Source organism: Mus caroli, unplaced genomic scaffold, assembly GCF_978045245.1.
Source record: "Mus caroli unplaced genomic scaffold, Mus_caroli_1 scaffold_11, whole genome shotgun sequence".
In the NCBI taxonomy this organism is placed as follows: Eukaryota; Metazoa; Chordata; class Mammalia; order Rodentia; family Muridae; genus Mus; species Mus caroli.
In genome coordinates, this window is record NW_028227266.1 from 49,929,464 (window position 1) to 50,217,821 (window position 288,358).

Below are 288,358 nucleotides of genomic sequence, written 5' to 3' on the forward strand. Positions count from 1 at the left end.
ACTGGGTGGAGAGATTTTGGAGTTATGAGTCAGAGTCTCCATGAGACTCCACTGCCCGCCCATGCTTGGTTGGCCAGACTGCTGGAGCAGAGGTATAAGCGCTGGAGCAAGTCAGTTTTGTTTTGTTTTGTTTTAAATATTTCCCACAACATTTCATAGATTATCTAGACATTGATGTTTTTCTCTCTCCTTTCTCAGTGGTAGGAATCATAATCAGGGTGTTGTAAATGCTATGGAAGTGCTCCACTACTGAACTCTACCCCAAGTCCTAGATAGTGCCTCTTGCTGAGTTCTCATGTGACTGCGTGACAAAAGTGGGAAAGCAGGCTTGCTTCAGTTTCCTTTAGAGAGGCTCTAATCCCATTCAGGAAGGCAGAACCCTCAGGAATTTGCTGCCCATCCCCCCTCCCAGAAGCCCTGTTTCGTTGTTTGTTTTTTAATTTTTATTAGATATTTTCTTTATTTACATTTCAAATGTTATCCCTTTTCCTAGTTTCCCCTCTGAAAATCCCCTATCCTAGCCTCCCACCCCCTGCTCTCCAACCCATCCACTCCCCCTTCCTGGCTCAGGCATTCCTCTATACTGGGGCATAGAATCTTCACAGGAACAAGGGCCTCTCGCCCCATTGATGACCAACTAGGCCATCCTCTGCAACATATGCAGCTAGAGCCATGAGTCTCTCTGTGTGTTTTCTTTGATTGGTGGTTTAGTCCCAGGGAGCTCAGGGGTTACTGGTTAGTTCATATTATTGTTCCTCCTATGGGGCTACAAACCCCTTCAGCTCCTTGGGTAGTTTCTCTAGCTCTTTCATTGGGGACCCTGTGTTCTGTCTAATGGATGACTGTGAGCATCCACTTCTGTATTAGTCAGGAACTGGCAGAGTCTCTCAGGAGACAGCTATATCAATCTCCCGTCAGCAAGCTCTTGTTGGCATCTACAATAGTGTCTGGGTTTGGTGGTTGTTTATGGGATGGATCCCCAGGTGGGGCAGTTCCTGGATGGTCATGCCTTCAGTCTCTGCTCCGAACTTTGTCTCTGTAACTCCTTCCATGGGTATTTTGTAACCCCTTCTAAGAAGGATCGAAGTGTCCACACTTTGGTTTTCCTTCTTCTTGAGTTTCATGTGTTTTGCAAATTGTATCTTGGGTATTCTGAGTTTCTGAGCTAATATCCACTCATCAGTGAGTGCATATCATGTGTGTTCTTTTCTGGTTGGGTTACCTTGCTCAGGATGATATCCTTCAGATTCATCCATTTGCCTAAGAATTTTATGAATTCATTGTTTTTAATAGCTGAGTAGTACTCCATTGTGTAAATGTACCACATTTTCTGTATCCATTCCTCTGTTGAGGGACATCTGGGTTCTTTCCAGCTACTGGCTATTATAAATAATAAGCCTCATTTTTTAATACTATCACATCGAGGATTGAGTTTCAACATAGGAAGAGATGACATACCAATGTATTAGCACTGGTCAAAAAATTGCAAGTCATCTTTCTATGAATGATGATATGAAATAGCTCGGAGAGTTATAGTTATGCAAGGTCCTGGCTTAGCTGAATGACTAGAAAGGACCGTGAAATGTATAGAGCAGCAGAGGATCACTCAAGGGGAACAGAATGACTTACAAATGAACTTATAGAGCTAGAGAGAATGGAAAGTCACAGGTACCATCTAGAATCTTCTCAGCGGCTAAGGCTATAGAAGGACACAGGTTATAAGTAGATAGGGTGGAACCTTGCACTGCTGGCCTCCGACAGCAAGTAGAACTCAATCTCTTTCTATGCCAGTGACCCAGTTTCCTCTGCTTTAAACAGCTCTTGGCATCTGCAGCTGGTGCTCATTCTTCTGGCTGTGGGGAAGCCTCCCCTGACCTCACAGCTCACTTGGCTCCTCCCTGCAGACGATTGGGTTGTTTTACATGTCAGCCACTATTCTAAGACCTCTCTATACATTTTCTCAATAACTACTAATGAGGTAAACACTGTCTATGGCAAAGCTAAAACTCCAAGAGTTTTATATTTTGTCCAAGGTCACCAAGCTAAGTCTGGATTTATCTCTGTAATTCTAAATGCCCCCCTTCACTTTTACAACTTTCAGAAACAAACTTTTTGTAAAGCAGGCATTAGTGTGTATACTAAGGTATTTACAAGAGATCTAAGGGGCAGGGGAGAGAGATCCAAGAAAGGCACCTAGAGTCTCATCTTTCATTACTGCTATGTTGTTTATCCTATCCACACAGAAAGTACTGACTAGAATTCTGAGTTGAATGTGCTCTTGTCTGTATTAGGATCCAGATTTAAAGAAGAAAATGACAAAAGGTCTCCACAAGTCTCTGCTTGTCCTCGCACCTCCCTCTCCTTACTTCCACCATTTTGCTTTGACTTGACTCATCCTTGTTTCTCTTTGGCACACTCCAAATCAAAAAGGGCAGATCAGAAACAACAAATAAGGGAAAAGAATAGGTGCCACACAAGCATGGTAGAGTTCTATTTCAAGAGGGTACTAGAAATAGGAAATGTTAAAAGTAACAGAATAGAATTTGCAAAAATCTAGATCGCCCATGAAAGAAAGATTCATGACAGGATGGCTGTATGTGCACATGTGTCACTGATCAGAGGTGGGGACTTCAGGACTACAGAAAAAAACCAACCAATAGTGGCTGATGTATAAAAATAAGTGGTGTGTGGTGCCTATTGTGCCAGCACTTGGGATGCTGAGGGAGAAGGCTGCTACCACATCAGGCCAGCCTGGGCTACATAGTGAGTTCAGGACAGCCAGGTCTATATAGAAGAACCCTGTTAGATAAAAATGAACAATATAGAGATGGGAGGGAGAGAGAGAGAGAGAGAGAGAGAGAGAGAGAGAGAGAGAGAGAGAGAGAGAGAGAGAGAGAGAGAGATTGAGAGAGGTGTAAAATGGAGAGACACTTGTTATATCAGTACTTGGAAAACAGAGTCATAGTAGTGTCTGTCTGTATTTCCAGGTACTGGAGAAACTGAAGCAGGAAGATCCCTTGAGTCATTGAGTTTGAAGCCAACCTGTACAAGTACAGACTGACCTGAAACTCAGAGATCCACCTGCCTCTGCCTCCTGAGTGTTAGGACTAAAGGTGTGCACCATCATCACCCAACAGACTTTGACTTAAGTGGGAAAAAAATGAAATGGAAGGAAAAAGAAAGAGAAGAGGAAGGGCAAGGAGAGAGGAGAGAGACAATTAAAACTAGCAAAAGATCAAGGGTCCTATACAAAGAGCTCAAGGAGCTGGACTCCAGAAATTCAAATAATCCCATTAAAAAACGAGGTACAGAGCAAAACAAAGAATTCTCAACTGAGGAATACCAAATGGCTGAGAAGCACCTGAAAAAATGTTCAGCATCCTTAATCATCAGGGAAATGCAAATCAAAACAACCTTGAGAGTCTACCTCACACCAGTCAGAATGGCTAAGATCAAAAATTCAGGTGACAGCAGATGCTGGCGAGGATGTGCAGAAAGAGGAACACTCCTCCATTGCTGGTGGGATTGCAAGATTGTACAACCACTCTGGAAATCAGTCTGGCGGTTCCTTAGAAAATTGGACATAATACAACCGGAAGACCCAGCAATACCTCTCCTGGGCATATACCCAGAAGAAGTTCCAACTGGTAATAAGAACATATGCTCCACTATGTTTATAGCAGCCTTATTTATAATAGCCAGAAGCTGGAAAGAACCCAGATGTCCCTCAACAGAAGAATGGATACAGAAAATGTGGTACATTTACACAATGGAGTACACTACTCAGCTATTAAAAACAATGAATTTATGAAATTCTTGGACAAATGGATGGTTGTATCTGGAGAATATCATCCTTAGTGAGGTAACCCAATCACAAAAGAAGTCATTAGATATGCACTCACTGCTAAGTGGATATTAGCCCATAGAACATAGAACACCTAAGATACAATTTGCAAAACACAAGAAAATCAAGAGGGAAGACCAATGGGTAGATACTTCGTTCTTCCTTAGAATAGGGAACAAATACTCATGAAAGGAGTTACAGAGACAAAGTTTGGAGCTAAGATGAAAGGATGGACTATCCAGAGACTACTCCACCCGGGGATCCATCCCATAATCAGCCACCAAACCCAGACACTATTGCATATGCCAGCAAAATTTTGATGAAGGGACTCTGGTATAACTGCCTTATATGAGGCTATGCCAGTGCCTGGCAAATACAGAAGTGGTTGCTCACAGACATCTATAAGATGGAACACAGGGCCCCCAATGGAGAAGTTAGAGAAGGCACCCAAGGAGCTGAAGGGGTCTGCAACCCTATAGGTGGAACAACAATATGAACTAACCAGTACTCCCAGAGCTCATGTCTCTAGCTGCATATGTAGCAGAAGATGGCCTAGTCAGCCATCATTGGGAAGAGAGGCCCTTTGGTATTGCAAACTTTATATGCCCCAATACATTTTTAAAAGAATTGTCCCGCTTGACACCCCAAGTTTTCAGAAATCTTCTGTTTTTCTCAGCACCACTACAGAAATGGCTCACGGACAGAAGGTCCCAAACAGAAATGTTACAGTGCTCTGAAACAAAACAGTCACCCTGGCATACTCTAAATTACCCTGCACAGAGTGAGAGGACAGCTGAAACGGAACAATCCCTATTCACAGCCTTGCAGAAACGCCCATGAAGGCAACTGGCTATTTGTTCTGGGTGCCAGAAGTAGGGGAAAGGGCGATCAGTTTGAAGAGCAGCCAGGCCTTTGAGCCCTGGGAGTGCGATTAGAGCCTGGGCTGGCTTGGTCTTAAGAACCTGCACATGAATGGCAGTGCCAGGCCCTGGAAAGTCTGCTGCTTGGAAGGCTGGGAGGAATGACTGAGTGGAAGAGTCGGTTTCCTAACCCACACCGCCTTCTCTGTAGTGCGTCGGTAGGAGTTATGCTAAGTGCCTATAATATGCCAGCCTGCTGTCGGGGAGCTATCATCGGATGAGTGTGACATGCACAAGGGACTTCCTATTCCTCAAACAGAAACAGTCACTCGTCAGGACCCAAAGTGAGCAAAGGCAACTTCTTAAAGTGGTATTGATTTAAAACAAAAACAAACACACAAAACAACATCAGCAAAACCCCTTACTTTAATTTTTTTGTCTCCTCCTCCCCCTCCTCCCCATCTCTCTCCCCCTCCCCCTCCTCCTTCCCCTCCTCCTCCTCCCTTCTGAGGGCAGCTCCTCACTAGGCTCACTTTTTTTTTTAATTGGGTATTTACTTCATTTACATTTCCAATGCTATCCCAAAAATCCCCCACACGCTCCCCCACACGCTCCCCCACCTGCTCCCCCACCCACCCACTCCCACTTCTTGGCCCTGGCGTTCCCCTGTACTGAGGCAGATAAAGTTTGCACGACCAATGGGCCTCTCTTTCCACTGATGGCCGACTAGGCCATCTTCTGATTCATATGCAGTTAGAGACACGAACTCCGGGGGCGGGTGTGTGTGTGGGGGGGGGGGGGGTACTGGTTAGTTCATATTGTTGTTGCACCTATAGGATTGCAGATCCCTTTAGCTCCTTTGGGTACTTTCTCTAGCTCCTCCATTGGGGGCCCTGTGATCCATCCAATAGCTGACTGTGAGCATCCACTTCTGTGTTTGCTAGACCCCTGCATAGTCTCATAGGAGACAGATCTATCTGTGTCCTTTCAGAAAAATCTTGCTAGTGTATGCAATGGTGTCAGCGTTTGGAAGCTGATTATGGGATGGATCCCCGGATATGGCAGTCTCTAGATGGTCCATCCTTTTGTCTCAGCTCCAAACTTGGTCTGTGTAACTCCTTCCATGGGTGTTTTGTTCCCAATTCTAAGAAGGGGCAAAGTATCCACACTTTGGTCTTTGTTCTTCTTGAGTTCCATGCGTTTAGCAAATTGTATCTTATATCTTGGGTATCCTAAGTTTTGGGCTAATATCCACTTATCAGTGAGTACATATTGTGTGAGTTCTTTTGTGATTGGGTTACGTCACTCAGGATGATGCCCTCCAGGTCCATCCATTTGCCTAGGAATTTCATAAATTCATTCTTTTTAATAGCTGAGTAGTACTCCATTGTGTAAATGTACCACATTTTCTGTATCCATTCCTCTGTTGAGGGGCATCTGGGTTCTTTCCAGCTTCTGGCTTTTTTTTTTAAAGATTTGTTTATTTTATTTATAAGTACACTGTAGCTTCAGACACACCCACCAGAAGAGGGCATCAGATCTCACTACAGATTACTGTGAGCCACCATATGGTTGCTGGGATTTGAATTCATGACCTTTGGAAGAGCAGTCAGTGCTCTTACCCGCTAAGCCATCTCTCCAGCCCTGTTTTTATCTTATTGTAGTAAGCTGAGAATCAGTGCCCAAAGATCTGTGAACAGCTCAGTCTACAGAACCTGTGAATGCTGTCTATCCTGCTAGCCTTTATAGATGAAGCTGAAGGCTTTGAGATTCCGAAATTATAGTTTATTTGTGTACATTTGAAGTACAAAACCAAAAGTATTCTTTTAGAACTCATCTAGAAGAGGAAGCAATGTGGCTTTGGGGTGAAAATTGTTGTGATGTAGCCACAAACCAAGGAATGCCAGCAGCTACCAGAAACTGGCAGTGCTGTCCCCTGAAGCCTCAAGTGATGCTATGGATTGGCTGTAAAATGTATCCCACTACCTAGCAGTGTTTGGTCCCAAACAGTGGCATTGGTTCTAAAACCTTTAAGAAAAGGAGACTAATACAAGGTAAGGCTAACAGCCACACTGCAGCGCTCCTTCTGGCTTCTGGTCAAGGGAGCACACAGCTCCTAACTCCTACTGCCACCATCTTGAGTTGTTCCTGCCACTGTGCCTTCTGTGTCATGATGGACTGTAAAACCATGAGTTAAAATACATGCACCCAAATCACTTCTTGTCAGGCAAGTGGTTGTTGCTGATTCAGAGGGCATGAGGCACTGTCAAGACCTTGATTTGGACAAATAAAACTGATTTCACACTTCTACTTTCAGAATTGCAAGAACAAGTTTCTGCTGGGGGAAAAAAAAAGATTTATTTTATTTTTAAATTGGTGTATACTTCTTTGTGTGTGGGAATGGTATGCCTAAGAGCAGGTGCTCCTGGAATCCAGAGGAGGGCATTAGATCCCCTTTAGCTAGAGTAACGATGTCTGTGAGCCTCTAGACATGAGTGCATGGGCCCTTGGTCAGGGCAGTCTATGCTCTAACTTAGTTATTTTTCTATTGTCTTGATACAATACCACGAGCAAATGAGAATAATGTTGCTGTGCAATGGTCTATAAAAGATCTCCTTTTAAGGGCAAGCCTGAATTCAAGGAGAACCTGTGACTCAGTTAAACCTCCCCTTGGCCTTCATTTCTCTAAAGAATATTTCAGGGAAATCTGATAGCCAAAGAAAAAATGCCTATAGCTGTGCTTTTCCGGGAAGAGTGTCCATGAGGTATCTTTGAGCCCTATGACCTCCAATGCTCTAAATGAGGCCAGACACTCCCAGTGACTCAGTAACTCTGTTCTATCCTTTAAATAGACCAAAATGTAAAATAAAGTTTCTCTCTTTTATCAGGAAAAGAACCCAAGAGTATGTGTGTCTTTCTCTACTCATTTATTGCTCTTCTCTTCCTGGTGCTCCAAATTTTAGCATTTGCTACACTGGCAGAAGCAAACATTCAATGGCTGCTTACAGTTTTGGAGGGGGAGTCCATGGTCATCATGGCAGGGAGGGTGACAGCAGGCAAGTAGGCTCGGTGAGGGGACAGTAGCTGAGAGCTTACATCTGGTCTACAAGCAGCAACCAGAGCAAGAACTCAATGGGAATGGAAACCTCAAGTGGTAACACATTTCCTGCAACAAGACGACAGTTCTCTCTGCTCTCCAAACAGTTCCATCAGCTGGGGACCAAGAGTCCACGTATGTGAGCCTCCAGGGGCCATTTGCATCCAACCCATCTCAGTGTTCTTAACCACCGACTCATCTTTCCAGGCCTAACTTGCTGTTGCTTTAAGCCACTACTTCTACATTTATTTGTCACAACAGCTCAGGCCAATTAACATGCTCCCCTAGTCACCCAAGCTCCTCCAAGCAACAGTTAAAGGATGGAAGATTCATAAATACAGAGAGGATAATAGAAAAAGATTTTGATAACTATTTAGAAGATGGCAAATTAATGGGTGAAAAGCAATTTAGCAGAGATAATAGCAAGCAGAGGGTGTGAAGACATGGTCAGTTGTCAACAGAGGCCAAATATAGTCACCAAGTAGATGAGTAATGAGGCACCGGGCTGAAACAGAAGACAGGGTGAATGTACAGACACAATCGAGTCAATGTTGTGCCAAGAGCTAGGGGCATCCCTGGTGCTTACCTCCAGTCCAAGTCCTACCACTTGAACTTGTATTGTATACATCAGTTCTGCCCATATACTTTCTATTGGAAAGAACTAGTCACAAGCTTCTTCCTGGAGCAAGAGCTAAAAAGCACCACACAGAACAGACAGGCTTTTGTACAGTATCTCTGTACTTCAGAGGGAAGATGTACTTCATGAAGCTCTGATACCATTGTCTGCTGCATGCTCTACAGCATGCCACCCTAAGATTTCAGATCTCAGAGGATCCTCAAAAGTTCCAGAAAAACAAACAAACAAATAAACAAACAAACAACACAATAAAAACAGATCACATGCTACTTGAGGATAATCAATCTCACTGGCACCAAACTCTTCAATACCAGTACAGAATTACACATTCTCAAAATTCTGAGAGAAATGTATCTTGCCGCAGAAATATCTATCATATCTAGCAAGCAACACCCCCAGAAGACAGTAGAAATGTATAATGAAGATGTTTAGGGAGAAAAGTAGAAATGATATTTACTTCATGTGTTGCCAAATTTGAGGGAAAACTATGATGAGTAATTTACCAAATGTTGAATTTCTTGGGGGAAGAGGTGATTGTAAAATAATATAATAAAACTAATAAGCCAGGCGTGGTGGCGCATGCCTTTAATCCCAGCACTTGGGAGGCAGAGGCAGGCAGATTTCTGAGTTCAAGGCCAGCCTGGTCTACAGAGTGAGTTCCAGAGCAGCCAGGGCTATACAGAGAAACCCTGTCTCAAAAAACAAAAACAAAAACAAAACAAAAAAAGCCCTAATAAACTATTAAGTGGGGGAGGGAGTAGACATCACTCGTTTTAATTTTTCTATTTTTATCATTGTAAATTGATAAGTTATAGTTGCATGTATTTATAGGGTACACAATGATGTTATATGGTGCTGGAGACATGCCTTGGCTCCTAAAAGCACTTGCTGCTCTTCAGAGGATCCATATTTAGTTACCAGCACACAAATCATAAGGCTTAAGACCTGGTTTGTCCAGTTCTAGAGAATCCAATACCCTCTTCCAACCTCAGTGGGCTCCTGAACTCACATGGCATACATGCAAGACACATAGGTAATAAAAACCAAATCAACAAATTTAAGTAACATTATGATTTAAAAACACAATGAGGAACCATTAAACCCCCTAAAATTAGCATCTCAAATGCCTTATTTCTTGCGGTAAGAGCATTTGATGTTTGCTCATTATTCACCAGGCTTTGTAATATCTCAACGTTTTAAAAGTAAAACTTTATTCCTCCTGTCTAACTGTGGTTATGTACCTACTGGCCATCATCTCCATATCTCTTTATCCTAGATTAGAAGATTAACAATTACCGATGTCAGGCTAAGCAGACTCTGTATAAAGAAGATATGACTGCATGCATCAGTGGTGAATAACAGCAGATAGATGCCATTAGATTTTCTTAGGATTTATTTGTATTCTTTTCAATTATATGTAAGTGTGTGTGTGTGTGTGTGTGTGTGTGTGTGTGTGTGTGTGTGTACGTGTGGCTGTCCCCGTGAGGGTGTGTGCCTGAACTGCAGGAGTCCCTAGAGGCTAAAGGGGTGAGATACCTGAGGCTAGAATTATAGACAGCTGTGAGACACCCAATGTAGGTGCTGGGAACTAAACACTGGTCCTCTGGAAGAGCAGCGAGTGCTCTTATCGACTGAGCCATCTCTCCAGCTTTTAAACTGAATGAATATTTCATAACTGTTCTGGAAAATAGGGGGAAGAGAAGTGAGGGAGAGCTGGAGTGGGAAAAGAAAATTTAAAAATCTCAATAATTTTCATTCTAGAATCATAGCCTATACACATATGCAAAGATCATGTACAAAGGACTTCATTATATTTATCACTGGAGAAGAAATTGCAAAATGGAGGTAACATAAATATTTGAGTGAGGCATAGTGCTATTCATTTATATTTCCAGCACTCAAAGAGACTGAGATGGGAGAATCACAAGTTTGAAGTCAACCTGGGCTACACAGTGAGGCTATACCTCGAAACACACAGACAGCAATAACCAAAAAGACTGGCTCGTCACATCTTAGTTAAACAGGATATGATGTAAACACTCTTTAAATAAGCCATCCCAATATACTGGCATGGTATACGCCCAGATAATGTAAACAAAGCACAGACAAACACAAGAGACTCGGTGCACCAGCTGCTTTCCTCTGGCTGTGGCAGACTTCTGACAGCAGTAACTCAAGGGAAGAAAGTCACATTTTTGCTCCTGGCTTCCCGAGACTATAGTTCACCATGGTGGAGAAAGCTTGGCAGCAGGAGCACGTCAGGCTATGGCTGTGGAAGTTGGTAGCTGGTCACACTGGCCATTACAGTAGAAGCTGGTAGCTGGTCACAATGGCCACTACAGTAGAAGCTGGTAGCTGGTCACACTGGCCATTACAGTAGAAGCTGGTAGCTGGTCACACTGGCCACTACAGTAGACAGAAAGTCAAGAGAGCTACAGCTGAAACTCAAAGCTGGTATCACTTCAAGGGCCTGCTACCAATGACCTCTATCAACTTGCCTGACCCCATGGTCAAAGGGACCACAAAGTCACAAAACACTACCACCAGCAGGGGGCCACATAGTCAAACACCCAAGAAACTGCTCATAGAGATTGGCCTTGAGAAGGAGGCTGTGGAGGGGAAGGCAGGATAGGCATGGACTCGTATTTCACTGCATGCTATTTCGTCATTTAAAAGTCTATGTTACTGGTGAGTGGAACACAGCTTCTGCTCCAATCCAATTGCGCGAGGGACCTGAGACTGCATTAGTTAGGGAAGCAGAATCCGGCCAGAGTAGGGCCACAGGCCTCATCCGGCCGGATCAGCACCGGGGTAGCTAGAGTGCAGGGTCGGCTGACACCCGCCAGCTACCCACGACCCCCCCACAGGATTTTGAGACTGCTGGTGAGTGGAACACAGCTTCTGCTCCAGTCCAATCACACGGGACCTGAGACTGCTCTGGTTGGGGAGAGAGAAATCCGGCCTACATAGGGCCACAAGCCTCTTCCGGTCAGAAAAGCACCGGGGTAGCGAGGGCGCAGGGTCGGCTGACACTCGCCAGCTACCCACAACACCCACCACAGGATGTTAAGACTTCTGGTGAGTGGAACACAGCTTCTGCTCCAATCCAATTGCACGCAGGACCTGAGACTGCATTAGTTAGGGAAGCAGAAACCGGCCTGAGTAGGGCCACAGGCCTCATCCAGCCGGATCAGCACCGGGGTAGCTAGAGCGCAGGGTCGGCTAACACCCGCCAGCTACCCACGACCCCTGCCACAGGATTTTGAGACTGCTGGTGAGTGGAACACAGCTTCTGCTCCAATCTTTAAACAGTGACAACGACAACAACTAACCCCAGAGATTACCAGATGGCGAAAGGTAAACGTAATAATCTTACTAACAGAAACCAAGACCACTCACCATCATCAGAACCCAGCACTCCCACTTTGCCCAGTCCAGGGCACCCCAACACACCGGAAAAGCTAGACACGGATCTAAAAGCATATCTCCTGATGATGGTAGAGGACTTCAAGAAGGACTTTAATAACACACTTAAAGAAATACAAAGGAACACTGGTAAATAGGTAGAAGACAGTAAAGAGGAAGCACAAAAATCCCTTAAAGAATTGCAGGAGAACACTGCTAAAGAGTTACAAATCCTTAAAGAAAAACAGGATAACCTAACCAAACAGGTAGAAGTCCTTAATGAAAAACAGGAAAACACATCCAAACAGATGATGGAAATGAACAAAACCATACTAGACCTAAAAAGGGAAGTAGACACAATAAAGAAAACCCAAAATGAGGCAACACTGGAGATAGAAACCCTAGGAAAGAAATCTGGAACCATAGATACCAGCATCAGCAACAGAATACAAGAGATGGAAGAGAGAATCTCAGGTGCAGAAGATTCCATAGAGAACATCGGCACAACAATCAAGGAAAATGTAAAATGCAAAAAGATCCTAACTCAAAACATCCAAGAAATACAGGACACAATGAGAAGACCAAACCTACGGATAATAGGAGTGGATGAGAATGAAGATTTTCAACTCAAAGGACCAGCAAACATCTTCAACAAAATTATAGAAGAAAACTTCCCAAATCTAAAGAAAGAGATGCCCATGAACATACAGGAAGCCTACAGAACTCCAAATAGACTGGACCAGAAAAGAAATACCTCCCGACACATAATAATCAGAACAACAAATGCTCTAAATAAAGATAGAATACTAAAAGCAGTAAGAGAAAAAGGCCAAGTAACATATAAAGGCAAGCCTATCAGAATTACACCAGATTTTTCACCAGAGACTATGAAAGCCAGAAGATCCTGGACGGATGTTATACAGACACTAAAAGAACACAAATTCCACCCCAGGCTATTATACCCAGCCAAACTCTCAATTAACATAGATGGAGAAACCAAAGTATTCCACGACAAAATCAAATTCACACATTATCTCTCCACGAATCCAGCCCTTCAAAGGATAATAACAGAAAAAAACCAATACAAGGACAGGAACCACGCCCTAGAAACAACAAGAAGGTAATCCCTCAACAAACCTAAAAGAAGACAGCCACAAGAACAGAATGCCAACTTTAACAACAAAAATAACAGGAAACAACAATTACTTTTCCTTAATATCTCTTAATATCAATGGACTCAACTCCCCGATAAAAAGACATAGACTAACAAACTGGCTACACAAACAAGACCCAACATTTTGCTGCTTACAGGAAACTCATCTCAGAGAAAAAGATAGACACTACCTCAGAATGAAAGGCTGGAAAACAATTTTCCAAGCAAATGGTATGAAGAAACAAGCTGGAGTAGCCTTTCTAATATCTGATAAGATTGACTTCCAACCCAAAGTCATTAAAAAAGACAGGGAGGGACACTTCATACTCATCAAAGGTAAAATCCTCCAAGAGGAACTATCAATCCTAAATATCTATGCTCCAAATACAAAGGCAGCCACATTCATTAAAGAAACTTTAGTAAATCTCAAAGCACACATTGCACCTCATACAATAATAGTGGGAGACTTCAACACACCACTTTCACCAATAGACAGATCATGGAAACAGAAACTAAACAGGGACACAGAGAAACTAAGAGAAATTATGAATCAAATGGATCTGGCAGATATCTACAGAACATTCTATCCTAAAACAAAAGGATATACCTTCTTCTCAGCACCTCATGGTACCTTCTCCAAAATTGACCACATAATTGGTCACAAAACAGGCCTCAACAGATACAAAAATATTGAAATTGTCCCATGCATCCTATCAGATCACCATGGACTAAGGCTGATCTTCAATAACAAAATAAATAATAGAAAGCCAACCTTCACGTGGAAACTGAACAACACTCTTCTCAATGATAACTTGGTCAAGGAAGGAATAAAGAAAGAAATTAAGGACTTTTTAGAGTTCAATGAAAATGAAGCCACAACATACCCAAACTTATCGGACACAATGAAAGCATTTCTAAGAGGAAAACTCATAGCTCTGAGTGCCTCCAAAAGGAAACTAGAGAGAGCACACATTAGCAGCTTGACAATATACCTAAAAGCACTAGAACAAAAGGAAGCAAATTCACCCAAGAGGACTAGACGGCAGGAAATAATCAAACTCAGGGGCGAAATCAACCAAGTGGAAACAAGAAAAACTATTCAAAGAATCAACCAATCAAGGAGCTGGTTCTTTGAGAAAATCAACAAGATAGATAAACCCTTAGCCAGACTCACTAGAGGGCACAGGGAAAGCATCCTAATTAACAAAATCAGAAATGAAAAAGGAGACATAACAAGAGATCCTGAAGACATCCAAAACACCATCAGATCCTTCTACCAAAGGCTATACTCAACAAAACTGGAGAACCTGGATGAAATGGAGAAGTTCCTAGACAGATACCAGGTACCAAAGGTGAATCAAGGTCAGGTTAATGATCTAAACAGCCCTATATCCCCCAAAGAAATAGAAGCAGTCATTAATAGTCTCCCAACTAAAAAAGCCCAGGACCAGATGGGTTTAGTGCAGAGTTCTATCAGACCTTCAAAGAAGATCTAATCCCAGTTCTTCACAAACTATTCCACAAAATAGAAACAGAAGGTACTCTACCCAACTCATTCTATGAAGCCACAATTACTCTGATACCTAAACCACAAAAAGACCCAACAAAGATAGAAAACTTCAGACCAATATCCCTTATGAATATTGATGCAAAAATCCTCAATAAAGTTCTTGCTAACCGAATCCAAGAACACATCAAAACAATCATCCATCCTGACCAAGTAGGTTTCATCCCAGGGATGCAGGGATGGTTCAATATACGGAAATCCATCAATGTAATCCAGTATATAAACAAACTCAAAGACAAAAACCACATGGTCATCTCGTTAGATGGGGAAAAAGCATTTGACAAGATCCAACACCCATTCATGATAAAAGTCTTGGAAAGATCAGGAATTCAAGGCCCATACCTAAACATGATAAAAGCAATCTACAGCAAACCAGTAGCCAACATCAAAGTAAATGGTGAGAAGCTTGAAGCAATCCCTCTAAAATCAGGGACTAGACAAGGCTGTCCACTTTCTCCATACCTATTCAACATTGTACTTGAAGTCCTAGCCAGAGCAATTCGACAACAAAAGGAGATCAAAGGGATACAAATTGGAAAAGATGAAGTCAAAATATCACTTTTTGCAGATGATATGATAGTATATATAAGTGACCCTAAAAATTCCACCAGAGAACTCCTAAGCCTGATAAACAGCTTCGGTGAAGTAGCTGGATATAAAATTAACTCAAACAAATCAATGGCCTTTCTCTACACAAAGAATAAACAGGCTGAGAAAGAAATTAGGGAAACAACACCCTTCTCAATAGTCACAAAGAATATAAAATATCTTGGCGTGACTCTAACTAAGGAAGTGAAAGATCTGTATAATAAAAACTTCAAGTCTCTGAAGAAAGAAATTATAGAAGATCTCAGAAGATGGAAAGATCTCCCATGCTCATGGATTGGCAGGATCAACATTGTAAAAATGGCTATCTTGCCAAAAGCAATCTACAGATTCAATGCAATCCCCATCAAAATTCCAACTCAATTCTTCAACGAATTAGAAAGTGCAATCTGCAAATTCATCTGGAATAACAAAAAACCTAGGATAGCAAAAACTCTTCTCAAGGATAAAAGAACCTCTGGTGGAATCACCATGCTGGACCTAAAGCTCTACTACAGAGCAATTGTGATAAAAACTGCATGGTACTGGTATAGTGACAGACAAATAGACCAATGGAATAGAATTGAAGACCCAGAAATGAACCCACACACCTATGGTCACTTGATCTTCGACAAGGGAGCTAAAAACATCCAGTGGAAGAAAGACAGCATTTTCAACAAATGGTGCTGGCACAACTGGTTGTTAACATGTAGAAGAATGCGAATCGATCCATTCCTATCTCCTTGTACTAAGGTCAAGTCTAAGTGGATCAAGGAACTTCACATAAAACCAGAGACACTGAAACTTATAGAGGAGAAAGTGGGGAAAAGCCTTGAAGATATGGGCACAGGGGAAAAATTCCTGAATAGAACAGTAATGGCTTGTGCTGTAAGATCGAGAATCGACAAGTGGGACCTCATGAAACTACAAAGCTTCTGCAAGGCTAAAGACACCATCAATAAGACAAAAAAACCACCAACAGATTGGGAAAGGATCTTCACCTATCCTAAATCAGATAAGGGACTAATATCCAATATATATAAAGAACTCAAGAAGGTGGACTCCAGAAAGTCAAATAACCCCATTAAAAAATGGGGCTCAGAACTGAACAAAGAATTCTCACCTGAGGAATACCGAATGGCAGAGAAGCACCTGAAAAAATGTTCAACATCCTTAATCATCAGGGAAATGCAAATCAAAACAACCCTGAGATTCCACCTCACACCAGTCAGAATGGCTAAGATCAAAAATTCAGGTGACAGCAGATGCTGGCGAGGATGTGGAGAAAGAGGAACACTCCTCCATTGTTGGTGGGATTGCAAGCTTGTACAACCACTCTGGAAATCAGTCTGGCGGTTCCTCAGAAAATTGGACATAGTACTACCGGAAGATCCAGCAATACCTCTCCTGGGCATATATCCAGAAGATGTCCCAACCGGTAAAAAGGACACATGCTCCACTATGTTCATAGCAGCCCTATTTATAATAGCCAGAAGCTGGAAAGAACCCAGATGTCCCTCAACAGAGGAATGGATACAGAAATTATGGTACATTTACACAATGGAGTACTACTCAGCTATTAAAAAGAATGAATTTATGAAATTCCTAGCCAAATGGATGGACCTGGAGGGCATCATCTTGAGTGAAGTAACACAATCACAAAAGAACTCACACAATATGTATTCACTGATAAGTGGATATTAGCCCAAAACTTAGGATACCCAAGATATGAGATACAATTTGCTAAATGCATGAAACTCAAGAAGAATGAAGACCAAAGTGTGGACACTGTGCACCTTCTTAGAATTGGGAACAAAACACCCAGGGAAGGAGTTACAGAGACAAAGTTCGTAGCTGTGATGAAAGGATGGACCATTTAGAGACTGCTGTATCCAGGGATCCGTCCCATAATCAGCTTCTAAACGCTGACACCATTGCATACACTAGCAAGATTTTGCTGAAAGGACCCAAATATAGCTGTCTCTTGTGAGACGATGCCGGGGCCTAGCAAACACAGGAGTGGATGTTCACAGTCAGCTATTGGATGTATCACAGGGCTCCCAATGGAGAAGCTAGAGAAAGTACCCAAGGAGCTAAAGGGATCTGCAACCCTATTGTTGGAACAACATGATGTACTAACCAGAACCCTGGAGCTCTTGTCTCTAGCTGCATATGTATCGAAAGATGGCCTAGTCGGCCATCAATGGAAAGAGAGGCCCATTGGACTTGCAAACTTTATATGCCCCAATATAGGGGAATGCCAGGGCCAAAAGAATGGGAATGGGTGGGTAGGGAAGTGGGGGGCGCTATGGGGGACTTTTGGGATAGTATTGGAAATGTAATTGAGGAAAATATGTAATAAAAATATAAAAAATAAAAAAAAAAAAAAAAAAGATGACCTAGTTGGCCATCAATGGAAAGAGAGGCCCATTGGACTTGCAAACTTTATATGCCCCAATATAGGGGAATGCCAGGGCCAAAAGAATGGGAATGGGTGGGTAGGGAAGTGGGGGGCGCTATGGGGGACTTTTGGGATAGCATTGGAAATGTAATTGAGGAAAATATGTAATAAAAATTTTAAAAACTAAAAAAAAAATAAAAGTCTATGTTAGTGAGTATACTATTAAAATAAAAATTTTAAAGGAACTTTTTAAAAAAGAAGCTTGGTAAAAGAAAAAAAATCAGAACAAAACAAGTGTCTTCTAAATACGACTTTGGCACTATGACCTCAGGGTGGCTGTGGCTGCCTTCTTATCATCAGCCAACCTTCAGCAGATGGGGTGGGGCAGGCACACAGACCCCCCAACCCTGGCTGAGGAGCCCCTGATAGCTGATGGTTGCCTTGAAGTGACATAGGGTCAGATTCCTTTAGGGGTGTGGCCTCTGGCAGTTGCCCATGACCTGTGGTTGGTCCTACATTCATGCCTAGCCTGGGAACATTAATGGGACTCAGCAGATTATTTAAAAAAAAAAAAATCTGACAGGAGTTAGGGGAAGAGGGAGGAATGTGTGTGGTCAAAATATATGAGATGATCAAAGAATACATTTTAAAATTATTTTTAAAAACCAACTCTCTTACTTTCAGCATGCTTCCTTTAGGTGGCAGCAACTGTATTTTCTGTGTGTGCAATCCAGCTGGCTTGCCCTTAGGACTAGATCAACAGAGTGTTTTCATATCTTGTTTTGTTTTTCCCTCTCACAAGGGAAAGAAAAAAAAATCCTTGGAATGCTAAGTATTCATTAATGAAACACATGGTCCAGAAATGTATTTCTGTTGTACTATCCCAAGTCCTACTGTCATAAAAAGAAAGTCAAGACAGACCAAGAGGCTAGCAATCCCGGTGGTTATAAAGCCAATGGGAGGGTATTTACCAAACTGACAATGCTTATGCTTGCATGGTAGACCAAAGAAGGGGTCAGCTTGTTTTGCTCTGGGTTCTTCCAAATTTCCTACAGCGTGAAAGGTATTTCCTGCAGACTTGTTTATTGTAGTCCTAATCTGTGTCACTTTAGCCTGCTTAGGCCCAGGGGACCAAGACTTGTGTGCAATTGTACTCCGGTTGCCTTGCCCACGTTTGGCACACCTCAACCTGTTCAAAAACCACTTGCACACCTGCGTAATGGAAGTGCATGGTACGGAGAACTCAGAGCCTCTCATTCTCTCACTGACAGAGTCAGTGAGGGACTTACAGAACGACTCCTGGTAGCTCACAGAAAGGCTATCTCTAAAGCCAAGGCCACAGGAGAGTGTCCTTGTCACTGGAAGGGTCTTGGGAGAAATTGAATGGATCCTGTTGTGTCATTACAGTGCTCAGGTCAGGTTGGCTGTGTGCTAGGCTTAAGAAAAGAGATCTGGCTGGGCAGTGGTGGCGCACGCCTTTAATCCCAGCACTTGGGAGGCAGAGGCAGGCAGATTTCTGAGTTCAAAGCCAGCATGGTCTACAGAGTGAGTTCCAGGACAGCCAGGGCTACACAGAGAAACCCTGTCTCAAAAAAACAAAAAAGAAAAAGAAAAAAGAAAAACCTGAAAAAAAGAAAGAATGAAAGAGAGAAAGAAAGGAAGAAAGAAAGAAAGAAAGAAAGAGAGAGAGAGAGAGAAAGAAAGAAGAAAGAGAGAGAGAGAGAAAGAAAGGAAGGAAGAAAGAAAGAAAGAAAGAAAGAAAGAAAGAAAGGAAGGAAGGAAGGAAGGAAGGAAGGAAGGAAGGAAGGAAGGAAGGAAGGAAGGAAGGAAGGAAAGAGATCTGTTTCTACTTTTTGAAGGGATGTATCAGCATGTTTACCTGTGAAACTAAGGACAAATGATACCTGGTGTGTAAATCTCCCAAACAGCAGAATCATAGAACACTAAGAAAAAAAGAGTAAGAATTTAAAAAATCTCATGCTGTATAATGCAGTTCTACCTCAGGGTATATACACCAAGACATGAAAGTATATCTGGATGGATAATGGATATTTACACACTAATATTAATAGAATTATCCATAGTAGCCTAAAGTTGGAAGCAACCAAGTGTGAACAGATAGAGAAATAGATGAACAAAGTGTGGTAGGTGTACAAAGTGGAAAAGTATTTAGTCTTCAAAAGGGAAGAGATTCTCACAGTTGCTATAAGAGTCTTCAGACATTAAGCCAGTCACTAAGGAAAAAAATATCATAAAATTCTGCACAAATCAAGTCTATAAAGCAGACAGACTTCCAGAAATAGACAATAGAATATAAGTTGTCTGGGGCTGAGAGGAGAGAGAAAATGGGGAAATTCAGTTTTAAAGGTATAGAGTTTCAGTTTTGCAAGGTAGAAATAACTGTAGAGCTGAGCACTGGTGGTGGTAAATAGCAACATGAATTCTTCACAGAACTCCACCCTGAGAAGTGCATGAAGTGAGAGCTGCTGTCCTGTGTGTTATCCTGCAATGAGACCAACCAGATTGACCCAGAAAGTAATGAATATTCCTCAGACCTTCACTGATGTCTTAAGATGAGGGGATTACATGTCAGTTACAGAATTGTTGTCATTAAAACTTTTTTTCTGGTCTGGAGAGATGGCTCAGTGGTTAAGGGCACTGGCTGCTCTTCCAGATGTCCTGAGTTTGATTCCCAGCAACCACATGGTGGCTCACAACCATCTATAATGACATCTGGTGCACTCTTATGGCCTGCAGGCATACATGCAGGCAGAACGCTGTATACATAATAAAAAAAAATCTTAAAAAAAAAAAAGAAAACAAAAAACCTTTTTCCTTTTTTTTTTTTCATGTGTACATGTGATTTGCCTCCATGTGCATGCAATGACTGTAGAGGCCAGTGAAAGAAAATAAAACTTGAAACCTGTGATTCATATAATTTATGTCAAATAGCCCAAAGAGTTGTTTGTGATCTTTGAAACCTGGATCTGAGAACCTAGCAGAACAGGCCAGGACATGCCCAGGCAGGCCCTTCCTTAAGACATTCCTGAGGCTGCTTAGCCAAAAAGATAAAGAGAATGACATGCCAGAATGGCCCGGCGCCTCCCTATCTCCCGCCCTTCTGACAGTCTGTTGATGTTTAAATGGACCAATCATGTGAAACAGCGCCAATTCCTCCCCCAGCCCCAGCCCCTTTTCTATAAAAACCCCTAGCTTCCAAGCCTCGCGGTCGAAACCACTGTCTCCTGCATGAGATACATTTCGACCGGGAGCTCCGCCATTAAACTACCTCATGTTTTTACATCAAGGCATTCTGTTCTGTTCATGATTCTTGGGTGCACACCGAATCGGGAATTGAGTGGGGGTTTCCCCACTAGGTTCTTTCACCAGCAGAGGGCATCAGATCCCTTGGTACTGGAGTTATATAGACTTGTGAGCTGCCACTTGGGTGCTGGGACTCAAACGCAGGTCCTCTGGGAGAGCGGCCAGTGTTTTTAACTGCTGAGCTGTCTCTAGAGGCCCTGTTCTCTAATTATGTACAGATGTCAATAATGAATGTTGACCTCTAACAAGGCCCTTTCTACGTGATTGGGTCAGTGTTAAAGAATAATTTTAAATAATCAAAATTTGTCCTGTATGATGGGTACCATTATTATGGTTATTTTAAGGTTCAGAAAACTGAGGTTTAGAAACTGTGAATATTTGTTCAAGGTTCATGAGTGACAGAGCCCTGATTGCTTTTTAACTAGGAATTGAACCTGAGCTCTCCCACATGCAGGCTACCACTGAGCTAGCTCCTCAGCCAGATCTGATCCTGCTTTACTCATCTGAGTGCATGCTTCATTTCGGGGTTAGGGTTCTGTTTTGTGCAATCAGATATTTTGTAGTTCTTTTTGTCTTAAGTACTTCTTTAAATACTCTTTTAAAGATGGGGATCTCAAATAGAGGACTCTAAATTATAAGGGCATGGGGTGTGGCTCAGAGACAAAGTTTAGTAATAGAAAAATACTGGATTCAACCCCCCAGAACCAAGGAGAAAAGGAGAAAAGATGCCATTTATGTGTTTGGGATTGAGAGTTCATTGGTACGTCTTAGAGAACTGTACAGAAGACAGAGCCTCAGCAAGTGTCTACTCATACCTAGCTGTAGAATTGGGGTGTCATGCCTAATTCTGGGAAAGGGGCAGAGAACACACTAGTAACCACAAACAGATCATTCTATAAGGTAATCTTAATGTCACTTTAAATTCTTTATTTTAAACTTTTCTGTCTATCTATCAATCTACCTATCATTTGCTTGTTTGGTTGGTTTATTTTTCAGTTTTTCAAGATAGGGTTTCTCTGTACAGCCCTGGCTGTCCTAGAACTCCCTCTGTAGACATACTGGCCTTGAACTCAGACATCCATCTGCCTCTCTCTGCCTCTCTGCCTCTGCCTCCTGAGTGCTCTGATTAAAGCCTTGTGCCACTACCACCCATCAACATTATTTTTTAATAATTATTAACAGAGTAAAGCATAATCAAGCATGAAATCCAGAAATTTGCTGATAACTTATGGAAGACTAACTTCTTCAAAAGGATTGTCTGGATGAGTAATTTTCTTTATGTTGTAAATGTATGTGGAAGTGTAGATTCATATATATGCCTACACACAGTGTCACCACCTACATGTGGAGATCACAGGACAACTCAAACTCAGCTGCTCAGGCTTGGCGGCAAGCACCTTTACCCACTGAGCCATCTCACTGGCCCAACAGATACTTTTAAACAAAACGAAATGATAATACCAATCATGGAGGGAGTGTGGTATCAGCAAAGAAGGAGCTTTGAGAACTTCCTGAAAAATTCAAAGTGGGTGGAGAGGAGAGATGGGTGGGTGAGCAAGCACAGAAGGAGCTGCAGGCCAGGGCACATGAATGAGCTCTGGGCCTTCCCTGGGGACCCCGGACAGGCTCTGCATTCTGTCAACAATGCTGTGATGGGCTGTGGGGCAATTATCAGTGGCCTCATTACTGAGCTGGATTCTGTGCCTTGGGACATCTGGGCCCCTTTCCCAAGACCTGTGTAAACATAGTGTGGCAGATGAGACTTTGCCCTCAGGATAAGAGCCAGGGTACTGCCTTTTAGAAAGCAAGCAGTCAGCTCAGAGGTTATTTCAAGGGTCTTGTGATCTACTAGAAGACAGGAAGAAACTCCCAAATCTCTAGGATAAGCTCAGACAACAGTCAAACAAGCTGAACCTGCTTCTCCACCTCCTCCACAGCTGCCGCAGGCGCTTGCCTGCTCTGCTGCTCTTTCTTAATTGACAGTTGACAATTGTACACATTTATTGGGAGCAGTGTGGTGATTCTGCACATGTACAAAGTGCAATAATTTCTATATCTTTATCATTTCATTTGGAGTCTTCAAATCTTTCCTGTAGCTCTTGCTAAGATGCATAACTGGACTGGGGAGGTGCCCCAGGCAGTAAAGTTTTTGCTGTAAAGCATGAGGATGTGACTTCCAATCTCCAGCACCCATGTACACAGCTAAGGGTGGCACACACACCTGTAGTCTCAGCACTCAGGTGGAAACAGAAAGATTCCTGGGGCTGGCTGGCTAGCCACTGAGAGGTCTCTTCCCAAAGAAAAAGGATAATGGGGGGGGGGTGTATTTTGGTATATGTGGTAGAAATAGGTATGGTATATATGGCAGGCTGTTAGAAATTAAGACTACAGTCTGTGCAACTATGTGACTACTTTGACACATGCTGTCCTTACCCTGCCCTTCCTGGTTGCTATATACTCTGCCCTTCATTGAAATGACTTTTGTGTCCACTGGAAGCCCTTTAGCGACATCATACAGTATATAAGTCCCACCAACTTGGATAGGATTTCTGTTGGTAATTCTATTTAAGGAGAAAAACAAAGCTAAATAATTGGAGAAGAATCCATAAAACTATTTCTATCAAATTGTCTGCTTAATTTCAATTCATTCACAGGAACAAACAAGGAACACCAGACTTGTGAGAAAAAAAACCAACAGCACAGAAGTAAAAGCTTCAAATACAGCAACCTGATCTGTAGGAATGAGATAATTCAAGCAAGAAAGAAAATTATGTTTTTCAAAACCAATCAACTCACAAATGATAATCACATTCCCAGTAGATATATTATTAGCTCATTAAAGAAATTAATGTTGAAGTCAATACTAGAAAAATGCTAATTAGGACCAGAGGGGGACTGTTGCAGGAAATATTAAAAAGAACCAACAAGTTCCTGTGCTCCATCCAGCTACTCTCTGCCCACCAACTCTCTGGCAGGGCCAGAGCTCCCGAGTTGTTCTGAGTTTCATTTGCTGCCACGTCAGCCCCATGCAACGACTGTCCATCCCACAGTCAGCCATCACAACGCCCAGAAACCTGGTCGAAACAAACCTCTAGAAGCTTATAATTAACAAGTCAGATTTATGTACCAATAAATTCTTAATTCACAAGGTGCCCACCTAGATCAGACAAGTTATCCCAACTATTCTAACCCTGTCTGATATTCATAACTACCTGTGTCTATTTAAAACCATGCGGGATCAGGATTTTCTTTCTTTTTTTTTTTTTAAAGATTTATTTATTTATTATATGTAAGTACACTGTAGCTGTCTTCAGACACTCCAGAAGAGGGCGCCAGATCTCGTTACGGATGGTTGTGAGCCACCATGTGGTTGCTGGGATTTGAACTCTGAACCTTCGGAAGAGCAGTCGGGTGCTCTTACCCACTGAGCCATCTCACCAGCCCTGTCATCCACCTCCATCTTGGCTTCTCCTCCTCCCTCCTCTGAGTTGCTCTCTGTCCCTTCAACTCTACACTCTGACTTCCTTTTCCCAGTCCAATCACAGCCTTCCTGTTGAACTAATATTTTAATGTAATTGGACAGGGAAAATGCTGCCACATATAATCCTTTTTGTTTAATTAAATAAAAAAATCTTTCTCTCAAAATATAAATTGAGCACAACTATTACCATTTTGTAATTTATAAGCTAGATCTAACACTCAGTCCATCATTTTTGTCATTAGAATAGAACACTGTCATCTGTGCTAACTAAAAGACTTATCATTCTACACCTGGCTTATGTCCTGGCTTTTGATTGTATGCCATCTAAAAACTATCTTCTCAAATCTGTTCTCTCAATGTAAAAGGCCTGGGTTGGCAATGAGACTATAAATAGTCTTTAACCCCGTCAGAAATCTGAGAATGACTAACATTAACTGAAAGGAAGCCTAACACAGCTTCCAGAACTGAGACAAATTATAGAGACAGCTGTCTACTTATGCAGCGCCAGTAAGTCAGGAAGTTGGAGCATCCATCTGTCTTCAGCCTTCTAGCCCAGGATCATCTGACAGACCTTAGAGAAACAGGAATATCAAGGACTTGCCTATTCTGTCTCGGCAGAACTAAGCTGCCCTAACCTGTAAATTGTGTCCTTTCAAGAACAGTACAGGCCTGCAGGAGACAGCAGCAATTTTCTGCCCAGTGGCGACCTAGTCACAAATGTACACCCTCACCTGGAGGTAAGATGCACAGCTCCTTCTTTGAATCCACAAACGGGAAGCTGTTAGGAGCAGATCTGTCTCAACAAGTGAATATATAACATTAAATGTCACATTCTGATGTTTTTGAAAACCAACTACCTATGTAATCTGGACTGTTCTCTATTAACTATTCTCAGCCATTTCTAATTAAAATATCTGAAAACACCCTAAGAATAAACTCAGAGCCATGAATTTGATATTTGACTCAACTCACAGGCTTAAACATCTCAGATCAGTTTATAATAAGTTATAGAAGGACTGGATCTAAGCCCTATACTTTTAAATTTTTTGTATCAATAGAAGAAATTCATACCAATGAAAACCTTGATTTTGCATCAAAATAAATTTTGTGCCAAAATAAGAAATTATGATTTCAACTTAGTAACAACTAAAAAGATTTCTACCAAATAATATTGTGGCTATGCAATCAATTCTAGCTATTTCCTCCCTGTTCCAATTATGACCATTTCTACATTCCCTAGAAAGACAACTTATAATAACCCTCTCCAGCCCCAAAGCACAGGGAACTGGGGCAACGACTCTTCATAAATTCTTCAAACTGAATATGGGTGCTGAGATTTACTGAAGCAGGGGGAAGGGTAGGGGAAATAGGGGAGTTGGTTGTCCTTAAGAAGGTCACACCAATAATTGATTTAGTCTCTGATGTCTGTGTCTTGACTGGATCCAGCTGAAAGTCCAGGACATCAGGAGTTCAAGCATGTCAGTTCAGCATGTCTGACGATGAGACTCACCAAGGCTGTATACAAATCTCAAAACAAAATTTTAGTATCATCAAGATATATTTTTTTGTTTGATTCCCTGGAATCTAGTCCTGTGGGGGTCTCCCTTCATCATATCTGATCCATATAACTCTGGAAGATTTATAGACTTTAATCACCTTTTGTTTTGTTTTGTTTTTTTGTTTTGTTTTTCGAGGCAGGGTTTCTTTGTGTAGCCCTGGCTGTCCTGGAACTCACTTTGTAGACCAGGCTGGCCTCAAACTCAGAAATCCGCCTGCCTCAGCCTCCCAAGTGCTGGGATTAAAGGTGTGTGCCACCACCACCTGTCCTAATCACTTTTTCTAAACACGCAAAGAGAAAACCTTTCTCCCCAAATTGCATATCCTTCAGTTGGCAACCAGGAAAGCTTGTATCCTGCCCTCTCTTCCAGAGGAATAATAAAACCACAAAACTCAAAATCACACCCATTTTGAAAGTTAAAACAATCCAAAACAAGTGAAGTTAATAAAAATACTGTATGTGCCTATTCTTTGGCCATGTCTATTTTGCCAAGCAGGATAAAAACCCAAGATTCCCGTGGAGCCCATGTTAGATAGAATTTGAGTATCCTGTGAAGCATAGAAATCAATCTTCACACCATCTTGCTATTCGGTTCTCTGCCTAGAGCATCCATCTTGTTATACCATTTATCTGTTCGGCTCTCTGACTGGAGCCACAGACATATTTTATTAATGCCTGTATAGTATCTATCTGTTGATCTCTCTACCTGGAGCCACAGATAATATCAATTAATACCTGTACATAGCAGTCAATTATTATTACTGCCTCTCTACTTAGAGTCAGTGACTAATTTTCCCTATTCTAGTTCTGAACCATGGGCAAAAATTCCCATGTGATTCGAACAAAATCTGTAATAACTCTTGCCTAAAACCAAGTAATCCCAATTTTATAAATTCACAGTTCAATCCATCTCTGCCCTAAGAAGCAGGAAACTTCATTCTTCTCTTGCCTTAAAAAAGAAAATGAAAAAGTTGTAATTAGAAAACACAAGAACATTCTTGGAAACTAAAAATATAAAGATCCAAGGAACTACTAAGTAGGAGTAGTCACACCAAGACCAATATGGTTACCTTGAAGAGAAAGCAAAAAAGTAAAGTGAAAGAAAACAGGAAAGAAAATTCTTGCAGGGAAATAAATTTTGGGAAATCAACTAACGTTATAAAAATGTGGTTTTAGATCAATTAAAAGACTAAAGAGAAAAATCTAGAGATAATGAAATAAAGTCTTCTATAATACTTTAGATTTAAAATGATGCCTCCAGTTAGTAAGTAGAAGAAAGTGAAATACACACAAGATATATATATATATATATATATATATATATATATATATATATATATACAGAATAATAATTAATAATAATAAATTAATGCAAAAATGAGTGCATATAACACATATACTGTGTGTTGTATATTGTCTGAGGTATCAGTGTGTCAGATATGATGTGTATCAGTGAATCAGAGAGCAAAGATCTTGCCTTAGAGATCTTTTATTGTGTTAAAAGAATGTCATGAGAGTTCTGAAAGAAAATAAATTGATAAATATTGGAATTTGTGGCTGGTCAGACTGGCAGTCGAATCAAGATTAAATAACTTTCAAAAGCACCCCATGAAGCAAACAAGACACAATGCCACGTAAGCATGGCCTAGAAAGAGAAGTCCAGCAAAGGAGAGAGGAAAGGCATGAAGGAGTGATAGCAGGGAAGGAAAACAGGTATCAGAGGGAGGGAAGAGAGGCAGGCAGGCAGTAGTCACAGGGAATTGGGGGTGGGGGAAGAGTCAGCAGGAGGGAAAGAAGGATACTAGGCCTTAAAGCTTAGGAGAATGTCCTTTGAGCCACAGCCTTCTTATTCTTCCAGAGGGGTTTCCACATCATTCATTGATAACTATAGACCACAGTTACAGACATCTTTTGTTCACTGTGCTGTGTGCTTTGTGTGGATTACCATTGCTAACCCTCATAGACCCAATTACAGTAGAATATAAATACGCAGGCATGAATATACATAAAAACAGACATAGTGAAGAGGTGGGTCCTCTTACACAAATGGGAACCAAAGGTTCCACCCAAGGGAGCATGATGGCTCATGCTTATATTGCTTATAATCCTAAGACAAATTTGAGGGTTACAAATTTGAGGTCACCCAGAGCTACAGAGTAAGAACTTATTTTGAAAAGATAAACTGGTTGAGAATAAGAGAGAATAATTTTCAATATGAAGGTGTCATTTTTGGTTGTAGTTTAGTGTGGGGGTTTGTTTTTTCTTTCTTTCTTTCTTTCTTTCTTTCTTTCTTTCTTTCTTTCTTTCTTTTTTTTTTTTGTAGACAAGAGTTTTACTCTGTAGTTCATGCTGACCTCAAACTTTAAACAACCCTCTTGCCTCAGTTTCCCCAATACTGGGATTACAGGTGAGCCCCTATGCACAGGTAAGTGCATCTTTCATAGACAGATGCCAGTAGATACTTCCTAGAGTGGATGAGTAGGGAAACAGCTATATGCACATTTAAAATGACAATGGAAACTGCTCTGTGATCAACAACAGCAGCTGACAACTTGCTTCTGTTTCTGGAGTGTAGCCTGAACCCTTCTGCACTAGAATATTCTTATGCCTATGTGAAACTTCTATAAGGTTATAAGGAATTTCAATACTAAACATTTACATACAGTTATGCATTTTGGGGTGTGTGTGCAGCAACTTTATTGATGGTATTCAAGAGAGTAGAGAGAGCTCCCTAAGCCCCTTCTGTTATTATGGCATTCTGAGATGGAAATTGTGAGGGAGATGCTCAGTGTTGGGGGCCGAGTTGGGATAGGAACTCCTCAGCAACTGAGGGCCCCTCTCTTGCTCTCAGTGTCCTTGCTGGAGTGGGTGGTCCAGGGTTTCTTACTCCTTGGAGGCCATGTAGGCCATGAAGTCCACCACCCTGCTGCTGTAGCTGTATTCATTGTCATACCAGGATATGAGCTTTACAAAGTTGTCATTGAGAGCAATGCCAGCCCCAGCATCAAAGGTGGAAGAGTAGGAGTTGCTGTTGAAGTCGTAGGAGACAACCTGGTCCTCAGTGTAGCCCAGGATGCCCTTCAGTGGGCCCTCAGATGCCTGCTTTACCACCTTCTTGATGTCATCATACTTGGCAGGTTTCTCCAGGCGGCATGTCAGATCCACAACGGATACATTGAGGGTAGGAACACGGAAGGCCATGCCAGTGAGCTTCCCATTCAGCTCTGGGATAACCTTGCCCACAGCCTTGGCAGCACCAGTGGATGCAGGGATGATGTTCTGGGCAGCCCCACGGCCATCACGCCATGTTTTTCTAGAGGGGCCATCAACAGTCATCTGAGTGGCAGTGATGGCATGGACTGTGGTCATGAGCCCTTCCACGATGCCGAAATTGTCATGGATGACCTTGGCCAGGGGGGCTAAGCAGTTGGTGGTGCAGGATGCATTGCTGACAATCTTTAGTGAGTTATCATATTTCTCGTGGTTCACACCCATCACAAACATGGGGGCATCAGCAGAAGGGGCAGAGATGATGACCCTTTTGGCTCCACCCTTCAAGTGGGCCCTAGCCTTCCCCATGGTGGTAAAGAGGCCAGTAGACTCCACAACATACTCAGCACCAGCATCACCCCATTTAATGTTAGCAGGATCTAGCTCCTGGAAGACAGTGATGGGCTTCCCGTTGATGAAAAGCTTCCCATTCTCAGCCTTGACTGTGCCATTGAATTTGCCATGGGTGGAGTCAGACTGGAACATGTAGACCATGTAGTTGAGGTCAATGAAGGGGTCGTTGATGGCAACAATCTCCACTTTGCCAAGTGGAGAGCAGACGGCAGCCCTGGTAACCAGGCGCCCAATACGGCCAAATCCGTTCACGCCAACCTTCACCATTTTGTCTATGGGATGAGGATGGCACTGCAGAAGATGCAGCTGTCTCTGGAACAGGGAGGATCAGAGAGCCCAAGTAAATAGCCCAGAAATCTTTTCCATAAGCATATGATTAACACTTCACATGTGTATATATATATTTACATAAGCAGCTATAAACCACCATCAATATATCCAAAAGTTCAAGAGTTTTAGGAGATATATTTTAGGTCAAAGGGAATTTACTATATTAGTTTTTATTCCTTTGTACATTTAAAGAAAAAGCAAAAATATTCTCTGTAGCATTTCTGACTGGATTTGAGAGAACTTGTAAACACCACGTCCTCTAACCTATTTTGACTTTACAAATGACCCCAAACTGCTCAACCAAACACTTTGGACTTTGCAGAAAAGGAATTTATCAGTGAGGATTATTCATCTGCCAGACTGTGATAAAATGCAGCTCTGGGTCAGGCTGCCTTCTTTAGCATTTAATAGTTATTGAACTTGGGAACCCTGCAATACTGAGGAGAGGCAACGAGGGTCAGAAAGCCCTTCTGTCCCAGTTAGCAGGGTGACCTCCATTTGTGGAGCCTGAAATAAATAAATAAATAAGAAACTCTCCCCTTTTTTGTGCTATTCCTGTGAGAACCAAAAATGATTAAAATCAAACAAACAAACAAAAAACAAACAAAAAACAAATGAGCCCTTTTGAAACATTGCAAAGAGCTGTGAGATTACAATTCCCAGTTGGTAACTAGTAACTTAGTAACTAGCTAGCTCTGGTACATGAATTCAGTGTCTCTCTCCCCATCTCTCAATCAGTCCATCATTTTGCATACCAGCAGTGCTAGTCTCACAGTAGACACTGATTTAAAATTATATTCTCAGAACTATTTCCTCTTCTAAAAGTACAAGGAGACACAGGCTACTGGTGCCCCAGAGGACTTTGCCAGTCATCCCATCTATTCCCCTTTTTAAACATGAAGCAACAGCAACCCAAAGCAGACTGAGTGGACTAAGGTAAAAACATAGGACAATGAACTCAGCTCCTGGATTAGAAGCTGGATGCCCAGTCCCTCGGAGCACAACCCTCTCTCCTGTCACTGCTGAGATAAGCAAGGAAAAAACATTGGTGAATAAGCAAACTTCATAAAAAGATGTGCTGTCCTGATGAGAAGAAGCTAACTACTCTAAGCATTTTTGTAATCCGAAGTTTTTGTTTCTTTACTCATGGAGCAATTGCACTGGATAAAACAAACAGTAAAAACTTGAAAATAAAGGGAAATGTTGAAAGTAAATAAATCCTTGAAGAAAAAAAAACCACACTCCAATCTATCATGTAAATCTGACTGTATCATAATTGGGCGCTTAGTCAAATTAACTAGCCAACATCTTAGTAAAACATGGTATCATTGAATAATTAAGAAAACCCTTAGAAAAGAGGATTCTAAGTGGTTAAGAATATCTGTTTCTAGCCTAGTGTGGTGGGATACTCTTAATCTCGGCATTTAGGAGGAAGAGCAGGCAGGCAAGTCTATATCGTGGGATCCTTTCTCAAAAACAAACAAACTCAAAGGGGAAAAAAGAAAATATATTGAGTTTTCATAACCGCAGATTTGAAAACTCAACATTATGAAAATGGCTGTTTTCCTACAGACAATCTACAGATCAGTGCACTGCCCATAAAAATTCTTATGCCATTCCTCAAAAACATAGAAAATAAATCTTAAAATTCATTTAGAACTATAAAAGATCTCAGATAATAAGTCAATTCTGAACAAAAAGAATAATGCTGGAGTTATCACCACACACAATTTCAAGTTATGCTACAGAGCCATAATATAATAAATAGCACAAAAGAAACATGCAAGTCAATAAAACAGAAAAAAAAAAGATGCACAGTATGTCGATGCATAGAGCTATAGCCACCTGACTTTTTACAAAGAAACTAAAACTAATTTAGTACTTTTTAGATACTAAATAATGTTAGCAGTTCCTTTAGGCTCCGCCCAACAACTACCTAGCAACAGCTTACATAGCCTCCTGCCAGGTGCTAGCCACTGGCCTTCTGGCTTCTCTCTCTCTCTCTCTCTCTCTCTCTCTCTCTCTCTCCTCTCAGTCCTTTCCCTCTTTCTCAATTCTCTTTCCTTTCTCTCTCCCTCCCTCCCTCCCTCCTTTCTCCCCTCCCTTCCTCTCTCCCCCTCTAACTCCCCATCTCCTAATCTCTCTCTGTCTTCCCCACATGTTCTCTGCTGGACTCTTCCTCTCTTCCTCTCTCTTCTCTCTTTCTGTCCTTTTCTGTCCTCTGCCTCTATCCCTTTTCCCGGTCCCCTTCCTTTCCCCCAATAAACTTCCTTCTCTCCTAGGTCTGTCACATGGTGGTGATTCCTCAGGTGAACACACCTTGGCTGTCCACTGAGGTGCTTCCTCCTGCCACATTACACCACATTTTCTAAGACATAACAAATAATTCCCAAATATAATTGGATCAAAGTCAGCCTCTTAAACAAATTATGTTGAGAAAATAGAATATCCACCTATAAAAGAATGGAACTAGATTCTCACCTCTCACCTTGCACAAAAATCAACTTCAAACACATCAAAGAATGCAGACTCAAAGCTCTGAAACAGCTAAAGGAAAAAGTAGAAGAAACACCTCAAGATACAGGCGTGGGGGATGGATTTCTGAGTAGGTCTCCAGTAGTTCATGCAATGAAGTTAACAATCACCAAATAGGACCTTGTAAAAATTAAAAGGCTTCTGTACAGCAAAGGAAACAAGCAAACGAGTGCAACGACAGTGTACCGGATGAGAGTGGGGACGGGGTGGGGTAGGTCCTTTGCCAGCTACAGGTCAGACAGAGGATTGATAGGATATACAATGACCTCAAAGAGCTGAACAAAAAAGCCAAACAACTGAAATAAAAAAATAAGTTGCTGAGCTGATCAATTGTTGAAAGAGTAAACACAAATGGCCAATCGTTTTTAAAAGCGTCCAATACCCTTAGACATCAGGGAAATCCAAATTAAAACTTCTCTAAGATTCTACCTCATTCCAACCAGAATGCTATGATCGAGATTTATTAAAAAAAAAAAAAAGACAATAAACAATAGCAAGGATATGGGGAAAGAGGAATCCTTATAGGCTGCCAGTGGGAGTGAGCACTGGTGTAGCCATTACAAAATTAGTATGGAGGGGTTTATTATTATTGTTGTTGTTATTATTATTATTATTAAATTATTTATTTATTTATATTCCAAATGTTGGCACCCTTCCCAGTCCCTCTCCCAGAGTTTTCCACCCCATCCTTCCTCCCCTTTGCCTCTGAGAAGGTGCTCCCCACCCACCCATCCACACAACATTCTCATGCACTCATACCTCACCCCCCCCCCCACATTCCCCTTCCCTGGGGCATCAAGTCTCTACAGGCTTAGATGCATCCTCTGTGTGGAGGGCTTTTTAAAAGCTTACAATAGAACCATTGTGTGAGGGGATGGAAAGCTGACTCCCTGGTTAAGTATACTTGCTGCTCTTGCAGAGGATCCAGGTTTGGTCCTCAGCACCCACATGGCAGCTCACAACCATTGGTAACTCCACTTTCAGGGGGATCTAATGCCCTCTTGTGGCCTCCACTGGTTCCAGGCAGCAATCAGTGCATAGATGTGCATGCATGCAAACATTCATACATTTAACAGTAAGAGGAACTGCTGTATAGCCTAGTTACTCTATCTGCGTGTGTACCAAACAATTCTAAGACAACATCCGTGTATATCACTGCTTTATTCACAGCAGCCAGGAGATGGGACCAGACTCACTGTCTATCAACAGATGAATGAATGAAGGCTATGTGGTACATACACAAAATGGAATTTTATTCGGTCTTAAATAAAAATAAAATTATGAACTTTGAAGGAAAATGAATGGGATTGAAAAAGACTATAATTTGAGGGAGGGAGCAGAAGGGAGAGACGCCAAAAACAATTAAAATATTAGAGGAAAATACATCTTCCTCTCCCATTACACAGCTTTATCCAAGGCTCCAGATCTTTTTATCACCACAGGAGAGATCTCTTCTTTTCTTTCTAAGTAGGATAGCTTTTCCAGCCAATTTCAGATAATATGCCCTCTACAGCAGTGTTTCTTTCAGCCTGCCAAAGGTTGTTACTTGACTCTTAAGCTCACAGACCCCATGTGCTAGATCCATGTGGAGGGGTAGTGGCCTATGTTGGTCACACAGTCCACTATTGTGCTGTTATCCTCCTTGCTGCTCTGACCTCATCTCATGAGGAGGCACATGCCCTTACTCCCCCTTCCCCACCCCCAGCCATTCTTCTGTCTAGACTGGGAAAGTCATTATCCCTTTTCTTTTTCTTTTTTTTTTTTTTTGAGTTAGCAACCAATATTTATTTTTTCATAAATCCATGGAATTCCATAGAGAACTTTTTTTTTCTTTTTTTTTATTACATATTTTCCTCAATTACATATCCAATGCTATCCCAAAAGTCCCCCATAGCGCCCCCCACTTCCCTACCCACCCATTCCCATTCTTTTGGCCCTGGCATTCCCCTATATTGGGGCATATAAAGTTTGCAAGTCCAATGGGCCTCTCTTTCCAGTGATGGCCGACTAGACATTCTTTCGATACATATGCAGCTAGAGACAAGAGCTCCGGGGTTCTGGTTAGTACATCATGTTGTTCCAACAATAGGGTTGCAGATCCCTTTAGCTCCTTGGGTACTTTCTCTAGCTTCTCCATTGGGAGCCCTGTGATACATGCAATAGCTGACTGTGAACATCCATTCCTGTGTTTGCTAGGCCCCGGCATCGTCTCACAAGAGACAGCTATATTTGGGTCCTTTCAGCAAAATCTTGCTAGTGTATGCAATGGTGTCAGCGTTTAGAAGCTGCTTATGGGATGGATCCCTGGATACGGCAGTCTCTAAATGGTCCATCCTTTCATCACAGCAACGAACTTTGTCTCTGTAACTCCTTCCCTGGGTGTTTTGTTCCCAATTCTAAGAAGGGGCACAGTGTCCACACTTTGGTCTTCATTCTTCTTGAGTTTCATGCGTTTAGCAAATTGTATCTCATATCTTGGGTATCCTAAGTTTTGGGCTAATATCCACTTATCAGTGAATACATATTGTGTGAGTTCTTTTGTGATTGTGTTACTTCACTCAAGATGATGCCCTCCAGGTCCATCCATTTGGCTAGGAATTTCATAAATTCATTCTTTTTAATAGCTGAGTAGTACTCCATTGTGTAAATGTACCATAATTTCTGTATCCATTCCTCTGTTGAGGGACATCTGGGTTCTTTCCAGCTTCTGGCTATTATAAATAGGGCTGCTATGAACATAGTGGAGCATGTGTCCTTTTTACTGGTTGGGACATCTTCTGGATATATGCCCAGGAGAGGTATTGCTGGATCCTCCGGTAGTACTATGTCCAATTTTCTGAGGAACCGCCAGACTGATTTCCAGAGTGGTTGTACAAGCTTGCAATCCCACCAACAATGGAGGAGTGTTCCTCTTTCTCCACATCCTCGCCAGCATCTGCTGTCACCTGAATTTTTGATCTTAGCCATTCTGACTGGTGTGAGGTGGAATCTCAGGGTTGTTTTGATTTGCATTTCCCTGATGATTAAGGATGTTGAACATTTTTTCAGGTGCTTCTCTGCCATTCGGTATTCCTCAGGTGAGAATTCTTTGTTCAGTTCTGAGCCCCATTTTTTAATGGGGTTATTTGACTTTCTGGAGTCCACCTTCTTGAGTTCTTTATATATATTGGATATTAGTCCCTTATCTGATTTAGGATAGGTGAAGATCCTTTCCCAATCTGTTGGTGGTTTTTTTGTCTTATTGATGGTGTCTTTAGCCTTGCAGAAGCTTTGCAGTTTCATGAGGTCCCACTTGTCAATTCTCGATCTTACAGCACAAGCCATTACTGTTCTATTCAGGAATTTTTCCCCTGTGCCCATATCTTCAAGGCTTTTCCCCACTTTCTCCTCTATAAGTTTCAGTGTCTCTGGTTTTATGTGAAGTTCCTTGATCCACTTAGACTTGACCTTAGTACAAGGAGATAGGAATGGATCGATTCGCATTCTTGTACATGTTAACAACCAGTTGTGCCAGCACCATTTGTTGAAAATGCTGTCTTTCTTCCACTGGATGTTTTTAGCTCCCTTGTCGAAGATCAAGTGACCGTAGGTGTGTGGGTTCATTTCTGGGTCTTCAATTCTATTCCATTGGTCTATTTGTCTGTCACTATACCAGTACCATGCAGATTTTATCACAATTGCTCTGTAGTAGAGCTTTAGGTCAGGCATGGTGATTCCACCAGAGGTTCTTTTATCCTTGAGAAGAGTTTTTGCTATCCTAGGTTTTTTGTTATTCCAGATGAATTTGCAGATTGCACTTTCTAATTCGTTGAAGAATTGATTTGGAATTTTGATGGGGATTGCATTGAATCTGTAGATTGCTTTTGGCAAGATAGCCATTTTTACAATGTTGATCCTGCCAATCCATGAGCATGGGAGATCTTTCCATCTTCTGAGATCTTCTATAATTTCTTTCTTCAGAGACTTGAAGTTTTTATTATACAGATCTTTCACTTCCTTAGTTAGAGTCACGCCAAGATATTTTATATTCTTTGTGACTATTGAGAAGGGTGTTGTTTCCCTAATTTCTTTCTCAGCCTGTTTATTCTTTGTGTAGAGAAAGGCCATTGATTTGTTTGAGTTAATTTTATATCCAGTTACTTCACCGAAGCTGTTTATCAGGCTTAGGAGTTCTTTGGTGGAATTTTTAGGGTCACTTATATATACTATCATATCATCTGCAAAAAGTGATATTTTGACTTCATCTTTTCCAATTTGTATCCCTTTGATCTCCTTTTGTTGTCGAATTGCTCTGGCTAGGACTTCAAGTACAATGTTGAATAGGTATGGAGAAAGTGGACAGCCTTGTCTAGTCCCTGATTTTAGAGGGATTGCTTCAAGCTTCTCGCCATTTACTTTGATGTTGGCTACTGGTTTGCTGTAGATTGCTTTTATCATGTTTAGGTATGGGCCTTGAATTCCTGATCTTTCCAAGACTTTTATCATGAATGGGTGTTGGATCTTGTCAAATGCTTTTTCCGCATCTAAAGAGATGACCATGTGGTTTTTGTCTTTGAGTTTGTTTATATACTGGATTACGTTGATGGATTTCCGTATATTGAACCATCCCTGCATCCCTGGGATGAAACCTACTTGGTCAGGATGGATGATTGTTTTGATGTGTTCTTGGATTCGGTTAGCAAGAACTTTATTGAGGATTTTTGCATCAATATTCATAAGGGATATTGGTCTGAAGTTTTCTATCTTTGTTGGGTCTTTTTGTGGTTTAGGTATCAGAGTAATTGTGGCTTCATAGAATGAGTTGGGTAGAGTACCTTCTGTTTCTATTTTGTGGAATAGTTTGTGAAGAACTGGGATTAGATCTTCTTTGAAGGTCTGATAGAACTCTGCACTAAACCCATCTGGTCCTGGGCTTTTTTTAGTTGGGAGACTATTAATGACTGCTTCTATTTCTTTGGGGGATATAGGGCTGTTTAGATCATTAACCTGATCTTGATTCAACTTTGGTACCTGGTATCTGTCTAGGAACTTCTCCATTTCATCCAGGTTCTCCAGTTTTGTTGAGTATAGCCTTTGGTAGAAGGATCTGATGGTGTTTTGGATGTCTTCAGGATCTGTTGTTATGTCTCCTTTTTCATTTCTGATTTTGTTAATTAGGATGCTTTCCCTGTGCCCTCTAGTGAGTCTGGCTAAGGGTTTATCTATCTTGTTGATTTTCTCAAAGAACCAGCTCCTTGATTGGTTGATTCTTTGAATAGTTTTTCTTGTTTCCACTTGGTTGATTTCGCCCCTGAGTTTGATTATTTCCTGCCGTCTAGTCCTCTTGGGTGAATTTGCTTCCTTTTGTTCTAGTGCTTTTAGGTGTGTTGTCAAGCTGCTAATGTGTGCTCTCTCTAGTTTCCTTTTGGAGGCACTCAGAGCTATGAGTTTTCCTCTTAGAAATGCTTTCATTGCGTCCCATAAGTTTGGGTATGTTGTGGCTTCATTTTCATTGAACTCTAAAAAGTCCTTAATTTCTTTCTTTATTCCTTCCTTGACCAAGGTATCATTGAGAAGAGTGTTGTTCAGTTTCCACGTGAAGGTTGGCTTTCTATTATTTATTTTGTTATGGAAGATCAGCCTTAGTCCATGGTGATCTGATAGGATGCATGGGACAATTTCAATATTTTTGTATCTGTTGAGGCCTGTTTTGTGACCAATTATGTGGTCAATTTTGGAGAAGGTACCATGAGGTGCTGAGAAGAAGGTATATCCTTTTGTTTTAGGATAGAATGTTCTGTAGATATCTGCCAGATCCATTTGATTCATAATTTCTCTTAGTTTCTCTGTGTCCCTGTTTAGTTTCTGTTTCCATGATCTGTCCATTGGTGAAAGTGGTGTGTTGAAGTCTCCCACTATTATTGTATGAGGTGCAATGTGTGCTTTGAGATTTACTAAAGTTTCTTTAATGAATGTGGCTGCCTTTGTATTTGGAGCATAGATATTCAGGATTGATACTTCCTCTTGGAGGATTTTACCTTTGATGAGTATGAAGTGTCCCTCCCTGTCTTTTTTAATGACTTTGGGTTGGAAGTCAATCTTATCAGATATTAGAATGGCTACTCCAGCTTGTTTCTTCATGCCATTTGCTTGGAAAATTGTTTTCCAGCCTTTCATTCTGAGGTAGTGTCTATCCTTTTCTCTGAGATGAGTTTCCTGTAAGCAGCAAAATGTTGGGTCTTGTTTGTGTAGCCAGTTTGTTAGTCTATGTCTTTTTTTTTTTTTTTTTTTTTTTTATATATTTTTATTACATAATTTCCTCAATTACATTTCCAATACTATCCCAAAAGTCCCCCATAGCGCCCCCCACTTCCCTACCCACCCATTCCCATTCTTTTGGCCCTGGCATTCCCCTATATTGGGGCATATAAAGTTTGCAAGTCCAATGGGCCTCTCTTTCCATTGATGGCCGACTAGGCCATCTTTCGATACATATGCAGCTAGAGACAAGAGCTCCAGGGTTCCGGTTAGTACATCATGTTGTTCCAACAATAGGGTTGCAGATCCCTTTAGCTCCTTGGGTACTTTCTCTAGCTTCTCCATTGGGAGCCCTGTGATACATCCAATAGCTGACTGTGAACATCCACTCCTGTGTTTGCTAGGCCCCGGCATCGTCTCACAAGAGACAGCTATATTTGGGTCCTTTCAGCAAGATCTTGCTAGTGTATGCAATGGTGTCAGCGTTTAGAAGCTGATTATGGGACGGATCCCTGGATACAGCAGTCTCTAAATGGTCCATCCTTTCATCACAGCTACGAACTTTGTCTCTGTAGCTCCTTCCCTGGGTGTTTTGTTCCCAATTCTAAGAAGGTGCACAGTGTCCACACTTTGGTCTTCATTCTTCTTGAGTTTCATGCGTTTAGCAAATTGTATCTTATATCTTGGGTATCCTAAGTTTTGGGCTAATATCCACTTATCAATGAATACATATTGTGTGAGTTCTTTTGTGATTGTGTTACTTCACTCAAGATGATGCCCTCCAGGTCCATCCATTTGGCTAGGAATTTCATAAATTCATTCTTTTTAATAGCTGAGTAGTACTCCATTGTGTAAATGTACCATAATTTCTGTATCCATTCCTCTGTTGAGGGACATCTGGGTTCTTTCCAGCTTCTGGCTATTATAAATAGGGCTGCTATGAACATAGTGGAGCATGTGTCCTTTTTACCGGTTGGGACATCTTCTGGATATATGCCCAGGAGAGGTATTGCTGGATCCTCCGGTAGTACTATGTCCAATTTTCTGAGGAACCGCCAGACTGATTTCCAGAGTGGTTGTACAAGCTTGCAATCCCACCAACAATGGAGGAGTGTTCCTCTTTCTCCACATCCTCGCCAGCATCTGCTGTCACCTGAATTTTTGATCTTAGCCATTCTGACTGGTGTGAGGTGGAATCTCAGGGTTGTTTTGATTTGCATTTCCCTGATGATTAAGGATGTTGAACATTTTTTCAGGTGCTTCTCTGCCATTCGGTATTCCTCAGGTGAGAATTCTTTGTTCAGTTCTGAGCCCCATTTTTTAATGGGGTTATTTGACTTTCTGGAGTCCACCTTCTTGAGTTCTTTATATATATTGGATATTAGTCCCTTATCTGATTTAGGATAGGTGAAGATCCTTTCCCAATCTGTTGGTGGTTTTTTTGTCTTATTGATGGTGTCTTTAGCCTTGCAGAAGCTTTGTAGTTTCATGAGGTCCCACTTGTCAATTCTCGATCTTACAGCACAAGCCATTACTGTTCTATTCAGGAATTTTTCCCCTGTGCCCATATCTTCAAGGCTTTTCCCCACTTTCTCCTCTATAAGTTTCAGTGTCTCTGGTTTTATGTGAAGTTCCTTGATCCACTTAGACTTGACCTTAGTACAAGGAGATAGGAATGGATCGATTCGCATTCTTCTACATGTTAACAACCAGTTGTGCCAGCACCATTTGTTGAAAATGCTGTCTTTCTTCCACTGGATGTTTTTAGCTCCCTTGTCGAAGATCAAGTGACCATAGGTGTGTGGGTTCATTTCTGGGTCTTCAATTCTATTCCATTGGTCTATTTGTCTGTCACTATACCAGTACCATGCAGTTTTTATCACAATTGCTCTGTAGTAGAGCTTTAGGTCCGGCAAGGTGATTCCACCAGAGGTTCTTTTATCCTTGAGAAGAGTTTTTGCTATCCTAGGTTTTTTGTTATTCCAGATGAATTTGCAGATTGCACTTTCTAATTCGTTGAAGAATTGATTTGGAATTTTGATGGGGATTGCATTGAATCTGTAGATTGCTTTTGGCAAGATAGCCATTTTTACAATGTTGATCCTGCCAATCCATGAGCATGGGAGATCTTTCCATCTTCTGAGATCTTCTATAATTTCTTTCTTCAGAGACTTGAAGTTTTTATTATACAGATCTTTCACTTCCTTAGTTAGAGTCACGCCAAGATATTTTATATTATTTGTGACTATTGAGAAGGGTGTTGTTTCCCTAATTTCTTTCTCAGCCTGTTTATTCTTTGTGTAGAGAAAGGCCATTGATTTGTTTGAGTTAATTTTATATCCAGCTACTTCACCGAAGCTGTTTATCAGGCTTAGGAGTTCTCTGGTGGAATTTTTAGGGTCACTTATATATACTATCATATCATCTGCAAAGAGTGATATTTTGACTTCATCTTTTCCAATTTGTATCCCTTTGATCTCCTTTTGTTGTCGAATTGCTCTGGCTAGGACTTCAAGTACAATGTTGAATAGGTATGGAGAAAGTGGACAGCCTTGTCTAGTCCCTGATTTTAGAGGGATTGCTTCAAGCTTCTGACCATTTACTTTGATGTTGGCTACTGGTTTGCTGTAGATTGCTTTTATCATGTTTAGGTATGGGCCTTGAATTCCTGATCTTTCCAAGACTTTTATCATGAATGGGTGTTGGATCTTGTCAAATGCTTTTTCCGCATCTAAGGAGATGACCATGTGGTTTTTGTCTTTGAGTTTGTTTATATACTGGATTACGTTGATGGATTTCCGTATATTGAACCATCCCTGCATCCCTGGGATGAAACCTACTTGGTCAGGATGGATGATTGTTTTGATGTGTTCTTGGATTCGGTTAGCAAGAACTTTATTGAGGATTTTTGCATCAATATTCATAAGGGATATTGGTCTGAAGTTTTCTATCTTTGTTGGGTCTTTTTGTGGTTTAGGTATCAGAGTAATTGTGGCTTCATAGAATGAGTTGGGTAGAGTACCTTCTGTTTCTATTTTGTGGAATAGTTTGTGAAGAACTGGGATTAGATCTTCTTTGAAGGTCTGATAGAACTCTGCACTAAACCCATCTGGTCCTGGGCTTTTTTTAGTTGGGAGACTATTAATGACTGCTTCTATTTCTTTGGGGGATATAGGGCTGTTTAGATCATTAACCTGATCTTGATTCAACTTTGGTACCTGGTATCTGTCTAGGAACTTCTCCATTTCATCCAGGTTCTCCAGTTTTGTTGAGTATAGCCTTTGGTAGAAGGATCTGATGGTGTTTTGGATGTCTTCAGGATCTGTTGTTATGTCTCCTTTTTCATTTCTGATTTTGTTAATTAGGATGCTTTCCCTGTGCCCTCTAGTGAGTCTGGCTAAGGGTTTATCTATCTTGTTGATTTTCTCAAAGAACCAGCTCCTTGATTGGTTGATTCTTTGAATAGTTTTTCTTGTTTCCACTTGGTTGATTTCACCCCTGAGTTTGATTATTTCCTGCCGTCTACTCCTCTTGGGTGAATTTGCTTCCTTTTGTTCTAGTGCTTTTAGGTGTGTTGTCAAGCTGCTAATGTGTGCTCTCTCTAGTTTCCTTTTGGAGGCACTCAGAGCTATGAGTTTTCCTCTTAAAAATGCTTTCATTGCGTCCCATAAGTTTGGGTATGTTGTGGCTTCATTTTCATTGAACTCTATAAAGTCCTTAATTTCTTTCTTTATTCCTTCCTTGACCAAGGTATCATTGAGAAGAGTGTTGTTCAGTTTCCATGTGAAGGTTGGCTTTCTATTATTTATTTTGTTATTGAAGATCAGCCTTAGTCCATGGTGATCTGATAGGATGCATGGGACAATTTCAATATTTTTATATCTGTTGAGGCCTGTTTTGTGACCAATTATGTGGTCAATTTTGGAGAAGGTACCATGAGGTGCTGAGAAGAAGGTATATCCTTTTGTTTTAGGATAGAATGTTCTGTAGATATCTGCCAGATCCATTTGATTCATAATTTCTCTTAGTTTCACTGTGTCCCTGTTTAGTTTCTGTTTCCATGATCTGTCCATTGGTGAAAGTGGTGTGTTGAAGTCTCCCACTATTATTGTATGAGGTGCAATGTGTGCTTTGAGATTTACTAAAGTTTCTTTAATGAATGTGGCTGCCTTTGTATTTGGAGCATAGATATTCAGGATTGATACTTCCTCTTGGAGGATTTTACCTTTGATGAGTATGAAGTGTCCCTCCCTGTCTTTTTTAATGACTTTGGGTTGGAAGTCAATCTTATCAGATATTAGAATGGCTACTCCAGCTTGTTTCTTCATGCCATTTGCTTGGAGAATTGTTTTCCAGCCTTTCATTCTGAGGTAGTGTCTATCCTTTTCTCTGAGATGAGTTTCCTGTAAGCAGCAAAATGTTGGGTCTTGTTTGTGTAGCCAGTTTGTTAGTCTATGTCTTTTTATCGGGGAGTTGAGTCCATTGATATTAAGAGATATTAAGGAAAAGAAATTGGTGTTTCCTGTTATTTTTGATGTTAAAGTTGGCATTTTGTTCTTGTGGCTGTCTTCTTTTAGGTTTGTTGAGGGATTACCTTCTTGTTGTTTCTAGGGCGTGGTTCCTGTCCTTGTATTGGTTTTTTTCTGTTATTATCCTTTGAAGGGCTGGATTCGTGGAGAGATAATGTGTGAATTTGGTTTTGTCGTGGAATACTTTGGTTTCTCCATCTATGTTAATTGAGAGTTTGGCTGGGTATAGTAGCCTGGGCTGGAATTTGTGTTCTTTTAGTGTCTGTATAACATCTGTCCAGGATCTTCTGGCTTTCATAGTCTCTGGTGAAAAGTCTGGTGTAATTCTGATAGGCTTGCCTTTATATGTTACTTGGCCTTTTTCTCTTACTGCTTTTAGTATTCTATCTTTATTTAGAGCATTTGTTGCTCTGATTATTATGTGTCGGGAGGTATTTCTTTTCTGATCCAGTCTATTTGGAGTTCTGTAGGCTTCTTGTATGTTCATGGGCATCTCTTTCTTTAGATTTGGGAAGTTTTCTTCTATAATTTTGTTGAAGATGTTTGCTGGTCCTTTGAGTTGAAAATCTTCATTCTCATCCACTCCTATTATCCGTAGGTTTGGTCTTCTCATTATGTCCTGTATTTCTTGGATGTTTTGAGTTAGGATCTTTTTGCATTTTCCATTTTCCTTGATTGTTGTGCCGATGTTCTCTATGGAATCTTCTGCACCTGAGATTCTCTCTTCCATCTCTTGTATTCTGTTGCTGATGCTCATATCTATGGTTCCAGATTTCTTTCCTAGGGTTTCTATCTCCAGTGTTGCCTCATTTTGGGTTTTCTTTATTGTGTCTACTTCCCTTTTTAGGTCTAGTATGGTTTTGTTCATTTCCATCATCTGTTTGGATGTGTTTTCCTGTTTTTCTGTAAGGACTTCTACCTGTTTGATTATGTTATCATGTTTTTCTTTAAGGATTTGTAACTCTTTAGCAGTGTTCTCCTGCAATTCTTTAAGGGATTTTTGTGCTTCCTCTTTATTGTCTTCTTCCTTTTTAGCAGTGTTCTCCTGCATTTCTTTAAGTGTGTTATTAACGTCCTTCTTGAAGTCCTCTATCATCATCAGGAGATATGCTTTTAAATCCGTGTCTAGCTTTTCCGGTGTGTTGGGGTGCCCTGGACTGGGTGAAGTGGGGGTGCTGGGTTCTGATGATGGTGAGTGGTCTTGGTTTCTGTTAGTAAGATTATTACGTTTACCTTTCGCCATCTGGTAATCTCTGGGGTTAGTTGTTATCGTCACTATTTAAAGATTGGAGCAGAAGCTGTGTTCCACTCACCAGCAGTCTCTAAATCCTGCGGCGGGGGTCGTGGGTAGCTGACGGTACCCCGGTGCTGGTCCAGCCGGAAGAGGCCTGTGGTCCTACTGAGGCCGTTTTTCTGCTTCCCTAACTAATGCAGTCTCTGGTCCCGCGTGCAATTGGATTGGAGCAGAAGCTGTGTTCCACTCTCCAGAAGTCTTAAGATCCTGTGGTGGGTGTTGTGGGTAGCTGGTGAGTGTCAGCCGACCCTGCGCCCCAGCTGCCCCGGTGCTTTTCTGACCGGAAGAGGGTTGTGGCCCTATGTAGGCCGGATTTCTCTCTCCCCAACCAGAGCAATCTCAGGTCCCGCGTGATTGGACTGGAGCAGAAGCTGTGTTCCACTCACCAGCAGTCCCAAAATCCTGCGGCTGGGGTCGTGGGTAGCTGGCAGGTGTCAGGCAACCCTGCGCTCCCGCTACCCTGGTGCTGATCCGGCCGGGTGAGGCCTGTGGCCCTACTCAGGCCAGTTTCTGCTTCCCTAACTAATGCAGTCTCAGGTCCCGCGCAATTGGATTGGAGCAGAAGCTGTGCTCCACTCACCAGAAGTCTTAAGATCCTGTGGCGGGTGTTGTGGGCAGTTGGCGAGTGTCAGCAGACCCTGCGCCCCAGCTGCTCAGGTGCTTTTCTGACCGGAAGAGGGTTGTGGCCCTATGTAGGCCGGATTTCTCTCTCCCCAACCAGAGCAGTCTCAGGTCCCGCGTGATTGGACTGGAGCAGAAGCTGTGTTCCACTCACCAGCAGTCCCAAAATCCTGCGGCGGGGGTCGTGGGTAGCTGGCGGGTGTCAGGCAACCCTGCGCTCCCGCTACCCTGGCGCTGATCCGGCCGGGTGAGGCCTGTGGCCCTACTCAGGCCAGTTTCTGCTTCCCTAACTAATGCAGTCTCAGGTCCCGCGCAATTGGATTGGAGCAGAAGCTGTGTTCCACTCACCAGCAGTCCCAAAATCCTGCGGCGGGGGTCGTGGGTAGCTGGCGGGTGTCAGGCAACCCTGCGCTCCCGCTACCCCGGCTCTGATCCAGCCGGATGAGGCCTGTGGTCCTACTCAGGCCGGTTTCTGCTTCCCTAACTAATGCAGTCTCAGGTCCCGCGCAATTGGATTGGAGCAGAAGCTGTGCTCCACTCACCAGAAGTCTTAAGATCCTGTGGCGGGTGTTGTGGGCAGTTGGCGAGTGTCAGCAGACCCTGCGCCCCAGCTGCTCAGGTGCTTTTCTCAGTCTATGTCTTTTTATCGGGGAGTTGAGTCCATTGATATTAAGAGATATTAAGGAAAAGTAATTGTTGTTTCCTGTTATTTTTGTTGTTAAAATTGGCATTTTGTTCTTGTGGCTGTCTTCTTTTAGGTTTGTTGAGGGATTACCTTCTTGTTGTTTCTAGGGCGTGGTTCCTGTCCTTGTATTGGTTTTTTTTCTGTTATTATCCTTTGAAGGGCTGGATTCGTGGAGAGATAATGTGTGAATTTGGTTTTGTCGTGGAATACTTTGGTTTCTCCATCTATGTTAATTGAGAGTTTGGCTGGGTATAGTAGCCTGGGCTGGAATTTGTGTTCTTTTAGTGTCTGTATAATATCCGTCCAGGATCTTCTGGCTTTCATAGTCTCTGGTGAAAAATCTGGTGTAATTCTGATAGGCTTGCCTTTATATGTTACTTGGCCTTTTTCTCTTACTGCTTTTAGTATTCTATCTTTATTTAGAGCATTTGTTGTTCTGATTATTATGTGTCTGGAGGTATTTCTTTTCTGGTCCAGTCTATTTGGAGTTCTGTAGGCTTCTTGTATGTTCATGGGCATCTCTTTCTTTAGATTTGGGAAGTTTTCTTCTATAATTTTGTTGAAGATGTTTGCTGGTCCTTTGAGTTGAAAATCTTCATTCTCATCCACTCCTATTATCCGTAGGTTTGGTCTTCTCATTGTGTCCTGTATTTCTTGGATGTTTTGAGTTAGGATCTTTTTGCATTTTACATTTTCCTTGATTGTTGTGCCGATGTTCTCTATGGAATCTTCTGTGCCTGAGATTCTCTCTTCCATCTCTTGTATTCTGTTGCTGATGCTGGTATCTATGGTTCCAGATTTCTTTCCTAGGGTTTCTATCTCCAGTGTTGCCTCATTTTGGGTTTTCTTTATTGTGTCTACTTCCCTTTATAGGTCTAGTATGGTTTTGTTCATTTCCATCATCTGATTGGATGTGTTTTCCTGTTTCTCTTTAAGGACTTCTACCAGTTTGGTTGTGTTTTCCTGTTTTTCTTTAAGGACTTGTAACTCTTTAGCCATGTTCTCCTGTAGTTCTTTAAAGTCCTTCTTGATGTCCTCTGCCATCATCATGAGATATGCTTTTAAATCCAGGTCTAGTTTTTCAGGTGTGTTGGGGTGCCCTGGACTGGGCGAAGTGGGAGTGCTGGGTCCTGATGATGGTGAGTGGTCTTGGTTTCTGTTAGTAAGATTCTTACCTTTACCTCTCGCCATCTGGTAATCTCTGGAGTTGTTATAGTTGTCTCTGTTCAGAGGTTGTTCTTCTGGTGATTCTGAGTATCCTCTGTCAGCAGAGCTGGGAGACAGGCTCTCTCCTCTGAGTTTCAGTGGTTAGAGCACTCCCTGCTGACAAGCTTTCCTCTTAAAGGGAAGGTGTACAGGTATCTGGTGTTTGGACCTCCTCCTGGCCGAAGAAGAAGGCAGAAAACAGGACCTTTCCCAGATGCTGTGTTGCTTTGGCAGGTCACAGAAGCTGTAGGCTTCTGTGGTGCACACTCTCAGCTGTGCAGACTAAGTTCCTAAGTTCAGTGGAGTCCTGGATCCAAGATGTGCTCCCTGCTCCTGAGGCAGAGGGCTCCTGTGCAGGGCAGACCACTGTCTTCCAGCTAGGAGGGTGCCGGATGTCTCTGGCCCCAAAAGGGTGCTGACTCAGCAGCTCTGTGGCTCCCGCCTGTCCCAGAAGCTGTCTGCCTCTGTGGTCCTCAGTCTTACCTGTACAGACTAAGTTCGGCGGAGTCCCGGAGCCAAGATGGCGCTCCCTGCAGGGCAGGTCACTGTCCTCCGGCTGGAAGGGTGCCGGACGTCTGCGGCCCCAAAAGGGTGCTGCCTCAGCGGCTCTGTGGCTCCCGACTGTCCCAGAAGCTGTCTGCCTCTGTGGTCCTCACTCTGACCTGTATAGACTAAGTTCGGTGGAGTCCCGGAGCCAAGATGGCGCTCCCTGCAGGGCAGGTCACTGTCCTCCGGCTGGGAGGGTGCCGGATGTCTGCGGCCCCAAAAGGGTGCTGCCTCAGCGGCTCTGTGGCTCCCGCCTGTCCCAGAAGCTGTCTGCCTCTGTGGTCCTCACTCTGACCTGTACAGACTAAGTTCGGCGGAGTCCCGGAGCAAAGATGGCGCTCCCTGCAGGGCAGGTCACTGTCCTCCGGCTGGGAGGGTGCCGGATGTCTGCGGCCCCAAAAGGGTGCTGCCTCAGCGGCTCTGTGGCTCCCGCCTGTCCCAGAAGCTGTCTGCCTCTGTGGTCCTCAGTCTTACCTGTACAGACTAAGTTCAGCGGAGTCCCGGAGCCAAGATTGTCATTATCCCTTTTCATCCTGGTGTCTCGGTCCTGGCCCTTCAGGACTCACATGCCTTTCAACATTTGCTTTTCTCTACAAGGCTCCAACCACCTTGGATCCCCCTATTCTTACTGCTAGGAAACCTTGGGTTTTTCTAACCCCAGGGAGCCAAGAGTGATCTGATACATTGTTAGCTCTCCATAAATGTTTGCTTGGGGGAGGGGAGGGGGGGTGAAAAGGAAGATGGAAAGAAGGAAGGGAGGGTGGAGGGACAGAGGAAGGGAATGATGAAAGATGTGCTAGCTTCCTTTCTGTGCCTGTGATAGACAGAACGACCACAGACAGAGCTACATAGTGAGACTAGGGAGACCTTGTCTCAAAAACAAAACAAAAATTAAAACACACACAAAAAAAGGGAGGAAGGGAGAGAAAGGGAGAGAAAGGGAGAGAGAGAGAGAGAGAGAGAGAGAGAGAGAGAGAGAGAGAGAGGAAGAGAGAGGAAGGAGAGAGGAAGAGACAGGGAGAAACAGATGGGAGAGAGAGAGAGAGAGAGAGAGAGAGAGAGAGAGAGAGAGAGAGAGAGAGAGGTAGGGCAAGACTAAAGAACCCTACCCCAGAGATTGCTTCCTCCTGCAAGGGTCCACATCATGAACGTTCCATAATCCAAATGCCAAACTGGACTACCTACAGTGGATCCAACTATTCAAACACAAAAGCCTAGTGACACATTTCTCACTCAAGCTATCGTAGAGAGGCAGATGGGAAGGGAAAGGAAGGAAAGGGAAAGAAAGAAGCATGAGGCTATGACAAGGTCAGTCCACTGAGCATTTGAACAGAATTCCCTTAGCTATTTCCCCCTCCTGTGTTTGAAAGGATTTATCGTTGAAAATTCTTTTGTCTTAGTATCACAAATACTTACATTTTGGGAGGGGTGCTTGAGCCATAAAAGTAGAGTTGAAGACCTGAGTTTTACAGCAGGATAGAGAGGAGTGATAGCTGAATCATGTATGGACTTGGCGAGGCTAAGGAGACCTCGGCTGCTGATAAAGCACTTGCTCCTGAGGATGTATTTGGGTGTTTCTGGATGAGATCAGGTTTTGAATCAGAGATGAGAAGAGAAGGTCGTGTTCAGCCATGTGGGCAGGAATTATCCCATCCCCTGGGAGCCAGTATAGAATACCAAGAGTTTAGAAAGAGCTTGGATGTGCTTTCTGGGCTTAAGCTAAGATATTCATCTTGTTAGCCTAGGAAACAGTTCTGTGCCTTCAAACTCTGACTGAGATTGCTTGACTGGCTCTCTGGGTTCTCCAACTAAGCAGGTGGTATATCATGAGGCTTCCCAGCTTCAGAAAACCACAAGAGCAAATCCCTGTAATAAATTTTACATTTTTGTATATAGTCATCCTTTGGTGAAGGATCAATGAAGGATTAGCTCCAGGACCCTTCGTGAATCCAAAATCCCTTCTATAAAATGACACAGTACTTGCATATAACTTACATACATCCTCTTTAAATAAGTATTATCATTTTATTTCTTTGAATATGTTGTGTGTCCTAGCACAAATGTAAAAGTCAGAGGATAACTTGGGGTAGCTGGGGTAGCTCTCTTTCTAGCATTTAGGTCCTGGGATTGAAATCAGATCATGAGGTTTGGTGCCTTACTCACTGAGCTATTGCTCCAGACTTTTATATACATCTTCTTGTATACTTTAAATCATCTCAGATACTTAAACTATCTAACAAAATATAAATGGTTATATCATACTTTTTATAACATAACAAAAGAAAATCTGAAATATATATATATATATATATATATATATAATTCATTTTCAAATATTTTCCATGGTCAGCTGGTTGAATCTATGGGTACAGAGGGGTAAATACAAATCCTGTTGGTTTTGTTTCTCTGGATATTTGATTCATCCAGAGCTTAAAAGTCCCTAAATTCTAAGTATCAGCTCAGCTATGCCCCAAGCTGCTGTGTGGTCCTGGGGTAATCATTTTTCCGTGTTGTTTAACATTAGGGCAATCCTCAAAATTGACATTCTTACCAAGTGGCCATGGCTAATAATTATCATGCATCTTAATTTGTCAGCTTCTCAGAGGATCCACAGAAGTGACCACTCTACTATCTGAATTTTCATGATCTTTGAATACCAGATTCTCTAGTGTTTGAATATCTTTTGTTTATACCTCCTTTATTTTAACTAATACTTCTAGAATTCATGGCTCAGGGCTATATAGCCATTTGTTCTCATTACTTCTATTTCTGAAATGGCTTTTGACTCTGTTCCTGGCTTCTCTGTTCCTTGTGACTCCTACTTGCTTAATATTTCTCAGTTAGGAGCAATAGCTCCCTGGAGCTGATGTCTGCCTTTTTAGTTCATCATTCTCCATTATGCCAACTGCATCCTGGGACACTGAAACGAGCCCAGACTGCCCAGGCCATTTATCTGTGAGGTTACTTAAAAGCTCAGCCCCTGGCTGCAGCTATAATGGCTGTATTTGATATTTTCTGGTCTCTCTGAGCTTTCTACTCCAGCTCTCAATACCTGCCATAAACTCTCCTTCTTTGATTACCTATATAGGGATCTCTATTCTCTATATTCTCTGACATAACATCACTCTTATTCATAAACTCCCCATATCCACAACTGTGGCAATATTGCTTTTTAAATTGGAAGGGATTTAGGGGGTATGGCTCAGAGGTACAAATTTTGCCTAACTTTCATAAAAATGTGAGTTTAATTTCTAGATGAAAGAAAGCAAAAAGTATTTTCAGGACTGGAGGATTGCTCAGTGGGAAAAGGAGTTGATGCACCAGCCTGAGAACCTAAGCTCCGATCCCCATTATCACCTAAAAGGCCAGGCCTGGAGGCAAACATCTATGATCCCAGTGCTGGTTATTCTAGCGGCTTGCTGGCAAGCCAGCCTGGACTACTTGGTAACACACACTGACACACACGGACACAGACACACACAGCCTATAAATTCTTCTTGACAACTCCACTTATTCCTTCAATAACTGCGTACTCATCAGCTATATCAAGCTATAGTGTTAGGTGAACAATGGAAAAGGAAAGCATAGCGGCCTCCTCATTGGGTTTGACAAACAACTTGACATGTATCATTCTTCTTTGTTGTCTTGTCAACATTACAATTGGCTTAGGCCCTGCAGACGTGAAAACAGTCAGTATTTTCATGCATGCAGTTTGTTTTTCAGATACGCTGGGAACATGGAACCAAGGGAACATCGCAGCTATCATTCCTCCCTTTCTACTTAAGAACAAAGACACTTTTTTAAAACAGATGACATCACTGTTTTAAAATAGATGAAGTAATTGTTTTTAAACACGTGACGTCCTAATAAACAGACTTCACTCACTGATAACTGCTGAGTATTTAAGGTGGTCTAAGCAACTTACCCCACAATGTATCACTTCCAAATTGGCAGTTCAAAATAATCCCTGACATAGGATTTTTTTTGTTGTTTTTTTGTTTTTTGTTTTTTGGTTTTTTTTTTTTTCTTTTTTCGAAACAGGATTTCTCTGTGTAGCCCCGGATGTCCTGGAACTCACTTTGTAGACCAGGCTGGCCTTGAACTCAGAAATCTGCCTGTCTCTGCCTCCCAAGTGCTGGGATTAAAGGCGTGTGCCACCACCGCCCAGTTCTGACATAGGATTTTAAGCATTAATGATCATAGCACGGTACTCTGAAATATACCCAAAGATGTATGCTAGCTGTCAAGAGGCCTAAGTGAGCTAACATGAAGTTATTACACTTTTCTGAACTTGTTTGTCAAAGCAGGACTAATACCAAAAATGGGTCTTGAGAAGAGAAACTCCTCCTTATCACTAGTAGTCAGTGCCTGTCAATCAATAAATAAATCAATAAATAATGAGAGACGTAGGAGCTGGAGAGATGCTGAGCTTTGGTTAAGAGCACTGGCAACTCTCCCAGAGGGATAGGGTTGATCCCTATAACCCACATGGCCTCTCTCAATTGTCTATAGCTCTCGTCTAAGGGATTCAACGCCCTCTTCTGGCTCCCTTGTGTACTAGGCAAGCAAGTGGTACACAGACAAAAACCCATACATGTAAAATAGGAATGAAAAATTAAAGATTAACAAAAGCATGGTATGTTCTTGTCTTACAATATACCCATTGTTAATATGTCAATTCTCTCTGAAACTAACTAACCAAAAAGTGTTTATCCCAGTCTAACACAGCAACAAAAACATGAACAGAATTCTTTTGGTACTTGTCAAAACAAAAACAAAAACAAACAAGAACAACAAAAACCATTTGTATGGATGAATAAACACAATCTGCAAAACAACCAGGAAGCTTCTATTCTCAAAGAGCATCAGGGAAGACACTGTGGGTCAGTTGAGGTCCAGTGTCTATTGCTCATGGTCTGTAGTTGGGACAGAAATGGATCCAAATAAGATTATGACTGGATTACATAATAAGGCAATGGAAATAAATGTGTCATTGAAGACAACTTGCTAGTCCTTGAAAACAGAATAAAGCTGGTTGACTATCTTGAACTTCCAGATGGAATAAAGATCGAAACATCCAAAAAAAATATCAAAAAGGATTACAATCTTGTAGCTGAATATTCCTCTGTGAAGGAGAACATGAAGCTTGACTCTCTTGGCTTCACAATTTACTGGGAAGGATTCCCACTAAGGGTGGGGTGGGGGGAGCTGGTGAGATCCAGCACTCACTTCTAGATGGGGAGCTGTAGGAGTTGAGCTCTTAGCACACATAGATGGCCTTATGGGAAATTCCCTGTGTGATTCCCTGATTCAAGAAGAAAATGTCCAAGTATGATGGTTCATACCTGTATTCCTTTTTTTTTCTTTTTTATTGTTAGATATTTTCTTTATTTACATTTAATGTTATCCCATTTCCTAGTTTCCCCTCTGAAAATCCCCTATCTCCTCTCCACTCCTCCTGCTTCCCAACCTACCCACTCCCAATCGTGGTCCTGGCTTTGTACTTGCATTCTTGACCCCAGGGGCCAAGGCAGGAGGATTGTAGTGAGTTCAAGGCTATTTGGATTACTTAGTAAGCTATAGGGTGAGATGCAATCTACAAAACAAAGACAACAACCACAACAAAAGGAAGAGTAGGAAAAAGACTGGTTTTCAGGAGGCTCTTCTTTGATGTAAGGATGATGCCATCACTAGCCCTACTATTGTAGGCTCTGCGCCCCCCCCCCCCCTTTAAAGGAGGCCTTGGAGGATGGGTGAGGATGAGCAGACTTCTATGTAGATCATTATCTTCCTAGTAGGAAAACAACCCTAAAACTTAGGATCCCATGGAAAGGGGTACACCAAATAACCACTGGATTGCAAAATCAAACTCAGACGCTGACATTTCTTGGCAAAGAGAAGACAAAGTTCACGTGTGAACTGGATGATGAATTCGGACTAGAAACAGGGAGACATTAGAAACAGCTACTGCAGTGTGACAGGAGAGGTGGGAATCTCTAGGTCGCCAATAAGCTTTCTAACCTAACCCATGCTGTGGTATGCAGTAACTGACCTAGTGATAGGAGATAGGCAAGGGCAGGACTCAGATCCGTTAGGGATGAAAGTGTAGGACACTCAAACAAGTAAAGAATGATGACCTGTCAAAGCAAAGTGAGAGGAAGACATCGTTTTTGGTAGTTTCAGAGACTGCATCCAAGTGTTTGGCTTCTGAGTTCCAGCCTGGAAGTAGTAAGCAGGCTGACTAGTGTTAACTTGGTGTTTTATCTCCCTTTAAAGCACAAATTCTGTTCACATTTTAGAAAAGAAGACAGATCCTCTTGCCTACTAAGAGTTCTGCAGAGGTTTATATCAGCAATATCCATCTTATCTCCAGCTCCCCTAGCCCGTGCCTCTTGATGCAGCTTTTCCATTTTCTCTAACCCATGGTCTCTCAGTGCACTAGATGTTTCCACCTCCAGCCACCTGCCCCTGAGCCCTTCTCCCCACACTGTCACCCATGGTTCCTCACTTGTTGCCATGTGCCACTAGTCTCAAGATTGTCTCTGAGACTGACTGCTCTAAAACATTGAACTTCTGTTACAAACCTTCTGAGAGAGCCAATGCTGTGGTCTAGAACACGTACAATATTAGCTTTTTTTTTTTTTTCAGTAGTACTATTTATGGAGAAGCCGCAAGGTCAAGCTAGCATCCAGGCCTGTGAGTTTAAAATCAACCGAATAACAAGCAATTAGCCCATTTTTACCTTTGGCTCTGGTCCATGTGACTCTCCCTTTCCTGCCCAAAGGGCAGAGGAAGGCCTCTGAGCGCAGAGCAGGAGTCTGGGGCATTGTTCAGGATCCACAGGTCCAGTGATAATTATGGCTTGGGGGGACTTGGTTTTTCAAGTGTTCTTCAGGTTTCCGTTTTTGTTTCAAATGTTAGTGACTCCTTTTCCCTAGGATAACCATTTGTCTAATGACCACACCATATAGCAAAAATGTGAGTTCTGGAAATTTCCCATTTCTTTTTTCTCAAAGATATCCTCTCCAGGAGGCCAGTGTTTAGTCACCATTGTCATCATGAATATATTTAACATGACAGGGTCACTGAGGGCTCAGATCCTTTGGAAATGAAACTTGGGTCACTCCAGTGAGAAACTCAAACAGCTATAGGGCAAGCCTCTATTTCAGACTGTCGCTATCTCCTCTTGAACCCTCCTTCTACCTGGCCTGCCTGTCTAATAGGAATTATGATTCCATTGGGTATAGGGCTGTGCACATCCAGTGTTTTTTCTATCTAGTTGCTGATTGAGCCAGATTTTTAATACACATACCCAAAGCAACATAGGTACCACTAGGAAGCTACATTAAAGCTTGTGGGGTTAGGAGCTATTCTACATACTAATAAGCAATTTACCAAAGATCCCTTGTGGCAGGGGTAGGGGTGGGAGTGGGGAGGCTACTTTTTCCTTATCTTCAATTCAATTCTAGGAGGTTAGGCTGAGAAGGTCTGAGTGAGTAGGAATAACTAGGCAATCACAGACATTGCCTTTCCAAAAATCAATTTTATTGCCTGATTGAGCAGATGCGGGAATGGGCTCAATAGTACAAGCACAGTTTTCTAGACACTAAAGTGTTTAATCTTCCTCTCAAGGACACAACTCATATGGCCAGACATAGTAGCTCATGCATGTAGTCCTGGCACTCTGAAAGTAGAGGCTGGAAGGTTACTAGTTCAAGACCAGAATGGGCTAAATAGGAAGACCATCTCAAAATACAAACAAAATAATACATACAGAACATACAGGAATATTCTCTTTCCCCCTATGATTTCTCTCAAAGTTCATTCTTTTATGTGAAATAATTATTACAACATGCATGCTCCTAAACCTTGGGTTATCGTACACTTCCTGTTCATGGTTACCTCATAGTTTTCAAACACATACTACCTCAACCTCGTATCATAATGAGGGCCAGGTGTGGTGGTGCACATCTTTAATCCCAGAACTTGGGAGGCAGAGGCAAGAGGATTTTTTGTGAGCTAAATCTATATATTAAGTTCCAGGATAGTCAGGACTAATAGAGATACTACCTCAAAAGAAATCACAATAACATAGTGGCCTTTGATGAATTTACAGATTCCTTTCTTGTCACATTAAAAATCACCACTAAGTCCCAAGGACTCTACAGTCTTGAGGGAAACTTCATTATCACCAGTCATTTAAACATACTGTAATAGTCTACAAATGCAATTTGAACACTTATTGTGCTCTGTATAATGAGAGAAGGGTGACTAAAAATAGCATTAACTTTACATTCATCGGATATACAGCACAGCTGAAGAGGTGGCTACAGCAGGTCTGCCCACATAAGAGGAGTTGGAAGGCAGAACTGTACTGAATCCAGTCTCGCCAAGGTCCCACTGAGCTCTGGGTGACCATTTTTCAGCTCACTGTACACTGGTTTCCCCAAACATTGGCTGGATGTCGCACAGATACATCAGATATTGCTGGTCACATTTCTCTGGGAAAGAGAAGCACCAAGCTAAACTTGATTTTAACTGAACCCTTCACTTTCAAACATTCTTCACTTGACTTCTAATTCTGTCCTTTAAATGCTTATGATTCCTACATTAGCATTTTCAGTTTCTGTATTCTGTCCCTCCTCAGCATCCCCTCTGGGGTAGTTAGTGGGTACCTAAAATGAACATGTCTCAGAGTGAGTTCTGAGTCTTCATTCTTCACAAGTCCAATTTCCTGCTAGCGCGCTAGACAGGATGCCTGCTGAAGTATTTGATCAGACTCTCCAAGATCTTGGAATATTCTTTTTTACTCAGTTTGCCAGGAAATCTTGTGGGTTTATTTTAATCCCGCATCACTGATCCACAACATCCACGGCTCATCACCAGTATCTCCCCTTAAGACAGGATTTTCTCCACTTGGATCTTCCTGGCATTTTCAGCCGATCTCTCTGACTCCAGCCTTTGCTCTTCTCTGGAGTAGAGAGGGCCTCCTAAGCTGGATACTGTTATTTTCTCGTGTACCTTTTCAGTGACTTCTTTCAACCTGAAACCTTCCCAAGATTATTTGCTTGTGATTCCTCCATTCCTGTTTACAGTCAGCCTGCTTCTTGGTTTACGTTCTCTGCTCACCTCACTCATCATTTGAGTTTTCTTTACTCACTCTGAAACTCTGTCATCTGCATTCCTTTACCCAGAATTCCATTCACCTTGATGTCACTGCGGCTCTTTTCTTTAGTTCTTACCTGTGTCTGTACAAATGTCAACTATTTAGAGAGACAACTTCAAAATAGCATTCCTCCTTCCTGGCTTTTTGTTCTTACTGCCTCATCTCTCTGTCTCTGTGTCTGTCTCTCTCTGTCTCTGTCTCTCTCGGTTACTCTCTCCCCAACCCCGTGTGTAATACCTAGAATAATGAGTACCCAGGATATAGTAGGTCACTCTCAAATATAAGATAAGGAATGTTGTAGCAAAAGGGAAATTATAATAAGGTAGTATACGTTAAATTGGTCTCATGTTAGGTAGTGAAGAAAGCAAATCTCCCTTAGAAAATGTCCATGCGTTAAGAGGGCAGGCATGCAAAGGCAGAGGGCGCGACTCTGTAACACTGTCTGGACAGTGGCACACTGCTTCTTGTGACCTGACCTACTGCAAGCAGTGGGAAAGCTCTACTGAAAAAAATCAAGTTTAGCTTGGTGCTTCTCTTTCCCAGAGAAATGTGACCAGCAATATCTGATTTATCTGTGTAACAGACCTGTTTAGGAGTTCGACATCAGAGATGAAAGAAAGGAGTATCAACTCTTTCTTAATTTAAAAAGCAACGAAACAGAGAAGTACTGTGACAACCCAGCTGGATGTGTAACTGATACCTAGCCTATGATCTTGCCTCCAGGACCTGAGATGGGAGAAGAAAGAAGGGAGGAGGGGGAGATAGGGAGGGAGAGGGAATATTAATGAGACTGAATAGTCTGCATATCAGAGTGAACATGCTTTTTACAGTCTCTTCAACCCTAAATATCCCCATCTCTAATTCTAATCTTAACTCCCTTATGATATAAGGAGAAGGAAAGGTATAGAAAGGAAGTGTGTGTGTGTGTGTGTGTGTGTGTGTGTGTGTGTGTATGCATGTGCATGTACTCACAGACACATGGAGCACAACTATAGTGATTCAAGTCTATGCTTATAAAAATGAATTTAATTTAACAGCATAAAAATAATTGAGATTTACACAATGGAATAAGGAATTTAGTGGAGAATTTATTACCTTTTTTGGCCTCTGCATCTTCTGTTTACTTTTATTTTGGTAAGTATATGGCATACATGTGTACATGCATGTTCACACATGTGTGTTCTATGCATGTCGTGGCCAGAAATGAATGCTGGGTATCTTCCTCTACCATACAGACTGAGGCAGGGTCTCTCATGGACCAAGCTCACTGACTTGGCTAGTCTAGCTATCCAGTTTGTTCCAGGTAACCCCTGGTTTCACCTGGGGATATATATGAGTCATGACCTCTGAGCCATTTCCCCAGCCACTTCTTTAATTTTTGAAGTAACACTCCAGTTAGCATAGAAAATAATGGGTTTCATATGACACTTCCATACATATATGATTGCTCAAATGTGCCCACTTCCTCATCCCACTGTCCTGACCTCTGCTTCAGTCTCAGCCCCATTATGTGAACGGTGTCTTTCTTCACAGTTACAGAAACTGGTATTTATCAAGGACAGTGTTATGGGTGTAATCAACTCACTGCAACATGTTCCCTGCTCCAGTGTTATGGGCTTAATCAACTCACTGTAACATGTTCCCTGCTCCAGTTGAGGTACACGTTAAGAGCAAAATAACTGAAAGGAAGCAATGAGAGCTTGAACTGGTCCTCAGTTCCTGTAGATATCTGTAGAGGACTTTTTGACTGCTCTCAGATGTCCCTGGCTACCACACAGCCCTGTAAGAATGCTCCCTTTTGCTATCCGTGTGTCATCTGCAGGCCCCAGGCCATCAGCCCATTGTTGATTTGTTTTCTCTTCAGCGTCCCCATATCTCAGAGACTCCTCATGATTTGTTTCCTACTCTAACATTTTCTTTAATTCTCGCACACGGCGTGCTCCTCTCTTTCTTTTCTGGGACCCGTGAAAGGTCTGTGGTTCTTATCCCTGGTGCTACACTTCATATGACAAGTTGCTGTGATGTAAGTTGTATCTGTGGAATTATATCTTCTTTGTTTTCTACTCATCAGGGGAGACTGGAGGACTAGGGAAGGTAACTGAATGGTCACTGAAAAGACATCACTAGCAAACTCTATCCACTTATGCTTCCCAGTATCCAGCCTGAAGTGTCTGGGGTTGTGTCAGGGCCCAGTTCTGGCCCACCAGCCATAGCTGAGGGATTGCCCAGAAGCTCCTGCTTTCCTGAAAACAGGAAAGCAGACGGACTGTTGTTGCCTCTCACCCTTTATCTTCTTCCTCCCCTACTGAACACAGACTTGATGGTCGATCTGCAGTGTCAACTTACGTCATGAGAAAGGTCAGAAGAAGCACGGGCATATGAACTCAACTGTAAAACCAAGGTGTGACTAGGCAGACTTCTCACTGAGGAAAACAAAGCTCAGTTTTTTTCAAGGGGCCATGTGTGGCTTTCCTTTCACTTACAGGTGAACGGAGGTCTGAGTTATGCTCGCCACTTCTTTACCACAGTATCATAGCTCCCTTCAAAGAAATAAGCCAGAACTTGACAAGCAAATGGTTGAGGCTCCTTATTTTAAATTAGGACTAAGGAGAGAATTAAAGTTGAATTTAATTTGGGAAGAATGGGAAACTATTAAGATCTACAACTAACTGGATCTTGAGTGGTAGGACCTCAAGATAGTTGTTGCCTCTGTCATCAAACACTATAGTCTTAGAAGTAGGAGAATTCCCATAGGTGACTCTATGGTCAGAGAAGTTCATTGTCAATAACATCTCTTTTCTTATCCAGGGTTGCAATGCTCAGAGATAACTGAGAAGTCATTTTAGAAATGGCATTATGAAGCAGTGGGAGGAACAAGTGAATCTCTGGCAAATACATACACTGAGGACAAGGCCTCTACATCCCCAAAGGCCTTTATTCTCTTACGTGACTTCACTGCTCACAGAGAAGGGGAACAACAGAGCCTGGACTCTTTGTCTATGGTAATAAAAAGGCAAGTAAGTCAAACTTAACTTTTAAACCCTGTCTATGGCTTTCTATTTAAAGAATTTCTGGGAGATAGCATGTTCTTGTTCTCTTTGTAATCCAATAAGCTATAGAATCTGCAGCTGTACAGAATTGAGACTGTTTCAAGGGTGGCCTAGAAACTGTGATACTAAGACCTTGACTTTCCTGAAAGTTCAAGCGGCCCATCCTGTGTTCCTTCCTGGAAGGCCTCCAGCTGGGAAGTCCATCACACTCAAATGCAGCAGCTGTACAGGCTACATAACACTTGCTTAATTGGCATTTAATTACAGCTATGCACAGGTAATAACAGTAATGTTGCTGCATGTAGAACTTACTAGCATCTAACTCACACTGACGAGAAGCTCTGTGGTTTACTAGAGCATCAAACCCATCTCTGAGGGTCTCTGTCCTGGGACAGTTTCAGATACCAACACTATAGTATTCAGGGTCCACTTAGAAACTGGGGAAACCTAAGAGAAAAAAATGGTGGTTAATAAAAGGTATTCAATTATTGAGAAGGTAAAGTTTTTACAGGATCTCATATAGCCCAGGCTAGCCTGGAACTCTGTTTGCCAAACATAGCCTGGAATTTCTGATTCTGCTGTTTCTACCTTCTAAATTCTGGGATTGTAGGAGTGTGCACCAAACCTGGTTTATTTAGTCCTGGGGCTTGAGCCCATAGTGCTCTGGGGGGTTTTGTACACTTGTCAAAGTTTGGTCACAGTTACCCAAAAGCTTGACTGTAGCCAGAGTTTCTGCTCCCAGGATGGCTCACTTACCTGATTGGCCAGTGGGTGTTGGTTGTTGGCTGGAAGCTCTAGTTCCTTCTTACATATACCTCTCCACAGGCTTCCTGAGTGACCAAGATGGCTGGTTGGCTTCCCTCAGAGTGAGTGGCCTGCAGGACATGAGATGGAAGTGTTTGGGTGTTTGGTGGTGGGGGAGGTGTCATTGTGACTACTTGTGGGAAGACACCTACCTTAATAAGGCTCTGATTTTAGGGAAGATGAAGATAATGCTATACTGGAGGGAAGGGGACAGAGAACCTACCATTGGAAAAGAGTAATTTTGGATCAGGTAAGGATATTTGTTGTTTATTTCATCATGTATTCCAGCCTAGTCTCCAACTCAAGAACCCCCTGTGTGGACCGTCTGAGTGCTGAGACTACTGAGTGATTCTCCACCAGGCTTGACTTGAGGAACTGTTTCAAAGCCACCGCTTAGGGACTAGAAAACACCATCTCCATGCATTTACCTGTACTGTGGGTTTTGTTTTGTTTTGTTTTTCTTTTATGGAAAAATCTTTTAAAAATCCTTTTTTTTTTTTTTTTTTTTTTTTTTGGCCCGGCAGTGATAGTGCACACCTTTAATCCCAGCATTTGGGAGGTAGAAGCAGGCAGATCTCTGAGTTCGAGGCCACCCTAGTCTACAGAGTGAGTTCCAGGATACCCAGAGCCATACAGAGAAGGCCTATTTCAAAACAAGCAAGCAAAAAACAAACAAACAAACAAAAAAAAACCCAAAAAACCAAACAGACATTCTATTTTTTGAGACTCATTTTTTTTTGACAGTCATTTTAAGAGAGTCTTAATTAGTGGGGTCATCCCCTGGGGCATGAGGACCCTACCAGTGCACACACTTCTAAAGGAAATGACTGCTAGAGACACATGGAATTTTGTTGTTTTGTTTTGTTGGGTTTTTTTTTTTTCTTTTGAGACAGGGTTTCTCTGTGTAGTCCTGGCTGTCCTAGAACTCATTTTGTAGACCAGGCTGGCCTCAAACTCAGAGATCCATCTGCCTCTGCCTCCCAAGACCTAGGATTAAAGGTGTGCACCATCATCAGCAACAGGAATTTTAAAAAATTATTTCTTTTTGAAATTATAGTTACATCATTTCTCCCTTCCCTTTCCTCTCTCCAAGTCCTCTTTATACTCTACTTTACTCTCATTTAAATTCATGGCTTCTGTTTTAATTGTTACATATATGTATATACATTATATTCCTAAAATGCATATAAATACATCCTGCTTAGTCTGTACAATATTACTTATATGTGTGTTTTCAAGGACAACCGTTTGGTATGTGAGTGCTATTCTCTGGGGGAAAACTATTTCTCCTGCTCTCAACATTCTTTAGTTGCCCATAGTCCTTTGTGTGGGGCTGAGGCCCTTTGGGCTTTCCCTCACACACTTTGGCATGTCTATTTTGTTGTTCTTGTTCGGCTGATGTTTAGACAGTCATGTTGGTCAGACTTTATGGGTATAGCTTTTGGCATTACTAGGAGACCGAATCTCACAATTTCCCTGATGCCCTGATGCTTATAGTATTTCTTTTTTCCACTTCTGCAATAATCCCTGAGTCTTAGATGCAGGAGGTGTGTGTGTGTGTGTGTGTGTGTGTGTGTGTGTGTGTATTCTGGACTCTATAAACTCTGCATGTTGATTGGTGGTTATTGCAAAGAGAGGGTTCCTTGATGAAGAGTGAGGACTACATTTATCTGTAGGTATAAGGGCAAATGTTTAGAATGTAATTAGGGGACTATGCTTGTTTAATAAAGTGATGGCTATAGGTTCTCCTCCAAGATCCATATGACTTTACTACCCTTGTATAGTTGGCTAGGTTCTAGTAACAAGTGTGATTTCCCTTTTACTGAGTAGGAACTATGCTTATTTAAGTCCAATTAGAAAGCTGTTGGTTACTGCCAAAGTACATGGGCCACTACTACATCCTTGGGGTTATGGTGCTGTGTTGACTGTTGTTATGGCTCATAGGTGTCACAGCTGGGTATGACTGTTGGTTGCATCTTTCCTTTGAAAGCTTGCACAATGCCTTCTGGTACTACAAAAGCTAGTCCCTGGGAGGGAGGAGACTTTCAAGTCAGTTCCAACATAGGGGCTTCTGAGCTCTGTGTCTGAAGTACATAGGACACATTAAATATTTACTCAAAGGCCTTATAAATGGGATTCAATAATGAGTTTTTTTCAAATGCTTTAATAGTAATAACACTGTTCCTACATAAATCATTTAAGAAGCTAAAGGATAGAATACTTGCTTCAATAGTTTTATAATAGTATTGATTTATCAATATTCTCTTCATTTAAAACCTTCCTCACAAGAACAAACTATGGACCAATATTTCTTATGAACTTAGACATTAAAAGCTTAACAGAACAGTAGCAAACAGAATCTAGAAACAAGTAGAAAAGATATCTCAATAAGATATATTCCAAGAATGTAAAAATAGCTTTAACATTAAAAAGTTAATGAAGTGATATTTCATATTTATAGACAAGGCTCTAAAACCATGCCGTTACTTTGCTAAATAGACACAGAAAACACCACCATCTAAATTCAGAACACCTTCAGTATACAAACAAGACACACATTTCCTTAACTGGATGAGATGTACTTATAAAGTGTTTATAGTTAACATGGTAATGATAAAAGCCTGAATGAGTTTGCCTTAAAACCCACAGGTTTATTAAAGTAAAGGAAGGAAGACAAAGCTAGAAAGGAGAAAGAGAGAGAAGACAATCTTCACAGAAAGATGTATTTTTAGGTTGACTTTCTCTTCAAACAATGGTAAATTGATTTTGAGGAGAAACAACTGAACATTGTAAGGCCAAGTTCCATCCTGAAACTGTAGGAGACTCGTAAGGATGGGTATGGGTGTAGGAAGTCACAAGAGAAAGAGCCAGAGGTCCTTTCATTCACACGTTGTTTCTCCCCCTGTGGAAGGCTGACTCTATCTCTTGTCTACACACTCACAGGGGCCGTTGTGAGGAGCAACCACTCCACTTCTGTGCTGTCCTCTAACCATTTCTTGCTTGGGATGTTCGTGCTGCAACATGCGCTGTCAGGCCACAAAAGCAATGAAATTTCTCATTTACATTTTCTGTAGTGACTCGTGGTGCCTTCTGACTAAATAGTCACTTTCTTTTAGTCTTGACAAGGGTTTTGCTTTGTTACTCGGAGTGACTTCAAACACACAATCTTCCTGCTTTAGCTTTCAAGAGCACTGAGATTACAGGCTGTGCCACCATGCTCTACAGGCATAGTCTTACTAAATGAAGAATATAGTTGAATTTGTTTTGGAGGCAAGAAGCACTGTCACCTGATCTATCCCATATTAAGGGGCATTCGGTCTTTTATAGTAAATGTTCTTTTGGAAGATTATTTACGTACTGTGTGTATGTGAGGGTGTGTGAGTATGGGCACATACATGTCACACACACAACTTTCTCTTACTTTGCTGAGGCAGGATCTCTCTCTTACCGTTTTTGCTGTTCTGTGTACTTCAGGCAAGCTGACCCAGAAGTTTCTGGGTCATTCTCTTGTTTGTGTTTCCCATCTTTCTGTAGGAGTACAGATGTGAACCATCACGTCCATCTTGTTATGGGTTCCAGGGCTCCAAGTCAAGTCAGTGGGCTTGTATGGAGAACACTTTTACCCTGGGAACCATCCTGCAATCACTGAAAAAGGCATTCCTTATGCAATTCTGATCATGATCATAGGGATTATAAAGCAATTTGCCTGCCAGCTGACATCAAGTAGCAGACAAGTTCTGTGGCATATTATATAAAATGTGGATTCATAGTGAGCTTGGATAATTGAAAAGTCAGTCATTAATAAAACTAAAACTTTGACGTGTTCTTTCCTATGGGGGTCATCTCAAGAACAAATATGAAATATAGCAAAAGTAGTAGATGGTTCTTATATCCTGCAATAGAAACACATTTAGCATTTCAAATAATCTCCCTCTGTTGTGAGAATTGTCACCATGGGAGCACTATAAAATATCTACCCACTTTCTTCTAAGGTCCAAATGATAAACCAAAATTTGATTTCATCAAAGTTCAAGCTATGAAACCAATGAATTTATTAGGGTCCCTTACAGAACATTATATGAGAGACTATGGGTAGGAGTTCAAGGTGTCTCTGCGGCAGTCATCCTCAAAGGTCTGTACCCAGCAAGGGATGATGTGGTTCCCGCTGCTCCACTGTTCTTTTTCAGTCTATATAAGGTGGCCCTTCCCTGATACCCTGAGGCCACATGCAATTAGGGAAGAATTGCATACAGCTTGTTGGGAGGAGTGGCTGCATACTCAAATGAGGGTCCCTTGAGCTTCACTACCAGATCTCTTCTATAAGGGACTGTTAACAGCCAGCAAACACAGCTGTGATGATCGTTTGCAAACAGACACAGCTGAAGTCACAAAAATGGTAGCTGTTGGATTTAAAGGACAACATCTACTCTCACAGGCAGTCCTTTTTGTTCCTTGGCCTTGTGCAACAATCACTGCAGTGAGTACTGGAGTTGCCTTTAATCTTCAAGTTTTAGTTGCCAGCATCCATTACTTTTTAAAATATCTTTATTGACAAGATTTGTAGAATAGTAAAATCCAGGGCTCACAGTGAGTCCACACATGTGCTGAACCATTATCGCCGTCACAGAAGCACTCACTGTATTTTCCTTTCATATCTCATGTGGAGAGAGCAAGGCACAGAATGTCCAAGTAAGCACAAAGAGTTGGCTGGTCAGGGGAATTTCACTCTACAGCTACTTCCCCAGCCTGCATGTTTGATCTCTCATCCAGTCCCTACAGTTACGTAGTGCAAATTGTAACCAGAGTCTCAAAAGCGTCTTCGCTCTGCAGATGTAGCTCAGGTAGAGCCTTTGCTTAGGTTGTTAATGGCTTTCTTAGGTTGCTAATGGATTTGGCTATTACCTAGTAAAGGAATAGTTTTCTAAAGTTAGGTACACTAGGAACTGTTTTAAACACAACTGTATTGTATGTGTGCTTAATTTTTGTTTCTAAAACTGCCACTGCCTTGTTACAATGGTCACATCTATGTAGCCCACCCTCAGCAGTGAGGTGGGAACCTGAATGATGAGTTACTCATAGAACCTGTTATACCATGGCGGAAATAGTGATGAATTGGGAACTTGTCCTTGTTTGGTACTCACCCTAAGGTAGAAAAGTAGACTGTCCAATGCAGGATATATACGTCTAGACAAAAATAGAAGATCTGTCTGATGCTCATCATTCAAGGGAGATAAGGCTCCAGGGGCTAACTGCTCCCAAGTTCCACAGTACAAGCCCAGACGCAGTTCTTAAGAGTAAAATGAAGAAACTGCTTTTGTACATAAATGGTCAACCCAACCCTAAAGAAGCACTCCAAAAATCTATCAGATAAAGCTAGTAGGAAAGCAAACGGGGTGGGGGAGGGAGAGAGAGAGAGAGGGAGAGAGAGAGAGAGAGAGAGAGAGAGAGAGAGAGAGAGAGAGAGAGAGAGAAGAGGATATGTATGTATACAAGTGCATGTATGCATGTATGTACACGTGAAGGTCGGATGTTAACCTCAAGTGTCATTGTTCAGGTGCTGTCTACCTCATTTTTTGAGACAGGTTTCGCACGGCTTTGAGCTAGCCAACTGCATTAGGCTGCCTGGCTGGTGATGCCTAGGAAGCCTCAGTTCCACTTCCCTAATGGGATTACAAGTGTGCATTACCATGCCTGTCTTTTTAAAAACAACACCCATATGGGTTCTAGGTTCTTAAGCGCTGGTAAGCATGCTTAGATTGTAAGAACTTTACCAACTGAGCCATCTCTCCAGACCCCCCAAGCCATCATTCCAGGGAGCAGAGCCACAGACCCACTGGAGTGCCAGTACTGAATATGAATGCCAAGGGGAAGGCTTTCTTGTTAGCAAGGCAGAAAAATAAGCTTGAACCAAAAGAATCAGGGATCCGTGGGAAGGAAAATCAGTTGAGCCCAGTAGGAACTGACAACTTGAGTGCTAATTCCAGAGAAGAAACACAGAGCGAATTCTAGAAAGTAACCAAATATTCTTCCTAAGATTCCACCAGAGATGAATTGTTCCACAGTAACATGGTGCCAGGAATCCGAGGCGCTGAGTCTAGCCTCTACCTCATCAGCCCAGACAGTGTGGAGGCCAAGAGCTGGTGCCCTCACACTATGCCAATCCAACCATCCAACCAGGCCTAAGATAGACATTAGTGAGATTAAAAATTTAAAAAAAATCTGGGGTTTGTAAACTTATCCATCTGTATCTCTCATATTTGCTTTCTTTCCCTCCAGTTTTCTGTTTTAAATTCTAATAAAGTCCCAGCTGAACCAAGAGGAAAGCAGATTTTACACACCTAAATCTGGATAAATAGTGGAAATTCTCCAGAGGCAGATAAGGTGGGGAGGATCCGGAGGATCCAGAGGATCTGAGGCCAAGAGCAGAGTGGGTAGGACAAGGCAGGGCTCCGAACAGCAGGCTAGGCTGACATCTTCCTTCCTAGGGATTTGGGCCTTATCTTTATGCTTTTCCTTGAAGTCCTGCTTGCACTGTGGCCCTGGGCCAGAGGTGAAAGAGGCCCTGTGACTTCCCATTGTCAGAGCAGGGGGAACAAATAAAGGATTGCCTCCGTGGGATTGTGGAATGTTTATTATCCTAAAGAAAAGCATTTGTCTTGTCTCACAGGAAATCCTGTCATCTTATCTTAGAACTGGCCCTGAAATAAGTAGTCACCATTGCTTTCAACAGAGCACAGGACCACTAGAGGACATGCCTCTGGGGACAGGGACAGGAGGTAGCTCAAAACCAACTCTCACAATGTTCATACAATTAAAATGACCTTGAAAGCAACCTCTCTTAGCTCATGTGTATCCCAGTTCCTTCTTCTCCAGCCTCTCCAGGGAACAGGGTGTCTGACAGGCTGCCGGAGCTGAGAAAAGGGGCCCATTTCTGTGAATCCTTGTATGTGAGAGCTAGGAAAGGTCACTGCAGCCAGGGCTGCCTGGAGTTCATCACGTCTCTGTGGCACAAATGCCTGGAAGCCCATACAGGACACAGCTGCTTTCATGTTCTGAAATTTCCCAGAATCGGAGGGATTTTTGAAATGCCCATTCCTAATACTTTTTTCCTTTAAGATTTCAACATTGTCTTTCTTACTTTCTTTGTAGAATCTCTGCGAATCAAGTGTGGCATTCACAAAGTGTGGTTGATACTGTCTGTGTCTGAGGAGATAGTTTGCCATTCTAAGGATTTCAGAGCCGAGCACCAGTTTATGCCTTTATCCCCTGCTTCAAGTGGTTCTTTCTGAGCATCACCCATAACACATCCATGCAAAAGAAACACTCTTAGATTTCCACAAGATAATGTCTGAGCTGATGTCATGTTTATTTCATGAACTCATATTTGGAGGGTTGTAGAAAAACTGTGCTTCAACAGATGTAAAGCTTTATTGATAAAATATTTCCCAGTTGGCAAAGAACAGACAAGAAGATTTTGTAACTAAAATGAAAAAAAAAACAACAAATTGCTATAAAAATAATTTTCTTGTGCTCTAATATAGAAATTATGTAGTGAAAAGTTCAAAGGTCTCTATAAGATATTCATCTCTAGAGGATGAAACTAACACAGAAATTCTATGAGAATTTATTCTCAAAATCAGATCAACTTTTTTGCTTTAAGGTTTTGTAATGCTATGACTATTCCTGTCTGTTGAAGATCATTAACATAGAAAATAGGAAATTCTTATTTCAGAGAATGTTGTTAATCAAAGGCTTAGAAAATGACTACATCAAAGGTCAATGCAGCTGACTGTCTAGTTTTCCTAAGATAAGATGGTTTCACACATTTCCCCCACTTTTACAAATAGTGGAAGTTTACCACGAATCTTAGAAATTTCACCAACTGTGTACTTAACAAACAAATGAGTTCTTGCTTTAGACAAATAGAAGGAAATTTTTAAGCAGCAGACTTGATAAATGGCGGCAGTCCACATGACTGCTGAGGACCAGTCTGACAGGAATTGGCAACCATAACAAACAGTACAATGACCGTCCATTATCTTAGTGTTCACAGAAGGACTTGGCACCTCGCCAGATGTATAATCAGCCTATTTTTGTTTTTATCACACAAACCAATGGGTTTTTCCAAATAATAGTAAATTAGGTGTGGCTCTTTTTTCTTTTTTAACTGAGAGGATTTCCTGAAATCTAAGTTTTGATAATATCTTTGTATATTTTCAACAAACGGTACGTTATGCACCTATATTAAAAAAACACAATGGATCTGTTGTGTGGGCTTTTTCACTTGGAGAATCATATTTTCATTGGCTCCCTTTTGATTTTGCTATTCTACACAAAGGCTGGTGCACTGTTATACAACACAGAAGCCACACAGCTCTTGCAGCAGCTTGGTCTCCAGTTTCTCAAAGAGGAAAGACCAAAGCCAGCAAACACTGCTCCTTAAACATGCTAGAACATACACCTGAGTTTATACATGCACTCTGTGAGCAAGCGGCTGAATTATTAGCGTCCTGAGACAGCAGTTGCTGCTTAACTTGTGCATTTTCTTTCTTTTTTAAAATAGTCTTACTTTGTAGCTAAAGTTGTCCTTGAATTCAAGATCCTCCTGCCTCAGCTTCTGTCGTGTTGGCATTATGTTATCATACTTGGCTAAACATTTCCAGTTTTAACTGCCAGATTATCAGAATATCACATATCTATATATAACTGTTGAATGTGAGAAGTCCTCACATTTAAATCATTAAAGGTCCATTTATTATTGAATATATTAAAAGAAATAAAGATGTTTTTAATGACACTCTCCAGCTTCTGTTCTGATATCTATTTTTAAAGACATTTAAAATTTATTTATTTATTTATTTTCTTAATGTATAAGTGCTCTGCATGACAGAAGAGAACATTAGACAGAAGAAGACATCAGATCCCATCACAAATGGTTGTGAGCTGCCATGTGGTTTCTGGGAATTGAACTCAGGACCTCTGGAAGAGCAGTCAGTGCTCTTAACTGCTAACCTGTCTCTCTAGCTACCCAAACATCTATTCTAACTGTGGAAGTTTATTGTATTGTAGGCTTTGGGTTTGGTTAATTTTTGTGTATAATGTTCTTTTGTTCACAATATTTTTAATAATAAAATTTAAAATAAATAAAAATTTTTGTCAAGTATAGTGCTGCACGCCTTTAACCCCAGCACTTGGGAGGCAGAGGCAGGCAGAGCTCTGTGAGTTCCAGGGCAGCTGGGTCTATATAGAGAGATGCTGTCTCAAGAATAAGATAAAACAAATTAAATGTTTATATTTATAAAACAATATTGTTTATAATTTAAGGTATAAAATTCTTCAGGATAAATTTGTCCAAGCATTTTGCCTCTTGTATGCTAAAAACTGTAAAATATGGCTGAAAAAATTAGAGAATTACTTGAATTTATGAAGATATACAATTTGTTCACAAGTTAAAAGTCAGTATTGTTAAAGTATCGATTGACACACATAGTTAACTAAATCCCAATCAAGAGCTTAGTACTCTTCCCCTGAACCCATGTAGTATTCAAAAATTTGTCCTAAGAGTCATGTGACAACGCCAACTATCTAGAATAGCCAAAACACTTGATAATAAAGACCACTAATAGACACAGTTACTTGATTTTAAGATTGTTTTGCATCAAGAGTATAAAGTGGTGTGGAAGAGGCATAAAATACGTATTTAAATCAATGGAATCAAAGAATGAATCTAGAAATAGATTTGAGCAACTTTCCACAATGTAATTTATTAAGAGAAAGAAATGTCTTTTCAACAAATGGTGTGTTGGGGGAAGGGGATTGTAAAGCCATACAGACTACTACAGAGTTGGACCTGTCTGGACAAAAAAGAGAAGGAAAAGGTCAGGTCAGTCTAGAAGTATAACCCAGTGGCCAAGTGCATGGCAGGCATGTCTATGATCCTGGGCATAAACACGGGAGATACCATTTTCTACTCCGCTTAATGTAACAAGGAATCCTCTAAAACAGTTTCTCTAAAAGAAAAGTTAGTTTTAAGAAAAATAACCAAAACATCACCATTTTTAAAAAAGAATTGTTTTTTTTGTACATATTAGTGTTTTGCTGAATGAATACATTTACCTCATATTTATACCAATTCAGGCATGGAAGTTAGAGGGTTGTAAGCTACCCATCTGTGCTGGAAACTGAACTCAAGTCCTTTGCAAGAGCAGCAAATGCTCTTAACTGCTAAGCTATCTCTCCAGCCCCCAAAGTATCACTCCTTCACATGCAGCGCCACATTCATTTTTATTGCATCACACTGTACATCATTCCTCTGTTACTCTTACAAGTATGTAAATTATTTTTTCTATTCTCTACCATAAATGCTTCCTGATGTTGAAACACAAGTACACTCTTTGTAAAAATATATTAAGACACACCTGGTAGAATAATCAGTGCATTTTTTTTCTTTTTAGCTTAATATCTTATTACCAGAAATGATAACCTGGTAAGAAGTGATCACTTCTCAGCTACAATTGTCAAATGTGACCTCATGTTCTAGGAATGGTTAAAACTGTGAAGAACTACTCTGTCTTTAATCTAGATAGATTTCTTGTTTTTGTGTCCTATCAGGGGCAAAACTGAGACACAGGCCCCATATATCTTCATGCTTGTGAAGAATTCAGAGTCCTCCTGGTCTTTAATAATTCTGACCACATGCCAAGTGATGGATGTGTCCCCACTGGTCTAGCCCCAAAGAATGATTCAGTCTCTGGAAGTCTGAGAGGCTAGAGGGCCCTGGGCTCTCATGACAATTCAGGGAGGGTCAAGGTCCATAAGCACAGCGTGGGACCAGATTTCAGCAGGGTATTCAGAAAGAAAACAGAGAAGAGGCAGATAAAAAGTCACAGTGCTTGAGGCCAAAGAGCAAGTAAATATATAATGGATGAAGTCAACAGGAATTGCTCAGGGAGAAATGATCTCAGTTGTGAATTAGAACAAACAACGTAAATGCACACTGGATACTGCAGTAGGTTTAAAAAACGCATTGAAATTACAGTGGTATTGAACAATAAATGCAAGTGTCTTACTTTGCTTTAGTGTCTTTGATGGTATTTGGTGCTGTAAGGTGTTTATTAATACTTTGATGATTATGGTTATCTTAAAATTAAAACAAAAAAGTAGAGAATAAGAGAACTCCAGCAAAGGAGAAAGCCTTGGGCTTTGGGTGCTGCTCTCAAGATGGATAGCTTTTGATGGGTTTCTTCTATGTGAAGAATGAAGAAATGAATGTGAAGGTGAGCATCTAAGGTTCCCTTGAAATTTAAATAAATCACAGTTGTCCAATTTCCTCTCCTTTGTACTTCCATTCTTTTTAGGCATTGGTAGGTTGGAAGAATTATACCTCAGAGGAAGTAAACATCAAAGGTTTCAGTCTGAGACTGTGAGATCAAGAAATTGGGTTGTCTGGAACTAATTTTTCTCAAAACGATGGATCAGAGAAAAGTAGAAACCTCAGAAAAACTGACCTAGACAAGTCAACATTCCGAGATGATGAGAATGCATGAGTAGTCTACCAAGCCTATTAGCTACTTATAAGTTTGAAATGTGTTGTTCAGTCCTCCATATGCCCTTTCATTTTGTAGGCTCAGAAACACCTAAATGGTCTCTTTTTTGTCATAGGAGCAAGGGAAGCAGGGAGAAAATAATGACATTGTTTTTCCCTAAGTGTGTGTGTTGACCAAGTCAAGGTAAAGTGCTTACTAGAAGTAAAGCAGAGGCAGACATGTACCTCCTAGGAGGAAAGATGGATAAGAGGGCCAGTTTATAAATGAGAAAGAAGCAAGGTCTTCAGGAGTTCACTAACAGAGAACGGCTCTGCCTACAGCACTGCTCATTTCTAGAAGGGAGTAGATGATATATTTCAGAGAGGCTATCCATCAGCTCCTGATGTGTTCCTCTCCCCCAAATATCTTTATATTCCCCCACACACATTTTGAAGCTTTTTAATTTTTAATCCCATCTCAGCAAGCATGCAAGCTCTATGGGTCAGTTACTACATATGTTAGCCTCATTTCTGTGACAAATACCTGCTGGTCCCTTGCCCACTGGCATGGCAGGGAAATGAAGGAAAGACAAACACACAGACTAATGGAAAGGCTGGGATCATGTAGCTTAGGCTCTTGGACAGAGAAATCTCACTACCTAGGAAGCTCAACATGTTTACTGCATAGAGTTGACCAGAGAAGCGGTGGCTACTGCATACAGATGAATGAGGCAGTGGGCTTCTTACCTTCAGATAAACAAGGGGCAGAGTTTATGGTATACAGCTGGATCAAAATGACAGGTTTAGCAGTCTCTGTAGGCAAGTAGTCTTTAGACAGTAAATATCCAGGGATTGGGAGTGAGCTATGGCGCACATTTTCTGCACGCAGTATCAATGCCCACATGTGGACCATAGGGGAAGGCTTTTCTGTGCCTGGGGCTATGGGGTCCTTGACACTGCTATGCCTATGTCAATTGCACACATCCACTCAGGGTTTCCTCCTTTCCCTACAAACATCTAAGAGAATGATGGGAAAGGAGGAGAGGCATTTTGGCTTATGGTTTCTGAGGCTTCAGCCCATGAGCAGTCAGCTATGTCACTCTGGGCCTTAGGAAAAGTAGACACCGACACCGTGGTAGCAGGAGTGAGGAGAGGAAAAGGCTGTTTGTCTCAGGTAAGTACCCAGGAAGCAAAGAGGAAGAAGAGGGTGTTAAGGACAAGCAATATCTTCTCTCTGGGGCACCCCCTCAGTACTTTCTCCAAGTAGGCTCCACAGACTGCCTTCTACCTCCCAACAATGTCATTATATTATAATTCTGTCAGATCAATCTAATGATGAAATCCCCTGGGATTCAATTGCTTTCTCCAAAGTCAATCAACTGGCAACCAAGTCCCAGTCAATTGGAAATCTATGAGTATGGGAAGGGCATTTGATACTATAATTATGATAGCTTACGACCTAGCTCAGAGCAGGTGGGTACTAAATTCTACTGTGGCTCTTGTTACTAACTCATTGTGCACACATCTAAGTGTTGGGCCACATGTAGGATGCAGGGGCTCACTGACTTTGGAATAGTATGGTAGAGAGGGCAGGGTATCCCCAGTAGACAGTGCCTCTGAGGTGCCAGTTTGTATCTTCCATCATCATGTGTTTCAGGGTGTCAGTCTCTTGTTTTGCCTTCATTGCTGCCACTGCCATGGATTAACTGTCTGTACTCCGACTTCCTGGAGATGCCACATGATGTTGATCCTCCTCTCATGCATGCCACACACTGTCTGACTCCTCTTCCCTGTGGATCCTGGGGAGATGCCATGGGAGGTTTTCATTGTCCATGTCTGTTCCACTGGAATGTCAAGGACTGAATGGCTGATCGAGTAACCCTTAATTGACAGCAGATGGGAGAAGTGCTAGATTTTCTCCCTGTTCTTCACATGAGCAAACTGTTCTGATATATGACCATTTACACTCCTGAGAACTGGTTTTAAAATCAAACAACCAATTGTGCTTGGCTCAAGTGATATCCAGCTCAGTAAAGAACTGAGTGTCTGCTCTCTTTCCTTCCCTGTTTCAACATTCCCTACCTCACGTAGTCCTGTTTCCCTGGCTTTTAACTTCCTGGTAAACAAATACCAATATGTAAACTTTTGCCTCAGACTCTTCAGGTTAATATTTATCATAGCTACTTCTCTACCATCTATTAAAAAATAGTATTTTTCAGTTGGAAGGATGCCTCAGTTGGTGAAAACATCATGCTTGCCAGGCAAGCATGAGTACCTGAGTTCTATTCCTAGGATGTAAAAATCCACGGGTGGTGGTGCATGCTTGGAATTGCAGGGATCTCTGGGGGCTTGCTGGCCAGCCAGCAAAATCTAACTGGTGAATTTCAGGACAGAGAGGTGGTGGTGATGGTGGACCTGTGTCAAACAAACAAACAAACAAAACAACAACAAAAAGCAAGCAGGTGGGCAGGCAGGAAAGGGAAGGGAAGGGAAGGGAAGGGAAGGGAAGGGAAGGGAAGGGAAGGGAAGGGAAGGGAAGGGAAGGGAAGGGAAGGGAAGGGAAGGGAAGGGAAGGGAAGGGAAGGGAAGGTTAGGTTGATGGCTCTTGAGGAATGATACCCATGAGGTACTCTGGTCATCCCATGTACAGGCAAAAATGTGTAATCCCATCATCCCTCACCTCATACAGTCACAAATAGTACTGTCAATTTTTAGCCAAGTGTATGCCCATCCAGAATGAAGACCATGTCATCCCCAGGCATAAACTGATAGTAATGCCGCTAAGCTCAGGAATGGAACTCAAGAGCTTGAAGCAGGAAGACTGTAAGTTTAAGGCCAGCCTAGGCCTTACCTACTTCAAAGCTCAAGACCCTACCTCAAAAAATAAAAACACACAAACAAAAGCCAATCAAACAAACAAAATAAATCACAAATAAACAAATAAAAAGAAAAACCTCTACAAAGCTACAAAGCTAACCTGGTTTGCAGTCACATTTGGTCCTAGAACTAAGATAAAACCAATAAATAATATATTTATATATAATGATATATAAAACCACATATGTATAGATAAAAGAAAATAATCTGGGAAATGTCTTGAAAAGAATGAGTCTCGGGTCTCAGTCTCTCAGTCTCTGTCTGTCTCTCAGTCTTTCTCTCTCTCTCTCTCTCTGTCTCTCCCCCTCACCCCCATCTCATGGCTTTAAATGATAGCTCAGGCTAGAGCAGCCACCTTTGGTCATGTAGTGGAAGGCCCATGTTGAGAGTGGAAGAGCACAAAAGTGGTGAAAGCTGATACAGGAAGCTCCAGCTCCAAGCTGCTTACCTGGTGTCCATTGCCATTCTACTGCTGTGAAGAGACAGCATGACCAGGCAACTCTTATAAAAGAAAGCATTTAGTTGTGGGTTTGTTTACAGTTTCAGAGGTTTAGTTCATTATCATCATGGCCGGGAGCATGGGAGCATGCAGGCTGGAGAACTAATTGAGAGCTACATTTTGATCAGCAAGCAGAGAGGAGATCAGGCCTGGCTTGAGCTTTTGAAACCTCAAAGTACACCCTACCGTCACATTTCCTCTAACAAGGCCACACCTCCTAATCCTTCTCAAATAGCACCACTTCCTAATGACTAAATATTCAAGTATATGAACTTATGGAGGCCATTGTCATTCAAACCACCACACCTAAATACCATTCTGAGAAAGGGAGAGTCAGTATCTATTCAAAAAAGAAATAGGCTTTCTGTACAAATGAGTGTCTTATAAGAAAAAAGAATAGCACAAAGTAGAATTTATTATATGGTACCTATGGATTTGGAATTCGGGTCTAAGGTCAAGCTTTTTATCTTTATGGTATGCTAACTCTTAAAGACTAGCACAGTGAAAACAAACACAACCCTTCCTAGTCAGTAGCTTGGCCTAACCCTAATGTTTTCAACCCAAATGAACATATGCTGCTAGTTGCAGTAGTCTTTACTGTGGGTCCTTGCATTTACACACTCACAGCTAAACATTAACAATGCAAATAGTGCTTAATGTTATAAAGGAAAGGTACACTGAGTTTTATACAAGGGCACTTAGCACGGTTTTGAGTTATGACTCAGATTTAGAGGACAAATAGCTGCCAGCAAGGTGAATGGGGTGGAGAGAGGTGGAAGATCCTTGCAGTCTGGGTGTGGTGTGGAAGTACATGTAATCTAATAATTACAGAAGGCCAGGGTGACTTGAGCTTGGACAGCAAATGCAAATCAATGATGAGTGATGGGAAGTCTACAAATGGGTCTGGAGGGAGCAGTGACAAGGGAGATATGAAATCGGCATAATTGTTTCTCAACAAATTAACTATGAATGCAGTAATGAGAATTAATCAATGTTCCGTAAGTGGACATGGAAAAACAGGACATTATTAATGGAGTCTGGAAGGACCCAGGTGGGAGTCATGCAGATAGCAAGACAGATGCAAAAGTTCACTCATTAGGACCAGTAATAGGTTGTGATGTGTCTATGAGGAGAGGGGTGTGTGAAGGATGGATCTTACCTCTTGCACCGAGATAGAGAGGGAGAGGAAGGATAGGTTTGAGTAAATCCCTCTCCAGTGGTCTTAGTTTCTATTTCTGCAAAATGGGTATCACTTTTCAGTGAATAGTTTCTGGGTTATTTTATATAATTCAGTCATTTTTTAAAACCAAGGAGTGGCCTGCTGTGAGTGAGAATTTCTTACAGGTAAACACATTGGTTATCATTTGCAATATAAAACATACCCTAAACTATAATCACTTAAAATGAAGCTCGGGTTTTATTGTTGTGAAGGGACACCATAGCAAACGTCAAATGCATTTTTCAGATCTATCTCCAAGTCTTCCAGCTTTGTTTACTGCAACACACTTCTTTCTCTTGGGTGTTTCCACTTTCTTTTAGTAGCTCTCCTCAGCAGGTTTCCTACAGCTCAGGCATATCTAACATTTTGGGGTCTCCAAGGCAATCCAAGCTTCACCTTCCCAACTTCACAGCAATGGTCTCTTTGGGCCTCCCCGCAGGGACACCCCGGCCACATGCCTTGCTTCAGCAGCTTCCTTAGTCACAGAGGGAGACTCCATAGCCTTCCTTTTCACTCTAAAGCCAGAACCACGTGGCCAAGGCTGCCAAGTTCTGCTACTTGCTGGGGCTGGAACATGGCCTCCTTGTTCAATTACATCTTCACCAGCATTCTGTTTTCAAAGGTTTCCTTCACTGCCTAAGGTTGGCTGACCTGGAACTTGCTCTGTACACTAGGCTGGCCTTGAACTCAGAGATCTGCTTGTCTCTGTTTCCTGAGTGCTTGGATTGAAGTCATATAACACCACACTTGGGCCTATACTGTTCTTTAATTCTTTTTCACACGCTGGAAGCCCAGCTGGGTGGAGTTTGCCCTGAGATCACTACTCCCTCTATTCCATTTACCATCACACTTTTTAAAAAAATCTGTTTATCTTCTTGAACACAGGACTCAGCTCTATTCCATTACCTGGTGCTCATTTTCTCCTCAAATTGTACATTTTGAATTTTTCCTTGCTCAGATTGCTTCATTGTATTATGAATCTGCACAGGAGTGAACACTATAACTACTCAACAGAGGTGATACTACGCTGTTTTGAGATTTTTCTCTGCCAATGCAACTAATCCAAAACTCTTCAATTTAGCCTCTTCCTGGGTTTTTGAAACCCCACTGAGCTGCCTCAAACAAATTTTGTGGATAAGGGCAAAGAGTAGCCACGTTCTTAGCCAAAATATCATAAGAACGGTCTTTAGGCCGCATACAAATATTCTTTTCCTCTGAAATGTCTTGAACCAGGCCTCCAATCATCCTCAGCACCACTGTCTTCCATGTTCCTACTAGTATGGCTTATTAATCCATGCCTAAAACACTCTACTACTTTCCTCCTAACTAAAGTCCCAAGGTCCACATTTTTCCAAACAAAAACTTGATCAGGCCTATCACGGCAATACCCTACTTCTGGTACCAACTTCTGTCTTAGGGTTTTATTGCTGTGAAGAGACACTATGATCAACTCTTATAAAGAAAAATGTTTAATTGGTTCTGTCTTACAGTTTCAGAGGTTTAGTCCATTATCATCACGGTGAGAAGTGTGGCAGCATACACACAGACATGATGCGGGAGAAGGAGCTGAGAGTTCTACATCTTAATCTGCAGGCAGCAGGAGACTGCCACACTAAGCCTAATTTGAACATATATGATACTGCAAAGCAGGCCCATAGAATGACACACTTTCTCCAAAAGACCACACCTCCTAATAATGTCACTCCTTATGGGCTGAGCATTCAAACACATGAGTCTATGGGGGCCATTCCTATAACTATCAGAGAACCACTAATTATTCACAATTTCTATAGGTCAGGAACTCAGGAGCAAGACAGCTGAGTAGTTCTGGTTCGGGTTTTTCTTGGGGTGACATTCAGACTGTGAGCTGAGGCTGTAAGCAATTTCTGACCAACTTGTTCACATGATTGCTTGTGCAAGACCTTGGGTCTTCAATGGGGTCACCTTATTTGGATTGGAACCTCAAAAACTGTGAGTCAACAGAAATCCTTTCTTTGTAAGTTAATGGTCTCAGATATTTTATTATAGTGATAGAAAGCTGACTGAAATTATTGGGTAATTAATAATTAATATATTTCTTATAGTTTTGGAGGCTGGGGATTCCTACCAAGGTGATAGCAGATTTGGTGCATGGAAAAAACTAGGTCTCTCTATTTCAAAAATAGCTATAGCTCAGTGCCCTCATATGGCAGAAAGATAGAAGGGGAAAGAAAGATAAACTAATAGTGCAAGAAAGATTCTCAAGGATATTAACCCCATTCACGAGAACAGCACACTTACAGCTCAATCATCTCCTAAAGCTCCATCTCTTAATACTGCCATGTTGCCAATCAAATTTTAACACATAAATGGGGGTGCAGAGTGGTGTTAGATCACAGTACACACTTTCAATCCAGTTTAGTCTACTTGTTACCAAATAGAGGCCACTTAGGAAGCTCCATCTGTTAAAGAAAGAAGTACCAAATAATATGTGGAGAGATTTTGTTTATATTTTTAAAGATTTATTTTTTATGTCCATGTATGTCCTCATGTGTATATGGATATGTCTACCGGTGCACAAAGAGGTCAGAAGAGAGTGCTGGAGCTATAGGTGGTTGTTACATGCCCAGTGTGGACACTGAACCCAAACCCAGGTCCTCTGCATGAGCAGCAAGTGCTCTTACCACTGAGCCATCTCTCCAGCCCCATATTTTAAAACACTACATTACAGCTCTGACCTTCTGTACTTGGTATTTCACAAAGTCCTAAGCACCCTTCCTCAGTAGTAAATAGTGCTGCTGTACAGAACCAAACAAATAAAAGGGAAGCCAAATGCGACCCAAGAGAGTAGCTGTCAAGAATCCTCAGTGCCAACAATCGAGGGATATTTATTTGCTTAGTTTTCTCTCTTTCTCCCTCCCTCCCTCCCATACGAGAAGGAGAGTATAATAATGCACTAAGTTTACAGAGTTAAGACAAGTCTCCATTTTGGTCTACAGCTATGAGATTTTTATGGATGGTGACTCTGTACATATATGTTCTGCATATATTTTAAAAGAATGTAATTTTTTTGGTAAATTCCATTGTTAGTATGAGAATCAACCATTTTATGTCAGAGTGAGAGTTAAAGAATTTTACATCTTGAAGAAAGCTTTCTGATATTCTAGTTTGGCTCTCTTGCCAGATTGGAGAAAGCTAAGTACATACATGGGTGCATGCACAGCCACCTGTGGATTTCTCACCTGCTTTGAGGCAGAGAGCACTGTTGATGAGATAATCGTTTGCTAATACTGTTGGAGACAAGATTCAGTGCTCTTTGAGACCTTTTTGAGTCCTAAAAACTGTGATATCTTTAAACAAAGTGTGGGAAAGGCCCCTGTGCTTTTTTCATTAATATTTCTTGCAAGCAGGTGACAGACTTGTCTGTAAGATGTTTCAGGGACACTTTGTAATTGGTTGGTAGGGAATAGGAATAGGCTTGTTCATCCCCTCTGTTAACCTTTTTCCACTCCATTTATTGCTGACTTTTGAAATTTTATTGCCATATATCACAAACTATTGCCTTTACGACATAAATAAAGAGGATTAAGTTATAACTTTTACCTTGTCTTTGTTTGACTAATAAGCTCATATCTGTGAACACATGAATTATGTACTTATGTAATTTGATCCTAAGATAGGGAGAGAATGAAGGTAGTAATTGACCTATGGTTTTCTGACTCTTACTTAGGCACAATAACCTTCATACTTCTATTGACTGCACTGAAATTTTATAGCTCATATCAGCAATTAACTCTGTGTGGTTTACTCAGCACACAGCATCAGTGATAAGATAGTTTTCTTTACTTTGTCTGAGTTTACTGAGGACTAGTATATTGGTGAACACATTGAATATGTGTGCTTAAACAAGATAATGTGAGTAGTGAGAGCTCTTGTTCATAGTGCAGATTTTCTTAGATGTTTTCTATATTCAGGCTTTAAAACTAGTAATATTTCTGCATTGTTACAGTTTTTAAAAGAATAGTGAATATTTTTTAATGGAAAACCAATTTAGTATATGAACATGCTCTAATTTGATATCTAGTATTTTTATTAAAATTCTTGGCTTAGACAAAGCTGTAATTTCCCAAAAAGTGGAAAAAACACTTGTTTTAGCATGTGCATTTATTTAGCAAGCATTTATTTTTCTTGTTGTTATTTTGTCTTTTAAAATAGGATCTCATGGAGTCCCAGCTGCCCAGAACTCCTGATGTTCCTGCCTTAGCTTCTCAAGTGCTGAGCCTGCACCTGGCTGTCTCGCTGCTTTGTTCTCTTTTGCTACTTCCAGCTACTGAAACACATTTATTCCTAGATTCTTAAATGATATTTAAATAATATTCCCAAGCTGCCTAAATGATTTGATCTCTCAGTTCTTATCCATCTGAAACTGTTCATTTCTTCCTTTAGTTTTGCTTAAGTGTCTGCAGAAGAGTGATTTAAGCCCCCTCAGTGGGCTTGGGGAGTGGGAGCTCTAGATCATTCTGCAGATTCAGATTTCAGCAGCTATGGGCACAAAAATCATCTGCGTGCCTATAGACTAGTGAGCACAGTTAAGCATTGTGAATAGAGTCAGCACAGTCCATTCTTGATGAAGTTCTTGCCGTCCCTTTTCAATCTCTCAGATCTCTATAGAAGGAGGGATCACCCGTGACCACCCATGATCATGGGGATGGTGCTACACCCGCATACAGTGTCACAGTCCAGCAACCACATCACATTTACAGAGTGACCTGAGTTCCCTTGTACTGAACAGAGAGTGATGGTCATAGAGCACAGAAAGGATCACGTGCTACAGAGCAATGGTGGGCAGGTTGATACAGTGCTGGGAGAGGCTGGTGGTCATTTCTGGGATCAGTCACCATCAGAAAACAGAGTTCCTTGAGGCTCCCTAGATCTGCTTGGCAAGTCTCAGTAGGAAAGTGGCCAACAATAGTAGGAGTATCAAAGGCAAATTTTAGGACATCAAAGATTCCTGTAGGACATGATGGTGACCCTAGCAGGGTTTCCATGGAAACAAACTTTGCTCAGGTCCTCTTCAGAGTTACAATGCGGACAGTGTCACCTGTCCTGTTGTAGGCAGACATAATATTCCATCTGAAAATGAAAGGTTCGTACTGTTCGTACTGTTCTTCTTATACCCACAAGAAGCAACCTAAGGCAGGAAGGGTTGATTTGGGCTCCTAACTTGAGGGTGTAGTCCATGATGACATGGAAAGCATAATGAGAGGAGCATGGGAACACACCCTCACATCTGGGTACATCAGTAATTCTCAACTTGTCAGTTGACCCTTTGTGTGGGTCAAACGACCCATTCACAGTGATTATGTATTTCATATTTATAATTCATAAAAGGAAGAAGCAATGAAAATAATCTTATGGTTGGGGGTCACCACTACATGACGAAGTATATTAAAAGGTCATAGCATTAGGAAGGTTGGGAACCGCTGGGGTGGATGAGGAAGCAGAGAGAGGGTGAATGCTGGCAATCAGCCTATTTTCTCCCGTTCCTTTTTGATCCTAGCACATGGGATATTGTCACCCACATTTGGAAAGGTCTTATCCTTTTCGTCAATCCTTTCTGAAAAGGCCCCCGTGATACACCCAGAGGTATACTCACCGATACCCTCCGTGTTTAATGCAATCAAATTGAAAATGGGTAGTAAATAAAACAGCACTTTATTGGGTCCCTCTCTGTTGCTGACTGGACATTAAAGACCCTGGATAGTATGAGAGTTTTCCTTAGATTACGATAGAAATAAAGAACAATGCCAAATGGGCCCTGCTGCATTCTACCCAGGCCCAGGGTTGTACCATCTATAGTGGACTGGCCTTCCACATGAATTAATCATTAGTCAGGAAAATGTCCCAAAGACTTTCCCACAGGCCAAAATAACAGAGATATTTTCTCAGTTGAGTTTCCCTCTTCCTTGGTGGCTCTAATTTGTGTCAAGTTGACTAAGACTAACCAGTAGGGGCCTCTTCCCTCAGTAGTGGTAAAAGCATTTCTTCATTGTTTGTATTTACCCACTGGAAACTCACCAGAAACTCGAAAGTCACTACTGCATCTCTTCTTTCTCTTCAGTCTGTCCCCAACTCTTTTTTTTTTTTTAAAGATTTATTTATTTATATGTAAGCACACTGTAGCTGTCTTCAGACACTCCAGAAGAGGGAGTCAGATCTTGTTACAGATGGTTGTGAGCCACCATGTGGTTGCTGGGATTTGAACTCCGAACCTTTGGAAGAGCAGTTGGGTGCTCTTACCCACTGAGCCATCTCACCAGCCCCTGTCCCCAACTCTTTAACAAATTCTAATACCTCCCCTAAATTCTTATCACCTCCCAAATTCAGGTGCTTCTGCCCACCCATGTGGGCCTTTGTAGCCAAACTGTCTAAGGTGTCCCTTGTAAATAAATGTATTGTCCATTGTCACAGAATCACACAATCTACATCATTGCCAGATGTCTTACTAAAATATAAAGTGGATCATGTTATTCTTCTTTTCTCTCTAAATTTTAATTTTATTGAAAACAGATTTTTTTCATATAATATATTCTCATTACAGTTTCCCCTCCCCAACTCCTCCCATAGAAATCCACACCCTTTCTGTCTCTCATTAGAAAACAAACAACCATCTAAAGAATAATACTAAAATAAAACAAACTGGAATAAGACAAAACAAACAAAAGAAAATGAGCCAAAGATATACAAGAAATATATATAGGTAGAGAAGCATACACATTCTTACACACAGGAATCCCAAATCCTGAAAGCCATAGTACATACAAAAAGACACTATACAGTTAAAAAAAAAAAAAAGATGGGGGTTTGTGTTCATTTCTGCTCTGTCCTGGGACCCATCTGGGCATACCTGTCCAGGCGTGTGCAGCCCTGAGCATACTGCCTCTGGGAGTCCTGTGTCTAGAAGGCCTCTCTGGCTCTTTCAATCTTTCTACTTTCTCCTCTAAAGGGTTCCCTGAGCCCTGAGGGGAAGGCTCTGATGGAGACATACATGCATTTAGGTCTCTCTCTGTACATTGTCTTGTTGTGATGTCTGTATTTGTTCCCATCTACTACAGGAGGAAACCCCTCTGGTAATGGCTGAGCAAGACACGGATCTATGGGTATAGCAGAAAATAAGAGTAATTTTGTAGCTACATTCCTTTAGCAGAACAGTAGTATTTGCTGTCCCCTAGGTCCTTTCTGGTGTTAGCTCTTGATCATACAAGCAGTGTCAGGAATGGGGTCCATCTCTTGGAGTGGGCCTGAAATCCAATCAGATAGAGGTGGTCACTCCCACGTGGCATTCCTCTTTTCAATGCCTACGTCTTAGAAAGGAAAAATCCTGTACTGCCCAACTTACCTTTCTAACCCTCACTCTCCACCCCACCCACCCCAGGACATCAATCACATGCTGCTGCCTTTCCTGGCTTCTCTGAGGAAATGTCTACATACCAGTTTCCTCTGACCTCCTCTGGGAAGTTCTCTCAGAGTGAATTGCTCTCTTCTGTGTCTCCCTGGACACTGTGTATAAACTTTTATTACAGCCATATTACACAGCACTGTTGGCTTTCCTCACCACCTAAACAGACACAGGATCCCAGCCTCACTTAAACTAGCAAGAGGCCTGGAGCTTTGTCTCTAAAACAAAATAAGCAAAATAAAACAACAACAAAAACCCTTCATCTATAAATTATTTTCTTCATTTAATAAATACATTTTCTTCATTTCAGGAAGTACTTTTGTGTGTGTTACTGAGACTAATGTTTTAAAATTCCAGATTAAAATTAAAATTGGAATTCCAGAAGTGACAATGAGCAAACATACTGTGGCAAGTCTAGTAAGAGTGTAGCGTAGACATTTTGGCAATATATCATTTTACATTTTTCTTTAGAGACAGGGTATCAGTATATAGCTCTGGATATCCTGGAACTCACTCTGTAGACCAGGCTGGCCTTGAACTCTGCTTCTACCTCCCATGTTTGCATTAAAGATGTGTGTCACTAAACCTGACTATGATTTTAAAACATCTGATATGCTATTTAAAAATCTATCTTGACAACTATTGAATATTATCAGGTGTCTTCCAAGAGCGAGACTGTTTTAGGAAGTGCGTATGGTCCTTTCCCCCCTGAGGCTGAACTGTTTGGGATTAGGTTTTGGGTAGTGGAAGAGCATTTAGTTGCTCAGCAAGGAAATTCAGTTCTCAGCACCAGGAGGCACATATACCAACACCACAGCATTGAAGACTTTGGATATTTTGATTGAATATTCAATACTTCATTTAAAAGTGCTAATATCTGATGTGAAGGTCAAAATAAAGCAATGGTATGTGTGTTTCCTCTTTGATTTTTGTATCTAATAGGTATTACTGTGATGGAGTTTTAGTCTATTCCAGAGTATTTTCTTCAGATGTGTTCTGAGCTGTGGACCCTCTGAACGACTGACTCTCCCCACCAAACTGCTTTTTAAAGTATTTGTTTCCGTTTCCATTCCCATCCACAATGTTTGAGAGTGCCCTTTTTATCTTAGCAGCTTGAATACTATCTTTTACTTAAATATTTACTAATATGATAGCAACTGAAATGCTACAACTTGGGTTGCATCTGCTACTGCAGGACACAGGATAAGATCAGAGTACTTAGATTCAGGCTTTTGAGTCAAACATGCCTTTGGGGTTGGCCATGGCTCTGCCATTTCCTAGCCAGGTTACACAGACAACCAACTTTTTTGAAGCTCCCCTTTATTCATTAGCTTTTTTTAAATGCCAATAATAGCTTTTACCTTGAGCCCAGGGTTGTTGTAATCATTAAACAAGGCAGTCATGTGAAAGCACTTCACTGTTCTGAACATAAGACCACGAATGAATGCTTCGTTTTCAGTTGCAAAGTGTACCACCGACTTCCGACTTTTAGTTTGATTAGTGTACGACTTGGGACTGCATGACATTTTTACTGTCCCTATCTTTGTTGCACCCTTGGGGAGAGGGTCAGCAAGTATTCTGTTGGTGGTCTCAGAGAACCACCTAAACCTGTTTTGGCTACAAAGCACACACCTGGTTCCCATCCTTGAGGAATTTGCAATCTAAAGACTTCTGAGATTAACCTGGAGTCTCTGGGGGCTTTTTAATTGTTTAGTGAGGTCTCTGAGGGTGAAGGTGGCAGCTCACTGAGGAGGAAGCTCAGAGAAAGGATCTGCAGAGTCCCCGGAAGAGCTACTGTCTCAGCAAAGGCAAGTCTAAGGCTACCCTAAAGATGGCTTACTTGTCCTGTAAGAATTACGTACACTCGCGTCATATTTGTATTGACAGTTCGTTTACGAAAGAGGTATTGAGTAAAGCACTGTAAACGGAATGCGCTAGGCGGGTAAGGTTTGAACCGTTGCTGTGTGTACAAGTGGCACCAAGTGTTAGTCTAAATCTCAGCAGAAAGTACTGAGGGCAGGCAGCCCCGAGGTAACCCCACGCAGCCTCTGTCTGTCTCTCTAGCGAGTGGATACAGTGAGACTATGGTCAATATGGTAACTTTTTCCAAGTCTAGAATAATTTAAGTTTGGCTGCTCTTTGGGCCCTACTTCCAACTTTTTTTTTCTTTCTCAGCCTACTCCTTCTAACCGCTAAGGAAGGAGTATCCCTGCTAACAACAAGAACAAAAAACCCGAACGCATTATAGGGTCAATCCCACTGGCGTTTTGAGGGAAGTTAAAAACACTGCAAAATTTAAAACCAACCAGCCTTTCTAGTTGGTTAAAAACCTGCACATATTAATGTTCTTTTTGTTGTAAACACTGGGCCCACTTCCCTCTCCTAGCCCGGGATCCTGCAGCCTAGCACCGAACTGCACCCTGGAGCGGCTGCTGGGGGGGTCCCCCCTCCTCCCGGGAACAGCTCCACCTCGGGGGCGCTGGAAACGCCCTCCGTGAGTTCCCTGGCACCAGCGGGAGTTTCAAGTTTCCACTCGCGGGGCGGGGGCAGGCGGCGGGCGCGCGGCGAGCTTCGGGCCGCGCGGCTCCGCTTCGTTCACTGCGGGCTTCGGACTCGGGCTGGCCCGCGGCGTCCTCGTCCCGCGGGAAAAGCTTCGCGAAGGCCCCGCAGCGCGTATCCCCCCGGCTGAGGCCCACTCGATTCCGCCCGGGGCGGCCGGTAGACACGCTCGCGGGGTTGGCGCTCGAGCCCCGGCCTCGCCCCGCCACTGGCGGCCCGCGGGAGGAGGGGGCGCAGGGCGGCCCCGCCTTCCCCCCCGAGGAGGCGCCGGGCGGCCATATTGCCGAGCTGTCTGCGGCGGCTGCGGCGCGTCTTCTCTCAGGCGGCTCAGGGCTCGCACCGCCGACTCTCCGCTCGCTCGCCGCCAGCCACGACGCCCCCGCCGAGCCGCGCCTCAGCCAGCCGGCGGCGGGCAGGGAAGGAGCCACTCATTTTCGGGGTAAGCCCTGCTCGCTCCCCCGTCCCAGGCCCCGGGGGGCCGTTCTCCCCGCCGAGGCGCTGAGGTGGCGGCCAGAAGTTGCCGGGCTGTGGCGCCGCGGCCCGGGGCCTGGCGCGCCTCACAGACGAGCTCGCGCCTGGCCGCCCGAGAGGCGCCGTGGTCGTTAACGGCTGAGCCACGCCACTTACCCGGAGTCTCCCGCCGCGCCGCGCCGTCCGCCGTCGGCCTGGCCGCCCCGTGCGTCGGGCGGTGCGGGTTCCCGCCGCCGTGGACTGGGCCCCGGGCTCGGCCCGGTGCGCCCCCGGGGGCCGCGTGGAGCGTAGGTCGCACGCTCCCTCGCAACCCGGGACGGGGACCGCGAGGCTAGAACTTCTCCCCCGGCCTCCTGTTTGAAAGTCCGGGTGTTGGATTACTAGAGAGCGTGCGGACGCGCGAGCCGCGGAAAGGCCGTCGCGTTGCCGGGTCCCGCCGCGCAAGCCCGCGAGGCCAGGCCCGGGCTCCCGGCCGCCCTTACCTGGGGCTGCAGTCACCGCCCGCGCCCTCCCGGCCCCCCGGCTTGCCCGCACCGCACCGCGGAGTCGCCTGGCGCAGTGTGAGCAGACCCCACCAGGAAACTGAGCTTTTCTGCCTTTCGGGGCTCCCAAACTCCCATCGCCCAGCCAAGTTTGAAAGGGAGTAGTGCGTTATTTCAGTTGGTTAGTCCGTTCCTACACAGATGTTTCTGTAAACGTTGCCAGGATTCTGGGTGGTTTTGTTTTTTTTCCCTCCCTCCCTAGAAGAGTGGTTATTCATTGGAAATGTGTTTTAAGAGGTCAAGTTTATAATTTTTTTTTTAAATACAGTTGAGATTTTGTAAAAAGAGGTGTGAGGGAGATGCCGGGTTGGCTGTGTGGAGGCACCAAGATTTGCATGATGTAAATGTAAAAGCCGAAGATAACAAGGGTTTATGTGATAAAAGAATACTTGGACACTGCAATCTATTGTTGACCGAGCATCTTTTTTTTTTTTAATTGAATACTTATAAGACTGTGACGAAGCACAGAATAAACAATTGCCTTGTTCATTTTGCTGCATAAATAATGGCTTGATCTGCTTGCCAAAACTGCCCCATCAGATCTGAAAAGAGAGCCTAATGTTTAGGATTGCGGGTTTATTTTTAATCTTTAGAATTCTGTCACTTGCACCAGTGTGTACTTTATCTTTCATAATAATAATTTCTTCAAATATGACAAAATGCAGACTCCTTTTCAAATTGTCAGTATGCTGTGAAAAGAACCACACTGGCTTTCATTGCATAGATCCCTTTGAAAACTGTATTTTGGAACATCACTCGGGTAGTCATTAGGAAGTCTTTAGCTTGTCTGCGTGAGGAGGAGTTGGCCTCTGTCGGCCCTACAAACTCATTTGCTCATCTGTAGCTTCACACGGGAGAGAATGGAGGGGCTCAAGAGATGTTTGTAGAGTAGATTTAATAGATTTTGCTGTGTGGAAAAAACACATGAATCTTAATTTTGTGGGAATTCTGATTACCTGGGTGGAAATTACACAGCTTCATTGCAGCATTTCTGTGTAATGGGTAGGGACAACAGGTTTGCTGTCTCCTTCTCTTAGTAGCTCTTAGTAGTTGGGGGTGAGGAGGATGGGAGATAGGTGCACCAACTGAGTTTTGTTCCTTGCTTCACCATTCCCAAGAGCAGAATGTATTTTTATTAACTGGTTTTTAATCTCTGGTGACTGCTTGGACTAAAAACAGGGTGGCAAATCTTAACTTTTTTCCCTAAGGACCAGGGCTTTTAAAATATTGCCCCATTGAGGTAGAGAAGGCTGAGCTGTGTTGTTAGAGCATATCTGTAGGGCATAGGCAACAGTTTCCTGTTACTGGTGCAGCCTGGGAGATTAAGTCACTCTTCTTGGATAGCTTGGGTCTCTTACTGCTGCAATCTGGGAAATAGGAAATCACTCTTGGATGACTTGGGCTCCCTGCAGATCAAAAGGTGGCTGGTACTACTCTACCCTGTTAATATCCCGAATTGGGAGGGCTTAAGTTGCTGCTCTATAAGGTTATTTTAAGTTTCTAGACCATAGGTGTCACTAGAGGGTGTTCTGGGAAATCCCTGACTTCAGACTCCAATAGGAAGCTCATCCAGTCTGACCTCAGAGTTATTCTTTTCTATCTCTCTGTGTTTTACAGCTATCCTCTCTGTCACATTCATTACGTTTCTATATGTATCTTAGCATTTTTTACGGATGTATATTTTAAATAATTAAAAATTATAAAAAGTCATGTACTACATTGGTAAAGTTATAACACCCAGAAATATGTAAAGCCATAGAGTAAAAGGCTTGTCTTCATGCCCCAGAACTCTGCAGTCCTGTCCATGGCCCATTTTTCATAGTAATTGCCTTGTGTATAGAAAGTGGCAGGTAGTGCTCCTGCAAGGATGAGCATACCCTATTCTTATCTATGGGTCTGAAGTCTGTTAGTATAAGGTTGTGCTGTAGTAAACCCTGGCATGGGATTACTTACATTAAACAGCAAGTGTATTATATATTTCAAATTCTCATCATTTCAATGTGTACTGGCTAGTTTTGTGTGTCAATTTGACACAGGTTGGGCTTATCACAGAGAAAGGAGCTTCAGGTGATGAAATGCCTCCATGAGACCCAGTTGTAAGGCATTTTCTCAATTAGTGATCAAGTGGGGAGGGCCCCTTGCTTCCCCTGGCAAGCTGAGCAAGCCAGGGGAATCAAGCCACTAAGTAACATCCCTCCATGGCCTCTGCATCAGCTCTTGCTTCCTGACCTGCTTGAGTTCCCAGTCCTGACTTCCTCTGGTGATGAACAGAAACATGGAAGTGTAAGCCGAATAAACCCTTTCCTCCCCAACTTGCTTCTTGGTCATGATGTTTGTACAGGAATAGAAACCCTGACTAAGACACCATGAAATTAATGGAATTTGCTATACTAATTTTCAGAAGTATTATGTAAGTACATTGGTTTATGATTAGTGGTTAGGTTTACTTTTTTCCTTTCTAAAGTATAGTGTAAATCCTCAGTAAAAATTTGTAAACACATCTCACACACATAAGCATAGAATGTCTTTTGAAACAGGTTTATTATTATTTTTTTTAATTTTTAATATTTTTATTACATATTTTCCTCAGTTACATTTCCAATGCTATCCCAAAAGTCCCCCATAGCGCCCCCCACTTCCCTACCCACCCATTCCCATTCTTTTGGCCCTGGCATTCCCCTATATTGGGGCATATAAAGTTTGCAAGTCCAATGGGCCTCTCTTTCCAGTGATGGCCGACTAGGCCATCTTTCGATACATATGCAGCTAGAGACAAGAGCTCCGGGGTTCTGGTTAGTACATCATGTTGTTCCAACAATAGGGTTGCAGATCCCTTTAGCTCCTTGGGTACTTTCTCTAGCTTCTCCATTGGGAGCCCTGTGATCCATCCAATAGCTGACTGTGAACATCCACTCCTGTGTTTGCTAGAGGTTTATTATTTATAGCAGCATTTATATGTATTTTTTTTAACCTGGAAACTATTTAGAAAGGAATAGTTGTCTATGTGATTAGTTTCTTCTGTCTTTAATAGTAGACTCTAGTGAGTAACCAGGTTAGTGAGTAACCAGGTTAGTGAGTAACCAGGTTAGTGGAAAAGGTGGGGGTTATATGGGTTTCCTCCACGCTAAACAACAATTGTGTATAACAGTGCTTGCAAATTCACCAATTTAAAATAACTAGAATTTTTGTTTTTATTTGTATTGAGGCAGGGTAGCCTTGGCTGTCCTATAACTTGCTATGTAGACCAGCCTGGCCTGGAATGCACAGAGGTTTTCTGCCTCCAGAATGTTGAGATTAAAGGTATAAGCCACCATACCTTTAAATAACATATTTTTGTTGAGTAGGTATTTGCTATAAATTTGTGTATGAGTAAGCTTTGTCTTTTTTCCTTATAGTTGACCTTTTAAGTATAATTTTAAATCTATATGTATTAAGTTTTATGTATGTAAACACTGTCACTAAATCACTGTCATCTAGTGAGAGATAGAACCAGACAGTGCTGACTACTATTCTTTATGCTTTCTCTACATTGGAAATAATAGAGTAGTAAAGTTAGTTTACTTGGAGAGATTGGTAACTGTTTTGTGTATTAGCCAGTTAAACCCAGCAGGCCAAATCCAGCTTGCTCACATTTTTGTAAATAAAGCTTTATTGGCCAGGCAGTGGTGGCACATACCTTTAATCCCAACAGGGATTGGGAGGCAGAGATAGGAGGTGAGGGCAGGTTAGTCAAGGCTACATGGAGAAACCTGTCTTGAAAAACCCAAAATTAAAAACTTAAAAGTTTTATTGGGACTTGTCCATGCTGATTGTTTATTTTGTCTGCAGCGTCTCTTGAGCTGTGATGGCAAACCATGTGACTTACAAAACCTGAAATAGTTCTTTGCCTTTCTGCAGAGAGAATTAGCTTTCCTCCAGTTTGAAAGAAAAACAACAACAACAACAAAAGCTCTACTGTATTGAAAGAATGTTTTAAACTGGGCCTTGTGGGACAAATCTATGATCCTAGCTGCCCTTGGATGAGGCAGGGGATTGCATGTTCAAGGTCAGTCTGGACAACTTAGTGAGATCTCCATCTCAAAATAAAAAATAAATAAATCCAGGGCAGCAGATAGAGGTCAGTGATAGCGTACCTAATAGGATCCAGGCCCCTCGGTGGGGTGGACATGGGTACGGTTTTACATACAGTACAAAGGAGTACCACATTCGTATTTTCTCTGGGAGTGGGGGGTAACTAACTTTATAAATTGTACTACCAGTAACTGTATTCTAGAGGATTTTTTTTTCTGTAAATTTTAGTTATTTCTAAAGTTAATTATTAGCTTTCAGGACCTTAAATGTTTCTTTTAACTTTTAAAAAGTTGACATTAAATAAGAGATTTGCTACAAGTGAATTTGTAAGGTTTTGAGTCTTTACATCATTTAAGATACACTGAGAGTGAAAGTAATAGTAAATTCTCAACTCTGGCCTGGGGCCTTCTCCATTAGCTTAGACTAAGATGGTTTTCCCTTTGGTTAGTTGTAGGATAAGTCGAGTAGCTTGTCTTGATACAAAGTATCAAAGGGAATAGGGGAGGATTCATTTTCAGAAGCTTCTCCCAAGAGGTTTTCGCCTTGGCCAGGATTGTAGCATGTTCCATATCTCCTAAATTTGACATTGCTGATCAGATTGTTTTCTTTTCATTCTGTTCTATTATTTTCCTAGTAATATACCAAATGCATTGAATTCTTTTGTCCCCAAGTGGAAAAAGATCCAAAGTGACCTGTCATATATGAGTAATGTTTAAATGAGCATGCAGCTAACATTCTTGGTTCAGAACTTAAATTATAATATGAAAAACATTAATTGCTTTAATTAATTAAATTATTCTACAGGACTAAATCCAGCCTCCTGCCAGTTTTTACAAGTGAAGTTTTTTTGAATGATTGCAACATAAGACTATGGCTTACGAAACCTAACGTGTTTATTTACCTGGCCCTTTACAGAGAAAGTTTGCTGAACTTTTTTTTTTCAAGTGTCAGTCATGTATCCAGGCAATTGTTACACTATGGTACACTGTGCATTTAGGATGGAAAAGATCCTGAGGTGTTGACAGTGTAAAAACCATGTGCCATACTGAATATCTTAAAAGTGTGTTAAGTGGGAGTATGTCAGCTGGAATAGTGTGTAATAGTGTGTAAAGTTCTAAGAATTCTCTGTGATGTCAATTCTGGATATTTCTTGCTTTCTATTTTTTTTTTATTTTAAATATTCCTGTTTCTGTAAATTAATAATCTTTGAATAAAAGGCAGCTGGAGTAGATGTATTTGTCATTAATAAAGAATCCCCCCTTTATAAAATGGACAATGAGGCTGTACAGCATCTTAGGGTTAATTGATAGTGTCTTTTCAAGTATGTTATGTCTGTAGGCTAATATGGCTGAGGATAGCTATGTGCATCCCAACACATCTGTAGATGACAGTGCCATGTTGAAGTGCCAAAAGTTGGACACTCATTGTAGGGGGATGGATTGAATTTAGATGTCATGAGAACTGATACTTAAAATGTAAGATATTTAGAGAAACTATACAAACTTAGTTTGGTTTTAAGTAGAAGTGTATATATTGGAAAGATTACTATATGTACCTCAAACAAGCAGCATGATAATTATAGTCATTATTAAATGTGACATTTAATTCTTTAATTCAATAAAATAACTGAAATGGTTTTAGAACAAGATATAGTAAGCTTTATTATGTTTGTGTTTGTTGTCTCATTGATTCTTACTAGCTTGGCCATTTTATAACATTAAGATGAAAAGAAAATGTTGTCCTTGAAAAATAACAGCTAAAGTATTACCTGTAAGCCTAGATTCTCATCAAAAGCAACAAAACCCAGCTACTGCTAAATAATGTCTAATGTCTCAAAAAATATAAGTTGTAGAGCTATTTGTGAATACAGTGTTGAGTTTTTGGTTCTTTATTGCTACATGAATCTGCTTTCCTCTTACCATTTCTAACAGCATAAAAATGTTTGTTTGTTTTAGATTTATTTTATATCTTAGTACACTGTCCTGTCTTCAGACACAGCAGTAGAGGTCATCAGAGCCCATTACAAATGGTTGTGAGCCACCATGTGGTTCCTGGAAATTGAACCTAGTCAGTCTCTTTACCACTGAGCCATCTCTCCAGTACCTAACATGTGTTTTCTTAAATGTAAAATGAAGAAGTTGAACTGGAGATGGCTGTCTTACTTATATTTTAGCACATATTTACAAATGATGTTTCATTTGCCTTTCTGACTACCTTAGTAACTATATATTTAAAAAATATTTTAGGTCAGAATTGAAATTCAAGATAATATGTTATTTTAGTACCTTTTTTACACTTGTTTTAGAAATTAAAATTTTCTCAAAACTTGCAAATATTTTTTTAAGTATCTTTAAAACATAGACTACTACCACATGACTATGTCTTAGATATCTTTAGAATTACCTATCAGTTTACAGCTTTGATGATGGTAGAGGAGAAAGCTTTCTCAGCCTCTTAAAAATCCCTTTTGTTGTCTGGGACTGGCTTGCCTAGGACTGCATGAAGAAAATCGAATAGGACCAGCAGAACCTAAACCCAGGCTGACCTCACTAACTAGTTCCATGCCTTCAGGCAAGCCTCTTAATCACTTCTTCCTTTCTTTTTAGAGGTATAGGAGTTAGGAGTTGGAATACTAAAGTAGGCTGGGGAGAAGGAAGGCAGTTAGGAAGAATTAGTAGACCACATCTATAAGTGCCTTTAAAGTGAGCATACTGCAGATGTAAGATAGTCTTGTCTTCTGCACTTCACTTGGGAACTGCGTAAGTTGAGAGAGAGAGAGAGAGATTACTACAGTATTAAGCTAATATATATAATAAACATTTTTTTGGTATTTTTAAGGTTTTAAACCTGAGTGTGTGTGAACTTGGATAAAGTTGTATCCTTTTTCACATATTGTGTTATGAATGTGGCAGTATCAGAGAGACTGTTTTCATAAGACTTATTAGGGAACTTCATAATACATTCAAGTTATTTTAGTGTAGTGTTTTTTTTAAATATTTGTAACTTTTACCAGAGAGGAATAGCAATCCTTTATTTACTTATTTATTTTATTTATTTAATATGAGTACACTGTTGCTATCTTCAGGCACACCAGAAGAGGGTGTCTGATCCTATTACAGATGGTTGTGAGCCACCATGTGGTTGCTGGGAATTGAACTCAGGAAGAGCAGTCAGTGCTCTTAACCGCTGAGCCATCCATCCAGCTCTCAGTACAGTGTTAATAATGCTCTTTACTTACAAGTCTGGTGATTAAATCCAGTACTACTGTTATTTAAAGTGTTGGAAAAGAATCAAATATATTTGTGTATCTGATATATCTGACATAGATTTGTATATTTTAAGTTTTGATAATTACATTCAAGCACTATACATTTCTTGTAATTTTAGATACTTCATACATTTATTGTATGCGCTTAAACACCTCTGGGAGGTGGTTCACAGGCCTCCCTAGAGTGTCCCACATGGAGAAAAAAAGGATTGATAAGTTCTTTGTCAGTGTCATAACTGTTGATTTGCCTGCCATTTACCTAATTGAGGCATTTTAAACTTTTTTTTTTATTGTATTCCTTCCTAGTTTCCCAGAAAATTGGCCAAGAGTTCTTTTAGAATTTTATATAAAGACAACTATTTTGCTCTTCCATAGTTTGACTCCCAAAAGACTGAAAATAATTACAGTTAGGCCTTGGGAGAAGAATAACTTGAAAGTAAAATTAGTTTGGTGTTAAGTATTGACGCTTCAGTGTAAGCCACTACTAGACTCCACTGGGCAACACCTGGTGCAGCACCTGACCTGCTGGTGTGCTGTGCCAGTGCAGCAGAGAGAGAGCCACTGTATGAGGAAGGCCAGCCTCTAGAGCTGAAGGACAGGATGCTATATATCACCGTTTCCTCTTTAGTGGCATTTTGTTTGTTCATATGGGTAGGTGGTAGGAGGTGGGAGACAGCTGCTGTCAGCATCTCCTCAGACTGAAGCCTCTGAACTGATAACTAGGTAATTGCTGCTACCTTTGTGCTTCTGAGGAACTTGGTATGCAAAAGAGATAGGGTAGAACACTCCTGGAAGAAATTCAGGAGTGGGAGAAACTGCAGTGGCAAAAATTCATCACATTAATAAACCTGCAAGGGAAACATTAAACAAACTAAAGGGGAGAGGAGAGTCATTGCTTTATGACTATAACACGAACTTTATGCTTTATGAATATAGCTATATGAATATAACATGAACTCGTCTGCTTGGCAGCCATGTAGATAGAGAAAGAAGACAAGATGCTGAAAACAAGTAGTTTCTTGGCTTTTCATGTGATCTTTTATTTTCTCTTTTGCTACTGGCAGATGCTAGTTTTATTTAAAGTGTATCATCCTAAAGTGACTTGATGTGTACCATTCATGGTAAATACTATTTCGGTATGAACATTGTTCATTGATCACTAACTTGACTAAAACTTAGATTTTAATTCTACTTACATATAGTTTGTCCTAGAAAATTTTAAAGGTTGAATTCCTGTGCATACCACATTATGGAAGATAGCCAGTTAGTGAGATATGCTCTTCAGAGTTTCCCATCTGACTTTTAAACACTTAAAAGTAAAACCTCTAGGGGCTGGAGAGATGGCTCAGCGGTTAAGAGCACTGACTGCTCTTCCAGAGGTCCTGAGTTCAATTCCCAGTAACCACATGGTGGCTCATGACCATCTGTAATGGGATCTGATACCCTCTTCTGGTGTGTCTGAAGACAGCTGCAGTGTACTTATAAATAAAATAATTCTTACAAAAAAGAAAAACTCTCTAGGGAATATTGTGATTATTGTGATGGGGACTGAGATAATATTGCTGGCCACAAAGCAATATCCCAGAAGGGCCTCCACAGAGATATGCAGAGCTGAACGGCAGGCAAGGTTCTGACATTGGAGAGTTCACTAGGGTTGTAAGCTCTCTAAAATGATCAGGTATGAAAAATAAGCCTCTTTGAGCTAAAAATCAAATTTAAAGAGATATAAAGTAAATATAAGAATAAAAGAATTTTTAAATATCATACCATGAAAGTATTAAAAACTTTTTTCAGTCAAAAATAAAAATAAAAAAAGACTGTCTAGGAATGTTATAGATTGCCTAGTGGTTAAAACCATTGCTGCTCTTCCAAAGGACCCAAGCTAAGTTCCTAGCACTCAAATTGGGCCACTCACAGCCACCTCTAACTCTAGCTCCAGGAGATTTTGATACCGTCTTCTGGCCTCAGCAAACACCTTTACACACATAGAAATGAAAATTTAAAAATCTTTAGAAATATTTTTCTATTAATAAAACACCAAAATTTTATATCATAGACATATAATAAAATACATTGAAAATAACTGAGAATGGGGCAGGAGAGATGGCTCAGTGATCAAGAGGATTTCTTGCTCTTTCAGAGGACTGTCAGAGGACTGGCGTTTGAGTCCCAGAACACACATCAAATAGCTCAGAGCTGCCCGTAAATCCAGTGCCAGGGATTCTGCTATCCTCTTTTGGCCTCAGTAGCACCTGCACACAGGTGGTGTACATCCACACAAACACACATATACATAAATAAAAATCAATCTTAAATGTGGAGAAACTGGGCCTGCTGACTCCCACCTGTAATTCTAGCACCCTGGAGGTAGAAGTGGCAGGATTACCTCCAGTGTGGGAGTCCAAGGCCAGCCAGAGCTTCTGTGAGACCTTGCCTGAAAATGCAAGACAGTCGCTCATCTGTAGAAACCTGTTGGCTAGAGGAGAATCACTCAGTTAAAGGGGTGGAAAATTTGAAAACATAGTCAAAAGATTAAATAGGAAAATGTCAGAATGTGTCCAGAAAGAACTGAGTGAAAAATACCTGGATGGAAGAAGATGTGGGCAAAGCAAAGGCTTAGGAATGAGGAAGCTTACCAGCTCTCTGGCTGTTTGTAGGGAATCTGACACTAAAGAGTAAATGTTAAAGTGGAAAGGAAGGTTAGTGCACGGGGAATGAATTAAGTTGACAGCTGACTGCTCATGAGTGCTAACAATGGCCAGAATAAAGAGAAGTAGTAACATCCAATGCTGAGCAGGCCACAGTTCACCTGGGTGTCTGTGTGTAGTTAAATTACTATTTAAGGAGAGGACTCTTCCTGGAAAGATGTAACAGTTCTGGAACTGCTTACCCGATACCAGCCTAAAAATTTATATAAGTGAAAAATTGCCATTTTATCAGAAGTCAGCTGGGAAAACTTAAATGTATTTCTGTTAGATTGGCTAAGCAGACTAAAGTGAGGAGAATGAAAGATTAAAAAAAAAAAAAATAAGCACTTAGCTTAGCTTGATCTAACATGTTACCCAACGCCACCATGTAGTATTGTTTATATCTGGAACAAGTGACACTGCACTCAAGTTTAAATATTAAGAAACTCCACAAATGAGTATTTTACCCATAGACCTAAAACTCTCGAATTTGAAAATTTAAAAGTGGGAACACAATAACAAAACATTTTAAAAGTTACTAGAAATCGTGATTGGAAACTGAACATTTAAGAGCTTAATAATGAACGAGAGAAGAACATATAAAAATCAGAGGCATACCAGACATGTTGGGAACTGGGCAGGAGAATGGTCCAGAATTTGAGACCAGCCTGAGCAAGAAGTTCTAGGCCATTCTGTGCAAAGAGTTAGAACCTGTCTGAAACAAACAAACAAAAACCTAAACACCAACAGACAACAGCAGCAAACCAAAAAAATCCTACTCCCTTGACCTTGCAATGTATAAAAATGACATGGCTTAAATGTATGACAAATGTTTTCTTCCCCTCAAGATAGTTCCTCCCAAAAGGGGAACTGTGTTCTTAGGTGCTACCTTCATTTTGAACATGAAAGTTTGACTTGAAACTCCTTTAATTTAGGTGTGAATTAATTCAGAAAATGAGGCCTGTCAGACTGTAAATGTAGGAGGGGTGATAGGGAATAGACTAGAAAAAGGTCAGAAATGGGGCTTTTATATTTTCTCCTGAATGTCATTGCCAGTGACTCAGATAAAAACATGAAACACAGCCCACGGAGCTGCAGAGGGTGTTTCTGTGTATAGAGACGTTTATTGGCATGTGTGTGAATAAAATTTAGGGAAATTACCTTATTTGAATGTGTGTTAATTTAGCTGGGCCTACAACTATCTTGGCAGTGATAGTGTCTACATAAATTTTAATGTCTCTGATACAACATTAGTCACAGTAAGGTTTGATGCTGGAATCTCTTTTCCTAGACAGCTGATAAAGGCTTGGTAGGTTTCTCAGAAAGGCAAACTCATTTTTGTTGATGTTTCTTAGTAAGAATGTTTCCCCAAGGGCAACAGGGTAGTCCTTCCCTGCTAAGATGTGTTGCCTCAGTGAAAGAAGTTACATGCCAGCCTTAGCTTAGGACTGTTCTGAATTTCAGTGGTGGTCACTGGCTAGCTGGGGACTAGCACCTGTGTTGCTATGTAGAGATGGCACTGCCTTCCACACTTTAGGTGAGTAAGCTGGTGTGTTTTTTCCCAGTTTTTAGAATTTAAAAAAGAAAAATAATTTTTAAGAAAAACAGTTTTCATTTGACAGTACAGAAAGGTTGGAAAATACTGACTTTCCCTTAGACTTGAGGCTGCTGGTCTTCATTGGTACTGCCTCTTAACATACAAGGCTGGTGCATGGAGGAGCTTGTATGGGAGAGGCAGTCTTTAGTCCATAGTGATCAGGTTTTCTTGCTGTCTTTTAGATTAACATACTTTATGCTGTGCTGTTTGAGATGTGCAGTGCTTCCAGCGCCATACACCAGGCTTTTTAGGGAATGTGGAATGCTCGCCCAAGACTTTGAGTGTGAACATAAGAGGACACAGTGTCACTTGTAACCTGCTTTCCATCTTAGTCCTGCAAGGTAGAGGTAACATGAGTGGAAATAAAATATGCTTCCTTTTCTTTAACAGGCTATAATTGTTTATAGAAGTGAAGAGTTTCTAAAGAAGGTAACAAACAAGAAAAAGAAAATGCCGAAGCCAGTAAGTGTGTTTTGATTCTTTTGATACTGCTTAGCATTCATTGTGCGGGTTGTGAAGAATAATCATGGGTGACAGGACAGTTAAGGTTAAAATTAATGACATTTGGTACCAAGCAGTCTAGTTCTATTCTGGCTTTCATACTTAATCTGTGTGTGACTTCTGTTTAATCCATTTTCCCTTGGTTTCCTCTATATAAAATAGGGATATAATTTTATTTACTCAAGAAAGGAGACAAGGATTATATAAGAAGAATCTAGTATATATTTAGCTCTCAATAATTGTAAGTTATTGTTAGGAGAAAATAATGAGAGGTATGCAGGACCTATTCCTGCTAACTTTCTCGTAATTCTAGTTTGATGCCGTGACAGTGATACTGACAATAGCCTAAATTTGTATGCCTGTGATCATTTTGAAGACTGTTACCTGCCTTTGGGACTCTTTCCCATTACTGGGTTGCCTTGTTTAGTCATGTTTAGGCTTGATAGAAGAGGAGGTACCTAGTCTTGAAGTATTGCAATTTGATATACCATGGCTGGTTGATATCCATCAAGGCAGGCCCTTTCCTGAAGAGATATGGAGGACGAGTGGATGGGGGTGTGAAAGAGAGGGGAGGTTGGGGAGAGACTGGGAGGGACGAAGGGAGGGGAAATTGTGGTTGGGGGTTTAAAATAAACAAAATTTAAAGAAATAAAAAAGTGAAACATTCTCATAAACTGGGGGAAAATTCCTTGGAGCTAGTGAGTTTACTCAGTGATGAAGAACACTTAGTGCTCTGGCCGAGGACCTGAGTTCAGTTCCCATCATCCATGTTGGCCATGTTACAGCCTCCTGTAAGCCCGGCTTCAGGGCTCTGACACTCTTCTGGGACCCACTTGGCACCTGCATATATAGGACATATGCTAGTACATACATGCGTCTTTCTCTTTTAAATACATTTTATGATTTGATACTATCATATATTATATTCACCCTGCCCCATTTTGGCTCCCCAATTTTTCCCAGAACCATTTTATCTTCTTTTTCCCTTTCTTCCCTTTTGAACTTACGTCCTAGTGTTTAAGGTTTTTTTTTTTTTTTTTTTTTTTTAGTAATTCATTAAGTCCATTTTGTGCTGGACATCCATTGTATCATGACCAACCTATCATGGACCGCACCCTTAAAGAAAACAGACCCAGAAGCCATCAACCATCAATAGCTCCTCAGGAATGGGAGGCTTATGAGCCTCACCCCATTCCACGCTAGAATGTTGACTGGCTTGGTCTATGCAAGCAATCAGCTATTATGAGTTGTTTGTAACTAGTAGAGGAATTTTTTACTTAAAAAAAAATAAAATAAAAAAGGGAAAGAGCTAATAGTTTTGTCCTCATGGCTCTTTTTGTGTTGTACTTGATTCTCCTTCCGTTTCCCACCTGCTGGCTCTGTCTCTTTTTTCTCATACAGTTACTCCTCCTCCTCCTCAGGTCTAACCCCATCTTACAGGTCCTTCTCCTCTCTCACAATCTGCTAGTGATATTAGTTTGATATCCCCCCACCCTTCCCCCTCTCTCTTTCTCTCTCTTACACACACACACACACACACACACACACACACACACACACAGATTTGTGTTTTGCATTATAGAGAAGACAGGGTATTTGAGTCTTGAGTCTTGACTTACTTGACTTAATGAACATGGTTTCCAGTTGTATCCATTTTCCTGCAGATGTCTTGATTTCATTTTTCTTTATGACATTGTTTATAGGTATGGCATTTTGTAGGAGGTATCCATTTATTAAAAGATACCTAAGCTAATTCCATTTCCTGCCTGCTGTATAGCAGCAAACATGGATGTGCAAGTGTCTCTGGCATGTCAGTGTGTGTGGTGTGTCAGTTTGTAATCCTTTACTTGTAGGCTCAAGAGTGATAGAGCTGGACCGTAAATTGTATTTTCAATATTTTGAAGAACCCCCGTACTGACTTCCATGGAGGCTTCACCACCAGTGAAGAGGTTGCTCTTTCCCCAAAGCCTTACTAGCATTTGTTATCATTTATTTTCTTAAAGATTGCTATTTTCACTGGAATCTCAGAGCATATTGTTCAGTTATATCATTTAATTATTATACAAAGTAACAAGCTTCCTGTGGCATCACCATACATGTTTTAATGAAGAAATCTGAGGTAGTGGATAACAATCAGAGAATCGGGAGTTACATTCTGCTCTGCTGTATTTAATACCCATGTGTCCCGTGGGTTCCAGGATTGAACTCATGTCATGAGGCTTTCAGTAGGTGTCTGCCTTTGTTCACTGAGACATCTTGATGACCCTCTAGTAAGTCAAATGAGGTATTCATAAGATTTTCTTTCTCTCCATTTTTAAGATTTCCTGTAATAGAATCAAGCTGTACCACTTTAAATAAGGTTAGGGGTGGTGTATGGATCAGTTGTGGTGTCATGTGTGAAGGCCTTTCTCATTTCCCAGTATTGTCCTCTCTCGAGTTTTGACTGTACATGCATATGCCTATAATCCAAGCAGTAGGGGGACTGATAGGGAGGGACATTGCAAATAGGCCAAGCCTGAGTCACATGGTAAGACTAGCTCAAAAACCAAGTGCTGGGGATTTAGTGTAGTAGTCGAACTTTGCATAGCATGCACAAAGCCCTGGATTTGACCTTATTCCACAGAAATACTGTTAAGTCAAATAATTTTTCTCATGCTTACTACTTTGTAAATATATTTTGTTTTAATTTCAGATCAATGTAAGAGTAACTACAATGGACGCTGAGCTAGAATTTGCCATTCAGCCCAATACAACTGGCAAACAACTTTTTGACCAGGTATCATTTCACCCGCAAGTCATGCAACCACCTGTGGGGTGTGTGTGTGTGTGTGTGGTGTGTGAGACAAATAGTGTGTATTTGTGTGGTATATATAGATGTGTGTTGTGTTGGTGGGGTGAACATGCTAAGGCCAGAGGAGATAAATCATCTTTGCCTGAGACATTTTTGTATTGAGACAGTGTCTGTCATTGAGCCTGGAGTAAGGACAAGCAAGCCATAGCAGTTCTGTTTCCACCCCTTACTGTAGTGGTGTTACAGGGGTGGCTGGCCAGGACCAGCTTGTTATGTGACGGAGAGCCTGAGCTCATGCCCTCATATGTTAGCAGCAAGCACTGTTAACCAGTGAGTCATCTCTCAGAGACCAAGAAGTGTAACTCTAATACCATCATGTGCATGCTATTGTGTGCATCTTATGTTTTCTATACCTTCCTTGATAATCCAAACATGTACTGCTTGGAATTTTGGCAGTACATATTCAGGCTCCTTGAATAACTATAGGGGTATTTATATATTATCATTTCTAGTTTTATGGGATAACTCTTTAGTGAATTTTCAAAAATATACATAAAAGCTTAAAAGGGGCCAGCAAGATGCTCAGAAGGCACAGGTACCTGCTGCCAAGCCCAATAACCTAGTTCAGTTCCCACAGCCCATATACTGGACGGAGAGACCTGATGCCTGAACATTGATTGTCCTTTGACTTCAACATGCGTGTTGTTATTTGGGCTCAAGAGAAATGAAGGCGTAATAAATGAGTAGATAGATGTAAACTAGTGAAACTTAGGGTATGGTCCAAGAATTGTTTCTTCTCAGTGATGGTAGAACATTGAAGCTACCAGACTTTGTCACCAAAGTGATGTGCTTTGCCCCACCTACTGGTAGGGTGAGAATCAAATAGAAACTTAGGCTTAGCACATCTGTGCTGCTAGCCTTCAGACTGTTCTTTTGTTTGTTGAGGCTATGATGTGAGCTAACAAAATTAAGTTAGAAAGTATTAAGTCAAGGAGGAAGAGAGAAGTGATGTAACAGAATTGAGACAAGAAAATCTGAATTGTTGTTTTTGGAATTGTTCCCTGATGATGTTGAAAAGACTGTGTTGAAGGAAAGCAAGCCCTTTTCTATTGCACTTTCACCTGTGGTGTGGCTTGTCCTTGTGATCTGTAACATCGAGTGTTCTCATCACAGTGTGAATGGTAAACTGAATTTATTATCTGTTTTACAGGTTGTAAAAACAGTTGGCTTACGTGAGGTCTGGTTTTTTGGGCTGCAATATGTAGACAGTAAAGGATATTCTACATGGCTTAAATTGAATAAAAAGGTAAGATTTGTATAATAACATTAATTTGATGTGTTTATTAATCTGTACTGAAAAGGCACCTGACTAACTGCAGGGCTCATGGTGCAGTTATGTGCCTTTTATTTATTTATTTATTTATTTATTTATTTATTTATTTTACAGGATCGCTTTTTAATTTTTTTTGATTTGTTTACTTCATGTATGTGAATACACTGTCAGTGTCTTCAAACACACCAGAAGAGGGCATTGGATCCCCATCAAAGATGGTTGTGAGCCACCATGTAGTTGCTGGGACTTGAACTCAGGATCTCTGGAAGAGCAGAGCAGAGATTAAGAGCAGTGCTCTTAATCACTGAGCCATCTCTCCAACCTGCAGTTGTCTGTCTTAATCATTACTCATGACATTTAAGTCATTGAAGCACCATCAACTTTTACCACACACATTCTGTGAGAGCTGAGCATGTGAGAAATAGAACTTTGAAGCAGGTGTCACATGTGTTAAAACTGAGCTCACTGTCTGTAGACTGGGCTTTGGCACACACAGCTGATGCCGGGGCTCTCAGTTGCTGACCGCCTCAGGACTGCACAGCAGCTCCTTTAGCACCTGTGTTTGTCTATAAACTTACCATCTTACATAGTATTTTCTTCCAAAAAGAATATGATGTAAATATATTCATTTACAGTGAATTAAAAGTTTTGTTGATTATACTATTCTAGGTAACACAGCAAGATGTTAAAAAAGAAAATCCTTTACAGTTCAAGTTTAGAGCTAAATTCTTTCCTGAAGATGTTTCTGAGGAATTGATTCAAGAAATAACACAGAGACTTTTCTTCTTGCAAGTTAAAGAAGCCATCTTAAATGATGAGATATATTGCCCACCAGAAACTGCAGTTCTTTTGGCTTCGTATGCTGTCCAAGCCAAGTATGGAGATTATAATAAAGAGATTCACAAACCAGGCTATCTGGCTAATGACAGACTCTTACCACAGCGGTAAGTAAATCATGCCTTTATATAATCTTCTCTAATGTTGTATTTCAGAAGTGTATGCTACATTTCTCCAACAGACTTTTAAGTTGCAAGGTGGATCATGACTTAGTGGCAACACAGATTTATGTGTAGTGTAACTCCGCTCTATTGTGTTCAATGCCTATAGGATGTGCAGCAAAAGGAAGTTAGGATTTGCTCTTTAGGGAAGGCTATGAATTGTTGCTGTTTGTAAACAGTGGAACAGATGCATAGATGTGTAATAATAAATAGTGTGAGAATACTAAATGGCAAGAGCTATTTCTTCCATGGAATGGCGTTTTCTGTATTTTGCAAGAATTTCAACGAGGTGTAAACGTGTATAGTCTGCAGTACCTTTGTAACGTTCAAAGCCCATGTGGAAATAAATGGCTGAAGAATGAGGTTTGGGAACTAAGTCTAATCTGCTCCATGCTAGTTACATGACCTGAGGTTTGTAACCTCTAAGGATCTACTGTAAACAGAAGTGGATCATTATTCTATGTCCTAAGGAGAATTGTAGTCAGTTTATGGTATTCATAGCACATTATAAGTATATTGCTTTTGCTGCTTTGGTGTTAAGGATAGAAAAATAGGAATACTCTATTTGTTCACAGATGAAACATATAGGTTCCTAGAGGAGAGGAGTGTGGGGTGCACTTGTGATGCAGAGTAGGCCGCCTTTGGTGGCCTAGGGATTAGTGCAGAGTACAAATGGTCCTTGAACGCTTGGCTTCAAATTCAGAACTGCCCTGCCTCAGTTTCTAAAGTACTGGAATTATAGATGTTTACCACCATACTCAGCTTAATGTATGTCTTTTTTTAAAATCAAAAATATTATCTCTATAAAATGACAATATTTACTCATAAAAATAGCAGATACAGGAGTTGGGAATTTAGCTCACTGGTAGAGTTTGCCTAGGAAGTGCAAGGCCCTGGGTTCAGTCCTCAGCTCTGAAAAAAACAAAAAACAGATATGGAGAATAAAGGGATAATCAGGATCCAGGAATTCTGTTTTCTTGTTTGTTTCTTAATTTTCTGTTAGTAATGATAAAGCCATTTTTTTTCAATTCAGAGTATGATTCATTTGAAACATTTGTAGTTCTTGTAAACTATATAGTATCCATTTTAAAGCATGAACTAAAGTTAATTTAAACTATCTAAAAGGTTGTTTTAGCCTTCCCTGGTAACGTGACTTCTGTGACTTGAGTCTTCAGCCAGGGTACTGACTTGGACCGAGCACACCACCGTGTTGTAGTCCATGTTTTAGATCCCATGTAAGTTGTGGCTTTAGTTCTGTGCAGTGCTAGCATGTGCATTGATTTGTATCGCAGCTATCACAGTCAGCTACGAAAGGGCACTACACTTTGAAAATACTTTGTTTTTTAATTACAAAGGCATTAACTACATTTTCTTTCCTTGTAGTGTTTTGGAACAACACAAACTGACCAAAGAGCAGTGGGAGGAGAGAATACAGAACTGGCATGAGGAACACAGAGGGATGCTAAGGTAACTGGTGACAGGTTTCTGTATAGTTCTCTCCAGGTGAAAGCATTTTCATCTTGTTTAAAATTCTCCTTGGGCTTGGGAGAATGGCTCAGCCAGCAGCTAAAGGTGTCACCTGATGGATGACACAGGTTGAATCCCTAGAGCCTGCACGATGGGAGAGAACCTACCTGTGAGACTTGTCTTTTCCTCTCTGTTCCTTAATTTTCTAGTAGGAATTAGGAAGCCATTTTGAAACATTTGACTTCTTGTAAGCTACATAATATCCATTTTAAAGCATGAATTGAAGTAATTTGAGCTATTTAAAACTGTATAAGCCTTCCCTAGTAACATCTAACTTCAGTATTCAGTCAGGATAATGACTCTGACCCAGCCTACACATTCACTATGGTTCACACATGCTATTGTTACACTCCCCTACACACACACTCACACACTCATTCACACACTCACTCTGTTTCTTTCTCTCTGAATGAATGAATGTTTAAAAGGTTTGTGATGATACCAGACACACACACACACACACACACACACACACACCTGGTTTATGATGATACCAGACCAGGTTACACTTCCCAACCTCTGGTGTGGATAAATAAATATGAAGCACTAAATATTGGCCCCAGCCCTAGGTATTTTTTAGTTTTATTTAATGTTTAGGTGTGTCTCCTTTAATGTATTACATTGAGCTGTATTTAATAGGGAAGATTCCATGATGGAATACTTGAAGATTGCGCAAGATCTAGAGATGTATGGTGTCAACTACTTTGAAATCAAGAATAAGAAGGGTACTGAGCTGTGGCTGGGTGTTGATGCTTTAGGCCTGAATATTTATGAGCATGATGACAAGTAAGTAACTGGGTGTTGGTGAGCTGGTTGTTCCTCTGTGGCCAGTGGCTCTCAGACACGCTCTGCTTGTGAAAGTTGTCTCCATTGCCCTTACACCTTTCTGTCCTTACAGCAAAGGAGTAGTTAATTCCATGAGTTTTGTTCCTAGTACCTTGTAGTTTATTTCTGAGTCTGTTTATTAAATGAGAGGGTGAATCTATATCTGTAGTGTGCCGCTTTGTCCCTTGTGAATGAAATCTGGTAACAAGGCTCAGTCCGTTACTCTGTTTACTAGGTAGATTTTCCTAGGGTAATTTTAGGAAAATGGTACATCTATGAAAACTTTCTATGGTAATTATTTTATATGAGTTAATTAAATTTTGCTTTCAGTGACAGCACCAACTGTATTATGGGAGTAAGATAGGTTCTGAGAGTCTGGCGCTCTTAAGATTGGTCATTCATGTAACCTGTCCCAGTAGGCTGTGTATTTTCCCACTGTTTCCTGCCTTTAATTTAAAGCAATATTCTTTTTTTTCCCCCCTAGGTTAACACCTAAAATTGGTTTTCCCTGGAGTGAAATCAGAAATATTTCATTTAATGACAAAAAATTCGTTATAAAGCCAATTGACAAAAAGGCACCTGTAAGGATATTTTATTTATTAACTTTTAAAAATTTCTGCTACTTTCTATGAAATAACTTAAAGAAGAGTACCGATCACTTTAGTTGCTTCTGAGAGATATTCTCTTCCCATAGTTAAATTTTCCTTAGTGATGAAATGTTATTAAAAATACAAAAATTTCCAGTTTTCTTAAGATGTAAGAGTTTTAACTGATTTACTTGTAATGTTGATAAAATGGTATTAGAAAGGTATTAACAGTCGTTTCTAAGAAATAATTTAAACAACACTTATTGATTGCAAAATGTAGTAGAGGTAACCCTTTTAAAATTAACTCTGCAGTCTTGGACTCTGAACTTTCTGTTTTTAATTATCTGAGGCTTCCTTTTTATTGAAATAGATTTTCAAAGATTAATGTTTATATAAAATTTAGTTATCTACCTTTGTTATCTAAAAGATAAATATTTGAAGAACATTTCTAGATTAAAACAGCCATGGAGAAAGACCAATTTTGGGGTGTAAGGATAGCTCTTTTGTAGTTTCTTTGATTAAATAAAAAAAAGGATTAATGACATTTAGTTCATCTTTAAAGAACAGATAAGGGGTAGAGGAATGGGGAAACAGTAATGTCGGAGGTATGTGAGGTTCATAGTCTCTAGACCTTATGTGCAGTGAGTGACATCAGATTTCTACTTCATATTGAAACTTAGTAGCTGTGAAGGATACTATCACTCAGATTTTAAAATTGAGTATTCTATTTTTAGGATTTTGTCTTCTATGCACCTCGTCTGAGAATCAATAAACGAATTTTGGCCTTATGTATGGGAAACCATGAACTGTACATGCGAAGGAGAAAGCCTGATACTATTGAAGTACAGCAGATGAAGGCTCAGGCCCGGGAGGAAAAGCATCAGAAGCAGCTAGAAAGGTATGCGTGTGTCCTGCTCAGTTTTAACTCTTGGGACAGGCCAGCTGCAAGGGACAGACTGCTCAGGTTTATTGGTGGACTTTAATGTTTGACTTTGAGTACAGTTTTGGCGATGGGCCTGAGGCATATTTCCAAAAATAATTTAACTTTACATGTTTCTGCAGAGACTTTATAGTTTTACTATATTTATGTCCTCAAAATAGAAGTAGGTTGAAATAACTCTTTAGACGCTGAAACTCTAAATGAAAACATCTACTTACATAATTTGAGTAATTAGAAAAGGCTTCCTGGGTAAAGTGTGATTTGAATAGGATGTGGGAAAGACATTCAGAAGGGGGAGCCAGCATAAACATTTGTAGAGATAAGAATATGTTGGGTTTGCTTAGGAACCAGGAAGTGGACCAGGTTCATCCTTTTGAGCAGTGTGAGGTAAGAAAAGGCCGAGCAACCCTCAGTGTGTGCATGTGATGTAGGTGCTGCTGAGGTCTGGTATGTCTGTGGGTAAGGTGTGAGATGAACGTCTCAGCCATGCTGCAGAGTCAGGCTGTCTGTCTCCTGTGTGCGGACTTGACTTTTCAGTAATAAAACAAGGTTTGGTCCCAGCTTGGTTATAGCCATGTTCTTTACAATTTTTTTCTTTCTGTCTACGTATCTTCTTTTTCTCCATCTCTGTAGAAGAGCAAGTGGAACACCAATAGGGAGAAGCTAAATGAAGCCAATACCTTTTCCTAAGAGGGGGCATTTGTGCCAGAGGGGAATCCAAAAGGTTGGGCTAGGTTGTAACCTGTAGGTCTTGAGCCTTAGTTTATACTGAGTCCTCAAGAAGGAAGGATCTCGGTGCTTGAGTTGCTGTGGTAATACTAGACATGACTGTGCAGAGGCCTTGGAGCAGTGGAATAGCCTAACATACACTCTGGGTTGTAAAGAACATGCTGTAGAAAAGCAGGTGTTTGAAAACTGGTACTTGTGCGTCTACAGACAGCCTGAGGAGGCAACCGGCTTTTTAAGGGAAGGCCCCTGGGCCTTTCTTTTGCTGAGGAGCCTAGAGAATGCCAACTTGCCTCCTCATTTAGGTTTTCTAGAGATGAAGAAACTCCCAGCTTCTTGAGCCTCTTCCCAAATATACTTCATATAAACTGAAATGAGGGAGAAATGCTGCAGAGACCCAGGGCAGATCCATTGGCTCTTCTGGTGTTAAGGAAGTACATCAAAGAGAACCTAAAACCAGAGTGGAACAGCCCATGCCTCTCCTTTTTCCTTTCTCTCTTCTCTCTTCTCTCTTCTCTCCTCTCCTTCTTTCCCTTAAGATTTATTTGGACTGGAGAGATGATTTCAGTGGTTAAGAGCACTGACTGCTATTCTAGAGGTCCTGAGTTCAATTCCCAGCAACCACATGGTGGCTCAGAACCATCTACAATGGGATTTGAAGCCCTCTTCTGATGTGTTTGAAGAGAGAATAATATACTCATACATAAAATAAATAAATATTTTTTCTTAAAGTTTAAAAAAAAGATTTATTCATTTAATGTATGTGAGTACACTGTAGCTGTCTTCAGACACACCAGAAGAGAGCATTGGATCCCATTACAGATGGTTGGGAGCCACCATGTGGTTGCTGGGAATTGAACTCGAGGACCTCTGGAAGAGTAGTCGATGCTCTTAACCACTGAGCCACCTCTCCAGCCCTAGCCCATACCATTTTTATTTTTATTTTAGTTTTTCTTATTCTTTTTCTTTTTAAGATTTTGGTATTTTAAAACTGTGCACTGTTTTGTGGAGACGTATGTATATATACCACATACATGCCACAGATTGTCTTACCTCTCCCCCCCACCCCCAACAGGAATTACAGCTGTGGCTGCCTACCATGTGGATGCTGCCAGTTGAACTTGGGTTCAAGGACAAGTGCTTTTCAACTACAGACTCTGTAGCCCCAGGTCTTTAGTTTTTAAATGGGGTGAAATTTATTAATTAGCAGGAGACCTTTCAACTTCCTGTGTCAGAATTTGTGTATCAGAAAGTCACTGCCAGCAAGCCTTGCTGTATTGTGGAACATCTCTCCTCCAGTGTTTCACACTTTCTCTCTTAGGAACAGATGGATGCTCAAGATCTGCACAAGTTTCCAAATTCAGGCTTTTATACTAAGAAAAAGTACCTTGATAGTACTGTTCTGTGATAGGCCTGGAATTCAGAATAGACACTAGATGGCAGTGATAGCGTTTTGTGAATATTTAGGAGATGACAGAGATGGAATAACTTTAGTGAATAAATACTATCATTGAAATAATAATTTGAAAGTTAAGCATATGAAGTAACAACTTGGTGTCTTTTATTCATCTTTTTGGTTTTGGTCACCAACATGGAGTTTGACCAAAGGTAGGCTCTTTCTAGATGTCTGATGATAGATTTGGCTATGTTAATCCCCAAGTCCTCTTCCTCCAAATGATATCAGAACTCATAACAGACAGCTAAACCTTCATGGCACTGTTTCCCCTTTTACCAGCTGTAAACACTTGCTGCCATCCTTAATGGAATTGTAAAAGGTGAAACTTACTGTCATCTTTTATCGAGGCATACATGACTAGTACCCAGAAATTACATTTGTATTAATTTATTTTAATGGTTGAAAATCATTTACCTCTCGCACTATTTGCTATTGAAGGTACTTGTGCGTTCTCTTTAAGCCTCTGTTATTTCCCCATGGAGGGCCTCTGCTAACTCAAAAGAATTCCCTTGAGTTGTGGCAAGGTATTAAGGCGTTACAAATAATTTGTTCTATATGCAGAAGCTAAATCTCCTGGGCTTTTCCCCACCTGAGCTGGCTTTGAGAACATGCTTGCATACTTGTATATGGCACGGGTGTATGCACATACTGGCACGCACATGCATAAATGTGTGGAGGTCAGGATACTGAAGTGTACATGGTAAATACGTTGACAACATTTAAATACTTATGCTGCACTTCTATTTGATTTGGGATTAATACAAATGGCATCAATTTGTTTCTATCCATTTATTTGTAACATATGACTTGTAATTTCTTTAAGGGCACAATTAGAGAATGAAAAGAAGAAACGAGAAATAGCAGAAAAGGAAAAGGAAAGAATAGAACGTGAAAAGGAAGAGCTGATGGAGCGTCTGAGGCAGATCGAAGAGCAGACAGTGAAAGCCCAGAAAGGTAAAGGGTTTGTGTTTAAACAGTGGATTCAAGATGGTGACTGTGATATATAAGGTATGCAGCTCCAGAGCGTGCTCAGGCACACACACGCAGACACGTCATGCTGCTTGCTTGCTTGCTTTTGACATAGTTAGATGAACTTCCTATGCTGCTTATAGCCAGAGTGCTGCAGTCTATAGACAGGACACTGCTTACATTGAGTAACTCTGGGATACACTACTTTGATAGAGCATTAGAGGAAAGAACAGAAGGAAAAAAAGTTATTTGAGCAAATTAAATTGTTCCTTCCCAAGCAGCAGAATCTTAGCTAGTAGTGTAAACTTCCTGTGTATGTAACACCCTTCCCTCACAATGAGTAAAATTAGGCATTCACTTTTATTGGGAATGGTAGTGTTATTTCAGGTTTAATTTGATTACATCATTTTCCTGTGTAAAGGAGATATTTGTAAGAAGCAGTTAGAACCATTTTCTAGTGGGTATCCAGAAGAGGTGGTCACCTAAATGACAGTTTATCTACGGTTATTCCAAGAGTATTAGCTATATCTCAGTAGAGACTGTTGTGATTTGTGGGGGTGGAGCACATTTTCACTATAGCTCAGGCTGGCTTAAAACTTTTTGATAATCCTGGCTCCCTCCTCACCAATGCGAAGATAACTGGCCTGTGCCATCTTACCAGGTATATGCATAAGGCTGGAGACGAGGCTCATTGGTAAAGTAGTTCATGTGCAATCATGAAGCCTCGTGTTTGAGCACCAGGACTTACGCTAAGGTTGGGCATGGTTAGCACCAGATTGCAATCCAGTACCAGAAAAGCTGAGACATGTAGATTCCTGAGTTGACTGATCAGGCAGCCTCAACAAATCAGTCAGACCCAGTTCGTGAGAGACTGCATCTCAAAAAGGGAGGTAACAACTTTTCGTAGCCCTCTGGCCTCCGTGCATGTATATATACTTACCTGCCCCCCCCCTCCCCACACACAAAGCACAATTTTTAAATTGAGTTTTATTCTAACTCTAGCTAAACCTTACCTCTCACATCTGGAAATTAATTTACTTCAAAACCGAAGGGTTGTATAGCACTTGTTTATAGACTACAAAATTATACTTGAATTCCGAATTTGATGCTGTTTATGCTGCTTTTAGGTTCCTTTTATCCTTACAGACATAGAACCTACATTTTAGTAAAACCTGAGCAGATGATAGAAACACACGTAGAAAACTGATAGTGACATGTCATGTGCTAAGGACCTCATGACCCATATAAGTTGCACCTTTCAAGAATGCTGGGAAGAAGTTTGACTTGAGGGGCTTGCTTAGGGCATAGCTAGCACAGCTCATTGGTGCAGATGCTTGCTTACATGTGTGAGGCCCTCAGGTTGTTTCTTAGTACCACACATGACCTGCTGCCTTACACTGAAGGATGTGTAAAGAATTGAAGCCAGGCATGGTGGCGCACGCCTTTAATCCCAGCACTTGAAGGCAGAGGCAGGCAGATTTCTGAGATCGAGACCAGCCTGGTCTACAGAGTGAGTTCCAGGACAGTCAGGGCTACACAGAAAAACCCTGTCTCGGAAAACCAAAAAAAAAAAAAAAAAAAAAGGAATTGAAATTTTCGTAGTAAAGATGAAGTTTATAGAACTGTTTTGAAGGAATAGCTACTTACTAAATCTTTCAATCTCATTTATTTAGGCTGTATAATAAAAGTATTAATGGTTTACATACAAAACTCTGAAAGAAGCACTGAAGAGTATAAGGGAGATAGAGCATAAAGAATATAGAACATCTTTATCAAGACAATTGCAGATGATGAGTCATCTTAAGGCAAAGCACGTCCAGTGTAATTGTTGGTTTTCTAATAAAGCTTTCCCAGGCTGGCCTAAAACCTACATGGTTGTCTTGTAATTTGTCCTAAATTTTCACTCAAGTGCAGTAACTGACCATATTTCATGATATTTAAATTAATCTGTAACTTTTTGAGGAAAAAATTTATACTTTGTTGCCATATTCTTTTAATTTTTATTGGCATTGTTATTACAAATGCTTCATTAACTAGAACAGAAAGATCAGTTGTTGTTGAGCATACAGAATATGTATGGGGGATTCCTGAAAGGTGCTGTTACCAGACCTACCATTCCTTTATTGTTCTAGCAAGTATTAAAATGAGTCGGACTTCCATAGGACAGACTATAGGAGGGACCTGTGGTCTAGTGGTTTGACTAATTCTGGGCACATAAGCACTGGGCACAAGATACTGGATAGGAAGGACTCTGCTTTGATGCAGCATGCACTTTACTGATGGCAGATGGAGCAATAGCTTAATCATTTTCTGTAGTTTGAACTTCTGTGGAGGGACAGTCAGCATGGTAATGTGGGGGATAGTAGATAATACTATTTACAGGTAGGAACAAAGCTTAATTCTGTCATTGCAGACGATGGTGACCCTGAGTTCATCAGCTTAGCATCTTAGGTTCCTAAATTCTGAAATGGAAATAAGCCATCTTTTTAAAAAATAGGATTGTTTTTAATTAGTTTTATTTTCTGAGGACCTAAATACTATCTTAGTGAAGTGCTGGTACAGAGGTCTGTATACACCTGTTGGGAGTAAGTGGCAGTAGTTTGTTGCAGGGAAGTTGATTCCTAAAATGATGTGAACTGTACAGGCTTATTCTTGTAGCTTGCAGAACAAGATAAGGAACAATACTGGCATTCTTTAATTGACTACTTCCCAGTCATTTGTCATTTATAATTTCTGCCATTCTAATTCTTGAGCTCTTAGATTTAGTCATGTTTTGTTTTTTTTTTTTTTTTCTCTGATGGCTTTGTTGAGCTATAATATGCTGTAAAATTACCCACTTAAACCATGCAGTTTACCGGTGTTTAATATGTTCAGAGTGATGTGCTGTCACTCACTGAGTTTTTGGAATCTGTCATCTCTAAGAAATCCCATACCCACTAATTAAGTAGCCAGTCAGCTGATATCTCCAGTAATCCCTAGCAGCTGTGGGTAGCTGTGAGTCTCTTCACTGTGCCACAGGTTGGTCTTTTCTGGACACGTGACTGGATTCCCTTACTTGGCTTGCTATTCTCAAAGTGCATCTCTATTGTAACATATATTAACATTTCATGCTTTTTAAATTGATGAATGTTTTAATTTTATTTTTTTATTCATCAGTTGTTGGGCATTTGCATTGTTTCTACTGTTTCACTATATTGTGTATAAGTTAAAAACGTACACGTACAGATTTCTTTTTACATTTTCATATTGCTGGCCACATTGATTTTTTTGAGGAATTATCCAATTGGTTTGAAAGTGGCTTTCTGTTCCTGTAACTGTGTGTGAGCGCTCCATCTTCTCCAGGATGTGTTAGTGCCTGTTTTTTGGGTTATCATTGTCATAAATGATTTACAGTGCTATGTTAGGGTTCTGACTTAGATACCCCCGCCTAATGATGTTGAACATCTTTTCATACGCTTATTGGGTCTTTTCACATTTTGGGAGTGAGGGTGTTGAAATTTTCTGCCCACTGGTCAATGGGATTTCCTGTTGTTCTAAGGGTTCTTACATGTCAGGGATACAAATTCTTTATCAGATATTTGATTTACAAATATTGTCTCCCAAGGAGATGGTAGCCTGGATGATGGGTAGGGCTTCTCTGTGTTAGCTTCAGATGCTGCCATTTGACCAGAGAGCGACCCCTCTCCCTAGTTCTTAAGCTTCTTACAGTGTCTTCATGTTTCCTAGTATCTCTGTTATGTGGACATTGGGGAATTGGCAAATACACTGAAGGAAAATAGCACACAGATTTGAAGAGACCTTGTTTGCCCCTTTTCAGGAACTTTTCTCCTAGTCCCTACTACCTCTTCAATACCAGACTCTCCATCTTTGTCTTTCCGGCTCAGTAGAACACTAATCCCAGGCTGGTGTGCTACTTTGCCATTATTCTACTTTGGGGGAAAGCAGATACCGTTTTGTTTACACAGAATAAATACACAGAACACATAAAAATGTATTCTTACTTGTCACACAGGCCTCTGACATACTTCCTGGGATGTTTTGCTTTAAGAGGAGATGTATTGCTGTATCTAAAAATCCCTTCATACATTATTCATAGAGACCTTTACCTTTATGATGACATGTAACTGGATCGTTGCTTAGGTGTTCTATAGAAATTTAAATTTTTTGTCAGCCAATAATACATAACCACGGTGTTCTGTGATTTATGAAAATTGTTATTGAACTGTTACTTATTTTTTTCTTGTAAGCTCATGTGATCTGGAAATCAGTGTGGTTGTTGATAAACCATTGCTTTAGTAAAGAGAAAGACAAACCTACTCTTTGGGCTATATTGTCTATTAAGGCATGTAGGGTTTTGTTTTATTTTTGATGCTGTTACTGCAGTATTACAGCTTCTAAACTTGGTTCTGCAGTAAGAAATTATTTGGCTTGCAAAATCATGTAGTGCTGGGTTTCCAATATGAGTAAGAAGGAGAAGCTTCCTCAAGTTTTTTCAGTAATAGTTTAGACAGCTACACAGCCTGAGTCTCACCAGAGTTGGCTGTTGTGTGAAAGAAGTCCTATTTAACTTCTGAGTCAGGGTGTTGGTGATGTCTCAAAAAAAACATTAATAAATTAGTGTTGGGTTTGGTCCGTGGGCCAAAGTTTGTTAACTCTTGTTCTAGTGCGCTGATAAAAACAGCTTTTTCTCTTAAGGTCATATGACTACCCAACTCTTTCTGTGTAAATGAATTTAAAATAATACTCATTTTAACGTTTTATTTTATTTTTTAATGAATGAGCCAATTTTTAACCCAGCATCCTTTATTCTAATGCTTCTTGTTGGCAGCTGCCACCTGTCCAACGATTCTGTCCGGATCTCTCTGTCTCTGAGGTGTTAGCTTGTGGCCTCCTTTCCTACCATTTTCAGCCCCTCCAGAGTTTGGAGAACCCAGTGGGTCACACTCTTAGAGCCTCTGCTGAAGTGGTTGGGCCTGACACCGTTACTCTGCTGTCCTTTGTAGATCTTGGTCATAGAACCAAGCCCTGCACCACCATGAGGTGCAGGTGCCGTGCTGTGGAAGAGGCTCGTGCGTAGAACCAGTTCTCATCATATGGGGCAAGCTCTTTATTTTTGGCCAGCTTGACTGCATCCATCCATTCGGGGACTCTAAGCTTCCCAGACTTTTTGAGGAAGGCTGCCAGAGCTCTGACCAGCTCCTGCTGGTTTATGCCTTTTACAGTAACTCCAGGCAACCCTCTGCTGCTAACCCTCTGGGCTCCCGGATTGTGGTGATCAGGCGTGGCTATGGCTCCAGTGTGTGAAGCCACCCCTCGTTAGTGTTGCCCTTCCTGCCATCCCTGGCATGAAATCATGGGGCCAGATAGCCAGGCCCCCGTGCACAGCTACAACCCAGAGCGACCCCTCGCTTCGTTTTAACATTTAAAAAAAATAGCTTTTTTGTGATAGATTTAAGAATTGCACAAAAATCTATCAAATATACCTCTTTTAAAAAATTGATACCATAGAAAGCTGATAAAAAATAGTTGACTCAGAAGTATTTATGTTAAAGTTTAACTTGTATTCCAAACTTCTAAGAATTTTTTTGTGTGTGTGTGTGTGTGTGTGGTGTTTTTTGGCTTTTCGAGACAGGGTTTCTCTGTGTAGCCCTGGCTGTCCTGGAACTCACTCTGTAGATCAGGCTGGCCTGGATCTCAGAAATCTGCCTGCCTCTGCCTTCAAGTGCTGGGATTAAAGGTGTGCACCACCACCGCCCGGCTATGATTTTTTTTTTTTTTTTAACTGTGGCAAACATAAAAAATAGTGTGCTACTGATTTTCAAGAGTATGGTGTAAGGATATTAAGAGTCCACTCTAACCTTTTACAGCCTGCAAAACTCACCCTCTGCCTGTTAAGCAGTAACTCCTCAGTCCCCTCCTCCATCCCCCGCATATACCCGTCTCTGTCTGGGATCTTGGCTGTTGTAGATAGTGAGTAGACTCATGGAATGACTTTGTGTGCCTGGCTTTTTGCACTTATCATAAGGCCTACAGTACTCACACATACTGGAACATACCTCACCGTGGGTATACATACATACATGTGCATACATGTCCCTGCTTTCAGTTCTTGACTCATTGTGTAGGTGAGTGGTGGAGCCAGGAGCTTGCTTAGCTCTAGCAGCCAAGGAGGATGAGGGAAGGTTCTTCCTAGGTTAACTCGACCAAGTTTGGAATGAAAACAGATCACCGTATAATTAAGCTGTGGTGCCATCCTGTAATGTGTACTTTTATAATTTGTGGCCAGATAGCTATGCTGAATTTATATGCTATTTTACCAAAAATTTAAAGCTTAGCCAGAGTCATTTTTTCTCTAATCCTCAAAATCTCTCAAATCTCTTTTTTTTAAGATTTATTTATTTATTTATTATATGTAAGTACACTGTAGCTGTCCTCAAAAGGACACTCCAGTGTACACTCCAGAAGAGGGCATCAGATTTCATTACTGATGGTTGTGAGCCACCATGTGGTTGCTGGGATTTGAACTCGGGACCTTCGGAAGAGCAGTTGGTGCTCTTAACCACTGAGCCATCTCGCCAGCCCCCTCTCAAATCTCTTAACTGAAAATATTTATGCTAGTTTTGATCAAGACCAGTAAAATTTAGAATGTTAAGTAAAATCTTGTTTGTTGCAGTCTACTTGCACGTCTCTCTAAAGGATATAGCAAGGGAGAGCCAGTCTCCTAGGACATTATACTCTATCGTCCCACAGAATTCTTAGTAAGACTTTCCTGAAATAACACTTAAATTCAATACTTCAAAGTCACCTGGGGAAGGGGGTTCTAATGGTTTTTTTTTTTTTTTTGTTAGTGGTATTTTCCTTTCTTACTCAATTTACTGGGATAAGAAAGAAACTTATCCTTGCTCCATGGACAGATTACAACGCTTGCCAGTCACTTCATTATGTCTTAAGTCACTAAGAACTTGTGTCATTGTTTTTTCAAATTTAATATCAAACAATTAGCCAGTCAAGCTTGCTGGTGACTTGCCTAAAATAAGAAATAAAGATCTTGATAACCCCAAATCTGAAATATTTTGAACTTACAACACACTTCATACGGTGGATCTCACTTGTGGCGTAGACATACTGAAGGTATTGCATCGGGTGACGTTCAGGTTCTGCACGATAAAACAAATGACTCTCGAGTTAGAATGAGCCTTAACTCCAAATTCTTTCACTACATACATTAAATATTGAAAAAACCCAAAACACTTTGATTCCCCATGCAGTTCAGATGAGGGTTCCTCTGCTTGTACCTAGTGTAGGTAAGAAAGACTCAGTGTGTTCTGTCTTGGTGCTAGGAAAAAACTGACTGAACCTAGGAGCATCGTGTGTGCTAGACAGGGCTGACACCATTGGTCTTAAACTACATTAATAGATTTCTATTGAGATGAGCAGCGGAGTCTAATTTTCTGGACTGTTTTAGGGATTGCACCCTGTCCTTGTACCTCTAGGCAAGTGCTCTCCTGAGTTAGTCCACCCACTTCCCTAACTTTGCTAATTTTTTCAGGTCAAAACTTAACATTAGAGACTTAGAAAATTAAGTGTGTTCTTCTAGCTTTTTGACACAACTTGAACCATAAGGACTTTCATGTCCTCCAAGTTTTGAATTACATAATTAGTAAAAATTATTACTGTTTACCAGGTTAAAATTGAAGTATTTGTGTATTTGGTCACGTGATCTTGAAAACCTACACATTTTGCTATGTTGCTGTAATGAGGATGATTGCAGTTAACCCATGTTTGTGGGCTGGGTGGAACATTTAACAGAACTAGAAGAACAGACTCGGAAAGCTCTGGAACTGGAGCAGGAGCGCCAGCGAGCAAAAGAGGAGGCAGAGCGGCTAGACAGGGAGCGCCGGGCTGCGGAAGAGGCCAAGTCTGCAATCGCCAAGCAAGCTGCTGACCAGATGAAGAACCAGGAGCAGCTGGTAAGGCCCTGCTCATTCTCAGAAGAAGCAAAACCTGAGGAAAGACATGCATGGCGTGCCCACACACCAATACCTTTTCAAGAGCATGCTACAGGAAAAGTGACAGAAATTGGTCATTTTATTTCTGCCAGAAAAATTTTTTAAAAATGGAACCGAAAACCAAACAGAATAAAAGGGTCCATGTGCTTATATCTTGTAGTTCATTTGTTTTTTTTTAATGGCAACTTTCTTTCATATAATGTATTGTGTTTGTGGTTTCCTCTTAAATGGAGCCTATGGCCCACAAGAGAGTTTCGTTCATTTGGACCACTGATTCTCAATTTTCATAAAGCTATATTGCTTTAATGTAGTTCCTCATTTTGTGGTGACCCCAAACCATAAAATTATTTTAGTTGCTACTTTATAACTGTAATATTGCTACTGTTGTGTATTGTAATATGCATATCTGTTTTCTAATGGTGTTAGGAAACCCAGTGAAAGGGTTGTTCAATCCTCAGAGGGGTCATAACCCACAGGTTGAGAACTCTACAGAGGCCGCATGGCATCTTGTGCTTTAGATAAATTGGCACAGCATGTTTGGTTTCTGTATGATGGCTATAAATCATAGTTTGTTGGAATTTTGTTTATTTAACATACTTCCAAATAATGAAATTATGTGTGACACAGGGAAGATTCTAAATATGAATATTAATGCAGATGTTTATTTACTACGTTTTCTAAACCTGTGTTTGTAAACAGTTTTGCTACTAACCTGGGCTGGCTTTGAACTCTTGATCCTTCCACCCCCACCTCCTAAATAAATACCAAGCAAGTTTTGGATTCCAGGTGTGTCATAGCACACCTATCAGTTGCTCTTTGAGCTTTTTGGTTCTTTCTTTTTGAAAATTGGACTGCTGAGTAACGAGATGAGATTGTTGACAGTGCCCTTAGCACTGCAGAACATTATGTAATTATTTGTTTAATGATAAAGGTTTGAAACACAGCTCTTAGACATTTTAAGTTCACTGCTGAAGCGTCGTAAGTCATCACTTATCTATAAAATAAACACCTTTTAACTTTATATTATCTTTTTATCTCAAGTTCCTACTATAAACTACTTAAGACCTTCAGGAAATACTGCCTTTTTTAAAAAATGGGAACTTAAAACAGCCCAAGCTTAAAGTTTTTGACTAAAAAAATGTAAAAGAATATTAAAAATGTTATTGTCTCTAGCATTGATAATATATAAACATTTTAATTTTAGGCAGCAGAACTTGCCGAATTCACTGCCAAGATTGCACTTTTAGAAGAAGCCAAGAAGAAAAAGGAAGAGGAAGCTACTGAGTGGCAGCACAAAGTAATGACTGTTTTGTTGTGTGCTAGCTTTTCTTGACCAGCTACTCTGCTAGTGAGCCAGCAGTCTGTTGGCTGATTTGATAGAGGTGCTGTGAGATCAGCATATGATCAGAATGCATAAGAGTTGATGAGTTCCTGTGGGAACTAGACACGTGGCTGTCTGGGACATTCATAAGCATTACATTGGGTCTTGAAATAAGCTGGTTTTGGGGGAATCAGATTCAAGGCTAAAGTGTTGATGGTTGTTCCAGATAGAAAAGATTGAATGAGTATAAGAAGTAGGAGTGTATGTGTCAGATTTGAGGACAGTCAGTAAATAAATAGCTAACAACCAAGTAAAAAGTTAAAAAAGTAGCTATTGTGACAAGTTAGATAATAGAAGATTGAGTTATAGGGGACTTTAAATAAATGGTCTACTTACGCAAATGGATGGAATGTGTGTGTAAACATCAGTGAAGATTGCAGAGCACAATTAGGTATGAGTTTATTAAGACAACAACAACAAAAACTTAGGTGAAGTATGGATTTGGGATGTTGGTTGCTTAAATGTCTGAAGGATGTAGCAATGAAAATAGGACTGGAAAGAGTTAAACACTCTGATAGACTGAAACAGTCATGCCAGCCAGTTACAGGAGGTGAGATTGAGGTAGGGCTTATACTTTTGCTACTAGTAAAATTTTGGTTTCTGTTTACATGCTTTAATTATACATGGACATTATGGCATTTTCATAATGCATATCATATATAGTCTGACCGGCTATTTCCACTGATCCCTGGTCTTCCCAGTTAGTCCTCTTCTACTTTTTCTGGACCAGTGAATCTGTTGGGTGAAATCTTACTTAGAGGAGCAAGGACAGCTTGCTGGTGGCTACGCTTCTGGGGCAAGTGTCTGTCTCAGTGAGCGTTAACTCCCTGCGCCTTAGTTAAGGTTCCCAGCAACCTTTAACTGCCTGCAGAGCTTAAGGGAGCAGTTGGCTCTGATTGCTAAGCTTTCTAATAGAATTCACAAAATCAAGCTTGTAATTAGAAGGGATGGGGGAGAAAGGAAACTGAGTTTCATTCAGTAACATCAATTTGTACATACAGTTATAATTTTTATACCTAAGGAAGGTACATGAAATATGTGGTGGTTTTGCTATAATGAAATACTCTTACTGTATAAAATGGTTTTATTCTACTCTTAAGTTTTTTTGTAGAGGGCTAGAGAGATGGCTCCGTGGCTAAGAACAGTGACAGCTCTTCTAGAGGACTGGGTTCAATCCACAGCACCCACATAGTAGTCACAACTGTTAACTCCAGAGGGTCCCACACCCTCACACACACATAGACAAAATACCAATACACATAAAATAAAAACAAATACATCCTTTAAAAAAACCAACAGAAATTTCTTTGTAGAAGTTCAATTTTGGGGGACATTTTATATTCCATGTGTATATTTGTAAAATAATAATATATGTAAATAGAAAAGGGGTAAAATAGTCTCCCCATTATATTGCTTATGTTGTGAGAATTATATAGACCTGGTTAAAGGAAACTTTTTATGAACTGTAGAGAAGCAAACCTTAAAAATTACAGCTACAAGTCCTATGAACAATTTAAAAATGCACACAGTCAACAAAAATTTATATAAAAAGAAAATTATAGTCCTGTAAGCTAAGATGTTGTTTTAAAACATTAGTGTATATCCTTTTCTATTCCTGGTTATGTATTATGTATAAGTTGCATACATACATACATACATACATACACATATATATCACACATATATATGTATATTTCATATTATATATATGAATTTTTTCCATGTATATAATTCAATTTTATCGAATTTTCATCTCAGTGTTAGATTAGATTTTAAAATGTAACCAATAATGTTGGTAATTTGTAGGTAGTTTGCTCTGTCGTGTGCAAAGCAGGAGTTTAGAGTCTCTGTTTGCTTTAAGTCTTAGCACAGGATAGACCCTCTGCTGACACTGATTTGCCGAGGGGCCTGTAGGAAACTCTTCGTTATGTGTGTGTCTCTTGGGTTTCTCATGGTCTCATCTCTTTGTATCCTGTGTTTTTCCTGTAAACTGAAATGTGACTCTTAAAGCTTAAGGAGTTCTTATAGGAGACTTCCATAGTTTAGGAGCCTTATGAGAATAGTAAGATAGTGTTCTTAATAGGAGAATACAGGACAAGACTGTAAAGTGGGGCTTTTCCAGGCAATCGTTGTCCTCCAAATATCAGTGCTTTTGGATAGTTCATATTGTGTCATGTGAGATGACACTGTCTAGTTAACCCATCATTAGGTCAGTGATTCAACCAATATGTTAGAGTAGTGACACTCAGATTCCTCCATTGACTGTTCCCTTTTCTGCTTGTGGTTCAAGTGTAATCTGTCATGACATTCCCAGCATTATATCCATTAAGTTGTTACAGGAACAAAGAATAAACCTGAATTCATATTTATGTTCAGGCTTTTGCAGCTCAGGAAGACTTGGAAAAAACCAAAGAAGAGCTAAAAACTGTGATGTCTGCGCCACCTCCACCTCCCCCTCCCCCAGTCATCCCTCCCACAGAGAATGAGCATGACGAGCAGGACGAGAACAGTGCGGAGGCCAGCGCCGAGCTGTCCAGCGAGGGGGTGATGAACCACCGAAGCGAGGAGGAGCGGGTCACCGAGACCCAGAAGAATGAACGCGTGAAGAAGCAGCTCCAGGTACTGACGGCAGAAGCTGTGTGCACCTAAGTCACCTTCATGAGCTCCTGCTAACATGGTCCAGGCTTGTGATTGGCTTGTTTGTCCTGTAGTGTGACATTCCCTTAGTGCTTCTATTATACAACCCTGTTAGCAAGGGGCTTTGCTGATTGGCTCATTTTCAAAGGAAAAACGTATTCTAGTGCTGTATAAAATGAACTTATCTTTAAAACAATGATGTACTACTTGATGCTTCATCCTTTAAAATATACCATTGGAATTACTCGCATTTCATAATTAGAAAAGGTCAATTTATTAAATGTGCATTACTAGGTCAGAATAGGAAATTTTAGTGTTACTCAGTAGTTTAAAAATTATCTAATTTTTCAGTTGGTGAAATGTTAAGCAAAAGAATGGTTACATTAGCCGGGCGTGGTGGCGCATGCCTTTAATCCCAGCACTCGGGAGGCAGAGGCAGGCGGATTTCTGAGTTCGAGGCCAGCCTGGTCTACAAAGTGAGTTCCAGGACAGCCAGGGCTACACAGAGAAACCCTGTCTCGAAAAACCAAAAAAAAAAAAAAAAAAAAGAATGGTTACATTAACTGTATTAAAATTTCTAGAGAAAAAGTCCATTGTTTCTACATCTTAATAGTCTCTTTCCTTTAAAATGAGTGCACTGGGCTTGAAGTTAGAGTAGTTCAGAATATATAAAATGTCCTGGCTGATGACTAAAGGACAGACAGCCCTTGGGCATCCTTTCCTAGCATCACAGTTACTAAAGTTACTAAAGAAAGATGCTGTGGGCTAGAGAGATGGACACCTCAGGGGTTAAGGCTGCTCTTCCAGAGAACCTGGATTCAATTCCCAGACTCTTCAGGCAGCTCACAACTGTCTATATAACTCTGGTTCTAGGGATCCAGTACCCTTACACATATATGCAGGCAAAACACTAATGCACGTGAAATAAAACTAATAAAAAGATGCTTGCATACCAGCCAGAAAACCGTTCCACAGTGGAAAGATTAGTATATTAAAAAGTCAGATTTGTTATACATGAATTTTTGCATCTTTAACCTATTGTCATAGTTTTTAAAACTTTATGGAAGAGTAATATATATATATTTTTAAATGCAGGCATTAAGTTCAGAATTAGCCCAAGCCAGAGATGAGACCAAGAAGACACAGAATGATGTTCTTCACGCTGAGAATGTCAAGGCAGGCCGTGATAAGTACAAGACCCTTCGGCAGATTCGACAAGGCAATACGAAGCAGCGCATCGATGAGTTTGAAGCAATGTGAGAGCTGTTCTTGTGATCCATGTCCTTCATAAGCTGAACCACCACCAGAGAAAAGCAGGCCTGTGCAGTGCAGATGCAATGGAACGCATCCCACCTTGCCAAAGCACTCATACCAGTCGACTGTGCTCACTAGCAGGACGCTGAAGGGCGTCCTTCAGCATTAAGGCAGTGTGATGTCATGTTTGGTCATTTTTCTTTTGTCCAGGGAATGGATAATGACATTCTGTCACCCACCTTTTTGTACATTTTTCACTTTTTGTTTGTTTCATCTTTTTCAGTTGAATATTAATACTAATGGCCACGTCTGACAAATGTGTGTATGTGCTTTGAGCACTGTGTACATCTTAGGATAATGGTGGACATTTCAATGCATGTTTAGCTAATGAACTCAGTTTTCTTTGCCCTTTCCATGTTGTAGACTACATACATCTCCATGTTCATTCTCATGGTTTTTGTCAGTGTGACCTTCTCCTGCCCTGTCATGATAGAGCTGTAATTCTGGTGTCACACGGATCACTTACTGGAGGTGTATAATATGAGATAGTGAGGCAGACAGACAGACAGACAGACATGGGGCTGCATCATAAGATGATTAGAATATTGGACAGCGTAGTATGCAGCCAGTGGTTAGTTACTACAGAGATCCCTTAGTTACTGTATTGTTTGCTTTCCTTCAGTGCAGTCATCTCTGATAGCTTGAGTGATGGTGTTTCACATCCTGTAGTCCTGTGGTGGCTTTCCATGCCTGTTACTTTAGAGATACAGCTGCTAGGCAGTCGCTTCTAAGAAAATTATTGATGAAGCACTGCCTTGCAAGTGCATGGTCTCTGAAAAAAATTCAAGTTTTGTTCTTAGGATGTCCAATAGAAGATAACTGTGGATGATAGCTAATTCTGATTGTTGAAGGGGGAAAAAACCCCCAACCCTTGGCCTTTCTGCAAGGGCAGCATATGGAAACATCAACTCTGAGAACAAAATACTACCTCACTCTTCATGTGGTGACTGTTCACAGTCTGTGCTGCATGTCTGTTACCCATACGCAGTCTCAATCATGTCCTTCATTGAGTATGCTTTTACGATCCCAGTGCTAATGTTTTAACTGCCTTTTTGTTGAACTGTGGGGCTCTGACTTGTGTCTAGATTATTGTATATTCTCACTGGTATGCTGTTCCCTGGGAGGTGTTCTGTGTCCGAGGACGTTGAGTGACCCTTTGTGAGAAAGACGTTGCCTTTGCAGTACATGAAGCATCCCATTCTAAGTTCTTGATGGGATAGGGATCGTCATTGTAGCATATTTGGTTTCTAAATCACTGCTTATTTTATTTGCAATCTCTAAAAACAAATTTTATTTCAATTATGTCTTACTGAAGAAGTCTTTCCAGCTAGAAAGATGCTCTGACATTGTCTGATCATGAAGCACCTGAATTTACAGAAGATACAGAAAGCCTAGTTTTCTCTGCGTGGTTCAGCTACTTTCCATTTGGTATTATGCACTCAAACTTAACATTTATCTATTAAAATTGCCATTTTATTAAGCAATTTTCACGCACAGTAGGTTCAACTTGTTTTTGTGCTGTTTTTTGATTTTTGCTGACTTAAAAAGGATTAATTTGGGCAGACATTATAAAAAGGAAAGGGTTAATATATTTTTGGACATATTCTGTAGGACAAAAGACAACTGGTTAACCTTGAGGTGACTGTTGTACAGTGGCTGTCTGTGCACGTGCTTCAGACTCGTTTTCGAGGGAATGAGACGGTAGGCCTTACCACTCAGACCTGGACGTAGAAGTGCTCACTTTTCCAACGCATTGCAGCGATAGTCCTTATTGCTAAAGGAATGGACTTCCCTCGGAGTTTTACGGATTTATTTTTTCTCTTTGCATTGTGTACATTATCATTGCTGCATCAGTTGTTACAGTGTTGAAAGGCTACCAGTTATATTTGCTGTTAATAGTCTATTTGTAGATTAGGATTAAAGTGGGTTTAATCCATTTTTATAGCTGTATGAATTTTTCTAAACAGGAACAGCCATTTGACAAAATGGGTTTTCATAGCGATTGCATCAATTATAATGTTTATCATTAGCAGTTGAGAGCACATGTTCATATAGCAATGTAAAAACCTACTAATGAGTATTTGGTAATTTCCCATTAGCATAATTTTATGTTGTACAAGTAAATTACAATTCCATCTCTAATCTTGGATAATACTGGTTGGTTAACAATAAAGTGACAAAAGCTCCCGCCTTGGAGGTCCGCTGTTGTTATTTAACGTGGTTTCGCATGTAGCTCTTGGAGAGTCTGAGCCATGAACCATATGAACTGAACCCTGAATCCTCAAAACCTTGCTCTTTGTCTCCTTTTTACTGTGGCGGTCACAGTGACTCGTAATTAAGTCTTGACATCCGAGGGTAGCTTGGAATTTCCAGGCATTGCATTATTTTACACCGTCCAGCCTCTTTTTCCCAAGGAAGGCAGGGTTTCATTCTCGTGTATTCCTCTCACTACTAAAATCTCTGGTGCTCTTTGCACTTTGTGCTGGGTACCTTTATTCAGACAGATAGGCTTCCTAAAGCTGTGTTGGAGCAGGTACCATGAATGTAGAATTGCCCTTTAGATGGTCTCTCACTAATACTTGGCAGATATTTGTAAGTAAAGGAGTAATGCTCTCATCCAGAACACTTTAAAAGCCAACACTTGCTACTTTATTTCTGTCTCCAGGAGTAGGTTAGTGATTTTCACTGATCTTGAAAAGCAAAGACATTTTTATAGAATGTTTTATTTTTTAATCTAGAGAGACTTTTTTTTTTTTTAGAACTAGAATTACTACTTTTAAACTTAGGAAATTTTACTATACATAGGAAAGTGGCGTGATATTACTGTTGTAGTTTAGAGTAACTTCTATTCCCCCCAGCCCCCAATTTTCATCACCGTAAAGATTTGGGATGTTTTAAGAGACGAAGGATAAACATTAAATCCACACCTATATGTGCCCAATGAAATCTCATTTTTTAAATGTTAGAGCTTGAAGTAACTGATAAGGGTTATTAAATTTGCATTAATTTGCCAACTGACCAGTGAGGCAGTTGTGACCTGTCAGGTAGAGTGATGGTCTCTTCAAATGCCCAAAAGCCAGGTGTGGTGCCCACACACACGTGGTCCCAGACTTCAGGAGGGTGCAGCCGGAGAGTAAGAGTTGGAGGTCATCCTTGGGTACACTCTTGTTGAAGGCCAGTCTAGGCTACCTGCAGCCCTGTCTGTCCATCCTGCTAAACACCAGCATGCCCCATGCTTTCTGCACAGTAGAAAAGCTATGACATGTGCAGGCTTACCATTTCCAACCTTAGCTTTCCAGTTATGTACTATTAACTCCACTTTCCCTTAGTAGACTTACTATCCCCTAATAATGAGCCCATCTTTGAGGAATTTAAGAGCTGCCATTTCCTGATGGAAAAGGCTGTGACCCCTGTGCTGTCTCCCCTTTGACTCTTTCTGTTTTGTGAACCAGATGTTCTGACTCAAGCTTATAAACCTGCCTCAAGCAGTGACATTTGCCTTCTTATTCATACTGCCTTAAGAGGTGAGCTGTTCCTTCATGCTTCCGCACTGCCGTAAGCACTGAAGTATTTACTTTATCTCGGATAGAATTTTATAGCCCAACTAAGAAAGCCTCTTTTAGGTCACCTTTGTGTCTTGTCTATGGAGCTCCGGGGCACACCTCGTTCCACATTCTTACATAGTAACGTTCATTTAATCAAAAGTGTTTTTATTAATTGCCTGCTGCATTTGAGGACTTGAAGCAAGATAAGAGCAGCCATGGCCTTCAAGTATTATCTTAGGTCTTAAATCAATTTGCATTTCTCAGTCATAGTGTCAGTTTGCTTTTAAAATGTCAGTACCCTGCTGCTGTTTTGTGTTAGTTTGCATGCCAAGATCGGTCCATGCTTGTAGCTAATGGGTTACTCCCATCTTCTATTTCCCTATCTTGATTGCTTATTTTTATTTGATCACTTTAAAACTTGAATTATGTGTGTGTGTGTATATGTGTACATATACATATATATATGTGTGTGTGTGTGTGTGTATATATATATATATATACATATATATGTGTGTGTGTGTGTATATATATATATATATATATATACACACACACACACATATATATATGTTACCAGATTTGTTTTCTAAACTATGGTACTGGCTTTATTTAGCCTTTGCTCTCACAGCTGAATGCCTAGTAGCAAACATGCTGTAAGGATTTGAGGATGCTCAGATGACTTGGAAATGTTCCTCATTAGATGTGGGTTCTTTTCACACCGTCAATTTCTTTTCAATTTCTCAATTTGTGTATTATGTTAGACCGAGAAATACATGCATTTCTTAGACTCCTAAGGCAGTTTCATTCATTTTATTCATACTGTAAACCTATGAAACTTAGATATAGCATTTGAATCTTTTATGTTAATGCTCCATTAATATAATCATTTAAGTTCTAACTATATTGACTAAAAGATGCTAGTTGTACGATGATGAGACCTAGACATAAGTGGCCAAGACAATGAGTGTTGGCTGTGGGTCCCCAGGATGCTTGTTCTCTGATGCATTACCCTGTCCATCTCATGGGCCAAGCATTAAACATCAGTTGATAAAGATATCCTAAGAGATGAAGCTCCAGGTATTAAGTCTGTAACTTTATAAGAAGATTCAAACCCAGCTGATAACCCTGTCAAAAAGCATAGTCAGCAGTATGTGGATTACAGGAGAGTTTAATGGACTTTTTGGTTGAATATTTATGATCTGGTTTCGTGTTAAACCTTGTGTAAGGTGAAGTGTGTGGTTTGAATCATTTCAAGGGAACAATGTTAGGTAGCACCAGATTCTCATTGATGTGTACCCATCACCGGCATCTGTCTGCAGAACGTCATCTGTGTTGAAGCTGTATCCACTCAATACAGCTCTTCCTAGTCCTTGGTAACTACTATTGGTATTTTCTGTCTCTGAATTATGAGGCTTCTAGGCACCCCATCAAGGTAAACCATACATATTTGTCCATTTGTGCCTGGCATACTTAGTGTATTTCACTTAATACAGTATTCATATTTTACTGTGTTTTATTTCTTGTTGAGGTTGAATAAATGTCCCACAGTTTATACCACATTTTATCCATTTATTGGTCAGTTGGCATTTGAGTTGTTTCCACTTTTTTTTTATTATACCATATTATTTCCACATTTTTACTAATGTTGCTGTGAAGTTTGCTATGAAAATGTTATATTCCCTAAATGGAATTGCTAGATCGTATGATAATTCTATAATTAGTTTTTTGAAAAACTCTCATACTATCTTTTCATAAGGAGCAGAGTTTTGGAATTGATTATTAAGGCAGGCTCGCAGTTCCTTAAACTCATGTCAGGACTCCTGCTGCAGCCGCCTCCGAAGTGCTGGGATTACAGGCCGCTCTACGCTTGACTTAGGAGGAGCAGATGGGAGGCAGTCTGTAGACCTGAAAAGTGAGTGGAAATTGAGAGTCGCCACGCACTGACTGTAGGCCGCAGAGCCAGGAAGGGTGCTTGCTGCCAGGTGTCCACGCAGTGGGGAAACATGCCAGGGGACGTTGGTTTGACTCAAGGACGGTGGCTTTGATAACTAATGTTGCAATGTGCTACATTACTACAAAGTGCAGAGGTTGAAGAAAGCCTGGCGTTGCATTCAGTAGTTAGCCTGCAGGAAGGCAGTGGCCCCAAGAAAGAGATTGTCGCCTCTTGGGAGCACATGGGACGTGTCCGAACCTTTGCTGGGTGTAGCAATACTCTTTCTTTCTGCTTCTTTTCTAAAGGACCGGTTTTGGGACTCATAGGACCTTTTTCTGACTGTGTGACTTGTGGGAGGATTCCTGGTGAGCTAGAGTTAAAGATTCTGGGTTCTAATCCAAGTCTAACAGTGCTGTACCGTGATTCTGACTACTGCGTTCAGAATCAGATCTCTTTGTCAGAGCACTTTCCTAGAATCAGAAATGGATAACTTTGACTCCAGATATGTTTTTTTAAAAACTGCTGGCTAACTTTGGCTAATATCCATGTGCTTTTCAATTCTTCCCTGTAGTTGAAAAGCTGTTACTCAATATGGTACATATTACAGTAATTCTGTGCTCCCAGAGGACCCAAATGATCCCATGACTGGCAAGTGTTCATTAAACAGTCTCTGGAGACTAGAGAGCCAGCTTCAGGTCACTGTGAGGGGCCCTTGTCATCAAGACAAGACCCAGTGGTGATTATCTCAGATCTCACAGCTACGGTTATTTACTGGCTGCAGTGTCTTTGGGCAATCCATTCTTGAAATTTCCATAAGCCCAAGAGAACAAACTATATGTGCAGATATGTCAAGGCCCAGATAGACTTGGAGACAGAACAGGCTGCCACCGCCTGTTCATAGCAAAGTATTCCACGTTGAGGTTCAGAAGGCAGTGTGTGACCCAGGAATGTCATGCGGGGAAGTAGGTTAGATGAGCACTTTGGGCAGCTGATGGAATCCGGGGGAAATGCTAGAAAGTGGGGTTCGGCGGAACCTTGGGGAGCAGCGACACAGTTGCCAAGCAGAGGAACATGGAGAGGAAGAGCTCAAACCCTGCACAAGATTGACTCCCCTCAAGCTCTGGGGCCACAAGATGGGTGCTGTCATCAGTTGTCACACTGGCATGGGAGACAGGTGGCTGTAAAAGGACACTTGAAGTTACCATTTAGCTGAAGTGTACAGTGTTCTGGAAGGTGTTTCTCACAGACCTCTGTGATCCTTAAGTCTCAGAGAGCAGGGGAGTGCTCTTTCTAACAGTCCTGGGTCATCTCCAAGGGCCTAAAGCTGACACTCCAGCAGAACTCCACCTGGCTCTCCTGCCCAAATCCACAGGCCTACCGCTAGTAAAGTGGTGCTCACCCTGTGGGGTAAATCTCCTCCATGTGGCACTTAAATGACTCTGTTACTAAATACTCTTGTTGGGAATGCTTACTAATGACAAGGCCTGGAGGAGTCACAAATGAGTTAAGAGTGCAGTCAGAGGAGGAAGCAGAGGAGCAGCGATAAGAGGCAAGCAGGGGCAAGCAGACACATACAGTCAGTCTCCTGCTGCTGTCAGCTAGACTCCAGATGTCAGTGTGGTCACCCCTGATGCTCTGCCCTTAGGCAAAGCCTCACTGGAGGCTATGGAGGGCTGCTCTCCGTGGCAGTTTGCACGGAGGCGGCAGAGTATGACACTTCTGAGTCTCCTCCATGCTAGGACCAAGGCCGCCATCTGTGTGGGCAGGGATTGAATGTGGGGACAGAAGCCTGCTCTGGGGCTGGGTACAGGGCAGTGCTGAGTGGTGCTCAGCTGCCTTGATTGGTCAAGGTAGAAGATTCAGACCTGTTGTGGAACTCCCGGAGGTCTTTGGTGGGGAAAGAACTTGTACGCATTCATTCAAATATTTTAGTGCTTAGAACCTTTCCGACACTGTATGCTAGCCATTCAGGACATCGTGACGTAAGTCCTTGCCCTAAATGACCTCACTTTCTGGACGAAAAGCAAAGGGCTTCAGTAAGCAAAATTCAGGCGCTACACATTTCTGCACTGGGTTTAATTGTGCGACATGGCCAGGATTCAACAATCCTTGAGCTGTTTTATTTCCACTTAACCTCTGAAAGCGTAAGACTGACTTAGGAAAAGCGTTGGGCCTGCTAGTCAGGGTTTAGGCCATGAGGATCCCTTGGACGGTCCCCATGAAGAGAGGTGGTGTGGAAGTTGTCAGTTGAAGGAATAGAAAGCTGCTTCCCTCTCCTTCACTTAAATCAGGATGGTAGGTAGTCTGGGCCTAGCCAGAATTCAAGGCCAGGAATTGCATGTGCTGTCTCTGGGGACACACATGGTTCCTCAGACACAGGACCCTAACATACGGAGGCTGTCCTGTCCTGCCTTATCTTCCAGGATAAGCCAGAAACAGTACTTCAGCGGCTAGGGTCAGAGGGAAGACAGGGTTGGAGGCCTTAGGAAGTGAAGTCACACACATTTTCAGACAGGTAATCTAACTGCATGTCTGGAGAAGAATGCTATGTTGATTCTCCAAACTGGGGGTGATTATTTCAGTAAAATAGTAGATGGGGGAGATAAAATGTAATTTTGTGTGCAGTCTGCCCCTTATTTTACAACTTTTTAAAACAGCTTATCAGGCTGGGCACAAAATGCCTGCTTACCTGAAGAGCCCACTGGACAGCAGCTCACAGTCTTTGCTATAAGCATTCGTGGAAGAGAGAATAGCACACGGAAGACCTTTAGGCAAGAAAGGACTAGGCTGGCTTCAGGAAAAGAAGGGAAGGGTTATGACCGATGGCTGGACAGAGTCAGAGGAGATGTGAATGTAATAAGTTGGAAAGGGGCCAGACCACGTCTCTCCTAGTTCCCACTGCTTAGGCCACATTTCCACTCAGCAGTTTTGCCTCAGAGACAACGTGATTCCCAGAGTTAGGCCCAACGTGTCATTTCAGTAGAAGTTTGAGGGACAGACCGTGAAGATCCACTGGGTTCTGACTGGGTACATGGAGTGTTGGTCCAGTAATTGATGAGTCAGGCACAGAGATGTGCCTGCCTGGAGGAAGGGCACCTCTGCCTTGTCCACAGAAATGTGTCAGGAAGGCTCCAGGTGGCTTTGAAGGTAGGTGAGTTAATCTACTCAGTACTGCGTAGTTTGTCCAAAGACAATCTTCATGGCAGTCTGGATTTGAACTTTTGTTTGTGCTGAAGTGGGAACTGTATTTGTCCAGATCAGTGTATCTTCTGTATATGTCATGCTGCTCTATATTAAAGTGACAGGATATGCTTGAATGCTCCTGGAGGCCTTATCTTGTCTGCATATACCCGAGTGAGTATCCGCTAGAGGCCAGGCTGAATATTGAACCCTCAGTTCAAATGTAACAGTGGCGATGAACTGAAAATTAACACCATCAATGGGTGACTAGGCTCCTGCTGCTGCTGCCTCAAGATGAGGTGAATATGGCTTCAGTTCAAACTGAGATAGGTGATTGGCCCTTGCACGGGGAGACAGTGCATCATTTCATTGCCTGTTAAAGCGCCCCAACTCAAAAAGAAACATATTCACCCAAGAGGGTCGCCTTAATTTAGGTGAAGAGCTATTGGCAACGAATGGCTGTTGGGAGCAGGAGAATCATTCTCTCCCAAGGACAAGCCCTCTGATAGGTTATTCTGCCAAATGGTTGGCCTAGACACACACATAGAAGCCACACTAAATGTACTCAGCAAATTGTGTGTATGTACATAAATATGTACATGTGTAGCAATAATTAAAGAAGAGGTCATGGATTTGAGAGAGTGGGCAGGACACAGGAGAGGGATGAGAATGATGTAAATACAGTCCTTCTCTTTGAAATTCTTTTTAAAGTTAAGTCTAGAGAATTGGGGAACGAAGAGGAAGATTAAAAACAGGCTCGTGCAGATTCCTACTAGCTGTTGAGTAAAATGTCTCAGGGTTCAGCAGGAAGTGGGGCATGGGGACTACATTCAGGCTGGAGAAAATGCAAGAGGCTGAGATTGAGGTTGAGATTGGAGGGAACAGACCAGGGAGGAAGGAAGCCAGAGGAGTGAAGTCAGGATGGAGGAAGGAAGCCTGGGGTCGGGGTGAGGCACAGCCTGAGGACTGAGGTCAGCAGTGGCTTGAGCAGGACCGTAGTTCCCTGGAGCTGTGCAGTGGAGCTGTGTGTAACAGGAATATTAAATTAACTCTCAGAACTGAGTGTGATTATGAAAGGTCAGTTCTCTGTGCCTTATTTGGATATTTGAAAAGGAAAAAATAAACCCATTTTACAGATGTTTTGTGTCTCCAAGTAAACATAGATCTAATTTACCTTTATGTTTCTGTTAAACTATAGCATTTTTACTTGGGATTGGAATGAAAAACTCCACTATTAAGAGGGAATCACTAGAGATGCCATTTAGATTTGTAGGAGTGGTTATCAAATCAGAGCAAGGATTGACAAACGACCTTTTGTTCGAGACAAGGGCTCACTGTGTAGCCTAGGCTGGTCTTGAACTCCGAGCACTCTGCCTTGCTGGGATCGCAGACGTGAGCTACCACACCTGGCCTGGCAAATGATTTACGTAAAGGCCGGAAACTCCACTCTTGCCTTCAGGAGCTAGTTAATTACTGTCACGTGTGTGGCCAGTAGCAAGCCTGGGTTTTAGCCTGGCTTCATTTATATTTACATTTCATGTATTTTTTCATTGTTAGGGAGGCTTTAGATTTGCAAGCAACAGGGGGGAAAGCTTAGATCACTGTGAGAACCCAAACTGGTGGGAAGGTAGATTAGACAGAGTCACTCTCTCCACAGGCTGGTTCGCTAGAATCCATAGCTACAAAGACGCCTCCCACCTCTTAACCCACTCTTGAGAATTGGAGGTTGGAAGAGCTCCTTAATTTTGAGGCTAATTTTGCATAAAACAAATTTACATAATACATTCTTGGCTAGCCTAGGCTACCGGAGACCCTGCACTTAAAGGCAATGAGACCACAGGTGGTGGTGTGTGGTGTGGATTTCTCAGCTGTCAGGACTGTTGCTAGGGTCTTGGTGGAGGTTTACTTGGTTGTAATAAAGAGCACGCCCTGCCCTTTGAAGACCTTTTGGCATCGACTTAAACCAACCTGCCTTCTGAGGGTCAGTCACCTGCCAGACATCGGCCTTTACTGAGTAATCCTATTCCTCTCCCGAATCTCCCCGCCCTGATCTGATTGTAGCAGACTCTCCACTGGTGAGACTTACCCCTGAGCTTTCTGTTTGGCTTATTAAAGTTTTTATTTCCAGCACCATTTAAGTTGGTCTCTCTTCAGTAATTCTCTTCTTGTTTCCTATTTTCATATCCTGGATTAACTTCCGGGTCCCCTCCCCTCTTCCTCCCTCCCTCCCCACCTCCCCCTTCCTTCCTCCCTCCTTCCCTCTTGACGTATGTTCATGTCTTGAGTAACTTGAAGACAGCAATAGTCATTCTTTTGAATTCTTTGTATGGTAGTTCTTCTGGGTCATTTTTGTTAGGTGTCATTATTATGGGACCAGAGACTTGGTTGGGAGGCACAGCATCTTGTATTTTCTTATCTTTGCTTCTACACTGCACACCTGGGCCAGTCTGCCGCCTGTTTTCCTCCGCTGTTTCTTTCAGGGGAGGTGATTTTCAATGTCCTGGAGAGGACTAAGTCAGAGTAGGGTTGAAAGCTCCCCTCCCCTCTGTGGCTAGTGCAGGGTGTCCTGGAGTGACCTGGGCAGCCTCTAAGGAGGGAGGGAGGGGCCTCTTCTTATGCAGGAGCCCTGCATGCTGGGCTCCAGGAGCAAAATCCCTGGGAGCTGCAGGTGGGCTTGGGGGAGGAGGCCATGGCTGGCAGTGTGGATGGACCCAGGCAGGGGTGCCAGGTCCCTTGCTTGCCACAGGAGGCTCGTGGTTGCCATTGCTGTTTCCTCTTCAGATCTCACTATGATGCTCTAGTAATCAATATGGCGTCATTGGTCAGTACCATCCTGCTTTAACAGGTCTGCATCCCTGACTTCTCAAGTTTCTTCTCTTCATTCGGATGAGAAATCCCCGGTGGATCCAGCTCCTTGTGTAGATCTTGGAATTATTTTTGTTGTTGTTGTTTGAATGGTTAAAAAGGTTTTGAGGGGAAATGTTTGAATAGATTAGTCTGGGAAGAAATTGGATCAGTCCAGTTTTAAAGACTCCTAGAAACAATGACATCATCTCAACGTATTGGCGTCTCTCCTCATGTGGTTAGGTAAAGTTGCTTAAGTTGTTACAATGACATATGTCTTTGTTGTTAGGTTTACTATTGTCTTATCTCACAGTCTGTTCAAGGCTGTGACTGATAGTATTGTGGCTATAGGGGGAGGAATGAAACCAGTTTGTGTCCGCTGGCCTTGAGAGCAGTCCCTGCATTCCTGTTGTTTTAAAAAATAATTTGCAAATTCTTTGGGGCATCCTAAATTTTCTGCAATAATGACAGTTTTCAGTCTTTCTTCCCAACACTCATCATTTCCATTCTATGGCTGATTGGATGGGTTTTCCAATTCAGTGCTGACTGCTGTCGGTTTCTATTTCCCTTGAGATCAAGGTTTCTAACATTATAACACGCTGTGTTCCAGGGTTGGGGACATGATCTTTACCAGATTAATGAAAATTCCTTTTATAGGCTTATTCATGTTTTTGCTAAGAGGTTTGTCTACAAAAGAGGATTTCAAACCCATCTCATTGTAATTCGTGTGTCTATTGAGATCATTGTCCCAAGAATTTTTGGTTAATCTAAACTAGATGAACATATATCCAATGTGAATGCAAATTTATGTGTTTGAAATAACTCACTATAACATATGTCCTAGCTCTGGCCAGTGCTCCACAAGTCCCGAGCCACCTGCACTGTGACTCTCCTGCCAGTCTGGTCAGTATGTCCCTCCCTCTTCTCCCCCTCAGAGGAGCGGGTCTTCAATGGAGTGCGATATAATAGCGCCACCTGCTGGTCAGCTTGGGAATTTCTGCCTTCTTGCTCCGGGCTTCCTTTGTTAGCTCTGTCTTCTCCAAGTCTCACCCCCCCTTTCTCTTCTCTCCCCTCCCTCCTTTGTCTAAACGTTAACATGCGCATTAAATCATTCCTTAATTCCTTTGCTTTCCTTCTCCTTTTGCTCCTTCACCTATCTAAGCCTCCTTCAACACTGGTTAATGATGGAGACCGTAGGACTGCCAACCAAAGGAAAAAGTACAACGAACCACATATTTGAAGGGGCATTCGGTACCACAGAGAGTGCCAGCTCTGCTCAGCTAACAGCTGACATCTTCCAAGTGCTTGAAATCCCTTTAAGATGTCCTCACGTTTCTATTGCTAATCATTTTCTAATTAATTCTGCTCAGTTTAACAAGCTCAAGTACTAAAGAAAATTATTAAGCTGTTAGTAACTCTCATTATCTCTATCCTTTTATTACCAGATTTGACAAATTTGGAGTTTCTTCTATATTTTACTGTAAGGGCTCCGTTTTCATTATGGGTTCGATGACTTGGCTGCAGAACTTCCATCCACTGTAGTTTATAGCGCGATAGCCCCCACAGGTGCCTTTTTGTACACAACCCACTTAGGAGACAGAGACTTCTCTTTCTAATTGCTTAGCTCATCAGTGCAGAAAATGCCACAGAGCACTAGCTGGGGAGCTGGCTGGGGAGTAGGCGTAGCCAGCGCAGTAGTTTCTTGGTTGGGTTATCCCTCGCCTTGTTTTTGGTCTGTATCTGAGAATAAGGAATTCGCTTCAGCCAGCACTGGACTCCGTTGCCAGTGCCAGTGCAGCTGTGAGGACATCTTGTTGCTTCTCTTCACACGCCAGCCTACTATGAAACAGTGATAGTACACTGAGAAGTCTTGCTCATTCAGAGACAGCCAACTCGTGTTTCTAAGTAGGCACCACAAAAATCTTTTAGGTCCGTTAGACTTGGATGTTCCCTCAAGGCCATGAACAGTTCCTAGATCATGGGACATATTGTAAAATAATATAGAAAATCTGGGCTGGGGATGTAGCTCACTTGTTAAGAGTGTTTGGCTAGCTTGCAGGAAGTCCTGGGTTCCATCGCCAGCATCATGTGGAACCAGATGGTGGCACACATCCATAGATCTAGCACCTATGAGGTGGATCTTGAAGAACAGAAGTTCAAGGTGACCCTTAGCTACACAGTAAGGCAAGGATGACCCTGTTGAAAGTTCTGATGTGTATGGCTTTAGAGCCGTGATGGTTGTAAAGCCAATCAGCCTGTGCATAGTTGCTGCGGTTCTTAGAGAACCCTCTAGCACCTGCCTCAGCTGTTCTTACTTCCACATTCGACTAGGAGAGTTTCAAAGGTGAACTTTAAGAAGAGATAGAAAGGATATCAGGTTAGCAGCTGAGTCCCGCCAAGCCCCACCCCCAAATCCCCTAGCTTTGAAACCGCTGAGCATGCTGCCCCCGCCCCACCTCACTTACCCCATGTGCCCCTCTGCACTCCAATTTCCTAACCTCTTGATGTCTCTTTCAAAAGGTGGGGACCCAAACTGTATGCACTGTTCCAGATGCGTTCTTGCCAAAGCAGCATAAAGCAGATGTAACGGGATGGCACCTCCCTCCTCATGAGGTAAGTATAGTTGGCAGCTGCTGCTGGCGTGATCGCATGCTCCCAGGAGACATGCACAGATCCTGGGGGTGGGGTGGGGGAGCCCTAGAACCGATGTCTGCTCACCTGCTGACCAGAGCCTTTAGTTGCTGTCAAGCTGAAGGAGCTGAGCCAGCCCATGCTATAGCGTCCCATCCTGCGTCATCTTGACCTTCTTGTTTTGTTTTTTTTTTTGGTTTTTTCGAGACAGGGTTTTTCTGTGTAGCCCTGGCTGTCCTGGCACTCACTTTGTAGACCAGGCTGGCCTCGAACTCAGAAATCCGCCTGCCTCTGCCTCCCGAGTGCTGGGATTAAAGGCGTGCGCCACCACCCCCGGCCATCTTGACCTTCTTGATAGTCCCCATCCGCCAGGCTCTTCACCAGTCAAGGACACCATCCTCCGATAAATCACTCCGCTGTCAGCTCGAGTTTATGAAAGTGAGATTTTTATCCGTGACTATGGTCAAGTGATTATTGTAAATGCTATTTTAGCTAGGACGGTCTCTTGTATTTTGGAAGACTCTGGATTCGTGAGAAAGGGGTATTAAGAGGGCTCCCTCACACATGACACTTCCAATTTCCCGGGGTATGAAAGTCATCCAGGATCCGGCCGGATCAGCTCCAGGGTAGCGGGAGCACAGGGTTGCCTGACACCCGCCAGCTACCCACGACCCCCGCCGCAGGATTTTGGGACTGCTGGTGAGTGGAACACAGCTTCTGCTCCAATCCAATTGCGCGGGACCTGAGACTGCATTAGTTAGGGAAGCAGAAACCGGCCTGAGTAGGGCCACAGGCCTCATCCGGCCGGATCAGCGCCGGGGTAGCGGAAGCGCAGGGTTGCCTGACACCCGCCAGCTACCCACAACCCCCGCCGCAGGATTTCGGGACTGCTGGTGAGTGGAACACAGCTTCTGCTCCAATCCAATTGCGCGGGACCTGAGACTGCATTAGTTAGGGAAGCAGAAACCGGCCTGAGTAGGGCCACAGGCCTCATCCGGCCAGATCAGCTCCAGGGTAGCGGGAGCGCAGGGTTGCCTGACACCCGCCAGCTACCCACGACCCCCGCCGCAGGATTTTGGGACTGCTGGTGAGTGGAACACAGCTTCTGCTCCAATCCAATTGCGCAGGACCTGAGACTGCATTAGTTAGGGAAGCAGAAACCGGCCTGAGTAGGGCCACAGGCCTCATCCGGCCGGATCAGTGCCGGGGTAGCGGGAGCACAGGGTTGCCTGACACCCGCCAGCTACCCACGACCCCCGCCGCAGGATTTTGGGACTTTTGGTGAGTGGAACACAGCTTCTGTTCCAGTCCAATCACGTGGGACCTGAGACTGTTCTGGTTGGGGAGAGAGAAATCCGGCCTACATAGGGCCACAACCCTCTTCCGGTCAGAAAAGAACCGGGGCAGCTGGGGCGCAGGGTCGGCTGACACTCACCAGCTACCCACAACACCCACCACAGGATCTTAAGACTTCTGGAGAGTGGAACACAGCTTCTGCTCCAATCCAATTGCACGCGGGACCAGAGACTGCATTAGTTAGGGAAGCAGAAAAACGGCCTGTGTACAACCACAGGCCTCTTCCGGCTGGACCAGCACCAGGGTAACGTCAGCTACCCACGACCCCCGCCGCAGGATTTAGAGACTGCTGGTGAGTGGAACACAGCTTCTGCTCCAATCTTTAAACAGTGACAACGATAACAACTAACCCCAGAGATTACCAGATGGCGAAAGGTAAACGTAATAATCTTACTAACAGAAAACAAGACCACTCACCATCATCAGAACCCAGCACCCCCACTTCGCCCAGTCCAGGGCAACCCAACACACCGGAAAAGCTAGACACGGATTTAAAAGCATATCTCCTGATGATGATAGAGAACTTCAAGAAGGACTTTAATAACACACTTAAGGAAATGCAGGAGAACACTGCTAAACAGGCAGAAGACAATGAAGAGAAAGCACAAAAATCCCTTAAAGAATTGCAGGAGAACACTGCTAAAGAGTTACAAATCCTTAAAGAAAAACACGATAACATAATCAAACAGGTAGAAGTCCTTACAGAAAAACAGGAAAACACATCCAAACAGATGATGGAAATGAACAAAACCATACTAGACCTAAAAAGGGAAGTAGACACAATAAAGAAAACCCAAAATGAGGCAACACTGGAGATAGAAACCCTAGGAAAGAAATCTGGAACCATAGATACGAGCATCAGCAACAGAATACAAGAGATGGAAGAGAGAATCTCAGGTGCAGAAGATTCCATAGAGAACATCGGCACAACAATCAAGGAAAATGTAAAATGCAAAAAGATCCTAACTCAAAACATCCAAGAAATACAGGACGCAATGAGAAGACCAAACCTACGGATAATAGGAGTGGATGAGAATGAAGATTTTCAACTCAAAGGACCAGCAAACATCTTCAACAAAATTATAGAAGAAAACTTCCCAAATCTAAAGAAAGAGATGCCCATGAACATACAAGAAGCCTACAGAACTCCAAATAGACTGGACCAGAAAAGAAACACCTCCCGACACATAATAATCAGAGCAACAAATGCTCTAAATAAAGATAGAATACTAAAAGCAGTAAGAGAAAAAGGCCAAGTAACATATAAAGGCAAGCCTATCAGAATTACACCAGATTTTTCACCAGAGACTATGAAAGCCAGAAGATCCTGGACGGATGTTATACAGACACTAAAAGAACACAAATTCCAGCCCAGGCTACTATACCCAGCCAAACTCTCAATTAACATAGATGGAGAAACCAAAGTATTCCACGACAAAACCAAATTCACACATTATCTCTCCATGAATCCAGCCCTTCAAAGGATAATAACAGAAAAAAACCAATACAAGGACAGGAACCACGCCCTAGAAACAACAAGAAGGTAATCCCTCAACAAACCTAAATGAAGACAGCCACAAGAACAAAATGCCAACTTTAACAACAAAAATAACAGGAAACAACAATTACTTTTCCTTAATATCTCTTAATATCAATGGACTCAACTCCCCGATAAAAAGACATAGACTAACAAACTGGCTACACAAACAAGACCCAACATTTTGCTGCTTACAGGAAACTCATCTCAGAGAAAAGGATAGACACTACCTCAGAATGAAAGGCTGGAAAACAATTTTCCAAGCAAATGGCATGAAGAAACAAGCTGGAGTAGCCATTCTAATATCTGATAAGATTGACTTCCAACCCAAAGTCATCAAAAAAGACAGGGAGGGACACTTCATACTCATCAAAGGTAAAATCCTCCAAGAGGAACTATCAATCCTGAATATCTATGCTCCAAATACAAAGGCAGCCACATTCATTAAAGAAACTTTAGTAAAGCTCAAAGCACACATTGCACCTCATACAATAATAGTGGGAGACTTCAACACACCACTTTCACCAATGGACAGATCATGGAAACAGAAACTAAACAGGGACACAGTGAAACTAACAGAAATTATGAATCAAATGGATCTGGCAGATATCTACAGAACATTCTATCCTAAAACAAAAGGATATACCTTTTTCTCAGCACCTCATGGTACCTTCTCCAAAATTGACCACATAATTGGTCACAAAGCAGGCCTCAACAGATATAAAAATATTGAAATTGTCCCATGCATCCTATCAGATCACCATGGACTAAGGCTGATCTTCAATAACAAAATAAATAATAGAAAGCCAACCTTCACGTGGAAACTGAACAACACTCTTCTCAATGATACCTTGGTCAAGGAAGGAATAAAGAAAGAAATTAAGGACTTTTTAGAGTTCAATGAAAATGAAGCCACAACATACCCAAACTTATGGGACGCAATGAAAGCATTTCTAAGAGGAAAACTCATAGCTATGAGTGCCTCCAAAAGGAAACTAGAGAGAGCACACATTAGCAGCTTGACAACACACCTAAAAGCACTAGAACAAAAGGAAGCAAATTCACCCAAGAGGAGTAGACGGCAGGAAATAATCAAACTCAGGGGTGAAATCAACCAAGTGGAAACAAGAAAAACTATTCAAAGAATCAACCAATCAAGGAGCTGGTTCTTTGAGAAAATCAACAAGATAGATAAACCCTTAGCCAGACTCACTAGAGGGCACAGGGAAAGCATCCTAATTAACAAAATCAGAAATGAAAAAGGAGACATAACAACAGATCCTGAAGACATCCAAAACACCATCAGATCCTTCTACCAAAGGCTATATTCAACAAAACTGGAGAACCTGGATGAAATGGAGAAGTTCCTAGACAGATACCAGGTACCAAAGTTGAATCAAGATCAGGTTAATGATCTAAACAGCCCTATATCCCCCAAAGAAATAGAAGTAGTCATTAATAGTCTCCCAACTAAAAAAAGCCCAGGACCAGATGGGTTTAGTGCAGAGTTCTATCAGACCTTCAAAGAAGATCTAATCCCAGTTCTTCACAAACTATTCCACAAAATAGAAACAGAAGGTACTCTACCCAACTCATTCTACGAAGCCACAATTACTCTGATACCTAAACCACAAAAAGACCCAACAAAGATAGAAAACTTCAGACCAATATCCCTTATGAATATTGATGCAAAAATCCTCAATAAAGTTCTTGCTAACCGAATCCAAGAACACATCAAAACAATCATCCATCCTGACCAAGTAGGTTTCATCCCAGGGATGCAGGGATGGTTCAATATACGGAAATCCATCAACGTAATCCAGTATATAAACAAACTCAAAGACAAAAACCACATGGTCATCTCCTTAGATGCGGAAAAAGCATTTGACAAGATCCAACACCCATTCATGATAAAAGTCTTGGAAAGATCAGGAATTCAAGGCCCATACCTAAACATGATAAAAGCAATCTACAGCAAACCAGTAGCCAACATCAAAGTAAATGGTGAGAAGCTTGAAGCAATCCCTCTAAAATCAGGGACTAGACAAGGCTGTCCACTTTCTCCATACCTATTCAACATTGTACTTGAAGTCCTAGCCAGAGCAATTCGACAACAAAAGGAGATCAAAGGGATACAAATTGGAAAAGATGAAGTCAAAATATCACTTTTTGCAGATGATATGATAGTATATATAAGTGACCCTAAAAATTCCACCAGAGAACTCCTAAGCCTGATAAACAGCTTCGGTGAAGTAGCTGGATATAAAATTAACTCAAACAAATCAATGGCCTTTCTCTACACAAAGAATAAACAGGCTGAGAAAGAAATTAGGGAAACAACACCCTTCTCAATAGTCACAAATAATATAAAATATCTTGGCGTGACTCTAACTAAGGAAGTGAAAGATCTGTATAATAAAAACTTCAAGTCTCTGAAGAAAGAAATTATAGAAGATCTCAGAAGATGGAAAGATCTCCCATGCTCATGGATTGGCAGGATCAACATTGTAAAAATGGCTATCTTGCCAAAAGCAATCTACAGATTCAATGCAATCCCCATCAAAATTCCAAATCAATTCTTCAACGAATTAGAAAGTGCAATCTGCAAATTCATCTGGAATAACAAAAAACCTAGGATAGCAAAAACTCTTCTCAAGGATAAAAGAACCTCTGGTGGAATCACCATGCCGGACCTAAAGCTCTATTACAGAGCAATTGTGATAAAAACTGCATGGTACTGGTATAGTGACAGACAAATAGACCAATGGAATAGAATTGAAGACCCAGAAATGAACCCACACACCTTTGGTCACTTGATCTTCGACAAGGGAGCTAAAAACATCCAGTGGAAGAAAGACAGCATTTTCAACAAATGGTGCTGGCACAACTGGTTGTTAACATGTAGAAGAATGCGAATCGATCCATTCCTATCTCCTTGTACTAAGGTCAAGTCTAAGTGGATCAAGGAACTTCACATAAAACCAGAGACACTGAAACTTATAGAGGAGAAAGTGGGGAAAAGCCTTGAAGATATGGGCACAGGGGAAAAATTCCTGAATAGAACAGTAATGGCTTGTGCTGTAAGATCGAGAATTGACAAGTGGGACCTCATGAAACTACAAAGCTTCTGCAAGGCTAAAGACACCATCAATAAGACAAAAAAACCACCAACAGATTGGGAAAGGATCTTCACCTATCCTAAATCAGATAAGGGACTAATATCCAATATATATAAAGAACTCAAGAAGGTGGACTCCAGAAAGTCAAATAACCCCATTAAAAAATGGGGCTCAGAACTGAACAAAGAATTCTCACCTGAGGAATACCGAATGGCAGAGAAGCACCTGAAAAAATGTTCAACATCCTTAATCGTCAGGGAAATGCAAATCAAAACAACCCTGAGATTCCACCTCACACCAGTCAGAATGGCTAAGATCAAAAATTCAGGTGACAGCAGATGCTGGCGAGGATGTGGAGAAAGAGGAACACTCCTCCATTGTTGGTGGGATTGCAAGCTTGTACAACCACTCTGGAAATCAGTTTGGCGGTTCCTCAGAAAACTGGACATAGTACTACCGGAGGATCCAGCAATACCTCTCCTGGGCATATATCCAGAAGATGTCCCAACCGGTAAAAAGGACACATGCTCCACTATGTTCATAGCAGCCCTATTTATAATAGCCAGAAGCTGGAAAGAACCCAGATGTCCCTCAACAGAGGAATGGATACAGAAATTATGGTACATTTACACAATGGAGTACTACTCAGCTATTAAAAAGAATGAATTTATGAAATTCCTAGCCAAATGGATGGACCTGGAGGGCATCATCTTGAGTGAAGTAACACAATCACAAAAGAACTCACACAATATGTATTCATTGATAAGTGGATATTAGCCCAAAACTTAGGATACCCAAGATATAAGATACAATTTGATAAACGCATGAAACTCAAGAAGAATGAAGACCAAAGTGTGGACACTGTGCACCTTCTTAGAATTGGGAACAAAACACCCAGGGAAGGAGTTACAGAGACAAAGTTTGTAGCTGGGATGAAAGGATGGACCATTTAGAGACTGCTGTATCCAGGGATCCATCCCATAATCAGCTTCTAAACGCTGACACCATTGCATACACTAGCAAGATTCTGCTGAAAGGACCCAAATATAGCTGTCTCTTGTGAGAAGATGCCGGGGCCTAGCAAACACAGGAGTGGATGTTCACAGTCAGCTATTGGATGTATCACAGGGCTCCCAATGGACAAGCTAGAGAAAGTACCTAAGGAGCTAAAGGGATCTGCAACCCTATTGTTGGAACAACATGATGTACTAACCAGAACCCTGGAGCTCTTGTCTCTAGCTGCATATGTATCGAAAGATGGCCTAGTCGGCCATCAATGGAAAGAGAGGCCCATTGGACTTGCAAACTTTATATGCCCCAATATAGGGGAATGCCAGGGCCAAAAGAATGGGAATGGGTGGGTAGGGAAGTGGGGGGCGCTATGGGGGACTTTTGGGATAGTATTGGTAATGTAATTGAGGAAAATATGTAATAAAAATATAAAATAAAAAAAAAAAAAAAAAAAAAAAAAAAAAAAAAAGAAAGTCATCCAGCCTTGTTGTACATGCGTGCTGAGTGAGAAGGTCAAAGAACTGGTTCATGAGCTTTATTAATAAAGTTATTGTGTGCCTCCCTCAGTCTGGCTGTATTTAAAAACCATTTTAACGTGCTCACCATGATGACAGATGGTTAGAAAATTCCTTAGTTCTAAATGAAACCGCAGCACTTCAGTTCCTCTTAGAGACTGTGAAGGGTGTGGGTTGAGGTCTCCCAAATGTTCTGGGAGAGTTTTCCAAACATTTCCCCACCTGGTTATACATGGACATATGTGCAGTGATGCTTGAAGATGTGGCGTAGGCTCCGTCATGGCAGCATGTCCTTTACAGTCCTTTCATGCGAAGGAACAGGTATTACCTGCACTTACGAGGGGGGGGGGGAGTTTATAAATGACTTCTTTAGCCTCGAGTTTTAGATTCTATGAAGTGAGGTGCAAGTCACACTAGACTCCCAGACACTTCCTTTTTTTTAATTAATTAATTTATTTTTTATTAGATATTTTCTTTATATACATTTCAAATGCTATCCCAAAAGTTCCCTATACCCTCCCTCCGCCCTGCTCCCCTACCCACCCACTCCTGCTTCTTGGCCCTGGCATTCCCCTGTACTGGGGCATATAAAGTTTGCAATACCAAGGGGCCTCTCTTCCCTGTGATGGCCATCCCAGACACTTCTTGACGCCACCGAAACTGTCATAGTTGGAAAGTTAACTTGAAGGCTGCAGGACCCCCATCTGCCTCTGCTTTCACTCATTCAGAAATGGGTGTGACCCTTCATAGAATTCGGCTGTTCTTATTCCTGCTATTTGAACAAAAATCTCTGCTGGAAACACATCCTTAACATTTACGGATTGCTACAGACACCATTCTCTGCAACTTTTTTTCCAGTACAGAAATTCATTTACCCTATTATGTTTGATTGGTAAAAACCCCAGATTAGAATAGGCTGGCTGCCCTGCTACTGTCTCAGTGACTTTCACCTGCTGAGAATGTGCCCTTCAAGGTGATGCCTTTGAGGGAGGCTGTCACCAAGCTATTGTTGTCAAAAGAAGAGAAAAGGTGCCTGTGTGACTCACCAGAGCCACCAGGCTCAAGTGACAGGTTTTGAATTATCCAGAGATGAATTCATGAAGGGACCGAGGGAGCTGGCAATTGCTGCCTTTCAGGCTGAAATGTCATATAGTTGTCAGCCTTGGAAGGGCTGCGGCCTCCGCAGTCTGTTGTTAGTGGAACAGGACTCAGTTGTCCCTTTAGCCTCGGCTCTTCCATCTTTAGGGCTTCCCTCCAAAACTGTCATCCAGCCTGCCTGTGGGATTCTGTTGGCAAGAATTCACCATCCATAGCCACAAAACAGAAACTAGCTGGCTGCTTTGCTGAGTGGTGGAGCCCCCTACAGTCTCAGGACCAGATTATAGCCAAGTGACTGATGGGGCTGCTGGCTCAGTGTGTCTGTGTGGATCACAGCTTCTCGTTCTCAACATTCAGGCCTTAGGTTCTCTGCACAAGGTCTCTCTGGGTGGGGTCCTTGAAGTAGGAAGTGACCTGAGGTGTGTGACACAGAGCTAGTGTCAGCAGATGTGCCCACTCCTCGGGTTCTCCTCCCTACCCTCTCCTTCATAGCAGAAATGCCTGTGACTGTGACTTCGCTTCCATCACGTGATTCTGGGGTCAGAATGTTCCCAAATCTGTGGTTGATTTCTTTTGAGGCCCTGAACAGTTCCAGCCCAGCTGAAGCCCAGCTGAGTCAGAGAGCAGCCTGTGCCCCCTGGCCTCTTCTCAGCAGCGTTCCACCCCCTGCACAGCCCCTGAACATTCCCAGAGTGCTAAACAAGAACTCTCAAGGCCATGCCCTTGGCAACCCGTCCTGGTACTATTTAAGTTGAAGTTTCTTCTTTCTCCCTGACTCTCCTGTCCTCTTTCTGTACAGGTCCCAGGTGGCTGACCCACAGTGGCTTTAGACTAAGGATGTACTGAGACAGCCCTGAGTCTTGAACACACACACACACTCCCACACTCTGGTATCTTCATCGACCAGGGCGCTTGCTGATGCTCCTCCCCTCGCCTGTTTGCTATGGGTTTTGCTCTTCCTGTTCCTGTCTTCCTGTACTTCTTCACTGCCTTTCCTAAAGTCAGACCTCAGAAGATGGACCGGGACTTGGGATGTCTGCAGCCCTGTAGTCCTGAGTCAACATCTGCTAAGTTTGGCTTTGAGATACCACTTTCTCAAACATGCTGGCAGGCGTAAGCCTCTGGAAATCCCCCAGGCTGCCCCTCCCCTCAACACCTTTTTTCTGCATGATTAATTAGCTCATAAGATGGACTATATGGGGAGAATTTTCAAGACTTTACAACTTTTTAAAAAAAAAAATGTATGTGACTTAGAGAACAAACTTGGTGGCGTGAACCCCCTTCCATGTGTATTCCTGTGGAATCTGCAGAAATCGATGTGACATACGGCTCCCCTCTGGGCTGTTTGTATAATTGTATATACATATAGCAATAAATATATTCTAATGTCATCTGGAGCCTGGGTTTGCAGTTCTCTCTGCACCTCGTGGCAGGCAGTGGCTATAACACTCGCTAACAGGTCCTCTCGACCACTAGGACCTCCCTGCTTCGTCTCAGTTTCTTGCCTTCTCCAATTGCACTAAGTGTTATTAAGACGCAGGTCAGGGTTTGGAGAAGGGTGAGGAGGGTTCAGGGCAGAGCTGGGATGTGAGGCGGCATTAGTAATTCATGCAGTGGCACCCGGCCTGGCTGAGGGAGGTTTGAATGTACGAGGACTGAAGCATTGGGTGACAGTCTGCAATGTGACTCAGCAGTCTGACATTAGGGTGGCTGTTCAGGTAGCTGAGTCACATTGCAAACTGTCACCTTAGGAATGTGTTGTGCCTGCAAAGAATGTGTCAGGTACTTGCCAGGCACAGAGGTAAACTTTAAAGAGTTTTCATAAAAATACATACAAGGTATGTCACAATAGATGTTTTTTTCATTGATCAGAGGTTTTCAGGGTATGAGAGCTATCCAGAGGGCACATGATCAGACAGCCCTTTATCAACAGCACTGTTTATCTACTATAGAGGAGTGTATATTCACACTGTCCTCTCTTGCACTTAAAGACCTTTGATATCAGCATTTTTTATAACTTAAAAGATAATCATGTGCTTTGCTGTAGTGGTGGTATCTTATCAAATTTCTCAGTAGGCCTCTCCTTGGCCACACACAGGAATTGGCGTACAACTAGATTGGAACATACTGTGGTGAGGCAGGGTTTGGGAGTACAGGGAAGGCCACTTGTTGTGTATATAAATAAATAAATAAATAAATAAATAAATAAATAAGGACCAGAAGCCTGTGGGACTCATTAGGCTGTGAGCTACTGACCATGCCCATGCTGTATCAACGCCATTCTTGTTTTTGTTTTTGTGTTTTTTTGTTTTTCAAGACAGGGTTTCTCTGTATAGCCCTGGCTGTCCTGGAACGCACTTTGTAGACCAGGCTGGCCTCGAACTCAGAAATCCGCCTGCCTCTGCCTCCTGAGTGCTGGGGTTAAAGGCGTGCGCCACCACGCCCGGCTTTGCAATTTTTTTTTTTTGTTTTTTTTTTGTGGTTTTTTCAACACTATTCTTAATTCCATTTCTTAGCAGACCCTCCAGAGACTCCAGTCTTCTGCTCAAGAGAGAGCCTTCTAGCCACAGTCAATGCTGCTTTTCTGGACAGATCCTTCCTGGCTGGGGCTAGTGATTGACACAGGCAGAAGCCATTAGAAAAGATATGCTGTGGTAGGGTATGGGGTAGTGCTTTGGGAGACTGCCTGGAAGCAGAGGCTGAGGAGGCTTAAGGATTTCCTCAGCAGGTGAGAAGTCTGGAGCTGCAGTGTGTGATCTGCTATAAATTAGTGGGGATCGGGGCTTGAACCTTGAACCAGTTGCTCCAGCCAGGGACCTTACTCTTCTGCTGTAGACTAGGGTGTTTGAAATGAAGGAATGAGCCATATACCTCCATTTCTACACTTAATTTCTGTTTGTAATACGTCTCGGAAAAGGGAAAGAAGTCACCGGCTTTTACTATTGAACAGAAGGTGGCTGGACAGCACAGATAGGCCACGGAGGCAGGAGGAGTAAGAGTGCTGTGTTCAGTGCTCACAAGCCCAGCGCCCTATGCAGAGGCATAACACAGCAGGCCCTCTCTGCCCACGCTGCTTTTATGACTCTTCGCATATCAATGGACAAATGGACTGGAAGTTGATGGCTCAGAACAGCAGAGCCCACAGTGTTGCCATCGGAGAGAGAGAAGACAACACCTTCCAGGTGCCAACATCCTCACATGCTCCCTGAAGGAACACATGGCTAGGGAGGTCTCCCTTCTCCCCAGAGAACCCAGACATAAGATGAGCACTCTGGCCCTGGCTCAAGATGCCTTCTGCTTTCCTTCCCGGGAAGATGCAGGCATTGACTGCAGAGTTTGTGGACAACACTGTTTCTCATGTTTTCTTTTGGGGGAGCTGGCTGTCTGCAGAAAGTCTAGTTTCCCCAACTTGGAGGGTGGGCCTTGCCTTTTTGGAATTCAGTGGTAGACAGGAGGTTGAGCTACCCCACCCAGCTAGATCTGCATACTCCAGCAAGGAACTTCTGCCAGGTGCACTGTGATTCTCACCCCCACCTACGCAATCTCCTGCTTCGTTGCTCTTGTCCTGTGTCTCTCATTTAATGTACATCTGACTCACCTGGAAGGTTTGCTAAGAAACTTGCTGGAATCCTTTCTCGGACTTTGTGGTAGAGCAGACAGACCACAGCCCTGCCTCAAGCATCTCCATTGCTATCACATTCCTGGGTGAGACCAAGGCTCCTTCCCTAGGAACCACACTCGAGACCTAGAAGCACTTGTTTGGAGGGACGAGTTGTATTTATTGTTCTCCTCAGACATTGCAAGAACCAAATGTTCTCCAGGCTGAGTCAGCTGGGTGGCATTTGCTCAACAGGGGCCAGTGAACCTTCCTTGGTCAGCATGAGTAATTCTTACAAATCAATACCCTCTTCTGGCCTTGGCTTTGGCCTTGGGGACAAACAAGTGGTTCTGCATTGCACTCACTTCAGACTGGGCAGAACACAAGGTGAATGGATGCCGCTGTACTTCTACCCTGAAATGGTGATTTAAGGACAGAATCCTATTTTCTCTCAATAAGACCATAGACAGAGAGAGCCCAGTGCACAGATAAACAAGCGCATAGCCAGGCTTTTCAGCGAGGGTAGGAGAAGTGAGTTGTATGATTCAGCTTTTCACTGAATTGTAAGTCAAACATCCACAGATCAGGAGACAGCATGACACTTCCTCACCATGGGAATGCACGTGAGGGATGAGCTGGAGAGGGGACACTGACAGAGGTGCTTCCCAGACCCTGAGCTGTCCCTGAAATGGGTATCGTCCCCATAGAGTTCACCTACTTGAGTTCACACGAGTTACTCTGCATATACTCTTCACTGCCTGACTTCACTCCACCAACACAAGAATTCCTTCAAACGCCTTTCTCCCCTTTGGCTTTTGTGACAACCGTATCAAGTGTTTCTCCAGCCTTTACCACCAAGGCTGCTAGATGCAAAGCCAATGAAGCCTTCGAATGTCCCAGCCCAGCATGGCTTCCTAGCCAAGCCTCTGTAGGAATCCATTTTCTAGTCTTCCTGCAGTCTGGTCTACCCCAGTGGAGATGCCTTCCTTACCACCCTTCCCATTTGTATTACACAAAGGCTCCATACGTTGCCTTCAATAGTCTACCTATAGCCTCAGATATCCTCCTTCTTCTTGGGTGCGCTGAGGGTCATGAGTTTCCATTGAGACTGAACCTGGAGACTATCTGGTGAGGTCCTGTGCTGGCTAGTTTTGTCAACTTGACACAAGATAATCATCTGAGAGGGAGAAGCCTCAACTGAGAAAATCCCCCCATAAGATCTGGCTGTAGTTAAGTCTTTAGGGCATTTTCTTAATTAGTGATTGATGTGGGAGGACCCACCCCATTGTGAGTGCTGTCACTCTAGGGCTCTAAGCTCTGGGTTCTATTAAGTGGGCTGAGCAAGCCATGTGGAGCAAGCCAGTAAGCAGCACCCCTCCATGGCCTCTACATCAGCTCCTGCCTCCTGCCTACTTTGAGTTCCTGCCCTGACTTCCTTCAGTGATGGACCATGTTGTGAAAGTGTAAGCCCAATAAACCTTTTTCCTCCACAACTTGCTCCTGGTGTTTCATCACAGCAATAGAAACTCTAAGAGGGCAGTAGTCTGTCACTTGTATTAGACTATAGGATATGAGTACTTGACGAAGTTTGACTTATGAATCTGATCATCCAAAAATCCTGGCTTCGTGGTCCTGCTGAGGGCTGGGGTGCCCATCGTACCACCAGTGAAGAGACAGAAGGGGTTTTGGCTGAGTGAGGAAGGATGGAGTGCAGGCTCACTTCCTAAGTTTTCTGGTCCTATGGTAACTGAAACAACCCTTCTAAGGATGGTGCCCTGTGCATGAAGTCCTACCCCTTAAAGGTCACATTACCTTCAGATTGTTGGGGACTAAGGTTTTATCACCAGAAACTCACCATAACCGAACCATAGCCTGAGCATCTGACTGTCCTGATATTTATCTCGACTTAGCTCTTGAGGGCCAGGGGCTAGCCTTCCTGCATCCCTGTGGTGGACGTGCCTGTGTTCATACCTCTAGGACCATGGGCACCAGGGGACATATCTTGATCAAGACTGTTAGGAGCCTTGGTTGTTAGGATTGGGTGGGACTGACATGCAGGAACAAAACCAGGAGTGCCACAAATCATTGCCCAGAGTGTAAGGGACTTAAATAGCCTTAAATATCCATTCATGGCTGTTAGCTATTCCTTCCCTTCACCAGTCTGTGGCCTCTGTACATGGGTGTGCCATTGCTTTAGAGAGGTTGAAATGGCAGGGCTGGACAGTAGGCTATGACCTACATGCCTGGCTTCTTCAAAGGGGCCAAGTGACTAACCGTTGGACTAAGGTACAGAGGTGACCAGACAAAGGAGAAGGGATCTGTGATATTTGTAGCAGTCTCCTGTCTCAGAACTACAGAAGACAAGCATCAGTGGGGCTTCTCCCTCCCTCCACAGTCTACTCTCTGGACCAGAGGCTGCCCCAGAGAGGAACCAGCAGTCCCCAAGCATGGACACCCAGGCGCCTTCATCCTGAGACCCACATATTCCATCATCACTGAACTGAAAATCGACGAGGTGGGAAATGACTCCATCTACAGGGGAAGGCATAGCCAAGCTTCAATATCAAAGTCATGTTCACATGGGGGCACTACTCCAAAGCTCATGCTAAAGTCACTGTGTCCTTGCCCCAGACTCTTCCCAGGGGGGTTGTCACAGTTTCTATGTCACCATAGAGACTTGTTCTTGTGAGAGAGATGGAGAATCTTTCAAAGCCAGTTGCTCCTTGTCTTCCTACAGTTCCTGGCAGCTAGCTTATCTTAATATCCCTGACAGCCTTGGTTGGGTTCACTCCCAGAGGCAGTTAAGGATGCTCTCAGCTTTGCAGCTGCCTCTGAACTGGGGGATGACAGGAGGGTGGCAAAGGCCCAGGGCCAGGTACTTTGTTTTGAATAAATTCAACATTACAGTTGCGTTTTGTGACACTTCTCTTTCGTGCACTGATGAGTATTAATGTATAACCATGTATTAACTCCTCCATGTGTGCTAACATTTGTCTTTAGACAAGACTAGACCTGAGAAAAAGCAAGGACTAGGTCTAGTTAGCACTCTACTCCAACTTCTGCTCTTTGGGCTCAAGTAGTCCTGGGAAGGCTAGACGCCTCTCCCTCGACGTGCTTTTGATGTCCTGCTTTTGGATATGTTGGAGTCTCTGGCAACTAAGAGCGCCAATGCTTCACGTGCATGTGCAGCCTGGCCAGAGCATAGTCTGAGACTGCAAGTGCTCAGCTCATATGTAGATAATGAAGTGGGAGAAGGGGCAGATGACCAGCGGACACTGGCCAATGGAAAGTGCCAGTTTTAGGGATAACACTGGAGGAAAAGCAAAGCAAAGGTCTGCAAAGTGGCAGAGGAGGGAAATCCCACTAGAATTTAATCAGAACATCCTGTTATGATGACCACAACAGAAGTAGAGTATTTCCACTGACCAAAAGTCCTGCCATTGGGTCAGGAAGACAAGCTCTGGAGGTCAGCAGGGGTCCCGTTCCCCATCTCAAGGCTCAAGAGCGGGGCCAGGCAGCACTGCACTCATCTGTCCCTGCCATGGAGTTCTCCTCCTTCTCGTGTACTACAGACAGGAAAAAGGTGTCAGTGCCACTTTACAAGGGGCTTTGGGAAAGACTCAGCTCATCTGCTTGATCCGGCAAACTGTGTGTGTGGTGTCTCTCATCATACTAATGTGTGCAAGATACACTCAAGCACGAGTTTCACATGTTGACCACTGCCTGCAGTCTCTCCCAATCTCTGAAAGAAATGACACATTGTCTATAGTCATCTAGGGTTTTGAGCCTCAACTAGCAACAAAATAAAACTTATCTATTATTGTTTGGTCTGCTGTTTTTTTCTTTTTTAATACTTACTCATATTGACCATGTTGCCTTTAGACTCCTGTTTAACTTACAAGACAAGAGACTTTGAAGGATGCACTTGGAGCCTGTTTAGAGTTCACAGTTCCCCAAGTTGGTATACCATCCCAGTCTATACTGCCCCATGAAGAGAAGCCTGCTCAGTACCTTTTAATGCCCTGCTGGCCTTCATCAGAACAAGCACACCTACAGTTTCCAGACTTTCTATAAACTCAGTGGATAAAGTCCCTATCCACAACCACACTGTCTCAGCTAAACAACCAGGCACTTCAGAATCACCAGAAACAAAACATCTTAGAGACTAAGAGAAAGAAAACACTCTTACCATGTTTTGAGTCATGACTAGTTTTTGACATTTAATTTCAGTTTAATAGGAATTAATTGTGGCTCTAACATTTACATCAATGCTGAACATGTGTACAACTTTCAGAGTAGCCCAATGTCATTAATCACAGCATCTGAGAAAGCCAGGGGAACAGAAAAGGAAATGCTTTGTTTACTTAGCATCTATGCCATCATATGAGATCTATTTTTTCATGTAACAACCACCTACCACAAGAAAAATGGATATCTTAGAATTTCCCCCTCTATGGCAAAATCATATAGCTATTTCCACTGTTTTTGGAATTATAAAAGTTCTATACAGAAACATACAGAACAGATAGTGATAAGCAGAATGTTTATAAAATGGTTGATCTAAACATATTCATTACCTTATTTTTCCTGTAAGAAAAGTTTGAAGGATGAGTAAGGAAATTCTCTACTGGCATACAGCTACAGTTGGGAGGAATAGAAGACCTGACAGCGAGGGTATACCCTGTCTGCAGTATTTGACCGTTTGTGAGTATTTCACAGAAGGTTGAAAATTTATAATTAAAAAAACCCCAGAGGAAATATATATATATACATACATACACCAATGTATGTGTTTATACCTTACAAAACAACCACACACTTCTTTTTCTTAAAGACATGAGCTGCTTTAGATAGAAGTGGGAAAAGCTTTTTTGGGAAGCATCTTGTTGTTCACCTGAAATACCTGGACAGAAAGTTCAGTACATGGATTAAGAAATGAAACTTTATAGGTTTGTAAGGATTGAAAACATGCATAGACATTTTCTACTGTCAAGTGGTCAAAACCTGAAATTGTGTTTAGGTCTGAAGGATTGAGGATCCTAGGGGAAAAGCCATGTATAAATATGACAGTGTTGACAGAACATGGGTGACAGGCAGGAGGTGAGAGGGTGTAACAGACAAAACATCAACACTGATAAAGCCAGGACTGCACTCCAATTTTAAAAGAAGGTGTAACTACTTAAGTAGGCGGTAGTTTTCGTAGCTATTTAACAATCCTGTAAAGATAGTGTTATTGCTGAGATACCATGAATGAAGCAGTGTGAATGAGCATGTTCAGTGGTGTGTACCTTCAATCAATTCAGACTCACCGGTGCTCATGGGAACATCACTCCCATGGCAGTCCCTAAGGTAGCTAAACACTCCATAGTGAACATCAGACAGAGACAGAAGATGCATGTTTCTTATTAAGAGTGACAATGTAACAAATACACTCATTGCTCTAATCAGTTTTAAACACTACAGAGAAATCTGACACTCAAGTTACGGTATGTTAATCTTTAAACTCACTTGTAAAGAAGGGTAAGTCTGTTAAGCATCAGAAGACAAAAAACTAACAGAAAAATGTAACTGACAAATGCAATTTTGAAAAACATGTGGCTGAGTTTTGTTTTTTTTTTTTTAAAACGCTGGTTTTTGGCCCACGAGGCCACTAAGAAACAAAAGATAAAGGAGTCCTACTTAAAAATAAGAACTTAAGCAAAATTCCCAATACTGATACCTTTCTTTTATAGATTTCTTGGTGGCTAGACAAGTAACATCTCAAATGATGGATGTGATGAACTTAACAAATGCTTTGATGTGACTGTTGCACAGTCATCTTCTGAAGGACACCAGTGACATCATACTGCCTCTAGATGGCTGCTGAGGTACAGTTAGTGATTATATTAACATGCACAAGAATTTACTGCTTAAGATGTCTGGCTTTCTTCCCTCAAGGACAGGGCTGGGGAATGGCCCACAGGTAAAAACTGGCCTGTTGCTTGTTTCTGTAAATAAAATTTTATTTAAAGGGTCACATTTTCATCTCTATGCTACCTGTGGCTGTCACGCTGTAAAGGCAAAGGTGTACAGTAAAGAGACTATCTGATTCTCAGAGAAGCCTGAATTATTGACTACCAGATCCTACAGAGAGAGCATCTAGAACACACGCGTCTTCCTTGTCACAGGTACCAGGCCTCCTCCAACTCTGGTGTGTGGATGACTCGATCTTCTAGGCTGATTCTGTTCATTGGTGTGGATCCTGAAACTTTCACATCACAGTGGGGTTCACTTTTAATATATTTGGAACATAGTCATTATCTCCAGCCATAATCTGCTTGATGTCAGGCCTTCTCTAAGAATTAGAGATTAATACAGTGGAAGAGCCACCTGGCAACAGACAGACTAGAAAACTGTACCTCTTATTTTATCTCGAATAAGGAATACGGGTATTAAAAGGAGCAAAACCCAAATACATTTTAGAGTAAATCCCAGCAGGTCAGGGAAAGAGGTTTCAGCATTCAAACACAGGCAGACAGACACATCAACACGTGTGTGCACGTGTACACACATGTGCGTGCTCGCTCACATACACAGTCATACTTACATTCATTACAAACTAAAAGATACAACATAAAGTATATTGTTTTATAAATATATTACTGTCTATATACATATAGATACAGCCATAAAAGACATGTTAAATAATCATTTGTATAATCAATACTACTTTTGTGTATTTAAAAATTACACATTCTATTAAAATTATCAAAATAATTTTTAAAAATACCAAGAATAAAACCAAGTGTTTCTTTCCATGTAAGAGGTTCTGAATCTTATCATTGGTCAAATAGACCCTAGACTTGGTCATTCACAACTCAAAGACACCGTTCAGTCAGGAAAATGTTATCCATTGAAAGACAACCCCCTATTTTTTAATACTTCATAACAAACGTGTATATATAAAACACCCTCTTTAGGTAATTACATATTTTCATAAATGTATTTTCATAAAAACAAAAATTCAAGTTGTCACCAGTGTCAAATATTTTACTGGCGACCATTACTTTCACTGTTTAAGTCAGTGACAAACTCCCATTAGGATAACAAGACTGAAATGTCTATATTACATGCAAGAAAAGAGGAAATTCTGAGGGCCATTTTGGCCAGTTAGGTACTATTCCCTCTGGACTAAGACACAGGGACAACAAACTGCTATTACTGCATAAAGTACAGTTGACTGTCTATTATTCAGGGGCAGAATATTCCAGTCTGAGTCCTTTTTAATTAGCTGACCAATTCTGACTTTTACTATTCATTAGCACACCATCTCAGGTTATTTATTTATTTTAGCTAGTCTCTTAAATAGAAATTAGAGACTGGGAAGAAATGTTCTAGCTAAAATTAAGGTTTATGATCAGCTACAAGTTTGATAATGGACTCCTTTTACTTATTACCTGAGGTTTGGTTTTGTTGTTTTGTTTTGTTTTTGGAGAAATTGATGTAGCTAAAATCTGCCAATCACCTTATTCTTAAGGTCTGAAAGCAGCATTGGTGCTTCATCAAAGGGGACAGACAGACTGCCCTCTTGTCATAAGAAAACCTTTTCTTAGCACACAGCCAATGGCACTGAGAAATGTAGGAGTGGGTGGGTCAGAGCTACCCACTCCATGACACACACTGGCAGAGATTATAGTAAAGATGAAAAAGAGGGCAACTTCAGCTAAAAATGTAAGAAGACCAAATTTTAAGTCATATCCTTTTTACCTAAGGTCTCACTTAAATCATTTTAGTCAAGTGTGCCCATTTCCAAACAATCACAGTGCTAGTATGAAGCAAAAGTGACATGTTCATTAACTGACTTCCTAGCCTGGCCTCACAATGTGGCCGGGTAGCCTGGGTGAGAGGAACCCCACATTTGCAACCCTGTTCTTGGCATTCACTTAGCCTCCACATTTCAACTTGTCCTTCAGATCATGACTGAGAGAATCAAGGACAGTTTCACAGGTCGGCTGCGTCACTCTCAGACACAGCACTCGGGAGGGCTGGGGTGGCACCACCTGCAGCGCTCCGGGAACAGATGTGTGCCAAGCTCACTCAAACACAATAGCAGTAACTGTAGAACATCACTTTCCTGAATTAAGTTTGCTGAACATGGTTCAGATTATTGGATATGCTAATATGCACAATGCCGTTTAGAAGCATTTACTGTGTACCCAAATCCTACTCCATGCAACACACAGTGTCACACAAGTAGTGAAAATGTTATCCTAGTCGAAGATGCTTGGACATTATTTTCAGGCAGCATTTTACCTTTATTTTAAGTTAAGTTCACACTAGGTAAGTTTTAGGAAAAAGAAAATGCCAATAAATTTATTTAATATATTTTAATATATAAAACTAAGACAGACACCTTTATTTACCTTAATTGTTACTTTTATTTTCTATCCTATTCTAGACTTCAAATTTCCTTTAAATTTTTTTTTTATTTAAATAAGGGATAAAATGTTGCCCAAAAGTCTAATTATAGTTACACATTTGTGTTTTTAACTAGATCTACAAATCAAAATAGTTCTTATTGTTAAAAAGATACAATTTGTATCAACAGTAAAAGGTACTTTCTGGTTTCCAGGGCTTTGCCTCTCTCAGACTGCAGGAGCATCTAGACCACGCATCCAGGCTGACTACAGGAGCAGAGTTGGACTTGTCGCTGCAACAAGTAATATCAGAGGCAGCCTCTGTCCATCACAGCACTGTCTGCACTGTCTGCCATAGATCCATCTCCGATGCTCAGAAAGGTCGCTACAGCAAGCAAAACCCATGATGTTGCAACCAGAAATATCCCTTACTAATACTAGAACAGACTTTAGTCTGTATTTAAAACTACACTATTTGTGGCAAGAGTCTGGCCTTAATAATATAGCAGGCTCCCCCAAAAACTACCTTCAGGAAAATGGAAAATATACAATATCTTACAAAAACTTTAAGTTACCATTTACAAGTCCTCCATTGCCATTTCTATAGTGCAGTATCAGTAAATGTAGCATATCCTCAACACATCAGACCACCTCAGGCCAGCCTCAATAAACAGCAGGAAGCTAGAGTGTATTAGAAATAGAAAAGTTGCATTGAGAATACTTGGATTCATTAAAAACAGGCAAGTACTGAGAAAGGGTTATCCATCCAGTACTGTGCCTCCCACAAAAAGACAGAGATTAAAAATACATGTTAATGGAAATCAAGGACTTCAATCCCACTTCTACTGTCAAAAAGCACATTTTAGCTAGAAAGCAAAGCCCTAACCTGTAATAGTTACAGCTTTTGCCTTATTCATAAAAAAGAAAATGGAAACATTTTTTTTCGATTGATTGCATCTGCTTTCTTTTAAACTGACCATTTAAAATAACTAATTTTCTTAACAGGAAACATCCAAACAAAAATAAAATAATAAAAAGTGCCATACCGGGAATCACTCTAATATGTACTATTTCCATTTTAACATAACTGGAAGCTTACATTTTTTAAAAATATAAAGTCAGTGCTGTAGTATATCTTTGTTCCTATAAATAATGATTATAGCACAAAGAAGCCCACTTTCCCCAAATAAAAATAACTTAAGAAGCTGTAAAGATTCTAGCTACGCGTGGCTTGAGGACATAGTTTGCTAGGTCTAGCCCAGGACCTCCACATTCGGAAGGTACTGCAATCGCTTGCAGTTGACAGACAAACACCAAGGTAATAAGACAGGAAACAAGGATAAAAAGTGCTGCATATAAACCCCTGATGCACCAAAGAGGAATATCAAAGATCACAGATACATCTATTAAATCAAACTGGAGAAATTTCCAGCCAAGTGTATATAGCTTTAAAAAGGAAATGTTAAAAAAAAAAAAAAAAAGTTTGAATGTAAAGCAATCCTGTGATAAGTCCACCCAGTGGGGTTCCGTACAATTCCATGATACAGTATTTCACATAAATGGATACTATATAACCTCCCTGCCGAGAAGGAGATCACATGTGCTATTGTAGCAAACCTCCCTCAGCAACTGAGCTGAACAAAAAACTACTCAACACCACAAAGATGCATCATGCTTTCAGTAACCCAGCTGCGATTTCTCCACTAGGATGGCTGCGGCGAGCTGCTGGGCATCCGTCATATGAGGATTCCTTTTCATGACGAGCCTCACAAGGTCAGGGGGGAAGATGTTACACAAATTGATAAAAATCTTCTCTCGGTTGTCCTGGTACCTTGGAGGATCGTGTGGTATTCCACAGTAGGGGATTCTCCAGGTGGGTTCCTGTTGCTCAGGCAGGCTCTGGAAGGTGATCGACTCATAGCATGGGGGCGTGGAATTATCGGGTAAGGAGTACGTCTGCCGATAGCCATATGCTTCCAGCCCATAGCTTGGCCTACCCCAGCTTCCTAGGCCTTCCTGGCGAGAATAAGGCTTTCTTTGTCTTGAAGGAGAACTATCATAGAGTCGGGAATCAGAAATGCTGTCTATCCTTGTGGCCACTAAGGACCTCCCTAGGTGTGGTGCCTTCGAATGTGCGGAACTTGGTGGAGAGGGGTAATCGCCAGGACAGCTGGAGCGGGCACCCACGGCAGGGTGCTGCAGATGCATAGCCAAGTGTGGAAGAGGACGCTTGTGATGGAACTTTGGTTCTTCGTGACTGTAACTCTGAACTCTGGTTAAGGGATCGTGGAAAGTCTGCAGGAAGGGCTGGGAATTAAGGCGGCTGTGGGGGTGCATGTGCTGACACTTGAGACTCTCTTCCAGCTGTGGGTCAGGAGAGCTGACATAGGAGCGGTCATTGTACCCCACATAGGAGTCGCTGCTCCCACAACTCATGCTCCCCTCACTGCTGCAGTCTGAAGCTACTGAGTTTACCCTATAATCAGTGTCTAATGAGAAACGCCTTTCAGGACTTCGGGGGCCTGAGATACTCAGATTAGAATATGCATTCAACATGGAATAATATCCAACGTCAACAGGGGAGTCACATTTTGGATACTGTTCATAAGGCATTGGCGTCCCATGATTTTTGGTTGCCATCATCATTGGAGGGTATTGTCCCTGTGGTCTTTGATCCTGAGGTGGGAAATGAACTCCAGATGGAAGGCCATTGCTTAAAGGTGTAGTGCTTTGGGGTTTTGCAGTAGAAGTGGCCGGGATACTAACTAAGGAAGGTACAGACCTGGTTTCCAACTTGTTTTTGGTGGGAAGCTTCTCCTCTATGTCTTGGTAGACGTGAGTCCTTATGCTTGGGTCTGACTGCCTCTTTGGAGCACCGCGTTTAACATCCGAAGTGCTGTCTCCCTTGGTGCTGCAAGGAACACTGTTGCTTTTCACCAGTCCCCCTTCATTTGTAGTTTTGGCTGCTGTGTTTCTAGACATGGCACGAAGTTCATCAGCCACTGACCGCTGAGGCTGACTGCCCCTTTCTGGGTGGTAGTATTTGCACTTGTGTCCGTACGTACACTTCTTTCCTAGGAAGATAAAATCAGTTAGGCAGAGGAGCACACCGTGAGGTCCAGCACAGTCAGTGAGGCAGGGCTATCTGAGCGTGTGTCACAGAGCAGAAATGGGAGCTGGCCTAGGTCTTAGTGTGTTCCTCGCTCTCCTTGGTCTTCTTGCTTACCAGGAAGAGCACCGAGGAAGCTCGCAGTTGATCTCTCAGATCAGATCTGCCTCTTCTCTTCCACCCTCTTTACAACTGGGTGGTAAGTCTGCTATGAAGAGCAACAGGGCTACACTTATTTGATGCATACCTACATAAAAGAATTCCTAGGGAGGCAGAGGCAGTCGGACTTCTGAGTTCAAGGCCAGCCTGGTCTACAGAGTGAGTTTCAGGACAGTCAGGACTACACAGAGAAACCGTGTCTCGAAAACAAAACAAAAAAAAAAAAAAAAAAAAGAAAGAAAAAAGAATTCCTAATTTTCATTCATTCCCATAAAGAGTAACTTCACACAGAATTAGCACTACTTCCACACTGAGAAATCCTATATTGAACCCAAATAAGTAAAAAACAATTGTTTAAGGCTAGCACACTCCCTTAAGTTTACCTATAACCAAAAGAAGCAGATAGTAGACAGCACATGAAGTTTGCAGTGTCTATCAACGCGCTGGACTCTAAAGGCACACGTCAAGTATCCATAAGGACAGTTACCATAGGGACAAGGCTGCTTTTTGTGCTCAGGAACAATGGGTTTCTTCCTCAGAAAATTATCCAGACTTGGGCCATGTCTGCCAAGAGGGTCATCTGGGGGCATGAACCTGTCACAGAGATAACAATAAAGAATGATACACAAAAAGAAGGTTAATCTAATCCTAAAGATATATTCATTCTTTTTCTTTTGAAATTTTATTCCATGTGTTTGACTAATATTTGTAAAATTAGAAAAAAAAAAAAAAAAAAACAGCCAGGTGGTGGTGGTGTACGCCTTTAATCCCAGCACTTGGGAGGCAGAGGCAGGCGGATTTCTGATTTCTGTGCCAGCCTAGTCTACAAAATGAGTTCCAGGACAGCCAGGGCTATACAGAGAAACCCTATCTTGAAAACCCCCCAAAAAGAAAAAAAAATTAGAAAAACCCCAAACTTTAAACCACATTCTCCTATAATGTTCCATTCTCCCCTTAAGTTGTATCTGCTTTAATTTAAATAACTTCTGTGACAGCATGTGCTACCTACTTTCTTTCTTTCTCTCATTCATTTATTTATTCATTTTATTTTTGGTTTTTCCAGACAAGGTTTCTCTGTGTAGCCCTGGCTGTCCTGGGACTCACTCTGTAGACCAGGCTGGCACCGAACTCAGAAATCCGCCTGCCTCTGCCTCCCAAGTGCTGGGATTAAAGGTGTGCACCACCACTGCCTGGCACTACCGTTTTTCTTTCTTCCTCTCAGTCTTGGGATTAGAGTACTGATTACCAGGGCATTTTTAGGAGAGCTCTGTGAACAGCCGTCTGGCAAGGGAATGCAGGGCAGGTGGAGAAGGGAGGGACAGCAATGAGGACAGACACCACTATGTGCCAGATGAGCCTCACACACACACCACTGTATCTCCAAGTACAAGCTCCAATTATAGATCAATCAATAATTCTCACTCAGGATCAGATAAATTAAGATACTTTGTATCTGATATCCAACTCTGAGGTCAAGATTCAAGTGTACACAACTCTGAAGTCTGTTCTCTTCCCATTGGAGCAATGACTTCTCAGCTGAGAGAAAACAGAAGGTGCAGAGGTGGAACATGCCTGTGATCCCAGTTGCCAGAGGCCAAGGGAGGAGGGCAGGACTCTTAGTCTTGACAGAGGGGAGTAATTTAAGGCACATCCAGGCTTCCTAGACTTCAGAATGAGTTCAAGGCCAGTCTGAGTTAATAGACCCTCTCAAAAAGACTAAGAAACAAAAATGTTGAGGCTGTAATTGAGTGTGGCAGCATGTTTGCCTAGCATGCATAAGTGAGGTCCTGACATTGATCCCTGCTACTAAAAGAAAGAACTAAATCTAAGGACATAAGCGTACCATTGGATTGACTATCAATGGAGGAAAGAAAAATTCATATATCATGCACAGAAATAAATTTGAATACTTGTAACATCTTTGTTCTAACTTGAAATAAGCCCGTGTTTACCTGCAAAATGAGAATGTGAGCAATAAAGAAACTCAAAGAGGAACAATCAAAATGGCTAAAGAAAGCACTTAATATGTAGTGTTACTCTGACAAAAGAAACATTCAGTAAGAAACCTAGAGTTCGAGTCAGTGGACAGCACATGTAACTCGGGTCATCCCCAGCACTGCTAAATACAAATATTTTTCATGTTCACCCATGTTTCCATGACTCTCTTTCCTTTTGAGAGTCTCACTATGTAGCCCAGGTGGTCTTGAACTCATGATTCTCCTGTCCCAGCCTACACAGTGCTGAGACCACAGGTGTGTGCCAACCCTCACTTTGCACATGTGTGTCCTATCTCTGTGCATGGGTGTTGGCCTGCATGTGTGTCCTACCTTTCTGTGCATGGGTGTTGGCCTGCATGTGTGTCCTACCTTTCTGTGCATGGGTGTTGGCCTGCATGTGTGTCCTACCTTTCTGTGCATGGGTGTTGGCCTGCATGTGTGTCCTACCTTTCTGTGCATGGGTGTTGGCCTGCATGTGTGTCCTACCTTTCTGTGCATGGGTGTTGGCCTGCAGTCGTCTTGCAGCATGTGTATGAGTGAGTGTTCAAAGAGGTCAGAGGAAGTGTCGGATCCCCTGGAACTGGAGTTACAGATGGTTGTGAACTGTCTGTCATGTGGGTGCTCAGAATTCAACCTACATCCTCTAGAAAAGCAGACAGTGTTCTTAACTGCTAAGCCATCTCTCCAGCCCTAGTTTTTATGTATCTTTAACAGAACAAGTGTTCATAGTTTTGTGAATTAATCAGGTGAGAAAATAAACTCATGTTGGGTTTAGATTAACAATAGGTAAATGTCTTCCACATGTTTGTAAGTATTTTTGCTTCTTGTAACTTGTGCTTGTTTATGTCAATTGCCCTTTTACTAACTTTAAGTCTGCAATCATGACCACAGTCTTCCTTCAAAAACAAACAAACAAACAAACAAACAAACAAACAAACAAACTGTTAAATGTGTGTGTTTAGTAAGCTATCATGCTCTAAGTGGACCTGACAGGCATTTTGGGGGGACAGATATTTCTGTCAGCCAGGCCCTTGAGACAGAGTCTAAGAAGCCTCAGGGAGGGGCACAAAGCTCACACTGGCCCTTCTATGGTACAAGTATTCAGTTGTTGGCTCCCATCAGGACAAATAGGAAGCTGGTGGTCAAAAGAAACCTGTCTCAGATCTGGTCAGTGGCCAAATGGAAAGGCTACTACTGCAGCTGCTGGAGACAGCCAGCTTACTTACTTGTCATTGACAAAGGAATACATCAATAACCGCTCATCTATGAACTTCTTCCATTCTGGTTTCTCATTTGCCAAATCTCTGTAGTTATCATTGGACACAATTATACCATCGGACTCAAAAGCCAGCTTCACGATGAATCTGTCGTCATAGCACACCACTCGCCTGCCCTGGACACGCCGTGATGGTGTGAATACCAGGATTTTTTCCTTCTCTAGTTTACGTAAAATTTCCTGATCTGCAACAAGAAAAGGGTGGAATTTCAGGAGTAAATACATAATTAGATACATGATGTCTTTCATATGATGAGACGTTTTCTTTTTAATTAAAAAAATATTTATTTTATGTATATGAGTGTTTTGCTTGATGTAGGAATGTGCACTGTGTATGCCTGGTTCCCACAGAGGTCACAAGCGGTTGTTAGATCCAGTGGAACTGTAGTTAGAGATGGTTGTAAGCACCATCTAGGTGCTGGGAATTAAGCACAAATTCTTCTGAGCTATCTCTCCAGTTTCCTCGTGAGGGTTTTTTTTGGTTTTGTTTTGTTTCTTTTCTTAAATAAGAACTGGAGTGTATAGATTATGATTCTCAGTTGTCAGATGTAGCATAATCAGTAACTCTCAACAATAGAAATTTCTTTTTTAAAATTAAAAAAATTTTATGGGATATTTTATATATTTACATTTCAAATGTTATCGCCTTTCCCAGTTTCCCCTCTGGAAAACCCTTCTCCCTTCCTCCATCCCCCTGTTTCTTTGAGGGTGCTTACCCACCCACCCACCCACCCACTCCCACTCACTGCCCTGCCCTTCCCCTACACTAGGGAATCGAGCCTTCACAGGACCAAGGGCCTCTCCTCCCACTGATGCCAGACAATACCACCCTCTGCTACATATGTGGCTGGAGCCACTGTACTCTTTGGTTGGTGGTTTCATCTCTGGGAGCTCTAGGGGATCTGGTTGGTTGATATTGCTGTTCTTCCTATTCTATTATTGAAATTTTATAAAAGCTTTAGTGCTGAAGCCACAAGCACTCGGGTGACAACACAGGCTCTCAAGCATTGTGCCAAAGGGACAGTCATACTAAGCTGTTATTTGGTTCAGTTTTGAGCAACAGGCACATTCCTCTCATCTGTGGGTATGTTTTGTAGGTTTTGTTCCTAACTAGGAGCTGTGATGGTGAGAGTTGGACACGTAGTGATGAAGGAAGCAAAGGAAACACTGCAGAGCACAGGTTCACAAGGAAGGCAGCGGGTTAGAAGTGAGTGCTGCTATAGTCAGGGGTGTCACATGGTCTGCATCCTGGCCTCTGAAATGTGCTGATAATTGCCAATTAATAATTTTTTATAATTACTCCTCAGCACCCAGCCCATGAAGCCCATCAGAAGATTCTCAGTGAACATCTGTGGAGTGGATGAGTAAAGGAGCCACTCCAGGAGGCACACCTATGCCAGGCTCCTGAGTACCTCAGGGCCCTTTATTATCCCCTCAAAGATGTTTCCTGATGGATGGTTTTTTTTTTTTTTTTTTTTTTTTTGGTTTTTCGAGACAGGGTTTCTCTGTGTAGCCCTGGCTGTCCTGGAACTCACTTTGTAGACCAGGCTGGCCTCGAACTCAGAAATCCGCCTGCCTCTGCCTCCCGAGTGCTGGGATTAAAGGCGTGCGCCACCACGCCCGGCTTTCCTGATGGATGTATGGTGTGCTTTGAGCCTCACTGAAGAAACCTGCAGAGTAACTGCAGGCAGCCCAGCAGTCACCATCATTGCTTAATTTCCACTTATGAAACAGATTGTGAGGTTGAGAAAAACATTTGGGATGACTCATAGGTAATTCCATCTTGAAAAAATACAGGTTTAGGAGAAAGCTAGTAAGTTAACATGGTTAGTGCATGTTATTTATTTACTGAGTATTAGATTAACCATAGTGCTAGTCTGAGTCCATGACTGAAGACTGTAATGTATGATTTACTTATGTACACCTAGTGAAAGAGAACTATTCCATTCGCCAGAGCTTATGTGGCTGAGGCTTTAGTTAAGAAAAGTATTACTTTGGGAAGGGAGCACTTAAAGCCGCTGACTCTCGTGCCGTCATTTCTGTAACAAAGCAAGCTGTGTCCTGACGTCTTCCAGGGCCTGCCTGGCATGCTGGGACTTCTGCCCAGGACTCAGACGGGCCCCACTGGTGTGCTATTCTTTCCCTTTCTGTTCTCGGATGTGCACAAAGGTCACATGTGCACATCTCAGCATTGCTTCCCTTCCTCTGTTTTCCAGACATGGTCTTACTGAGGACCAGGTAACATGACATGTTGTCTCAGCCTCTCAAAGCCTGGACTGCAGGTTTGTGTCCCCAGGCTCAGCTGTTGCCTTTCCATTTTAGTTTAATTAATCATACTCTACCTACTGTTTATCAAAGTATTTTAAGGTACTTATGAAAAAAATTAGGAAAGTAGAAGCATAAAGAAATAGGGAGAAAGGAACATCCCATAAAAACATAAAAACACAACTTGGAGAATATTTAACATTTTCCATATTTCCTTTAAGTCATTTTCTGTGAATTTTTCTACTGTTGATACATGTATATACACACACATACACACATTTCATAAATTTATATACCACATACATGCATAATAAAAGTTATGAGTTTTATATAGTACTATATTCTCTAATAATAATAGCTGTGCCTATGGCTGGGCAGACGGCTACGTGGTGAACTTCTTAGTGCACAAGTGAGGACCTGAGTTCAAATTGCCAGCAATCCAGACCCTGGGACCCAGACCCCATGCTGGGAACACACACAGATAGAACGCAATAGCTCACTGCCGGCCAATCTAGCCTCTAGACAACATATAAGGCAGAAAACAATAGAGGACACCCAGTGTTGACTTCTGGTCACTGGATGTGCATGCAGGGGTGGGAACACTTACACACACACACACAATGCTGCCTAAACACTGGATCACTGAAAAATGTTCTAATTTATTGAACTATTCTTCTAGTGAGTATACAATTGATTTTTTTCTTTTTTCTTTTCTATTGAAAATAATTGTACACTGAATTTTTGGTTCTAGAATTTCACCTACATCCCTGCCTATTTTTTTGGGATTCATTCCTTAAGGGGAACTTGAAAATCTAAAAGCATAGTAATTCCTCCTCCTTATTCATTGAGAAGGACTACAAGACAGCCCATCACAGTTACAAGTGAGGACACAGGCAGTACAGAATACATGTGTGCATATGTGTGTGGGTGCATGTGTGTGTGTGTGTGTGTGTATACCTTGTTCTCATAGCTTGCTCAGCATGCTTGCTTTTAGCACCCTGACCATCAGCCCAGGCACTGCAGTGAGCTAGGCCCTTCCACATCAACCATCAATTAAGAAACCACCAACTAGAGGCCGGTCTAGTTGAGGTATTTTCTTAATTGAGATCCCTTCTTCCCAAATGACGTTAGCTGGTATCAAGTTGGCATAAAATGAGCCAGCATAAAAATGGAACAATTATAACAATATGCTGTCAAAAACGCTGTTGAGCCTGACCTTTTTCAGAATATCTTCCTGCACTGCATGGCCTAGCCACCTTAGCACATACCTTTTCCTTCTTCATAAACTTGAGAGCTTTTACCTTTCACTTAACCGGTGTCCTTTACAGCTTTTGATTCGACTACAATCAGAATGCTAGCATAAAGCTTTGGTTGGAGGGAGGGAGTAGCACCTATAGGCTGGAGATGCTGGGCAGAGGGAGCATCCCTTTCCTGGCTGGAACATAGTAGGACAACACAGTGTTTCACCTCATGACTCAAAACACTTCAATTTTAAATTTATGATCTGGTTATTTCTTTTTTTTTCCTTTTTTGAAGATAAAATTTGAAGATAGAATTTTTATTAGATAGTTTCTTCATTTACATTTCAAATGCTATCCCAAAAGTCCCCTATACCCTCTCCCCGCCCTGCTCCTCTACCCACCCACTCCCACGATCTGTTTATTTCTAAAAGCTTCCATTAAATAATTTTGGTTCACAGTAGACCTGGGCTGCCTCAGATTTTGAAAACTTTGAATGGAGCAGGAACTACTCAATTGACAGCCTAAGAACAAATGCATTGAGGGTGGCTGTTGTGACTTATGCCTCCTTAGTGTAAAGGGAGCCTCCTCGGATGGAGCACTGGATACTGTTCACTTTTAGTGTTACTTTGATGGATTAAAAATAGTGGTTATTTACATCTGTATGCTTTTAACTACGAATGAAGTTGGACTCTTTTTCCCTTATTTGGACCCTCTGAGTTGTTTACTTTAACCACTATGTGTTAGAAACAGCTTTGTGTTTGTCAATTTGTGTAAAGGTTTTGTCATGGGCATGAATTCTTAGTATACTTTAAAAATGTAATCAATAGGTACTTAGTTTTAAGAAAGTCTATCAAATGTTGGAACTGAAAATTTGCTTTAATTACATCAATTTTTTCCTTCATATCACTTCTAAAATTTCTAAATTTAGAAAGGCTGTTCCCTCCCTCCAACTCGACGACTATAATCTTTGATGGTTTAATCCTGACAACTAAGTCTTCAAGTAAAAACTGTGACAGGCATAAGATAAGAATCTAAGCAAGTATTTTTTTTCTAGAGTTATTTCGCCATCTTGTTTCTGTGTGCTGCATCACACAGGTATTCCACTCTGTAGTTTACCTAGCTACTTGGAGCCCGCATAAAGCGAGGACATGACCGCTCCAACTTATGGTTGTGGGGAAAGTTTCCATTTGTAGATATGAGGGACAGTACAGCAAGAGGCATCTGGAAAAGTCCAGAGAGAAAGAAGTAGGCTGACCAGGGCCATGGTGGGGGCTGAGAGGGTGAGAGAGGAAGAGAAAGAGAGACACAAAACAGAGAGAGCAAAGAGAGGCGACCAAGAGAGCTCGAGGTGGAAACTGTGTGGTTGTGTGGGAATGAGAAGCTGGTGAAGGAAAGCTATGAGCTGGAGAAGGTTAGAGTAGGGGTGAGGCAAGAAGAGCTGAGAGGAGTGGCCGGAGGTGTAGGGGTGTGTGTGTGTGTGTGTGTGTATGTGTGTGTGTGTGTGTGTGTGTGTGTGTACTTTTGGTATGCTAATAAACACCACAGAGAGCCATTTGTCCCCAGTTCCTTTCGGAGCTGGGTTTTAGCCTCCAGCAATGCTTGCCTGTTCACTGTATCCTATTCTAACAATGCCTTAGTGGCATTAGATAAAAAGGAAACCTTAAAATAATCTTTCTCATTGGAAGCATGGTAGTCTGTATGTCTGTCTCAGTCTCCTTCATTCCCTCCATCCCTCCTTCCCTCTCTAAAAAGTTCTGTAGTTCTGTTTATATAGATCCTTCATACTTCTGTTGATACTGGAAGGAGGAAGAGGATTGGATGCTGCCTGTGAGTCTCTATAACTGGACCAAACATTCAATAACAATTAACAGTTAAGAAGGACATGTTCGTTCCAAACTCATTCATTTAAAAGTGACAACATAATGCAAATAAATAAATAAATAAATAAATAACTGGGATCTGGTAATTTCTTCCTTTTTGGCTGGATCACATATCTCAGGGTCTTAACAGGCCTTTTATGTCCTGTGACCATTAGAACTTGAGAGCTGCCTGTCTCTATTTCATAGAGATAGGACAAAAGTAGTTTCTGAAGATCTTCAGTGCATTTTCCCAAATACTATAGAGCAAATGGCAAAGCTAGAATAAGTCTACTGAGAACATCTTACAAAGTCAGAATTTTATAAAATTTGATGTTAAAGTTTCCAAATAAGTGAAAAATATCCAACATATAGCTATGGTGGTTTAAATGAGAATGGCTCCTATAAGCTAGTATGTTTGAATGATTTTCCTCAGTTGGTAGAACTGTGTGGGGAGGATTAGGAGGAGTGGCCGTGCTGCAGGAAGTGTCACTGGAAGAGGGCTTTGAGGTTCCAAAGCCTCATGCCATCATGCCGACTGGGCTCTTGGCTATTCCTGCCACTATCCTCTTTCCATCCTTGTCTTACCAGAGCAACAGAAAAGTATCTAATACACACAGTATTTAGTTAATGCAATTACATTATTTTCAAACTGGCAAAGAATATTGCAACCCAGACAATGGCAGTCATATAGATTGGGTAAACAGGAACACAGAAACATCCCTAGTGACAAGGCCCTGCATGGCGGCAGCAGCTGTGTGTGAGGAGCTCACCTGTGATGAGGGCGTCAGGGCGGGACTGTTCTTTTCTCCAAGCAGGAACAAAGACCGTGATATCTTTGTGGCCTCTTTCCAAAAACCAATCCACTGCCAATTTTATTCCTCGGCATGAGAATACTTCTTTGTTTCCATGGCTGAAAAATTTGTAGTTTAGAATATTTAAAGCACAATGAAGCCCAAATTCAAGTTTATAAACATAGTCACATATTTATAATCGTAAAAATCTTGAAATTTATTGTAAAGCTACATAACTAAGAAAAATCAAAGCAGTTTACTTCAATTAACTTAATTAAAATCAGAATCTGTGGAAAAAAGAAAATGGAAATAGTGTGGACAATAAAGAAAGATGAGTTTTAAATGTTAACTACAAAGGTTAACTATCAAAAAGATGCAACTTTTTTTTATTAGTGATAGGGTAAATAGAAAGTGTTCAACAGGAAAACTTTCACTAAAAATAGAGAAATGTCACACACAGACACGTACATATACACAGACACACAGGTACGTACACATACACACACACTCATACACTCAAGAACTGCATGCCCTACCCTGAGCTCTGCTGCACACCACTGTGTTGGACAAAATGAATGATGACCACAGGGCATTCAGAACTGGACCAGTGATGTCAGTGCACCCACTGTTAGCATTAACCTGGTGCCAGCTCGGCCTTGTCCTAGCAATTAAGCAAGACACATCCTAATGTTTTTAAAGGAAAAGTTTCCTGCTTTGGATGCACTATGTTTGTTGTCTTTTACAGTATGAACACCAAAGGCTTCATTTCTACTCTCTCTCTCTCTCTCTCTCTCTCTCTCTCTCTCTCTTTCTTTTCTTTCTTCTTGGAACAAAGAAAAGCATAGTAAAATAGGGAAATGCTTTGCTAACTTTTAGCATGTATCAGCTATTAGGCATGTTAATATACTGTCCTAGCTGAAAGCACTAGAACCTTCTAATATATGAAAATCAGCTTAGAATAAATTAGAAATAAAGTCTACTTGCTTTGAAGATGTTGAAAGCTATGTTGAAATACAACTGTAGATTGCATATTGTCCACAGCCAAGGCTAGAGGTGAAACAGATGTACTGAAATGTTCAGAGGATGAAGTAAGGCAGAGTCTGAGGCCACATTTCCTAGGTAAGATGGGCTGCCTGACAGCCAACTAATACAACAGCAAAGTGTACAATGTGATGTTAGGTTTCATGGGAAATACTGACTGAAATTTCCATCATTCTTCTAAAAAAAAAAAAAAAAAACTAAAAAAATCTCATGCCAGGCAGTGGTGGTGTACACCTTTAATCCCAGTACTTGGGAGGCAGAGGCAGGCAGATTTATGAGTTCAAAGCCAGCATGGTCTACAGAGTGAGTTAGTTCCAGGACAGCCAGGGCTACACAGAGAAACCCTGTCTCAAAAACAACAACAACAACAAAAAAACCCTAACCCCCCCCCAAAAAAAAGAAAAAGAAAAACCCCATTATCTCTGGAGAGAATATATATAGCAAGTATTGCTAAATACACCCTACTTGCTAAACCGTAACTACATTGTTACTTTGATTTAATGGTTTGGTGTCTATTGTTTTATGCTTTGCTAGTAATCTGCATTATCTGGCAATTTGAGAATCACCAATTTACTTGCTTCTTGGAGTTCTCAAGACTGGCCTGCCTAAGCTTTATCTTTCTGGTGCTTCATTTGGCAAGAATTGTTATACTCACTCAAGAAAGTAAGATTATCAATAAAGAACAATAAAATATGTATAGACAGTAGATTATTTGCAGTCATAGGACACAAATTCTAGAGGTGCCAGAAGAGGAAATTAGCCCACAGACACAGTTGGGCTAATAAACTGTCTGTCTCGTTCTCCTCTGCTCCCCACCCATAAGCTTCTTAGGGAGAAGACAGACAAGGGGATGAAGGTTAGCCATGGGAAAGGTGGGTAGTTATAGAGGCTGCACTTCTGCAGTGAACCCACATCTATGCCTAATCTTCTTCTCTGAGAAAAAAATAATTCTCCACTTGTTTATGTAACTACATAAAGTTTTTTGTTACTTGCGCTTGAACATATCCTTAACTTCTCTTGGCATACTATAAACCAAAGAAAACTGGCACCACCCTATTACTTCTAGGAGAAAATGTAACTTGTAGGTAGGCAAAACATTATTAGGGATTTAAAAGCTATTACAAAGAAGAACATACATAGGAACCTTCAGTAATTATGGATCCTGTCTCTAGAATAGTAAGACAACAACACAGGATTACTAGACGAAACGAGCAAATCCACTCATACTAATTCACACTTAAGAGACAGAAGAAAGGAACAGTCCTGACTCCTGATCGAATGGACACATAGGATCCTGTAATACTAGAGGAGGACATCTTTTCACGAGCACATGGAGGCTAGATGAACAGTCATTTTCCAGAAGAGGTAACCCAAATGACCAATATATGTGAAATGCTCAATAGTAAAAATGTAAATTAAAGTCAAAATGAGACACCACTTCACACCCATCAGATGGGTAAAAATAAAATCTGCAAACACCAGATGTTGCCAAGAATGTGTGAAAATAGGAACTCATACATTACAGGTGGGAATGTAAATTGATGTAACTATTTGGGAGAAGAATTTGGCAATATTATAAAGTTGAAATCGTACTTTCTTTAAAACATACTAATTCTACATCCAGGTACACTAAATCCCTATAGTAACCTAAAGCTGAATATAATGCAGTTAGTCACTGGCTTCTCTCCTCTGACCAGTCTTCTATTTCAAATAGACATAAGCTAATGCTCCGACCTTTGCAAGGGGTGTAAAAAAATAAAAGGCAAGTGGGACTGTGCAGGTTAAGTCCCTGAGTGTCCAGGATGTTCTGATCCAACCTCCATCTGATCGGGTCAAAAATGAATGTCATCAGTGGTGTGCTGAGATGCAAACAGGACACCTTTACCCTCCTCCATCCTAGGAATTAGGGACCACTGTGGAATATGGGGAAAAAAGATCTAAATAGCTAGAGGGCTAGCAAAACACTGTCTTCTGAACATGGCAGGATTCCTGGGCTCATAGCAGCAGCGCAGCATTTGTGTGCACGAGAGCAAGCCAGTCATCATTCAACAAGGAGGAGTAAAGGGCGCCAGACTCCCACCTCTGAGCCCCTACTGATAGCGGATGGCTTCTTGTGGGGAGGAAGAGTCTGTTTTCTTTGAAAGTGTGGCCCTGGTAGGTCAACCGTGCTCCAGTGGATTGTTCCACACTCCTCAGTATATCAGAAGCACAAACGACTTACTGGGTTATCAGAAACAAAAAAGAACAAGAAACTGGAAGGGGAAAGAAGATGGGGCTAGGCCTCAGAAGAGGGAGCAGAGGAAGCCCTGAGTGAGGGAATATATGCTGCTGACATGGGCACAGATGTCAAGTACACCATAGCTCAGGCCCATGGGAAATGGAGGAAATGCCTTGCTTGGTGGTGGTGGTGTATCTGAGTGCTGATGTTAACAGTGTGTACAGAAAATGTCTACAATAGCTCCCATATTTACAACCCAAAGACTGATCCCCTACAGAGTTGTAGGGGATCCAGTTGTATACCATAAACTCTGCCTCCTTGTTTATCTAACCCCACCTTCTTATTCAATTGTATGCAATAACCCTGCCTCGCTCTTGAACTCTAGAACAAACATGCTGTGCTCTGGGGTAATATACTTTCTCTATCAGAGAGCTCAGGCCACCCAAATCTAGCTTTTATTGTGTCTGTTTTTCTTCAGTCTCTTGTGGCCCCTGGTCAAGTCCATCCCTGGAATAGTGCTTGATATGGCAAAAATATAATGTATGAAACTATCAAAGAATTAAGGAAAATGCAGTCCTCAACGCCTTTAGGTAGAAGCCTCCATTAGCATCCAAGTCTCAGAACCACCTAGTAACAGATGGCCACCAGGCGGCTCCAAATTGCAGATGGAACTCAGATTGTGAGGAAAAGTGTTGGGAAAAGAATAAAAAGTTTCTATACTGAGACATGTAGCAAGATATGACAACTCATGTAGAACAGAAAGATCAGCTGAGGGGTTGCTGATGGAGAATGAAGTAAGAGCAATTCTGAGAAAACATTACAGAAAGCAGGATCTAAAAGTGTACTGTAGCCACAGATACAAACCAACTGCTTGCTGATTACTAAAGCACATTTCTAGTTCTTCATGCAAAGACATTTACTATGGCTTTGTAAGCATTAATGAACTCTATGTGTGCATTCAGAGTGTGTTCCCATTCAATTAAAAAATATGACACTATATTTAAAATTTAAATTTCTTTATGTATCAATTTCTTTTTATTTTAATACTTCAGTAATAAGTATAGTTGACATCTCTTATGATGCAACCCTTATATTCAGGGAATATTTTGGAAGATTTGTAGTCATCTTGGATTAAGTAGGACCAGGAATAGTTACTTAGAGCACCTCCTCCCCAACTACTTTGTTTTAGTGGGATTGAATTTCCAGGGAAAATTCCAACCCCCCACTGCAAAGACTGAGTTTCTATGGAGCAAGATGGGTAAGCTTAAGATCCCATTGGACTCACCACTTAGAAGTTAGTATGAAAAGTCCAGATGTCATTCTTATAAACAGAAGGCCCAGTTTATTGTTATGTTTGGAGCTGTATGCTTTAAGAGAATTCTACTTTGCAGTGGCCAGAGTTCATTTGAAGTAAATAAAGTAACATATTTACAGAGATTCTTAGATAAACTCCATCCAAAATAAAAATAATTGTATCTCTGTAAATTATTAAATTTCTCAGAGAATAGAAAGGATGATCTAGAGACCGAGTGAAGCAAACAGGAGGTCATTCAGGTTCCTGACCTGCTTGGCTGTTGGTTCTCTTGATTCTACCCCTTATTCTCTCTGTTTGCCTCCTTATAAGTATGGTGGCTAGACAGACATTTGCATTGGCTTTAGAGTGTGTGGATAACTAGCCCTTCAAAAGGAGAGACCTGCAGCCTTATCAGATTACTCTTATATGAATTCATTTTCTCAAATTGCCCTAAGGTGAACATTCAGAACACAGCTAGGAAAGAAGACACGAGGAGGAAGGAATGTGGAGTCTGACACTGTAAATCATGAGACCGTTCTAGAGATGAAGATGCGGGTTGGCAGGTGGCTTTCCAGTAACCTGAACAAGAGGACCCAGAAGGAATCAAAACAACAAATAAGTCTCCTACCCTGGAGCTCCAGTGACTCAAATGTCCTTCTTCTTTTTGAGACAGAGCATCTCTATTATGTAGCCCTGGCTGTACTGGAACTTACTATGTAGACCAGGATGGCCTGGAACTCACAGAGAGGAGCTTGCCTTTGCCTCCTGAGTACTGGGATTAAAGGCATGCCATCATATAAGGCTCTCAAATATCTTCATGATGATCCAAGACTATCAGGAATATCAGGTACATTAAGAGTTCACACGCCTTATGTCCCAGATGACATTACTCACCTTAAAAGTTAAGTTTCCAGTACTCTGGAAAAACTTGTAAAATCGTACCAAAGTGCTTTGTGGCATATTTTAAGCTTATAGCCCTATGCATGAAGATGCTGCATGCAGTGTCTTTGCCTGACCAGAGGGACAGGAAAGGCAGAGGTGAAGAATAACCCTCTTCATAAGGCTGTGTCATGGTCCCGGGAAGCTATCACTCCAACAGCTCTCTCTATCTGCCCCTGTACTGGCAGCAGCCCTGGAAACTCTTCTGTAGGAGGTGGCCTGGGAGACCCTGCAGCGCTGTTCTATCCTTCCTGGAGCTTTACCAGTGTCCACTGGGAGCTGCCTCAAATGAATGAGGATGGACTTAGGAATGGGTCGAAACAGCCACTTCCTCTTTTCTACTTCTCCTGGACTTTCTGGACACTTCCTGGAAATTCAAACATCAGAGGAGAGGGAAAACATGGAGCACAATAAAGAAGGAAAAGGAGCCTTGCTGCAACCTTGTTTGTTTGGTTAAGTCTGCATAGGGGACGCCAGGAAATGGATGTAGCTCAGTTGGTAGAATACTTGCTTAGTATATATGAAGCCCGGGTTTGATAATCAGCACCCCTAAAAGAATGCCCTAAAAGAAACACGCATCTATTTACACACACAACCAGGAAACAAACCTTTTTCTAGGGCCACTATCAAGAAGAGACTTTTAATAAAAAGTCAATAGGCCAAGATAGCATGAAGCCAGGACACTGATAAAAGGAAGCCAGGAAAACACAGGGTGTAGCTCAACCCTAAAGCCTGGCTGCCTTCAAATGACTCACCCTTCAGGAAAGAGGCAGAGAGCAACTGGCAAATGAGCAAAGCAACGCTATGGGTAGGACAGCGACCCTCAGAGTTGGAAGGGAAACAACCTCACGCCTGCTGTGCTTTTTGCCTTCATCTGTCTCTGTTTTTCTCAGAAACACTGAAGGCAAAAGCTCTGCAATAAGAGAAATAACTCGTCCCTCTCTGACAGCCTTCTGTCTGCTCTTTCCTCTGAGTCCCTAACTAACTACATCCTGGGGAGAACTACTTATGCTCTTCTCTTGCCTCTCAAGGCCATTACCCTGTGGGAAACAGACCAGCTGTGTCAAGCAAGAGCTTCCACACTCTGAGGGAAAAAGTCAACTGAGCTGCTGACTGCGTGCTCATTTTACTCCAAGTGAATACCGACAGTTTTCCATGCCACATGACCAACTGAGACCAACATGGGACCACCGCTTTCCTACATTCATGGGAACAACACTATCACATGGGAAGAAACCACTCACTTATTAGAACCAATGAGACCTCCTAAACAAATATACTAGAATATATTATAAACCCTGTGCAGGAAAGAAAGGGGAGATAAATTTGCAGACGAAACTATAACTGTACCACTGACTGTTGGGATGATTAATTTGAGTCATATTACTTTTACAAGGGCCACCAAATTGGTTTCAGATATTCATACACAACTTTCTATGCCTAGTAAACTGAAAAGAAGCAGGAGATACAATGAATACATATTACCTTGACTAATAAATATATTCTTTATAAGACTTTCACTATTTTAACTACTCTGCAAGATCGCTTTTTTTTTATAGATGTAAAAGTGATTATCTGTATTTGGTTCATATTTACCACTGCAGTATATCTGAAAAACATATAAATTTTATTTTTCTGTCTTCAACACAGATGCAATTTCATGAGAAGTCAAACTTTGTTATTTATAATATTTTATATCATAGTTACCATTGGAGATTTAAAGTCTACTTGCTTATTAATGCCATTAAACTACTTATGAGAGTTAACCGATTATTAAGGTATGTTTTTAAAAAAAATATACCAAAAAAAAAAAAAAAAGCCGGGCGTGGTGGCGCACGCCTTTAATCCCAGCACTCGGGAGGCAGAGGCAGGAGGATTTCTGAGTTCGAGGCCAGCCTGGTCTACAAAGTGAGTTCCAGGACAGCCAGGGCTATACAGAGAAACCCTGTCTTGAAAAACAAAAACAAAACAAAACAAAAATATATACAGAGGAAGATTCAGGAAACCACTTATTCAATTATAATTTGTGTAATTCAGAAAAAGGAAATGACAGACAACCACTATTTGCCTTATCTAGTGAATGCAAGTCCCTTTATTATATCATCGTAACAATAAGTAGGCTAGTCCAAGGGAAAGAAAGCTTATTTTAGAACCATAGTTCTCATCTTCCAATGGAAGATGCAAGGAGTAATGAAGAAGAACCTAAAATAGGATAAAGTCATCACTAAGGAGACTACTGCTTCTTAATGATTTATATGGCAGTCACAGACAAGAAAGAATCAAGTGTCATTCCCCAATTATAGATGACCTTACTACATAAAATTATATAAATATATTTATTGAATAAATATACTAACTACATGATCAAAGAAAAGCTATTCTTAAAAATCCTTTGCATGACATCTACAACATAATTATAAAAATTGTACCCAGATTGGCATGTTTTAAAATTTAAAATACAAATGGATTTTCAAGAGTAATATAGTAAAATTAACAGTAGTCTCTGGAATGAAACATGTCTGCTTTTAAGCCACTTTTCTGTATGACCTTTGGTAAATTGTTATCTTGAACTTCAATTTCCTATACTTCAAACCTTATGTGACTGAGAATCAAAAGAAGGTGATACACATGTGGAGGCTGCCTGAGGGTCCAGCAAACAGTAGTTCCCCCAGTTTCTCATGAGCTCTGAGCCCTCAGGTTTAGAAAAGATACTTGGTTTAGAATGGAAAAACAAAACTCTTTTTGTACATGGGTACACTGTCGCTGTCTTCAGACTCACCAGGAGAGGGCATCAGATCCCATTACAGATGGTTGGGAGCCACCATGTGGTTGCTGGGAATTGAACTCAGGACCACTGGAAGAGCAGTCAGTGCTCTTAACCACTGGGCCATCTCACCAGCCCCGGAAAAACAAAACTTTAATAGCTTCAATTTCACTATGTGGTATAAAAATTCTTAGATATGATGGTCTGAGGACACCACTAAGTGTTTTAATTTTCCAAAGAAACAAAAAAGGATCCAAGGTAATCAGAGGACTCAAGGAGAAAACAACTGCTTTCTATAATCCTCTATTTCTTTTATTTAATTAAAAAACTTGACCTATCCATTTACTATATTCTAAACTGTTCCTTTATATGATAGTCTCCCTGGGATTGTTAATTATGAATATACACAATGCCCCAGACTTTAATGGATCTTCATACCAGCCAACCATCGTGACAACTACACAGCAGAGCTGGGCAGCAGTGTGCAGAATGAAAGACAGAGAGGATGGAAAGCACTGTTAGCACGTAAGACCCATAATCTCTAGTACTAGAGGTCTTCATGGTTAGATCTATATTATAGAAAATCAAGGGTTTACAGAATAATCCCAGAATAGTAGCAATATAATAGTATTAAATATTTGACGAACAGTAAATTATTTAGATAAAGCCTAGGTGTTCTCCAAATATTTGAATTCATTTTACTGATTTCTTCAATTTTAGACCTTATACGGGAGTCATGTTAGACATATTAAAAAATGTATTTTAATTTTAAAGCAACCTAAAAAATGCCTTTAAACCTTCATTGAAGTCAACCTTCATTGAAGTCATCTTTCAATGTTTAATAAATTTTTAAAGAAAATGTATTTCATTTACACAGTGCTTTGGTAGTGTGAATTACTAGGACTTTCAACACAGAGCTAAAGACCAACTTACTCTATTTCTGTAGTCCAGTTAACTTTCACACTGTACTTGAGAACTTACAATTACCCTCATGCTGTAGACCTGGAAGCATCTGAAGACGCTTTTCCTGCAGAAGCAAAGCTTCCGGAGTTTTCTTCCCCAGGCGCACCTGCTCTGGGGTTCCTACAGGCACTCAGCCCCACTGTCTCTCACCTCTTTTCTAATAGCAGCAAATGACTGAGGAACTCAGGCTAGTTTTCTGGCTGCTATCACAGTAAACCCATGCTGTTACAGGTCATTCAAATCAATGTTTACATGTTGCGTTCCAGACAGAAACTCCACAGCAGGGCAGAGGCTCTTTTGGGGAAGGACATTTCTGCAGTGGGCCATAAAGTCCCACATACATTCAAACCGAATTCCACTTTGCTTCCAAGCAAGTTGTGCAAGATTATGCTGATTCCAGGGAAAAGAAAATTTTGAAAAGTCACTGACTTAGGAAAATAAAAATATTCAACCAAAATTGATTATGAATCTAGCAAGAGAGGTAGTACTGAGACCTGAGGAGTGGAAGAGAAAGAGGAGGAGGAGGAAGAGGAAGAGAAGGAAGAAGAGGAGAAAGAGGAGGAGGAAGAAGGGGAGGAGGCGGCGATGGCTGTGGCAGCTCTTTATTTTACAAGGTCCATGTTTGAGGCGAGATTAACATGCAAGTACACGTCTCACTAATCTAGACCTGAGTGGGCCATGGGTTTGAAGATGACAAAGAAAACATCAGCTAAGAAAAAAATAAACACGTACATTAGTAAAAGTGTTCTCTACCCACATTTTGACAGTAATGCTGGTAAGTGAAGCTCTTTGGTTAACTTTTACTAGGTTGCTATGCTTTAGGTTATGGTTTAAATAAACACATGTAAGGCAGGAGTGCCACTGCTCTCTCATAATGTGCGACTATCAATGCCAAGTAGAATTATGTACTTAAAGGGACAGAGGTATTTTGGAGCATAATTGGGCTCTGTCTACACTGCTACAATTAAACAACAAAAACACATCCAACTTTACTCTATAAAAACAAAGAGAAATGGGGCACTGTCAACTAACTTGTAAGTAATACCAGCGATATACTTGAGGGATATTATGCTGCCCTTGAACTCATGTTGTAAATTGGACTTACAAGCATTTTACTGAGAGCCTGTCCAACAGAAATATGAGAATCACATATGTAATTTTAAGTAACCTAGCATTCCATATTACAAAAGGTAAAATTACTTGAAATCAATTTTATTATGCATTTTGGTTAACATAATTATATCAATATGCAATCAATATAAGTCAATGAAAAAATTTACATATTATTTGTAATGAACTTTGGAAATCTGTGTGTGGTTTACATTTTGGATACTCAATTCCAACTAGACATACTTTGAGTTCAATAGCCATAAGCTGCCAGTGCTATTATAGCGTGTCAGGAAGGTCTACAATACACGATTTTGTTGAGGGAGCCAAAACGTATCTGAATGAATTCTGGCCAGTTAGGTTTTCCTGCAAGCTAATCAAAGCATCATGATTTTAATAATTGTAAGACAATACTAAGCTTAAGTCATAAACAGGCAACAGGAGAAGAGCCTAACCCACTACTGAAGGTAAATTTTAGCTTGGGAGAGGTGGTGTTCACTACTGAAACTTAAGAATTCCCGAGCTCTTATAAAGTAGATTACATACATGAGAAAATCTGGACTTTAAAGTCTTTCTACACGCCAACTTTGTACTAACGGCAGCCACTTTTCCAACAGAAGTCTTCGGGGAGGCAGAATATAAACTGCTAAGCAAATAGTTGGATTTATTTTTGTTTTGTGCCATTTCATTGGCATGTCAAAGTACTGATTTTATCAGTGCCTCTTCCTCTCCAGTTGTTCACAGTTCTCTACTTATTTTTATCTCCAGTCTTAGTTCTCAAATACATTCTCTAAATTTCTCTATAGAATCATCATTCCTGAAGACAATCCATAACACCACTCTTCCCTTGGTAAGATTCACTTCGTGGTCCTTCAGCACTAACAGACGTAATGCAAGGCAGAGCCTATTGGCAAGAGTTTATGCTGGAGTATTAGGTGATAAAATATTGAGTGCGATACTTGGCATAAACATGTACTAAGATATTCTGGTTCACTTATCAGTCAGGAGTTTTATCCCAACCCAAAAACCTGAGTTTGCTGAGAAAGAGAGACTTTTACTGATGGTGCGGGACTCAATAATTTGGTCATATTAAACAGAGGACAAGCTTTCCTTCCAAAGTGTGACAGGAAAATAGGTGCTCCAATGTATTGACAAGGCCCTTGGCTTCTTTTCTTATTTGTCATCCTTACTGTATATGAAATCTGAAAGAAGCTTGGGTAGCAGGTGGAGATCTACTTCATTTGAATGTCCTATGATGTGGTCAGAGCAGCCTACTAAAGGAGACAGCCCTTTCTAGCAACGGCGGCTCTTGCTCCTGACGGCTCACATGTTTTACTTTCTTACTGATGTGATAAGTCATCTAAACCTGAAAAAATTAAAATGTTGGATTTGTCTAAGGAAACACACTAGTTTAAACTAATGGGTATATATGGAGAGACAGCAATTTTATATTCCACTGCTGATCTATCCCAAGGTTGGAATCACAAACTTTAAAGAAACAGGAATCATAACAACAAGAATTCTAGCAATTATGGTAGATATTATATTTTGTTTTCATGTCTGCAAGTGATGTACAGACTTCATGACCACGAAATATTACTATTAAGGAAAGAGGTCTATTTGCTGAATTAATAATATATGAAATAACTTAGCTGATTTTTAAAAAGAATTGATATTAGCTACAGGGCTTGTCAGAGCTTCTCAGACTAGCTCCACTAACTACACATTCTATTCTGTTCCATACCCAGGCAGCAAGCACTTCTTTGGTTCCCATCACTTTACAGGAAACTTAAAATAGTTCACTCTTTCTAGTTTTACATACCATGTCTTGAAGAGCCTACACCTAGTTGGTAATGACATAGCTATCTCAAATGCTGTAGACTAAGTTGAGTACTCATCTTTCAGTTTGTGGCAAATTGTATTCAATTCCTATCATTGTAGAACATTAGAAACAACAACAGCAGCCAACAGCTCCAACACCACCAAAAGAAAACCATTAACCAAGCTAAAAGAGGAAGAATGTTCCCTAAAAGCAACAGAAAAACTCCACAATTTTGGGACCCATGATAGATATATTATTCTGGAGACTCCTTTATGACACTGTGGGAACTACCATTGAATGAGTGATCCAAATCAACATAATTATTAAAATATATCATTTATAGCTCATAAGAACAACATGAGCCATTAAGTTACAATGGTTATGATCTACATGAAGACCATACCAGATGACATGTCAACATGGATGGGAAAAGGCTCACGAGGCCATGCCCTTAGGAGAAGAGCTATAGGCAGCAAGGCTTCTGAGGGAGGAAAAACCAGTTTTCTTCAGGAACAAGTTCCCTGATAGTTTACCTAAATGGTCATCCCTAAACCCTCACACATAGGGTAATGGCATTTAGACTCAGTAGATTGTGCATGCATGCATGTATGTATATTACACATATACGGATATATAAAACAATAATAATCATAGAATAAGAAAATATGAATTTGAGATGGGGATGTTACTGGGGAAAAATGGGAGTAGGCAGAGGGGAGAGACGGGGAAAATTATAAAACTTTAGTGTACAAAATTCTCAAAAAATGGTGCATGAATAAAAATAAATAAAGCTGGAATAAAAACTAAGTTTAAGTCCCCTCAGTATTTCAGACTGAGCCTAGGGACTCATTCATGGGACTCAAGTACTCTGCCCTGGGCCAAATCCCCATTTTGATTGTTACTCTATTCTTGATTGAGAAGACATTAGTTCTTTGAGGTAAGGGTGCGTGCGTGTAATTTACTATTACATGTCAGCCATTGGTAACAATTATCTCCCAGCCTAGTAAACAGTATTGGAAAATAAGACCTCCCCCTCCAAGAATCTGAAAATAGAGCCTGGAGACTTCAAGCAATTGGAGAAACATGAGAAGAACATTACATAGAGAATTAAGTATCGTGAAAGCCCACAGGAAAGCTAGGGTAGCTTTCCTAACACGCATCAGGTCCTATTCAAGCCTCAGCACACTCTGTGTTGTAATAAAGATGGTATTGCTGTTCTACTTTAAATCTGCATGTAAACATGACCGTGTATCAAGACTATGCTTAGCATTTCACTGATAATGAAATATACTTTCTTACAGTCTGTCAGGAGATAATAAAGATAATAAGATTTTATTCTAAACTAGTTCCATAATTACTTATCACATATAATCTATTATATGGGTAAATATATTAGATACAAAGTGGGTTTGCTAAGTTTAGCATAAGTATATAATTAATTTTAAAAGTGAAGGTATTTAATATTTAATGGAGGCAACCTTCATCCATTTCTTACAGAAAACTTGGGGACCTGAGTAAGTAGGTATTTATAAATGATGTTGTAACTGCAAGTATAACTTATAAATGGCACAGTGTTTAAGTTCCCTATAAATTTTCATGAGTTCTGACACTTTCAAAATTATAGACATGGTGAAATGTTTTATTGTGACTGAAAGAATAATACTGCTATAATAAAAAAAATTGTCAACTTGTTCTCCCCTAAAATGCCTTCAGCACTTCAGTTAGGTATCAGATTACAAATACATGAAGAAGAGAAACAATGGGTGTGCATGACCATGGAGCCCAAAATAGGTGCAGGCAGAGGTCTGTATAGTTATATAAAAGTAGTTGTTTAAAATGATGTAATTATGCCATGTGCCTTGAATTAAAGCTTTTCAGTAGGTAATTTCACCATGTTCTATTAAAACTCAACAAAATCTTTCCTCCTTGCCTGTCCCTTCCTCTGTGAACCTTCTAGAGCAGTGGTTCTCAACTTTCCTAATGCTGCAACTTTTTAACACAGTTTTTCATGTTGTGGTGACCCCCAACCATAAAATTATTTCAGTACTTCTTGGTAACTGGAATTTTGCAACTGTTATGAATTGTAATGTAAATATCTAATTTGCAGGATACTTGATATGAGACCCCCTATGAAAAGCTCACTTGATCCCTCAAGGGGTTGTGGCTCTCAGGTTGAGAACCAGTGTTCTTGCAGTCTAGATCAATTTCTGAATGTTCAGTAGCTGGGCTTCTGGCTGCAATAGCACACAGCATTTTTGACAACAACTTCCTGGCTGTAATGACTTTTTTTTTTGGGGGGGGGGGCACCACACAGCATATTCTTTCCTGAAAGCCTTCTTCTTCCTCCTCTTCCTCTTTGTTTTGTTTTTTGTTGTTGTTGTTTGTTTGTTTGTTTGGTTTGGTTTTGGTTTTTTTTTCTCTTGATATTTCTAACTTTAGTTCCTTTCATATTACCAACTGTGGGTCACCCCTTCCTTTTCTGCACTGATCTCTAGATATCAGATCTGTTAATGCTGATTCTCAACAATGAATCCCCATCAAAATAATGGCACCACAAAGTACAGGGTATTGGGCTTTCCCTTGGCTTGACTGAACCACCAGGCTCTTTAGCAGTACTTTTAAAGAACTCTGCTAATTCTGGCGGTGTCACCATGACAACAGGTGTTTCCCCAAGGATGTACAACTCCTTACTACTTTCCTCATTGCAAGTTCCTGGCTCTTGGAAGGATGTATGGTCACCATGGTGATCATTTAGTACTTTGGGGTTATTGTAAGAAACACTATCATTCTGCCATCAATGTTGGAAAATATAAAACAGCAGAGGAGCTCCTACTCAAAGACTTCTCAAAGCCATATGCATGCTTCATACCTCTGCGGCACCTGGCAAAGGTCTTTTCACCATTAGGTTGCATTGTTTGCATTAAAATTCTCTCCTATCTACTTGCTGCACATCGCTGATGAGTTGGTGTAAAACATTCTTCTATTAAATTAATTAATTTTTGAAATTTTATTTAATCTTTTTATTCCTACGCTCCAGATTTTATTCCCATCATGGTCCGCCCTCTGACTGTTCCCCATCCCATACCTCCTCCTCCCCATACTCCTGTCTTCAATTATCTTTGGATTGCAAAGCATTTAAGGCTTTGTTGCAGTGTTGGGATTAACTCATGGAGTTATACACACTAGGCAAGTGCACTACCTCTGAACTACATCCCACCTCGGTGAAAGCCTTGTAAGGTACGACTAGAACCTTTGCCACATTTCCTCTTCTGCTCTATGATGAAGGGTATACCTTTTGAAGTCAGACATATTTGGTTTTGAATAATGTTTAGCCATGGTAAGTATTTTAGATCCCATAAGATCAATTTGTTGATAAGTGAAAGAAAGATCCTGTTGCCTCCATCTGGAAGGGACACCCAGAAGAACACAAGCTGGTCCTCCACATAGCTTATGTGGCCTTATGAGCACTTAACTATAACAACTCCAAATAGAGACACACCATGTCACATTCAAAGAACTCATTATCACAAGAATAATGCCAAACGACTTATCAGTAACTTTCAAACTGGGCCATATGTTAGAATGTTAACTACTGAGTTATGTAAGGTAACATGTAGTTTTCATTGTACTGCCACTGAAAACACTGCTAGGAAACTAACATTTCAACAACTTCTCTTGGCTAAGTATCTCTAAGAAATGCTTTGATACCCAATAGATGAAGCACGAAGCTCTTGAAGATCTCACGTCTTTTTGGGTCTGATCATTCTCAAATGACACTGTGGGCAGTTAACTAGACTGACTGAATTCAGACTCACTTTAAACTTTAGGGCATCAAATTCACTTGAATAAGATGTTTTCCTTTCCCTTTCCTCAGATCCTAAAGGATTATGTTTGAATTAGTTCTTGAACAGAGCACAGAGCTGAAAAGTATACCTACGATTTGTTCTCAAACCAATGAACAGATTCTTATCTTTTAGAAGAACTGAGTTTTCTAAGTTTTTTTCATATAAAAATAGATTATTTGACTAAAATTCTAGAATTGGTGAGTGGCACCATATGAGAGTCTTTTAAAACTCACAATCTAAGCTGGCAACATACTGATTTTTAAGCCATCACGATTTAGTCAGAGGGTGAAAAAAAATGATCTGAAAAGAGTGTTTACTCAAGGATAGAAAACAAATGTTTTCTAAGAGCTGGTGTAGAGATGTTTAATAATATTGATTTTAATGACTATGAAGAAGAAAACATTTAACAGCCAGAAATAACTTTCAAAGATTTAGGAATATCTTCAAGAAAGATTTTTTTTAAACTTACCTCATTGCCACATTGCTGCCATCAATAACTACTGGTCTCAGATTCTCACCGTCATCTACTACAACCTCTTGCATTGGAGATTCAGACCTCTGAGATTCCAGGGATGAGGTTTCTCGCATTACGCTGTTAATAGTACTAACTGTTTGGTCGGCTTCACTTTTATTTCCAAGTTTGACAAGTTCTCCCAGTATATCATTGATTAAAGCATCAGTACCAAGTTTGTTTAGCACAAGCTGGACCTGTTCTTCAGAATAACCTAACTTAAGTGCAAACTCCAGTTTTGTTTGGTATTCTCGAACCACATCAGGGGGTTTCTTCACTTCCTTAGATGGAGTCTGGGACTCTTCTGGTTTAAAGTCTTGCAAAATGTCACTGTGTTTCAGTATGTGAGGCTCTAAGCAGGGAGAGCGACATAGCTGTCTGTGAGTCTTGGTTAATAAGCATGGCTGTACTGAAAGGCTACTCAGTTGTTCTGACTCATGATCAGAACTCGTGCTTCCCTCAGAGTCACCGGAGCTCACATTCTCTTCTGACGCCCCTTTTCCTTCCTTCCCCGAATTGACTGTATCCATTGTTGGTTTCTCTACCATAGGCCAAGGCACAGCTGCACTCATCTGTGAGTCAGTGCTCTCCATATAAAGATGGCCAAGATCATGCCCCAGGTGATCCTTCAGGCCCATGAAGCTGTTCCGTGCACTTGACTCCACTTTGCTGCTTTTCCTGTATTCTTGAATGCAAAGCACCCCGTATTCCTAGGGGGAAAAAATGTAAGATACTTAACATGTCATATTTATTGTTTGAATCTCTCCTCAGTGATTAAGTAGAAGGGCCAAACTACTGAATGGCTACTTTGTATTTTGTCTGTAGCCTTTTATCACTTACAGCAAACTTGCCAAGACTCCTACCCATGAATCCCTCCCAGGCAACAAAGTAAACAGAAAGCCAAACTGGGTTTTTACAGATTTGTTTTCTCTTATCTGTTTGTCTGTCTCTCCCTCCCTTCCTCCGTCCTTCCCTCCCTCTCTCTCCTTCTCACCCCTTGCTCTCATGTAGGTATGTAACAGAGAATAAGAGGTCATAAATTTGGAAAGGAGCCTGACACCCTCCTCTGAAGGAGGAGAGGGGAGGAGGTCATGACAGAAACATAGCAGTCATATGTGAAAGCCTAAACAAAAAGTTAATTTACATAGTTAAATGAAGGGGCACGTATTCTAAAATGGCCAGTGAGGAATGGAATAACAGCAGAGCTAATTACATCCTTTTGTCAAGCATCCTGCCATTTGCCTATGATTCCAGCAGCTGGGCCACTGACACATGAAGATGGTGTCTTTGAGATTAACTTGGGCTACATAATGAGTTCCAACCCAATTTGTCTCAAGAAGAAGAAAAAATGGCTAATTATCTTCCATTTTGTGATGAATATACTTTTTCATCAATAATTATGACTTTTTGAATACTGAACATTATAACAGAAAATACTTTTGAATATTATGGTCCTTTATTAATTAGCAAAGAGATACAGATTTTATTCTACATAAAATTTGAGGCAAGCAGGCATACTATTCTATCAGTTTTTTGATATTTTTTGATAGAAAGTATTTTTGTACTGCATCAGACTAATACTTGTTTATGGTCATGCCAACTTGAGCTGACCTTGTCTGCTCTCAGATTAACAGTACACCTGCATTTTGTTAAAAACTCAATCTTTTCTTTGGTTTCCTTGTAGGACTATTTTTCCCGTTTCAAATGTTTCTGCCATTACACTACTTTTCCTTAAGGCCAACTGGAAATAATCTAATTCTCTACTAGGGGTAGGTCAGAAAAAAAAGGCTATTTTCTCTTTCTACATCATTTTGAGGACTAAACAAACAACACGAGTTATTAAGGAAATTCTGGTGTTCTACCATTAATTAGCAAGTCAAGAGTAGCTAAACCTAAGACTGTCATAAAAACACCTATTTGGATAATCTAAAAAAGAAAATTGGAGAAATATTTTAAACTGAAGCTCTTAAACAAAATATACATACCAGAAGAACCCAATTATATAAACATTAAAAGAAAATGATGATTTTGAAATTTAAATTTTGATATAATAAAGCCACTACCAGGAGCAACTATTTCCCCACAATGTAATGAATTCCATTAAATATGATAGATACTAACGGACATGAGATCTTTAAATATACAAAATTTCAATATTTCCTTGGGATACAAGTCCTACACATTTCTATAGGAGTTTCTTCAGGGTTTGTTCTTTGAGGATAACTGAGAGCTTGAATGTTCTCCTAATACAGCTGTTCTACTAATACAGCACTCACTAAAGAGACACTCAACTAACTTCCTAGTTCCTGGAAACCCCACGGGTAAAGAGCATCTGCTTCATTGTGAAGCTGTGTCCATTTCAACTTTTTCTATTAATATGGCTATGCATGGCCCAATTACTTGAATTAAGGGAGGGATCTGAAAGTAAATCTGTCCTCCGTGATTTATTAACTACAGTAATGCACTAATACCATAATGCAAGTAACAAATCACAGCAGCATCCTAACAATGGGATACAGTTAAAAGAAAATCTACACCGTGGCCTTAGTAGAGCTCCCACCAAAAGTATCTTAAACAAGAAAAATCTATTGGAAGCTGGGCTGCCTGGCAACCAGAAGATGGTTGCTAAGCTGCACTCCTTTAACATGCCATCATGAATGCTAGCACAGTGAAAGAATAATTTGGTATGAACAAAAGCCTATAAAAGAGACTGGGACTTAAGTGCGTCTGGTTTACCCTCAGAGAACAATGCAGCTGCCAAGCCAATCTGGACGCTCCGACATCATTGTTCTGTAAACCCCACAATCTGGTCTGACTGCAGGAAGTGCATTTAATGGGAAATATTTTTGATCTCCCCTGAAAAGTTTGGGGTTTGCATAAGTGGTGTTGTGAGATAATTCAAGATAATGACTTGCTGACCAAATTGTTGAGTTCAACTAGGGGATATTATTTTAATATTGAGCAGTTTTGTTGTGTTTTTGAGCTGGGGGATCTGTATCAGACATGATAAATACCTCTGGAAAATACAGACAGTGAGATGAAAATTTCTGACTGAAAGATATGTAGATTTTCTTAATTTTCACTTTTCAAAGTGGCAAGCCCAGATACTGCAAAGTTTTGAAACAAAAAAGCCTGACCAGTTTAAAACTGCACTTCAGTCAATCCTTCTATTTCTCCTTCAGGCTAGTACTTGAAAAGCACCAGTGGTCGTACCCGGATCTGTTTTGCTATGTCCTTTACCACATGGCTATAGTGTAAGGCTGGGAGAAATGGATTTGGTTGTTTTTATAGCATTAAACTATTTAATAGTTCTTTATAGTAACATAGTTAGCAAACACTAATACTTTCAATTTCATTTGTACATACTATTTAAATGACATTTCACAATATGTTTTTCAATAATAGCCAATAGTGCTTTCCAATGTTAAAACTAAATGCAAGCATGGTCTAGGTTTTAAATGAACAGATGCAATAACTTGATTTGTATTGACTGAGATGGTAAACATTTGGATTTTAAAAATTCCATTTGTAGAATGCTTCTCATCAAGTTGTAGCTAGTAAAAAGTTGCCATGACTAAATAGGGCCTTTAAAAACAATCCAGAATTTGATATGAGCCTTAATATTTGAAGAGATACAAATAGCAGTAGTGGGACACACAGAGCTTAAAGAAGTTAACACCCAAAGCTGTGCACAGTGAAGAGTGCCACGGTGCTTCTGTCTGCTTAGCAGTTTAACAATGATTACTAAGTTTACAAAGAAAAAGAATTCATAGAATGTGTTACTTATCATATGTAATGCAATAATATCTTTTAATTTCTAAACCATGAATGGTTTAGACTTTTTAAGTTTTGTATTATTCAGTCAAGCCTAAGCTTATGCAAGTATAAAACTCAAATAAAATCAACTATTATGGTCATTTTCCTCTGTTCCTGCAGAAGCAGAGTCACAGCATCACTACAGAGTAGACCAGCTTGTACTTCCAGAGTCACCAAAAACTCTGAGAAGAAACTGTAAACTTTGTATCACAGAACCATTCTATATGGTGGCTTGTACATTATACCCAGATATAATAAAGATATTCTGTTATTGAACACAAAAAAATACTAGGCAAAAATACAATAAAGACATATCCAGTTTTAAAATATCCATAGACTATCTCTAGATATATCAGAAATTCACTCTTTTTTTTGATAAAGACTATCTAAAACTAAATAATAGTATTCGTTGAAAAAGAACAAATTATGTTGATTTTGTAGATGATGATGAAGAGTGACTTATGCTTTCAGTGGTCGAAAAAAAAAATAACTCTATAGTGGCTAAATGCAGGTGTAGGACATGAAGGGCACTGATCTGAAATTTATTGCATCTACTGGAATTCCTCTATTTAGTAAAAAGATTGTTTGATAGTTCTCAATAGGCAACTTGGATAGCAACTCACCTTAAACTGGGTAAAGCTTGTTTTTATCATTCTAAAGAGCACTATAGTGACCAGGAATATTAGACCATAAACTTGCTACATCAAATTATTTGTTTGTAAAGTCACAATGCATGAAAGTAGGTTCTGGTTGCTATCCAAATGGTTATACTAGAGAACAATGAGAGTAAAATAATGAATATGTAATAAATACCTACTGCTATGGTCTTCCCGTATTTAATTACCATTGTACTTGAGTGAGCACTGTTGTCTGCACCCCTCTAGCTAACAAAGGAAGGATGTTCCTTTGAACAGATTGGTTAATGTTCTGGGGCAACAGATGTCTACTGGAACTGCAGGAGACCAGCAACTGGTGGCCTGCCTATCTTCTGAAAACTTTCAATAGACTTATGCATATGTTCACACAATAGGGCATGTGGTAGAAATGAAAACCTCTCTTTAACCCTTTATGTTCTTTCTTTCCCTCCCAACTGACAGATGAAAGTCTTTGTCTACTTCTCAGCTCCCCATTGCAGAACTCTTGAACCTAACTGGGATGGTATCTTCAAACTGATATCTGAAATTAACAGAAGAGGAAAAGAAGGAGAAAGGAACTAAATTCCACACGAATACTGACATTGTTGACAAGGCACCTGAATGCTTAATCATCATCTTTAAAAGCAGCTGTTGGAAACAGCGATCAGTCTCAATCCATCTCTGCAAACTAGACTCTTCACACAACAGAAACAATCCACTGAACCTGACCAGCATTTCACAGGGATGCTGGGAGAAACAAAAGCACTTGACAAGAGAAAATCTAAATTTGTTATTTAGCAGGGCATTAGAACTTGCGTATAACTTGCCCTAAGCTCCAGGTGATTATTTAATGCCCGAGGCTTACAAGCATTCACAAGCTAAAAGTAAGTGTATGCAAAAACATACAAATATAAAACTCTGCCTCACAGATATATTTTCACAGAAAGAACCAGATTCTCTTAGCATACTGGCACCAACATTTTCCTTTTCTTTTGTGGTGCCTCTTCTCCTGCACAGAGCTGAGATTATAGCCTTTACAGCCAAGTTTAACTTCTAAAAGCAGTAAAAGCACAGATACTTACATTAGCAGGAAAATACAAAGACATTGGTTTCTGTGGCAGCTCCAGCAGTAACAACAATTTTAGCTGCAGACTTCCAGGCAGGCAAGAAGAACAATGAGTGGTTGAACAGATGGAATGGCAATGTCTTTGCTTAACCTATTACCGAGTGGAGCAACAGCCAATCACAGGCCAGAAAGCTCACAATTAGTTAGTCAGGCAGATGCAAGACAACCTCAGCACCCTGCGTCAGGTTCATAGGTTCCTAAGATAAGCAAGCTGATGTCATTCTTGGGTCTGCCCCGGGCAGCATGTGTATTAAACGAGGGGTGTGCAGCAACAATAGGCCATACAAAGCTGACTAGTAGGCAGCTGCTCTATGCGAGCAGTCATTAGGGAGCAGGCTGCCAACAAGAAACACCTGGCTTGGGCAGACTTCAGCCTTGCCTCTGTTTTTAAAGCACGAAAACAAAGAAAGCAATTATATTTTAAAGTAGTAAAAGTTGCATGTTTCCAAAAAAGTTGAGGCTATATATTAGTCTATTAGTGTTTCATCTTTCTTTGAGAGAGAAAGAAAATGAGGTGTGTCAAAGTAGCAGTTAACTATTGCAGCAATCTCCTATAATAGATCAGTTACTGGTGAAATGGGGCAGAAGTTATGGTTAATCTATTTCTCTGGCTACAGTGGAAAATCTGTACTTTCAAGTATTTGTTAGCTGGTCGGTGGTGGGTGGTGGAGCTCACCTTTAATTTCAGCACTGGAGAGGCAGAGGCAGGCGGATTTCTGAGTTTGAGGCCAGCCTGGTCTACAAAGTGAGTTCCAGGACAGCCAGGGCTACACAAAGAAACCCTGTCTTGGAAAAAAAAAAAAACAACAAAGACAACAAAAAAAGGTATCTGTTAGTGTGTTACAAGATAATAAAACTTAGAGCTGGTGAAAATAGCAAAATCAAAGGCATATGAGTTTACAAATAGAATTAATTTTAAAAGTTCTCCAGAAGTATAGTAAAATAAAATACTAATTTGGTTTAAGTTTGTGAAAACAAGTAACATAAAAATGTACATTTAAACAAAACTAACTTTAACCTAAAATCATTAGACCAGACCAGCTGAGCTATGTAATATAGCAATGTAAAACTCTCTTATTATAGATACTGGTTAGCCATCTAATTAAGTAAAAACAAAACCTTTTATAACATACTTGTTAAAAATGTATTTCATAAAATTTCAAAGTTGTAATACTCAAATTAAAGACTAGAATATGTTAGTATTAACAAGAAATACTGGGATAATTTTGAAGGACATCTCAAGTATACTAAATAAGTATCCTTGATTTACTCCCACCTTCTACATGACTGCATTTATAATCCTACGGGCTACTTGCTTCTGAGTGCTGCATAGGTTATTTCTTGAGTGAGCTAGGATTATGAAAACATTTAATCCAGATGTCAACACCATAAGACATTGTAGTTATTCCTTACTGAAAAGAAATCTACAGTTGCTCTACTTATGTGATATAGACTACCCATGTGTGTAGTCTAGAAGCAACACATGTACATGTATGTATGTCACACATGCACATGGACACATACAGCTGTACACACTGTTCCACATACACACTCCCTTTTCACTGAAATGCAAATGAAATTCCAGTATTATGCAGAGCCCAGACTTTAAAGATATAAAACTAAAATACCTGAAACAACCTAAGTCAACTTCTCTTTTCACACACATGGGGCCATCTGTGAAAACCTTGGACAAGGAAGTTCTCTTTCTTCGGGACTTCTGCCCTTGTCCTTTTCATGTTCGCTCAAACACAAGTCAGATGTTTCTCTATTTACAAAATGAAAAATCTTTTTCATACACTTAAAAATCTCAGCTATCTCACTACAAACATTCACCATGCTGACTAAAAACCTGATATCTATTTCCAGAAATAAAAAATATAGTATGATATTATAGGTCATCATGTCTATGGATGTTTTCACTAGAACTTAGTATTTACTGAAGCTGTGTGTGTGTGTCTATGTGTCTGTGTGTGTATGTGTCTGTGTGTCTGTGCGAGTGTGGAGGTCAGGGGATAACTTTCTTAAGTTGCCTCCCTCCTTCCACCATGTAGGACCCAGTGATCAAACTCAGGTTGTTGTGCTTGGCAAGCTCCTTTACCCACTAAGCCATCTTGTCAGCCCAGTGACAACATGGTTGAATAAAACACAACTGCTAGATTTTGGGTGTTGTGTTAATTTCTGAAGCAAGCGCTACTATTTTTCTGCCAAGCACTGGAGTGAAGTAGCAGCAGTTAAACCTCTGGTCTGACTTTATTAGCTCACTGAAAAGTAAGGTAAAGTGTCTTTATCATCACAGTTTATTGCAAATTACTAGGTCAAGTACACAGAACGCAAAGCCTCACTTTGGGGAAACGTGTATCACAGAAATGAGGAAAATTGGGATCCATCTCTACCTCCTTCCATCCCCAGAGCTCTTTTAAAAAGTGGGAAAAAAGGTATCAACTCTGAAAGCAATAAGGCCTAAACCAGATAAATATGATGAGGACAGCATAAATCCATGCACAGTAATTACAGCTCCAACCAAAAACCCAAGCAGAAGACATGGTGAGAACAGTACTAATATTAATATTAAGGCCTTTTCCTTTTGTTTGTCAAAGGAAACTACCTAGTCTGAATGGACAATTACATGTCCCTTAGCTTTCTCCTTTTCTTTATCACTTGCTACCATAGTTACTAGTTTATAGCTTTAATGCTAGAGGGGAGGAATCACAAAGAAGGAAAGCTACCCCAGGGCGCAGCAGGAAGCCTGAGCTACAGCACTGGATTAAGCTTTTTTTCAAACAGCAAATAAGGGCAGTGATCTGAAAAAACTAATCAGATCCTGCTGTGATATTTATACCCTCTTGCTTGCCAGTATTGGATAATGTTAAGCACATTAAAACATCTGTAGGTGAAAAGGGCCCAATCTGCCATTTTTAGTGACATAGGCCTTCCCATTGCAGGACAAATAAAAACAGCTGATCCTTACGAGCTCTGTTTGGGTCATTGCAAAAGACTTATATGACAGAAACAAGACAAAGTAACACAGAGAAAAGGAGCCAGCTCAGCTTTTGGTGTTCCCCACAACTGTCAATTCGAAGGGTGAATCTATCATTTGATATCAGGCCTTGTACTGTGGTGAAGCAGGAAAGTGATGCAAAGGTGCCTGGAGGCTGTGCTTGGAAGCCAGTCTCTTGGCCAGAGGTGACTCACACTGACTGTTATCTTTCCCAGTGTGTTACCTTTCTCTTTAATATATGAGCACTCTGGATTCTGATTGACAGCAACAGCATGGAAGATTATCCTATCAAAATCTCCCAATTGTGCCCGAAAGTTACAAGATAAAATTTTAGCCAAATTTGTTATTTCTCAGGGTGTAAAAAAATGAACTAACCATCCAAATAAAAGATAACTTATATACATAGTTTAAAAAACATAAACTGGGTACTAATAGCTACATCTGAGCATTTTAGTTAGGAAGGTGTCTTAGTCAGGGTTTCTATTCCTGCACAAACATCATGACCAAGAAGCAAAGTTGGGGAGGAAAGGGTTTATTCGGCTTACACTGCCATGCTGCTGTTCATCACCAAAGAAGTCAGGACTGGAACTCAAGCAGGTCAGAAAGCAGGAGCTGATGCAGAGGCCATGGAGGGATGTTTTTTATTGGCTTGCCTCCCTTGGCTTGCTCAGCCTGCTCTCTTATAGAACCCAAGACTACCAGCCCAGAGATGGCACCACCCACAAGGGGCCTTTCCCCCCTGATCACTAATTGAGAAAATGCCTTACAGTTGGATCTCATGGAGGCATTTCCTCAACTGAAGCTCCTTTCTCTGTGATAACTCCAGCTGTGTCAAGTTGACACAAAACTAGCCAGTACAGAAGGCATGAGATCTTCCATCCATGAAACTATTTTTCTGAGTGTTATCTAAAACCTTGAGCACAACACTGAGAATACTAACTATATGAACTAAATATAAACTACTGCATAGTATCAGTTAAAAGAAAGTATCAACTATATGCCAAGAGCTGATATCACTGTTTATATGGTGATTCTAGAATGTTCTGAAGAAATATACATTCTCCTAAGTTCCTTTGCCCAGAGAAGACCAGGAAGAGGAGGCACAGGATGAAAACTTCAACATAGTTTATGTTTGCATCTGGCCCTGAGTATAATCCAACCAAAAATATAATAAAGTACATCCTGTATTTAACAACTGTAAGAAGTATTAGCTGTAATCAGTAAGGAAAATCATCAAATATAAATGATTTTATATTAAAAAAGCTTATAACCTAACAATAATCATATTGGCTGGCCATCAATATGCTAAGAGGCCAGATGTAGTGACACCTGCCCACCGTCTCAGCTCTCAGGATGTGCAGGTGGGAGAACCCCAAACTGGAGGCCAGCTGGACCTGCAAATTCCACACCTCACACAGTAAAGTAAGCAAACAACAAAACACACTAATTCATTACAATTCAGATGGAAACAAAACCAATGGAAATAGCCTGCTGGACCACAGTGCAGAGCTCAGATTCCAAACACATCCTCTGCTCCCACTTCTTCAGTGAAGTAATTGGCAATTCTCACTGTTAACCATGGTTGGCGGATAGAGAAGTAGGTTAAAATAATCAAGACACATCTTCCTTTCAAGCCATAAAAAATAAAATAAAATAAAATAAACACCAAAAAAACAATACTGGCCTGAAATGTAAATGAATGAAATGATTAATAAAAAAATACAGTACTGTTTTATAATAAAAACATCTTCCCCAATCCATACCAAGAATGAAGTATAAAATCTTTGGTATAAGACTTATTTGATCCTAAAAGTAACCCCAATATACCAACAGCAAATAAAAGTAGAAAGAACAAAGGGAGTAAGAAATTAGGTGCAGGGGTTTATAGCTGTTATCCTAGCACTGGGAAGGGAAAACGCTGAGCTCATGGCTGACCTGGGCGTCAGAATGAGATGGTGTCTCAAAGACAACCACACCACATAATAAGAAACAACCAATGTGTATTTTTAAAAATCTTTATCCACAGGAAAAACAAACTTTTAAAGAAAAATAAATTTTATAAAAAGCTTACAGGCTTACACTGGCTAATTTTATGTCCACCTGATAAAGGCTTTAGAGTAATTGGTGAGAGGGGAACCTCTTTTGAGAAAATGCCTCCATAAGATCAGGCTGTAGGCAAGTCTGTGGAACATTTTCTTAATAATGATTGATGTGCGTGATGTGGGAGCAGCCCAGAGCATTGTGGGTGGTGTCATCCCCAAACTAGTGGTTCTTGATTCTGTAAGGAGGCAGGCTGAGCAAGCCATGGGGCAAGGCAGTAAGCAGCATCCCTCCTTGGCCTCTGCATCAGCTTCTGCCTCCAAGTTCCTTCCTGGCTTGAATTCCTACTTTGGCTTCCTTCAGTGGTCCTTGGCTTGTATTATGCAAACCAAACAAACCCTTTCCTCCTCAAGTTGCTTTGGTCATGCTGTTTCATGACAGCGATAGTAACCCTGACTAAGACAAGGATCAAAAAAAGAATTCAACTTTTAAACTTTCTAGAAGGCCAAAGACCAGGACAGAACTCCAGGTTTGACCTGTCAGGTTTCTGGAATGCTTTCATCTGATGCCTCTGGGACGGCTATTCAAATTCCTGACACAATCTTACAAATGCAGGTTTGGGTCATGAGTTCATTCTTTCACCCAAAAAGTGTGGCCAGAGGTATATGGGGCTGTAATTGGCAGTTCTCTTAGAGTTACTTAGAGTGGGCTGAAGGTTATCTGATGAGGTGATATTAACAGAAGCAGAAGGGAAAAAAGTGGTAGCTAATAACATTAAATCAAAAGACGGCCCATGTTTCAGGGCTAAAACATTCAAAAACCATTCAGCCTTGGAAAACACAACACAGGTTTGCATTCACATGTGAACCGTGTGGTGGTTCTCGCCTGATTTAGGAACTCTTCCCTGCTACAACTGGGGCATTCTAGAAACTATTCACCCTCTGTCCATTTTTCATCTGTTTCATTAAGTTCTAGTTAATTAAATCCTGGTTGTTTTCTCTTCTCATCTTTTTCCTCCTCCTGAATATAAAAAACCTCCAGGTGGGCAAAGAATACCCTCCCCTCAGGCTTAGAAAGCTTGACTCTTAATTTCATCTCCTTAATTACCCCTAAGTGTCCTTCCTGACAAAATTGCTTCCAATGACATCATTTTTAGGCTACACAGATAAACAGCTTCAAATAAGAAGTTGCTAATTGTCTTTGTATTCAAGACTCTGTCTATGACTTGGGCTTCCTCTGGCCCTATAGTCGTACTTTTTGTTTTACTTGTAGTAAAGAGACAGCAAAAACAAAGATGCAGAAGTTAAAAGATCTGCCCGAGAGAGGAGGATCCACTCCCAGGTGCTCTAACACTCCCAGGATCATAGGATCAGAGGTGAGGGCACAACATCTGCCCCAACACTGGAAGTAACTGGGATCAGCAGAACCTGGGAGCCCAGAAACTCTGTTTGACCAATAGCATGGGTACACTGGAAGTAACTGGGATCAGCAGAACCTGGGAGCCCAGAAACTCTGTTTGACCAATAGCATGGGTTCCTTCCTGTCTGGGCCGGTGCCCTGAGTGCACCTTGGGTGCAAACTCCATAGCCAGTCCCATAGCACCCAGAAGAAGCTCCACTCCCAGGCTCTCTAACATGCTCAGGACCAAGGATCCCAGGATCTTGGTCACACCAGGATCTCAGGGTCCCAGAAACAGCTTGACTCCCAGGAGCTCTGACACACCCAGGATCACAGGAACACAGAAACACAGGATCACAGAGACAGCTGAACTCTGACACAACCAGGATTATAGGAAGGACAGGATCCAGTCAGATCTAGCAAGGGCAGGTAGCACTAGAGATAATCAGATGACAAGAAGCAAGCGTAAGACATAAGCAACAGAAACCAAGGTCACCTGGCATCATCAGAACCGAATTCTCCCACCATAGCAAGTCCTGGATACAGCATCACACCAGAAGAGTAAGATCTGGATCTAAAATCACTTCTCATGATGGTGATGGAGGACTTTAAGAAGGACCTAAATAACTCCTTAAAGAAATACAGGAGAATACAGATAAAACAGCTAGAAGCCCTTAAAAATGAAATACAAAAATCCCTTACATTACAGGAAAACACAAACAAACAGGCAAAGGAAATGAACAAAACCATCCAAGACCTAAAAATGGGAATAGACACAATAAAGAAATCACAGAGCAGGGCCTGGTGGCACACGCCTTTAATCCCAGCACTCAGGAGGCAGAAGCAGGCGGATTTCTGAGTTCAAGGCCAGCCTGGTCTACAAAGTGAGTTCCAGGACAGCCAGGGCTATACAGAGAAACCCTGTCTCGAAAAACCAAAAAAATAAAATAAAGAAATCACAAAGGGAGACAACCCTGGAGTTAGAAAACCTAGGAAAGAGATCAGGAGTCATAGATGCAAGCATCACCAACAGAATACAAGACATAGAAGAGAGAATCTCAAGTGCAGAAGATAACATAGAAACATTGACACAACAGTCAAAGAAAATGCAAAAGGCAAAAAGCTCCTAACCCAAAACATCCAGGAAATCCAAGACACAATGAGAAGACAAAACCTAAGGATAATAGGTATAGAAGAGAGTGAAGATTCCCAACTCAAAGGGCCAGCAAATATGTTCAACAAAATTATAGAAGAAAACTTCCCTAACCTAAAGAACGAATGCCCATGAACATACAAGAAGTCTACAGAACTCCAAATAGACTGGACCAGAAAATAAATTCTTCCCATCACATAATAATCAAAACACCAAATGCACTAAACAAAGAAAAAATATTAAACGCAGTAAGGGAAAAAGGTCAACTAACATATAAAGGCAAACCTATCAGAATTATATCATTCTTCTCAGCAGAGACTATGAAAGCTAGAAGATCCTGGGCAGATGTCATACAGATTCTAAGAGAATACAAATGCCAGCCCAGGCTACTATACCCAACAAAACTCTTAATTTTGGAGAAAACATGATATTCCATGCCAAAACCAAATTTATATAATATCTTTCCATAAATCCAGCCCCACAAAGGATAAAAGATAGAAAACACCAACACAAGGAGGGAAACAACATCCTAGAAAAAAGCAAGAAAGCTATCTTTCAACAAACCCAAAAGAAGATAGCCACACAAACATAATTCCACCTCTAACAACAAAAATAACAAGAAGTAACAATCATTTTTCCTTAATATCTCTTAACATCAATGGACTCAATTCCCCTTTCAAAAGACATAGACTAACAGACTGGATACATAAACAGGACCCAGCATTTTGCTGAATACAGGAAACACACCTCAGTGACAAAGACAGATATTACCTCAGAGTAAAAGGCTGGAAAATAATTTTCCAAGCAAATCGTCCCAAGAAACAAGCTGGAGTAGTCATTCTAATATCAAATAAAATCAACTTTCAACCAAAAGTTATCAAAAAAAGATAAGGAAGAACACTTCATACTGGTCAAAGGAAAAATCTACCAAGATGAACTCTCAATTCTGAACATTAATGCTCCAAATGCAAGGGCACCCACATTCATAAAAGAAACTTTACTAAATCTCAAAGCACACATCACACCCCATACAATAATAGTGGGAGAGTTCAACCCCCCACTCTTAACACCCCACTCTCAGCAATGGACAGATCATGGAAACAGAAACTAAACAGAGACACAGTGAAACTAACAGAAGTTAAGAACCAAATGGATCTAACAGATATTTATAGAACATTTCATCCTAAAAATATTAAAATCATGTTCTACAAACATCATGGAAATATTATTGACAACTCTTCTCCTTGTGCTTGAAATCAGCATTTTCTTAATGTTTAGCTTCAAAGAGTTTTTGCTATTTTGAAATTTTTAAAATATACTTACTGATAAAATAACTTCTGTCCTGGAAACACTGATAATCTTTTTAAAGTAAACCTATAGTAGACAATATACACAGATATATAATGTATTTTAAATAGTCTCTCACTAGGTCATGTAGTATTATATAAGGGTTTTTAAATATATTTTGTAATGATTTATTTTTAATATTTTATGCTCTTTAATATACTTAATTCCCCCAAAATTTTCTGTATATTTTGAAACAATTTAGTATTCAACATTATATATAGGATCCTCAGTTATGGATAGTATTAAATGTTCATTAATGATATTTTTAGGGTATGAAAAATATGAATATAAAAGTTGAACAAATTTTTTATCTATAATTTGACTCTCAAAATACTCAAAATTATTAATATGTTTGATGTATAAAATGCATTTAAACAATAAAATATTTAAGAAAAAAAGAGATCTGCCTGAGGTGCTCTTATTATGACCACAGCCATCATCCTAAGTCAAATCCAAAGCTCACTTTTCCGTAAGATTTGTTTTTGTTTGTTTTTGTTTTTGAGACAGGGTTTCTCTGTGTAGCCCTGGCTGTCCTGGAACTCACTTTGTAGACCAGGCTGGCCTCTAACTCAGAAATCCGCCTGCCTCTGCCTCCTGAGTGCTGGGATCAAAGGTGTGCGCCACCACACCCAGCTTTCCATAAGATCTTAATGTTTAAAGATCCCCAACTCCTTTGAACTTCTATAACATGACTAGCTGTTGTTAATGTCTTAGAAAATACTTGTTATACATGAAACTTTAGTGAACTACAACTCAACTTGTCAGTGCTTATCTGAGACTCTTGATATATATATCAACTCAGATATATATATATATATATATATATATATATATATATATATATGGAATACACAGACACATATTACAATGTAAAAGAATCAGAGTGCCTCTTCCCACCCAACTTTTATACCTGCACCTTAACTTTTAACTAGTCATATTGTAATATAAAAGAACAATGTGTGTGTATGTGTGTGCATGAGCCTTGTGTACATACATGAGTATATGTTGACCCTGATATAGTGTAAGAGGAATGACCAAGTTTTTAGATGCTACATATGATATTTAAATGTGATCACAAGTATGCACACATTTGATGGAAGATTATATGTACTAATAGTTCACTAAGAGAGTACATGTGTGTGTGTGTGTGTGTGTGTGTGTGTGTGTTTGTCTGTCTACTTACCCATGTATCGACCTACCTAAGGTCGTGGGCAAATTAATCTCTCCATGCCTGGTTATCCCCAGTTGTGGAAAATAATGGCATATAATATGGTTTATTTTAAAATTTAATGATCAAACCCTTAGACTAGTATTAGATGCATAATAACACAGTCAGTAAGTATTAATTATATTTTCATATCACATGTGCAACACACTATGTACTTTCTTGTAAAAATCAGTTATAAAAATATATTAGGAAGAAAACCAGGAATGTTGGTTGTATTAAAATGATCTATTAGTAGTAGTTCAGATACTAGAGGCAGAGGTCAATGGGTCATGAGTTCCAGTGAACTCCTACATAATGAACTCCTACCTCAACACCAAACACAATCCTGTATGTTCTAAGTTATCTCAAATATGAATAAGCTACTAGGTTTTCTAACATATAAACATGAGGGGAGGACTTGTCATTTTCTGTAACTTATCCATTTGCTACACACAGGCCTCAGACTTAAAAAGAGATGTGGTTATTTCATTCAACACTATCTCTCAGTGCAATAGGAGCAGATGGAATCACTTGTTGCTATTTAGGTGCCTCTATTTCTAGACATGATTCACTGGTTTTGTCTCTGAATACTTACTGTAAGTCCTAGGGTACGCTTTGCTACAGCAGGAATCTAATGAGAAGAGGATGAGCAAGGCTAGAATAACTTACACATTTACAATTTAGAGTATAAGAGCCACAAGAGCATCAAACCTGCTGCCTGGAACTAACCTTGTACCTAGAGAAGCTGCTCATAGTCTCTCAGATCTTCAGCATGATTTCTAGAACAGGGTTGTTACAAGGACCAGTGGGATTAATACATACAGTAACTTGTAATAGTACCTGCCACAGAGGAGAGGCAGAAGCCTATCCTTAAAACTGTTTGTAAGGGAAACGTCAGTACAAAAAGTAGAATGCTTGATTTACACTCTTTATTTCATATTCTCAGTAGATAATAATAAAGGTTCTCTCTATTAACCTAGACAAAAGGATAGCATGCAAGCAACAGCTCTCATTGGGTCCCACATACCACTTGTTTAAAGAGCCAAGGAATCAAACAGCTCATACTACTTACATCACACGGAAATAACTCTAAAGTTCTCTTCTTATTAATACAGAAAAAAGAACATCCTTCAGGAGAAGTCTATTATCGTACCTTGCAAGCTGTTCTTCCATTTACAGAGCCACAAAATCAAATGCCCTCAGAGCCCACATGCCCTATTATATTCCTTTGTTTGTGATATCATCCTATTAATTTGTAAAACAAAAATAATCTAGAGCGATGTTTCTCGAGGGAAAAAGAGGTAACATTTAGTTCAGAAAAGCCTAAGACACAGTATATTGTTAAAAAAATGATTACGATGTCACAAAAGACTCTAGCTAGTGATGTTAATGAGAAAATGTTGGTAACTGGTGAAAAATATGCATGAAAATTGTTGGCAACTACCAATTTAAAAGAAATACATTGATTTACTGGTGGGCAGGAATATGGGAGGCTGTAAATGGACCAGGTGTGGTGCTGCAGTCCTTTAATCCTAGCACTAGGGAGGCAGAGGCAGGTGGATCTTTGTGAGCTTGAGTCCAGCCTGGTGTATACCATGAGTTCCAGGACAGCCAAAGGCCATAGTGAGACCCTATCAGGGGCAGGGACACTGGTGGAGAGAAGCAATGAAATCACAATTACAAGAGGATAAAGCAAGTGCCTAAGAGGAAACTGGTGCTTCCTTTAAACAGCACCATTCCTTTCCGTTTAAAGACTCAGATGGGAGATGCTAAAAGTTTCCTGTAGACTACATGGCTGGAGACAGACAAGAACAGCCATTCCTTCCTACAGTATGGTCTAACTAACCTTGTCATTTCTACCCACGATGTCTCCTAAAGCAATACGCTGCTGTCTTGCCATACTCTTCAGTTAGCTTGCCTCATGGGCCGACAAATTAACTATTGAAAATTAAAGCCATAATAGTTCCCCCAGATATTACTACTGGATAAAATCATGTATTTAAAAATATCCCCAAAGAATCATTTTGACTTGCAAGAAATCAAACAATGACTTAAAAGCTTATCCTACTGATAGTCATTTAACTGAAATCCAGGTCATATAAATTATATGGTACCTAGTTAATTAAATTTTATTGCAAGTCTGTACAAGTAACAGCTTTAAAGTAATACTTTGATGAAAAGTGAGAAAATAACAAGGGGAAAGATTTGCAATCCAAAGCCAATGGAGGTTTAAGTCAGTAGCCAATAGATTCATCAGTTCACTAATTTGCATGCCTGTCATGAGAGACATGCTCAGTGACTGAGACAGGTTACAAAGTCTCTTTTGGAAGAAATTTGAATATGTTATGTAAAAAAATAAAGGGTACTTTTTTTCTTTTTCAAATGTGAGTACACTGTTGCTGTCTTCAGATCCACCAGGAGAGGGCATCAGATCCCATTACAAATTGTTGTGAGTAACCACATGGTTGCTGGGAATTGAACTCAGAACCTTTGGAAAAGCAGTCAGTGCTCTTAACTGCTGAGCCATCTCTCCAGCCCCTACTAACCCCATTTCTTTCTCTTAGGAAAACTTTTTAACCTGTTGGGCTTGGTAAACAACGGCTAAGGCTGTAGGGGAAGCAACGATTTAGTAAATGAGTGTGTCTGTATGGAACCGGCATTTGTGCAGTAACTGAGCATTTCACTTTAAAGAGATAACAAGGTCTGCGCCCAGAGCTGATCCCATGCTACTGCGCTCCATACCCAAATACTGCTGGGAGAGAGCTGGTCTCCCAGGAGTATGACTCACCTGTGAGCACAGGTAAGATCACCACTTCTGTTCAAATTCCTAGCCCAAGAAGGACCCGTCCAGAGCCATTAGGACACAGGAAACATGGAACAGACCGGCAGAGGATCCTCTGCACCCTGGAGTGCCACAGCTCTTCATACCCAAATTCCTCCCAGAAAAAAACTGGTCTCCCTGGAGTACTAACACACAGGATTGCAGGAGTGACAAGCCACAGTCAGAGACAGCAAAACCAGCTAACACAACAGATAACTAGATGGCGAGAGGCAAGGGCAAGAACATAAGCAACATAAACACAAGGATAGTTGGCATCATCAGAAACCAGTTTTCTCACCACATCGAGACCTAGATACCCCAACATACAAGAAAAGCAAGACTCTGATTTAAAATCACATCTCATGATGATGATGATGATAAGGGACTTTTGAAAGGACATAAGTCCCTTAAATAAATACTGAACACAGGTAAACAGCAAGAAGCCCTTAAAGAGGAAACACAAAAATCCCTTAAAGAATTACAGGAAAACATAAACAGGTGAAGGAGTTGAATAAAACTGTCTAGGATCTAATATTGGAAATAGAAACAATAAAGAAATTACAAATGGAGACAATCTAGAGTTAGAAAACCTAGGAAAGAGATCAGGAGTCATAGATGCAAGCATCACCAACAGAATACAAGAGCTAGAAGAGAGAATTTCAGGTGCAGAAGATAACATAGAAAACATTGACACAACAGTCAAAAAAAAATGCAAAAAGCCAAAAGCTCCTAAACCAAAACATCCAGGAAATCCAGGACACAATAAGAAGACCAAACCTAAGGATAATAGGTATAGAAGAGAGTGAAGATTCCCAACTTTAAAAGCCAGTAAATATGTTCAACAAAATTATAGAAAAAAACTTTCCTAACCTAAAGAAAGAGATGCCCATAAACATGCAAGAAGTCTACAGAACTCCAAATAGGCTGTACCAGAAAAGAAATTCTTCCCATCACATAATAATCAAAACACCAAATGCACAAATCAGAGAAAAAATATTAAAAGCAGTAAGGGAAAAAGGTCAACTAACATATAAAGGCAGATCTATCAGAACTACAGCCTTCTCAGCAGAGACTATGAAAGCTAGAAGATCCTGGACAGATGTCATACAGACCATATCTTGCATCAATGGGAGGGGAGGTCCTTGGTCCTGTGAAGGCTTGATGCTCCAGTGTAGAGGAATGCTATGGCGGTGAGTCGGGTGGGAGTAGGTGGATGGGTGGGGGAGCACCAACATAGAGGCAGGCTAAGGGGGATGGGATAAGGGTTTGCAGAGGGGAAACCAAGAAAGGGGAGAACATTTGAAATGTAAATAAATAAAATATCCAATTTAAAAAAGGGGAGATAACAAATGTAACAAGTTGAGTAAGGGGTTATTACATATTGAACATATGGTTAATTACATAACATTCTAATCACCCCATCAAGTGATTCATCAAGTATGTTCTCATGGCATGCAATTTCTTACTTGGGGTATTATGTTAATACTCAAGAGTTGCATTTTGGAGCATTTCTGGTTTCAAATCATGGGGTGCCCATATCACCATAGTATGGATAATGAGAAGCTGTTCCTAATAACTATAACAGCTAAGGGCAGTCCTTCCCAACAGTCATACTACACGGTCATATCCTAACTGCTGTCTGTTACTATCACCATTTTATAGATAGATGAGAAAACTGAGACTTAAGGAAACAAAACTGAAATGTGGCCCAGAGCACACAGATGCCATGCGGCAGCACATTGGGAGCTCAGTCTGGTTTCCTGACTGTAAAAATCAGCTCCCAAGCACTATATCCGCTCACACTGGCAAATCGACCAGACTGTGTGCATAGACACTGATAGCTGCATGGGAATGGACAGTCATGTGCTGCTGACAGGAATGCTAACTAGTATACCTTCTCTAGAGGTCAGCTGCTGTGATCACGTGCCAGACAGTGTGTTTAAAATATGGGTTGGAGAGTTGCTTCAGCAGTTAAAGGACCTGAGATCAGCTTCCAGCACTCAGTTCAGGTGACTTTCACCAGTCAGGTGCCTCTGACTCCAGCTCTAGGGCATCTGACATTTCTTCTGATCTCTGGAGACATCTGTACACTTGTGTGTATAAACTCACATACATGCACATGATTTTAGAATGACAAAGATAAAAATGAAATTCATAATGAAGGCACTGTAGGCACAGAGCTCTATACAGAGACATTTGTCCCTCAATTGTTTATTATGGGGAAAAATTCTATCAAAATCTGTGTGTCCAGAAATGTATCCATTTCTCTTTGGCTTTCCTAGTTGGTAGCCTATCGTTTTTCATAATAAGCCCAAGTAATCTCTTTTTATGTTTGTGATATCAGTTTTAATGTTTCTTTCTCTTTTCTAACCTTGAGTCTTTTTTTAAAAAAATCAAATTGTAATATTTTATTATTTTCAATGTCATCCAGGCAGTAAGAAGAATCCCTTAAAGGAATATGAAGAGCAGAAACTGTAATGTTCATACATGGTTTTGAAGGATGTGCTTGTAATGATTAAAGGAATTTTAAAGTAAAAACAAGGAGTCTAACATTTTAAGTTATCTTTAGGTGAGAATTATAGATGTTTTCATTATTATTTTACACCTTTTCTATGTTTTACAAATGTGATAAAATATGCCAAAATATCACACTGCAATTTTAATTTTAAAAGATAGGTTGAAGTAGTAAAAAATAATTGATAGCATTAAGAATATCCCCGTTTATTGAGTGAGCCCTTCATGTGGTCTTGGACAGACTAAACTCACGACTTCTATGCTACTCCAGGTACTTGTTTTGTCTTAGCAAAACCAGGAACATTTCATCTATAAAGACCATTTATTGTACATTTCAAGTTGTTTATAGCTGTACTAGTCATCTTAAAATTATAACTAAACTCCCAGAAAGTAATGCCTAAAATCAACTCAATCAGGCCAAAGAAAATGACACAAATATTTAAAAAGTGTAAGTTGCAGTGAGATGGCTTCAATTATATGAGCAAACCATTCAATGTAAGTGTATGAAACAATTAAAATAAATTATGAAGTAAAAGCCAAGTCTGAAACAGAGTAAATCTCAGAAGAGGATAAAATGAAGCCCACATAATTTTGAATAGGAAATGAGTACAGATGACTAAGAATAAAAACTAATTTTAGCTTCATCCTAAAAGACATAAAGTAATAGATTTAAAGGATTTTTGAAAAATCTAAAAATATAAGCTTGCAAATTTGTAACAATAAAAGCTTGATTTTACAAAAGTTTTACATCTGACAACTTCAAATCCTCCCAATACAATTAAAAGTCAGGGATTAAACAAAAAGCAAAAGAAAACCTCCTGTCCAATCAAACCAATGATGCTGTTAAGTGTGTCTTAATGCTTTGTATCGTGTGTGTGTGTGTGTGTGTGTGTGTGTGTGTGTGTGTAGTGCTTGTGAATGTCAGAGGTCACCCGTGAGAGATAGTTTTCTCCCTTCACTCTGTAGGTTCTTGATTTCGGACATCAGGCTTGGAAGCAAGCACCTTTGCATACCGAGCAGTCTTATCAGCCCTCATTTATTATTTTGTCCCAGTAAAAGCAAGGCTACAAAGTAGATAGTGTTTGATGGTTTCATGGGTAGGAACAGAAATGAAGTTAAGCTTCTTACTAAGGATGAGACCAGAACTGACAGGGCTAGGGCAGGCTGATGTCAGAGGCCGCATATGACTGACTTTCCCATACAATACAAACCTTCCTTCTTCAACCTATGTATCTTAACCAGATGTGTCCAAACTTCTGACACAGTAACACATACATTATTAGCAGAGCTTGAAAACTACAAAGTGGAATTACCAAAACCAATGAACAAAACCCTTTATGTTTGAAGCAAATCTACAGTGTTGTGCTGGGCTCCATCCTTAGCGATCCTGAGTCTTGTGTTGGATAGACCTACCCAGTCACTGACTTTTTAGGTACAAGGTTGCCTTGCTACCATCTAGTTTCACAATGCAGAGCTGATGTCATCTGTAAATTAGAGAAAGTGAGTGACAGCATCACTAAGGAGTAGCTACTGACAGAGAAAACCCTGTCACTGACATGAGTCAACATAAAAGCTCCTGGCATTTACCACACCTCGCACAAACGACACTCTGCAGAACTATGTACATCTCGGTCACCTGGACCATCAATTTATATGTGCACACTACAGTGCTCACTTGAGGTCACAGGACAACCTGTGAGAGCGGATTCTCTCCTTCCACTTTGTTGGTCCCATCAATCAAATCCAGGTCTTCAGGCTTGGCAGCAACCTTACCAACCCAACTGTCAAAGATTTTTAAAGTTAATCTTTAATTAAAGCACGATGAAATCAACCTTCTTGTTTGTTTGTTTGTTGTTTGTTTGTTTTTCGAGACAAGATTTCTAGGTGCAGCTCTGGTTGTACTGGAACTTGCTCTATAGACCAGGTTGGCTTCGAACTCAGAAATGCATCTGCCTCTGCCTCCTCAGTGCTGGGATTAAAGGTGAGCACCACCACTGGCCAGCAGCTTTCTTATTCTTTGCTCAATGGGTTTACATATCAATTCAACTTGTGGTAAAACATGTATTCTTTTCTATCACTATGTTTAGAGATACATTCTTAAACCACAGACACAAAACAAATTTTTACTGAGCTATTCAGTAAAAGCATTATGATATTGATATTAGGAAACACAAATGCCTGAGAGCAGGAGGATGATTACATAAAATAACATTTTAAAAATGAAAATATTTGCTGGGCGTGGTGGCGCATGCCTTTAATCCCAGCACTTGGGAGGCAGAGGCAGGCGGATTTCTGAGTTGGAGACCAGCCTGGTCTACAGAGTGAGTTCCAGGACAGCCAGGGCAATACAGAGAAACCCTGCCTCAAAACAAAACAAAACAAAACAAAAAAACCAAAAACCAAAACAAAAAAAAAAAATTGAAGTACATACAATCAATACAATGAATGAATCCTTGATGTACATTATTCTAGGAACCAGAAGGAGGGATTCAACTCTTTAAACAATATAACTCCACATGGGGAAGTGGTCTGCCTTCTTAAAAACAAACTCCCAAGAAGGACGATGCCGCTGTGCTGTTCCACCTTAACAGTAACAGGCAAATCTATGGTAAAGTTATAGTGACTTTAATACTGTCACCACAGGGATGCAGCACGGCTACCTTTGAAACCGTCATCCTACCATAGTTAACTGGAAAGGAACTGCTGCAAACCTATGAGGCCGATTAGTACTTAGAACACACTAAGCTTTTCTGGAATATTCGGTACCGTGCAGGTCAAACTCCAGGCTCTCAATGGTTAAAAACTAAACCTGGAATCTTCCTTCAAGAAATGTTAATTATTCACTCATTTGTTACTTTTCTTCCTAATACAAACAATACCACATGACTGCCACATGCCACAGACACTGGCCCACCCACTCTGGTTTCTAGCCAAGAGTCCTAGGACATGGCTCTCCCTCTGTGCTATCTACTTGAACCTAATTTTGAAGCCTTATACGAAATCTGAAGTTTTTACTTCTTTGCTTACAGTGCTTAAGAGATTTCCATTAAGCATTATGGTCTATCTGTTAGTGAGAAGTCCTCCAGAGGTTAGGGCTCTTGCTCTACACCTAAGTAATTATTTAATAATGAAACAGGAGTATACCAACTTTAAATGAGCAACAGCTGGCAGATCAGTTTATAATTGTACATTCCAACATTAAAAATATTTCTAAAACAACTCAGTCAACATCTTTTTTTTCTTCAAAAACTTCAATCAGAATACAAAAGAATTGCAACTCTCCTACACGTAGAAAGCAAATCACCAAGCATATACTGACAGCAACACTTTTAGATATCTGCAGTAGTTAAATGCAAGAACCATGGAACTCGGCTAGAGTAACAAGGTAATTCAATTTTGGACTAGAAAAAAACGTTTTAAAGATAATTTTATATTAACCACTTGGGGTTCAATTTGGCAGTTGTAACCCATTAAGATGTCTCCAGAGAGGCCCCAAATATAAAACAGGATATTTTTGTTGTGATCATTTAAAAAGGTGGTAAAAGGAAGTGAGTAATAAAAGCCCCACCACCACCCCCCACCACACAAACATTCCAAGTTTCTATTTTCCATTGCACCAAAATAGTTCCATTAGACTTTCATGGTTAAATAGAAGTTAAAAAATATATTGATCTCTTTGTTGTTAATCACCTGATTATGGGGTCCAAGTCAGTGCTCAGAACCCTGGCTGCAGTAGGTCCCCAACTCAAGCCCCCACATAGCAAAGAGAAAAGAAAATGCTTATTTGTTTATAATGTTTCCTCTTTTGTTTTGTTGCTTATTTGGAGACAAGGGTGCAACCATTATAGCCCTGACTAACCTAGAACTTGCAATAGACACCAAGCTGGCCTGGAACTCAAGAGATCTGCCTGCTTCTGCCTCCCAAATGTTGGGACTAAAGGCATGTTTACTCTTCTTAATGGTCAGATACTAGAAGAATTGCAACTTACTATGAAAGTAAAAGCAACTCTTCAAGAAAAATATTCAAATATTTCAAGTCATAAATTCAGATTCAATCAAACAGGTTATTTTTGACGTCTTTATGGTGCTGTCAAGTGAATAGATTTACATTGCTGATGTGCAAGAACAGAAGGAAATGTCTGAAAAATGCATGGGCTTGGGCTTGGGCCATCTATTCAGAAGTCAGAAACTACCAAGATTTAAGAAACTGTAAGTAAAATCAATTGCTTATACGTGTAAGAGACTACACAAACTTAGGTTATACCCTTGTACCCATGATTTTGTTTGATACATCCTCCTCTCCAGCCCTGGCTGGCCTCACACTTAGGATCCTGTTGTACTAGCCCAGGGCTGGGATCACAGGCATGTGTCCCACTGCTTCTAGCTGTAGTCTTTTTAAATGGCTCTTGGAAAGTCAAAAAAAAAAAAAAAAAAAAAAAAAAAGTGAGGTACGTCTGTCTCCTGGTTTCTGTTTATATTTGAAGTAGAGTCGAAAATCTCAATAAGGCAATGAGTGAAGAACTGTACAACTTTCTCAGATTTCTAAATATACAACACTTAGGCCCAATTATCTCTTCATCTATTCTAAGGCGGTTAAAAAAAAAAAACTGAATCAATAAGCATCTGATGGAGCTGGAGATACTCCAAGACAGTCCTGCAACCAATAGGAGAACTTTCCCTAAATGTGGATTACGGCTTCATCTCTTTATCACAAAACTGAGAACACAAACCCCAGTGTTAACGGATACCCAAAGCAGCAGGAGACCCAGAGTAATCAGTGCTTGGAAGCAACCGCTGTTTGTAAGGATTTTCAGAGACAATAAAGGATGATAAAACAGTGTAGGGAGGAAAAGCGGGATTCATTTCTCCAAGTTAAGTAACACCTTGTAGCTCACAGGGAGTTAAAAATGAGCCCAGCCGAAATGGGCGCGGGCTTTGGGTAGGAGGCTGAGGACGGGGGATCAGGCGAAGGGTGAAAGGTTGGTTTCCCTAGGACTCGCCAGAGGACGGGCGGAGAGATGGCTAATGAAAGCGAATGGCTGGAGCTGGATAGAGATGCCGGGTGATGCCTCACCCCACGAGCGCGCGAGGGTCCGAGCGGCAGGATCACAGCCGTGGGTCCGTTTCCCTCGGCGGCGCCCGGGCCCGCCTCCATGTTCGCTGGCCCTGGCCCTCGGGCGGGCGGGAGCTACTGGACCGGCGTTCTAGGCCGCCGGGCCCGGCCTCCCCTCGTCGAATTCCCCACGGGGGCTGGCGCCGCCCGCGGGCAGGATGCGTTCGGCTTTCCCGCTCAGCGTTCCGGGCGGCGGGCGCTGCGCCACTCGACCTCGGGGGTCGGAGCCGCCTGGGCCTGGAGTTCCCTGAGCGTGGCCGCTCTGGCTCTGGCTCTGGCTCCGGCTCCGGCGGATCCTGAGCTCCGCTCTCGGGCGCGGCCTCCCCTGCCCCGCGGGCCTCCCGCGCCGCTCGCTCGGAAGCACACCGCACTGAGGGCGACGAGGAAAGGCTAGCGCGGCCATCCCGACCCTCCTCACACCCCGCGGGCCTCCGTGCCACCCACCTGCAATGTCTTCTCCGCAGCCATCACGGCATGCTCTGGAAGCCGGGCTGGCCCCGGGCCCCCTCCGCCAGGCGGCCGCCTCTCGCCTTAGCGCCGGGCCGCCGCGGCCGCCGCTAGGGCTCGGGCCGAGCGGGACGCTCCCCCATGCTGCCGGCTCGCCCGCACGCCCGGCGGACTGCACGCCAGGGCCGCGGCTCTCAGGCGCCCGGTGGCTCCGCCGCCCGCCGCCCCGCTCCTCGCTCGCTGCCTTGCTCGCCCTCTTGCCCGTCCGCCCGCCCCAAGCCGCTGCAGCCACTGCGTACCGCGTTCCTCCCCTCCGCTCTCTTGACTTCCTTCGCTGCCACTGGAGCGGAGCTTGGCAAACCAGCACCTGCTGCTGGAGAACGCCGAGAACTGAAACAGGAAACCCTAAGCCAGGGGGGGAAACCCGGGAGGCTTGGGGAGGGGTGAGGGAAGCTGCTGGGACCTGTCGGGCTCTACCCTAGCCTCCTCCCTGCCCGTGCATTCCCCTCCCGGCCCAACCCTAGGGTAGGGTCCCTAGTCCCCTCCCCAACAAGAACTCTGGTCCCCAGCCTTGCCCCCGAAGGCGCCTCTTGTGCTGGCCACAACATCTCCACCTTGCACCAGCCCAGATCATGCCTCGGGCAGCCAAGGAAATCCAAGTGTTGCTTTCTAGGGGCATGTTATTTGTTTGTTGACTTATTATTAATACCTTGAAATGGTGAGAGGGGGCAAACAAAACACCACACCCTGCGTAATAAAGACCACTAAAGGAATTTAAACAAATGAAGCTGTAGGGAATTCACCCTTTGGGAAGGGCTTCCTTCAGCTAGGAAACCGGCTTTGCTGGAAATGGCAATCAACGTCAGAATTGAGGTTAAACCCAAGATGAACGCAGATCACTTTAGGTTGGGTGCAGGCAGCCCTGTGCAAAGGTGAACACCTGTGAATAGCCCTGAGCGCCGAGCGTTCCCGTTTCAGAGAAGTGAACTACACCTAGAGCAATCTAGGTCAACTTCTCAGAAACGCTCCCACCTCTTACTCACCTGCTTATGGAAATGTTAAAATCAAAGCCTTACTTCTTGCCCTTGCAGGCTGCATCTAATTCTGAAACAGGAGGAACACTATGCCATCCAACATAAGTAGTTTACTTATCTCGTGAAATCATCACCATAGCCAGGTGAGCAAACTATTAGGATCCAGTTTATCGTCAGACTAGTTCTAAAAGTTTATACAACTTAGATTAGAGGAAAGATCCCTATGTGTTTGTCTCAGGGCTGGCCTACGACGCCTTTGGTTACACGTTTCACCTTTATTAGAATTGTTTCTTGCCTTTCTGAATTGTTTTCAATAGGACGTAGATCATTTAAGCCCGGATCCCTGGCTACTCAATGTTCTAGTATTCATGATGCTTATTGAAGCTCAAACTGTATAGTTTAATGTTTCTTTCCTTTTACAAAACCGAAACCCGCCTTCATAGCTCCGTGGAGCAGCACATCTATCCCCATTGCATCTGTTTTGCACTTTTTTTTTTTTTTTTTGGTTTTTTCGAGACAGGGTTTCTTTAAGTATCGAGGAGGTCCCAGCTGAATGCATCCTTCATGTGATGCCCATGGACAGTCTCAGCCTAAGAAAGCAGAGTGTCTTACTTAGCCTATTCTCTACTTTTGGCAGACCAATTTGGGGGCCTATTCAATAAGATTGCAGACAGGAGGTTGGCGTCTGTGGGCCACAGTTTTAGTATCACTTTGGGGACCCCAGGAAGACTAGCAATTTGCTCTCTGCAGCAGGTCAGATTTTTTTTGGCAAGAAGGATAGACTAGAATACTCTGGGAAAGCTGCCCCTGTACACTCCGCCAAACCTACAGATCTCTGGAGCAGGACTAAGAGAGTGGCAGGGACTTAGAAAGAATTTGGCTGGCAGACAACAGTAAGTAGCAACCTTCTGACATGACTTTAGTGACACCAGGAGGTTTCTCCATTCTTAATGCACTGCCTGCACAGCCTTCTTATTCTTCAGTTGACTCAGCCAAATCCCAGTGAATGTATATTAAGCATAGCTGAAGATCAGGAGCACTGTGTTATGTACTTTGGAGATAAGATGAATATCAGTTGTAAAAGCTACTAGTTATTGGATGACTGTGAAATTCCAAATACTAGTCTTTTCGTGAGCTTTCGTGTTTAATGCCCCCAAAACCCGTGTAGAGGAGAGCCTGCCAATACCCCTCCCCCTCCCTTTGCAGATGAGAGAACCAACACCAGAATTACAGTCAGCAGATAACCAAGAGCGCAGGATCTACAGCTTAGGCAGTTTGGCTCGAGAATTAGGAGCTGTTTAAAAAGAAGATGTAATAATCACCCTGATTCACATTGTTGTTTAGCTGGGGAGATAAGAACACCCAAAGAAAACCCTGAGCTTTGCAAAGGGAAATCTGAGGCAGATTGTGACGGGTGAATAGTATTCTGATGAGTTGTAGATAACAAAGATCGTGTCCAAGGACAGCACTGATGAACAGCCCAGGCGATCTGGGGAACAGAGATTCAAAGAAAAAGGCTGGAGAGGAAAAGAAGGGCAGAATCATAGACTGTGTGAAAACAGAAAGGGGGAAGAGGGAGGCATGGAAGAGAGAAAGGAGAGAGGTACAGATGGTTATTTGGCTCTGGGTAGCCCACTAACAAGTGGAGAATCTGTGACAGGTTTCAGAAGGTCAGCTAGAAACCCTCATTTTGTAGGTAGACAAGACTATACTCACTGAATGGTCAGAAGGGAATGGGAACCAAATGCTGAGGCTCGCATGGTAGAACAAACCTGAACTAGTGATGTGAACGGCAAGGTAAGAGAGGAGAGGAAGAGACACGTTAATTGTTAAGTGTAAACCCCAGAGGCCTCCTGGATATCTGGCTATTCACTCAGTGGGGTGGGGTAAGGGTGGGAGTGTGGGAGTGAGCCGTCACGTGAGTGTAGTGTGAAACCTGAAGGAAAGGCAAAGGATGGGAGGGACGGAACAACTTCTAAAATCCAGAATTATTCTGTTTTAAATGTGCAGAGTGTCACAGTGTTATCTGTGGGAGATAGTTTAGTATATAGATTTATCTGCTAATGAAAGAAAAAGATGGAAACTTAACATGGTCTCCATTACACAGCAACCAGGTAAGGTTGTTCATTTGTTTGTAAAACGGTGTTGAAAGAAAATTTCTAATAAAAATAAAATGCTTCTATGGCTCTGAGTTAAATAGGCTGTCTGAGACCCCATTTACATCATCCTCTTACCCCAAGCTGTACTTCCTGGTAAGGAGAGAGGGGTATACAGGAAGATTTTCACAGGTATAGAGGAAATCCTAGTACTGCAATGAAACATAATTTAATCTGAACTTGTCCTTTCGGTGAGGTAGGAGGTCAAACCCTACTTGTCTAGCAGTAAACTTTCCCTGGGCATCCGGCAAGTCGGGCCCCTTCTTGCTATCAGTTTTGGGGAGTGAATCTGTATTTTAGTTATGAGTTCAAGTCTGGACCTGGAATTGCAAGATGGAATTGAAATAGACGATCTCTTCAGAAAGAACGGATAGGGAAGGATGGTTGTGAGAGACGCTCTCCTTCCTAAAGTATGCTTTCAGATAGACTAGCACACTCCTAGATTGGAGCTTGAATCCTAAAAGATACAATTTTGGATGCCTGTCCCACCCCACTGTGGCTTGCCTTCATCAAGTATTTCCATTGGTCCCTCTACCTTACATAACAAGGCCAGAGGCTTCAAACAGTTTCAGGGTAAAAACTGTCACATCCTCTGGCAACTGCTTGCACTCAGAGGTCTCCTAGTAGTGTCCGTGGGACTTTCCTTATGGATCACTTATGGACCTGAAATTACACTTGGAATTGCGAGAGTTGTCTCTCGCTCATGTCATGCCTCCACCATTCCTGTCAAAATTCTTACCTTAGCCGAACGGACGGAGGTCAGTAGTTCCTCCAGTGTGCCTTCCTCTTCAGCTCTTGAGGAAGGCAACAATCCTTTCCTCTAGCTGACGTGACGGGGCTTCGTTCGCAGCTTCTATATCCTTTCGGAAATTCTGCAATTCCAACAACCTATAAATAAAACCTAGCTTCATTCACCCTCATTACTCCACGAAAACTATTTACTAAGTACATGCCCTGTGTAAGACACACAGGGGTACACAGTATGCTCTTGGCCAGTGAGTCTCGGGGGTGTGGCTACAGCTGCCTGTTAATGCTGCATTCTTAGGGAAGGAAACTAGAAGACGTGAGATAACGTGCTGCGGACCAATCCTGGGACTTCATTTTTCTGATGGGTGACCACAAGATTCCACAGCAGCTGTTTGACTCGTTCCTCCAGCATTTGAGGGAAGCCATCAAGGAAAGCCACCAAGGATCCACAGGAGCAAAGTTTTCTGTACGCCAGAGCCAGTGCCAGAGCCATGTGCTAGCTTTCTGAGCCTGGAATGGCAGCACCGTTTTTTACCACGTCTGGCAAACACGGGGGATCTGAGAGCAATGGGAGTATCTCTGCTATCTCCCGGAGAACAGGATTACAGTCTCACTGCAGTGTACACTGCTCAGAACTTTGAGAGGTTTTTCTCTCCAGGTGGGGATTTCAGGGGAATGGAAATGTCTTTCGCACCTCTGCAGTCACCTGCTCTCTGGGAAGGAAACCAGCACTTAGAATTGTAAATATGCAAAATCAAGCTAGCTGAAAACAGTTAGCTTCAAGGGGTCATATTGAAAGATCATTAACTAGTATTATTTGAAAATATAAAAAACAAAACAAATAAACAAAAATTAAATAGAGATGGCTTAAATACATGCTGATGGAAGGCTATTTAAATTGACATACTCTTCCCATTCATTGATTCTATATGCAGCTGTTAAAGAATAGAGTTGCTTTATGTCTACAAAATAAACCTCAAGATACATTGCTTAGTGAAAAGGGAAAGTAGAGAGTGCTTAGCTTTTGTGTGTGTGTGGGGGGAATCTATGGTTACATAAACATATGATAGCTCTGATGAACACACAACAGACTGGAGACACTAGTTAGTATGGGCAGAAGGACTGAAGAACTGGAAGGAAAGGGTAGACAGGAGATTTTGTTGTTCTGTGTACTTACAGTTTTTGAATTTTAAGTTGTATGTATAAATTCACCATTCAATAGCTGGGCGTGGTGGCACACACCTTTAATCCCAGCACTCATTATGTTAAGCAAAACAAGCCAGATTTAGAAAGACAAACATCACATTTTTCTCTTGTATGCTGAAACAAGTTTGAGATGGGGGAGGAGGGGAGGAAGGGAGAGTGGGAGATAGGGAGGGGGAGACAGAGATTCAAGAAGAAGGAGAACTATTTGGGGAGGCAGAGGCAGGCGGATTTCTGAGTTCAAGGCCAGCCTGGTCTACAAAGTGAGTTCCAGGACAGCCAGGACTATACAGAGAAACCCTGTCTCAAAAAAACAAACAAACAAAAACAAAAAAACAAAAAAACAAAAAAAAATTCACCATTCAAAAACACTATTTAAAAGACAATTTTTATTGATAATGTATCTTTTGGTTGGTACATTTCTACTGAATTCCATAAATAGTCAGGTGTTTTTAAAGTAATAGAAATAATTCCAACTTTACACATGGTTGGTGGGAATGCAAATTAGAATAGCCACAATGGAAATCAAGGTTCCTCAAAAAACTAAAAATAGAACTACTAAAGGACAAAGCTATTTCACCACCCAAAGAAATGAAATCAGCACAGTATAGAAATACTGATGTAGGGCTGGTGAGATGGCTCAGTGGGTAAGAGCACCCGACTGCTCTTCCGAAGGTCCAGAGTTCAAATCCCAGCAACCACATGGTGGCAGATCTGGCGCCCTCTTCTGGAGTGTCTGAAGACAGTATACTTATGTATAATAAATAAATCTTTAAAAAAAAAAAAAGAAATACTGATGTACCTGCAGAATTAGCCTAGGTGCCAATCAATAGGTGATATGGATTAAAAAAAATGCTGTATACACAATGTAGTATTAATTCACTCACAGTGAAGACCCAAATCGTGTTATTTGTAGAGAATCAGTTGAATGTGAGATCATTATGTTAAGCAAAACAAGCCAGACTTAGAAAGACAAACATCACATTTTTCTCTTGTATGCGGAAACAAGTTTGAGATGGGGGAGGAGGGGAAGAGGGAGAGGGGGAGGTAGGGAGGGGGAGACAGAGATTCAAGAAGAACTATTTGGGGGGAAGAAGAAGACTGGTGGGAACAAGCAAGGGCTTATCAAGAGAGGAAACGGGTAGGATCAAAGCACATTCTATGCCTGTATGAACATACCATAATGAATCCACTTAGTCGGTACAATTAATAGATAGTAATAAAAAAGAAAGACACTGTTCTCAGTGACAAGGATGAGGAAGTGCAGGAAGCCCTGTGAGTTGCACGTGTGGAGTCTGGGGCTTCCCAGCAAGGGAAAGATTTCCAAGATCATGTGGAAGGGGAGATCCCAAGATTGCTTAAAGATTCCCAGACAGAATTAATGGATTAGTCACAGTGCTTACAACTTAGTTGCTAAAACTCTAACCTCAGAGTCTATGAGGTTTTGTTTTTTTTTTTTTTTTTTTTTTTTTTTTTTTAGAAAGGAACTACTTTAAGTAAGGGAAACATTTGGGGGATGTTCTCATAGCCAGAGACTGGAAGGAGTGCTTCTAGATAAGCCCGGGGGCCACATGGCAGGTCAGATAGAGGTACAAGCAGACTGAACGCGGTGTGGTTTTTCATAATGCTCATCACCTAGAATTCTATTTGCTTATGCTAGTGTCTTTCTGCATTACAATGTAAGTCCCACTGCCCTGTCTTGCTCACAAAGGTCTTCAATTCTTTTGTCGTAGTAGGAATGTGGCAATAGAGTTAGATAGTTGGACACCCCAACATTCCAACCTGTGGCTATTTATTTCTCTTTGATCTGTTAGAAGGTAGCGAAGGTAGCGCCCATAGGAACTAGGACTCAGGATTGTAGCCTTTAAAAGAGAGGTCAAAGTAAAAAATTCAAATCCCAAAGCAAATGGGAAATCAGAAAACTCATCAAACATGGGGAAATGAGAGGAGGAGTTGACTACTGAAATATCAGGGGCAGTACAGGCAGAATAAGAAAGAGGAGGAAGGAGAGGAGGAGGAGAGCAAGGAGATGGAAGAAAGAGAAGAGGTGTGTTTGTGTGGGTGGGTGTGTGTGGAGGGGTAGAAAATGAAAAGGATGCCAATCAGCCAGCAAACAAATGTAAAGAAACTGTCTTAAAAACAAACAACCAAGTGTGCAGCAAGAAATGAGAAGTCAGCCTTGTAGTAAGGCTGCAACGCCAGGAAGTGCAGGATTATCAGTGGAACGTACTGGCTGCTGAGTCACCGTGGGACCGGAGACTTCTGCAGTAGTGGGGGTGGATCCAGTCACCCTGACTTAGGGTCTAGGTTGGCTTCAGAATCTAGGAGAGTGGGAAGATGAGTAAGCTTGGGGCTAATGTCAGACAGTTATGAGGGAAACAATCTAGATGGCTCTGAGCGCCCACTTTCAACCTTTGTGTAGAAGTCAGTGGGAAATTTACACTGTCAGTTATTTCTGTCTGAACACTGATATTCCAGGAGCTACCTGGCAAAAAGAGTCTAGAAACTAGCGACAGTGATCTATATCTGTAAACCCAGCACTCAGGAAACTGAGACAGCAGGATGCAAGTTCAAGGCCAGCCTGGGCTGCTTATTGAGATATTGTCTCAAAAAGCAAAACTATCTAGGAATCAGAGGTGAGGACTCCAGGCAGGTAGAAGAGGCGAGTCAGTCTAGCGAGCAAGTGCCACAGTCCTAGGATGGAAAGGACTAGTGTTAAAGAGGGGAACATATTGGAGGCATCTTGTGGATTTAATAATCATTTGTCAATCCCAGGTCAGGGATTGGGTGCAGGTGGCCCCAGAAGACCTTTGTATGATACAGCTTGTGAGCGCTCGGAGTTAAAGGTACGGGTGGAGCCACTTCTGTGTCTCTGGGCCATGCTTTAGGTCTCCTTATCTGGGCCAATATTGTGGTTTCTTGGGAAGCTTCTTGGGCTCTTTAGTCATCAGACAACTTCTTCTAGCTTTTGAGTCTTATACACGGAACCTTGAAAGTTTACAAAGAAAGGCCAGGTCTCCTAAGCTATCCTTACAATATCTTCATGTTGTGGTATGTATGTGTTTCTGTGTGTGCATACGTGAGCCTAGAGATCAAGGTGAGGTGTTTTCTCCAGCTTTTTAGATGGGTGATGGGGATCCAGACTCAGGACCTTATGCTTGGTACTGAGGATTTTACTTACTGAGCCATCTCCCCTTCTCTTACGAAACCTTAGTTCTTTCTTTCTTTCTTTCTTTCTTTCTTTCTTTCTTTCTTTCTTTCTTTCTTTCTTTCTTTCTTCCTCTCTCTCTCTCTTTTTTAAGTGAGCATTGTGTGCTTTAGGCAATGTCTATTTTCTGATGAAGATCTTGCTAGAGGGAACCAAGAACCAGTGATCCTAGTGTGGATAGCTACAACTTACAGATAAACACAAGCTTTGGCAAGGATATTGAAAGGACAGTGAGCTGCTGCCATTGTGTGTTTCCATAAAACATGCTTCTGTAGACTCACACACACATTGGAGACAGTCTTTACAGACACTTCTGTTTTCTTATTAGTTGGTTCTTTGTGTTTAAAAGCAAGATCTGACATTTCCTGAGAGCCTCTGCAGTAAAGCTGATTACAGAAAGCTTAGCTGTGTGGAACCAGAGTTAAACCAGAGTAGGGGAGGATTGTACTTGCTTTAAACTCTGGGACCATTAAGCATTCTATTGTTCTCTTACATTATAATGGCTACATGCTCCTTGTAGAGAGTTTACAGCCATGCTGTTTCAAAAATATGAATCATGTTTTATCCATCACCTGGACAACCAATCACCTCCTACCTTTTCATCCTCACACCTTAGACCTGTATTTCACTGCCTTCTTTAATTCAAGCAAAGCAGTTTTGAGCACTGGCACTCAGCTCAGAATCACAAAATTAAATAACAACAACAAGAACCCACTCCACATCCTAAACTATGGTTTTGAAATCTGAGACACTGCCGGGCAGTGGTGGCACAAGTCTTTAATCCCAGCACTTGGGAGGCAGAAGCAGGCAGATTTCTGAGTTCAAGGCCAGCCTGGTCTACCAAGTGAGTTCCAGGACAGCCAGGGCTATACAGAGAAACCCTGTCTAGAAAAAAAACCAAATAAATAAATAACATAAAATCAAGCATCAAAGTTGCCAGAAACAGGGTCTCATTCTGTTATCTGTGGTCCCTAGAACTTGGTTTCCCAAATAGTCTGTATACAACAGGGATTCATTCAAACATTTGATGATTACCCAGTGTTCCAAGAACTGTTTATATATACCCTGACACCCTGGGGTCAACTTGAAAAATTCTAATTGAAGTAAGTTGCTTCAGTCTGTTCTGACAAGCTCATTTCCTATCATTCTTTGCTCATTCTCTACCGGTCAGGCTCTCCATATTTCTGCTGTTTCTCTCTCTGGAACACCCCTTCTCAAATGTCTGCAAGGTTTTCTCACTAATATTCTTCATGTTTCTGTTCAAATATCATCTGACTAGAGAAGATATACTATATAGCACCTTATTTAGAATATCATGCCACACTCTTCCTTTATATACATTCTGGTCATTTTCAGTCCCCTTAGCATAATGTGAAATTCTGGAATAGGAAAACCAACATAAAAATGGTAAATTGTACTGATAAGGATGAAATATCTTTATTTATTTATTTATTTATTTATTTTTTAAGGTTATAATTTTTTTTTGATTTTTAATATTTTTATTACATATTTTCCTCAATTACATTTCCAATGCTATCCCAAAAGTCCCCCATAGCGCCCCCCACTTCCCTACCCACCCATTCCCATTCTTTTGGCCCTGGCATTCCCCTATATTGGGGCATATAAAGTTTGCAAGTCCAATGGGCCTCTCTTTCCATTGATGGCCGACTAGGCCATCTTTCGATACATATGCAGCTAGAGACAAGAGCTCCGGGGTTCTGGTTAGTACATCATGTTGTTTGAAATATCTTTATAAGAAGCCGAATGGTTGTGTATGAGTAGAAGTTAGCTTATCTGTAGATGAAGAAGATGGAAAGCTTCTCTGGGCATGGTAGAAAGCAGAAAGAGGTGATACTTTGATCAGGACACAACGCAGGAAACCCAGACAGATGTAGATCCAGAAGCTCTTTCTTCAGCAAAATCTCCCATGGCCGTAAGAATGAGGCCAAGCAACAAGACAAGTCTTAAGAGTGAGCCAAAGGAATGAGATAATAAGCCGTGGGCTAGCCAGGTGTCAGCTGGCCCTCTCCCATCCCTCACTGCAGCTAGAAGTAGGCTGCCAAGCAAGCCTTACGTTGCACTGTGCAATCTCCTCTGGCTTCTGTAATGTAATTCTTTATGAGGACCTACTTTACTTCTTTCCAGATTAGTCTGTTTTTTGATTCTACCACATACTCCTCTAAAGAAATATTTTGTAAACTATGTGTGTGTGTGCACGCACACGCGTGCATGCACAAGCGTATTCTTCAGCTAGTATACCTACACACATGCCAAAGGATGCTATAGAAATCACTAATTGGGCTAGGCTGGCTGGCTGGCTGGCAAGTCCTCAAGATCCTCCTGTCTCCACCTCCCCAGCACTGAAATTACAAGCACACCCTACCACTCCCTAGCACGTCTACATGGGTTCTGGATATCAAACTCAGGTTCACATCTACTACACAAACACATGGAATATACAAATAAACCACTGGGCAAAAAGATGTATGAAACAGCTGGTACTCTGAAGAACCAATGTAGAGTACTACTGGGTTTCAAGGCTGGCTTGTGGCTGGTGGTGGGTGAGCTGTCTCTTCCAAATCCTCCCTGAGCTTCTTACTTAACAGATCCAGCCACATGAAGTACACTGCGGTGAAGCAAAAGGCAAGTCAAAGACATTCCAAAGAGTATTAACTTGTTAAGGATCCTTCCTAAGAAGAAGCATATTGTGCTAAGAAACTGAGAGAGAGAGAGAGAGAGAGAGAGAGAGAGAGAGAGAGAGAGAGAGAGAGAGAGAGAGACAGAGAGACAGAGAGAGACAGAGACAGAGAGAGACAGAGAGAGAGACAGAGAGAGAGACAGAGAGAGAGACAGAGAGAGACAGAGAGAGACAGGGAGACAAATAGACACAGAGAAAAAAGAAGATGAAGAGGGAGAGGGAGAGAGACAGGGAAAGGGAGATCAAAGAAGAGAAAAGTAGTGTATGGTCAATAGAAGTCTGGGAAGGGAAGGCTTTTGGTCCAAGTACAGGCTGGCTGCATTAAGTGGGTCATGTTCTCTCTCATTTGCCTTGGATTTTATATCTTTTCCATGTCTTATGTTGGACCAGCCTCCCTTCTTTATCTGACTTGTCTAGCGCTTGTAGACTTTTTTAGTTTGCATGTCTTTAGTGTTTCTGGTAAAACTGTATTGTCATTATCAAAGGTTTTGGACCCTTGTTTATGCGGACCGGCTGATCTCTCGTCTACACCACTCTTCTAATTAATTTGTGATACAAGATTTATGTCAGTGTTTCATTCTGCCCTTGTTAAACTCATCTATCTGTCTTAGATGTCCCTCTTCTAAGCTCTCAGAGTCTTGTGTGATCATTAAACCACATAAAAGTTGAACGTGTTCATCTAAATCACACAACAAAGCTAGGATTTAAACCTATGTTTGCAACAACGGTGCCTCACATGCCAAATAACATGACGCACATACACCGCTTAGGACAAACCTTGACCTTTAGAAAAATACTCAATAAATATTAGACTTGATGACAGACAACCTTGGTCACTGAGTAGCTTATAGTTAATAGAGGGCATGGGAAGTTTAGTAAATGAATAAGACAGAGGAACAAATTGAGTACCTGGGAGGATCTTAAGTGCTGCTGTGTTTCTCAAAAGGCTCTTTTGGTAACGTACCAGACATTTAGTAACAATGATAGTGACATCTTTCAAAAAAGTGAAAAGGAAGAGTAGGAATTTTTGAAACAGGGATAAATTCACTTTTAGACAGGTTGAACTTGAGAAGTGCCTGGGATGTTCGCCTGGAGATGAGCAGGAGACCGAACAAATGGCAGCAGATTCATGTTGTGACGTGGGCATCTTGTTTGGTTATTGCTTCAGCCTTCACATTACCTCTACAATACATTGTGCTATTCAGCCTCCTATTGCTGTGACAAACTACCCAGGACTCCCACTGGAAGTGCTTTTAGGTCTATCAGAAAGCAGAAAATCATTCAGGGAGCATGAGATAGAGCAAATCTGTTCAATTCATGACAGCCAGAAAGTAAGGCCAGAGAGGAGAAAGAGGCTGGAGTTCCAAGATGCCTTTCAAAGTTACTCTCTGAATGACGAACTTCCTCAAAGGAATGCCCATCTCCTAAAATAGTCACTACTCCCCTGTGACACTACTATAAGAATCCACCAATGGACTACTGCATTAATAAAATCAGATGATCCAATCACATCCAAAAGCAGCACCTCAGAGCATTGCTCCATCGGGAACAAAATCTTCAATGTACAAACTTGGGGGAGGCATTTCAAGTGGCAATGTACAGCCTCTTCTCCTCTACCACCATCTTGACGTAAACCCTTGCCTTGCCCTGTGTCTCACATTCTTCATCTGTCACATAAGTATACAAACAGCGTTTATCTTTTGAGTTTTCTGTGTGCCTTAGGGTAAATTTGTGTAAAAGTCTTAGAATGCATGTAGGTCAAGGAAAGCACAAAACTACAATATGTAGCAAGATTGCACTGGGGCAATGGAGTCCAAGGAGCAAAGGTCTCTAGAAGAAAAGTAGTTGTCAGGTGTTAAGTCGATGAGGAACTTCCAAGTATGTGATTTTTTTTTCCTGTTAGTGCATGTCTACCTGGAGTGGTGAAAGACAAACTTGAACAGGGTTATTCTAACCAATCAGTAATCAAAATGGTTCATATAACCGTTACATACAGAAAGGCTGAGTCAACTGGAAGCTCTTGTTAGAAAGAACAAGACTGAGCGAGAATCTGGTTTATACAAATCACCTCTGTTGAGTCAAAACTATTTGTGTCAGGCTGATGACTGGCTTTCTTGTAATTGCCTGCTCCTGTTCAGTCACTGGGAGCCAGAGAGGTGCAACCCATTCATCCTGTACACAGAACACTGCTGAACTGAGACCATGTACTGTACACATGTCTTCGCTACCTATCTTCTTCATCTAAACCCTGTGGGCTCTGTGGTAACAAGCACCACAGTTAACATTAGGGTTAGGAGACAGAGTGAGTTGAGGAAAAACAGGTCTGAAGTCTGGAGGCTAGTTTTGAGTCTGAGCAATCTAGTTTCACTTGTGATAAGCTGCATGCTTGAACAAGCTAGTGAATCTCACTCATGCATGCCTTTCGTCTGCTAAGTTGCTGTGTTTGTAATTCCAAGGGAGTTAGGTTTTGTGGTTAACTACATTCACCCCAAATCATGTGGTCACAAATAAGTTTCCTTGTTTAGTAGGTGCGACAGTTATACTTGAGTTATTAAAATGAATTGCTAAAGGTCTTTAAGCTTCTGCTTAAAAGGACACTACTCTCTGGGAATAGGACACAGATATAATTCTTACCAAACATTTTTGTCTTCTTTCAGAAGTACAAAAATTAAGAAAATTCCTTCTAGCCAGGATCAGAGAATATGGGAAAACTGCAGCAGAAGAGACTGCCTGATAAAATGCATGCACTTTATTGCTATGATTTAATATCCAAAGAGATAGATGAAATGAAGTATAGTAGGTAAAATTCTTCTTTTTAAAACATTAATTATGGAAGCAAAGAGAACAGTCATGAGTTCAGAGACAGCTCGGGCTAGATAACGAATCCCAGACTAATCTGGGCTACATGGTGAGACCCTGTCTCAAAGAAACTCATGGTTAGGGAAGAAATTAAGTGGCAAACCATAAGCTCCAGGCCTTATGTCTGATCCTCACATCACAAAAATATGACTAACAAAAAGTGTATAAAATAAAAAATATAGATATACTTAACATACATATTATTATAAATTCATATATTTATTCTATATGTACTATAAAAACTTTTTGTTAGTCATATTATATATATGTGTGTACACATATATACACACATATGTGTATATATATATGTGTGTGTGTATATATATACATATATATGTCATGTATATATGACATATATGCATGACATGAAACTCAATACTTTGAACTCTGAACCTATCCATCACTTCTTCATATACTTCTCCTGAATGTAGTAACAACACTTAACTTTTATTCTCTGTGACTCTTAAGCATAGATTATTTATCAAGGCACCTTTTTAAAGAAGTAGGACATTATGGTAAGGAGCTTGGGCAAGAAAGTAGGAAAAAGTGAATAAAATAAGGGGAAGTCCAATGCAATGAGAAGGTCTGCCTAGTACTCCAGAAGTTCTCAGTAGATGAGAATTTACTTCCGGAACTGACCAGTAAGTATGAAGAATGGAAGCCAAAGGACAGTGTGAAGACCTAAAGCTAGGTAAGAGGAAACAGCCAAGTGCTTACTGTTGCATGTCGGAACATATCCACTATCTCTCAGTACACAGTGGGCTGAGACCTCCCAAACTGAAGCAACTGCTTTTGCCCCTGCAAGGCTGAATCTCTGTGACATCGCCCGACCGTGGTGGTGTTGTCCTCTCTTTATTCTTAAGTGAAAATGCTTTATTTCTTAAGCTATAACACTGAAGTGGAGGTTTCTGGTGGTGTCATGTGATGCAGACTCATGGTATCTTGCTGAGGGAGACTCATGAAAGGATGAATGATGTTTGGAGAGGACTCAGGGGACTGTGATGGGGCCCTTGCACAGCTGGTCTTGTAATGCTTCATTGGTCTTGAGTCTTCGCTGACCTTCATTTCACTGAGAGAGGCACATGGCAAAGAATTCCTGGCATCCTGGTTGGTTCTGGTCATTCCAGATGGCTCATGCTGATTCAATAGAAGCCTGGCTGTTTCTTCTGGATTGTGCCACCGCTGCTGATTTGAGTTTGGTATCTGGACACTACTGAACTAGACTGCTGGCATTCTGACAAATGAGATTGGAATTGTCTCAAAGAACTACTTCTAAACAGGTCGATATCTGCTTGTCCTATTTACCATCTTTTCTCTCCTACCTTTGGATGGTAGGATAGAAAGGGGATTGAAGTGTGTGAGAACCATGATTAAAAGTAGGTTTTAAAAGATTTAAGCCCATATTACACAATAATGTATTCAATATATTTTTAAATTTTTAAGCATTTTTTTATTTTATTAGATATTTTCTTTATTTACATTTCAAATGTTATCCCCTTTCTTAGTTTCCCCTCCAAAAATCCCCTATCCCCTCCCCTCTCTCCCTGCTCTCCAACCCACCCACTCCCATTCCTGGTCTTGGCATTCCCCTATACTGGGGCATAGAAACTTCACAAGACCAAGGGCCTCTCCTCCCATTGATGACCAACTAGGCCATCTTCTGCTACATATATAGCTCGAGCCACAAGTTCCACCATGTTTTTGTTTTGTTTTGTTTTGTTTTGTTTTTGATTGATGGTATGGTTTCAAGGAGCTCTGTGGGTACTGGTTAGTTCATATTGATGTTCCTTCTATGGGCTTCATGGCTCCTTCATTGAGTATCTTGTGCTCTGTCCAAAGGATAACTGCGAACATCCACTTCTGTATTTATCAGGCACTGGCAGAGCCTCACAGGAGACAGCTATATCAGGCTCCTTTCAGCAGTCTCTTGTTGGCAACTACCTAGTGTCTGGCTTTGGTGATTGTTTATGGGATGGATCCCCAAGTGGGGCAGTCTCTGGATGGTCATTCCTTCATAACAGAAAGTAACAATTACTTTTCCTTAATATCTCTTAATATCAATGGACTCAATTCCCCAATAAAAAGACGTAGACCAACAGACTGGCTACATAAACAGGACCCAACATTTTGCTGCATACAGGAAACCCACCTTAGGGACAAAGACAGACACTACCTCAGAGTAAAAGGCTGGAAAACAATTTTGTCCGAAGAAACAAGCTGGAGTAGCCATTCTAATATAGAAATAAAATCTACTTCCAACCCAAAGTTGTCAAAAAAGACAAGGAGAGGCACTTCATACTCATCAAAGGTAAAATCTAGACAGATAAATGAGATGCATGAATATAAATATATATAAGGGAAAGGAGATGGTAAACTATTTATAATTTTATTATATTACTAACATTTCAAAGTTTATTAGTTGCTTATAAATTGTATAGTTACAAAATGTGCTCCATTAATCAGAAGATCGCAACGTATCAGCAGGCTGGCTAATTTTACTGGAGTTTTCAACACAGTTGCTATTGTGGAAGGTTTTTTGCATTAATTAAAAAGATGGTAAAACCTGGCTTTTACCTCAGCGTGTCAGATGTAGAGAACACGTGCTTTCAGTGTGTGAGTGGCATTGGCTGTGCACTGGCATTCGTGATAGCTGCTCAGCCTGAACAGCTGTGAAATGGGGTGAGCTCCAGTCATGGTTCATTCTTACTTCAGAGGTTTAGTAGTTTGGAAGTTTGATTGACTGGCACATTCTATCATTGTCATAACTTAAATAATTCAGTTAAAATTTTTTTAAAACATGATTTGATATTTAGGGCTTTTCTTTTTTTAAAAAATGAGAAGCAAGTAAAGAATTGTAAAGATTTGGAACTTATTTGTGGCATTGTGAAAATAAATAAGCCAATGTGAAAGGAAAAAAAAAAGGTAAAATCTTCCAAGATGAACTCTCAATTCTGAATATCTATGCTCCAAATGTAAGGGCATTCACATTCATTAAAGAGACTTTAGTAAAGCTCAAAGCACACATTTTACCACACACAATAATAGTGGGAGACTTTAACACCCCACTCCCATCAATGGACAGATCCTGGAAACCGAAACTAAACAGAGACACAGTGAAACTAACAGAAGTTATGAAACAAATGGATTTAACAGATACCTACAGAACATTTTACCCTAAAACAAAAGGATATACCTTCTTCTCAGCACCTCATTGTACCTTCTGACCAAAAAATCGGTCACAAAACAGGCCTCAACAGATACAAAAATATTGAAATTATTCAATATATTTTTAAGCAAGTCAGGATTTTACTCTCATACAATTAATGAAAGAATATCAGTTATCTTTTTGTAATCACTAGAAGTGTTAGAGAATCGGGCCAGGAGACTGTGGAGCCATCTACCATATCTAACGTCCAGAAGCACAAAGATCCCAGGCAAATAAAGGGCATAAGTGTCCTCTGCTGACATCCATAGATATTAAAGCTAGTCTCCTCCAACCTGATGCTGTACAGGAGGTGGCCACTCATGAGAAAATAGTTTCTCCTCTTTCCAGAACAGACTGGAGGAGGTTTATCCCCTTTCTTTGTGTGTCAATAGAGTCTTGCTTCAAACCTATATAGTGTGATCCTCCAGTCAGAGGAGTTTAGGCCACGTTCTAAAACCTTTGCTCTAAGAGAAGCTGGGTAATTAATACCTCGTATGGTCAGTTTCTATAGTACCAGGAGGTATCTGCCTCAGGATGCTTCTCATATATAGCAATCAGGGATAGAGGCCATGAAATAAAAACATTAAACATGCATGCATGCACACACACACTCATTCACATGGTTATAAGAATCCTTTAATTCCATTGAAAAAAATACAAGATATTTTGGCACACAACTTTTAAGCTGTTTGATTTTAGAAATCTTAAGAATTCTCCAAGAAAGTAAATGCAATACTGATTTCGTGATGTTTTGGCCAACAATAGACCACACATAGACAATGGTGATCTTGCCAGCAGCAGACAGATCCAACTCCCTTCAGTGGAAGCTCAAGTACTCCTGGGATCTAGACTAGCAGCAGACAAGTACACCATGCTGAGTCAGCATGAAGCAAGGGTGGCTTTAGTAAGGAAGCGATAAGAGAGGTAACACACAATTTAGTGTAGGCATTTAATGAGACATATGCTGAGCTCTCCACAGCAGCTGTATCTGCAGTTCTGCCACTTTGGAAGCCACTTTGACTGAAGGATGTAATTTAAAACCAGGTTTAAAGAGTAAACAGAGTTTAAAACCAAATCGAAGTTCAAAGGTTAAGTAAAGCAATACGAGCTGGTTTACAGGTTTGCTTTATCTTGGAGAATCCCTTTGTAAATAAAATTGTAACTGGCATATGAGATATATTGCTCAGATCAGGGAGGAAGGCTGATACTCTTAAACTCATAGGTTCTTTAGGGTCTGGCTCAAGGAAGATTGCTCACTTGATATTTTAACGCTTTCTTTGACAATGTTTCAGGAACATTTGCAGTGTTTTCTGTAGGCAGCCTTCAGAGTGGGTTTCTGCCTGCTTTCTGCCAGTAGTACTGAGTTCTTTTTTTTTTTCTTTCCCACATGATTTTTTTTTAATTTTTAATATTTTTATTACATATTTTCCTCAATTACATTTCCAATGCTATCCCAAAAGTCCCCCATAGCGTCCCCCACTTCCCTACCCACCCATTCCCATTCTTTTGGCCCTGGCATTCCCCTATATTGGGGCATATAAAGTTTGCAAGTCCAATGGGCCTCTCTTTCCAGTGATGGCCAACTAGGCCATCTTTCGATACATATGCAGCTAGAGACAAGAGCTCCGGGGTACTGGTTAGTTCATAATGTTGTTCCAACTATAGGGTTGCAGATCCCTTTAGCTCCTTGGGTATTTTCTCTAGTTTCTCGATTGGGAGCCCTGTGATACGTCCAATAGCTGACTGTGAGCATCCACTCCTGTGTTTGCTAGGCCCCTGCATAGTCTCACAAGAGACAGCTATCTTTGGGACCTTTCAGCAAAATCTTGCTAGTGTATGCAATGGTGTCCGCGTTTAGAAGCTGATTATGGGATGGATCCCTGGATACGGCAGTCTCTAGATGGTCCATCCTTTCATCACAGCTCCAAGCTTTGTCTCTGTAACTCCTTCCATGGGTGTTTTGTTCCCAATTCTAAGAAGGGGCACAGTGTCCACATTTTGGTCTTCATTCTTCTTGAGTTTCATGCGTTTAGCAAATTGTATCTTATATCTTAGATATCCTAAGTTTTGGGCTAATATCCACTTATCAGTGAATACATATTGTGTGAGTTCCTTTGTGATTGTGTTACCTCACTCAAGATGATGCCCTCCAGGTCCATCCATTTGGCTAGGAATTTCATAAATTCATTCTTTTTAATAGCTGAGTAGTACTCCATTGTGTAGATGTACCATAATTTCTGTATCCATTCCTCTGTTGAGGGACATCTGGGTTCTTTCCAGCTTCTGGCTATTATAAATAGGGCTGCTATGAACATAGTGGAGCATGTGTCCTTCTTACCTGTTGGGACATCTTCTGGATATATGCCCAGGAGAGGTATTGCTGGATCCTCCGGTAGTACTATGTCCAATTTTCTGAGGAACCACCAGACTGATTTCCAGAGTGGTTGTACAAGCTTGCAATCCCACCAACAATGGAGGAGTGTTCCTCTTTCTCCACATCCTCGCCAGCATCTGCTGTCACCTGAATTTTTGATCTTAGCCATTCTGACTGGTGTGAGGTGGAATCTCAGGGTTGTTTTGATTTGCATTTCCCTGATGATTAAGGATGTTGAACATTTTTTCAGGTGCTTCTCTGCCATTTGGTATTCTTCAGGTGAGAATTCTTTGTTCAGTTCTGAGCCCCATTTTTTAATGGGATTATTTGACTTTCTGGAGTCCACCTTCTTGAGTTCCTTATATATATTGGATATTAGACCCTTATCTGATTTAGGATAGGTAAAGATCCTTTCCCAATCTGTTGGTGGTTTTTTTGTCTTATTGATGGTGTCTTTTGCCTTGCAGAAGCTTTGCAGTTTCATGAGGTCCCACTTGTCAATTCTCGATCTTACAGCACAAGCCATTGCTGTTCTATTCAAGAATTTTTCCCCTGTGCCCATATCTTCAAGGCTTTTCCCCACTTTCTCCTCTATAAGTTTCAGTGTCTCTGGTTTTATGTGAAGTTCCTTGATCCACTTAGACTTGCCTTAGTACAAGGAGATAGGAATGGATCGATTCGCATTCTTCTACATGATAACAACCAGTTGTGCCAGCACCATTTGTTGAAAATTCTGTCTTTCTTCCACTGGATGTTTTTAGCTCCCTTGTGGAAGATCAAGTGACCGTAGGTGTGTGGGTTGTCAACTAAAAGGAAATGTAGAGCCAACTCCAAGGGTGTGTAGTTTCTTTCTGTTCCCTATGCTTTCTTATTTGTCTCAGTCTTGGTATCCTGTCTCAATCTTGGATGGATTTGATCACCTGCAAACCTTGTAGCCTTCTCAGCAAATGCACAAAACACAAAGTCACTTAACAAAGCAGTTCTCGGGCCTCAGGCTGTGTACACGGTGTTGAAGGATGGTGATTGCATTTTTCCTCTGAGGAATATTATATGAACAGTATTTTAGTTCAAAACTTTGAACACAGCATGAAAAATCAAGGCAAGGAGGGTTATGTGGGCAAAAGTGCTTCCTATGCAAGCAAAAGGACCTGGGTTCACATTCCAGCGCCCATATATAAAGTCAGGTATGGCCAAGTACTGGCCTGTAACCAGGGTCCTGTAGGGAGCAGAGACTGGAGGATTACTAGGGCTTGTTGGCCACCAGCCTAGCTCCAGGTTCAGCAAGAGACCCTTTCTCAAGGGAATAAGCAGGACCTCCGATGCCCTCCTTGGCCTCCATGTGCACACACACACACACACACACACAAAAAGATCCAGGTGTCACTTCATTGCACACATACTCATTAATATAACAAAGATATAGGATATATTCAATAAGTATCCACTGAAATAAATAGATTTGAAGTAAAGGTAATAGGACTCTTACATACTTAAGGCACACCAATATTAGGCAACCCCAAGTTACAAATTAAAATAATAATAATAATAATAATAATAATGGAAGAATAGAACATTAAAGTTTTTTTCTAGCATTACATTTTTCCTTTAAGTTTCTGTCTAGACCTGTGACAAAATATATATGTAATGAAGAAGCTTCATTTTTTTTGCAATTGGTAAAACATAGACTGTAATAATTTATATCAAACACATCTAAAGCCTTCTTACAGTTGGTCTGCAAAGATGGCTGTGATGCAGATGCACACCACACGCAGACATTGCTAAAATCTCTGTGGCCTCTCTGCATTCTCTCCCAGCTCCCAGTGTGGCCAATATATTCAGGGAAATCTGATGGGAATTAGACTTTCCTCAAAAGCTAGGGCACTTTTTAATCCACATATTTCCAAGTGTTCCATCTGCAGACCATCTTTCCCAAGCGACGGTGCTGAGAAGATGGGTGGCCTTCCGTTGGTGCTTACTCAGTCTTTGTCTTTCCTGTGAGTCATTATTGTCCCCAGATGCTGCGGTAAGGCTCACTTTCAGGGTGCCCTTTTCATTCATTTGGAAACTAAAAAGGCACTGTGCACTGTGTCCTTCATCATGTCAGCCGCCGGCTCTGCTGGACTCAGACGCAGAGGCACAGTCACAGCTAGTGCATGCTGCAGCCTGCTGTTGGCTACAGAGAAACAGTCGGTCTGTCACATGGGGCTTGTTAATGAGATGCTCAGGGGCCTTTGAAGGCCAGAGGCCTGGAGCTAATAACACCTCACGGCTAGGCTTGCAAAGAAAACAGGCCTTTATCTCTGTGGCTGGGAGATAGATTTGAAGCATGTTAGAAGTCCCTATTACATGTCTCCTCTGAGATGCATGGAACAACACTTAGTTATTAAAAGCGTTTTACAAATGTTATGCCATGCAATCTTTTTCAGTCTCGGTTTTATGAGTCAGGGTCTTATAGAGTTCAGGCTGGCCTTGAACTCATTATATAGCTAATGAGGAACTTGAATTTATATTACTCCTGTTTCTGCCTCCAGATGCTGGGATTACAGGTGTGTGAGGGGACCCAGTTTGTGTGATGCTGATGATGGGACCCAGGGATTCCTGCATGCTAGGCAAACACTACCCATGGAGCTGTGTTCCCACCTCAATATGCAATCTTTACAACAATTCTGCTCCAACCAGGAAACTAGCTCCCAAGATGTCAAGGGACTTGCTGAGGGTCACACAGGTCGTCAGTGGTGGAGCCAGAGTCCAAGCCCGATCCTGTCAGCATCCAAAGCTCTTAAACTTCACCAGTAAAACCAAATTTAACATTTGAAATCATGTAGTATGGGTAGCAGGAGGGACAAAGCACTGTATTCCTCACAGACAGGAAATTGTGAGTTCAAGAGAACTGTTTGAGTGTAGTGCTGAGGTAAAATGAGTGACCTTTGGCGTATTCCTGGGAACATGGAGAGTGGAGTGACTCAGGGTATAGCTAGATGCTGCTTAAAATTAGAGAGATCCTATTGGCTGTTGCATTCTTCAGTGTACTAACGCTGCCCCCAAATTATCTCACTATATAGGTAACTCCCTCCAGTGCAATGATGAAGAAAGGAAATAAAGGATTTATATATTCAAGATTTGCTAACTTTTGAGCTAGTAATAATTGCCTTACTCCAACAAATGGTTTACTAATGAAAGAACAGAATGCTGACTAAGAATGCTGTGTGTGTAATGCAGAGGCTGCAAGAGTTGGAACCAAGGCTTTTCAGATTACCACCACCACCACCACCATCATCATCACTATCACCATCATCATTACCATCACCACCACCATCATCCTACCATCATCATATCATCATCATTTATGGATATAGAATTTAACAAGTGTTTAGAGACAACTCGGATCCTACAATCAGATATGTTGTTTCATGACCTAGAAAGATCTATTGCAGTGATTTCTATGAGGCCAAGGAGGATCTGGGTAGTATTGCCCCAGTGTGCTGGCTGGTTTTATGTGTCAACTTGACACAAGCTAGAGTCATCAGAGAGGAAGGAACCTTGATTGAAGAAATGCCTCCATGAGATCCAGTTGTAAGGCATTTTCTCAATTAATGATCAATGAGGTAGAGCCCAGCTAATTATGTGTGGTGCTATCCCTTGGCTGGTAGTCCTGGATTCTATAAGAGAGCAGGTTAAGCAAGCCAGGGGAAGCTTGAATTGCTTTTTGGTCATGGTGTTTTGCCCAAGCAATCGAAACCCTAACTTAGATATCCAGGCATGCCGCAGTTTTAAAAGCATGTTTCTATTTAGCTTTCTCAACTTTAATAGATGAACATCCTTCAGGAATTAGTGCTGCAGTGAAACCAGGGTTGCCCAAGACCACAGCAATGCTTTCCGTGTACTGGATGATTTATCATTGGTAAGGCATGAGCAGGGATTCTGGGTAGCTGATTTATCTATCAGCTATTAGTAGAGCAGTACATCTCCAAGGCATATGGTTCTAGTTTCAGGTATCTACTTTTTCATTCCTGCACCCCAAAATGTGAGCTAGTTGTCTCCTAAAGTTTTCCATGGTATTTTGTGTACTATCCCACTGTGGCCCATCCGCATCACTAAGATGGACTTGTTCAAATGACTGTGTTCTTATCTCTTTTCAATACTTACATAGCACATTGCTTGGTGTACAGTAGGCAATGGATGGATAGTCCGTGACTGATGGTAAGCCATGGGGGACAGGACCTGTGAAAGAAGGCACTGGAAGAGAAAGATGATCTCCTATCGCACTTGATACAGTTTTCCACACAAGCTGTAATGAGTCATTTCTTGTGTGGCGGTATAGTCATTAAGTCTTTCATTTTATATTTTATTATGGAGTTTAACTTGAAATGCACATACTTTGTCTTTGCTGGGTGCTGGGCATTATGGGATTGGTTTCAGTTCCTAAGAAGCAGCCAGTCCAGTGGGAAAAGTGAACCTGGGTAAACAACTATAAGCCAAGGTCACATGATCACTGTGATGAAAGCACATTTGTGTTAGAAGGGGTGGGGGTTTTCCTTATGTCATTTAATTTTAACAGTATAGAGAGATAGAGACTGTGACTGTCCTGTTTTCAGACTGGGAAAGGGAGACTTAGAAAAATGAAATGAAATTTTGAATATTATATAGTGACAAAGTTGGGTAGAGTCAGGTGACAAGCTCAGATTAAATTGCATTAAACAACAATAACAACAACAACAAGAAGAAGCTGAGGACTATTGCACTATAGCATCCAGTAGTACAGAACAGAGAGGGATTATTTGGGAGCAATAGCAGTGGATGACAGGGAGGGAGAAGAGTCAAGTGAGAGAATGTCAGACCAAGGAGTTGACAACAGAAGAGGAAGAGAGAACTGCAGCGGTAAAGTCCCAAGGGACTCAGAAATGTAATGTGGTCAGGGAACTGGGGGAGTTTGGTATTTGTTAAGGAAAGAAACCAAGGAACATCCGGGGGTGGAAAGACAAAGATTGCATCATGGGAACTAAAATGTCTCCAAACTCCTATCGTTTCTGAAAGAATCTGTTCCTTTGCAAGGCTTTGCAAATGAGAAGGAGAATCTTCGTTACTTGCTGCTCATGTGCCTGGTAGGTGTCTGTCTGGCCACATCTCCGTGATATCCCAGAGGAGTGAGTTCTCGGCCGACAGTCAGAGAAGAGCTCTGAAATCCTGAGGTAGAAACTCTGCATTTACACAGAAGCCCAAGCCAGTCAGACAGGAGCTTAGAATGTGCTACAGTTTGTATGATTTTGTCCCTCAAAGGCTAATGTATTGAGAGTTTGTCTCTAAATGAAGTGAGATTGAGAGGTGGAACTTTTACAACATGGCACCTAGTCAGGGATTTTTGAGTTAATTGAGGCCATGTCTTCAGAAGAGCCTGCAGGACCTCCCCCCTGGCCCATACTCCCAGTTTTGAGAGCTGATCTTTCCCCCCTGCATGTAACCATCACTTTGACACTGGCTGTTGTGAAGTGTTCTTCAGCACTGAGGAATTGCATTGACTCTGAATTTCAAGCCCCTTTTCTTCATAATGTTGGCCTACCACAGGTAATCATTATAGTAACAGAAGCGTACACTCGTGCTGATTCTTAGACGTAGTAAACAGTGGGTTCCCAGGATATCTTAATACTTTTTAAAGATAAATGAATAAAAGAGAATTTACCACCAGAAGTACTCAAGTCTAACAAAAATTAGAAGAAAAAGCTAAGAAGAACTAAAGACAGTTGTCTTATAAAATCAAGAAAAGCAAGCAAGATCTAGAATGAATATTTTTAACTGATAGCAGCCAGACACAGCACTGTGAGCAGAGGTGACTGAGTGCAGAAAAGTCAGGAGGCTCTGGCATGAGTTTTGTTGGACCTGATTAGTACGGAAAGAATACACACAATTTCCTTTAGAGTAGGCAAACTTTCCTAGTCCTGTTCTCATTCTCTCTCTCTCTTTTTTTTTTAAATAAAAAGAAATATTACCCATGAAACTTCACATGAAACATAGTCTTTACTGGCTCCTATCGTATTTAACATAGGAAATCAAGCAACAGATTTTTTATGACTATTTCTTACAGGTTTTGCTGAAAAACCACAGACCGGACAAGTTGATTTAACTCAAGGCTATGTAGCATAGTATTTGGAACAGAGGGTTTACAGGCAATAAGAGATACTTTGTAAGTAATCTCTCTCTCAGCAAAAGGCTCTTGGTAGGAGGTGGATAATGCTGAGGTGGCCTTCTTCATCTAGTGTCTGATGTGCCAGTGGTCTTTGTGGCTGGTTGATCGATGCATGCCTTGGCAATAAAAATAGCAGAGGTCAGACTGTCGTTGTATTATTAATATAGAAGAACTTTCAGGTCACTCTTGGATGGCTGTTTTTGCTTTTTTGTTTTATTCTTGTCTGTTCGTGGAAGTGCACTGGATTATTGAGAGATAATCCAGCAAGAGATATGAACCATGGGGCCAGGAACCTGTCTTCTCCTCTGCCTATGTGTCTAGAAATAAAAAAATCCAATGGAACCATGAAAATGCTCCTGGACATGTTAAGTAACAGACCTTATGGGTTTTCTAATTCTCTATTACCCACAAAAATCTTATAACTTCGTTGTTGTGATAGAAAACAGAAAGAACACCAGTTATGAACACCTTGCTATAACTATGGCTTTTTCTGGCATCATCTTTTCCTGGCTAACACGCTGCCTGCTGAGCATTACCTTCCCTCACAGCATCACTTATAGCTGTGTTAGTTACTTTTCTGTTGCTGTGATAAAATACTCTGAATAGACCCAATTTAAAGAAGAAACAGTTTAGTCAGGCTTAAGGTTCATGGACTTGGAGCCCATAGCATTGAGGAATGTCATGGTAGTAGGCAGCTGGAGCATAAAGCTGACTGACCATATCTCAACATATACAGGAAGCAGAGGCAACAAGCAAAGTGTGGGGTGGGGCTAAAACCAGTCAGAGCCCCGCCCCAGCTAGTGAAGTAGCTAGCTTCCTCCTCCAGGTCCTGCAGGCTCTTCTGAAGACATGGCCTCAATTAAGTCAAAAATCCCTGACTAGGTGCCATGTTGTAAAGGTTTCAGCTCTCAATCTCGCCTCCTTTAGAGACAAGCTCTCAATAATTAGCCTTTGAGGGACGAAATCTGGCAAACTGTAGCACATTCTAAGCTCGTGTCTGACTCTTGGGCTTCTGTGCCAGTCCAGTGTTTCCTCTAGAAAACCTCCATACCCTAAAGGTACCATCACCTCTCCAAACAATGCCACCAGCTGGGGACCAAGTGTTTAAAAACAGGAACATTCAGGGCATATTCTCAATCAAGCCAGAACAACCTTCTGTCACCAGTTGTACAATCCCCCTCTTTCCTAATGAGTATCCTTGACCAGCATGGTTTCTCTCCTTGTTGTTTATACACTGCATTTGGAAATTATTTCAATACAATCATTTCTAATTTTTTTCTTAATTATTTCTAGTTTTAATTTGGCAAAACCATCTCCCTTTCCCCCCTGTATTCCAGCATTGGCTATTTCAGAGTTCCAGGAGAACAGTGCCTCCCCCCGCTCCCTGCCCGCCAGGGTTGATGTCAGTATTGTTGCTTCTCTTCCATTTCTTTATCGTGAATAAGTGGGTGCTGTTACTCAGCTCCAGGAGTTATACACCCAAGGTGATGCTAAAAATTTCACTCATTCATTCACTCATTAGTTTCTTCAATTATGCTTACTCTGATACTGTGTGATTCAAAGCAGTGAGACAGCCTTCTCTCTTGAGAATTTGTGCACCACCAGGAAGCCTAGCTTTAAACAGGAGTGACCACAGTGAGCTGCAGTAAGATTCATGAAAAGCACCAGAAAGCTATCAAGAGTGAGACGGTAAGCTCTGCTTAGAAAAAGGGAGGGCATTTTCTAGAAAGGAAAACACAACAATAATTTTGACGATTTAGGATTCACTTACTACACTACCACATTTACCAATACCGTTAGCAATGTTGGTGGCCATAGGAGCCATAAAGAAATTTAAGCAAGGAAGAGATAGTATAAGAATTTTATCTTAAGAGCCATTGAGCTTCAACTTTTAGAACAGATTAGAAAGAGATGTGGCTGGAAGCTTTCGAACTTCCCTAGGCAGGTTATTAGGTGCCAGGGGGCTAGAGTGGGGAGAGAAGAAGTACCCCTCACTCAATGACTATTCTCATGGTATTGAAAGAAGACGGCCAGAGCTGTGTGCCAGAGAGATATGGGGTGGCAAGAGTGATGGTTTAAATGGAACTGTCAAAAGTGAAGTGAAAGAGATGGGAGCCGAGTGACAGCCTGGAAAGTCTGAGACAGGAGGTGGCTGGAGCCAGCTCTTGAGAGGGAAGCCTGCACTTGCAACAGACCACTGCGTGTTTCTGTTGTGTACATGTATGATTTCACAAGTTTAGGTGGGTAGAACACATTTCCTGGAAGCAGCTACAATGAGAAAAGCTCACACTAGAGTCCTTAGCACACAAGTGTGACTGTTTGGCCAAGGCAAGGGCAGAACTTGTGAAAGGACAGATGGATCTTAGGTCTCTCGGTTGTCTTCCTGAGCTATTATAAATGAATAGAACAACCCGCCACCAGGAAACAAGTTAAATTGATGTGCATGGATGATCCCATGCTAAACTTTGCTGTTTAACTTAGAGGAATGTCAGAGACCATGCTTTTAGCTTTTGCATATTAATACAGAGACGTTCTGGCAGTAGGCACAAGAACAAAGTGCTATGGACTCCTCTCCTTGGTTCATATCAAAACTATATTAACATTCTTTGGGGGAGGTGCTTAGTCCTACTGTCTATGCTAAGGGACATCCTTCAGACTGACTGAAGCCATTTTAAATTATGAATGTGTGAACTGGAATTGATCAGGGCTAGAACATATGGAGGTTAGCATCTAACTTCTCAGGAGAGCACGTGCTCTCACACTGGCTTTGTGTGAACATAAATATCCAGAGCCTAAAGAAAGCCCATGCAGCTTAGCCCAGCGCTACATCCTGCCTCATGAGGGGAAGGCAACGACAGGGCACTAAGAGAGAAAGCTGAATGCAATGGAGGTCGCTGTTCAGCTACCCCTGGGCTGGCTGCTTGAACCTTTATAAATCTGGATATGAGAACTTCTCCTACCCACTCCAGTGGTCACACAGTTGTTGTCTGAACGTGATTAAATGTTTTCATGTGTGGGACTGAAATACTAGTGGGACAGAGGTCACGCCATTAAAAAAAAAAAGTACCCAGAGAAACTTTGCTCAACTGTTTGCCAATTTCTTTTCTTTAATCTCTTATTTGTCACTTTAACTTCCCTAATGAGAGGACTTGGGATAAGTAACAGGGAGGAGGTTGGTCATGGTGTCTTCAGATCAGCTTAGCACCCTACTGTGTATTTCCTTTCCCCTTGTGTCTTAGTTTTCTGTCACTGTGACAAATGCCTGAGTCATGAACTTACAAGGAGGAAAGGTTTATTATGCTCCAGGGTTTCAGAGCTTCAGTCCTTAGTTGCTTGGTTCCATTGCTTTGGGTCCATGGCTGCACAGAACACCATGGTAGGACTATGTGGCATAGGAAATCTTGTTGGTCCTGACCTTGCTTGAGACACTCTCTTCACTGCTGTACATATGACACTACCCGAACTGTGAGCTTCTACTAATTCTCCCGTCTCAGCCTCCATCTTACCGTTAGGAATGCTGAGAGTCCAAACATATGCAACTGTGCCTGGCTCTACATGGGTTTCTAGGGCTCGGAAGTCAGGTCTTCATGCTTACCTGCAGAGCACTTTGCCCCCTTAGCCATCTTCCTAGCACCGGAGTCCCTAGGTTTAATATTGTAACTCTGTGTCCACATAGGCTGGGAAACCACTAATGTAAAGGTTATGAAGAGAGAGGACCTCCCCCCTTTATATCATTCATTGCATATTTATCTTATTCATACTTTTCACTATTAAGTATACTTGTAATATAAAATATGAATGTAATAAAATATAAATTATAGAACATGGAATATATTTTGCAATACAAATGAATAATTTTATGGCTATAAATGACAGTAAGTAATATCACATAAAATATTCTCAGAACATCATTATCTTAACTAATTCAACCAACCTAAAGAATAAAAGAGAATATGTAGTTTGCCTAAAATTCCATTGGAATAGACAACAGTAAGTGTGGCTAACCATTTTTCAAATATATTATTAAGAGCATAAGAAATGTGTTAACCAAATTTATGCATTAATTTATATGTATATTTTATATGAACAAGATATTACATATCTTGTTTTTATCATGGTGCCTGTTATCTCTGTTCTACCCCATTAAGACTTCAGTATCCCATTTGTGAACCAGGACCATGTTAATGGTCAGGGTCTCAGAGCTTTCTTGTTAACCAGGACCAACAAGATTTCCTATGCCACATAGTCCTACCATGATGTTCTGTGCAGCCACTGACCCAAGCTCTGGAATCCTGGAACAATGACATGTTCAGTTGACATGTCAAATGACCAATGTTAAAATCTATATGCTTATTATATAGAATCTATCTATCTATCTATCTATCTATCTATCTATCTATCTATCTATCTATCTATCTACCTATCTATCCATCTATCCATCCATCCATCTATCTGTCCATCCATCCATCTATCATCTGTGTCCCCATCTATCAATAACATCTTCCTATTCAGCATGTCAAGTTTCAAAAATTAATTCCTTACAAAATGTGAATAGACTCTGTGGTTACCTCCCCCTACCCCTGAACTCCCTACCATGCAAAACTGCAATGCCTGTGGTAAGGGAAAGGAGATGAACCATTCTAGAGACAGTTTCAGGGAACAGTGTCTGCTATTGCATGTGAACAATTACCGATGTAGTGGAAGCCTATCCACTGATTGGTTAGCACACTACCTTGGATTAGACAGTGAGAGCTCCCACCACCAGGATCTCTATGCAGAAACACACTAGGGGAGCCATGGATGGTACAGACTCGTCTGCAGCCCAGTTACTGCTACTCATGCAACTTCAGAACTCAGGGTTCTGACTTTCGGGAGGATTCAGGAGGATGGTGGGCCAAGCTTTTTAATTTAGAAGTGAAGAGTGCCAGGTAGGCTGGCTGCAGGGTCCTGCCTGTATTTTCTCCTACAAATAGATTCAAATATCTTTTCTCCACAGTTGTCCTGCTCTCCAGCACCCCGCCCCCCGAAGAAGCTAGTTTACATACCAGGCCATCTTCCATCATTCATTCCCAGTGACTTTCTGGAATTCTGTGGATGGGCCACCGTATTCAGCCATCTCCCCCATTAGTGGCTTTCTATGTTGTTTTCAGTTCTCTTGCCCTGATGTCGTGGCACGCACCCTCATCAGGTTGGCTCCTGGAAGTGAGATGAAGCACTGACGAGTGACAATCGCATGAGTTTGTTGGTCATAAAAGCTTGTAACATCTATAATGTCCATATATTTCAGTAATTTTTCTTTATCCCTCACAAAAAGTAAGTGCTATAATCTTCTCAGGCTTTTCGGTTGACAAAATGGTTATCATGATTATTCTTACTTTACAGTTACCCACCTCAGAGTGAATTTAAACCTTTTTACATGGTTGTTGACCATTTATGTTTGCCTTTATCTACCCACATGTTTTTATTAGTTTTAATATTTTATATTTTCCCTTTTCCTGCTCATCTGAAAATGACTTTGTAAATCAAACTGGTCTTTTTCTATGTTATTTAAAATATGAATTGCAAGAATAGTAGTAAAAAGGAAGGGGAAGCTACCAGTAGAACACTATAAAAGAAATAAAACTCATATTAGGCACATTTCAGAGTCTTCTGTTCAGCAATGTTTGGTGACATTTACTGATGAGATCTGAGATTATTTTTATTTAGGTGAAGATAGCTTTCTGTAGAGCAGCAGCCATGCCAGATGGAAATGATCCCGTTGGCCCAACCTGTTAAAGGAAATGCTTTGGCAAGAGAACTGCTCATCTTGACAGTAATTTCCAGAGATGAATATCATAGTTACTAGAGATAAGACACGTAAACTCTCAGCAGGCATCGTAGCAGGAGAATAATCATTAAGCGTATCGTGTTCATCTCACTGAAGAGTAGCATCAGGTATACAGAAGCAAGTTGTTACTTCAGGAGCTTGGGAGTTGAGTGACAGCCCATCTAACGAGGTCTTTAAACTAGGCAGGCTAACATTTTCTTTGTCATTAATAGGCTTCAGTGACTGGCAATGAGGTCATTATAAATTAGTACATGTAAGTGGAGTAACATCTTGAAGCACACCTAAAGATAATGTGTTTGTTAGATGCTATCTGATTGCAAATATTCTAGGGGAAATCCCTGCTTGGTGGAATGATCATAAGTCTATCAGCGTCTATCTATCTTCCTGTCTATTTATATATCTACCTACCTAACTATGCAGTACCTCTCATCTGTGTGTTCATTTGTGCTCTCCCTATCGTCTGTCTGTCTGTCTACCTCCGTTCTTAGTGGGGATGACTCTCGTAGCTCACTTCTCTTTGAATATTAATTCAAAGTAAAGAGGTGGAAGATCCACTCAAGAGCAGAACTTTTATGCCAAATCTGGAGAAGAGCTCAGTCACATTAGTTGTAAATAAACGGGGTTGTTTACATGGCAAGATTCATGTTACATCTTCAATGTGACTCCTTTTCAGGAAAATTACTATAATGTTTCAAGTGTGAAAGAAACCTTCTCCCTCCCCCAGAAATCCTCCCAGGAGTGGTTCCCACACATTGGTTTTATACTGAGGGACCATAGGCATAGACACTTCATTAGAAGAACACGCTGGATCACAGCAGAAGAAACAAACACTAATGTAGCTACCTTTCCAAATACTGGTGTACTTGATTAAGCAGTCTCTGTAGAGTGGGGCAATTGTGTTTACCCACCCTTGACAGCATAAGAAATTATTGTTCAATGAAAGAACTGTGGCTTTGGAATTTTCTGTGTTAAAGACTTTTTAAAATTAATTTTTAAAGATTTATTTATTTATTTCATGTATGTGAGTACACTGTCGCTTTCTTCAGAAGAGGGCATTGGATCCCTGTTACAGATGGTTGTGAGCCACCATGTGGCTGCTGGGAATTGAACTCAGAACCTCTGGAAGAGCATCCAGTGCTCTTAACTGCTGAGCTATCTCTCCAGCCCCTAAAATGAATTTTTAAAAAATTCATTTACTTTTAGTATGTATGAATGTTTCCCTGCATATATATATATACATATATATATATATGTACATATATATATATATATATATATGTACATATATATGCATTACATATATTCTTGGTATTCTTGGTGCCTGAGGAGGTTAGAAGACACCATCCTCCTGGAACTATGGTTAGAGGTGATGCCTGTATATATCATGGCAGTGCTGTGAATCAAACCAAGGTCTTCTGCAATAGCAGCAAGTGCTATTGCTAAACCACAGAGACATTTCTCCAGACCCTGGGTCAATGTTTTTAGCTAAGACTTTAGAAGCTGGAGAAGATTAGAAACTATCTAAACTTAGTTAAAACTGTATGAAAGTTGGTCACCTATAATCCTTGAAGCCCGTAGAAGAGGATTAACATTAGTTGGAGGCTAGCCTGGGCTACAGAGTGAATTTTAAAGGTAAGTAGTGTCCATCCTTGTCTAGCTGCATATCACCTGCATCTAGGTTCACACTGAAATAATCGTTGAGAAGCTGATGGTGAGGCTGTGTGGTGAGTGAAGCCTAAGATATTTATTGTGTGGCCTTCTCCATTAAAGGTGTATGACCTACCAAATTGCCCTATAAACAAAATAAATAAAGGTAAGTAGTTGCCAATGAAATGCTTGAAGCTTACTACCACTACCTAAAGAAAATTGAAAAAAAAAATTAAACAGAAGTAAATATGTCTGTTACAGGACGCAGTAAAATACTTAAGTCTAGAAACTTAGATGAACTGTAGGCCTTTTAATATAACCAAAATGTAAAGTTTAAATAGTAAAGACAAAATAGGCTAAGTTATATTAAGATAAATTATATATAAAGAAGATATTTAAGACATACATGTATAAATGAAATGTGCTAAAAATAATGCCATTTAATCATTTATCATCTCAGTAAATTAAAAAATTGACTGAGTTAGAAGAAAAAGTTGAAAATGGAAAACATTTTTTAAAAACAATTCCAATTCTCCAGGAAGGAGCAAATTTCTATGGCTTCCAAGGCGAGGCCAGAGGTAAGTTCCCAGAGAACTAAGGGCCAAACACGAGGAGATTGGCCTTTCCTGTGCCCTTAGTGGGCTGGTCCTCTATGTGCCCTGTGTGTCAAGTCAGACTCCATGGGTTGAGCAGTTATACCTACCCACTCCTGACGTTAGCTCTGCACAGCACAGCCTAGCAAACAAAGAGCAATTATAAAATGCCAGACAATTTTGTCAAATGCTGGGCAGCAAATGGGTCTGCCAGCGGGTCACAGATAGTGTTTTGAAACATTTCAGTTTAAAAACAATATGTGACACAACAATGTGTTTGGGGTTTGTTGTTCACCTTCTTTGTTTATAGGCAGCACCATGGCCTTCTCTTGCCCAGGTGATAAAATCTAGTCGGGAAAGCATGGCCATCTTATGTGTGCTTTTCTGTCGTAGAAACTGTTGGCTGAGCGATTGCCAGAGGACAGAAGGCTGGGAAAGTCTTGAGAATTCCAAAGTGCCAGCATGCTAAGTAGTTAGAAGGAAGGAGGTGAGTGGAAGGCAAGTGTGTGTGTGTGTCTGGGGGGTGGGCAAGAGACACACTGACACTCTCACACTCTCCCCCCCCCCCCAGTGTGTCAGATGGCTGACACATCACCCTGGACTCTCTCCACGCTGTGCCACTTCACTCCTAATGCAGTGACCTAAATTTAAATGACTTCCAGGAACAAAGACATAACTGCCTGATTCAGATCACAACAGCACTTAGAGAACCAACTTGCAGTTTTTGTCATGGACACCTGCCAAACTCTGTCACTTGGTTTGTACATGTTGTGGTATTCAGATGGCTTTGCATATGCTGTGTGTGTAAAAATGTTTTCTGGTCTTTTGGGTCTAAAACTGGGTCTATCCACAAGATTTCAATTTAGGAGCATTTTAAGACCGTATTATTTAAAGAGGCATCCCAATACAAGGAGGGTGAATCACTCCACAGCACTTCTCAACCCATCTTGATGGTCTCGCATCCCACTTCAGTGAGATTTTAAGGCAGATGTGACAGACACAATCCAAAGTCCTGAGACTATGACTGGCCACTGTGTTCATCAGCCCTATCCGGAAAAGTAGTGACAAGTTTTCTGTGTTCCTAGATCTCAGTTGGGAACTAGAACCGTGTCTATCCAGGAACATACTTCTAAAAATGCAAGAATTAAATTTCTTATCTGGTAAATCATGGCTGCTTGCTGATAGGGCATAAGTCCTCTGTTGGCATATTTAAACAGTTACAAACTCCAAAGGTCCCACACTACCTCTGTGTCACCCCACACCACCTTGGTGTCACCCCATTCTCTGTCACTCTGTATCTTCTTACGCAGAAGCTGGGTTACACCATGCTTTGCTCTGTTAGAGATTTTTTTAAAAAATGCCTTCCTCTGACACTCAAAGGAAGTCTTAATATTGGTTACTTTCCAATGTGTTTCTCCTTCCCCTTATGTTTCCTATCTTTGTTCACTTTCTGGTTATTAAGTAAGATATATTGTGTCTCTTATTTCTGTGATGTCTAAGGTTTACTTGGGCTTACAGTTTGGGGGTGGGGTATATCCCATATGACAGGTGAAAGCATGAAAATTGAGTAACACAGTCTGAGCTCATGAGTTTGTGGAGAAATGGCAAACTAGAGTCAGGGTCTTCTCACAGTGGCCTACATCTGCCAGCTAGACACTATACTTGGAAGGTTCTAGAACAATTTTAACTAGCACTACCTGTTATGCACAAAGTATTCAAACACAAGAGTCTGTGGGGACAATTTAGCTCCAAACCAGCCTACGATCAAAGCTCATGGCCTACCATGGCCTCTCCATTTGCAGCCATCTTTCTGAAATGTTCTTTCCTGCTCCTTCACCTCCTATAAGACTTGGGTACTAAGCTGGGTGGTGGTGGCGCATGCCTTTAATCCCAGCACTTGGGAGGCAGAGGCAGGCAGATTTCTGAGATCGAGGCCAGCCTGGTCTACAGAGTGAGTTCCAGGACAGCCAGGGCTACACAGAGAAACCCTGTCTCGAAAAATCAAACCAAACCAACCAACCAACCAACCAACCAACCAAACAAACAAACAAAAAACCTCATGGAGGAAAGTATTCTCAGTCAAGAGCCTGATAACATAACAGTCTTTCAATTAATTCCATTCTCAGTCAAGAGCCTGATAACATAACAGTCTTTCAATTAATTCCTGTTGTTTGAATGAATGAACAAAAGTACAGAGAGCTTGTTAGCTTGCCTATGGCTTTAGCTCCAATGCCAAGGACACTGTCTGGCTCATAATGAACTTTCAATAATTATTTTAGTGAATACACAAACCAAGTTAGAAACCAAAACTCATACAATGCACTGAGGCAGCCATTGAATTCCAAACACATCTGCGTTAGTTATGCAAACTATTTGACTTTTGCTTGCATTTGACTCTGAGTTAGTCCTAGATACATTTCTGGTCTTCAGTCTCAGCTGAGTCCTCAAATGTCTTTAAAGGATGCAGTGAGCCTACAGAAAGAGGAGATTATAAGCTGGGTAGCTGAGAAGGCTTAGGAATGTAACTACAGGGCCAATACTTCTTCCCTGAATCCTACTGGGTGGCCAGCTTATTTATTCATTCAAGCAATATTCATAAACTTTCATCAATGTGATAAACACTAAAGATGCAATTCACTCACTGACATTTCCATGCACAGTACCAAATGTCACCTCTGTTCATGTGACTCTAGGTGGACAAACTGTCCAGATATAGGGAATAGAGACAACCTCAGGAAATGGTACAGAAATTAATTGTACCCCTTCCTAAAGGGAGTGGCAAGTTGAGGGCTCCTTCAACTCGACATTGAGGTTTTCCAGGGTATTCTATGTGATACAACAGAATATTTGTTTTATGTTTTTCTGAAATGAAGATAGTGATGAATCCTAGTCCGTCATCAATGGGAGGAGAGGCCCTTGGTCTTGTGAAGGTTCTGCGTCCCATTATAGGGGAATGCCAGGGACAGGAATCTGGAGTGGGTGGGTTGGTGAGGAGGGGAAGAGGGGAGGGGATACGGGATTTTCAGAGGGGAAACTAGAAAAGGGGATAATATTTGAAATGTAAATAAAGAAAATATATAATTTTAAAAACCAAACCAACCAACCAAACAAACAAACAAAAGATTAGATCTTGAATTCACCAGGCAGACATTTCTAATTCCTCATGCTTTGTTGCTAACGTCTCATCTGATCTAAAACCCTGAAATATTATGCCTTGTGTTTTCACAGGCAAGGGAGGAAGTCTGTCTCATTCTATCGCCCCCATTATTGTCATCAATTTTTAACTCTGTTCACTGGAAACCTACATAAAACCAAACACAAATCACATAGCCTGATAGAGTATAGCTTCTCTTCCCTGGGGCAAGTGGGAAGGAAAGTCGCTGAGACAGGTTCATCTTAAAATCCACAGTGTGAGGTCAAGAGGGGCCTTTGGGAAGAGAATACATCTACATTTACCACATATATGGACCAAGGAGAGTCAGCTGAGGGAGATATTTGGAATAATTACAAGACAAAAGGAATGACTGCATAATGATTAAAGAAATAAATGTGTTGAGGGAAAGCAGGCTGTTGCAGGGAGAATGGAAGAGGGCTTGAAGAGATGGAAGAAAGCTTAGACTGTCCCCTGAAGTCATCATACCGTCTAACACAGGCACAGACAGTCCAGTGACTGAGACTAACATGCTCAGTAGCACAGAGTAACAATATTGCTTTACAGGTACAGGGATTAGTCATGTTTCTTGAGAAGGCCAGTTTCTTTTTTTTTTTTTTTTTTTTTTTTTTTAATATTTTTATTACATAATTTCCTCAATTACATTTCCAATACTATCCCAAAAGTCCCCCATAGCGCCCCCCACTTCCCTACCCACCCATTCCCATTCTTTTGGCCCTGGCATTCCCCTATATTGGGGCATATAAAGTTTGCAAGTCCAATGGGCCTCTCTTTCCATTGGTGGCCGACTAGGCCATCTTTCGATACATATGCAGCTAGAGACAAGAGCTCCAGGGTTCCGGTTAGTACATCATGTTGTTCCAACAATAGGGTTGCAGATCCCTTTAGCTCCTTGGGTACTTTCTCTAGCTTCTCCATTGGGAGCCCTGTGATACATCCAATAGCTGACTGTGAACATCCACTCCTGTGTTTGCTAGGCCCCGGCATCGTCTCACAAGAGACAGCTATATTTGGGTCCTTTCAGCAAGATCTTGCTAGTGTATGCAATGGTGTCAGCGTTTAGAAGCTGATTATGGGACGGATCCCTGGATACAGCAGTCTCTAAATGGTCCATCCTTTCATCACAGCTACGAACTTTGTCTCTGTAGCTCCTTCCCTGGGTGTTTTGTTCCCAATTCTAAGAAGGTGCACAGTGTCCACACTTTGGTCTTCATTCTTCTTGAGTTTCATGCGTTTAGCAAATTGTATCTTATATCTTGGGTATCCTAAGTTTTGGGCTAATATCCACTTATCAATGAATACATATTGTGTGAGTTCTTTTGTGATTGTGTTACTTCACTCAAGATGATGCCCTCCAGGTCCATCCATTTGGCTAGGAATTTCATAAATTCATTCTTTTTAATAGCTGAGTAGTACTCCATTGTGTAAATGTACCATAATTTCTGTATCCATTCCTCTGTTGAGGGACATCTGGGTTCTTTCCAGCTTCTGGCTATTATAAATAGGGCTGCTATGAACATAGTGGAGCATGTGTCCTTTTTACCGGTTGGGACATCTTCTGGATATATGCCCAGGAGAGGTATTGCTGGATCCTCCGGTAGTACTATGTCCAATTTTCTGAGGAACCGCCAGACTGATTTCCAGAGTGGTTGTACAAGCTTGCAATCCCACCAACAATGGAGGAGTGTTCCTCTTTCTCCACATCCTCGCCAGCATCTGCTGTCACCTGAATTTTTGATCTTAGCCATTCTGACTGGTGTGAGGTGGAATCTCAGGGTTGTTTTGATTTGCATTTCCCTGATGATTAAGGATGTTGAACATTTTTTCAGGTGCTTCTCTGCCATTCGGTATTCCTCAGGTGAGAATTCTTTGTTCAGTTCTGAGCCCCATTTTTTAATGGGGTTATTTGACTTTCTGGAGTCCACCTTCTTGAGTTCTTTATATATATTGGATATTAGTCCCTTATCTGATTTAGGATAGGTGAAGATCCTTTCCCAATCTGTTGGTGGTTTTTTTGTCTTATTGATGGTGTCTTTAGCCTTGCAGAAGCTTTGTAGTTTCATGAGGTCCCACTTGTCAATTCTCGATCTTACAGCACAAGCCATTACTGTTCTATTCAGGAATTTTTCCCCTGTGCCCATATCTTCAAGGCTTTTCCCCACTTTCTCCTCTATAAGTTTCAGTGTCTCTGGTTTTATGTGAAGTTCCTTGATCCACTTAGACTTGACCTTAGTACAAGGAGATAGGAATGGATCGATTCGCATTCTTCTACATGTTAACAACCAGTTGTGCCAGCACCATTTGTTGAAAATGCTGTCTTTCTTCCACTGGATGTTTTTAGCTCCCTTGTCGAAGATCAAGTGACCATAGGTGTGTGGGTTCATTTCTGGGTCTTCAATTCTATTCCATTGGTCTATTTGTCTGTCACTATACCAGTACCATGCAGTTTTTATCACAATTGCTCTGTAGTAGAGCTTTAGGTCCGGCATGGTGATTCCACCAGAGGTTCTTTTATCCTTGAGAAGAGTTTTTGCTATCCTAGGTTTTTTGTTATTCCAGATGAATTTGCAGATTGCACTTTCTAATTCGTTGAAGAATTGATTTGGAATTTTGATGGGGATTGCATTGAATCTGTAGATTGCTTTTGGCAAGATAGCCATTTTTACAATGTTGATCCTGCCAATCCATGAGCATGGGAGATCTTTCCATCTTCTGAGATCTTCTATAATTTCTTTCTTCAGAGACTTGAAGTTTTTATTATACAGATCTTTCACTTCCTTAGTTAGAGTCACGCCAAGATATTTTATATTATTTGTGACTATTGAGAAGGGTGTTGTTTCCCTAATTTCTTTCTCAGCCTGTTTATTCTTTGTGTAGAGAAAGGCCATTGATTTGTTTGAGTTAATTTTATATCCAGCTACTTCACCGAAGCTGTTTATCAGGCTTAGGAGTTCTCTGGTGGAATTTTTAGGGTCACTTATATATACTATCATATCATCTGCAAAAAGTGATATTTTGACTTCCTCTTTTCCAATTTGTATCCCTTTGATCTCCTTTTGTTGTCGAATTGCTCTGGCTAGGACTTCAAGTACAATGTTGAATAGGTATGGAGAAAGTGGACAGCCTTGTCTAGTCCCTGATTTTAGAGGGATTGCTTCAAGCTTCTCACCATTTACTTTGATGTTGGCTACTGGTTTGCTGTAGATTGCTTTTATCATGTTTAGGTATGGGCCTTGAATTCCTGATCTTTCCAAGACTTTTATCATGAATGGGTGTTGGATCTTGTCAAATGCTTTTTCCGCATCTAAGGAGATGACCATGTGGTTTTTATCTTTGAGTTTGTTTATATACTGGATTACGTTGATGGATTTCCGTATATTGAACCATCCCTGCATCCCTGGGATGAAACCTACTTGGTCAGGATGGATGATTGTTTTGATGTGTTCTTGGATTCGGTTAGCAAGAACTTTATTGAGGATTTTTGCATCAATATTCATAAGGGATATTGGTCTGAAGTTTTCTATCTTTGTTGGGTCTTTTTGTGGTTTAGGTATCAGAGTAATTGTGGCTTCATAGAATGAGTTGGGTAGAGTACCTTCTGTTTCTATTTTGTGGAATAGTTTGTGAAGAACTGGGATTAGATCTTCTTTGAAGGTCTGATAGAACTCTGCACTAAACCCATCTGGTCCTGGGCTTTTTTTAGTTGGGAGACTATTAATGACTGCTTCTATTTCTTTGGGGGATATAGGGCTGTTTAGATCATTAACCTGATCTTGATTCAACTTTGGTACCTGGTATCTGTCTAGGAACTTGTCCATTTCATCCAGGTTCTCCAGTTTTGTTGAGTATAGCCTTTGGTAGAAGGATCTGATGGTGTTTTGGATGTCTTCAGGATCTGTTGTTATGTCTCCTTTTTCATTTCTGATTTTGTTAATTAGGATGCTTTCCCTGTGCCCTCTAGTGAGTCTGGCTAAGGGTTTATCTATCTTGTTGATTTTCTCAAAGAACCAGCTCCTTGATTGGTTGATTCTTTGAATAGTTTTTCTTGTTTCCACTTGGTTGATTTCACCCCTGAGTTTGATTATTTCCTGCCGTCTACTCCTCTTGGGTGAATTTGCTTCCTTTTGTTCTAGTGCTTTTAGGTGTGTTGTCAAGCTGCTAATGTGTGCTCTCTCTAGTTTCCTTTTGGAGGCACTCAGAGCTATGAGTTTTCCTCTTAAAAATGCTTTCATTGCGTCCCATAAGTTTGGGTATGTTGTGGCTTCATTTTCATTGAACTCTAAAAAGTCCTTAATTTCTTTCTTTATTCCTTCCTTGACCAAGGTATCATTGAGAAGAGTGTTGTTCAGTTTCCACGTGAAGGTGGGCTTTCTATTATTTATTTTGTTATTGAAGATCAGCCTTAGTCCATGGTGATCTGATAGGATGCATGGGACAATTTCAATATTTTTATATCTGTTGAGGCCTGTTTTGTGACCAATTATGTGGTCAATTTTGGAGAAGGTACCATGAGGTGCTGAGAAGAAGGTATATCCTTTTGTTTTAGGATAGAATGTTCTGTAGATATCTGCCAGATCCATTTGATTCATAATTTCTCTTAGTTTCACTGTGTCCCTGTTTAGTTTCTGTTTCCATGATCTGTCCATTGGTGAAAGTGGTGTGTTGAAGTCTCCCACTATTATTGTATGAGGTGCAATGTGTGCTTTGAGATTTACTAAAGTTTCTTTAATGAATGTGGCTGCCTTTGTATTTGGAGCATAGATATTCAGGATTGATAGTTCCTCTTGGAGGATTTTACCTTTGATGAGTATGAAGTGTCCCTCCCTGTCTTTTTTAATGACTTTGGGTTGGAAGTCAATCTTATCAGATATTAGAATGGCTACTCCAGCTTGTTTCTTCATGCCATTTGCTTGGAGAATTGTTTTCCAGCCTTTCATTCTGAGGTAGTGTCTATCCTTTTCTCTGAGATGAGTTTCCTGTAAGCAGCAAAATGTTGGGTCTTGTTTGTGTAGCCAGTTTGTTAGTCTATGTCTTTTTATCGGGGAGTTGAGTCCATTGATATTAAGAGATATTAAGGAAAAGAAATTGGTGTTTCCTGTTATTTTTGATGTTAAAGTTGGCATTTTGTTCTTGTGGCTGTCTTCTTTTAGGTTTGTTGAGGGATTACCTTCTTGTTGTTTCTAGGGCGTGGTTCCTGTCCTTGTATTGGTTTTTTTCTGTTATTATCCTTTGAAGGGCTGGATTCGTGGAGAGATAATGTGTGAATTTGGTTTTGTCGTGGAATACTTTGGTTTCTCCATCTATGTTAATTGAGAGTTTGGCTGGGTATAGTAGCCTGGGCTGGAATTTGTGTTCTTTTAGTGTCTGTATAACATCTGTCCAGGATCTTCTGGCTTTCATAGTCTCTGGTGAAAAATCTGGTGTAATTCTGATAGGCTTGCCTTTATATGTTACTTGGCCTTTTTCTCTTACTGCTTTTAGTATTCTATCTTTATTTAGAGCATTTGTTGCTCTGATTATTATGTGTCGGGAGGTATTTCTTTTCTGATCCAGTCTATTTGGAGTTCTGTAGGCTTCTTGTATGTTCATGGGCATCTCTTTCTTTAGATTTGGGAAGTTTTCTTCTATAATTTTGTTGAAGATGTTTGCTGGTCCTTTGAGTTGAAAATCTTCATTCTCATCCACTCCTATTATCCGTAGGTTTGGTCTTCTCATTATGTCCTGTATTTCTTGGATGTTTTGAGTTAGGATCTTTTTGCATTTTACATTTTCCTTGATTGTTGTGCCGATGTTCTCTATGGAATCTTCTGCACCTGAGATTCTCTCTTCCATCTCTTGTATTCTGTTGCTGATGCTTGCATCTATGGTTCCAGATTTCTTTCCTAGGGTTTCTATCTCCAGTGTTGCCTCATTTTGGGTTTTCTTTATTGTGTCTACTTCCCTTTTTAGGTCTAGTATGGTTTTGTTCATTTCCATCATCTGTTTGGATGTGTTTTCCTGTTTTTCTGTAAGGACTTCTACCTGTTTGATTATGTTATCATGTTTTTCTTTAAGGATTTGTAACTCTTTAGCAGTGTTCTCCTGCAATTCTTTAAGGGATTTTTGTGCTTCCTCTTTATTGTCTTCTTCCTTTTTAGCAGTGTTCTCCTGCATTTCTTTAAGTGTGTTATTAACGTCCTTCTTGAAGTCCTCTATCATCATCAGGAGATATGCTTTTAAATCCGTGTCTAGCTTTTCCGGTGTGTTGGGGTGCCCTGGACTGGGTGAAGTGGGGGTGCTGGGTTCTGATGATGGTGAGTGGTCTTGGTTTCTGTTAGTAAGATTATTACGTTTACCTTTCGCCATCTGGTAATCTCTGGGGTTAGTTGTTATCGTTGTCACTATATAAAGATTGGAGCAGAAGCTGTGTTCCACTCACCAGCAGTCCCAAAATCCTGTGGCGGGGGTCGTGGGTAGCTGGCGGGTGTCAGGCAACCCTGCGCTCCCGCTACCCTGGCGCTGATCCGGCTGGGTGAGGCCTGTGGCCCTACTCAGGCCGGTTTCTGCTTCCCTAACTAATGCAGTCTCAGGTCCCGCGCAATTGGATTGGAGCAGAAGCTGTGCTCCCCTCACCAGAAGTCTTAAGATCCTGTGGCGGGTGTTGTGGGCAGTTGGCGAGTGTCAGCAGACCCTGCGCCCCAGCTGCTCAGGTGCTTTTCTGACCTGAAGAGGGTTGTGGCCCTGTGTGGGCCGGATTTCTCTCTCCCCAACCAGAGCAGTCTCAGGTCCCGCGTGATTGGACTGGAGCAGAAGCTGTGTTCCACTCACCAGCAGTCCCAAAATCCTGCGGCGGGGGTCGTGGGTAGCTGGCGGGTGTCAGGCAACCCTGCGCTCCCGCTACCCTGGCGCTGATCCGGCCGGGTGAGGCCTGTGGCCCTACTCAGGCCGGTTTCTGCTTCCCTAACTAATGCAGTCTCAGGTCCCGCGCAATTGGATTGGAGCAGAAGCTGTGCTCCCCTCACCAGAAGTCTTAAGATCCTGTGGCGGGTGTTGTGGGCAGTTGGCGAGTGTCAGCAGACCCTGCGCCCCAGCTGCTCAGGTGCTTTTCTGACCGGAAGAGGGTTGTGGCCCTGTGTGGGCCGGATTTCTCTCTCCCCAACCAGAGCAGTCTCAGGTCCCGCGTGATTGGACTGGAGCAGAAGCTGTGTTCCACTCACCAGCAGTCCCAAAATCCTGCGGCGGGGGTCGTGGGTAGCTGGCGGGTGTCAGGCAACCCTGCGCTCCCGCTACCCTGGCGCTGATCCGGCCGGGTGAGGCCTGTGGCCCTACTCAGGCCGGTTTCTGCTTCCCTCGAAGGCCAGTTTCTATATGGCATTGAGAGGACACAGGGACAGTTCAATGAGCTGATAAACAGCTATTGGAGAAAGCATCTTATTCTAAAATAATTTGAGATCTTAAAAAGTTGCAACAGGCCGGGTGTGATGGCACTCGGGAGGCAGAGGCAGGCGGATTTCTGAGTTCGAGGCCAGCCTGGTCTACAAAGTGAGTTCCAGGACAGCCAGGGCTACACAGAGAAACCCTGTCTCTAAAACCAAAACAAACAAAAAAAAAAACAAGACAAAAGAAAAAAGTTGCAACAGTGTTGCGAGTATAGATCAGGGGAGGAGCACTGGCCCAGTATGGTGGTTTGAATGAAAATGGGCCCCATGGACTCAGAGGAAGTGGCACTATTAGGAGCAGGTATGGATTGTTGGAGGAAGTGAATCACCGGGGTGGGTTTTGAGGTTTCAAATGCTCAAGCCAGGCCCAGGGTCACTCTCCTTGACTGTTGCCTGCAGATAAGGGTGTAGACCTCTTAGCACCCTCTCCAGCACTGTATCTACCTGTGTGTTGCGCACTCTCCACCATGATGATAATGGACTATGCCTCTGAACTATAAGCCAGTCCCAATTAGATGCTTTCCTTTGTAAGACTTGTTGTGGTCATAGTGTCTTTTCACAGCAATAGAAATCCTAACTAAGACACCCAGCATGCACAAGGCCTTTGGTTTGGTTCCCCAAAAGAAGAAAGAACAAAATGGACATGCTGGGGAGGCTCAGAAGTTGCAAAAATGATGTGAAATTCCTCTTTACCTTCTCTCCATATTTACTGTGGTTGTTGATATCACCACGTTTGCTTTATATAGTTTTCTCTTTCTATGTGTATGCATATAACCTTTTTCTGATACGGTTGAGAATAAGTCAAGATATAATGGTAAATTTTAAACAAAATGTTTCAATGCATATTTCTTAACAAACAAGCACTCACAGTACAAATATTAAAATCAGGAAAGTAAAATCAACTGAATGAGACTAGCCAACTTACAGGCATTCAGTATTGTTTTAGTGATTAAAAAGTGAAATGTTGTCTTACACACTGGAATAAAAATTTAAAACCTTTCACTAAGACTATGTATTCTTAGCAAATCAATGCAAAGATAATTTGAAAGCACAACTTTAAAAAAAAACTAAATGAAATTTTTAACAGCTGTATATCCAATTATGGAAAAAAAGCAGATTGATTTCAAACAGTTTGTAATGCTTACAGGAAAAAAGCTCTCTCTATTGAAGTAAAACTGCTAATGGAGTTTTCAGTAATGGAAAAAAAAGACACCTGGGTCATTATTTTTACGGTAATGTGTGCCAGAAATCAGGATTATAGAAAATTACTAATGGGGACACAGAACTATACCATTACATTTCTCAGTGCTCCTTGAAAACTGTGGAAATTTTATTTCTGGTAGGCAAAAATGTCATGTTATATTCAGAGAAGCCCAGAGTTCCAGGTCCCCATCATGTTCCATAGCCAGTGTTTCAGAGTCCAGGAGGTGGCAGGAGGTTGTGTTTCTCTAACACTGAGACATTGTAACACTCATGGACAAAGATGAAAGGGAGAGGGTAAGGGCCGCACAGCAATGACTGGTGTGGGACATGACTAAATGTTGCCCTCACTTTGCACAGCCTGGCATAAATCCTTCAAGTCCTGCCTGATGCTGTTAGTCCAACTTCATCTGAAGACTGCACATCTTCCATGTGCGTTTTCTCCTTCCTTTGTTTATTTATTTAAATGATAACAGCAGTGCACACAAACAACTCACCCCATTGAATCTTGGGAATTTGCCATATTTGTGACTCAGGAATTTGCCATATTTATGGCTCAAAACTCTTGCATACGTAGCCATGCCATGATGTCTGGTTCGATGAGAGAGGTACATCCAATGAGAGATTCAAATGATAGGAAGCACTTTAGCAAAACGCTAATTTTATACCCAGTTACATTCCTTTCTATCCCTGCACGCAACCACTGTCAAATTTTTAAGTGTATCCCAGTCTTTTCCTAAACATTTATATAGTGGCATCTAACTATACAAAACTCACGTATATACTGAAGATGTGCAGGTAGGGCAGTTCTGTGTGCATTGTTTTATAACTATTGTGTGAATGTGAGAAGCTGTGTGTATCTCACGAGGTCTGGTCTAACTCCTGGCCATAGTTACACAGCTCCATGTAATTGCTTCATGGCTTATGAAATCATTTGTCTATAATTCCCTTAAAAAGGTGTGTTTTTAAGTGCTTTAGTCAAAACTAATAATCTGATGCAGTTATTTGTACACATAGACAAACTCTAAGAGTTTCTCAGAAATTGAATAGCTGGGCCACAGTCATATATAGCTAAAATATTATTAAACATTGCGAACTTCCTCCCCCAGTATTTTAACAACTGATTGTCTCTCAGTATCCATTTTTTTATATAGTTGCTGATATTATATATTGTAAATGTGCTAAGTTCTTATTGACTTGATGTGTGTACTGGCTAGTTTTGTGTCAACTTGACACAGGCTGGAGTTATCACAGAAAAAGGAGGAGCTTCACTTGAGGAAATGCCTCCACAAGATCCAGCTGTAAGGCATTTTTTCAATTAGTGATCAAGGGGGAAAGGCCCCTTGTGGGTGGGACTATCTCTGGGCTGTCTTGGTTCTATAAGAGAGCAGGCTGAGCAAGCTAGGGGAGGCAAGCCAGTAAAGAACATCCCTGCATGGCCTCTGCATCAGCTCCTGCTCCCTGACCTGTTTGAGTTCCAGTCCTGACTTCTTTCAGTGATGAACAGCAATGTAGAAATGTAAGCTGAATAAACCCTTTCTTCCCCAACTTGCTTCTTGGTCATGATGTTTTGTCCAGGAATAGAAACCCTGACTAAGACAATGGGAAATTATGGTAATATTTTTTTTCCTTGATAGCAAGGTCATTCTGCCTTAGACAGCTCCTAGGACCCCTTCCATTGCTTCTGTCAGTAACTCTTTTATAATTGTTGATTTTTTTCTATGTAGAAGTGTAACAACATTAATGTCTTTTGAAGTTTTAATTTTGATGAAATTTGTCAGTATCCTATTAATGCTTCCATATTCTAAGAAACACTGGCATGTGCCCAAGTCACAAGCATATTTTCCCATGTTTTCATTCAGAAAATTTATAGTTCTGGCTTTTATGGTTAGGTTTATGGTCTACCTTAAAGTAATTGAATATAGAGTAAATAGGATAAAGATTCCTTATCCCCGTGAATATATCCTAGAGTTGCAGAAACATTTATTTGAAGATTTTGGTGACCTACTGAACGGACTCGGGGCCTTAGTAGAAAATGAGCAGAGTACAACTGTAAGGGGTTATCCCTGAATCGTTTGTTCTTCTCCGCTGACTCATTTGTCCTTATGTATGCACCAAGATGTCTCAGTTGACATCACTTTATATAAACCTTCAAAGCAGGGAGTATAGTTTCAGTGTGGTTTCTATTCTCTTGCATTCTAGAATAATTGGTCAGTTTCTATCTAAATTCGACTAATGACTACTTTCGGTATGGATTGCATTGAATCCACAAGTTAATCTGAAGTAATGGATATTTTAATAATATCTTCAAATACTTCTTCATAACTTTTACTTGGTTTCCCACTAGTTTCTTTTAATGTTCTATAGCTTTTGGTTTAGTTAGAATTTTGTGTATTTTTATGAAGTATAATCCTAGCAATTTGATTTTTCTATACTTTTAAACACCTTTTTTTAGAAGGCATAATTTCTAAGTATTTGGTGGGGGAGATAGGACAATTAGACTTTTCATGTGTTTTAATAGTTCTAATTTACTGATTAATTCTACTGTTGTTTTTTTCTTCTCTGTAGATTCATTCGAGGTTTCATATATATGCCTCATATAAATAAATTTTATTTTTCTTCCCAAAGGTCCAGCTTCTTATTTAACTTTTCCTCATCTCACACAGCAGCTAAGCCTTTCCTTTATTATATTCTTAGTACATGGTTTTTGCACATTTCAATTCAGATTGTGAGACTAATGAGAAACCCATAACTGGTGTTTTGCATTGTGTCAAGCTGGATGGCAGCCCTTTAACATAGAAACATGTATAGCATAAATATGCCAATTTAAACCATTTCTATGAAACTTCTCTACCGTCTGTCTGCCAAAGTTTTCATCTCTACCCCAATGTCAAACACTCTGCTCTCCTCTCTCGGCTCCCATCCAGCCCAGGGAGCCACCACTCCACTTGTGAGTTGACAACTCTGGATTGCTTAGGTAAGAGACGCCATACATTAGTTTTTCTGTGACTAGCTATCATTTTGGGTTTTAATTAATTAGTTAATTAATTAATTTTAACCTTTTCTCTTCATATCCCACTCACTGCCCAACTCCTTGCCATCCCCTCCTACAATCCTTCCCCCTCCCCTTCTCCTCTGGGTGGGTGCCCTCCCCCCCCACCCCCCCACCCCCATCCCCACACTCTCCCTCCAACCCTACCACTTCTAGTCTCTGCAAGGCTAGGTATTTCCTCTCCCACTGAGGCCAGACAAGGCAGCCTGGCTAGTAGAACATATTCCACGTATATGTAACAGCTTTTGGGATAGTCCCCACTCCAGTTGTTCAGGACCCACATGAAGATCAAGCTGCACATTTGTTACATATGATTGGGGAGGCCTAGGTACAGCCTGTGTATGTTCTTTTGTCAGGGTTCAGACTCTGAGAGTCCCAAGGGTCCAGGTTAGTTGACATTGTTGGTCTTTCTGTGGAGTTCCTATCCCCTTCAGGGCCCACAATCCTCTTCCTATTCTTCCCTAAGAATTCCTGAGCTTCATCCACTGTTTGGCTCTGGGTGTCTGTATCTGTCTGAGTCAGCTGAGGCAGATGGAGGGCAGGATATGGGAAAGAAGGGGGATGGGGAGGAGCATGGAGATTTCAGGAACAGGTGCTAGGGAAGACAGGAGAAATGGCTAGATGACCACAAAAATGAATGGAAATCTGCAACTGACAGGGGTGAGGAGGTGGGGGGCATCTCCAGGATGAGACATGGCCTGGGACAAGGGAGGTGCCTAAGAATCAATGGGGATGGATGACCTTAGCTGTGACTCAGTGCATTGGGGATATGGAACCTGAAGAGGCAATCTTCTGTATCCAGAAAGGAATCCCAGTGGAGTGATAGAGACACCAACTCACCCACAAAACTTTCAAGCCCAAATTTGTCCTGTCTACAAGTAATGCAGGCACAGGGGAGGGAGCAGAGACTAAGGGAATAATCAGCCAATAACCAGCCCAACTTAAGACCCATCCTTTGGGCAAGCACCAATCCCTAACACTATTAATGAGTCTCTCTTATGCTTGCAGACAGGAGCATATTGTCCTCTGAGAGGCTCCACTCAGCAGGTGACTAGCTATCTTAGTTAAGCACCAGAGTCTCAAGCTTCTGGTTGCATTCTACTTAAGGCTGAATAAGGTTCCACCAAATGCATATACTGTGTTTAATTACACTCCTTCAGTTATTGATGGACACTTGAGTGGCTTCCACATTTAGTGATTATGAGTAATGCTGCTATAGCAACGGCTGGACCCATATCCAATTCTTGGCTTTCAATTATTTTCTCATTATATGCAGGTGAAATTGGTAATCATATTAATTTCTTGAGGAGTTGAGGTACTGTATTAAACAGTAGCTGGATCGTCTTACACTTCCTCCAGCAATGCCACAGATCCAGTTTCTCCATGCTTCCTGGTGTGGTTTGCTTGGTTTTGTTTTTAGTATCAATTATCGTTGTGTGCATGGAGTGGCATCGCGTTGTGGTTTGATCTGCATGTCCCCAGTGACTAGAGATGCCATGCATTTTTTTTCCCATGAGCTTGATGATTATCTTTCAAAAGATGCTTCTTCAAGTTTTTTGCTCATTTTTAATCAGGTTGAGTATTTTTATTACATTGTAGACATTTTATATATTCGGTATGTTAATCACCAGTCACATACATTTTTCTTCTGGTTAGGTGGGCTGCCTTCTATCCGTTGATGGTGTATCCTTTGATGCAGTGTTGATGAAGTCTTGTTTATGCATTTTACTTGCACTGCCTGTATTTTTGGCATCGGATCCAAGGAGTCGCTGCCAACTCTGGTTTCATGAAGCTTTTCCTTGTATTTGGTTTTAAGACTTTTAGAGCGTAGACTAACTATATCCTCTTATAGGTTTGATGCCTTTATTTCTGATGAGCAATTTTGCCCCACTTTCAGCTTCATTTGCTTTCTCACCAGTATAGAGAAGTGGAACGGATAAAGTATAGACCAAAAATCACGGCTGCTGAGAGGAGTGAATGACAGGCAGACAGTAGACACCCTTTACCTGAAGTGAAGGACTTAAGAAGGTAAAGGATCAGGCTGAGGCGGGGTTGAAGTCGGAGGAATTATCAAAATTTCTTTGACACAACTCCACTCTCTACTACCCCGTCTCTAACAAATTAGATGTCTTGAGACATTTTTCTTTCTTTCTTTCTTTCTTTCTTTCTTTCTTTCTTTCTTTCTTTCTTCTTTCTCTCTCTCTCTTTCTCTCTCTCTCTCTCTTTCTTTCTTTCTTTCTTTCTTTCTTTCTTTCTTTCTTTCTTTCTTTCTTTCTTTCTTCCTTCCTTCCTTCCTTCCTTCCTTCCTTCCTTCCTTCCTTCCTTCCTTCCTTCCTTTCTTTCTTTCTTTCTTTCTTTCTTTCTTTCTTTCTTTCTTTCTTTCTTTCTTCCCTTCCTTCCTTCCTTCCTTCCTTCCTTCCTTCCTTCCTTCCTTCCTTCCTTTCCTTCCTTCTTCCCTTCCTTCCCTTCCTTCCTTCCTCTCTCTCTCTCTCTCTCTCTCTCTCTTTCTTTTCTTTTCTTTTTTTTCTTGGTCCCCCCCCTCGGCCCCCAAAGGAGGAAAAGGAACCTAGTAAGGAAATACAAGACCAAAGCAAAACCAGAAACCAGCTAGGCAAACTTCAAACTCTGCGTCTCCATGTCCTATGTCAAAGACCTCTTTAGATCACCAATTCCTTTCAGCTCTGTTGACTGAATCACACTTCTTTCTCTCAGGCTGGTTCCACTTTCTGTTAGCAGTTTCCTCGGTTTCCCAAAGCTCAGGCAGCTCCAGCATTGTGGGGTCTCCAAGGCAATCCAGGTTTCACCTTTACACCTTCACACATGGCTTTTCTAGGACTCTGTGCAGGGCCAGCCCTGACACTCACCTGGCCTCAGCTGCTCTCCTTAACCCTTTCTTGTATTCCTGACTCTAAAACCAGAACTCTAAAACTTGGTGGCTGAAGCGGCCAAGTTCTGCTGCTTACTGGGGCTTAAACATGCCGCCACCGCTTTGTTCAATCATGTCTTCACTAGCTTTCTGTTTTAGATGGTTTCCTTTCCTGCCTAAGCCTGGTAGTCCTGAAATTCCATCTGTAAACCAGGCAGGCCTTAAACTCAGAGACTTGCTTGCCTCGGTCTCCTGGGTGCTGGGATTAAAGGTATGTGCCACCACACCAGACTCTAAGCTTTTCTTTAATTCCTTTTTACAAGTTGGAAGCTTAGCTGGGTGTGGCCTTGCCCTGAGGTCACCCTTCCCTTTACTCCACTTAACATGCAGCTTGCTTACAGTTCAGAGGCTTAGTCCATTATTATCATGCTATTATTATTATTAGCAAGCATGGCGTGCAAGGCAGACATGGTGCTAGAGAGAGGTTCCTCAGAGTTCTACATCTTGATCCACAGACAACAGGAAGAGACAGTAAACTTCTGAGGCCTCAAAGCCCACCTGCAGTGACACACTTCCTCCAACAATGCAGTACCTACCCTAACAAGGCAAATAGACTAATAGTGCCACTCTCTTTCAAACTACCACACACTTCCCAGTGAGTTCTGCCATAGACCAAACTATTTTTGGAGCAAAGACTTTGCTAGCTTGGACTACAACACTATTGTGTAGGGCTCATCAGTATCTTGAGTTTAACTCACAAATTCTTTGGCATACAGTGCGAGAGCAGCTCTACACCATGAAAAAAAAAACAGAATACTGACAGCCTTGTGGTAAGGATGGGGTGATAAAGCAGAACAGGGTTAAGAAATGTTAAGATCTTAAAAATACTGGCAAAACACAGGAGAAGGAAAGGGAAAGTAGGAGGATTGTGGGAGGGGGTGACCAGGAGGGGGCAGTGAGCCGAATGTAAAGTGAGTAAGTAAAAGAAAAAAATTAAATACAAAAAAAAAAAACTGACAAAAATGTCCTCTCACATAGGAAATTTGTTAGCCTAGAGGGGCACTTCCAAAACTAGAACGATGTAATCTTTGTGAGGTATCTGAGCGCTCTACTAACCACAACTTTTAAACAAGTTAATTCCTTTAAAATTCTCTTAGTACCAACCATACACATATGTTGTCTTAGGAAATGTTGGCTGTCTACTGCCCTCTGCTATGCCCACCAGTGTTTATTCTGTGAAAATCTGCAGCGTGATTTCTTCTTTCCTTCTCTGTTTCTGACTTCAGATTCCTGATGAGATTGATATCTGTGTCACGGACCAAGGTACCCTTTGGCAGGACCCATGCATGATCTAGAGGAAGATGATCTAGAGGTGGAACCCAAGACAGAACCAATGCAGGGTAAATGCAAAGGCTACTTGGAAACACTGGCTATTATTTCACAGATAAATGATACGTTGAAAAAAATAAGAGAATTTAGAATCAAACCAAATACTAGTTTCAACTCTCCGGTCACCTAGGTATCTTTAGGGAATGTTTACTGAAGGCTGAAGCGAGCAGCTACATTGTGTTACCTTTCCCAGTATCCAAACCCCCTACCAGGATGGCATGTGTATTTTGATTGATGAATTCTACACTGATACTTGATTATCACTCAGAGTTTAAAGTTGAGATTAGGGTTTCTCTTATGTTGTATGCTCCATGAACTTGGACAATAGTGACATGAGACCTCCATTGTCATAACATTTGCAGCATTTTCATTGGCCTAAAATTCTGTGCACCATCTATGCATATTTGTGCTTACACAAACCCCTAGCAGTCAAGCCTGATACTTTCTGTTTAGTTTTGCCTTCTTTAGAACGTCAGATAATCGGGATCATAGAGCACACAGGTTCTTTGTGTTTCTTTGGCTTATTTCACTTGATAAAATATATTAAAGTGTCTTCATTAGGTTTTTCATTGAACAAGACCTCATGTCTTTATAGTGTTAGATAAAGTTCCACCGTCCGTCCGTAAACACTCACTTATCCATTCATGTATCAAAGAACATTTTGGTTGCTTTTAAGCTCTGTCAATTACCAATAAAATTGTTTCTCTTAAGTTACAATGTATTGAAGGTTATAGATACTATGGATTTTTATAACAGGCTTTGACTACTGGATGTAGTTTTCTTCTCTCCTCTCTATACACTTAACCATATTGAGCTTCTCTCTATACATGCAGCCACGTTGAACTCGTCTCTGTACTGTACTCGCTCTGAGCATCTCACTGTACACATAGCCATGTTGAGCTCCTGTCATGCCATGGCTTGGGTACCATTGATATATTGACTTCTCTCAAATGTAAATCTTATGCTAAACTCCTCTTCAGAACCCCAGATTCACATGCCAAAGTTCAATGTACAATATTAAACTCAGCACATTCAAACTGAACTCCTGTTCTTCCTCTCGGAACTTCAGTCTGACATACCTATAACCTTTCTCTGTCAGTTACAGTTTCTCCAATCTTCCTAGTAGCTTGAGACTAAAACCCTGGAACCTTTGAATCCTTTTCTTTCTCTGATATTTCTCACATAACTCAGTAGCAAGTCAAAGGGAGCCCACCCAATATGTCCGATCTTTGTCTGATCACTTGACAGAGCTAACGTTGCTTCTAAACCACCACCATGTTTTATTTTAAGAGGCCAATAGCCTCTTCAATGGTGTCTCTTTCTCTATCATTAGTGTCAATATTATAGCCTTGAGCTTTCATTTATATTATTTTACTTAGAAACAATCACAAAGTTACAGAAGAGCTACACATTCAATACAAAGAGTTTATTTTTCTGTTCTGTTCTCTCATCCTCCTCCACTCAAATACTTCAGTGTACATTTTCTACCAAAACAGTACCATCTGTGTGCCAACAACCTAATGTTAAACTCAGCAATCTAATGGCCCAGCTCCCTTCAAATCCTTGCTGAAACCTCATATTTTCAGTGGTGCCTACTCAACTCCAAATTAATAATTTAGATTCCCCTTTGCTTTGATTGATGTCTCTTTAGCACAAGGCACAAATGGATTGGCCTGAAATGGATGCTGTCTGATCCTCATAGGATATTGGAACTGTGAGAAGTGGAACCAAGAGACACTTGAGCTGCTCCGTTTAATAAAACAAAAAGTTTAAAGTTTGCTGAGAGGTTGGGGGAGGGGGGTGGAGACTTTGGGAGCAATTGAGAATGTTGGGATTAAGACGCAAACAGGATCCATGGAGAGGCATCCAGGAACATTTAGGTACAATGGAGTCTCATTTATGAGTACATTGTTGGGGCCATTGTCGGGATGCCACTGTTTGTGCAGACAGGGTTTGACTCCCATATTGAGAATCCAGTGGAAAAACTTGGCTAAGGTGAAAGGTGCTAATGATCCATGTTTTGAGAAGGAAGTTGGCCATCTCACGGTAAATGGGATGATGAACTAAGCTACAGACCATGTTTTTACAGAGAAGGATAATCCCAGAAGCTGGATAACTTAGGACTCTTTAGATATAGGCGAGAGTACTTCTGAAGTCCATCTACTTTTCCTAACCAAATCTACTGCACGCTTGGTGAAAGTATCCCCCAGTCAAATAATTCTATTTGAAAGTTTTAGGCATGACTGGGCAAAAGACCATCCTGGATTAAGATGGAACTTTGTTTTTTCTCAAGCTTGAAGAATAATGTAGTATGAAGGACTCAGCACAGACCAACACAGTCAAAGTCTTTCACATACCATGAAACATATATGCTTATAAACACCATGACACATACATGCTCATTAACATTGCATATGAACATTGTAGGTTAAAACAGATGCCATGAAATAGTCTGCAGCAGTAACTGATTTTAATCATCTGCTTTTTTATGACTGGCTTTTACCTGACTCTTACTTTTATCAGGTCTAGTAAGATTGTCTCAGCTTTCCCTACCTTCTAATAGTCCTTAACTTTCATTTTCTGCTTTTACTGCCAATGGCTCATTCTATTACATTCCATAGAACTCATATTCTTGGAGAGAATTCTTATTGGCCTGGCTTGTCTTCTTGAACCATTTCTCCCAGTTCAGAGTTGATGGGCTGGGTCAGTCGGTACATGAGGTGCCCTACAGTCAGCTGATACCCGTGGTTGTGGTCAGGGGGAGACAGGGTGCTCTGGTAGAAAACATGGCTGCTATAACTTAGTAGGGTTTTAGAAAATGAAGTTGCTTACCTCACTTCTCAAGGTTTTTAAGTAATTTAAGTCTAGTATCAGAGACTCACAGGAGGATACTGGTTTGTTAAGAAGGCTGGTGAACCTGATTTAAAAACATCAGCCACTGGGCAGTGGTGGTGCATACCATTAATCTCAGGACTCTTGAGGCAGAGGCTGGAGGATCTATGAATTAAAAGGTAGTCTTGTCTACGGATTGAGTTCTAGGACAGCCAGGATTACACAGAGAAACCCTGCCTAGGAAAAACAAAACAACAAAACAAAAAGCAAACAGGCTTTTAAGTGTGTGTGTGGGAGACAGAGAGAGAGAGAGAGAGAGAGAGAGAGAGAGAGAGAGAGAGAGAGGTCTTGAGGCTCAGATGGACCTCAAGTTCAGGATCCTGTGCCTTAGCCTCTGGATTGTTGGATTGTTGGAATTTCAGGCATGCTGTACCAGGCCTGGCTAAAATAGTTTTGTTTGTTTGTTTATTTGTTTTTGTTTTGTAAGATGGAATTTCACTGTGTAGGCTTTGCTGCCCTGGAGCTAACTGTGACCAGGCTGACTTCACACTCACAGAGCTCTTGCCTACCTCTGTCTCCTAAGGACTGTGGTTAAAGAGCATACCCACACCCTAGCCTCCAAATAGGTTTCATTTGAATGGAAAGAAAAGGCTCTACCTATTAAAATCCAGTATAAACAAGAGATTTCCCTGCAGTGCATGGTTGAGTATCATGTCCCATAATGTTTCCTCTTAAAACTGTGAAGACGTTTACCCATCTATTTGGGAAACTGGAAAGCAAAGCCAAGCCTTTTTTCTTTTTAAAAACCCATGTGAAGTATCTTGGAAAAGATTGCCAACACAGGTGTAGCAGGCTTTTGGCATACTGGCTGTCTCTGCAGCATGCTTTCTGTTTCCTTCATAGTCAAAGAATACAGCAAAAGACCTTCAAGGCCAAATGAACATTTACAAGTGAATCATTTTGCTGCCAGGAACACAGAGGGAAATGCTGAAGTTAAAAATGGCATCTGAGAAGCACGTAGGGGAAACGCGTGTGGAACCAGCGAGCCCCAGCCCCGCCAAGGTGCAGGAAAGGAAGGTCAAACAGTCTTGCCACAAATCATGACAGGAGAGCAGTGAAGTAGCTCATGTCTGAGAACCACATTCCTAGTTGGACTGAAGTCTACCATTGTCTGTCTTTATCAAGGAACCTTGGACAATATGAAGACACAGTCTAAGATTACTTCAGGACAAATATTTCCCAGGCAGTGTGGAAAAATGTAACTCTAAGAGAACTAAGAAATAGAAGACAATGCACATTAAATTTAAAGAGAGAAAGGAGTTTAGAAGTAGAAAAATCAGCGAGAACACAATGCTTAAGCTGTGAGAAATATATAGAAAAACAGAGTGACTGGGAACTAGAGGGCAAGTGTCGGGGATCCTACGGTGCTATTCTGACAGGTGACTGATTGCTGAACTGGACACAAATGCATGTTTACACCTGAGACTATTCGCTCATCTGTCCACATGCACACATGTATACCTGTTTCTGAATGCATACACGCACCTCATTTGAATGAAAGTTTTATGAAGTGCAGAATCGTGTTGGCTTTCTTTACATTAGCCTCAGGTACGCAAATGTATGATTTTCTTCAACAAGGTATATATGAAAGAATTAAGACTTTATCTTGCCTTTTAGTTCAATTGTGTTTCATTGATGAAGTAAATTTTTCTTTTGATTTTTAAAATATATTTTTTGGTTTTTTGTTTTTTTTTTCAGAGTTGACGACTGAACCCAGGGCCTTGTGCTTGCCAGGCAAGCGCTTCACCACTGAGCTAAATCCTCAACCTAAAATATATTTTTAATTAAAAATATGATTACATCAAATGTCTCGTGTCTCTTTCATCCGAGGCTCCAAATCTTTAGGTGTGAGTAAGATGGAGAAACCACCGAAGTCAGTCAGAGAAGCTTCTCATTAGTGCAGGGAGAAGGAGCTACAGAGTTAGCAGCAAATCACTGATTTTTAACTCATTCGTGGTTGCTAATACCATAGAGCAGACAAATCTGCGGCTCTTGAGGTTGGTTGTGTACTGTGTCCCCGAAGGACTTTGAAAGCTCTTGACATCTATCTAGCACCAGGAGAGATTCAGATGGAATTCATCTGGGGCACCAAGATGTGATTGCCCATAAACTTCCAGGCTTTATAAACTGTAGCATATTCACCCTGGGTAGTCATACGCAACCAAAATAACACTCCAATTATTCTTTGTTTAGTTTTATATTTTGCCAATCACAAAGGAGATGTGTATTTTATAACGAAGAGAGCTACTTCCTGTCAGTTTATTCCAGGAATCAACTTCAGCCTCCTCATGCTCAGAGTGACCAGACACTGTGTTCCTTCCGATCTGATATAATTCTTGGTGAGATAACAAGAAATAAAAACAGATACTGTCCTTAGTGATAACAAATTCTATCTAAAATAAAATTCTCATGGAGGCAAGCGTACTGAAGGAAAGACACATGGTTCTAGAGAAGGGTCTCATGGGGGCAGGTTGAAGAGGAAGAGTTGCCCCCTATTGCTTTATGGGTGACACACTGGATAAGAGAGTACACACACTTCCTTGACTTATTCTCCCTTCACTACTATCCATCACAGGCACATATACAAAAGGAGAGTTCCCCTTCCTGCTGACGCTCACACTCCCTGAAAAGCACTATGCTCAGAACACCTTCCATTGCTCCTCTGTTCTGAGTTCTCAGGCCAATCTCCGAGCCAACATTACTGTTTCCTTCTTCCCACGGATGTGTGGCAGGCTGGGTTTAGCTTAAAGATGCTTCAATTTTGTCTCTGCCACTTAGTGGCTCAGTCACATTAGGCATCATAAGGCCTCACAGGGTCTCGGTTTTTTATCTGCAGAACAGGAACAGCAATGGCTCCTTTATAATGTTATAGTTGTGTGAATGACAAAAAAATTAATGTAAGTGTAACATGTCTAGGGGGAAATCCTGGTACTTAGTAAGTGTTCAGCGAATGGTAGCCCTTATCCTTCTAACCCCATATTTCTATCAAATTGGTAAAAAGAATGACTTTCTGACTTTCTTCTGCCTTACTATAATGTGTCTTGTGCCCTCAGTGTGCAGAGTCAGCCCTACATAACTGTGGGCTCTGAATCTGTAGATTCAAGTTAAAAAAAAATAACTTAGATCTCTACTGAGCATCTAGACACTTTTTTCTTTGTTAGTACCCACTGTAAATACTCTATAACTATTCACACAGATTTTACACTGTATCATAAGTAATTTGAATTACTTTGTAAGTCATCTAGAGATGATTTAAAATAAGCACAGGGACACATGTATGTTATTTGTAAACACTATGCTGTTTTATACAAGGTACTTTAGCACTCATGGATGTTAGCACTTTTAGGGGTCTTGGACCAAATCCCTCAAGGATAAATAGAGATGATGTGATGACACCCTAGGGATGCTGCTATGTGCATTTGTGATTGACCCCGTCTCTTAGGAAGGCCTCTCCAAATTCCAAAATTGAAATTGCAGGGTCGGGAAGATAATGTCAAGATCCACTCATTTTCCATGTCCTGAGAGGTCCACTTCATCCCTGAATTCTGCCTCTGTGCTCTGTAAGTGAGCTGCCATTTATACCGAATTTCCTCATTTCCTGTCATCACGTGTCCCTGAACAGTCACTCACAGCACACCCGTAGACCTTATGCCAGCTCTGGAGAAGCAGCCGTGAGAACAGGATTTGTTTTCATAAAACTTCTAGCAGGCAGAACATCGGATCACAAACTTAAATGCAAGTAAACATGTAACTCTTCCCCCTAGCCCCCATAAGCAGCATGAAGGAAATAGAGGGAGGACAGGGATGTGCCTTCTTTAGTGAAATGATCGGGGATTTCATTTTACTTTCTATTATAAACATTTTTGCATGAGAGCTTTTTCTTCCAAAGAGAATAAGGAGATGGGAACCACACAAAGGTTACAGGGGGCTCTTCCCCCCCTCTTAATTTTAATTTTTTATTCACTTTGCATCCTGCTTTCGCCTATCTCTTCCCAGTTCCATCCTCACAAATCACTCCCTCGTTATCCCCTCCCCTTCTACTTAGATGAGGGGAGGCCCCTCTTAGGTACCACTCTGCCCCTGCCCAGGACATCAAATTACAGCAGGACTAAGCACATCCTGTCCTGCTGAGTCCTGACCAGTATGACCGGTTAGGGGACAAGGATCCAAAGGCAGGCAACAGAGTCAGAGACAGCCCCCGCTCCAATTGTTTAGGGACCCACATGAAAGCCAAGAGGCACATCTGTACACATGTGTAGAAGCCTATGTCCGGCCGCTGTATTTTCTTTGGTCTGTTGTTCAATCTCTGTGAGGCCCCATGGCCCAGGTTAGCTAACTCTGTAGGCCTTCTTGGAGTATCTTTGACCTCTCTGGCTTGCTCAATCCTATCCCAACTCTTCCACAAGATTCCACAAGCTCCACCTGATGTTTAGCTGTGGGTCTCTGCATCTCTTTCCATCTGCTGCTGAGTGAAGTCTCTAGGGAGACAGTTATGCTAGGCTCCCATCTGTAAGCATAGCGGAGTATCATTAATAGTGTCAGGGATTGGCTCTCTCCTATGCCATTGGTCTCAAGTTGGGTCAGTCGTTGGTTGGTTGTGCCCTCAATCTCTATAGGAAGATCTTTATATGGAAGCAACAGCTAATGTAAGGGTCAGGGCTTGGTTGAACTTAAGATGTCTGAAAGATTGAAACATGTGACTGAGGCAGAGCAGTGAGAGATGAGGTCAGAAAAAGAAGAGGGGAGGTGGGGCATGGTTTTAGGTCATGTAGCCTCAGGCCAAGGAACTGCATTTTATTCTGTTGAAATGGCAAGAGACTCTAGACAATAGCAGCAGAGGTGGAAGGATCTAGCAGGGGGCACAAACACCTTAGAGCTGAACAACAGAGTGTGTTAACTGAGTGGTATGGAAGGAGGGCATCACGAATGACTCTAGATTTCCGCATGAAATCCATCACCTAGTGGTGTCATTTACTTAGACGAGAAAATAGAAATAGTTTGGCATGTGGTGTTTAACAAAGGGGAAAGAAATAATCCTGTTTTGATTGTTAAGTTGGAAACATTTCTGAATCAACCAATTGGGAAGAGGTAAACAATAGAGGTAGAAGTCTGGAACTCTGGGAGAGCCTGGCTTGAGCCATCGACTTCAGAATTGTTAACCAGCTAGATAAGTTAATATTAAAGCCACAGGGAAGAATGCAGACAGAAAAGGCTCCAAGGACAGGCACCTGAAGCATTCTAACATGTGAGCAACAGATGCCACAAACATGACCTTGGGTTTTCCTCACCCCTGGGCATCCTACCTAAGGCTATTCAGTTTCCCAGCTCAGTGTAAAGCAGGAGCGCTTCCTACTTCTCCCAGGCTCTGGCTTAGCCTGTGCGATGTGTTCTCAGCTTTCTCAAGGCTCTGACTTCGACTTATCATTAGCCCAGCTCTCTTCCAGCATGCCTCCCTCTCTGAATCATTATGGAAGCTTGGTCACTTTTCTCTACCCTGTGCATTAGTCTTGTCTCCCAAGCCAGCTTGCTTCTTCCAGGACAGAGAACACGTCTGGCAAATCCTTGTATCTCTTTGGAAAACCTAACAGGTGATTGCTATGTGCTCAAAATGCCTGCTGCCTGACAGGCTGCATGTGAGTGGCCCTTCCAGGCACGCTGACAGAAGCCTGGGATCCAGGTCTAGAGTACCACCTTCCTCGTGGTGCTGCTCAGATAGGGTGAGCTACTGTCGATACCTGGAAGATGAAGTAAGCACCAGGAAAGCGTCTTCCGACAGGCAGTTGAACAAAGCGAGGCACAGAGATGTGAAAGGACTTTGGTTACAGATAAGTACAAACAAGACAAAGAAAGAACCAAACCAAACCAAACCAAACCAAACCAAACCAAATCAAACCAAAAGCAAAGCATCGCAAAAGAAGATCAGAATGTCTTTAGAAGAAGAAAGGAGGTTTGTGCACTAGAGACTGCTTAGTTGGTGGAGTGATTTCCACCCAAGCATGGGAACCTGCGTGATATCTTCAGAGCCCCTAGGAAAATCTAGGTGTGCTGCTGTCTGCTTGTAATCCCAGCTCTGGGAAGGCAGAGATAAGCAGACCATAGGAGCTTTTTGTCTAACCACTTTATTTTTTATTTTTTATTTTTTTTAATTTTTAATATTTTTTATTACATATTTTCCTCAATTACATTTCCAATGCTATCCCAAAAGTCCCCCATAGCGCCCCCCACTTCCCTACCCACCCATTCCCATTCTTTTGGCCCTGGCATTCCCCTATATTGGGGCATATAAAGTTTGCAAGTCCAATGGGCCTCTCTTTCTTTCCATTGATGGCCGACTAGGCCATCTTTCGATACATATGCAGCTAGAGACAAGAGCTCCGGGGTACTGGTTAGTTCATCATGTTGTTCCAACTATAGGGTTGCAGATCCCTTTAGCTCCTTGGGTACTTTCTCTAGCTTCTCCATTGGGAGCCCTGTGATACATCCAATAGCTGACTGTGAGCATCCACTCCTGTGTTTGCTAGGCCCCTGCATAGTCTCACAAGAGACAGCTATCTTTGGGTCCTTTCAGCAAAATCTTGCTAGTGTATGCAATGGTGTCAGCGTTTAGAAGCTGATTATGGGATGGATCCCTGGATACGGCAGTCTCTAGATGGTCCATCCTTTCATCACAGCTCCGAACTTTGTCTCTGTAACTCCTTCCCTGGGTGTTTTGTTCCCAATTCTAAGAAGGGGCACAGTGTCCACATTTTGGTCTTCATTCTTCTTGAGTTTCATGCGTTTAGCAAATTGTATCTTATATCTTGGGTATCCTAAGTTTTGGGCTAATATCCACTTATCAGTGAATACATATTGTGTGAGTTCCTTTGTGATTGTGTTACCTCACTCAAGATGATGCCCTCCAGGTCCATCCATTTGGCTAGGAATTTCATAAATTCATTCTTTTTAATAGCTGAGTAGTACTCCATTGTGTAAATGTACCATAATTTCTGTATCCATTCCTCTGTTGAGGGACATCTGGGTTCTTTCCATCTTCTGGCTATTATAAATAGGGCTGCTATGAACATAGTGGAGCATGTGTCCTTCTTACCGGTTGGGACATCTTCTGGATATATGCCCAGGAGAGGTATTGCTGGATCCTCCGGTAGTACTATGTCCAATTTTCTGAGGAACCGCCAGACTGATTTCCAGAGTGGTTGTACAAGCTTGCAATCCCACCAACAATGGAGGAGTGTTCCTCTTTCTCCACATCTTCGCCAGCATCTGCTGTCACCTGAATTTTTGATCTTAGCCATTCTGACTGGTGTGAGGTGGAATCTCAGGGTTGTTTTGATTTGCATTTCCCTGATGATTAAGGGTGTTGAACATTTTTTCAGGTGCTTCTCTGCCGTTCGGTATTCCTCAGGTGAGAATTCTTTGTTCAGTTCTGAGCCCCATTTTTTAATGGGGTTATTTGACTTTCTGGAGTCCACCTTCTTGAGTTCTTTATATATATTGGATATTAGTCCCTTATCTGATTTAGGATAGGTGAAGATCCTTTTCCAATCTGTTGGCGTTTTTTTTGTCTTATTGATGGTGTCTTTTGCCTTGCAGAAGCTTTGCAGTTTCATGAGGTCCCACTTGTCAATTCTCAATCTTACAGCACAAGCCATTGCTGTTCTATTCAAGAATTTTTCCCCTGTGCCCATATCTTCAAGGCTTTTCCCCACTTTCTCCTCTATAAGTTTCAGTGTCTCTGGTTTTATGTGAAGTTCCTTGATCCACTTAGACTTGACCTTAGTACAAGGAGATAGGAATGGATCGATTCACATTCTTCTACATGTTAACAACCAGTTGTGCCAGCACCATTTGTTGAAAATGCTGTCTTTCTTCCACTGGATGTTTTTAGCTCCCTTGTCGAAGATCAAGTGACCGTAGGTGTGTGGATTCATTTCTGGGTCTTCAATTCTATTCCATTGGTCTATTTGTCTGTCACTATACCAGTACCATGCAGTTTTTATCACAATTGCTCTGTAGTAGAGCTTTAGGTCCAGTCTAACCACTTTAAAGCTCTCAGCAGTCTCTGGGCCTCAAACACAAGGTGAGAATGAGGAAAAATACCCAAGGTTGAACTCTGGCTTCCTCACATACGTGGGTATGTGTTGTGCTAGCTTTTTCTGTTGCTGTGACGAAGCAAAAGCAGTTTGGAGGGGAGGGTTTATTTGACTTACACTTCCAGGTAACAGTTCATCACTGAGGGATGTCAGGGCAGAAACTCCAACAAGAACTAAAGCAGACACTATAGAGGAAGGCTAAGTACTGGCTTCATAGGTTAGCTTTCTTACTCAGGCCAGGACACATTGGGCTGGTCTTCCTACGCCATTCATCAGTCAGCAGTCAAGACAATCTCTTGCAGATATGGTCCCAGAGGCCAGTGTGATCTGGGCAATACCTCAATCGAGATTCCTTCTTCCTAGCATTCATGTGCGTGTACGCACACATATTCAACCACATGAGCACACAAAGAAAATAGTAAAAAAAAAAAAGATTTGCCAAGTGGTGCTGCACTCCTATAATCCCAGTAATTCGGTGAATAAAGCAGGATTGCCAATTTGAGGCCTGCTTGTGTTGCATAGTATGACACTCACAAAAGAAAACAAACAACAGCAGCAGCAACAACAACAACAACAGAACAAAAGAAAATTAAAAAAAAAAAAAAAGGAAAAGCTTTTAGCAGTCACTCCAGGAGTCTGACCACAGCCCTGTCTGCTGATCAAAAGGCAAGCCCGTCTGAACACCCAGGAGAGAGTTAGTCCTTGCATTTCTAGAACACTGACAGAGGTTGCTGCAGGATGGGTTCTTTGTGTTTCTCTTTTCTTCTAGAATATTGTGAGTTCCCTGCTGCTTACAGAGCAGTTAGATCATGGCTAGCTGTGGCCCAAATGCCAACTCCTGGAGGCCTTCTCAAAGCCTGTGCAGCCTCTGATCAGCAGGCAGAAAGACAAAGGGGACCCGCCCACAGGCACGGAGGACAGGAGGGGGGTGGGCGGGGCAGTGGAGGGAAGCAGCACATTGAATCCAGGGAACAAAAAGAGAAACAGAGCAGCAGGTGTTAGCTGGGAAGAATATGAGGATGCTGGTGAGTGGAATGGAGCCGGGACAATCAGAAACAAAGAGAAGATGAGACTATTGGGAAAGGAAACACAAAGGCACGGCATGGAGTGAAAATCAGAGCGGAGGGAGTGAACGAAATGCAGAAATAATAGATGGTGTGTGGGCTCACAGGAAAATTGTACTCCAAATTGGAAAAAGTAGCTCTGTTAGGGTATGCTTTGGGATACAGAGGATCTCTGGGACTGTTTGGCCAGAAATGAGGAATAATGAGGTCTTTAATAAAATTAGACTTAATATATTATTGGTTTTATTTAGTGGTTGAAGATACATGGAAATTGAGGGCGGGAAGGAAGTAGAGCATACATAGTACATAGCTGGTATAATCCACAGGTCCAAAGGAAGGATGGTTTCAGTTACTGAAGGTGATATTCTTACGAGTGTCTTAGGGCAAACAGTGGAATCTTACTGGCATGTCTACTGTTAATGAAAACAGTCACCTGGACTGTGTGCTGGACTCAAACTAAAGAGAGCACTGAAGTGCAGCCGAGAAAGGGATGATTCTCACGAAGGCTTTCTCTGTGGCAAGAAGTTTTTTTCCCTCATGCTTCATTATAGCTACATACGTGACCCTGCAGCATACGGTCTTCAGAGGTGTCCTGAGAGCATAGTTTATCCCTTCCCTTTGACTTCATGCACAAATCCTGAGGCCTGATTTAATTGGGATGGTTAGACCATGGTCAATGTGAGTCTATGAAAGTCAAATATCTTGTTACTATTTCTCAGAGTCCTGCCCATTTTGGTGACTCATAGGCACCTGAGGATCCAGTCAGCCTCATGTTATCAATCCAGAGAGCTATCGAGTAGAGAGGCCCCACTCAGGGGCCATCTGGGTTGCTGTGGAAGCGTCCTTTTGATGATTTCTGGTTCATCACACAAAGGAGAGTGAGGGGAAGGCACAGAGTCTCTCACAGCAAACTACTTTGATTGTTTTATTTTATCCAAATATTGCTTTGGTTCTTTGCTGGAACTGCAGTGAAGAAAGCTCTATGTATCACATTTGAGATCTTGGATGGTTACCTGCAAAGCCAAGGTGATTGTTTAGTGGTCACTTCTAGATATCATGATACAATTATATAGTCTACCTTTGAGGCTCTTGGGAACTCTGTTTAGGTCTCCATGTGAGGTCCAGTGTGTATTCTAGAAATAAGGAAATTTGCCATAGCTTAGAAGTTGTTATGGAAGCCTTGTTTGTCTCCAGGGAGTAGTGGGTTGCATAAATGACTCATAGTTTCTAGAGTAATTTTACCCTCTTAGTAGTCCTGGATCTGTGAAAGAACCCATAGGGGACCCCTATATATTCCAGGGTCTTAAGTATTTCTTAAGTGTGGTGTTCACTACTGTGGTCATTTGTCAAGAGAGATCGTTTGCATAGGGGAGCTTACATCTTGTGTTCCAGAATTTGAAGAGCAGTATGCCTGTGACAGAAGAAATAATGTGTGCAAACGTGATCCTCCCCAATAGTGGGCCTGTATTGTATGCTTTGGTTGGAGGTTGGAAGAAAATTATGGAGAGGTTAAGGGACTTACTCAAGGTTACAGCTAATCAGACACAAAGCATTATTCTCATATTCCCTTTTGCACTACTCAAAATATTCCATGCCCCCACACAACAAAAAAGAACCAATGAAAGCATGCCCCTAGACCATTGACCCTTGACCCTTGGCAGGTGGTCACTCTATAGTGCACTTTCCTCACAACATGCCTTTTCAGATGTGACCTCAACTCCTTCTCCCAGGGCATGTGGCAGTGAATAGGGAAAACCCTATAGAGAGTCGACAGCCCACAAGCCCATTAGAGGACAGGGACACCATACTTGTCTTAATAGCACGACCTTTTCTCCTGGGGCACATTTCTCACTGTCAGGTCTGCTTGGCAGCCCAAATCAAGACACTGATTCATTTGAGTTGTTCATATTCTCTCGTTCCTTATTAGGAGAGTTCCTGGCTTGTTTGTTGGTTAGGGCGTGTCACCTCTCATCTTTTATTATGAAAGTCATGGACTCTCTCACTGTTCTAGGAAGGCCTGCTTCACTTTCACTTTTGGGGTGGGTAATGAACACTCTCTGAAAAGCAATCGATGTCAGAGGTTAGTAGGGATCTCAACAATAGCAAACTGAATACTTTTCAGGTGGGAGATATAGAAAACCAGGAAGACAGCTATGCTGCCTAGCAGAATTAGGAGTTCTCTTACATCTTTTTCAGCCACATACTGTAGTTGGATGTACTGAGAGATAACCCAAGAAAAATCAGATACAGTTTGTTTCTTCCAGTTGGCGATTGTCTTAGAATTTCCACTGCCGTGATGGGATGCAGTCAGCAGGAGCTACTTGGGGAGGAAAGGGTTTATGTGGGTTACACTTACATATCACAGTCAGAGTAAAAACTCAAGCAGGGCAGGAGCTGATGCAGAGACCATGGAGAGGTGCTGCTTATTGGCTTGCTCTTCAGGGCTTTCTCAGCCTGCTTTCTTATAGAACCTAGGACCACCAGCCCAGAGCTTGTACCACCCACAATGTGCCAGGCCGTCCCACATTCATCACTAATTAAGGAAAGGTACTATAGGCGTCCTACAGTCATATCTTATGGAGGCATTTTTCTGAGTTTAGGTCCTTGCCTCTCAGTCGACTGTGGCTTGTGTCAGAGTAACATATGACTATCCATCACAGGGACTTAGTGAGATATCTTAAGATAATTTTTGTTAAGCCCCTTTTAAATAGAAGAAACTTTGGACTCAAAATGAGAAGTATTTTTTTTCAAAGATCACATAAGTAGTCATGTTGTCTGTTAAAACACAAGAAATGTTCAATAGATTAAAGGACCAGGGAAAACAGCTGTGGACCGAGAGTCTTGTAAATTTCCCTTTGACTGATGCTGTCATTTCCTAATTCCCTAGCTATTGTTTTAGGTGAAGTTGAGGAAAGGGCTTTATTTTTGATCCTCTGGTTCATGAGACAGGGAGGAAGAATGTAGTGTTGGAGAGTGTTCCTGCTAAGACCTCAGAAGCCTCACCTAAGAAGGGGGAGTAAAACAGCAGACAGGAAGGGAGCAGTGTTGCCATGGTACCACATAAAGGGATACCATGGTTACCACTCATTCGATCAAAGCCAGAAGTCATCATTCTATATGGATACTTTCATTGCTTTGGGCCTAAAAAAGTACTTTCAATTTTAAAGAGGACACTATTGAAACTTCATGCTCAATGTATCTAACTGTACCAGCTAGTACTTTACTAAGCCACTAACATTTTTAATATCTCTCTGTGCTTAGTCCATAATGACCTCATTTCCCTTGCTCACAGACAGCCCCTTGAGGTACTTTGCAAGGCATGGGATATGGACTGGATACTCAGAGGAAGGAATATAACCATTAGGAGACTGAGTTATGAACTCATGTAATACTGGCTTCTAATAACATCTCTGTTATTTCCTCTTGATAATGATAGTGATAACCTTGAGGGCTATTTTGAGAAGTAGCTATTTGTGGAAGGCACCTGAAAGAGGGCAAGGTCTGGGTGAGGCCCTCCATAAATATTATCATTTAAGCCTGAGAAACATATTAGTACAAAGCCAATTTTATCCAGGCACTGTGAAAGACTGGATCACAGAAAGGAGCCAAGGGAACAGAGATGTGAACTGTGCTGTGAAGACTCTGTCCCCACACCGTGTGTCTTTTAAGGCACTGAATGTGTGCTGGCTATGTTCATAAGGAACTCACATTTTCAGCTTGTGTCCAGAACCCATTTCCCCTCCTCAGCCCAATCCCTGTGCTATGTAGCTCAGCTCTTTGGAATTTCTAATCTCTAGATAACTATACATTGTGTTACTTCTGCCAGAAAATATTTCTAGCTGGTTAATTCATCCAAATTCCAGATTTCAGGTTATAGATGAGTATCTTCTGGGAAGTCACTCTGCCTCATGACCGAGCTGATGTCCCCACTGAGTGCATCCACAGGTTGTACAGCCAGACAGCTCTTCACTCTTACCCTGATTCTCCATTTCTTGCCCACTCCATGAGGCTATATGTGGAGTGACAGCAGAGACCCCCGTCTAGCTAGTTCAATGTCATCCTCAGTGCCCAGCAGAATAAATGACCACTAAGAGGGTCTCCATTCATATTATTTTAAAAGTTAGTGAATAAATGAGTTGTATGCTAAAGTTAGGGGAGGAAGTTCTGGTTTGATGTCCATTCTGATCAGAGAAGACCCTTGTTACCATATCATTATTGTCCCTATACTCTTTATAGAAATGGCCCACGTACTCTTTACATTTTATAACAAGGAGGACGTTCTTGTAGTTCAAGGTAATGATATGTGATGATTCTTCTAGATTGGATGTTTTTAAAGCATATCCCCAGAATGTATGTACTAGAATCTTGTTTGCCACTGTGACAGTACTGAGTGCTAGGGGTCGTTAGGGTTAGTTCCCGAAGGAGTACTTTTTGTTATAAATCACTTGATTCTTCCTGTACTTTGGCTTTCTTGCTTGCACACACTCCTTTTACAACCATGAATCCCTCTGTTGTGTTACAGCAGAGATGGGGTGCTCCCAGAAGGTGCTGAGGCCATGCTGATAGCCAGCCATTAGACCCACAGCACCCCTTCCCTCCCTCTCATTATCCACCATCAGGCATTATGTTAGAGCAACACAAAACAGAAGAGGCAGGACCAGAATCACTTCTGCTTATCAAAAACCTACAGTTTGGCCAGGATTTTGGTGCTTTATATTTTACAACTCATGGTCAGATATGATTTGGTTACTCCAGATGTAATCCTCTGAAACCCCTTACAGGCTCACACTGGAAGTGGCAATTTCCATACTGAGCCTTGTTTTCAATGTCCCCTGTACACTGTTCACAAAGTCTCAGTATGTTCATTGTTAAAAGAAATTATAAGAGCAGTTGTGGAACAGAGGGAACAAATACATCCTGAATGCTGTGTAGCAACATTCCCAGATCGTATCTGTACTTCCAAGAATGACTGGTTGAATGGTAGGCATGTGTATTTGACTTCTGTTTACCTTAACAGCTAGACCGCCCCTTCCGTGGCTCAGAAGTCATCCTTGCACCCACCTGTGTCAATATCCTATGATCACACGCACTTCCTTGTGTCTCACATTTTCCTCCAAGTTAAGACAATGATTACAAATAAAAATACTTGTATTGTTGTTTGTAATTTCAGAGTTAAGAAAATGATTACAAACAAAACTATGAAAATAACCTGAATCTGCTGGTGTAGAGTGAGTGATACCTAAGAGGCTGAAGCAAGAAAATTGCAAGGGTAGTCTGGGGTTTATAATAAGCCCTTCTGTGAGAGCGAGAACGAGAGAGTGAGAGAGGAAGAGAGAGTGACGGTGGAAGCAGCTAACAGTGAGAGCACTCTCGGTTACTTTCCCTGGGAGTTTTCCCATGTACCACATGACTCTCAATCAGCGGTTGAGCATGCAATGACCATACTGTTATCACTTAGGCTTCAGTTCCAGCAGGTGACCCGGGCTCGGGTTCACTTCCTCTTTGTGTGAAGAGTGCAGCACATGAAAGAGGAATCACAAGGGTAACTTCCCCTAGTTCAGGGGAATGGCAGTGAACACTTATTAATACTCCAGTTATGATGCATGTGACCTAGAGACCTCTGTGAGGTTGCTATGCAAGAGGGGGTCAAGAAAACCCATGTTTGTTTTCCATGAAAAAAAATCAATCAATCAATCAATCAATCAATCAAACAACCTTTTATTCGAGGTGGTTTCATGAATAAACACAAAACGTGTGACTTGAGTACAGCATCATTTTCAGGTCCTCTCACCCATTTTCTTCAACTGCAGTTTTCACTACATAGCCTCCACTACAGTTTGCATCTTTTGAGGAGTAGAGAAGAAAGCCTCTTTTTGCATCAGGAGGGGGATTTGGAAAGCACCCAAACAAAAAGTGCTGCAAACTAGAGAGTGAATGTGTTCCATACCAAGCTGGCAGATGGGAAGCCCCATCTACACTTTTTGTGAACGTTTCCTCTCTGAATCCTTGGAAGAATCCACTGCAGTGTGTGTCATTCTTCCTGATAATAAGATGAGAACGTGGATGATCAGCCAGGACTAGCAACTTACCCAGGTCACAGAGCCAGGGAAGGTTTACACCAGAATATGCCACCTATAGGCGTCTCTTTTCCTTTTAGCTCAACCTTGTCATTTGTAAAAGGAGTATTCACCTGGGACAAAAACGGCTGAGCCCTACCTAACCTAAAGCAATGTTACCAGGGCAAATCACTCCTTGTCATTAGAATTCATTTATTTATTTATTCAGTTGTAAAATGAGGGGGAGTGGACTAGATGAACTTTAACCCTAGTTACAGTTTGAAATTCTTAGAAAATAATTTAGTAAATGTAACATTTTTGTCAGCCCACTGATAAAAATACAGTATGCATATTAATCTCCTTAAAAACAGGAAAAGTGAGATCCAGAGCATATTTAATGCAGTGACAAACTGGTGAGAACTAGTGTGCTCGCCATATCTGTTGTGTTTTATTCTTCAGTAACTTTTGAAAGATGACTTGATTTTTGCTTCAGGCTGGTCACTCATGCTCCTTCATAGGCCCTGGGATGATTCTGAGGGCTAGGGAGTGAGATGTTCTCAGTTGAAAGGGTTGATTAGAAGGCTTCCTCCTTTATCAGTGTGCTGGCTTTGAACATACCTGTGGTAGCCAGGTCGTCACTGTGTACAGAAGTATCCTTAGGTCGTTGTTATCAATTATTGCATGTCTCCCATTGAAGGCTGATTACCTCAAGGGAGGCAAAAGAGAGAAAGGCAGATGAGGTCATCTCTATATTCCTCAATTTGTACATTAGGAAAACCAGGGAAACATAACCTAACTATTAAGCAGCTAAAGTTATATTTATCTTTCCCTCTTTCCTTTTCTCTTTCCTCTGCTCCCCTCCCCTTCCCTCCCCTCCCCTCCCCTCCCCTCCCCTCCCCTCCCCTCCCCTCCCCTCCCCTCCCCTCCCCTCCCCTCCCCTCCCCTCCCTTCCCCTTCTTATTGGAGAGTGTCTACAGGGACTATGATCAGAGTGATATTAACTGCTCCCCAAGGGCTGATGATGGTGCACATGCACTTTAAGCCAACCTGACGTTCATTTCTGCAACAATGATGCCACAGATAATTGAATTTTCTTCCTAGCAAGGCTCCTTTATCAGACAGTCTGGTTATAGGACATTGCTATACTTCTGATTCCTATCTCTGATGCTCATGAGAAGTTCAAGCCCTTCTAATATATTCTTTTTTCTTCTAATGCATTCCCTTTGCTTGCATGAGACAGTGCGGGTTTATATTCCCTGTACCATGTAATCCTAACACATACAAAAAGTATCCACACTGATGTGCCATCTAATGTGTCAGCTCCCATAATATCTTCCCTTACTGGTTTCTATAATACTCACGGCAGATTTGGATGTTGTAAGTAAAGTGACTTTAAATTTGCCACAATGTGTCTTCATTTCAGAATGTTTATTCCATGGAAGAGATGTGTGGACTTGTTCTTGTCTTACCTATCTTCCCATAATGCAGTTCTGTGATCTTCATGGAAATACTTAATGAAGTATATTACTTTTTTTTTTTTTTTTTTTTGTTTTTCCAGACAGG

General features: G+C 41.3%; 2 protein-coding genes and 2 pseudogenes across 8 annotated transcripts; 1 reads left to right on the plus strand and 3 right to left on the minus strand.

Moving 5' to 3' along the window:
• Positions 1 to 28,568: 28,568 nt before the first annotated feature.
• LOC110300987 (glyceraldehyde-3-phosphate dehydrogenase pseudogene) lies at positions 28,569 to 87,403 on the minus strand (annotated as a pseudogene). 2 transcript variants are annotated; one of them, XR_003837575.2, is made up of 3 exons: positions 87,283 to 87,403; positions 60,492 to 60,610; positions 28,569 to 29,848 (listed from the first exon to the last, which is right to left on the minus strand). The product of XR_003837575.2 is annotated as a glyceraldehyde-3-phosphate dehydrogenase pseudogene, transcript variant X1 (transcript). The 2 variants fall into 2 exon arrangements; XR_015048957.1 differs by lacking the exon at positions 60,492 to 60,610 and having other exon boundaries at positions 87,283 to 87,341.
• Rdx (radixin) lies at positions 86,856 to 149,320 on the plus strand. Of its 3 annotated transcripts, XM_029481639.2 has the most exons (16): positions 86,856 to 87,094; positions 99,682 to 99,753; positions 102,485 to 102,568; positions 103,794 to 103,889; positions 104,586 to 104,860; positions 106,298 to 106,381; positions 107,081 to 107,227; positions 107,751 to 107,847; positions 108,588 to 108,751; positions 111,799 to 111,929; positions 119,754 to 119,914; positions 121,158 to 121,250; positions 123,711 to 123,953; positions 125,067 to 125,227; positions 139,308 to 139,400; positions 148,854 to 149,320. In XM_029481639.2, the coding sequence occupies exons 2-15, from the start codon at positions 99,742 to 99,744 to the stop codon at positions 139,372 to 139,374; spliced, it is 1,815 nt and encodes a 604-aa protein (XP_029337499.1). In that variant the 5' UTR covers positions 86,856 to 87,094; positions 99,682 to 99,741; the 3' UTR covers positions 139,375 to 139,400; positions 148,854 to 149,320. The 3 variants fall into 3 exon arrangements, with proteins under 3 accessions (XP_029337499.1, XP_021026860.1, XP_021026859.1); XM_021171200.3 differs by lacking the exons at positions 139,308 to 139,400; positions 148,854 to 149,320 and having other exon boundaries at positions 86,863 to 87,094; positions 125,067 to 127,472; XM_021171201.3 differs by lacking the exons at positions 119,754 to 119,914; positions 121,158 to 121,250; positions 123,711 to 123,953; ... (1 more) ...; positions 139,308 to 139,400; positions 148,854 to 149,320 and adding an exon at positions 113,618 to 113,841.
• Positions 116,753 to 117,867, minus strand: LOC110301380 (small ribosomal subunit protein eS19 pseudogene; annotated as a pseudogene).
• Positions 149,321 to 155,845: 6,525 nt separating the features above from the next.
• On the minus strand, positions 155,846 to 216,960 carry Zc3h12c (zinc finger CCCH-type containing 12C). 3 transcript variants are annotated; one of them, XM_085844646.1, is made up of 6 exons: positions 216,908 to 216,960; positions 189,208 to 189,959; positions 172,725 to 172,864; positions 166,540 to 166,774; positions 163,804 to 163,910; positions 155,846 to 163,122 (listed from the first exon to the last, which is right to left on the minus strand). In XM_085844646.1, exons 2-6 carry the CDS (start codon positions 189,885 to 189,887, stop codon positions 161,726 to 161,728), a joined length of 2,559 nt encoding a protein of 852 aa, XP_085700772.1. In that variant the 5' UTR covers positions 189,888 to 189,959; positions 216,908 to 216,960; the 3' UTR covers positions 155,846 to 161,725. The 3 variants fall into 3 exon arrangements, with proteins under 3 accessions (XP_085700772.1, XP_029337498.1, XP_021026858.1); XM_029481638.2 differs by lacking the exon at positions 216,908 to 216,960 and adding an exon at positions 215,862 to 216,145; XM_021171199.3 differs by lacking the exon at positions 216,908 to 216,960 and adding an exon at positions 215,379 to 215,637.
• Between the last annotated feature and the right edge of the window lie 71,398 nt (positions 216,961 to 288,358).

Bases quoted from the DNA above. Each gene is read 5' to 3' on its own strand.
- Rdx (XM_029481639.2), top strand. The intron at 107,228-107,750 runs GTAAGTAACTGG...TTTCCCCCCTAG, and splicing joins ATTTATGAGCATGATGACAA to GTTAACACCTAAAATTGGTT. The intron at 123,954-125,066 runs GTACTGACGGCA...TTTTAAATGCAG, and splicing joins GCGTGAAGAAGCAGCTCCAG to GCATTAAGTTCAGAATTAGC.
- Zc3h12c (XM_021171199.3), bottom strand. From the start codon at position 215,459: ATGGAGGCGGGCCCGGGCGCCGCCGAGGGAAACGGACCCACGGCTGTG. The intron at 189,960-215,378 runs GTGAGGCATCAC...TTTTCCCCCTAG, and splicing joins GACCCTCGCGCGCTCGTGGG to GAATACGGGGTGCTTTGCAT. The intron at 172,865-189,207 runs GTAAGTTTAAAA...CAAATTTTTCAG, and splicing joins GGCAGCAATGTGGCAATGAG to CCATGGAAACAAAGAAGTAT.